This window comes from Cryptomeria japonica, chromosome 2 (genome assembly GCF_030272615.1).
Source record: "Cryptomeria japonica chromosome 2, Sugi_1.0, whole genome shotgun sequence".
Lineage (NCBI taxonomy): Eukaryota > Viridiplantae > Streptophyta > Pinopsida > Cupressales > Cupressaceae > Cryptomeria > Cryptomeria japonica.
In genome coordinates this window covers 662,854,447-663,142,804 of record NC_081406.1, presented here as the reverse complement: position 1 = coordinate 663,142,804, position 288,358 = coordinate 662,854,447, and the positions used below count along the sequence as shown (strand labels likewise).

The following is a 288,358-nucleotide window of genomic DNA, read 5'->3' as shown; positions in this document are numbered from 1 at the left end:
CTGTGTCTTTTACCGACATCTTTATACTTTTTAAATCATACTTCTTAAGATATGGAAACATCATACTAAATTAGAAAATCAATTTCTTGACATCAATGACAAAATAATAATATCAAGACAGTAAACATCTTTAATCAATTATATCCATAATCATCAACAACCTTCTCAATATCCTTATGAAATGCCAACAATCTTTCATTGTTTGTTATAATATAATATTGCCAACATGTGGATAAGGAGATTATTGCAGAAGCCATGGGGATGGCGATAGAGAGCATGAAATTCTATAGAGATCATAGTATCTCTGATAAGGCAGCAGACAAATTTCCTATCATGAATGGCGAGAAAAACAAAACGGTGAAGGTCGACAACTCTTATCACTCCCCAAAACATATATGCAGGCCATGGAGGTTCGCTTTGTTTGCTACAATTACTTATATAACGTTGGATGGGAGATTTACGAGAGCTTACGAGCACTATTTTGTGTTGCTCAACCATTTTCACCATGGTGAAAAGGTTCGCATGCCATATTATCTTGCATGTTCCATTGACCATACAATCAAAGAGATACAGAAAGACTCCAAGGGTGACAATGCTCTTCATCAGGGTCTTATGGCTCTTGTGTATAAATTGTTGAAAGGGAAATGCATTGATAAACCTATTAGAGGTAAAAATGCAAGGGATGAGGAAACAGAGAGTGAGGATAGTGGTTTTAACTTTGACTCAGAAATTGAAGGCGAGTCAGAGGAGTTAAGAAAAAAGGGGGGGAACAAGGGGAAGAGAAAGAGGATAATGGTGGATTCTAATATCTCAAAGTCTAAGGATGATTCCTTCAAAAGAAAATTCATCAAAAGCAAGAAATGTAAAGGGACCAGAAAGCAAACCTAGAGGAAGAAGAACATCAGCAGGGGAGGTAACAAAGATATTAATCAAATTTTGATTGATTCTGATGAGGAGTTGGAGGAGGATAAAAATGATAATGGGCAGGGTAAGGAGGAGGATGATATCCTGGTTGTGGGTAGCAATGAGGATTTGAATACTCAAGGTCTGCAGAAAGAGGACCAAGAGGAAAAAAGGGGTAAATCTAGTGATTGTGTTGGGGATAATGAGAGTATTAAGGGTTTCTGTGATACCATCAACATAATGGTGAAAGACATAGGTAGCCTAAAGAAGGATATGAATGTTATCCAAAAAGCCATGATAGGCAACAAACCTCTATCTGAAAATGTCAAAGATTTGGTGGTGGCAATCAATAATGTTGAAGCCATTGAAAACATGGTGAGTAAAATTATTGAAACTGAAAAGAAGGTTAAGGAGATGGAAGGAAATAAAGATGCGAAAGGGTTGTAAATTTCTATGAATAATCTGGGCAACAAAGTTGATAGGATGAAACTTACAGTGAAGAAGATAGCCAAACAGAACTTCCAGATTCTCAAAGCCTCGGTGGACAATATGAACATTCTGATTCATAGATTTGATAACATCAAAGATAAAGAGGGTGACAAGGATCAGTTGGATAAAAAAGGTCATGAGAAGAGGACTAGAGCCAACACCAGGAATAAGGGCAACATCAAGGGATGAGAGCTGGATGGTTTGAAGACCTATACGAACAACATGAAGCAGATGGTGGTTCACGCTGAAGATATTATGAAAAATATGTAGTTGTCTCGGTCTCGGTCTTTGTTTTTGTCTTTGTGTTGTCCTTTAGCTTTCCTTTTGTTGTATTTTTGTGGTTCTTTATGTTATGTGTGTTGAGATCCCTTTTTGTTTGGGTGGGATCATTTTTTGTTGTTGGAGTGATCAGGCACAGTTCTTTCAAGCTCTAATGCTCTATTTTTCCTGATTTGTAAAAGGTTTAGGTTCCTTTCAAAAACCTATTTTTACTTAATCAAAACATTTATATGCTTTACTCTTAGAAGAGTAACCAAGAAAAATTCCCTCATCAGATTTTGCATCAAACTTATCAGTGTAGTTATCTCTCTTGATAAAAAACTGACTTCCAAAGATTTTAAAATAACTAACACAAGGATTTTTTTCATACCATAGCTCATAGGGTGTCTTATTGTTACCTCTTTTTACAAGTACCTGGTTAAGAGTGTATACAGCAGTACTGACCGCTTCTCTCCAAAATATTTTGGATATTGTTATCTCCTAGAAATGCACCCTCAGCAAAGTTTGAAAACTTAAAACCATCTAGAGAAACATGGGATCAATTCAAGGTTGTGGGTCACCTACGACTGAACTGAACCTCCGAATATGGCCGACTCCTAGCTGGTTATCACCTATGCAACTAAACTTAATAAGAAAAGGGAGAAGGAAGACTTGGAAAGTAAAACCTAATACTGCTAATTAAATAAAAAGACTAAAAGCTAAGTGATACACCAAACTACAAGTTATGATACTCAGAAAACCAAACACTTGAATACTAAGATGACATAAATGAACCTACATGACTCATTCTAAACATGCACATGCATAAGTATTTCACAAGAAGGTCTGAATGAAATTTGCCCAACCAAGGAAAGAAAACCTCATGAAATTGAGCTCATATCACTTATTTAGACACAAAAATGTAACCTGTGCATAACACTTTCATAGAAAAGGCATGAAGAAAGTGAGACAAAATTATAAGGAAGACATTCAAACTTCACTAATAACTTGATCGATCACATGAAATACATAATTCTGTAAATGATAAGAAGGTATTAATACTCTTGTACTGTGTCCAAGGTGGCTTCTATATATATCAAAAAATATGAATTACAAAAATATGGCAAAAACTGGACAAAGGACTGTCAAAAGTCACTAAGATCCCAATCTACATAATACAAAACTCCCAAAAATGAGCTACAAACATGAATAAATAGACCAACCATCCTCTCCCTCCAAAAAATCCAAGAAGATAGGAACAGAAACTGATTGGGGTTGGATTCAACAAAAACCCCTAGAATCTATCCCCTGGACCTTATCCAAAAGTGTCCCAAAAGGGGGAAAAGTCCAACATGACTTAAACAAACCATAAATCCCCCTAAAAATGCTCAAATAAGTCAAAGAAACCTATATTCTCTCTACAATGTGAAGACGAAACACTATATTCTCTCCTTTTGTTGGTAACTTCCTCATAACCACCCTATATGCCCTCATTTTCATTAAAGATTAACAAAATGAATTGAAGGTTTATAATGACACCTCTCAACTCATCTGTTGTACAATAAATTCTTATGTAGAAATAAAGGAAACCATTCTTATTCGAATGACAAGGCAAATAATGATAATGGTCAAAAGACCAAAGGGCATATTATATGCAAAGTGGTCTACAATCCTTTTCTTATAAAACATTAAGGCACATAAAATGCCTAGGCTTTTCATGTGGAAAGACAAGATCACAGAACACCTAATTCACACTTTGCATAAAATTAAAATGCCACCAAAAAACAGATGGTCGACATTTTTCTTTAGGGCGCATAAACAACCCTAAATCAATACCTAAATGCAAAGAGATGTAATATCTCATTTGCATTCAATCTTCTTGAGGAAGCTATAGGTAAGATGATGATGCAAAAAATCTGTCACCATACTGCTCACAACCACCGTCATGAGGGTGTATTAAACTTCTTTTGATAGAGGCTTCAACGTACTCTACTTTCACCATCTGGCCGCTACAGGTAAGATCGGTCTTCTTATAAAAAACCACGGCTCTCTGTTCTTTGCAAAATAGTTTTCCTGAGTACATATTGTAGAAAAAATAAGGTTTCTTGGAGATTATACAATGTGTTTTTTGTCTTCATGTTCATACTCTTGAATTGATCATACAGATTTTTATGATTCCTCCTTTCTGCTCTTGGCCGACATGGGTTTTCCAAAAAAATCCAAGCTGACACACTCTACATAAGGCCGCCATCCTTGAAAAATGTTGTCTCTGTATTCCTTTGCTTTTCTTTGCTTCATATGTTGTGATATTCGCCTCCTTTTGTTTGCATCAATCTGTAGCAAAAATTCATTGATATCGCCATTTCTTGTTCTATTCTATTTGCATTGATCTGAAAACATGGTGTCATGGCCACCATCATTTTCTCTATGATCTCTTTGCTTAGCAGAAATATTTGAAACAACAACCCCCAAATGGTTTTTCTGTGGCTAAGGTTCTAGTGTTTATGGCTCCATTCAAAACCATGGGATTTCGATTCTAAAACACCTCCACTTATTAAACAAGGGGGGACAACCTGTAGTTTTTTGTTTTTTTTTTCTTTTTTGATGGGCTTTTCTGAAACTCATAGGGCACGACCCTCTTCTTGTAGCTTTACCTTGAAATGTTGAGACTGGACTTGCATCTGTACATTCTAATTTGGCCACTTTGTATGCTCTATTTCTTGTGGAGATTTAAGAGGAAAGACACATTCCAAAGGGGATTTATTTGCTCTTGAAACTGTTGAAATACTTGATCAATAATGCCCTTCCAGTTGATCATAAAAGTTTCACGCTCAATGAAAAATGCTCTTTTAATGATCATTTGTAAATATTTGCACATTTTGTTCATGCTCTTCACATGCATCTTCTCTTGTACTCTTTCATAGCAAAAATACATCTCATCTATTTAATTTGGCATCATCATTATGCATCCTGGCTTCCATACTTGAGGAAGAATACATCTTTGTTGTCAAATCACTTCTTCTTTGAAAGCACAGTTGCACCGTTATGTTTATGGAAGATATGGGTTTGTAGATAATCAGTTAGAGATTCATTTTGAACAACTCATCTTTTTCATTTAACACCTACTAGGTGAGAGAAGATATGTATTTCCTCTTGTGAACATGAAAAACTTATTGTCATAACTGGAAGTGATATACTTCTCTTCTTATTCTTTCATGTATAAGGTTAGCATCTTATTTGTTTAATTATGAGGCATTGAAAAGTTAGAAACACATGAATGCTATTATGGATATATATCCTTACCTCTTGTAGCTAAAAGATGAAAACATTTCTTACCACCACACTTGATTATTTTTGTCACCCTTGCTTTGAATGTAATAGCCACTTTCTCAAGGCCTTGTAATGCTTATCATTCCTTCACAATGATAGCCATGTCATCCTGTTACTTCTCCTTTACTGCTTAATGAATTCATGTATTAGCTTCTAACCTTACTTGGATAAGATTGCTTCAAGTTCATTCATTGCTATCTTTTGAGTAATTGTCCTTCTTTTTTTGGATAGATGCAACAACATCTTGCTCTTTTATTCCTTGCTTTGACAATGTGTATCAGCTTACTACCTTAATTTATCATTGTGTATACCACTCACTAGTTAATCCATGAAAGGCATGAATACTCTGAGACCATTTAAGTCCAGAGTTTCTGCCAAATGAATCCTTTGATGGCGAATACAAAAAACCAACACCAGATATCCTTTCTCTTTCAAAACTAATTATTCATATGGCAAGACTCTAGACTTAAATAGTCTTAATTAGGAGAAAATGTAGTTATTGTACCTTTCATTTGCATGTTGGGCTCAAACCTTGTGGGAGCCACATTTTACCCCACATGTTGATACTAAAAATGATTAGACCTATTACTGCACATGGAACAAACTAGTTAGTAAAAGATTCTTTTTTTTTTAAATATTTGTTGATACATGTCTTTACTTTTTTTGGTGCATAATAAGATCAACTTATATATGTATAAGGATGTGATCATATAGCATATAACCAGTCATTGCTTAGATCCTTCAATATCTAACATCATTGTTGTGACTAATACAGGAATCTGGGCACTTGGAAGGGCTCAGGACATGCAGAAACAATCAACTTCAGACCACCATTGAAGATGCCTAACCAATCATCCAAGCAATGACTGGTTACCCTCTTTACATGCTTATGCCTTTATTTTATTTATTTCATATATTTTTTGTTCTTCTTTTTTTTCAAAGAATTAAAGGCCAGTCTCATGGCTTGTGTAAGACTACATGTACATTTTTGTATTTGATGAATAAAGATTACATTATTTTTCAGAAAAGATAGCACAAATCTTTCTATGTTATGTTCATTTTCCTCAAAAATGAAATGACCTTCTTGAACTCTGTAATCTTAATCTTTAAAGATAATTGTATTTTATAATGGTGAATACAATGTAAGGATTTTAAAATGCACCTTTTTCTTGACAACATGATGGCTCTACCTAATTGAGCCTAAAAGTGAAAATTTGGTAACATTTTTGGTGATTTCTGCTAAATGGTTGCCTACTAAACATCAAAATTGGTAGCCTAGACAAAACTTGGGCACGAAGTCACTTAACATTTGAAGGCCTTACTCTTGGTGGAGTAACCAAGAAATATGTCTTCATCACTTTTAGCCTCAAACTTGCTAACATAGTCACCTCCCTTAATAAAACATTTACTACCAAATATCTTAAAATAACTGACATTAGGTGATCTACCATACCAATATTCATAAGGAGTTTTATCCTTACCTCTTTTTACCAATATCCGGTTTATAGTGTAGACAGTTGTATTGGCAGCTTCTCTCTAGAAAGTTTTTGCTACAACTCCTTGTATCAACATCATTCTAGCAACTTCAACAACTGACTGGTTGTTCCTCTCTGCAATCTCATGTTGTTGTGGTGTCCTCGGTATAGAAAGCTACCTCTTGATACCATTTTCTTCACAATATCTAGTGAATTCCTCAAAAGTAAATTCACCACCTTGATTAATCCTCAAAAACTTTATCTTCTTACCACTTTCCTTTTTAGCTAAGGCCCTGAATGCCTTGAACTTACTAAAAGCTTCTGACTTATCCTTCAGGAATGTGACCCACATCATTCTTGAGCAATCATCAGTGAAGATCATTAAATATATGTCACCTTGAATACTTTTAGTCCTTATGGATCCATAGAGATTTGTATGAACCAGATCTAACAAATGTTCTATTGAGAAATATTTTCTCATAAAAGTTGAGGATGTCATCTTTCCCAATTGACATTCTTTACACAGAGCATTAACTGGTTTTTCCAACTGAGGAAAACCTCTTACTGACTTTGACAATGTTATCAAAATCTATATGACAAAATCTCTAATGCCAAATCCAACTATCATCTATTCTAGCAATTAAACAGTTGTTGACTTTAGGATTTAGGTGAAACATGTTACCTTTTGTCTACTTGCCAGTTGCAATTAGTTCACCTTTTCTCCCATAGATTTTGCACATTCCATTCTTAAATTCCAATGGATAAGCTTAGTCATTGAGTTGTGCAACACTTAAAAGATTCTTATTTAATCCTTCAACTTAGTAGACATCATTTGCATTGCTCTTTCCATTAAGAGAAATAGTTCCCTTTCCTTTTACCATGCATGGTGATTCATTACCAAATCTCACAACTCCTCCATCAAATTCCTTCAAAGTAACAAATTTTCTCTGGTCACCGGTCATGTGGTGTGAACAACCACTATCTATGATCCAATCTTTAGAACTATCCATGCAAGAAACTAATGCCTTCTTATTAGATGTCTCCTCTTTAATGGAAACAAAGACAATGTCCTCATTATCATCTCCCTCGGATTCCTCATCAGTGATATCACCATCAATTGCAATGAGACAATATCTTTTGCCTTTTCCTTTGTACTTATTGAACTTCTCACGCTTGTGCTCATTGTCACCATTAGGACAGTTAGCTTCAATGTGTCCAATCTTGTTACATGCAAAGCATTTCAAAGGTAATTTACCTCTATACTTACCGGTACCTCTGGGCAACTGCTTGGCCAACAATGCTTCAAGATCTACCACACTGTATTCATCATTACCTTCTCTGTTGGATCTAGATTCATAACTGTGACTAACATCTCTACTTTTCCTCATATATGAGTTAGAAACTAAAGCTCTAAGTGCATATTCAGATTTCTAAGCACTACCATCATAACCATTTAATTCAAATGCAATAAGCTTACCAATGATGGAATCAAGAGTTACCTTAGTTTTATCAATAGACTTTAGCTCTTGAATGATTGCAACTCGGATAGTGTAGCCCAATAGAAAGGTTCTCAACACCTTACTAATCACTATGGCATCCTCCACTTTACCACTAGCACTCTTGATCTCACCAACTATCTCCTTGATCCTCTAACCATACTGTTGAATATTTTCACCTTCAACCATCCGCATGTCATCAAATTTTCCTCTTAGACTCTCTTCTTTGGAAATCTTCACATCCTCATCACCACTATAGATTTCCTCAAGTTTCTTCCATACCTCATAGGCATTCTCTAGACCATGATCATCAACATACTCTGAATCAGACAAAAAATTGATGATAGCCTCTAGTGCTTAATTTTTTTCTTGTTGCTCTTTCTTTTGATTATTAGACATAGTGGTGCAACATATTGAGTAACAACATGTTCCCAGTATTGACTTCCTAGACTATTGATATAGATTTTCATTCTATTACTCCATATTTTTTAGTTCTCTCTATTAAACTTTGGACCTTTCTTCATCATGTTCTACAATATCTTTATCTCAAGTTGTTAGGCTTAGACCTTAGAGGACCTGAAAATGCTTTGATATCGATTGATGGTATGATGAATAAATAAGGATCCGGTCAACTACTGAGAGGGGGGGTGAATCAGTAGATAGAAAATTGATTAGACTTTCACCAATCTCAATATCAATCTCTCAAGTCAAACTCTAAACTGACTGGTTTCAACACTGATCTTTCAAATACAATATTACTAAAAAGTAAACCGATTAGTTGTTATAATAGACTAATAGTAAAACAACTTTGAAAGTCTCAAAAAAATTTAACCAAATCATTCAAATACTTTACTAATAGTAGTTAAAACATATTTTAGATTGTTGTCAGTTATCATATCATATCAAAGTGGATTTAGTAGTTAAGCAATTTAACTATAGTAAACATAACCACAAAAGCATTCACCACTTGACACTATTTTTGACATGAAAACCCAAATGGGAAAAACCACAATGGGGATGAATACCCACAAGTATTCTAAACTTTGCCCTGTTAGGAGCCAAGCCTTTAAAGCTTTTACAAAAGTCCTTTTAAGAACAGATCCTGTTAGGGACCACCCCATTAAGGAATTGACTATAATGCACTATTAGAAGCAATACCCTATAAGGAGTAACCTCAGTAGATGATTTAAAATCCAAGCTAATGGACCACCTAGTTAGAGGATTTGAATAACACTAAGCTTGTTAGAGCTTACCCAGATAGGGGATTTGACTACTGTAATTATTAGAAAATAATAGGGGTTTGTTGATCTATTTGAATAGCACTACACTTGCTTGTTCATATCCTTTTCATGATCCTATCTGCCTTTACACATATTGCACATACATTATCAGGTTTGGCAACCACTCTCTCTTACTCTCAATCACAAATTTCCAACACTACAACAAAATAACTCATCAACCTTATAAACAAATCAATAGGTTGGTAACACAACACAAACCTAATTATCTCATAGAGATCACAAACAAATTAGTTCAAGTATGACCGTTGGATTACATAAAAAATTACATATAAATCATTGCACATCATTCAAGACAACCTTGACCGCTCCTTGATCACCGCTTCATCGAACTCTGTAACTCATCATGTGATTTCCATTACATGCAATGAACTTGCTCATTCCCAAGACAAAAACTGTTATCTCTATGCACCATGAATCATTTAAAAAATTTCTCATACAACATGCATACGTGTCATAATATTTACCGTTCATCATTTGATCATAAACTTCTTCAACTGATTCACCAAGCTCCATTAGTTAGGATTTGGTCTCATCTATAGGTAGGGTTACCAGTTTATCTCTCCATTTCATAATACCAGTTTCCTCCACAAACTCACCTATCATTTCAGTTCCCTTTACTAGCTCTTCCTACCAGTTACAAAACAACATTATTACAACATTGTTACCAGTTAATTGACATCAATGACAACATAACATTTTATTAATGCAATCTTCATGCAAATGCCAACATAATATCCTTCTTGTAACATTGATGTTCATCATGTCTTGACTTCTTGCAATATGCATAAAAAAGATTGTCCTTATATGATTTCCTCTTAGGTGAGTCACCTTGTTGTGGAGAGGAGGATTGTGCTCCATCTTATTGTGGTTTTGACTTAGGTTGCTTTTGATTCTTGCCTTTTCCTTGATTGCTTTGATTTCCTTTATTAGCCACCAAAGCTTGTGACTTTGAAGATTTGAGAATCCCCATCTTGGTCAACTTAGATTACTCAAGTATCAACATCTCTATGAATGAATCAAATGAGGGAGAAGTGTAAGAGGAACCTTGAGCTAACCTATGGGTGTGAAAGCTAGATACAAAGGCTGCATACTTTGAAGGAAGCTTGTCCAACAAGTTATAAACCAATTGAGCATCCTTTTTGTCAATTCCACAATCCTTTAGATTTGTTGTTAGCTCATTTTTTTTTCTGACATAATCTTGGATTGTATCAAAATCCTTGGGATCCAAAGTTGTGAGTTGACTATCAAGCTTGTAGCCCTTAATCTCATCAACTTGACCATACAACTTCTCATAAATATCCCAAGCCTCTTTAATTGTAGTACACTTATCAATGTGAAAAATGAGGTCATCTGATACATACTTTCTTAATGTTCCAAGTGCCATAGCATTCTTAGGGAGCCATTCAATTTGAGCATTAGGATTAGGTGGTGTTGTAATAGTTCCATTTACATAATGAATGAGCCCTTTTTTCATTAGTTTACTTCATGTCTTTATCTTCCATGATGCATAATTATGAGGATTTAAAATTGGAAATTTAGGAGAATCCATAGCACCAAAATGAAAAAAACACAAGATATAGAGAGGCACAATCACACAAGACACCCCCCCCCCCCCCTCCCCTCCCAAATGATGATTTGGCACTTTATACTTAGTGTGTATACAATGGGCCACTTGCAAAACAAGGCAATGTCAACTTCTAATTTCAATCTTACAACTGCCTCAAATAGGCTATAAGAGACTCCAACAAATACTACAAGTGAGCTAATCTAAGATCCATGCAAAATGCAAGTACCAAATAGGCCAAAAATGACCAAATACTGAAAGTATAGTTTCTACTCAAAATCACTACAAACTAATGGCAGATTATGAAAGTAGACAAAAAATTATGCATTTTCAAAAAAAACGGCTCGTGAAAAGGAGTCCATATGAGCCCGAACGAAGCCTCCAAAGTTGTAAAACTAGGGATTTCATGATTTCAAAAAAACATGTATCCGAAAATCCAAAAACTTTTTCACCATTGTACAGATCATGAAATTATACCCCAAAACAAAAAAAATTGCTCAAAAAAAAGAATCTAGATGAGTGCGATATCAATATTTGAAAATTACCTGCAAAATTATAATTTCTGGAAAATCTCTGTCATAGCTTCAAACTTCAAATGCCTCTAGATTTGGTCTCTGAAGTTCGATTTGGATAAAACAAAAAGCCAAACTAACTTTCTTGGACCTCCTCAATCCAATGGTGACCTCAGATTTGACCCATCAAGCTTCACTAATAACTTTCAATAGAAAGCTCCAAAATACACAACCCCAAATAGCATCAAATTTCTCTCAATTGGCAAACCATGACACTCTAATGGCTCTGATACCATGTGAGAATTTGTCAAGATCTAGAGGCAATGGAAATCACAAATAAGAGAGAACAAAATGTGACAAGAATAAACTGTATTCTTATCAATGATGCAAAATATTGATCATCTGGATCATCAAGCAATCAATCAATTACATACAATGTAGATGAGCCTGCTTATATAGGCAAGACTATATGGATAAGTGAGCACACAAACATGACATGTGGCTCAATGAGAAACAAGGGTACATAGGAAATAGGTGGGGTAGGTAGGAGAAACAATATAATATTCCACATGAGGTGGATCACCCACCGAAGGTGGAAATTCTCCTACACACACTATCTCAATGTGGCACAAACACTCAAGTGTCTCATACCCAAACTACTATGAAATGAATTATCTTAAGTAAACTTAAGTAAGGTGTAATAATATCCAACATGAATAATTAATTACACCAACAATATGATCCCTTTTGATGAAATATTTTTCAAGTTTTATATGTTGCAAGCCAAATTTAGGCACTTAAACTCTACATAAAATCAATAAAAACTAGCAAACTAGTTAACACTGAAATTGCACCAAATGAAACTAAAATACTTGCAAACTTTATATAATTATATTTCTCTAATTTTTGCAACAAATGAGACTATTATGATAGTTATTACAAAATTTACACAAAATGCCTCAAAAAGATGTCTTCTCATGGATTGTAATGTTTACAAGATATGCATGAGATAGATTTGTTAATAATTTTATAGAGTTTTTTTGGTTTTTTAGGTAATTGCAAATGGTTTGTAAAGCTAAATTCTATGGTTTTTGACAACAATATTGTATACACATAAAAATTGGCTATAAGCAATTAAATAAATATTTTATATTTATTTGATAATTATTCTTCTATTAAATAGTTAATTTGAAAAGATTAATGTATTTAATTCATTTTCATGTCTTTCTATTAATTAATATTTTATTAATTAATTCATCTATCTTATTCTTCTAATTAATTAAATATCTAATATTTAATTATTCTTTTAACCAAGTTAATTAAATATCTAATATTTAATTATCTCCTCCAATCAATTAAATATCTAGTATTTAATGGTTATTCTCCTATCCTATAGTCTCAAATATTAAATAATTCTCAAAATTATTTAATCCCTTTTCCAAATCACCTTCCATCTCCACTTCATCTTCCCTTTGCCAACTCATCAAACATGTGGCTAAGGAAATTTATATTTCTTAAATATTAATTCATCATTTATCTTCAACTTCCAAAACTTAATGAAAATTGTGTACGTACACATATTTCATAACCATTTCCTATATTCTCTCCAACACCCTCTACATCGTAGGAAGGACTTGAGTCCACTTGTCCTATCATGCCTAAATTTCCTCCAACCATCCGTAGATTCCCTCAATCAGCAACCCAGTCAAGGTGAGATGAGTGACACTTGTCTTCTCCTTCCCCCTTTCTTTCAACCTTCACCTTCATTCACAGCCATTCAAATCTGCAGATCTAATCATGACCGTTGATCTAAGCCACATCATCTAATCCTCTCAAGGTCTATAAAATCAAGAGCTTCAATTGAGAGAGAGTTAGACTTCAAGAGACTTCAAGTGCATTTTGTAAGCTAATCATATGCATCCGTGAGTTTTTAGTTTTGAAGCAAATAGCAAATATCATTTAGCATAATCATTTTAGCAAAATCATGTAGTATTGCATATCATAGCATCAGCTAGCTATAAGTTATCAGTCCATTCTTCATATGCCATCTTGGAAGCCATCAGTGCATTGTCTAAGAGCACACCATCTGCAACCAGGAACAGTGGAGTTATGACACAATGAGACATAAATCATGAAGGTAAAAATAATGTTTTATTTTAATATGTATTTCATGTAGTTTCATTGGTTGAGTTTGGATTTCCTGTAGCATTTCTATTTGTATTTTATGAAACTAACTTGTTGCAGGAAGCATTCTGAGGATGAAATTCAAGTCGACACAAATATAAATCTATTAATTTATTTTTAAAATTTTTAAATGAATGCTTTAGTAACATGATGCTTAGGTTTTATGGTTCCTTAATAACTTCTCCTTGCCTGTGCAATAATGGGCAACATATGGGGAAGGAAATATAAGGAGTTATATGGGATTGATTTAGATTATAATTTTCATAATGTAACCATTTCATTTGAGGTAAAACCTAAGCCTCTTTTCCTTGGAACTACTACTCATATGGTTGTCATCCCTATCAAAATTTTGAGTTTATTGAAGGTTCTTATTCCACTAGAAGGTTTCATTCTTTGCATAATGTATCTTAAATATTTGTTTCTTAATCTTTCAACTCATTATATTGTCAATCCTATGAGGATCCAGTTAATACTGAGAGGGGTGGGATCAGTATAAAGATCAATTGAAACTTTAAACCCAAAAACAAACTTATCTCAAATCTGAAACCATATAACAAATATCTCAACTTCTTTAATCAGATCTAACAACCTCTTTATCAGATTTACTTAACACGTTAATCAAATCATTTACCACATTTACCAATACTTTCACCACCAAAGCAATCATATAGATTTGATCATTTACCAACTCTATACCCTCATCAATCAAATCAAAACACTTTCTTTACCAACACATATCAGTATCGGTAACCTCTGATAAAACATCATAACTGGTGTCTCAGAATGCATGAAATGAAACATAAACAAGAACATCGCATAAAAAATATTCCACACATGAACAACATAAGTTTTTGACATGGAAACTCAAATAGGGAAAAACCACGGTGGGAGTTGGCACCCACATTTATATTTGTACTCTTTTGAAGTATGCCATGTTAGGATCTTAGCCCTGTTAGGAGCTTACAATACACCCTGTTAGGAGTCACTTGGTTAAGGGATTTGCCTAGCAGCCCGGTTAAGATCTTGATGATCTATTAGGATCAATCTCATGAGAGGATTTAACACTCTTTTGAGAGCTGCCCTATTAGGGGACTTAAATGTATAAGGCCTATTAGGACCTACTCGATTAAGGGATTTAACCTGCTCCAACTATTAGGGAACAATAGTAAGAAAATGATCTGTTACTTGCACTTCTCTACTTTCTTGATCAGATCCAGTTAAGCTCAACACTCTGCAACTCTCAGGCAGATCTCACAGGGTATGTGCAGGATCATGGTGTGCCAAAACAGGCCCTTAAGTGGCAATGAAATTTCAGAAAATCAGAGTTATGCAACTTGACATGAAAATTTGAATAAGCTATGAACATAATTTTTAAAATATGTAAGAAGAGAATATATAGAAAATTGAATGAAGTTTCTAAGATACTAGTTGTTTTTTGGAAAAAAAAAATCCTATTTGATGAAAATTTCAAATTTCAATGCAGTGGTACTAAAATTTCAAGAAAAAAATAACAAGTAGACGTATGTCTGACCACCCTAATCATCAAATCATAATATTTTTTTACAATATTTATAATATAAGTATTAGACTCATGTCCAGATGTGACACACATTTGTTTTTAATTTTTTATAAATTAAATAATTATTTATGAATTTTTTACTACGGCTTTTCAGAAATTCAAAAATTCCTACATCTGACCACCTTAACTTGGTCAAAACCTTATCAAATTTTTTTTTTTTAATTTTCCCTATAGTAGACGAAGAATAGGATGTGACGCATGTTTTGGATTCAAAAAATGTTATACCGTTTGAAAGTTATGAGTGTTTTTCAATCAGTATATCAATCAGGACTATTTTCAGAATTCAATTAGAAAATAAATAATAATTATTTATTAAAGTCGAAATAAGACAAGACTTATATTGTTGGAAAGCTGGGAACATCCTTAAAAAACCCTTTTCGTTTTATCAATTTTGGCTACAAAAAAGGTCGTCAGCCACCAATGTAAAGTCTGGAAAATCAAGGAATACTGAAAAACACGTTTTTTCAGTTGACTTTCCAGACTTATCACTTCCAAGCCAAATACCAAAGCATTCTCAAGCCGAAAATTGAAATTTGAAAATTTGACTACAAAAATCAGATATCCAATTTTAATATATAAATTTGTGGTCCCCAAAAATTTTCTCATTGCTGCCTTGTATTTACTGAACTGCCACATGAATGGCGATGGCAGAAATCCGATATCCAATTTTATCTGATATCGGATTTTGTTAGTCATATTTTAGAGAGAGAGAGAGAGGAGAGAGAGAGAGAGAGAGAGAGAGAGAGAGATTAGGGGAGAGGGAGAGAGAGAGAGAGAGAGAGAGAGAGAGAGAGAGAGAGAGAGAGAGAGAGAGGAGGAGGAGAGGGAGAGAGAGAGAGGGGGGGAGAGGGAGAGAGGGAGAGAGGGAGAGAGACACAAATTGTCTTGTTATGGGTCATATGTTGTCCTAAGAGGTCGTAAGACACAATATGACCCCTTAGAGATGGGTAGGAGAGAGAGAGAGAGAGAGAGAGAGGGAGGGGTGGGAAGGTAGAGAGAGATAAAGAGATTAGCGAAGAGCGAGAGAGAGAGAGAGAGAGAGAGAGAGATTAGGGGAGACAAAGAGATAGAGATAGAGAGACAGAGGGAGAGAGATGGGGAGGGGGAAGGGAGGGAGAGAGATAGAGAGAGATTAGGGGAGAGAGATAGATGGAGAGATTATGGGATACAGATAGAGAGAGATTAGGGGAGAGAGAGAGAGAAGGAGAGGGAGAGAGAGATTAGGGGGGAGAGAGAGAGAGATTAGGGGAGAGGGGGAGAGAGAGATTAAGACATCATAGGACATCATGAACCCTTATGACATAAGACATCATGAAACCTTATGAGATTATGGGAGAGAGAGAGAGAGATTAAGACATCATGAACACTTATGACCTCTTAGGACACCATATGACCCCTAATGAAACCATATTGGGTCACTTTGGGCCATATTGTGTCCTAAGGAGTCATATTGTGGCCTACGACCCCTTAGGACACCATATGACCTCTAACGACATGATTTGGTGTCTTAAGGGGTCCTATGGTGTCGTTAGGGGTCATATGGTGTCCATAGGTGTCATATGGTGTTGTAGGACACCATATGACCCCTTAAGACATGAAATTGTGTGTTATGGGTCATATGTTGTCCTAAGGGGTTGTAAGACACCTTATGACCCAAAGCAACCCAATATAGTGTCATTAGGGGTTTAATGGTGTCCTAAGGGGTCATATGATGTCTTAAAGGGGTCATATGACACAATATGACCCACTAGGACACAATATGACCCATAATGACCAAATATGGTGTCTTGAGGGGTCATATGGTGTCATAAGGGGTCGTAGGACACCATATGACCCTTTAGGACACCATATGACCCAAAGCAACCCAATATGGTGCCATAACAGGTCGTATGGTGTCCCAAGACACCATATGACCCCTATGGACACTATAGGACCCCTTAAGAGACCAAATCATGTCATTAGGGGTCATATGGTGTCCCATGAACCCTTATGACCTCTTAGGACACCATATGACCCCTAATGACACCATATTGGGTCGCTTTGGGTCATATTGTGTCCTAAGGGGTCATATTGTGTCCTAAAGGGTCCTATTGTGTTCCAAGACACCATATGACCCCTATGGACACCATATGACCCCTAACAACACCATAGGACCCCTTAAGACACCAAATCATGCCGTAAGGGGTCATATTGTTGCCTACGACCCCTTAGGACATAATATGACCCCTAACGACACAATTGCCTAACTTAAGGGGTCATATGGTGTCCCAAGACACCATATGACCCCTATGGACACCATATGACCCCTAACGACACCATAGAACCCCTTAAGACACCAAATCATGTCGCTAGGGGTCATATTGTGTCTTACAGGGTCGTAGGACACAATATGACCCCTAATGACATGATTTGGTGTCTTAAGGGGTCCTATCATGTCGTTAGGGGTCATATGGTGTCCTAAGAGGTCATAAGGGTTCATGGGACACCATATGACCCCTAATGACATGATTTGGTGTCTTAAGGGGTCCTATGGTGTCCCAAGACACTATATGACCCTTAACGACACCATAGGACCCCTTAAGACACCAAATTGTGTTGTTAGGGGTCAAATGGTCTCTCTCTCTCTCTCTCTCTCTCTCTCTCTCTCTCTCTCTCTCTCTCCTCACATTGTGTCCTAATGGGTCATATTGTGTTCTAGTGGGTCATATTGTGTCCTAAGGGGTCATATTGTGGCCTATGACCCCTTAGGACACCATATGACCTCTAACAACATGATTTGGTGTCTAAGGGGTCCTATGGTGTCGTTAGGGGTCATATGGTGTCCATAGGCATCATATGGTGTCGTAGGACACCATATGACACCATATGACCCCTTAAGACACCAAATTGTGTGTTATGGGTCATATGTTGTCCTAAGGGGTCGTAAGATAGCATATGACCCAAAGCAACCCAATATGGTGTCATTAGGGGTTTAATGGTGTTCTAAGGGGTCATATGATGTCTTAAAGGGGTCATATGACACAATATGACCCATAACAACCAAATATGGTGTCTTAAGGTGTCATATGGTGTCATAAGGGGTTGTAGGACACCATATGACCCCTTAGGACACCATATGACCCAAAGCAACCCAATATGGTGTCATAACAGGTCGTATGGTGTCCCAAGACACCATAGGACCCATTAAGACACCAAATCATGTCGTTAGGGGTCATATGGTGTCCTAAGGGGTCATATGGTTTCCCATGAACCCTTATGACCTCTTAGGACACCATATGAACCCTAATGACACCATATTGGGTCGCTTTGGGTCATATTGTGTCCTAAGGGGTCTTATGGTATCCCAAGACACCATATGACCCCTAACAACATGATTTGGTGTCTTAAGGGGTCCTATGGTGTCCCAAGACACCATATGACCCCTAACGACACCATAGGACACCTTAAGACACCAAATCATGTCATTAGGGGTCATATGGTCTCTCTCTCTCTCTCTCTCTCTCTCTCTCTCTCAAATATGACTAATATAAATCTAATCGGATATCAGATTTTTGCCATGTGGCAGTTTACTCAATAAATGGTGGCAACAAGAAAATTTTTGGGGACCACAAATTTTTGTACTAAAATCGGATATCCAATTTTAGTACACCAACGGCCCATAGTCTGCATATTCTATTTTCTGTCGAGGATCACGAGTTTTTAGACAGCTAGAGATAAATTTGTGCTTTTGGGAGATTCTTAAAGTGAAAAGTTGCATTGTCAATCACGAAGGAGTATATGTGTGGAGGGAAATGGGGAGTAGTAGTCGTCAGAAGTCTAAATGCAAAAATAAAACTTTCAAATGACCAAATTGAAGTGTATAGAGAAAGAGATAGAGAATGTCATAGGAGGAGAAGACAAGGTATGTTAAATATTGCTAATGTTACTTCAACTCAAGAGGAAATTGAATTTGAAAATGTGCCACAAGTTATTCAAAATGAAAATGTAGATTTTGAAAGTGAAAATATTGAAAATTTTGAAAATGTTGAAAGTGATAATGAAAATGCTCGACATGTGGAAAATTTTGACATAGGAGGTGAAAATGTGGAAAACTTTAACATTGAAGGTGGAATTGCTTAACCAAGTGAACCATATGTAACACCTAATTACTTTAGAAATGAAGACCCTCTCATGGATGAAAGACAAATTCCAAATCCAAGACCTTCAAGAACCCCAAAATGGTTATTTGAAATCAATGAGAACATTATTACGAATCTTGAAGGCAAGAGGTCAACAAGAACCATTCGGTTGTGGGCTACACAACTTTTCAACCAAAATTTTAGCAATAAGACATTGACCAAGAAATGCCAACTCTTTGTTCAATTGCTAAAGATGATAAAGATGAGACCATTGCTAAACAAATTGAAGATTCGTATGAACAAGAAGATGGAGAGAAATTCTATTATTGCAAAAAATCTATTTGATGCTCTCAATTCTATTGGAAAGAATACCAAAGAAAGAGATAAGAGAGCCACTCGAAGAGTGATTCCAACCTCCTTAGTAAGCCATCAATTGAGGAAGGCTCATCAAATGATACAAACTTGTGTTTATTTTAACATAAACCGTAAAACTTTGGATAGAGCACTTGAACAAAGACAAAGACTTGACGATCCACTTCAACAAGATACATGGGCATTTGGTGGGAGGCTTCCATGTGTTGATAGAAAGTTGACTGACAATGTGAAGGAAGAGATTCAACAATTTTGGCACTCTAATTATAGAGTGTCACCCAATGTAAAGGATGTTTTGAAATTAAGAATCGGCAATCGAGACCGCACACCACATCCCAAACATTTCTTGGAATCAAGCCAAACAATGTTGTACAAATTTTTTTGTGAATTACATCCAACTTTGAAAATATCACAAAGGGCCTTTGAATCTTTGAAACCATTTTATTGTGTTCCTCTTAAGATTCACAATACCTGTTGTTGCAAGTACCATGTGGAGTTTTCAATGTACCATGAACTTTTATGTCATATTCATTCTATGATGCATACTAATGAGATGTTGCAGGAGTGTGGTGCAATGCTATTTCCAAGATCATCAAGAGACTTGCAAGATCTATTTTTATGCCCTAGAGATGATGGTTGCTATTTCTATAGAAATGATTGTTTGAATGAGAAGTGCTCAGAATGCAGTGGGTTGTCAAAGTTTGTTTCATGTTTTCATGAGGGCAGCGAACACGATTTTGGAAAGAATTATGTTGAGAAAAAAAGATACAAGACAGTGAAATATACTTTGAAGAGTGGAGGTGAAGGTTCTAGATGCGAATTAGTCTCAAGAGAAGTGAGTATTGCTGATTTTATTTTGGATTTTATGGAAAATATTTTCTACAAGTATGCAAGGCACACCCATAGGTCTCAGTGGTTGGATCAACAGTTCAGGATATGTAAGAACCCTTTCCCGATTGGAACTATTGTATAGGTGGTTGATTTTGCAAAGAACTATACATTGCAACCACAAAATGAGGTACAGTCTCAGTACTACAATTCAGTCCAGATTGCTATTTTTGTTCACATTACATATAGACATGCTCCTGATAGTATAGAAGAGGATAGGAAGACAATCAAGTAGTATTATTTTTATATGAGTGATGATAGATCACACTTTTCCAAGTATGTGCAACATGTTACTACTTATCAAGTTGCCATTATTTTCATGTCAAAGTTATACTACATACTCTAGTCGGTTACTACTACCGAAATATTCAGTCGGTATGCACAGTCTAGTCAGTTACAAAAGAAAGTAGTCTCAGAGCGTAGTTTACACTAAGCTATCTACCGAGTATCATTCCATGTCTACCGAGCAGCAAAGATGACACACTGAGTTGATATACACCGAGTTAAACATGTTACCAGATTCATTGAACCTGGACATACATATGAAAATGTGTTACAAGATCGAGGAACATCTAACCGTTATCACATTGGAAATTGCACTTAAAGATTGTGTATGATTTTGAGGTCATCTAACCAATGAAATATCTTGCATGGTTATTCATTCGATAAATCATATTTGTAAGATCGAAGCAATGAATGGATCATCGACATAAGAGGTCTATTTATACAACATGAGTTAAGAATTAACCAGGTGTGTGCATGAGTGTAAGAAGACTATTACAGAGATACAGAGGTCACCTAGAAGGTTTTCATAGAACAGTTAAAGACTAGAGTAAACAGAAGGGTTTACCGAGTTACTATAGGGGTTACCGAGGTATGCTATAAGCAAGGTAATCTATTCTGAGCACATAGAATTTTCTATAACATTCCAGATGTAGAGTTGCAAATATTTGTAATAATTTAATGTAATATTTTAAAGTTGTAAGAGAAACCTTTCACAAGGTAAAAGACTCTAATCAAGTCTATAAATTGTAAAGCCTCTAACTAGGTGCAACATTTAGTTTAAGTGTTGTAAAATCCTTTAGCAAGGTAGATCTAATAGATCTTATTACTCCTACTAGGGTAAGCTATCAGAAATAGCTAAACATTTAGCTCTAACCGAGCACTCTTTATTATTGTAGTAGTGAAGTTGTGGGTGCCATCCCCACCATAGTTTTTCTCTCTAACCAAGAGTTTCTGCATAACCAAAATATATGTGTTATGGAGTGAATCATGTATGATTGTTATCTATTTTTTTTAGCTTTATATTATGTTACTGCACTATTCAGTTTATGCATAACAGTAAATTTATTGTTGAAGACAAGTTTTGAAGTACCGATTCACCCCTCCCCTCTCAGTACATTAGCTTTCCATATTGGGCCTAACAATTGGTATCAAAGCTTCAATCTTGGAAAAAGGTTTAACTACCTAAAGAGAAAGATCTTATCAATGGAAGGCTATAAATAATCTCGGAGGATTGTGTATCTGCAAGAAGAACCGGATCATGCTAATCAAGTCATTGCAGACATGCAAAGGCAAATGCAAAAGTCTCTAAAAGTGAGAAGAAGATTATTTGATGATTTGCAGGACTCTCAAGAGTTAGTGGAACAAATTGAGACATCATCTGAGAACAGTATATCTAAAGAAAATAAAGAAATGATTGGAGTATTGAAAGAAAAGAACAAAGCACTAGCTGATCAACTGAAAGCAATGAAAAGAGAACATGAACATTTCAGCACATAGATGACTGAAAATCTTGATGCATTGAGGACAACCGAGGATAAAGTAAGAGATCTAGAAAGAGAGAAACAACAACTTGAAGTCTTAATATCTGATAAGAATGATGAAATCACAAGGATGACTGGAATTCAACAAAATCTGTCAGATCAATTAGGTTATGCACATCATGAAGCAATTATGAAGGATGATGAGAATCAAGCATTGAAACTTGAAGTATCAAGGTTAACCGATGAACTTGAAACATAGAATAAATCCAAAGAAACACTGAAGAAGAGTTATGAAGCATCAAAGATGTTGGATGAGCAACTGAATACAAGAAGACCCAACAAGGATGCAGGACTCGGTTACAAAGGAAAAGACTCTACCGAGAAGGGAATTCATACTACTGAGAGAGGAGAATCATCAAAGAAAGCTAGGAACAAGAATAACATCAAAAGAAAGAAGCCTATTTGCAACTACTGTGGAAATCAAGGTCACACTGCCAACATGTGCCAAATCAGAAAAGGTCAGCAACCGAATGTCACTAAGTCCAATGGTTATTGTTACAATTGCAATAAATATGGTCACACATCTAATCAATGTAGGACAAAGTCTATTAACAATTATCAGAAGGCAAAATTCAAAGGGTTTTGTAAAAACTACAATAGATATGGACATAGTACCGAGAAGTGTTGGTTTAAGCAAAAGAACTATATGTGGTATGCACACCAAGCAAATGCTAGAGGTTACCGAACTCACACAGATCCTTACCGATAGTACTCTGTAGTACCATGGGATTACAATACAAGGATATGGTGTGAATGTTGTGGAAGATATGGACATATAAGTGCCAACTTCTTTATAAGGTTTGGAATGAACAACCGAAGATCATGGAGAAATCCTGCTATGGCATGTTTTCATTGTCACAAAGTTGGACATTTAGCTGGAGATTGCAGAGATCAACCTAGAAAAGACACTGAAGAAATAAAAGACAAATTAAAGATGATTTGGAAAAAGAAGGAAATTGTGTCAAATGAAGTAAGCACCTTACCTACCGAGTTAGGTGCACCTATTCCAAATTAATCGGTAAAGGTATGAAGGGACTACATTATCTCAAGGTTAAATCTTAACAATTCCTATTTTATTATTATGTACTTAATTCAAAATCTGTATAATTAAGATGTAATAGTAAAGTTTGAAATTCTATCAAAGTCTTTTAAAGCACTATACAGGAAAACTGTCAAGTCGGTGAATAAAGGAAACCTGTCTAGTCGGTGAATGAAGGAAGTTTGGTTATTCAGTTAAAGCGGAAAAAGGAAAGAAAGTTAAAGTGAACCGAGAGCATTTAATGTTTTTGACCTAACCCGCATGGAGCTCAATAGGGTATAATGTGTACTTAAAAGCATTTTCGTGGTCATTTTTACTTACCAAGTTTTCGAGAGAGCAGAGCAAAGCGAATCCAAGGCGATCAAAACCTCCTGCAAAGCAAATTCAAGGTATTTACATCAATCTCAACGCATTGTTAAGCTAGTTTATTGATCTTATCTAGTTGCCATTATTTGCTAAGTATAAAGCATCTGTCATTTGAAAATCCTGAAACCCTAAGGATTCTTTGTTAGCTTTTATCTGAAATCTACAATGGCACCTAAGATCCAAGATCCCATTGTTGTCAAGAATGTAGAGAAGCCCTCACTAAAATGCTCTTTGACTCCCAAAGTTGCATCTGAACTGGATGACAAAACCACTTTTTCACTCATCCTGGATAGTGTGTTGTTAGTCAAAGATGTGAGATTCTTCACCAAATGTCATGTTGAAGAACTCGGTCATGTTGAAATTAAAGGCACCTATGATGAATTGTGCACAGATGGTAAATTGAATAGCAAGTATGAACACATCAAGATCAAGGGATTAACTGAAGCCCTAACCTATCCCCATGTGTTCAAACCCGAGTGGGTTAAGTTTGTTCTCAGCAGAGTTCATGATGATTTCATGTGGCTAGAAGAACAACCATTTAAGATTACTAAGGAGATCATTCATCTGATTACCGGTTACCCCATTTATGATCATGCCTGAGCCCAAAAGATGATATCACAGAAGGAATTTAGTTTAACCAGAGTGGAATCAGATTGTAGAGGATTGAAACTCAATAATGTCACTGATGAAGAACTAAAATTTGCCATAAGAGTAATGGGTTACTGTTTCTTCCAATCAGCAAGGGAAAATAGTGTACCCTGTGCAGCAGTAGACTTGGCATACAAAATTGTGAAAAAGGGAATGAAAATTGATCTATGTGAGGTGTTGCTAAAGAACTTGTTTGATAATTTGAACACCATCAAGAAGTCGAAGAAAAACAACTTGGCTAATACACTAAAGTTTGGATCATTACTTGTATGCATGTTTTTCTATTTTGAAAAATTATTTCCATCAGTCAGTAAAGTTGTTTGGGAACTACACCGACCAATCACCCATCAGATAAATGACTTCATCAAGAAGTTAGATGATAATTTCAATGATATTATGGATGACTACTTCAGCAAATTTCAAGAGAAAATGCATAACAGATACCGGATTCCACCCTAGCTAGTAGAGAAATACAAAAATGATATATGTTTTGAAGTAGACACTGATTATTGTTATGTGAATGCTGTGGAACCGAGAACTCAATCTTTGTCAACTATGAGATATGAGATTGATTTTGACATCACACAACAGCAAATTGATGCATTTCTCACATTACTGAGGCATGCTACTAAGCTAAGGTATGGAACCTATGAGGAAGTAAAGGAAAAGGTAAAGATGAGCATTGTGGTACCCAAAGCTACAAGAAAGGCAACAAAAATGATAAAGGCATTATCAGAGAAATTTGGAGAAGACTCTTCCTCTACACCTATCAAAGGCACCATTACCACTACCGAAGAGGAATCTGAAGCCAAAGAGGCAGCTATAACACTGAGCACTGAATTGCCTAAGGGTAAAGTGTTGAAAAGAAAGAAACTGGATTCATCAAAGGCCTCACCGACTCCACCTCCAAAGTAACCTAACACTAGAGCATTTGCAGCTTCACCGAGTAAAAAAACAAAAAGTGTTAATGCTCCCAAGGTAACAAAGACCTACAAGAAATCTACTCGGAGACTCATTTTGGCAAAAGAGTCTAGTGATACCAAATCAAAGGATGCAAGCAAATTTCAGATTGTCAAAAGCAAGAAGGTAAATGTACATAGTGTTGAAAACTTTTGTGCTAATCTGAAAGAATATGGAGGATTTGGTTCGTTTAGATATGTAAAGTATGAAACCAGAAATAATGATGAGAAGACACAAATTGAAGAAGTTGTCATCTGCACACTTCTAAAATTCTAGTTAGCTCCATTGGAACTATCAAAGTCACTTCCAAATGAACTTTACTTGCATATTGATAATAGGTGGAAGTATGCAATGGACTCGGAGAAACAGATCAAAGAGAGAAGTCTGGTTCATCTATTTCCTAACATGTCAGTAGCTGAAATAAAACAACATCTGACAACCTACAACTCAAAGTTTCTTGTCAAATAGAGAGCCTTAAAACTGATGAATGGGCTATACATTGAAGTTGAAAATGGGACAAAAGCAAAGTGGCAGGAAATCTTTAAAATCAAGGATGCCGGTGAGCAAGCTACAGTTGAAATTGTTGATGTCACTGAGCAAGATCCTGATGTTACCGAGCAAGACCCTACTGACACCATACAAATAGATGAAGATGTCATGGATACAAAGGCACCGGAATAGGAAATGATAGAAGGCAATGCATATGCAAAACTTGTATCTAGTGAATCAGTCTTGGAACAAGTTCAGCCTTATCCACTAGTCAAGCAGCCTGTCTCAACCGAAATCCCTCATGACATGGATCAAGGCACTAAAGGACTGAAGTCTACAATAGGAGAAGGTACTACTAAAGAATAGATATCTCAAGCACCTTCTAGCACTGAGAATGTTGCAACTAAGACACTAAGTACCGAGACACCAAAGGACACTACAAAGGCTAAAGAAACTGATCAAAGTGTTGCCTCTACCGAGCAACCTATCGAGGGTCATCAAGCCTCACAAGCCATTGTCTTAGTTCCATCGGTGAAAGGTAAAGAAAAGAAGATGAAAAAGCATAGTTTTAAAGTTGATTTGTCAAAACCAATAGTGTTGCCCAATGTTGATATATCAAAATTAAAGGGGCAAGCACTCATTGATTTCGGTGAACTATGCAAAGAAAAGGCTGAACAAGAGAAGAAAATGGCCATTCAAAAGAAAAATAAAGTACTTCAGAAGGTGAAAGCACTCTTAATAGATATGCTACCTAAAGCTACAGTATCCACTGATGCAGCCATCCACATTCAACTAGATGAACTCCTAACAAAAATAGAGACATCTGGAGTAGATGCATCGGAGTATTTGAGCAAACTAAAAGACAAAGAGCTCACTGCAAAAATGATAGAAGAGGTACAGAAAGCTATAGCTATTGGCAAAGTTAAACTTGTCAAATTTATTGCTGAGTTGACTCCTCAACTCAAGCACATTCTTTATTTATTTCAGAAACTCTGCACATTTTCTTTATTCATTAAAGACATTAAAAATAAAACAGAGGCAATTGAGAAAGAGATCACTGATCTCTCAAATAAGTTGACCACAGAGCCAAATTCAGTTCAAATTTTTTATACCAAGCTACAACATCTCATGGCTCAACAATTGGACTTAAGAAATGAAGAACACAAGATCAGGATGGATATAATGACACTACAGACATTATTCCTTCCTCATCTTTCATCCGTCCAAGAACAGATCAATCGAGCCACCTCCCTATCTACTACACAAGAGGGAAGCACTCTAGATGGCTTAATATCATTATTGGCTAATATTCAAGCATAGAACTCTTTAATGGATAGTGTAAAGAATGCACTCTCTGTCACTCTCACCGAAGCCCGGACCAAGTACAAATCTATTTTTGATTAGTTACCACCCTTGAATGGTATTTAAGTTTTGATGTTTGTCAAATAGGGGGAGTAATACAGTATTGGGGGAGTGATATAGTATTCAAAGTATCAAACAAAAGGAGTATAGTATACAGGGGGAGTACACCAAGCAGAGTATCCAAGAGCAGTTAACCGAGCAGTGAACATGACAGTAAGCAAAGATCAAGAGCAGTTAACCGAGCAGTGAACATGACAGTAAGCAAAGATCAAGAGCAGCACATGGAACATTAATCACCGAGCATGCAAAATCAGAGTTTTGTACAGTATATCGATAAGGGGAGTATATCTGGATATATTATTTTATTGACTATTGTACATACTATTGGTATAGTCAAATTTTGCAAGTATATAGATTTTTTAGTTATAACTTTGAAAGTAGTTTTTTGTCAAACATCTCAACTAATGTCAAAAGGGGAGATTGTTACTACTTATCAAGTTGCCATTAGTTTCATGTCAAAGTTATACTATATACTCTAGTCAGTTACTACTACCGAAATATTCAGTCCGTATGCACAGTCTAGTCGATTACAAAAGAAAGTAGTCTCGGAGCGTAGTTTACACTAAGTTGTCTACCGAGTATCATTCCATGTCTACCGAGTAGCAAAGATGACACACCGAGTTGATATACACCGAGTTAAACATGTTACCAAATTCATTTAACCTGGACATACATATGAAAACATGTTACATGATCGAGGAACATCTAACTGTTATCACATTGAAAATTGCACTTAAAGATTGTGTATGATTTTGAGGTCATCTAACCAATGAAATATCTTGCATGGTTATTCATTCGATAAATCATATTTGTAAGATCAAAGCAATGAATGGATCACCGACATAAGAGATCTATTTATATAGCATGAGTTAAGAATTAACCAAGTGTGTGCATGAGTGTAAGAAGACTGTTACAGAGACATAGAGGTCACCGAGAAGGTTTTCAAAGAACGGTTAAAGAACAAAGTAAACAGAAGGGTTTACTGAGTTACTATATGGGTTACCGAGGTATGCTATAAGCAAGGTAATCTATTCTGAGCACATAGAATCTGCTATAACATTCCAGATGTAAAGTTGCAGATATTTGTAATGATTTTATTGTAATATTTTGAAGTTGTAAGAGAAACCTTTAACAGGGTAAAAGACTCTAATCAAGTCTATAAATTGTAAAGCCTCTAACCAGGTGCAGCATTTAGTTAAGTGTTGTAAAATCCTTTAGCAAGGTAGATCTAATAGATCTTATTACTCCTACTAGGGTAAGCTATCAGAAATAGATAAACATGTAGCTCTAACCGAGCACTCTTTATTATTGCAGTAGTGAAGTTGTGGGTGCCATCTCCACCACAGTTTTTCTCTCTAACCAAGAGTTTCTGCATAACCAAAATATATGTGTTATGGAGTGAATCATGTATGATTGTTATCTATTTGTTTTAGCTTTATATTATGTTACTGCACTATTCGGTTTATGCATAACAGTAAAGTTATTGTTGAAGAAAAGTTTTGAAGTACTAATTCACCCCTCCCCTCTCAGTACATTAGCTTTCCATATTGGGCCTAACACAACATTCTTTCGAGAATTTTTTTGAGTTCTTGCATGAGAAAGATATTGCAATTGACCGATATATAATATGGTCAGATAACTATACGAGTCAATTCAAGAAAGTTTGTATGTTTGATTGGTTGAGTAGAATGCATGTGGAGAGGCGTATACCTCATATTTGGTGTTTTTTTGAGGCAGGGCATGGGAAGGGAGAGCATGATGGAGCAAGTGCATGTTTGAAGAGAGCTCTAGTTAAGGAGCAATAGAGGATTTCAGGTGCAAATTTATTTGATGCATGTTCTATTGTTGATTGGTGTAGTTCAGCATTGTCACATGGAGGTACTCTTCATTCAGTAGTGAGCATATTCTTTTGGTTGGTTGAGGAGGGAACAATGGGAGATAGATTGGATTGTCAAACAATTAAAGATTCTTCAAAGATGCATTCATTTCTCAGCTCAAATGCAAGTACATGGACCATTTGGACACGAGCGTTGGCTTGTTTTTGTCAAAGTTGTGCTCGGTGTGTTTGGGATCAGTGCAAGTCAAGTGAGTGGGTTGATAAGTGGGTTCCCCACTATCTAACTCCTTTATCTCAAACAATATCCTTGTCAAATGATAACATGGAAAGTTCACTTGAGTATGATCATCTATCAGATCTTGTACAGCCAAGACATGTTTTTGCAGTTGTTGCACGGAAAGGGAATGAAGAGAGATCAGAATATTGGTTGGCACGATGTGTACAGGGAAAACAAAAGCTAACACAACCAGTGACAGATGATGACAGGTTCACATATCCTACATGTTCAGTTGTTGTTGTGGGAACTTGGTTGCGAACATACATGACTAGAAAGAATGGCATACCTACATTTGAAGACTATGAGAGACACAAAACCATTATAATGTATTCACACCTTATTATAGCTACAAATGTAAAGTTGTTGAAGCATCAAGCAAAACCGAAGACCAAAGAGCTATGGAAAGTGACTACTATTGATCATGAAGCAATACTGGATACTCTTAAACAAAGAGATGACCCTTCAGGCACACTTGAGTAGTAGGTCTTTAATGGTGCCTTATTTTTTTTATCATGCATTTCATTTCAAACAATGATCATTAAACCTTAATGATCAAGTTTGTTATGTGTATATTAAGGATGTGTTGAAAATGCAGGTCTATTGATGAACATTTTTTTTTGGCAACAGGGTTTTTGCATGCACATAGCGGGTACATGATATAATCGGAAGGGATGTATTTTTGGAACACGACTTATTATCATGCATTTGATTATCTTTACAATTTTTGTTATCAGAGAACACTGTCTAACATTTTTTTATGATATAATTATCACAAAACCTTTATGCTCATGCAAGTCTTTATTGATGATATACAATAGTACATCACATTATGATTTTTTATGATATACAAGTTCATGCTAGATCATTCGCCGTTGACCAAACCCTCTCTTGGTGATGGTACATATTCTTTTGTGCATTAATGAGATAAAATTTTGTGCATAAACATTAAGTCAAGTGAATGTATTGCTATTTAGAAATGACCATATCTACCATTGTCTTCAACCATGTAGAGAAATGCAGTGAGAAGGGCTTTAATCAACATGCATCTTTCTTCAAAATTATGTTTGTATACTTTGCAGAGAAACTGGTAAGTTTCGTAAGTATACAATCTTGTGTGCCATAAAAATGTTTGAAATGATCTATTTATAATTTGCCAAACTAATTTGTATTAAGTGTTATAATTTGTTTCTTGTAGCACATTCATTTTGCATAAAAAGGTTACTTATTTTGGTCTTCATTTATATGCAGGCATTGTTGTATGCAAGCTTTTCTCTTTGGACATGAGGATGTTTGATACAGATGAAGTGGGATGTTGTATTTGTATATGGATGTGAATTGATGTAACATTGTTATGATGATATACAATGTCCATGAGCAAATTGGTTTAGTTATATTGATGATAATGTCCATGTATCTGTACATGAGTACATTGGTGTAGTTGTATTGATAATGAAAAAAAAAATCATGTTTACATATCCCTTCATGGATGTCACATGAAAGTGTAATGGTAATTATATGTATACAATACATGGAAATATTCATGATCATTATGTGTCTACAGTGTAATGCTTGTTTATATATAATTTTAGCGCTCAAGGGACGACACCGGTAGGGTATGATCCCGAGCATTGGATCGAGTGGGGGAGAAAAATAGGAGCATGCATAGGGTAATAATGCCTAACTGGACATGTCAAAGCTGATGGTTTGTCATCACGACGAGTAGAATGAGAAATCAGCCACGCGACAACATTCCATTGAGTGAGATTGACGATTTTTTCGCTAATAGAAAAATTGTTGTCCTAATAAAAACGTAGGGAAACTTGAAAAACTGAGATAGGCTTTTGTAGGGACCCCTCTCGAGGCCCCATAAGTTCAAATGGAACATTCGCAGGTGCCATGGATTCTAAGTTAGGGCCCATCAAAGTTTGACAATTTTGAGCACTCAGGGCACTCAAGGGACGACGTCGGTAGGGTATGACCCTGAGCGTTGGATCGAGTGGGGGGTAAAATAGGAGCATGCATAGCGTAATAATGCCTAACTAGACATGTCAAAGTCGACAGTTCATCATCACGATGAGTAGAACGAGAAATCAGCCACACGACAACATTCCATTGAGTGAGACTGACGATTTTTTCGCCAACCGAAAAATTGCTGCCCTAATAAAACTATAGGGAAACTTGAAAAACTGAGATAGGCTTTTATAGGGACCCCTCTCATGGCCCCATAGGTTCAAATGGAATGTTCACAGGTGCCATGAATTCCGAGTTAGGGCCCATCAATTTTTGATAATTTTGAGCACTTAGGGTGCTCAAGGGACAACATCGGTAGGGTATGACCCTGAGCGTTGGATCGAGTGGGGGGGGGGGGGGGGGGAAATAGGAGCATGCGTAGGGCAATAATTCCTAACTCGACATGTCAAAGCCAACAGTTCATCATCGCGACGAGCAGAATGAGAAATCGGCCATGTGACAACATTCCATTGAGTGAGACTGATGATTTTTTTGCAAACTGAAAAATCGTTGCCCTAATAAAACCATAGGGCAACTTGAAAAGCTGAGATAGGCTTTTGTAGGGACCCCTCTCATGGCCCCAGAGGTTCAAACAGAACATTCATAGGTGCCACGGATTCTGAGTTAGGGCTCATCAAAGTTTGATAATTTTGAGCACATAGGGCGCTCAAGGGACGACGTCGGTAGGGTATGACCCCGAGCGTTGGATCGAGTTTGGGGGGGGGGGGGGGCGGAATAGGAGCATGCATAGGGTAATAATTCCTAACTAGACATGTCGGAGTTGATGGTTCGTCATCACGATGAGCAGAATGAGAAATCAACCACACGACAACATTTCATTGAGTGAGACTGACGATTTTTTTGCCAACCAAAAAATTGCTGCCCTAATAAAACCGTAGGGCAACTTGAAAAACTGAGATAGGATTTTTTAGGGACCCCTCTCATGGCCCCATAGGTTCAAATGGAACATTCCCAGGTGCCACGGATTTTGAGTTAGGGCCCGTCAAAGTTTGAAAATTTTGAGCACTTAGGGCGCTCAAGGGACGACGTCGGTAGGGTATGACCCTGAGCATTGGATCGAGTGGGAAGGAAAAATAGGAGCATGCATAGGGTAATAATGCCTAACTGGACATGTTGAAGATGATGGTTCATCATCGCAACGAGCATAACGAAAAATCAGCCACGTGACAACATTCCATTGAGTGAGACTGATGATTTTTTCGCCAACCAAAAAATTGCTGCCCTAATAAAACTGTAGAACAACTTGAAAAACCAAGATAGGATTTTGTAGGGACCCCTCTCGTGGCCCTGTAGGTTCAAATGGATGTTCGTAGGTGCCATAGATTCTGAGTTAGGGCCCGTCAAAGTTTGACTTTGAGCACTTAGGGCGCTCAAGGGACGACGTCAGTAGGGTATGACCTCGAGTGTTGGATTGAGTGGGGGGGGGAAATAGGAGCATGCATAGGGTAAAAATGCCTAACTGGACATGTCAGAGCTGATGGTTCATCATCGCGACAAGCAGAACAAGAAATCGGCCATGCGACAACATTCCATTGAGTGAGACTGACGATTTTTTTGCCAACCGAAAAATTGCTACCCTAATAAAACCTCGAGCATTTGACCAAGGTGGGTGGCAAAATAGGACCATGCATAGAGTAATAATGAATTGTATTAAGTATTGTTCATTAAATGAATTGTATTGTATTATTCATTAAAATGAATTGTATTGTTAATTGAATGAATTGTATTGTTCATGAAATGAATTGTATTGTATTGCTCATTAAATGAATTATATTGTTCATTATAAAAACAACACTTACGATGAAATGAAATGAATTGTATTGTTCATTAAATAGCCATTATTAACCATTGTTAATTATTGGAATGAAGATTAAAGATTTCCATGATAACACCACGCATAGATGAGCAACAATTTATATGATCGAATATCAACTTCTGTATATATAAAAATGTCAAATGATTACAAATGTATGTCCATACACAAATATGGCATAAACACCAACTGAAACAAAATGTATGTCTAAATACGTGAATGTATGTCCATATACAAAATATACATGCCAACTAGACATGTAAGCATCCCAAAACTATCTATAACATCCTAAGTTGCTGATGGATCATCAAAATCAATCCTCTTCGTCGCACTGCTTGGCTCTGAAGGATCCTGCACAAGAAAAACAAACCACGATTAATATTAGTTATATTATATAATTCACATTCAAAAAGTTAACATAAAAATGAACTATAATTGAACTATTCATGTTTACCTCATCTCCACGTTTTCTCTTCAGCTTTGTAGGACTCTTGATGTATGTCTTCGGTAGCGGAGGTATGTTTTGAATATTTTCATACACAACCTACATATGTTCGGAAACATGACATTGATACAAGTTAGCATATAATTGTCACTGATAATAACAAATTATATCTACTAATCAAAAAATAAAATAAACACACATCTACTCGAGGCATGTCTTCTTCTTCTTCAGGTATACTGGATGTAGTCATCAAGGATGTGAAGCCAAGAGTTCTCTGTATATATACACAACAAGTATATGAAACTATCAATCTATGTCTACACATGTATAATCACTATAAGTTATTTAAACTATTCATTCAATCATATTTGCATTCAATTACCTTTCCCTTGTCTCCAACTGCACTACCAAATCCTAAATCACACTGCCCTGCACTCGTGTTGCTCGTGCCTTGCAAGAGTAAAATAAGATATACATGCAAGTTACTACATAATCTAATTAATACCAATATAAATGATGAGCATGTATGTACAATAAAATACAAACGACTAGGTACAATAATATATGTACCATCAAGCTATCAAGGCCAAATGAAATAGCCGACAAGGTGCCCTCCTGAATCTATCTCAACTCATCCTCAGTCATCAACTCTTAAATAGACCATGTAAATAAAAATTAGTACTTAATATTATCTAATTTATAAATATTTAATTAAAATATAACATGAACTGTGAAAATACAAATCTTACCACTATATCATCAATGTATGATGCCGGTGCCTCCTCGCCTCTAGCATGTGAGGACTCCCCAGGGTATCCTCCAGTCTGTGTAATAACATCCAGTACATCATGCATCTCATGCACCTCATAATCCTCACTGTCCACAGGAGGATCGACGGGTTGTCCAACTGGACCCAAGCATACGTGCCCACACATGACACAACTATGGGGCACGCATATGTGTGGAGCTGAGGATGACATGACAATGCCACTGGATGCGCCGCTACCATCAAGAGTAGGTTGAGCTACTGACATAGCCTGAGAAACCAAAAGGCTACTCAAAGAGTGAATAGCCAATATGGTCCATGAAGCTGCCTCACAAATGATATCAGGATGTTGCACTGTAGGTGAGGGATCAAAAGGAGGGGGGACATATGGGCCCTGGACTACTCTGACTGCCCCAGGTCTATTTTGGGGCATACCTAAACCTATACCCTGGAAATGTTGGATGTCAAAGTAGTTCACATGTTTGTGTAAAACAAACTCAGCATAAATTTTTTTTATGAAATAGAAGGGGATGTCAAGATTGTTGCTGGGTGGTTTGTCAAAAACCATCCACCAACGATCCTAAAAAAATTTCACAATCCCATCATTTGTACACCATTTAATAGAAAGTTTTATTTTTTTGGGATCTATGGGCTAACCAATACGAGGATTGACAAACAATGAGGCAATTTCAGCTTTGGATATCTCAAGATCCTTGATATCCTTATATGACAAGCCATCTACATATTTTTCCCTCGTAGAATCTCGCCACAAAAGGGTAGCATTGTGCTCCTCAGTCATGGTTTCCATACTTTTTATGATTGACGTGAGAGGATCAAACATTGGGTTTAGATGAGGGATCCTATGATATACTTCTACAATCCCCCTCAATTCATTCAAATTTTGTGCAATCAAATCCTGAATTGAGGGGGGGTTTGGCAAATGAGGGTTTGGTTGTTGCAGTTGTGGTTGGTCAATGTTTTCATTGTTATCCCCCATTTTTAACCTAATTGAATGTAAACAATTAAATTTAGTTAACAAATTTAAACAATTAGGTATTTGATTTTAAAAAAGCTAGTTTTCATGAAAAAACCCATATTTTCAATGAAAAATCAAATAAACATTAACAAAAAATACAAAAAATGAATGAAAATGATTCAAAACAATAAAATTCTTACCTCTAATTTGTCAAAACACCGAATATCGAGTGTAGCGGATATCAGATTTTGATGAAATCGTGCGGCCCATGAGTAAAAAATGACTCACAGGCTGTCACTGTCGAAATATAAAAGTCTCAGAAAATGAAATATCCGATCTTTAAACTTAAATTATTTTTTGATAACAAATATAATATAATATAATAATATATTATATAATACATTATTATATTATATAATATGTATTGTATTATATTATATATATTATAATATATAATATAATATTATATATAATACAATATATAATATAATATTATATATAATATAATATAGTATAATATTATATATAATATAATATAGTATAATATTATATATAATATAATATAATATAATAATATATTATATAATACGTATTATATAATATATTATTATATTAATATAATATAATAATATATTATATAATACGTATTATATAATATATTATTATATTATAATAATATAATATAATAATATATTATATAATATGTATTAGATAATATATAATGTAATAATATATTATATAATATATTATTACATTATATATATTATATAATATGTAACATATAATATTTTTTTAAAATTAAAATTACAAATAAAAATCGGATATCCGATTTGCTTAGGTAATTACCAGGCCAAGGTGTACTGACACCCAGGCCAAGCAAAAAGTCAACACAGATTTTTGCATTTTTAGGCAAGTGAGGAAGGCTATTTTTTCACATCGCCACTTTTTGGCCCCCCTTGACCCTGCACTAACCCCACACTTCAATTGGATGGCTTAACACAATCTCTAAGACTACTGACATCATAAACATCAACTATGTCTTCCTAAATAGCCATCTCAACTAGGTTTGTCACTAAACCCTAATTACATCATGAATTTATAATTCAAATCATAAGATATCATCACAGATCGATATACAGATCATTACAACAAATATTAATGCAATATCAACTATTGATTGATCCTAACCTATCACAAAAATCCGATCTGTGTCCTCAAAACACTCTACTAATTGTTTCATTGATTCCCAAGAAATTCTTCCTTGAATTATGCCAAAACAGCAATTAAATCTTTTCACGTGGGTTGTGTCGTGTTACCAACTTCATGTAGACTAGCCGTCAATCACCGTCATAACAGAAATCATTACTGGTTTGATGATTTCTTCTCTGGTCTTAAAGCCTGCTAAAACCTTAGCATAACTTCATTAGAAATTTGAAACACCCCTTCTGGTAATCTTCACAAGTTCTGGTTTCGGTCAAATACACCTTTCCATGATACAAGTTCACCATCCAAACTGCAAATCACCAATCATCATCAATCAACCGATTCAATCAAGACAACTTTGCTTTACCAGTTAAAGTCCTATTTCACAAACTATACTTCTTTGTCAATAAACCTTGTCTTTCGGTAAACCAAATCACTTACATGACAAAACAAAACATCGGGAACATTAGGAACATCATTTGACATCATTTTTCATCAATGACAACACAAATAACTGATCATGTCATATAATCATAGAATCTCAATCTCTTCATCACAAATAGACTTATATCCTTTACCGGTACAGCCATTAGTCTTCAACTACATCACCTGCATATGTATCAGTTATGCCAAATGCCAACAATATTCCCCTTGGCATTGATGGAAATACTAATCAGAGTAACATCATCATCTGCAACTTGCTTGTCGATATTGTAAAGTTCTGATGCCAATAGCTAACAAGATGAGAGGGGGGGCTGAATCATACAAACTTAATCTTCCATAAAATCAACAGATTCAACCTCGGTAACTAATACTTCAGCAATATAACCAAAAACTACTAAACATGCAAACTCATAAACACATAATCATCATAACACATATAACACCAGATTTAACGTGGAAACCCAAATAGGGAAAAACCACTATGGGATTTCGAACCCACTAAGAAATATACTCTTCTAGAGTATGCTCGGTTAAAAGAAAATCCTGTTAAAGATTACGAACATATTGCTAGATGTGACCCGGTTAAGGGATTTCCCTCAAATCTGTTAGGATCTTCACTTTGTTAGAAGTGACCTTGTCAAAGGATTTCAAACACTCATTTAGAATGTCACCTTGCTAGAGGGTTTACAAATAAGACTATTAAGTCCACTCGGTTAAGAGATTTTTTGTCACTTACAAAATAAACAACAGTAATAAATATATCTACAACTTCAAATCTAAAATGCTAAAGCAGATTCTATTTTGGTCAAAACAATCTTGTCATAGGACTTATCTTGTCCCTCTGGTGGGCTCCTTACTCTGTTATTCAAACAGGTCTTCAAGCTTCTGTGCTCGGTAATCACTATGTAGCATCCCTGTGCTTACACTTGCCCACATACATTGTTTATCAACAATTTCTTATTTATAAACAATTTGCTAACTGCTGAATCTCCTTGATCATATTTCCCATGATCAATCTTAGCCATCAGATATTCAATCTTGACTAGGTTCAATGCATCCTTTGATCTGAAAATGTTTTACCTTGCCTTGGGACTTGCATTCCTTTCTTAGAACTTGCACAAGGTTATTGTGGTTCAATCTGCGCTGTAGATCTTCCTACCGATCTTCCATTACCATAGATCCTTAACAAACTTCATGCATGGCATACCAATCATTTAATCAACTCCAGCTCATCAACATCCTTCATTAAATAATGCTTTTATTCATCCAATATGATCTGTCATAACTCAATTGCAACTCGGTAAATACTAAACTTTACTCGGTAGACATTCCGCCTTCATTAACCGATATCGATAACCTTAGGGTTTATCGACTAGGTTCCTTAGGTTTTACCGACTAGGTTCCTTAGGGTTTACTGACTAGGTTCTTTGCTTGGTAACATAGTATTGTATTAACCTTACAATCAACAACATTTGTAAGATATCAAAACAATCTAAACATCATGATCTCATCATTGTCTAACTCGGCAATAGTTGCCCATTGAATAACTTATTTCTCCCCTTATTCATCACATTCTTTTTGTGTCATTTACCGACATCTTAATTCTCATCAAATCAATCTTCTCAAGATATGGCAACATCATACTGAATCAGAAAATCAATTTCTTGACATCAATGACAAAATAATGTTATAAAGATAGTTATCATCCTTTTTCAGTTATATCAAATAATCTCCAACAACCTTCTCAATATCCTTAATGAATATCAATAATCTCCTTCTATTGAAATACCAATAGATATCACATCATCTGTCAGTTCTCCTCCCTTTTTCATCTCCCCCTTAACCAATGCTTCTCTTAGTCTGATCTTCAACTTCCATATCTGATTTCTTTTCTTCTCCCATATCTGCCATATCTTATTTCTATTCTTCTCCCATATCTGCTGTAGACACCCAAAATTGTCATGTCTAATTAAATAAATATTTTATTTATTTAATTATCTAAGCCTAATTCTTCTATTAATTAAATAAATCTTTATTTATTTAATTAATTCATTTATCCTCTTCTAGCCTTATTTCTCATTTAAATAAATACATTTATTTATTTAAATTATCCCTTTCTTAAATTAAATAAATATTTTATTTATTTAATTGTCCTACTTCTTCTATTAATTAAATAAATCTTTATTTATTTAATTAATTCATTATCTTTTTCTACACATGACACATGTCATTCATCTCTTATTTCCTACACTACCTACCTCTTTCATTATTTTACTATTTCTTTTACCTACCCTCTAATCCTAGCCGACCTCTCTTTTTACACCTCTCAATCTTAACCCTCCATTTCTTATTGTGTCTTCTATTTAAGGAGATGCTTTCTTCATTGTCAAACCCTAATGACTAATCCTAATGACTGATTTTGGAGTACTTGGCTACACTACAATACCACTTGCAACCACATTCCGTTCTTTGTTGAGCTCTTGTGCATATAAAAATCTGAGAGCAAGTATATCAAGCAAGATCAATGGAGATAGGAAGAATGGAGATCAAAACCCTATTGGACATGTGATGGTATAATCTTTGTGATTTTGAGTTATTTGCATTGTCTTAGGTTATCTTCATATGTTATGGTGGATCTTTGTTCATTGTTAGGCTAGGGTTTTGTGGTTGAATTCATTTAGCCTTTCAATATTGTTATCATTGTTATCCATTTTCACCATATACATCTGCCATATCTAATTTCTATTCTTCTCCCCCTTTGACAACAATGCCAAAGGTATAAATGCATCACTTGTCTTCAATTATGCTGCTGCCTCTTCCATCATCTCAGAAAAATTACATTAGAGCATTAAATCAAAACTTTACATCAAACTTGCTCCCCCAAAGGAGTAGCTTTCACCCTCATCAATCATTAGTGAAAGATAAACATGAAATCCACAAGATTGATGCATCTCCATCATTCTAGTTCTTTCAGTGTAGAGGTCTAACCCCTAGTTACCTCTAAGAAACTCAAAGGTAGCCTTTCATAAGGGCTTAGTAAAGATATCAGCTAATTGATCTTTACTCTTCACATATTCCATCTTCACTTCTTTTCCTTGAACTCTGTCCCTTAGGAAATAATACTTCAATTCAATGTGCTTGCTTCTAGAATGAAGTACAGGATTCTTAGAAATGTTTATTGCACTTGTATTATCACAATAGATAGTCACCGGTTCTGACATATCTATCTTGAATCCTTATAGCACATGTCTCATCCATATTGCATGTGTGCAATTCATGGATGCAACTACATACTTTGCATCAGTTGTAAATTGAGAAACACAAGTTTGCTTCTTGCTCGTCCATGCCACTAATCTTCCACCAAGTAGAAAAGCTCCACCAGTTGTGTTTTTTTGATCATCCACATTACCTGCCCAATTAGCATCAGTAAAGACCTCCAAAGTAAAATCTCCTTTATAGGGATACCATGAACCATAGTCTATTGTGCCTTTGAGATACCAAAAAATTATCTTCATAGCCACCATGTGACTCTCTTTAGGCTTTTTTTGAAATCTAGCCACTAATCCAACAACATGAGCAATATCCAATCTTCTATGAACAACATAGTGTAGCTTACCAATCATAGATTTGTACTCTTTTTCACTAACAACAGGAGAATCATCTTCCTTTGATAACTTGTAGCCTATCACCATCGGTGTTTCTATCAGTTTGTAGTCTTCCATGCCAAAAGTCTTTAACACCTCTTTGATATAATTGGTCTGAGAAATAAAGATATCTCCATCTAGTTGTTGGACCTATAAGCCAATAAAGAACTTTATTTCATCGATTAGAGACATTTCAAATTCCTTTTTCATTAAATCAGCAAAGTCCATACACATATCATCAGTTCCACCAAAAATTATGTCATCTACAAACACTTCTGCTATCAGAATCTTGTCTCCATCAGTCTACAAATAAATGTCATTGTTCTCACTGGTACATTGGAATCCAATTTTGATCAAATGTGCATGTAATCTCTCATACCATGCTCTCAGTGTCTGCTTAAGACCATATAGTGCTTTATGCAAATTACACATCATGTCCTTATCATCAGTCAAGGAAAATCCATTCATTTATTCAATGTATACTTCTTCTAGAATACCATTTAGAAAGGTTGACTTGACATCCATTTGGTAAACTTTGAATCCCTTATATGCAGTAAATGCCAGTAGCATCCTTACTCCTAATCTAGCAACAGGTCCAAAAGTTTCACCATAATCCTCACCTTCTTCTTCAACATACCCTTTGCAAACTAACCTTGCCTTGTTTCTTACAATCTTTCATTCTTCATCCAATTTATTCCTAATGACCCATTTTGTTCCAATTACATTCTTATCATCTGGTCTAGGAACAAGTGACCATGTTTGATTCTTCTCAATTTGATCTAATTCTTCATTCATTGCGTTCACCCAATCATTGTCCTTTAGTGCTTCCTTAAATGTCTTGGGTTCTATTATAGATATCAAACATGAGTTCTCTCAGATCTTTCTCCTAGTTTGCACACCTACATTCTTATCACCAATTATCTGCTCTTGTGAATGGTTTAGTCTGACATATCTAGGTATTGCATGTGTCAGTTTTGCATCTTCCGCATCAGGTTATTCATCTTCTTCCTCACTGTCATCGCTTACCGATTGAGCATCTAATTCTACATTTATCAGTTCTTCATTATTCTTTGTCTCTGGTTCAATGATTACAAACTTTTCCTTATTATCATCCTTTTCAAGTTCATATCTTCTTGTACCTTCAAACTTATCAGATAGATCATCAGCTTTTACATTAGCATTTTCAACAATTTTCTTAGTTCTCTTGTTGTAACATTTGTATGCCTTACTCTTAGAAGAGTAACCAAGAAAAATTCCCTCATTAGATTTTACATCAAATTTCTCAGTGTAGTTATCTCTCTTAATAAAACATTGACTTCCAAAAATTTTGATATAACTTACACAAGGAGTTTTTCCATACCATAGCTCATAGGGTGTCTTATTGTTACCTCTCTTTACCAATACCTGGTTTAAAGTGTATACAACAGTACTGACTACTTCTCTCCAAAACATTTTGTATACATCACCCTGTAGTAACATGGTTCTTGCAGCTTCAACTACTATTTTTGTTCATCCTTCCTACTATGCCATTTTGTTGTGGTGTCCTTGGAGCATACATTTGTCTCTTTATACCCTGTTCATCACAATACTTAACAAATTCATCAAATGTGAATTCACCTCCTCGATCTGATCTTAAACACTTCAAGTTCTTACCGGTTTCCTTCTCAGCCAGAGCTTTAAATGATTTAAATTTACTAAATGCTTCTGATTTTTCTCTCAAAAATGTCACCCACATCATTTTAGAATAGTCATCGATGAAGATCATGAAATACCTATCACTATAATAACGCTTTGTTCTCATAGGGCCACAGAGATCAGTTTGTACCAAATCTAAAATACTCTCAAAAATACAATTCTTGATCTTGAAAGAAATAGAGGTCATCTTATTGATTTGATAATCTTTGCATATCACACTATCTGGTTTGACAAGTTGAGGTAATCCTCTTACAACACTTGACTTGCTTATCCTAACCAAATTAACAAAATTAACATGACAACATCTTTTATGCCATAACCAACTGTCTTCCATTCTTGCAACCACATAAGTATTAACATGACTATTCAAATGGAATAAGTTACCTCTAGTTTGTTTCCCAGTAGCAATCAGTTCACCATTACCTCCAAGAATTCTACAGACTCCACTTTTAAACTCAAGCAAATAACCTTTATCATTGAGTTGTCCAACACTTAAAATATTATGCTTTATACCATCAACCCAAAAAACATCATCAGCAATACTCTTCCCATTTAGAAAGATTGAACCTTTACCATTCATCATGCAAGGAGAGTTATTTCCAAATCTAACAACACCTCCATCAAATTCATTAAGGGTTATGAACTTACTTTGGTCTCTGGTCATGTGGTGTGAGAAACCACTATCTATAATCCATTTATCATTATTCTCCATATGAGATACTAGTGTCTTTTCATCTGACAGTTCCTCCTTCACGGCTAGAAACATAATTTCTTCATTGTCATCTTCATCTTTAGACTCCTCATCGGTCACACCTTCATCTACTGCAACATAACAATGTTTCTTGCCCTTTCGTTTGAATCTTCTAAACTTTTATTTCTTATCGGTGTTAGGGCAGTTAGCAGCAATATGACCAATTTTACTACAAGAGAAACACTTCAAAGGTAGCTTTCTTCTATACTTACCAATGCCTCTTGGAAATCTCTTTGCTAACAGTGCCTCAAGTTCCATCACTTGATCTTCATTATAGACTTCATTTCCTTGGTTACTTCCATGACTTGTCCTGCACTCATGATTTTGACATATATCTTTTCCTTTTCTAGCAGATGAACTGGTAACAAAAGCTTTAAAGGAAGATTTGGTAGATTTTGTCACACTATTGTCAAAACTATTTAACTCAAAAGTTGTAAGATTGCCAATCAATTTATCAATAGTTATCTTATCCTTTGAAATAGATCTAAGTTCTTTGATTGTCAATACTCTTATAGCATACCGAGGTTGAAGAGTTCTGAGCATTTTACTTACTATTGCATCATCTTCTATTTTACCTCTAGCACTCTTTATGCCACCAACAACTTCTTTGATTCTTTTACCATACTGTGGAATATTTTCTCTCAAGCATTCTCATGTCATCGAACTTTTCTCTTAAGATTTCCTCTTTGGCTCTTTGAACATGCTCATCTCCTCCATAGATTGTCTCTAACTTTTCCCAAACCTCACCTGCAGTTTCCAATCCTTGAACATCAATATATTATAAATCAAATAAAGTACTTACAATAGCTTCTAGGGCTTGCATGTTATCTTGTTGCTCTCTGAGTTCATCCGGTGTCAAGGGAGTATTAGTAGGAGAAACATATGTTGTTTCAACTTGCTTCCAATATTGTGCACCAATACCTTTGATGTAGATCTTCATTTTGTCTTTCCAGATCTTGTAGTTATCCTTATTGAACTTAGGACCCTCTTTCTTCATCATCTTGACTTCCTCGGAATCTTTTTCCTCAAGCGATTAGGCTTTATGCACACAGAGGACCAAATCTCTGATACCAATTGTTAATCCTATGAGATCCGATTAATACTAAGAGGGGTGGGGGGAATCAGTATTAAGACCAATTGAAACTCTAAAACCAAAAACAAACTTATCTCAGATCTGAAACCATTTAACAAATATCTCATCTTCTTTAATCAAATCTAACAACCTATTTATCATATTTTCTTCACACATTAATCAAATAATTTACCACATTTACCAATACTTTCACCACCAAAGCAATCATATAGATTTTGATCATTTACCAACTCTATATCCTCATCAATCAGATCAAAACACTTTCTCTACAAACACATATCAGTACTGGTAACTTCTGATAAACTTCTGATAAAACATCATAACCGGTGTCTTAGAAATAATGCATGAAATGAAACATAAAAAAGAACATCACATGAAAAATATTGCACACATGAACACCATAAGTTTTTGACGTGGAAACCCAAATAGGGAAAAACCACGGTGGGAGTTGGCACCCACTAATATTTGTACTCTTTTGAAGTATGCCCTGTTAGGAGAAGACCCTGTTAGGAGTCACCCGGTTAAGGGATTGATGATCTGTTAGGATCAACCTTGTGAGAGGATTTAACACTCTTTTGAGAGCTGCCTTGTTAGGAGACTTAAATGTTTAAGGTTTGTTAGGACCTACCCGGTTAAGGGATTTAACCTATTGTAATTGTTAGGGAACAATAGTAAGAAAATGATCTGTTACTTGCACTTCTCTGCTTTCTTGATCGGGTCCAGTTAAGTTCAACACTCTGCAACTCTCAGATAGATCTCACACTTCACTTGGACGGCTTAACACATTCCCTAAGACCACTGACATCATAAACATCAACTGTGTCTTCCTAAATAGCCATCTCAACTAGGTCAGCCACTAAACCCTAATTACATCATGAATTTGCAATTCAAATCATAAGAGATCATCATAGATTGATATACAGATCATTACAACAAATTACAATGCAATATCAACCTTTGGTTGATTGCAACATCAAGAAAATTCGATATGTATCCTCAAAACACTCTACTAAGCATTTCGTTGATTCCCAAGAAATTCTTCCTTGAATCGTGCTAAAACAGCAATTAAATATTTTCATGTGGGTTGTGTCGTGTTACCAACTTCATGTAGACTCATCATCGATCACCGTCATAACAGAAATCATTACCGGTTTGATGATTTATTCACCAGTCTTAAACCCTACTAAAACCTTAGCATAACTTCATTAGAAATTTGAAACATGCCTTCCGATAATCTTCACAAGTTTTGGTTCTAGTCAGATACACCTTTCCATGATACAATTTCACCATCCAAACCACAAATTACCCATCATCGTCGATCGATCGATTCAATCAAAACAACTATGTTTTATTGGTTAAAGTCCTATTTCACATACTTTAGTTCTCTGTCGGTAAACCAAATCACTTAGATGACAAAACAAAACATCAGGAACATCATTTGACATCAGTTTCTATTAGTGACAACACAAATAACTGATAATGACATCTAATCATAGAATCTCAATCTCTTCATCACAAATAGACTTCTATCCTTTACCGGTGCAGTCATCAGTCTTCAATTGCATCACCTACATTTATATTAGTTATGCAAAATTCCAACATATATAACATCACTCATTCAAGTTGCATGCAAGTTAGTGTTAAATATAGCATGTGCAATTCTTTTTTTTTGTGAGAGCTTGAAGGATTTTTAAGTAAACTTGAGCTAGTGAGAAAATATAATTTCTCTAGGAAATAAAATTATAGATGCAAGAGATTGGTTGGAAATTATAGATTTAGTTCCATGTTGGTTAAACATTAGACAAGAACACAATTCTCAGGCTAAATGATGGTAAATCAAATATTTTTTAGATTTGTGTGTTCAACAGCATTGCTTGGCATTTGTGATCAATGGTTTATTATTAAAAAGAGGCTCATGTCTTGTGTGGATACCCTCATTCTCCAAATACTCATTCCAAATAGAAATATCAAAAATATGGTTAATACTCTATAAAGCTACAACTAGAAGCCTTGTATTGGTGGGTAAATTTGTAGACAATTAGAAGTACAAAAGTGAACACGCATATATACTCACTTGAATGGCCTTTTAGGTTTGTTCAACTAAAAGAAAAAAAATTACATATAAAGCAATAAAAACATTAACAAATCATATAAACCATTTAATGAGTGCATGTATTATGTGAAGGTACAAATTAAGTAGGTATGATAACCAAATGCCCGTCAAAATAATGTGAATATTTAGTATTTGTTATTAGGTCATTTATAAAGTTTATCATATACTAGTGTTGTTTTGTGATGGCTCCACTCCATTTGATATTAATAGAATGGTTTCTAAGTATTTTATGATTTTGATATCAATTCAGAAAGGATACCTTTTATCCTTGATGCTCGTTGTTATTGTAGTTGACATAATCTAATATTTTTTGAAGAAATATTTTTATTTTTTTCCAATTCACCGGATTAAACTCCTAGATGAGTACGATCCATGAGTATCAAGCTTGTGATAACTCAATGATGAACGAATAGTACCAAACCGATACTGAGAGGGGGGGTGAATCAGTATAGACAAAATACTGTCCAAAACTAGTTTGACAGCAAATACTCCAAATGAATGGCAAGTAGTGACACTGGTTGAAAAAGAGTGTAACCGGTAAGACCTAGAACAACTAAAACAATCATAAACCAGTTACTCACTTAGCTTTCCTCTTAGCTCAATACTATAGTACCATTACATCCTCATGCATGAATAGGTAAACTATCATCAGATCTTCACAATAGTTAGTTCAATATGTTTTATAGACAGGCATAAAACACAGAACCATCATATGCTTAACAGGTAATAACAAAGCATCACACATGACACACATATTTTTCACATGGAAACCCAACTGGAAAAAACCACGATGGGGATGAATACCCACAAGTTGCTTTTTGAACTCTTTAGAAGTCTGCTCTATTAGAAGCCTTGTCCGGTTAAAGACATTACAATAGGTTCTGCTAGGAACCAATCCTATTAGGGATCACCCAGTTAAGGGATGGCTATAATACCCAGTTAAGGGTTAAACCCGGTTAGGGTTACCTTGTTAGAGGATTTCAAGAACTCAATAGCTAAAGGATCTCCAGAGCTCTATAGCTTCCCAGAACTCAATAACTTTGAGTTACCCTATTAAAGGATTTGTATCAAGCCAGTTAAGGCTACCCTATTAAGGGATTTCACAACTGTTGAAGTGGTTAAAGATCAACAGGAATTACAATGATCTGATAACAACACTCAATGCTAATGCAGATCCATTTTGGCTCCTCTTCACCTTCTGCACATTCACTTGGTAGGTATCTCTTCTTTCTTTTGGTCTGGCAAGAATCATGTATCACTTCCCTTGGATACACACATACAACTTTTTCCAACAACTTTAGAAAGAAACACAACATTGACTTTATAGGAAACAGACAGGTCGGTAGCAAAAACCCTAAACCCTAAACCTGTTAGGTTAAGCAATTCAAACGGTTTAATCCTGACTGTTGAATCATACTGCATTAAATGCAACAATCTTGAATCGATCTCAAGACATTCTCCATCGTCCATTATCCACCGATTTCATGGCGGCTAATAACCCATCACGCGTTATCACCATTTAACAAACTTCTCACATTCCCAAGGTAGATAGGGATAGTCTTCTTCATGCAAGATCCTTCATGCACACAAGGCTTATGTGGCAACATGATCTGTTCTTCGTTATACTACTAACTCATCACACAAAGATCACCAATTGAGTCACACAGGCTTGAGGTACTCCAACTGGAAATCCCGAAGTGGAAACTACCTACCAATGGGTAGTCATACAATGCTTCCATGTACCGGTTCCCATAACTACATGTCAGTTCACCTTGAAAAAATATACCGCTTCACTTTGGCATTTATACCGGTTCACCAATATGTTAGTTCTCTCTTCCCACATATCACATATGTCGGTTCACTTCATATCACATATTGACATCAATGACAACATACAATATCATTATGTCCTTATACCGGTTCACATAATGCCAACAATCTCCCCCTTTGGCATTGATGGCAATATACAAAGATATCTCTCTGCTTCACATCTTCTCCCCCATTTTCTGCAGATATCTTTTCTGCTCCAATCCTTCTCCCCCTTTGACAACAATGTCAAAGTGGAGGCACAAGCATCCCTGTTCCATTATGCTGCTCCCCCTGAGGAGTAGCATCTTTCAACACATCAATCAACAATAATTTGACTATGCAATACCTGACTGATGTGGAACAAATACTTTTAGTTCACCTCCTAAAGGGGCAGTACCCCCAATTCACCTCTTAAATGCACAAATGTAGTCTTTGGGAGAGGCTTGGTGAATATGTCTGCTAACTGCTCCTTACTGGAAATATGTTCCAATGCAATCTCTTTATTCTGAACCTTTTCCCTCAAGAAATGATACTTAAGCTCAAAATGCTTGGTTCTAGAATGTAAAACCAGATTCTTTGAAATATTGATAGCACTTGTGTTATCACGAAATATACTTACCGGGTCAGATACAGGGATTTTGAAGCCATTTAAAACATGCTTCATCCAGATTGTCTGAGTGCAGTTCATGAAAGTTGCAACATACTCGGCTTCCACTATAGACTAAGAGATATAACTTGGCTTTTTACTCATCCATGAGACCAGTCTACCACCGAGAAAGAATGCACCACCGGTTGTGCTTTTCCGATCATCCACATTACCTGCCCAATCAGCATCTATGAATACTTTCAGAATGAAATCATTGTTGTATGGGTACCACAATCCATAGTCAATTGTTCCCTTCAGATACCTAAGAATCTGCTTGACTGCAACCAAGTGGGATTCTCTTGGACTTTTCTGGAACCCTGCAGTAATACCAACTGCATGTGCAATATCTAGTCTGCTATGCACTACATAATGCAACTTATCAATAATTGATCGATATTCTTTCTCATCAACCAGTGTGGAATCATCCTCTTTTGACAATTTGCAACCGGTCACCATCGGTGTAGCAACCGGTTTGCTATCTTCCATGCCAAAGGTCTTCAAAACCTCTTTGGCATATTTGGACTGAGTGATAAAGATTCCATCTTTCATCTGTTGGATCTGTAGTCCAATGAAGAACTTAATCTCCCCTATGAGTGACATCTCAAACTCTTTCTTCATCTCATTAGCAAACTCATGACTCATCTTGTCATCTCCACCAAAGATAATATCATCAACAAAAACCTCACAGATCAAGATCTGATCTCCTTCAGACTTGAAGTAGATATTACTATCTTCACTTGTTTTCTCAAATCCAATCATCACAAGATGGGAATGTAGACGTTCATACCATGCTCTAGGTACCTGCTTTAGACCATATAAGGCTTTATGTAGCCTGCACACCATATCACTATCTTCAGATAGGGAAAACCCATATAGTTGCTCTATATACACCTCCTCTTCAAGTACACCATTTAGGAATGCAGATTTTACATCCATTTGATATACCTTGAATCCTTTAAAAGTTGCATATGCAAGAAGCATACGAACTCCTTCCAATCTGGCTACAGGAGCAAAGGTTTCTCCATAGTCTTCTCCTTCTTCTTGAGCATATCCTTTGCACACCAATCTAGCTTTATTCCTAATCACTGTGCCATCCTCATTCAGCTTGTTTCTGAACACCCATTTGATGTCAATGACATTTTTATGCTTTGGTCTAGGTACCAAGGACCATGTACCATTTTTTTCTATTTGGTCAAGTTCCTCTTCTATTGCCTTGATCCAGTCTTCATCTTTATGAGCCTCTTTGAATGATTTAGGCTCAAATTCAGAAATCATACATGAGTTTTCTCTGATCTTTCTTCTTGTAAGGATTCCTGCATCCTTATCTCCTATGATCTGCTTAGGATCATGATTCAGCTTGACATACCGAGGAATGTTCTTTACTAATTCTTCTTGCTTTTCTGCTTCATCCTCATCTTCATCAGTATCAGCATTCACCGATTTAGGAACACTGTTACTGGTACTTGGTTGACTGACAACCGGTTCCCAAAAGGTTGCAACCAGTTCATTTATAGCTTGCTCACTGTCAGTTTCTTCAGTTTTCTCAGAGGATTCATCAACTCTTACATTGATACTTTCCATAATTCTCTGAGTCCTATTGTTGTAACACTTGAGAGCTTTACTCTTGGTGGAATATCCTAGGAATATTCCCTCATCACATTTAGCTTCAAATTTTCCCTAATGTTCACTCCTCTTGATGTAACATTTGCTACCAAATTCCCTAAAGTAGCTAACCATAGGTGTCTTACCAGTCCAATACTCATAAGGAGTTTTGTCCTTACCTTTCTTGATGAGTACCCGGTTCATTGTGTAGACTGCAGTGCTCACCGCTTCTCTCCAAAAGGTGTGAGCTACCTTTCCTTGAATCAACATGGTTCTAGCTGCTTCAACCACAGTCCGGTTATTCCTCTCTGCTAGGCCATTCTGTTGTGGAGTCCGGGGGTAGACAGTTGCCTCTTGATGCCAAATTCTTCACAATACTTGTTGAATTCACCGGAAGTGAATTCCCCCCCTTGATCGGTTTTGAGACACTTGATCCTTTTACCGCTTTCCTTCTCCACTAATGCTTTGAAAGCTTTGAATTTCACAAAGGCTTTAGACTTGTCTTTCAAGAATGTGACCCACATCATTCTTGAGCAGTCATCAGTGAGAATCATGAAGTACCTATCACCCTGCACACTTCTAGTTTTCATAGGACCACACAAATCAGTATGCACAAGATCAAGCAAGTTGTCAGCAGTGAAAGATTTACCTTTAAAAGTTGAGGAAGACATTTTTCCCAATTGACACTCTCTACACAAGGTATTATCTGGTGCTTAGCACCGGCAACCCTCTAACTGCCTTGATCTTACTAGCCTTCACAATGTTATCAAAGTTTACATGATAGAGTCTCCTATGCCATATCTAGCTATCATCAAACTTAGCCATAAGACATATACTTATATTTGAATTCAAATGAAATAGGTTACCTTTGGTCTGCATGTCAGTGGCCACCAATTCACCATCTTTTCTTTTGATTCTGCAGACTCCATTCTTGAATTCTAGAGTGAGGCCACTGTCATTCAGCTAGGCAACACTCAAAAGGTTGTGTCTGAGACCATCAACTCAGTACACATTGTCAGCACTACTCTTTCCATTCAGAGAGATGGACCCTCTGCCTTTGACCATGCATGGTGCATCATTACCAAAGAAAACCACACCACCATCACACTCCTCCAAGGATAGAAACTTGCTCTGGTCACCTGTCATATGGTGAGAACAGCCACTGTCAATGATCCACTCATTGGAATTATCAAACCAGGAGGCAAGAGCCTTCTTGTCTGCCACATCTTCCTTTACAGCAACAAACACAATGTCTTCATTCTCTTCATCTTCTGATTCCTCATCTGTGACACCTTCATCAACTGCCACAAAACAGTTTCTCCGGTTTCCTCCTTTGAATTTCCTGAACCTTTCTGTTTTGTCCTTGTTATCGCCATTAGGATAGTTTATAGCAATATGTCCTATCTGGTTACAAGAAAAGCATTTCAAAGGTAGCTTACCTTTGTATTTACCGGTTCCTTTAGGAAGCTTCCTGGTAAGGAGAGCTTCAAATGCCATCAAGATCTCCTCATCATTCATTTCTCTGCTTTGTCTAGGTTCACCACTAGTGCTAGCTTCTTTTCCTTTTCTGGATGGTATAGCAAAGGCTTTAAATGTTGATTCAGTTTTTGAACACTACCATCAAAACTATTTAGCTCATAGGTTGTCAACTTGGCTATGATGGAGTCCAAGGATACCTTAGTCTTGTCTATTAATCTCAGCTCTTGAATAGCAACAACCCTTATTGCATAGACCGGCAATAGGGATCTCAAGACTTTGCTTACCATAGTGGAATCTTCTATTTTACAACCTGCACTCTTGATTTCTCCAACAACTGTTTTGATTATTATTCCATACTGCTAAATGGTCTCACCTTCAACCATCCACATATCTTCAAAATTCCCTCTCAGGCTTTCTTCCTTAGCCTATTTTACATGTTCATCACCACCATAGATATTTTCAAGAGCATCCCATACCTCTTTGGGATTTACCTTGTCCTGAACATCAATAAACTCAATGTTAGATAGACTACTAATAAGGGCTTCCATGACTTGCCCATTTTCTTGTATCTCTCTCTTTTGCTCATCAGTGAGAGCACCGGTAGGGACAACATAGACATTCTCAACATAACTCCAGCATTGAGCACCCATGCTTCTGATGAATATCATCATCCTATCTTTCCATATACCAAAATTCTCCCTGATAAACTTTGGACCTTCCCTCTTCATCATTTGACTGGGATCTTTACCTCAAGCGGTTAAGCTTACAACACAGAGGACCTAGAGTGCTCTGATACCAATTGATAACTTAATGATAAACGAATAGTACCAAACTGATACTGAGAGGGGGGGTGAATCATTACAGACAAAATACTGTCCAAAACTAGTTTGACAGCAAATACTCCAAATGACTAGCAAGCAGTGACACTAGTTGAAACAAAGTGTAACCAGTAAGACCCAGAACAACTAAAACAATCATAAACCAGTTACTCACTTAGCTTTCCTCTTAGCTCAATACTATAGTACCATTACATCCTCATGCATGAACAGGTAAACTATCATCAGATCTTCACAATAGTTAGTTCAATATGTTTTATAAACAGGCATAAAACACAGAACCATCATATGCTTAACATGTAATAACAAAGCATAAAAAGATAAAAGCATCACACATGACACACATATTTTTCACATGGAAACCCAACTCGAAAAAACCACAGTGGGGATGAATACCCACAAGCTGCTTTTTGAACTCTTTAGAAGTCCGCTCTGTTAGGAGCCTTGTCTGGTTAAAGACATTACAATAGGTTCTACTAGGAACCGATCCTATTAGGGATCACTCGGTTAAGGGATGGCTATAATACCCGGTTAAGGGTTAAACCCAGTTAGGGTTACCCTGTTAGAGGATTTCAAGAACTCAATAGCTAAAGGATCTCCAGAGCTCTATAGCTTCTCAGAACTCAATAACTTCGAGTTACCCTGTTAAAGGATTTGTATCAATCTGGTTAAGGCTACCCTATTAAGGGATTTCACAACTGTTGAAGTGGTTAAAGATCAACAAGAATTACAATGATCTAATAACAGCACTCAATGCTAATGCAAATCCATTTTGGCTCCTCTTCACCTTCTGCACATTCACTTGGCAGGTATCTCTTCTTTCTTTTGGTCTGGAAAGAATCGTGTATCACTTCCCTTGGATACACACATACAACTTTTGCCAACAACTTTAGAAAAAAACACAACATCGACTTTATAGGAAACAGATAGGTCGGTAGCGGAAACCCTAAACCTGTTAGGTTAAGCAATTCAAATGGTTCAATCCTGACCATTGAATCATACTGCATTGCAACAATCTTGAATCGATCTCAAGACATTCTCCATCGTCCATTATCCACCAATTTCATGGCGGTTGATAACCCATCATGTGTTATCATTGTTTAGAAAACTTCGCACATTCCCAAGGTAGATAGAGATACTCTTCATCATGCAAGATCCTTCACGCGCACAGGGCTTACGTGGCAACACGATCTATTCTCCATTATACTACTAACTCATCACACAAAGATCACCAATTGAGTCACACAGGCTTGAGGTACTCCAACCGGAAATCCTAAAGTGGAAACTACCCACCAACCGGTAGTCATACAATGCTTCCATGTACTGGTTCCCATAACTACATGTTGGTTCACCTTGAACAAATATACCGCTTCACTTTGGCATTTATACCGGTTCACACATATGCTAGTTCTCTCTTCCCACATATCATATATGCTGGTTCAGTTCATATCACATATGGACATCAATGACAACATACAATATCATTATGTCCTTATACCAGTTCACATAATGCCAACAGCTTGCGGATGATATCATCTTATTCTTTGTCCTTTGTCAAAGAAATTTTAATATATGTTAGGCAAGCTTGAGATCTTTTATGATGCCTTTGGTGCAAAAAATGTTGATCATAAGTTCAGCATTCTCAGATGGAATGATATCCCTCTTGATTGGTTGGATGTTTCTAATTAGCAGTGGGATATTTCAAATAAAATGTTAGGTATTTAGATATCCCATTCCCCATTGAGTCCTCCTTGAAAGAATGTGGGAGTGGATGTTCAAGAAAATTAAAAACAAGAATGTCAAATGGTAGGCCCATTTGATTTCCCTTTTTGGTAGGTTGTAGGTATGTCATAAAGTTCTTTGACCCATAGAATATACTTTTCCTTTGCTTGGTTGTTTAGTAGTTATCAAATGGATAAAATTCAAAAATTAGTTCAACTTATTATGGTATTATGGTAGAGGGGGAAAAAGAGGCATGCAGTCTCTTGTGTTGATATGTGGCAATTGATCATGCAAGTACTATACACTCGTTATTTTGCCATTTTTTTGTTGAAAAAAAACTAACTTTGAAAAACCCTAAAAATAACTGACTTTGAGTGTTACCCTAAAATTGCTTGTTATAAGCGGCTAGAATGTAAAAAGGCAATGTAATGGTGTTGTACTGATTTACTGGATAATAAGAAAAGATTGGACAACTGTGTTATGTGGATTTAGCCCATCTAGGGTGAACCACGTTAAATCTATGTGTTATTTGTGTTATGCATTTTTCTTCATCTTTTGTATTTGTATCTGCATATAATTGTTAATTTGTATTTGCTCTGGATCTGCCTAAACCCTAACATCTTGGTCTTGGTGCTACCTTCCTAAATACTTGGGGAGCTTGGTATTAAAGATCTTAAAATTCAAGGCATCTCATTGACTATCAAATAGATTTTGAAATCCTTTAATAGGGATGAACCATATAAACTGTTTGTAAAATATAGCTTGTCTTATCAAAACCTTAAAAAGGAAAAGACTAGCATGCTTTTAATCCTCATGACCTGTTGTTTAACAAAATTATTGTCACTCATTTTTGCTTCAATCTGTTTGACAATATTTGGAGAGCCCAAAAAAGTGTTAAGCACTTGATAAAAAATAAAGATGTTGTTTCTAAGATTGATAAGGTTGTATTTTCTTATAGATCTATTTGGTGGAACTTGAATTACAAAAACAAACCACTGCCCCTATTGCAAGGTTTCTTTGCAAAATCATGGGTGTTAGGAATTAGTAATTTTGGCAGTGTCTTAAGTGGGGGTAATCTCAAAACTTGGGATCTCTTGAAGAAAGAATATGGTATCTCAAAAATGAAAAGAGATTTTAGTCATGAGAAGAGCTTTCTTTGGTGTTAATTTCCTTGTGTTGAAATACAATACAAAAATATTAGGGAATATTCAATGGGTGGACATTATGGTGTTAGAAAAAATGACCTCCAAAAATATTAATGGTTTATTGGTGGACATGAAAGAAGTTTCAAACATAATCCATAGTTACTTGAACCTAGGATATTTGAATCTAAATTTTCCTCCATGTTTAAGTATTTGTACTATTCTCTATGTTAGCCTAAGAAAATGTAATTTAGATGGTTATTGATTTTAAAGAAGCTTGTTGTTTTGAATGGTAATCACAACTTCAATTTTCTCATTAATTAATGTAGCCATTTTAATAGAGATGAATCATTTGAGCATATTTTTGTAAAAGTTAATGGTGACTTCTTAACACCCCTAGGGTCAACTGCTAGACAAAAATATCTCCCCCTGAACAGAAAATGACAAGAATAGTTGGCTTCAAAAATGCAAGATTGATTGATTGGATATGTAATGAATAATGAAATACCTTGCTTATATTGCCAAGGTACGATGTAGTATGCCAAACTAATATGACACATATATTAAATGACCTAGGACAAGAAGTAAATGAAAGCTATAAAAATAAGATATGGATAAGATCGTATCTAGACAACTAAGACTTCTAGAAATAAGACCTAGGCCCTAAGCTAATTTAACATGTGAATAAGTCCCCAAGACGAATTTACTAGGTACACTACATTATTTACACTAACACTTTCTTTTCAATTCTTCTTTGATTTCAAGTTGTGGTCTTATCCTTTGGAAACATTTTGTATTGGGCTAATAGGGAGGGATTTAATTGGTTTGAAGTCCTTCATCAATATGTTAATTTTTATGTTGTTGAGCTTAATAGGTTTTAGTTGTTGTTAACTTGTGAAGTCTCATGGCACATATGAAAAGAAAGGAACATGGAGTTGTCCCATGGTACTAGAAGGAATCCTATTGACCCTCACCGTGTGTTTAAATTGTTTAATATTACAATGCATGTGTCTATGACCATGCAGATGAAAGAAAGGTTTATGGTTTTTCTCAAATTATTTTGTCGTATAATTATGATTTCTCCCATGGGTTTTACACGGTCAGCCTTAAACCACATACACTAAGCAACAAATTAAGTCTAGAGGATGTTAGTCAATTCTGAGTGTTTAACACTTTTAAGTCTAGAAATGTATTCTTAGTGTGATAACATATATTAAACAACATATTAAGCCTAGAAAACGTCAGTCAACTCTAAGTATTTAACACTATTAAGCCTAGAAATATAAGCTTAGTGTGTGTGATTTAAGCTATTCCATTTTACACTGCTATTTGCTTCATCCAAACTCAGTCTTGCTTTGTTTTGATTGGGTAGTGCGCAACATAATTCTCTCAGAATATCTTAACCAGTAGTCAGATTAAATAATACTAATGGACATTAAGTGTAATATGTCTCTTATTATTCTTTGCTCATCTGAAATCTCGTATTGTCTCTTATATATATATATATATAGAATCAACGATTCAGATTTATTATACACTGTAATTACAAGCAACAATGAAGTTAAGTAAAACTGATCATAAATCCTTGAAGCTTAAAAACCGTTTTTTTTAAACTCCATCTTTGCTAATGTTAATCTGGAATGAATGTTTTTCATGAATTGTTCACCATAGATAGAATGTGGCATACCACTAAGTTAACTGGCAGCAACATCCTAAATAAGCATTAGTGTGATGGATTGGTCTATTGGTTAAAATTTTTACTATAAACTAATGAGTCATGAGTTCAAAACCCATTGCCTTTCAACTTTTGTAATAGGCGTGTGATATGAAAAGGTATTATCTTTCTTTGTAGAAGAATAACAGCCCTCTAAAAATAAGATTTCTAGTTGTTTATTTCACTATTAAATCAGCATTAAGTGTAATGGCATATTGGCATAATTGATAGAGATGATGATGTACTGGTAAAGGATGATATTTGATGGACTGTTGGTGATGATATATTGATGGACTGTTGGTGATGATATAATTATGATATGATGTTCTATGATTAGTTATTTGTGTTGTCATTGATGGCAACCATGATTTTTTATGTTTGGTATATCATCTAAGTTATCTAAGTATAGCCTAACTGGTAATGAATTGAGTTGGACAGCAAACCTGCTAAGTAACAATGAACCGATAAGCAGGAACCAAGAAGGAGATGATTGCGTAAGAGATCCATGTTGAGTTAGATGTTGTGGTTTGGAATGTATGCTTATGACATTGTAATAAGTCTATGACAGGTACCGCATCATGTTTGGAGAAGCAGAAGTCATGTCTGTAATTGACTGTTGTTTATTCAGTGCAGGGTTTAAGAACTGGTGACAAGATCTTTAACCAGTGATGTTTTATGGTTTAGTGGTGAATCTTATGATGTTCATTACTTAGTGGTGATGTGTCAGAAACCATGTGTGATGATAAGATTGCATTTAAACGCATACAAGGATTGGATTTCTTGGGAAACAGCGAAGTGCTTAGCAAAATGTGAGGGTTTGACAGCTTATCAAATCGATGTGTGGTGATGTGTTATAATCATTCAACAGATGTAATTGTCTTGAAATTTGTTGTAATGATCTGTATGATGATCTGTAATGATTTGTAATGATCTGATATGATCTATGATATAAATTCAATGCATTTTGAATGTTGTTAGGGTTTTGTAACTGACCTAGTTGAAAAATGTATTTAGGTCAAGTTTGAGAAGGTTTTTTGTGTCGGTGATCAGAGAAGGAGAGTGTGACAAACCAGATTGAGATGCTTGCATGTGTGAAGCAGATTGGAGCTGAAATGGATCTGTACTAGCAAGTAGAGAGTGCATTGATCAGATCATTTACCTATTGTTTCCTAACAGTTGCAGCAATATTAAAATCCCTTAACCGAGTAGGTCCTAATAGGCCTGATCTTGTAAATCCCTTCACCAGGTGGCTCATTAACTTGGGTTTAAATCCTTTAGCAAGGTTACTCCAAACATGGTAGAGCTCCCAACAGAGATAAGGCTAAAATCCCTTCACCGGGTGACTCCTAACAGGGTCTGCTCTTAACCGGGCATTATTGTAAAGCTCCTAATCGGGCTAGGCCTTTAACAGAGCACATTTTGAAAGAGTGCAAATTTTGTGAGTACCAATTCCCACCGTAGTTTTTTCCATTTGAATTTCCACGTGAAAAATATTTGTGTTCATATGGTGGTTGATTTGTTTATGTGTGGATTTGATATCATTGCATTGCTTGCATGTTGATGAACACATGAATGAGTAGATTGGTAAATCTGTTTTAAGTGATTGATTGAGTAGGTACTGGTACTAGTTATGAACTGTTTTTTAGAAGTGTTTTCAAATTGGTGGAAGTTTGCAACTTATTGTTATTACTTATTCACACCCTCCCCTCACCCCCCACTCCGTCCCCCAGTAACAATCGGATCCTCACAATAACAAAGTGAATGGTACAATGGTGAAGGCATTAGTTATCATAGAACAAAGGTGGTGAGATCAAACCTCTACAGCAGTGATTTAGCAAGAGATTTGGAGATATACAAATGGAGAGGATATAGATGTAAGAAGCTGGGAAGAGATTTGGAGATATACAAATGGAGAGGATACAAATGTAAATGTTAGGAAGAGGAAGATAACATTCAAAATGTTCTACAAAATTCAAAATGCTCTTATACAAATGGAGATATATTCTACAAGAAATATTTAGGAGCAAGATTTGGGGATGGGTGGTTCTGGTAAAATTACAATGGCCAAGGAGTTATATAACAGGAAATGGTCATGTAATCGGTGATCAACTGGATGCTCTATTGCAACAGAAGGACGGTCTTGGCAGGGGCAGTCTGCTTATGGATACAACTATTCATTTATCCAAGGATTAGAGAGACCTAAACCTCAATTCTATAAGATCGGATCTTTTTGAATAACTTTCATTCACCCAAGAGAGAACATTACCAAAAAAATCAGATCTTAACCAAAAAAAATTTATTTACCTGTTATGGAAACCTAATAGATCTTTATAAGAAATCCAAGGATTGGGGAGAACCTCAATTAAATAAGATCAGATCTGAGAATATTTTTATATGGTGAATTAAAAAGTTTGGCCACTTTAATGGAGGATGGATAGGATTGAGAAGTTTGCATGGTTGGGAAGCACCTGTGAATAAGTGTCATGTTGAGCTTAACTGTAAGACTGCTTTAGTGCTTTGTTTTGAGGAGGAAAATGTGATCCAACAATCTCTTAGGGACTGGGCTTCATGGGCAGTTTTTCAGCATACAAAAGCTAATGGAGGTGAGATTGATCTTTTTTCAGTTCTAAGAGATTTCCACAATCTATCATATAAACAAGAGTGCAGTTTTTGGATTTAATTATGATGCAAAAATCTTGTACACAATTAAATCCAGAAACTGCACTCTTGTTTATATTGATCTTTTCTTTTATGATCTGTAATTTCCGATTAATCATTGATAATCAAAAGGCATGGAGCCCTCATTTTAACCAGTCTTGTTGCTTTAATAGGTTTGAGGATTTTTTGAAATTAGAATTGTTGCATTCTTTTGACTAACTGAAATGAAATTTGTGTACAGTTTGGAATCAAAAGAGTTGATTATTTCATGGGGCCTTAGTTTTCAATGGTTTCTAAGCTCAACAAGATATCTAAAACATTTCAAAAAGATATGATAGATTGCTTGAATATACGATCTTCTCATCAAGAGATTGATGAAAGTGGAGCGCTCCGAGCTATGTGCCTGACTAAATGGGATTGAAGATGTTTCTAGTCTCTTTAAAAAAGAGACTAGCATTTCAGCAATATTTTGATTTATCATATTGTTGCAAAGTCATGTTCGCTTTATTCATTTTCAAATATGAAGTTTATGGGATTCAGGAATGTCAGTGTTGCATTGTCAAATCACAATCATATCTATGAAACAACTCCAATTGGATGAGGTCAGTGTAAGGAATGTAGCCAGCCAAATTGTAATTTCTGAAGTTGTCATTATTCCAACAGATTTTTTGGAAATTTGTTCTCCTGTAATTGTCGATTCCTAAGGTATGAAATGTTTACTGGAATCTGTGTTAAATATGATTCCCTGTATTTATTGTCACTAGGAGTGAAGTCTACGCCCAATCTTTAAAGATGGGAGATTTCTGACTGCCTAATAAGAAATCTAGCTTTTGGTTCAGAGCCTTCTTTTTTCTCAGTGGCCTCTTTTGCTACAAACGGTATTGATCCAATTTAAATTTAATCCTCCACCAGAGTTTGATCAATATGATTCTCAAGATTATTCAAATAAAAAATTAAGATAAACCCCAATTTAAGTCCTCCAACCATATTAAACAATATTGGATATATATATTCATAAATCTCAATTATTTCTATTAGGGTGAGTGTTTATACATAAATACAAATACATATAATTATCATAATACATTAGATAGGTCTAATCACAATAGAGTTTGAATGATTGAACATCCAGCATGGAGTGGTCTATCTAGTGGAATGCTTGTACCTTCAAACCCTATCCAATCATTCAACCTCATGGTCCCACACATTGGGTTGGTGTACTATATATGTGTGTGTGTGTGTGTGTGTGTGTGTGTGCATACATAAAGAATCACACACATACTAGCAACCACGTGTTAATTACTTATCCTTCTTATATATTATTAAGTGCAAGCCATGATAACAAATCAACAAGATAAGTGTTATATGCATTAGGCATCATATCAAACACTTATCAAAGTCATTTGCCTTGATTAATTCTAAAATTTGATTATTTTGTTTGGATCAATTGACTTGCTTGTCTTTTCCTGAGTTCTTGATCCTTCATGGATTTCACTTAGATCTTAAGATTCCTTATCTAATTCCTACAAGTAATAGGCATTAACTTCATACCTTTTATCATTTCCCACACATAAACTACTAATCCCAAGCTAACAATAGTAAGATTTATGCCTTTTATTGTCTTATTTCCTTATTTATTATTGAATGTTCTTTTTTTTTTCCTATTCCAATCAAGTCTGATATTTTAATTATAAGTTTAATGTTTTATTTTCTTATTTCCTATTTCATTTTAATGATTCCTTGATACCCCATCTCCAATGAGTTGATCTCCCTTTTATACCTTCTCATTCAAGCAGTCAACCTTTCACAAAAATTACCTTTTGAAAGGGTGTGACCCTCCATCCTTGATTGTTGGTTTTGAGCCCCATTTTACTGTTAATTAAATAATACCAATGATTTCTTAATTCAATTTTATTTAAATGCCATTGTTATCCTTAGCGATCCCAATAAGACTACGATAAACTTGGAAGGCATGACATATTTGTGTTTTCTTTTTAGAACATGTACGACAGTTAGATGCAAAACCAGACAAATAGGTTTATATCATAAATTGGCCGAAAATTGTCTCCTCTAAACATAGGGTTCATTTATGGAAGTGTACAACAATATAACAATCAACTCCAAAAAAATTATTTTATTGATGTGGGGTTTTCAAAGGGTTTAAAGGTGTTATTATTGCTTTGAGTGATAGGGGTGTTTGTTGATATGTTAACTTAAAAGGTCATGCAGATGAATATTCCTTATAATACGTGCAATGATTATATGAGTTACTTTTCTTGTAGAAATATAAATGATTAAATGGTCATTGAGATTATTTTGGTTTATATACATGTATTGGAATCCAACACATGGGAGCTTAATGTGTTGGAAAGGGAACTCCAAAAACCTAGGATCACTCTGTGGTATTGCAAAAAGATCAACCTATCTAAGGTGTGGGAACCGTTAGCATAGTATGTAACTAGTTAGCTATCATGTGCACCTTCTATATACTAGAATGGTATAACAAATATAGATATATTATCCATTTTTTTTGCATCACAACCAAGATTGAGAGACGAAACTTATTAGGACATAAGTAGAGGAGAATCATTCACTTCAAGCATAGTTCATCTTTCTCATCCCTAAGTGATAAATGAAAACATAAAATTCATGACTTTTGGTTGACCTTGTTACTAATATACCATTATAGAACTCAATGAGCATGCTTTTCCAAAAGAAATAATCAGCTATATCATAAGGTTAGATAACTTTCACCAGATGCATCTGCTACCCACTTTTATAGATTTTAAACAAGATTTCATTAAATCTTGTAGATGATGAATACTATTCTCTATGATGCATTCATGGTTGGAGTTTCTAATTATGGATTATCATACCATGCAACCAAGAATACAAATAAACTCAATTGGGATAACAAACAACACAAATAAATCCTATTGACTTATAAACATGAAGTACATTACAATATGTTGCAACAAGCATACAATAGGAGGTTCAGCCTTTAAATATATATGAGCATGAATATCTCAAACAAAATTCTTGAATGATATGACAATTTTCTTCAATTTGCTATTGAAACTTAAGTATGTTTTATAATTTTTTATCTAATCTACATAATATATTAGTGTGACCCCCTTTAATAGGAACAAATATTGTCGATGTGCTGAATTATAGTCTTTAGAATTATCAATGTTTGCCACCAGAATGTCAAATCTCGAGGTTGAGTGTAACATATAATTAGCCATAAGTAGGAGGGAACCTTCTAGAATGAATGCATGTTAAATAATATGCATTGGACCACAAACCTCCCTAGGATGAATAAGCTTGAAAATGAAACTAAGTGTTGTCGTAAAGCTCATATGGTCGTCACATGATCTTAGAACTAAAAATTAATATGCTTAGAAATGAGTTTGGAGCTCTAAAGTGCCTTCGTGATAATAATAATCATGAATTACAGTTATCAAATAATGATGAATATTATTGTGAACTTGTAAACAAACAACATAATGTGACATTTTTTGGATATGTAGGATTGCTCTTATGTCTTGGATGCTCCTACATTAGACATGTGAGGTAATCTGAAAAGTGAATCCCTCACTTTTCAATGAACAAAAGGAAACCAAATTGGCCTACCTTAACCTCAAAAATATAAGATGAGTCTTCAATTTGGATTACTTTCCATTTGACTAAATTTTGTCATACTACCTAATTCTTGTAATTTTGCAAATTGTACTATCAAAAACCTCTTTAATATCATCTTTCTACAATTGTATCATATGTTTTTCTCACTTTATCTTTACATTATAGTTTCCCAACTCTTCTTTACGATTTTGATATACAAATATATAATATTGAGCACTAAGTGATATGCCCAAACCTTCTATTGCTACTTATCAAGTTGCCATTAGTTTTATGTTCAAAGTTATTCTATATACTCTAGTCGGTTATCTCTACCGAGATATTCAATCGGTTTGCACAGTCCAGTCGATTATAGAAGAAAGTAGTCTCAGAGCGTAGTATACATCGAGCTGTCTACCAAGTATCATTCCATGTCTACCGAGCAGCAAAGATGACACACCGAGTTGATATACACCAAGTGAAACGTGTTACCAGATTCATTGAACTTGGACATACATATGAAAACGTGTTACAAGATCGAGGAACATCTAACCATTATCACATTGGAAATTGCACTTAAAGATTGTGTATGATTTTGAGGTCATCTAACCAATGAAATATTTTGCATGGTTATTCATTCGATAAAATATATTTGTAAGATCGAAGAAATGAATGGATCACCGACACAAGAGATCTATTTATACAACATGGATTAAGATCAGAAATATACAAGTAGCATGACAGAAAGGAAGATATAGAAATATATGAAGCAAGACATGTGAAAGCACCAAGTGTTATGACTGTTACAGAGACACAGAGGTCACCGAGAAGGATTTCAGAGAACAATCAAAAAACAAAGTAAACAGAAAGGTTTACCGAGTTACTATATGGGTTACCAAGGTATGCTATAAGCAAGGTAATCTTATTTTGAGCACACAGAATCTACTATAACATTTCAGATGTAAAGTTGCAGATATTTGTAATGATTTTATTGTAATATTTTGAAGTTGTAAGATAAACCTTTAACAGGGTAAAAGACTCTAATCAAGTCTATAAATTGTAAAGCCTCTAACTAGGTGCAGCATTTAGATTAAGTGTTGTAAAATCCTTTAGCAAGGTAGATCTAACAGATCTTGATACTCCTAACAGGGTAAGCTATCAGAAATAGCTAAACATGTAGCTCTAACTGAGCAACCTTTATTATTGCAGTAGTGAAGTTGTGGGTGCCATCCCTGCTGCAGTTTTTCTCTCTAACCAAGAGTTTTTGTGTAACCAAAATATATGTGTTATGGAGTGAATCATGTATGATTGTTATCTATTTGTTTTAGCTTTATATTATGTTACTGCACTATTCAGTTTATGCATAAGAGTAAAGTTATTATTGAAGAAAGGTTTTGGAGTACTGATTCACCCCTCCCCTCTCAGCACATTAGCTTTCGATATTGGGCCTAACACCTTCATGCAACTTTATTTTATATGATTAAATTGGAGTTAATTTTTTTTATAATTTTGGAAGGGCCAAAATTTCTCCATATTTAACTTATTGCATGTTCCAACATTAAACCTTTCTTTTCTAAGATACACCATTACTTCATTTCCTACCACAAACTCCTCATGTCTCATTTTCTCACATTTTTTTATGGTTTCTTATGCCATTGTAGTAACTCAACAAAATTTATTTTTTGGTTAACTTTATATTGACCAATTAGGGGAGAGCATAAGTAGCATGTACTTCAAGTTTGTTTTTCTCACCCTCTTAAATACTAAGTTGAATTTATTCAAATATTTCAACACACCTTCGCAGGTTACCTTAAGAGATTAAAGCTATTGTTTGGAGTTGTAGGTATCAATGATTTAGTTACATTTGTTAACTTGTCCCAAAACATCAAAACAAGTAAGACTGAAGCATGTGCATCAAGATATGTATTCCTTATCATCTTGTTTGTCACTATATAATTGGTTATTTCTTTAATATCACTCACTTATTAATTACCATGAAATCTTATACAATATGATATATTGAATTTTTGCACAAAAAAATAGTATTCTTATGGCTTAAAGTTAATATTTGAGGTTATGTGCATCAACTATTTAGTCACATCAACTTTGCCTTCACTAAGTTGTTCAAAAATAAACTTACAAAATAAGATCAAAACATGTACATCAAGATATATATCACCAACTTATATGTGTTACCATATAATTGATTATTTTCTTAATATGACCTAGGAAAATAGATATTTTATATCATTTTTTAAATAAAATCAAAATAACTAATAATACTTATATTATAAGTAATAAATAATAATATAAATAAACAAATGAGCCTTTATGGAATGCACTCCTCTATTGACTATTAGAACAAATACACATGATTACTAAGAATAGATCTCTCCAAGAATTTTGGAGAACAACCCAAATGTCAGAAAATAATGTTGTAATGATAGTTATTGCCAACTAGGCTCATTGTGTAATGCCCTACCAGGAAACCCCGAAGGGGTAAAGCTAAAACACAAGAATAAAGTGCAAATATTAAAAAAAAATTAAAGTTAAAACAAAATCAAAGATACATTGAGTTAACATTAAGTTCAGACTACACAACGAAAGACTTAAATAACACCTAAAGAGTTTCCCAACATGATTACTTAATTCAACATTTAACTCAACTCACACTAATTAATCCAATTAAGTGGATTAACTTAATGACATGATAGTACTTTAAACAAGGATAAATTTGTTTGGTAAGTTAAAATATATAGATAACATGATAAGTTCATCCATTACAATTTAACCATACATTTCATTCAAATTTACAATAAAACATATGTCATGCATCTAATTTCCTTACATACTTTAATTGCATTAAAAACTAATGAATACTTTCCATTATACCAACCTACATTCTTCATGTTCCAATTTACTGCATTAATAAGATAACTACATACATGCATTTAAGATTAACATCATCTAATCCGCATTATACATTTTAACCATAATGCCATCCATACATGCTAAATAAAGAGGAAACAGAAGAACACAAACACCACATAACAACAAAATGATATCGGAGTTCACCCCTAGTGGGCTACATCTCTGGGTCTGCTCAACTGCAAGACCCCTCTAATAAATAATAAGGTGAAGAATACAAAAGGTTCACATCATTTACATCCTGCCATCAAAGCGTACATAAACAAATAATACATACGACCACATTGGTCCAATAGATACATGAATGATCCCAGAAAAAGGAAAAGGATCCATCTGAAACATGATAAGAAGCAATCTCAAAAGAACAACTGGAGCACCCACGAAACTAAGTCCTCGCAACCCATCATAAGCAACCCATGGTCTAACATGAATATCAGGTACTCACAAGGGCATAAACAACCAGATATGACTCCACAATAGTGTTCCTAACAAAGAACACACAAACTGCACACTAGTAAACATAAGGGACAAGTGTCATCACATAACCTAGTATGGTTGCCCTGGCAGGCCTCCGTAGGTCCCGACCCCATCTACTGGGTTACCCTGGCAACCTTTCCTGAACCTCCGGCCCATCCAAGTGTCATGTGGACCCAACACATCCTTTCGTGAAGACAAGGTTGTTGGTTTGCCATTTCAAGCCTTCTTGTTGCATTATGAGTCTGTGCTAGTACTCATCCCATGCGTAAGGCACAATTATCTTACTTAGTGTTTTTCATTTACTAAACTCTCTAATATGTTATTAGGCTATTACTTATCTAGACACACTTTCGATAGGTTACCCTGCAACCACTTTGGGTGCGACCCCCACTCGAAAGCCACTCTCCCGTATGACACTAGACCATAATCAAATGAAACTCCAAAAAACCAAGGTATACACAAAGACTAGCATACAGAGTTCAATACGGTAGGAATACCCACTTGACCAAACAAGTCCTCATGCGAGGTGCACTGACTAACGGTTCTCTGACTAGAGACACGACCAACGATAGTCAACCACATAACAACACCCAACACTCACATATAAGGACATGACCAGATACCAAACCATCACATGAAAACAATCAATACTCGAGATCAAGGACATAAGCAGATACCAAAATAAACATATGACAATATCCAACAATCACAATCAAGGACTTGCCATTTCTTAATCAAATGCGAATACAAAAAAGTAAACACGCATAGACATAAATCTGTAAAGACGGTCATTTTTCCATATCGCTTAAACATTATAATCGATCCAATTTTCTAACAGATCTAAATTTGATTGCGATTTGTCTACCTCATTAAGGTACATGTCGCCCATGGTTTACTAATTCAACTATAATTTAATTTACATCATAAAATGATATAAATACTTCACAATGAATTTTCAAACCAAAATCACATTAATATAATTATATTTATATGCAAAACATACAAAGATATAATTAAATATATATTAATTAACTAAAATTTGATATCTATTTTTTAAAATAAAAACATCATTCCCATTCTTTTTGAAATACATAAACTATTCTCATCTTTTGCAAAACAAATATATACTTTCCAAAAATGGAAAAATACATTTTAAAAAGAAATAAAATAGATAATCATTTTCCAAATTAAAATAATATTCCTTGCATATATTTAAAATAATATACAAACTAAAATATTAATTAGTATATATATCTTTATATATATACATTAATTAATAAATTAATAATTAAATATCAATTAATATATATTTGTTAATATACATTAATTAATAATTTAATAATAAAAAAAACCATTTAAAAAAAACTTTTTAAATTAAAATAATGTTGAAACTTCATTTTTAATTTAAAAAATATTTATTTATTTTTGTTTTGTTTTAAGCCAGTGGCCCCCACACCATGGTTACCACGGGTTGTGGTGGTTACCATAGCCGTGGAGAACCACGGTCTGTGGTTTCCACAGTCGTGGAGCCACAGACTATGGTATCCATGGTGGGCTGTGGGTAGAGCCATGGCTCTCCAAGCCCAAACATGCAATCTCTTATTTTTGTTTTGTTTTATTTTAATATATATTTTTTTTAAATAGAAAACATAAATATATTTCCAGAATAACAAGGGTTTTCATATATTAATTTGTTTTTTAATAACCAATCCCAGAAAGTTAAAACTGGGCAAATCTCTCCAACCAAATACCATATTTGGGCAAATGGAATTAATTTACACACATTCATCCAACCAATTTGCCAAACACAAACTAATTTCACAATTTATGAACCAAAATAAGAGATTCAAAATGAAATTTCTTAATCAAAACCTACACACTCAATTTCAGTATAAAAAAATCAATTAGAACAAACAAGAATTGATCAGGAAGTTGGAAATGAAAGCAAGGAGGATTCTCCAAGATTTAATTACAACTCTTCCTTATTCCATAAATTTATGATATTTTCAAACAAGCACAATCAGATTTCTTCTAAATCAAATCACTCTCTTTTAAACAGAAAACCAAGGAGATAAACAAGAGTCCAACCTCTATCAGCAATCCTGGAAAATGATTTGATGAAGAGCCCAACCTGCAAGCCCAAGAAATTTCTTCTCCCACAAATGTCCAAAATTTTCCATTCCAAAAATAACTCCCCCAAAATATTTTTCAAAACCTAGGTTAAAAAGGAAATTGTTTGACCAAAAAATCCATTTTTTGGTTGAAAATATTTTTCCCCAAATAAAATCATTTCCAAACAATTCACTATGCAAAAATTGTTTTTTCTTCCAAAATTGATTTTCTTGATTGAATTAAAGCTAACATTTCTATTTCAAAATGCCAAAGAGGGTAAGATATTTCTATTTTCAAATACTATTTAACCTTTCCTTTCAAAATGCATATACTTAATTAATTTATTATTTAAAAATAACTATCTAATCAAACTTGCTACAAACATGAATTGAGCAAATCTAATTATTGATTAATCACACAAAGGGGTCCTATTTAATTTAGTCCATTTAATCTACTAATGCGTAAAAACACATTTAATCTAATTTAAATACTTGGGATTTAATAATCAATTTTTACCACATGCACAACACGCAACCCAAGAAAGCCAAACAAATACATGACCCGCATACCCAACCAAAAGGGAAACTGATGGACGACTAACAACGCTCACTTGAGCATGACTAGGGTACAACGTAGGGTCTTATGACTACCTAATCCAATTCCTTAGGACCAATGAGGTACACTCAAACCTATGAATCCAGGTGGAGATGAACCTCATACCTATGCGGTACTGTACCTGCAATCTCCTACACAATGAACCACACATGCATACATATATATTTTCAATGAAAGTGTTAGCCTAAGGTTAATAGTACGAATCAAAAGAACGACTAATCATATATAATAATCGATGTGAAATCAACATTTATAGGCATACACAATAATCATAATATTTGACTATAACATTATAACATGGTAAATCAACCATCCAAGAAGGCCACTTAAAAGTCAACCAAGGTCAAACCAATTTTAAAAATCAGATTAGGGCAGGGGTACTACACATTGACAACCAAAGTCACTGCTAACCAACCCTAAGTGTTCCAAGAAGTTTGGAATTCTCCCCAACAAACATCAAGTTGCTTATACGAGAACTCAAAAATTGGACAAATGCTCGGAAATTAATATTGCTAAAAAATGGGGACATTATGATCCTCCATCCCTAGAATTGCTTGTCAACCGACTACTAAATCTTGAATGAAATGCAACTCTAGGAAAAATAGTCATGGAGGTTTGTGTACTCTCTTGTTTGATATTCTTCATTGCAACGCATCGGCAATCAAACACTCCTTTACCTTTCTTGCTAAAAGAAGTACAATTTTTTACAAGAATTCATTGAGGTAAATAAAATTTTGCTTTCTTTTATCATGTTTCCATTGCACCAATCTGATAAAATCTAAGAAGTTAATTTTAACCTCCTCTATATAAACTTTAAGAAACCCTGCATGATAATCACAATTGTGCAATAGTCTACTGTCCAAACCACAAATGCAAGCATAAAGAAAGATATGACAAATGATTGGTGCTTGAATCTCCACCTAATACACAATTTGGTTAGTTGAAATAAATATCCTCTTTGGCTGAAAACATAAACTAACCTTTCCTAATGTCTAAGTGGTCTGAAAATGAACATTCTCACAACTATTCAAGTGTGAAATTGGTGATGTATAATCTATTTTTTCCTAAATCAGCACTTTGTAAGCAAAACAAAAACAAATTTGAATTCTTTAATAAATATAAGAAGTCTGGACATTCCATCAGCTGAAAAATACCTTCCCATGTCATCATTGTTAGCTAATATAATCATTCCTTTCAACAATAGCAACTTTAACAAAATTTCCTCTTGAATCTTTGACATCAATTTGAATATGATTGCAGCCGTGCATGGTCAAAAACCATAATCACACCCTGATTTTGGAAAAATCAACAATCTGAAATGAAGATAACGACTGCAAAAATAAATTGTTCCCATTTTTCAGGGATGATGAAAGCCAAAAAGTGATGAAATTCTCTTTTACTGTAACTAAAAATCCATCCCAATCAATAACCGATTGAAATGTACTCCTTTCCTCCACCACAAGTGACTGGCATAACACCTAAAATCGCTCGTATATAAATTCCTAGTGGTTGGATTGTATAAAAAATGACATTAAAGAGGTAATTCAGCCAATAGAACTGTCTAAAATCACCTCTCTACAACTACTAATGTCTAGTTCCATTAATTGATATTCTCTTGCATGAAAATTGGATATCAAAGCAACATAATCATGTTTATGGCTCCTCAAGTTTTTACTCATGAAAACTCCTTTGAAGATAGTTTAAATCTCAATACATTTCCACATCTCACAAAAGTGATTGTGTTTCCATCTCTTTGACAAGCTCAAACTTGTAAGTTCAAACACCATGCAAGGTTGGTACATTATAGAACAATCTCTTTTATAAAAACATGCTTTGGGTAGATCCAAAACATTTCATACCACAAGTCAGCTAATAAAGATGTCTTCCAAATGTCCTTAACATCCCATTGGGTAACTTCTTCCACCTCCTTAATTCTTCCCTCTTCATTAGGTGGTCTTCCAAGAGGATTATCGATAAGAATTTGATCAAGCTTGATCACATGATTTTGCGCATCACCGAGATTGAACCTTTAGTCTTTATTTGAAGACTCGTGTGAATCAAGAAATTGATCCTAGGGAAAATCCTTCATTATATGACATCAATGATCTTAGGTGGTTCTTTAAGAAAATCATGTGGTGCCACCTCATGTCTGAACACCACACCTAGATCCCATATCGTATTATTATCACTTCTTGTGTTACAGAATCAAAAAGTATTTCATCATCCATCACAATAGTGGATATCAAAGGATGGCTCTGAATCCATCTGAAAATGAGAATTATCAAGAAGCTGAAAATTATTTTCATTCTCTAGCTCAAACCAATCTTCATGTTCATTTAGCCATGAACATGAAACTTCTAATCTTCTGAAAACTGTTGCAGATCAAAATCCTTTTGGTCTATCAAGCTCTTCAATTACTTGATTTATTTCCTTTGCCCTTTCCTCATTCTCATGCTTGCTGAATTGCTTTGCAACATCAAGCTGATTTTTTTCTTCCAAGAGTATCACTTGGACACTTCCTAGTGAAATGTTTGTTGATTGAAGCTCAAAGATGAGCTCATCAACTTCCTTTTCTTTTCCCTTCCATGCATCAAGAGTCTCTTTTACAAACGTAAGGGTATGATCCATCTCTAAAAGTAAGTGTAGATAATCAAACTTCATTGTTTCCCAGAGTATCACTTGGACACTTCCTAGTGAAACGTTTGTTGATTCAAGCTCAAAGATGAGCTCATCAACTTCCTTTTCTTTTCCCTTCCATGCATCAATAGTCTCTTTTACAAACTTAAGGGTATGATCCATCTCTAAAAGTAAGTGCAAGAGATCAAACTTCATGATCCATCTTTAATTGTTTGCAAATTTGCAATAGCGAATGCCTTTCTTTCTTTTCTCAACTTGGGCCTTCCAAATGAGGTCTTCAATAAATTTGTGTGTGCTATCGACTATTATCAAAGCTTGTCCCACTCTCTCTTCTATAATTTGGAATTGATTCTTCAATTCTTGCAACTCTCTAGTCCTTTGATTTAAATTAGCAAAGTTATTTTGTTCATCACACAATAAGGCCTCATATGTCTCTTCTTCAATTTCAAAATAGGCTTCACTTTCTTTTGGCTTATCTTGAAGCTCCCTCTCACTAGATGAATAACAATCTTGTGCACTTCCTTCATGCAAATCTCCCACTCAACTTCTGAATTGTTATCACTAGAGTGATGTATGTGCTCATCACTTATTATTGTTTTAGATTTTTCAGCTCGCTCAACTTCATTGTTGATAACAATAAAACCTTCCATATATTCATTTTCAGAATTCATGCCATATGCCTCCTAAGATGTGTCATGTTCTACTATACAAGAGAGTTGTGAATGTTCATCTTGCCTACATTTAGGATCTACTTTAGAAATTTTTGCTATGAACTTCTCATCCTCTTCCTCATGCCCACTATCAAATATGGCTTCAACGTTTCTTCACATTTGCAATTAATATGGAGTTTTGATCATCATTCCTCACTTTAGACAATAGAACCGATAAGAGTGGATGGGGAATGTTATCACTCTCATTGACCATCAATGGCAATTTTTTTCATGGTTGCTATAATGTTATCAACATAAAGTTTTTTTATAACATCAAGTAAATAATTGAACATTTAGAGTATTATATCATCACAATCAAGATCAATCATCAACACAAGATTTAAACTTTGCAAGAATTTTTTGAATTCTCAATCTCTTGGCAAAAGAAGGATGTCTAGTATCTTCCAAACCATGAAAACTCTCAACAATGAACTGAAATACTTTCTTTATTGTATCATAATTATACAAGACTTTAGGGGTTGTTATTCTTGTAAATTCACTAATTTGAGAAATGACTGCAAATCTTACTTCTTCATCTGGGTGTCTCATAAGCTTAGGCTTAACCAACAAATTCATAGTCGGAGCCACAAGTTTCATCTCCATACAATCTAGCTGATCTATCATCAAGAAACAGCTCTCCATTATTTCTAAAGTGCTTAGTAGTTTATCGCTTGTTAGATGCAAGTGGTCAAGTCTTTTTCTAGCCCTAAAGTCTTTTCTCCCCATTCTAAATCCATGATTCATGGGCACGTGGAATCAAAGTTCAATTATGATACCGCTAAAAATTCATTTGTAGTTACTGAACATTGTAAAACAACTACAGAAACTAATAACAACCACTGATATATAAAAGTGGATTACAATCAGGCAATTGTTAAACAATGTTGTGCACTAAATAATCTGCAACAAGGGTAAACATCCCAACAAGCTGGCAAGATCACTAGCTCTAATGCCACTATACTAACCACCCTAGATTGTTTTCAAAAATATATTCCACTGAGAGTAACACGCAAGCACAATTCCTTCCCCCTTTTTAATGACCCAAATCAATTGAAATGCAGTGTTGAAAGGAAAGCATCAGGTGACAAGCCAGCAAATACCACTTATTTAGTGGGGTGCATATGCATTACAAGAAATGTAAATAAGCATATTTCACTTTATTCAGTGATGAGTGTGGGGGCATATTTGTTTTTTAGTGGGAATGCTTATGGGCATATCCACTTATCCACTAAAAAATCTTAATACAATCAAACCACTTGTTCAATGCAATAAGTACATTAATAATACCAAATTTAAACCCACTAGTTGTACTACCATCCAATGCTTACAAAAGAAAATGCATAGAAAGGATATATTTCAATGGTATAACCATCCAAAACATTAAAAGTTAACACACACACTATGTACATCAAAATAAGTGGATTAGCTACTAATGACAAACGTTGATGTAAATAAGAATTGTTGCAACACAAAGGTGATATATAACATGTACCCAACAACCCAACTATGAAATGACAATGTGATACCTTGACTGGATGAATAGAAAGGTTGGTGCAGATCTCAAAATGCACTGAAATCATGCTGCTACAGGTCTAGCTAGCAAGGAAGATACTCAAAATTCTCACCAACCCACTTCTTACACACACCCAAACTATAACTTCACTTGTAGCACTCCAAAATCACTTTGAAACTTGCCCAAACATGAATACTAGAAAGACATATCAAATTGTCAAGGCAAAACTAAACACACACTAAAGATTATCGATTACTGAAATTTGTCCAAGTTTGAAAACTTATAAATTCCTTCAACACTAGATTTTATATTGTAATTCCTAAATATCTGAAACTCATCTCAAAAATCCTGACAATATACATGAAATATAATTTAAAGTATAAGAAAGGAAATAAACAAACTTAATTGATTTTGATATTAAAACTAGCAAAACAAGGGTGTTGACCCTATATACAAACAACCCGTAGACAGCATAAAAAGAAAAGGCAGCAAAACAAGGGTGTTGACCCTATACAAACTCAGGTCGAACAGGCCATTAACAACAGGCCATAAGACCACTATTAAATGGCCAAACAAACCATCAACAACACAATAGCAGAAAGCTAGGATCCCAACTCAAGAGTGCGAAGAATCACCCACAACTTGACTCGAAAGAATTTGGGGGCGGGGAGGAGTTCTCTTTTCGCTTGTGACAAACAACAGTCTAGGCAATGCTACTATTAGGAACATCATTGCAAGTGGGATCCAGGGGGAAAATCCCCTCAAAGTGTCTTTGCTGCATAAATGTTTATTTCATATATGGTCTCATGTAATCATGACAACTCAACACATGAACATTTATCCCCCTAATGAAGTATGAATGGTGCAAGGGCACCTCTTCAACAAGTCATTCATGGATCCGAGGATGAGGATTAGGATCATTTTGAGTGTCTTTGGTTTATGCATTTTCATGTTTTGAATAAGGACCCCACCTTGTAAACTAATGTCCCAAATTAGGCATCCTAATAAGCCAATTTGGACAATTTGGTAAATAGGGGTAGAAGAATGTTTGTTTTGATGTTTTGAAGGATTTTAGAATGTGTACATCTGTTTGGTTGATCCAAGTTGTGTGGTCCCAAAATTGTTTTGGTTGACAACTTTTGTCAAAAAATGCAACATTTGAAAACGCAACTTTTGTAAGCAAAAGTGCAACATTTTGAAATTTGGTTGATGTAAGCCTCTCAGCAGCTCCAACCTCTTAAAAATTCGATTGGAAACCGTTTGGAGAAGGCCTAGATACCTTGTGGACACAATTCCCAAGGTTAGACTTGTTGGTGATTGAAGCTTGGAAGCATAATAAGACAGAAAATTGAGTTTTTCCCTAGAAAATCTGATCTTACTGTTGTTGTACTTCATTGTACGGATTGATTCTGACAAATTTGTTCATGGAGTAGATAGCGGATTGAGTTACCTTTGTTTTGGCGATGGTTTGAGGTCTTGATCTTTTGTGAGCAGTGAGAACCCCTTGGTTCTCTGGCAATAACCCGGAAAACCAAGGTCTAGCTAGGGTTTCGCCAAATAATGGCCATAGCTTGCACCTCACCCATCTAGAAGTTCTTTCCTTTGGTGGAATGCAAGATTGGCCTATGTATTTTAAGATTTCCATGGGTTTTTGCAGGGGAGGCTTTGCTATGAAGAGCATGAAGCAAACCTAGGTAGGCATCTCCATGTGACTACCTTGAACAAAATTAAGACAGTCACCCTAAAATATTATAGCAGTGGATTCCAAGCGTGCAACCCTAGAATTAGAGGTTATTTGTGATCCCCCACATTTTTATGAAATTGGTTTGGTGGTTGAGAGTCTAGAAATTGGAGTTGCTTTGTAATTTGAAGCCTATTAGCCCTAATTAGGCCTCTAGACTTCTAAAGGTTTCATACCCTTAGATTTCAGATCTTGCCAATCCCTTTTGGGGATAAGTGTAACTTCATAAAGGGTATCTGGAATAGTAAATAGTTGGACAGGTTGAGTTCAAGATTTTAGAGTTAAGGGCAAAATACCCGGCTCTAAGGGCTACTAGTCAAGGGGGTAGGTTCCCAAAGGAAGTATAGGGCATTGGTGCCAAAGCCTAAAACAAATGTTTGGAATAGTTCCTAGGTGTCATGAATTGACCAAATCTAAGGCCCCCAAGAACAAGAGTCATGGAGATGTTGAAGCCATTTACTCATCTTGAGTAGGTGCTAGTCTTGAGGAGTTGAGAGTAGTTCAAACCTTTACGATGTGGAGTTCTTTTTGTAGGATCCTTGCTATCTTTTGAAGGGTCTAAACCAAACCTTTTGGACATGTCCCTAGGTGTGAGAAGGGCTCTGCATCAAGTGGTATCAGAGATTAGGAGTGTCCTTTAGATCGAAGAAGACAAGATGTCAGAGGAAGAGGGATCCCAAGATCTACCGGGGAGTATGGTGCAAGGGCACCTCTTCAACAAGCCATTCATGGATTAGACGATGAGGATTAGGATCATTTTGAGTGTCTTTGGTTCATGCATTTTCATGTTTTGAATAAGGACCCCACCTTGTAAACTAATGTCCCAAATTAGGCATCCTAATTAGCCAATTTGGACAATTTGGTAAATAGGGGTAGAAGAATGTTTGTTTTGATGTTTTGAAGGATTTTAGAGTGTGTACATCTATTTGGTTGATCCAAGTTGTGTGGTCCCAAAATTGTTTTGGTTGACAACTTTTGTCAAAAAATGCAACTTTTGTACACAAAAGTGCAACATTTTGAAATCCAATTGATGTAAGCCTCTCAACAGCTCCAACCTCTTAAAAATTTGATTGGAAATCATTTGGAGAAGGCCTAGATACCTTGTGGACACTATTCCCAAGGTCGGACTTGTTGGTGATTGAAGTTTGGAAGCATAATAAGACAAAAATTTGAGTTTTTCCCTGGAAAATCTGATCTTACTGTTGTTGTACGTCATTGTATGGATTGATTCTAACAAATTTGTTCATGGAGTAGATAGAGGATTGAGTTACCTTTGTTTTGGCAGTGGTTTGAGGTCTTGATCCTCTATGAGCAGTGAGAACCCCTTGGTTCTCTGACTATAACTTGGAAAACCAGGGTTTGGCTAGGGTTTCGCCAAATAATGGCCATATCTTGCACCTCACCCATCGAGAAGTTCTTTCCTTTGGTGGAATGCAAGATTGGCCTGTGTATTTTAAGATTTCCATGGGTTTTTGCAGGGGAGGCTTTGTTGTGAGGAGCATGAAGCAAACCTAGGTAGGCATCTCCATGTGACTACCTTGAACAAAATTAGGACAGTCACCCTAAAATCTTATAGGGGTGGATTCCAGGCATGCAACCCTGGAATTAGAGGTTATTTGTGATCCCCCACATGTTCATGAAATTTTCTTGGTAGGTGAGAGTCTAGAAATTGCAGTTGCTTTGTAATTTGAAGCCTATTAGGCCTAATTAGGCCTCTAGGCTTCTAAAGGCTTCAGACCCTTAGATTTCAGATCTTGCCAATCCCTTTTGGGGATAAGTGTAACTTCATAAAGGGTATCTGGAATAGTAAATAGTTGGACAGGTTGAGTTCAAGATTTTAGAGTTAAGGGCAAAATACCCGGCTCTAAGGGCTACTAGCCAAGGGGATAGGTTTCCAAAGGAAGTATAGGGCATTGGTGCCAAAGCCTAAAACAAATGTTTGGAATAGTTCCTAGGTGTCATGAATTGACCAAATTCAAGGCCCCCAATAACAAGAGTCATGGAGAGGTGTTTTGGAGATGTTGAAGCCATTTACTCATCTTGAGTAGGTGGTAGTCTTGAGAAGTTGAGAGTAGTTCAAACCTTTAAGGTGTGGAGTCCTTTTTGTAGGATCCTTGCTATCTTTTGAAGGGTCTAAACCAAACCTTTTGGACCTATCCCTAGGTGTGAGAAGGGCTCTACATCAATGAAACTATCAAGTAGAGATAGGATGATCCCAAATAAGAAGAAAAAGGCACCAAAACCCAAGCAACTTGTCATAGGATCATCACACCAACCCAAGATGGTACATGTACCAAATGGTGTGACCCAACAAACACCTTATTGATTATTTCTCCACCGTATTTCTATAAGAGCATACATAAGCATCATAAAGGCTAAATTAAAATCATTTCAAAACACCATTATACCAGCAATATGATGTACAACCAAATATGGGAAGTACAATTCATAGTCTCCAACCCTTCATTGAAATGTCATGTGATAACCACTCAGAAGAGTGGGAAAAAAAACTTCGTCAAAAGATCTATCTCGGCAACACAAAAATTTGAAACTTCGATTTGAAGCACAATTATAATCTATGGATGGAATTACCGAGACCAACTTGGGGTATTTTCATTCCGGAAACCAATTGCTCGAAGAGGGTTTTTGCCCTCAATAAGATTTGGAAGAACTTGGGTTCATTCCAACAACATAACAACATCATATTCTCAAATCTATCCCAAAATAAACCCCTACACCTCCTTATATAGTATATTTAGGGAATTATAAAATTTATAAATATTAAATATAATTCTTTTTTTCTCCTCAAAAAGACCTTTTAGAAATAATAATAAAATTCATGTGCAAAGGCCCCCTTATTAAGGCATCCAACATTTAGTACACTTAATCACATTTCCAATCAGCTATTACACTAAGTTGTCATTTTAATATTTCTCAATATTAGCCAATATTAGTGAAATATAATAAATAACTCCACCAAGTTGGGGAAAGCACTAAAACTACATTGGAATCCAACTTTGATCACACTGAGATGATATCAAAGTTATAGAATGATTATCAAACCCAACCACGTGATTTACTAAAAATAAACCATCTCTCCGAGAAGCTTGGAGAACACCCCAAATATCAAAAAACACTTTTGAAATTATCATGATGATCCTTATTGCCAACTAGGCTCATTGACATAAACCAAAGTCACTACTAACCAACCTTGAGCGCTTCAAGGCATTTGAAGTTCTCCCAAACACACAAGTTGCATATGGGAAAACCTAACAACTGGGCAAATGATCACAAATCAATATTGCTTAAAAATGGTGACATTACTTCCATCATCAACTTCTTTTAAAGTACGGATACCTATTTGTCTAGATATGATTTTTTCTCATGTGTTGAACTATGAGAATAGCATGGTGATTCATCCTTATACACCTAGACATGCATCCTATAATACTCCCTAGGGTTCGAATTATATGTTACTTTCAAAGAATCTCCTTAGGATAAATGCATTCATTTTGACACACCATGGCTGGTTACAATTAGTTGTATAGGACAAAAAGAGAAAAAAATATTTGTTTCTTTACCAAGAAAGAAACCATGCTTTGAACTGGAAGAAAGTACAATACCTTAAAACCAATTATGGTCACTTGATATGTGTTCATGAAACATGAACGACGGTAGCAAAACTGTGTGCTCTTTGACCACAAAATCACCACCTCACAACAATTAGGGATCCCTTAAGGCATACAAAACTTCAAGGCACAAATTTGATTATGGGTTGCAACCACCAAGAGAGTCTTCAAAATATTTCCAACCCAACAATTCTTGTCATAATTTCAACAACATTATATTGGTGTAAGTTGACGGGATGCCACTTCAACACAAAACAAAATGCAAACTATTTATTGTCAACAAACCACCCTCAAGTTCTCCCTGACAATGGTGTTATTTTGTTGGGTCCCAAAAACATTGTTCCACTACCTAGAACCAAATCTTGCTCACAAGGATAGGGTTGTCAACATGCAAGTGAAATTAGCTCATCAAAAGACCATAGAGGGTCGAAGGCCAACTTAACAAGAGTGGGTTTTATCTCCTCCACTTTGAGCTTAGCTTAGACATGGGAGGGAATTCTTAGAGGTATACTTTAACGAGTATTGAAATCACTTAAAATGAATAATATCAAAGGATGAATTGCCAAACCCAACTTGATGTCTTGGCCCAAAGACTGTCATTGAACCAAGAACAACTGGGTGCCTATGACCCTCATATAGCTAATATAGTTATGCATTCATAACCCACATGTTACAAATTCATTAATATCTATAGATAATTCCTTGATTGCAATACAAGGGTATGGACATACAAAGATACTCCTAAACTATTGATTTGTTTTGATTTAAAGGTGTGAGATTGGTTAGGGTTCTAGACTGATGCCCATCTATTGGCCAACAAAGTCAGAAAATGTTGAGAAGATAACAAACAAGAAAAAAGAACGTGTAGCCATGTACTTACAATTTTACATACACTATAATGAAGATCACAACAACACTAACTTATTTATCCATGATAGAAAATATATTCATATATAAAGCAAGAAAGATCAATACAAGGTTTGCGATGCTTTCAAAGTGTGATCACACTTTTCTAACTCAACATTACATTTGTGCCAACAAATGTGGCAAGGGGAAATTCCCATCTACAAATATGAATCTTCTTGAATACACACTCAATATCATGGAGACATTATGTAGTCAAATCCACATGCAATAATAGTCTTCTTTGAGTTTGCAAGCTTACTCATCTTCAAAACGAATTGGACCTAGAATTAATGGTTGTCTTGCAACATACTTGACGTCTAAATAACCACGGTCAAAATTATGCCTATAATTACCAACAAGGCACAACCCTAATCGTTACATCGTTCACAATTTTAAATGCACATCCCAAGTCTTCTCCCTCCCAAATTGGCACGGCAAATGGAACGAGGACAGTTAACAATTAATTTCTAGTAGTTGTGTGCAACATTACCATGTTGCGAGTAGGTAGAGTTGGGAAAGGAAGAGTCACACCATCGGGCCACTTATACACACAACAAACAAGCATTGTAGGCTATGTTTATATCCCTTATTAGTGATCTCACCTTCAACAGGAACCACCACCACATACACACAACTTTTCATCTCCCTTATCAACGTCTTCCCTTTTGCCTTGTCATAAAATTCCTAAACCCCCACAGAAATCATTACCATCTAGAATCAAGCATCAACTATACTATACACCAATTGCGTCATGAAGAACAAGAGAAGCCTCAAGGGCTTGACAAAAGCATTAGGTCAGATGTCAAGCATAACACATGGAGGGAACAAAATTAGTAAGCATGAGAGGTGAACCCCAAAAGTTCAACAACTTAGCAAAAGGCATGTCAAAATTTAGACCCAACAACATATTTTTTTTTACTAAGGCGTGAACATGGGGGCCGAACATAACATGCAAAGACATAGCAAAAAGCAACATGTCCCACACAAGTTTGTTTAGATTGGTTGTCAATGAAGGATCATGTTGCACAGCCACACCCGAGTAGGACTCAAGCAAAAAGGATAACAGGAAATTGAGTCCCAATAGTATTTTTATTATTAACTATTAATAATTTGACATGTAAATGGATGTAAAATTTATATAAAGAGGTTTTGTTAACACCATAACATTGCAATCCACCCCTTACCACCAAATAATCATAATAATACCATCAACATAACATTAATGTTTAATAATATAATTTCAACTAACCCTCTTAAGTTTATGCAATGTTATTGCATTATATTTCTTATCTATTAAACAATTAAATTTAAAAATTCATAGGCTAGTATATTTACTTCTTGCATCCACCCACTTTACCTATATGCAGTTATCGTTGAATTATTTAGAAGCAATCATTTGTGACTGAAAACTAACTATTCCGCCCATTCTAAGTTCATTGCCTTAGGTCAACTATCACTAGACTTGGTGGAATGGTCAAAACTAGACCTTATTAAATTATGGACCTTATTTTCATTTTGCACATGATGTTTCTTCTCCTTAGACCTAGTCAATAGCTAAACTCACAAGCAAGTAGATTGAGATCTTCACTCTTTTTACTTCAATCCTCTATAATATACTCAATAACTCATTCTTGCAACCTAGGCTTGGAAATTAATAACTTCTTACCAATGCTCCCAACATTTAAAAAGAGACATCAACCAAGGTTTACTATGATGATCTACCTCAACATGTCTCTTAAACTGATTCCTTTCTTGGCAATAAAAATAATTCTTTATCTACCAACTCAAAGTTTTCATCTATTATCCTAGACTATAGGGAAACCAGCACATCTCAAGAGTTTTAAGGAATATGTCAGCTTTGTAATCCCAAACCTAAAAATAGAGGAATAATTTATCTTAAGCTGTCTTATTTTGAGGTGTTCTAGAAAACTACCTTCAGATTTTACTATACATTTGTATTAAATATCATTGCTTATTTCAAAATTTCTGTGAACCTTATTTTACTCTGAAGATCAAAGATACAACCACCTCAGCCATGAGGTGAGCATCCATTGCTCCTGAGTTAAGCTTCCTCCAGTTAATCGCATAAGCTTATCATCCCATCCTTCAGCATTTAAAAAGATAAAATCAGGTCTATCGTTTAGAGAGCTTTGGCACAAGAACATTCAACTAGCCAGCCCAATTTAGCGGCCCAGAGATACCAACATTCAAGAGGCCTAATCAGAACTGTACTTTGCTGCAAAACTCCTCTCATTATACACAATCACAAAAAAGAGTCCTCTCATTAGAAGTTTCTTTTCACCCTTAAATTACAGATGAAGCTATTAGCTCGATTATTCTGATAGACCAGAAGGGTCACCTACGATTTTGATTTGCTTAACCATTTTTTATCACTGTGAAAATCAATACGTAAGTAAATTTATTCATCCATCCCATATGATTGCCCCTTTTGTTTATTGTTATTTATCATCTTTAAAAGACAATTTGGTCGTCCATATGCATTCTTCTTGCCTGCCTGCATGTTTTATTAATGTTAATCTTACCTCACTTAAAATATGGCTGTGCAGCAATATCACACATTAATTATGTTAATATTTGGCATCTATTTAAGAAAATATAATTGCACCAATTAATTAAGCCATGTAAAAGTGATTGATCTCAAAACAAAAGAAATGTGTTGGACAAAATATATATATATATATTGTCTATAAAAGGAAGAAAGCAGTAATGAGCAACATCAAGCAAGAAAAGTTCGCTGTTTATTAATCTTGTCTCAGTGAATTTCAAAATCTGCCCCAATGGGCAAGTGATCACTGGGATGATTTTCATTTGGTAATCCACCTTGTATGTCAGGCGATTCATCAGATGGCAATTTGAGAACTCTGATAGGTTGCACATGATTAGGACTTGAGAACAAAATATAATCAAGTGTCCCAGTGAAACCAGGTGTGTAATTTGTAAACGGGGGCTCTCCTCCTATATATGCATAGAGACTGTGTAGTGCTATAGGACTTCCACTAGATGCTTCTTTTGTATTAGTTTTGTAAGAATAACCATTATCATACTGTGAAATACCTGATATGAGGTACTGGTACACCTGAAATAAAATTATTATCAACAAAATGAGAGCATGTAAATATAAACAAGCTTCAAGTTACTTCAACCACAATGTAAGCACGACTTGCAAATAGGCTAAAATGACCTTATTTGGACAGGCAAAAAGGTCTGCATAATATATAACAATGAAAAAATACTACTATTGTAACAAAAACAAGAAAACTATGGCCAATCAACACAAACAACATGGTATAATCTTTAAGCATAGTGGATAAATCTCAGGCTACAGAAAAATCCAACTATTTTTGTTATTCACTTATTATTAAACATATGTTTGTAATTCCAAGAATTAGATTGAATTATTTAGTGTTGTCAAGCTTAGTAATAACTTTGTGTATTGCTCTAGCAAATCATCTTCTAGAACTGTGTGATGTTCATTCATTTAATCATTTCCAATGTTGCTGCTAATTCATTGGTTTCTGATTTAGCCAATGCAATGTTTATTGTTCTTTCAACGTTCTCCCAATTAAATCCCAAGTAATTAAATTACATTATGCATTTGGTTTGTTGAGTTAATCCCTATCCGCAGTATTGCTCCTATGGCTGTATTAACATATGCAAACTTGTTTGACCCCACAAAGAGCTAGTGATACTAGGCAATATTGCTCCTTAGCCATTTTAATTTTGAATTGGAGTTTTATCTAGTGCTTGCTAACTACCTTTTACACTATGTCTTTCCTATCTATCTATGCTAGAGCCTGCTTAGAATTTAGAGTATGATAACCCTTAGATTTCTTTTTTCAAAATTTCATGTCTGGCATGGCCAAATCCTAGCAATAGGACTCACCAAGTTTGACAAGTCTAACTAGACTCATGGTACCCTAATCATGAGTTTGCTAGCCTCAATTAGCTTCAAACTACCTTCGGAATCATTGACTTTTGTAACTAAAAATTATAATTTAGAGTTATGTTACCAAAAATGAGAAATGTGAAAAATGATTACAAAGGCAACACAATGAGAAACGGTTTTAAAAGTTGTGCATAAGAAACATGATATAAATTATATACATTTTTAAATTACATACATACTTTTATATACAATTAATTATATTAATTCAAGTTACTATGAATATTATATAAATTATATTATATATTAATTATATCAAAATTAATCAATTAAAATAACTTATTAAATTAATTTTTAAAATATTGAGTAATTATATATTCAAATTAAATAGCAATCAACTTAATTTAATAGTGATTATATATAGAAAGAGTGGTGATATTTTATAAAAAAACATAATATAAAAGGGGCTTTTATAAAAGTCAAGATATAATCTGAAATGCTCAAGTCCAAAAACGGAACAGATCTCCTAAAAACAGGGATTTTTTTTTTTTTGAACTGTGCACCGCCTAGAGAACATTTTGGCCTTTTATTTGTGTGTCCTTCCAGACCGTTAGCAGCCAAACAAAGGAACTACGAACAACCTGATGTTCGGGGGTGACATTCTTCCACCAACTTGCATGACCAGTTTGCCTCAGGCTTTGTTCAGTCCTTGGAAAAGTGACTTTCTTCCAAACAATTCCAGCAATGAAAGGCATGTTTTTCCAAGTCCAGAGGTTGTTTCCATACTTTTTTCCCAACTTTCAATGCCATGTCGCATTAATTCTCCACACCCTCCTTAGATGATTTCAAATATAGGTATTCAGAAAATTGTCTTATTAGTAAGACTTCATAATTTTCTATTTGAAATCAAAACGTTCAGGCAGAAAACAGGACAACAATCATGCACAAGGACAGCGATTAAAATGCAGCAGTATATTATAAGCTGTGATTCTATTTGAAGGAGCGATGATTAAGAAACAACATTTTAATAATATTAAACAGAGATTAAGGGATAAGGGATACCTAGCAATTAAAACATCTTAGGCAGCGACTTTATTAACAATTTATAATTAAGATCAAGAAGCCACAATCTAAAGAGATGCGTCCTTATGGAACATGTCATCCATTGCAAAGAGGGGTGACTCTTCACCTGGTCTTAAAAGCTATATGTAAGATCGATCTACAAGGAAGAAGAGGGAGCACAGAAGAAAAAGAAAAGCATTCAATCAATCAATGACTGGCAGTCTCAATTATTGAATTAGGCAGCAGTCTTCATACTGGTCAAAGGAATTGGGTATGCCGTGTAATGCATGTCATTCCGATTAAGTTGAACTATGATTGTTTTCCAATTGTTATGTAATATCCCTTGCTGATTATGGCTTCAAAATGCTAAAGATAGGCTCAAGGGATATTGTCAAACAGTTTGTATACATGAAATGTACTTGCTGATACGAATGTCTGCTTGTTATGCTATGAGTTTAATGCTGCAAATGTTGTCTTTGAATGTTTCTAATGATGCAAGATTGAGCAACAAAGTCTCAGCATGCTATGCCAACCCTTTTCTACCTTTAAATGCATATAAGTAACTGAAAATGTGCATCAACAGCAACTAGGAATGATGACAAACACTTGGCATGCATTCTCATATGACAATCTAGAGCTCAAACAATTGGCATGCAACTTATCCCTCCTTTATTGATTGCAATCATCAAGTACAATGCTGATATGAATGGCCAAGACTCTTGGCTTACAATGAATGTTCAATACAATGCCAAATCTGACATAAATGATTACCTACAGCAGCAACACCAGATAAAAATGCAAATCAACTCCAAAAATCACGAAGAACCTGGTTACAGCAGCGCCTAGGATGAAGAAGATGTAGCAATCAACAACCAAGCCAAAATGAACTCCTCTTAGGCCAAACAATGCTTTTACCCAGCCACCTCTGTTCTTGCCTGGCAATATTTTAGATAGATAAATGCAGCAATTAAACTCCACCTCTTGGCACTTGAAACGATTGGTAGGACTAAAGGATCAAAATGCAACAATGCCCAAAACCAAAGGATACTTCAATGATGAGATATGAACAAAAATATGTTGCTAATGGTGCCCTTGCTGTAGTATATCAGACCACTGTAATTATTTATCAGCAACCTGATAGCTACTCCAAAATGACTGCCAAGCTCTCCCAAGATGAATACTCAAATATCCACAAAAAAACAATGCACGAATGAGACCATACAAGCAAAAATCTGAATATGGTCTGCATGATCAACTTCCATTAAAATCTGATATGAATCCTCAATATGCTCAAGTTGAACTTCTGAATGAAGCCCACCACTAGAGATAATTCGGATGATATTTCACAACCTCAAAATCGCATTACCAATTGAGAGTTTTCGTTCCCAATGGCTGGAAAATGGCAAAAACTCCAAAAAAAACAATGACTGCCAAGCTCTCCCAAGATGAATACTCAAATATCCACAAAAAAACAATGCACGAATGAGACCATACAAGCAAAAATCTGAATATGGTCTGCATGATCAACTTCCATTAAAATCTGATATGAATCCTCAATATGCTCAAGTTGAACTTCTGAATGAAGCCCACCACTAGAGATAATTCGGATGATATTTCACAACCTCAAAATCGCATTACCAATTGAGAGTTTTCGTTCCCAATGGCTGGAAAATGGCAAAAACCCTAGCTGGTCTCATCACCAACCAATCTCAAATCAAATATCAAATTCTTCATGATTAGAAGCTTAGCTTGACCTTCTTTTATACTTGTTCTCCATCTTTTCAAGAAGCTTCTAGAAATAATATTAAAATAATATTATTTCACTTAAGTGACTTTTATGATATAATATAAAGTTACCTTTTAATTTTTATTTATTTGATAACTTTATAAATAATTAACTTAATACTTTTTAAATAAAAATAATCAATTAAGCTATCCTTGAGAAATATCATTAATCGGGACAACTTAATTAATTATTCTACCTCCAAAAAGGGGACATTACATGTTACGAATTAGGATTATTATATAGATATCATAGATTGCTACTATTATGTATATTTGTATTTATCTCCATCATTACTCTTGTCACTAAGGAGTCCATGCATAATAAAATAGATATGATGATTCCTTTAAAACTTCATCCAATCTACCTTTCTATTATGGAGGGGAGATGTGGGCATATAAGGAAAGCAAGTAGCGTGATGGTCCATTCAAGTTAGTAACCTAGAGTGGGGCTAGAAGGCCGAATGATGGGTGTCATTCCATGCTCCTAGGCTTAATGGATAAGCTCAAGGCGGCTTGTGTGATCTCTCGTGGTGCTTCATAATGTGGATGAGTAATTCGGTAAAGCCTCAGGAGAATCCCACATGTGCATTATGATTATTATAATGATGATTAGAAATCTATTTGTAACTTGTTGGGTTATATGTTTATTTATCTTTCAATAACTAACCTGGTTGCAGGCTCTAAATCAAGACGTTAAGTCGGCAAATCACATTTCCAAGCATAATACATATCTCATTTAGGTATTCTAGGGCAAACTAAGTTAAACCCTAATAGGAGACATTACAATTGGTATCACAGCTATGATCCTGCCATCCTACATGGTAAAGATGAATCAATGCCATCCTGCAGGGTAAAGAGGAATAAATGAATGCATTCTAGTGAATATTTATGTGTGCTCCGTGTTTGGTTTAGACCTGATGTATTTCCAGCATGTCTATGATTACTTTTTGCTAACAATTATAAAAAAAGTCATTCAGACATATCGTTGAATGATTGGACACAAAATGATAAAATTGGCATTGTTGACGTGTCTGAAATTGCATCGCTACGATTCAATCCGGCCAACGCAGAATAGAATACTAAGCATCCTATCCTCTCTTGAAATAAGGAAATCCCTAATGTTGTTTTTTGTTTGATCAAAGGGGATTACCTCAATGTTTCTTTTGTCAGGTCTTGACTGCAGGATAACTTAGTGGTTTGATGTGTTTTGCTGGAAAGACAAAGGGGACTTACGGTTAGATGAACAACTTTCGAGTGAGTTCCATGAAATTTAACAGTCTTGTTATCGGTTGATTTCAGTTGGATTGATACTAATTCAGCTAGACTATGGAGTTTCTTCTTGGTAAAAAAAAAGGGAAAAAACAGGATAGGGAAAAGAGACACAGAAAATCTGATTAATTAACTAAGATAACATGTTCAAGAAAACAGACAGACACCTCCAAATAACCAGATTTAACATTATCAGCTATTTAAGCACAATGTTTGTAAGAATCTAGTGCAATCTTCAAGGAAAACTAGATTTTCATGCTATTAAACATAAATTCAGAATTTTAACATTCATTCACTAACTGTTTAATAACCAAACTAAGCATATGAGAGGGTTCAAATTAACCATGCAAAGGGAATGACAATCAGTCAATCCTTAATGGTATGAACAGCGAGGATTCTATCAGATGTTTATCCTAAAAATGTTATTGAAAAATAAAAGACATAACAAAATAATTTAAATGGTGAAGAAGGGGACCATGCACTCACAAAGAAATGAAACAGCCTTAATTTTTCATTAATCCTATGTAAATTTCGCCAAAGCTTCAGCAACAATCTTGAACTTCTTACAAATATAAGGGAAAACCAGTCCCTTTAAATAGATTTCAAAAAATAGATGAATGGCCAAGATTTAAACTAAACAAGTGGCCCAGATTCATCTGTACAAAATAGTACCCATACCCATAAATAGAAGGTAAATATCAACAACCACCCAAAGGGGAGCAATAACTACCTAAAAAGGTAATTAAAAACTATCCATAACAACTCAAAAAGTGCATATGCACAGAGTTTAAAGTTTATAGCTGACTTGGCAGTCAAATATGAACTTTATGGCCAAAAAAGTGCTTTTTCAGATTTTAAAAGAAAAATGCATTTTAAGAAAGCACTTTTTCCTTTCCAGCTGCATATCGCTTTACTAAAAATTCATCTTCGCCATGCAAATACTCTTTCCAAAGGTCCTGACCTGCTGCATGTTCTTCACGAACATACTCTTGAAACTTGATGCACAGCTGGAACGACACCGTGAACTGAGGCATAGGAGGATGACATATTTTATATTGCATGCCCTCCAAATGGTGATCTACGTGCTTTAAACCATCCTGCCAGCTAGACCGATTAGCCTCAAAACACAAAATGTTTGAATGTGGTTTACCAGCAAAATCTAGGTCCTCGATGGAGTAGGCGATCTTATCCGTTCTCAATCTTTCCTCCCAGTCCGGTTGCACTATGTCATCGGATAGATCATTTTTCCAACCCAAAACCATTGATCGGAGGATTGTCTTGCCAAGTTCCTCCATGTTCTTCAAAATTTGATCGCATTCCACCTGCTTTGTCAATGGTTTCTCTTGTCTCGCTCTTCATGGTGATGGTCTAGTACCATTCTTTAAAAATGTTGATGTCATGGGGGTCCAGGATGGTGGAGAATGTAGGAATCTATGCTTGGGTCCAGAAAAGAGCCCTTACGAGAGGAAAAGTTGTAGCAACTACCTCATGAACTTTGAGGCATTCTCGCTTTATCTCGAGCAGTTTGACCAAAATGGTCTCCGGTGGTGGGCCATTTCCTTTACCTCTCCAATGATTAGTTCTCCCCTTTCTTTAGTGCTTCGCATCCATTCCTTGACGGCCTTGGCGGTATCTCGTACTCCTTCAAATTCTGTGGTGGTCCTTTGTGCCAATGTTATAGGGGGAACATGGGAGTCGGGGGCATTATACAATGGTCTCAGTAGTTGATCAATGTACCCCTCGATCTGCTCAGCACGAACTAGATACATGTCTTTTTCACTCGTTATCTCTTCAAGTTGTCTGAGCATGTTTTGCATGGAGTCCTTGAACTCCTCCCTTTCCTGTTCCTTGGTGGCTCGTCTGATTGGGACGGTTGTGATGCTATAATCAGCCAATGTAACTTGATCTGTTGGCTTATCAACAGGCGGGGTGGCGATATGGAGGGTAGGGTTTCTTTGTTCATCCTTGGTTATCCGAGAAAATGCTTTAGGCTTTTTCTTCCCCTTGGACTTTGCTTCGCCTATGCGCGAGAAAATGTCCTCCAAGTCGATAGGTGGCTTGGTGGCTGTCTTTCGCTGAGCTCGAGCAACTAACCAATCTTGAGGTATGGTTTGCCCGGATACTATGGTTAAATTCCCACTCTGCTCTTTAATGTTTTCAGCTGGCTCATTGCATATTTGTAGCTGATCTGTTACAGGGGGAGTGGAGGAAGTGTCAAGTCCTTTGCTTGCAGCTGAATTCTCTCCTACTTCGCTGAACAACTGTCTGGTATCTTCATGTGATGGTTGTTCTTCAATTCTTTCAGGCTCGTGAGTCTCATCTGTCCTTTGCTCTCCTTCAACAGTGGTGTCATCCTTGCTGGCACAGTGCAGTTGCAAATCATGGCGGCTCCCCTGGGTGGGTTCTTGCAATTCAACCCCTTGAGTGGACGGAATTTCTCCTTCCTCAACTTGATTCTCAACTTCGGCAGACTCAATAACCCTCACCTCTGTATTTAGCCTATCCTGTGCAGAAGGATTATCAGCTCCGAATGCATCAACATCGCTCTGGGAAGGCGGAGCAGGTATATAATCAAGTTCAATTACATCATCAGATGAACTGGGGTCTTTTGATGATGAAGTGACCTCCGATCTCCTAATAGGGATCTTCTCCCTTCTTGTTCTTTTAGATGTCCGAGTCCCTCTGTTGGCTTTGGCCTTCTTCCTTTTTTCGGGCTTTTCAACCTCTTCCTTTGGTGCACTCGAGGTTCCCTCATCTTCAAATATCTTCAGATCACTGAGAATCAAGGCTACCCATCATATGGTAGGTGAATTGGACTCCCTCATGCATTAAGCGCTCAATCTGCTGGTGCAACCACTGATCAATGTACCTTCCTGGGGCTGCCATAACCGCCTCAAAATCAATGATTGGATCTTGTGACCAATCGATGCCTAGCAAGAGATGTCTTACTGCCTCAAATTCTCAAACTTGTAAGCAATTTCCAGAATCCGTTAACTGATCCGAGACCCAACGGTATTCATAAAGTCACATTTGTTGCACACTTAGTCTCGAATATTCGCGCCGTCGGACCTTGTAGTCATCAGAACAATTCTTCCAATAATCTTCAATTGACTCCTTTGCTTTGTAGTGCCTACCGTAGGCTCTCTTCGCCAGATTGTCGTGATCAAAACATTTCCTTGGGAAATGTTTTTGTAGGCCATAAGAGGCTAACTCAACAAGGGATTCTTCGGCATGAGCTGGATTCTTTAGATGGACATCGAGGTTACCTAAAATCATAGGGAAGGCGAATCTGAACTGCTTCTTGTCTCTAAGTGAACTGTTCACCGGACATGCCTACCTTGCAACTTCCAGAAGAACTATTTTGTCGATTGGATAGCGCAAAAGTCGGAAAGGAGCGCCTTCAAAGCCAGCTATTCGGATGTAGGAGAATCTTGGGAACTGAATGAACCAGGCGCCATACCTCTGTACCAAAATGGTAGCTTACTCTGAGAGCCTTATGTGTAGTCCCCCTTGTATCAGCCTGACCAGGCGCATTGTGAAGGCATCATTGACACGCTCATATTGACCAATTGCATAGGCAGGGCTGTTCTTTTCCTTTGAGCTATGTCCTGATAATGTAATTGTGGATAGCAATCGTACACTTTCACCTGATTGGGCCCGTTCCCAATTTCACCCTTCATGATTAAACCTGGCAATGGTTGATTTCGGGCAAACATATAGACTAGATAGGATGTCATGGTAAAGTACTTTTTCTCCTCAAGTTCGACCAACTGGGTATGGATGTTGTCACTTATGATCTGGGCCCAGTCGAACTTGGATTTCCCAGCGAAGACCTGCTCTGTAAAGTAGAACATCCACTCTTCAAAGAAGTTAGATTGGGGGAGTCCCATAACCCTGCTGAGCAATGTGACCATATCTCCATGCTTGTTGTGAAAGTCGCTTCTGGGGGTCTTTTTCCCAATTCTGATGCTTGGAGGTCTTCTCTCCTTATACCACTCCTCATTTATTAATGTCCTACATTTGGCAGGGTTCATATCATATGCCACTTGCGCTTCATCTATAGTTGCTACTATGGGTTGTTCGGGAAGGGGATGTCAAATGCATCGCAAATGGCCTCAGGAGTGAAGTCAGCTAGGACCATATTCTCAAGGAGCACCAATCTGGTGTTTGGTTGGTAATGTCAAGCAGCGTCTACTACCAGCTCATAATTTTGCACTGATGGGGGAAATCTTGCTGCCTGGGCGATACCACTTTCCATCATCCGCCTAGGCCTGCCATAGGCGTTAGGGGAGAAAACTCTGTCTCTAAAATCCTGAATATCAATGTGGCCTAGGTCAATATCACCTACATTTTCCCATATGCTTTGAACCTTTGATTCCCTCAGTCCTCCTCTCTGATACTGATATTTCATCTTTTCGACTCTGCGAGGGATGTATGATTTGGATGCTCGAGACGTTTCAGCTGCACCAGGTGTCTTTGAGGACTCTACCACAAATTTAGGCATCTATCCTGCACAGCCGGATGCGGATTATGAGACGAGATAAAGGAAACAAAACGGGTTAGATGAAAGGGATACGTTAGCACACAAGGATTAAATTGAAAATCGAATTTTGAAGAAAGCATGATACTTCAGCGAAAGAGCTTGATTAATTTGGACATGAACATTATTAAGCTCTTTGATTAAAAATTTACTTATTCGGCTGCGGTTTAAGGATTTAGGCGATTTTGACTACTAAACTTGCACTTAGGCATTTTAAGATCAATTTTCAGAATGGATGAGGTTAAATATTCCCTAAGTCCGAAAATGCATTTCTAGTTAACTCCTAGGAATAGACTATGATTTTAACTACATTGCCTGATGCCTTTCAAATGGGAAAAGATGCGGTTTAAAAACTTAATCATTTAATCAATTTTGCATAAATTTTGGATGATTCCAAGGGAGTCGCAGCAAGCTTACCTGGCAAAATACGGTGTCAACACGCACAAATCCGGCCTGCAGGAATGATTTCCTTTGAAATTTGAAAATGCCCCTCTTTTGCCCTATGCTTTTGAAAAGACAAATGCATAGGTTGCAAATTTGGAATGGGAGGGTTCTTGCAATTTCAATTTCAATGGTTAACTCTCTGTCTCTTATTTCGTGCCTAAGTTTGGAGAAGAATGCAGTTTTGAAGACTTAGATTTAGCAATTTTTTACCTTGGTTGGAATTTTCGGTGATTTTGCTTCTACTGCAAGCTCTTACTTTGCGGTTTTAAGGGCGAATCTCAGGAGTAATGCAATGTTTTTCAAACTTTTAACTTCTGCGTTTTAACTATTTTGCTCCCTCTGCAAAGATTATAGGCTTCACGGTTTAGCTTTGGCGTAAAAAAAAAGGGGGTTATGATCCTTCCTTCAACAAACCTCTTCGTGATTTAATACCTTGTCGAGCCTGAGCAATTTGCTCTCCTTCGCCAGCTTCCAAACTTCTGCGCGATTTTCAAATGGCATTAAAAATGGGGGGGGGGGATGGCGTTTTACACTTCACAAGGTTTATAGGTTCCACGATTTTTCCTTCAATGAACTTCGGCATTCATATAGCGATTGCAAGGTTTATAAACAAACTTACAAACTCTGCGATCTTCCCTTAGGCTGCCGAACTTCGGCGATTTGGGAAAGTTTGCAAGTTTCTGCCATTTCAAAGCTTTTCGCGATTCTCCTGTAGGTTGCGAACTTTGGAGTTTTGGAGAGCTTGCAAACTTAAAATATGCGATTTCCTTTCTTGGGTGAAACTTCCACGATTTCTATTTACGCAAACTTCGGCAAATGAGAGGCTTCTGAAAACTATCAAAGAAAAATCACGACTAAAGCTAGTGTGGCGAACTTCAGGAGTTTTAGGACTTTTGAAAACTTTCACAACTTTCTAACAATTCTCCCTTAGTTGCCGAACTTTGGAGATTTGGTGGTTTTTGCAAACTTTAAAAATATTGCGATTTCACCTTATGGCGCGATTTCGGGGTTTTGTCTATTTTTCAACTTTATAAAATCACGACTTCCCCCTTTTAAGTTGAAACTTCGGCGATTTGAGAGCGTTTGCAAACTTAAAATATGCGATTTCTACATTTTGGAGTTTCAAGAGGTTTTGGAAACTTTACCAAAAATCACGATTTCCTTATAGCTCAAACTTCGGCGATTTTGACTTAGACGCAAATTTTAAACACTTCGCACTTTACCCTTCTAATGCAAATTTCGGAATTTTGGGCACTTTTTTTCTTCCTTATGGCGAATTTCGAGATTTTGGAGCATTTTGCAAACTTTTTAAAACTCTTGTAATTTTCCCTTTTTAGTGCGAATTTCGAGATTTTGGAGCATTTTGCAAACTTTTGACACTTTAACAATTTTTTCTCCCTTCTATATCCTTTTGGCGAAAATCGACACTTTGGGTCCTTTTACGAACTTTAGACGTTTCATCATTTTTGGGGGATTTTGCAAGCTTCTGCCATTTCTTACCTAACTTAGGCGATTTTACAATTTTAAGCGATCTCTTGGAATTTTAACGCCCAAACGTTAAACTTACCTTGTGGATTCCCCGGCTTCCGCTCATGACATCATCATCTCCTGGACTGATTACGGGCACGCTCAAAAAGGACGCGAGACACCCTGCGCAGAACTCAACAGGACGAAGGCGAAAAGACCAAAAAAGAGGGGGACCCTGTCACCAACAAGGAGCGTGTGCAACGCACAACAGACGTACAACTAAACAAGTCAACTCTCTCTTTTGAAGAATGAATGAAGACTATACCATAAATCTGTCACATGTTCTGACTACTATGGTCTACTAAGTTTGATACCGATCCATCATACACTCTTTCATGCTTGACATCAAACTGCCATACGTCAGACTCACGCCCCTGGTACTAGGAACCACCGTAATTGACTGTCATCTCGTCAAGAATATATCAAATTGGCCAGATATACTCCTTATATCTCCAAGGGACAATCTCACTGCATCAAAGCCTATGGCTAACCTAATGGCATCCATAAGCATGACATTCATACACCATACCATGTATAAAACATTGGTCCTCAGTGTTTTAAATTGTATAAACTTCTTACATACAAGACATTGATTGAACCTACATCCTTTGATTAGTATAGAGCTCATTGTAACAACCTCCATAAACCCGATTCTCAAAACCAAGTGAATGTGTAAACAAAATGTAGTTTGCAAAATAATATAACTGCATGAAGAACCTAGGGATTCGCAACTCAGTAAGTGTACAAGCAACTCGCATAGTCCTTACTACAAGTAAGGCAAAGTTGTGGAGCAGAGAAAAAATCAATTCCCCGGGTAATGATCATTTGTCCTTCCCTTCAAGGAAGGAGAGTAAACTTATTGATATCTCCCACTTGAGATAAAGACCAAAACATATTCTAGTCAGAACTGCAACTAAGATAATATCAGAACTGCACAGCAGAAGCTAATTATACCATAAACTCTAAGGATTGATCAAGATCCGCCTAGTAACAAAAATCAATGAAAACCAAGTTTGATTGAGGACAAGCAAATTTCGGAAAGGGTGGACTGTAATGCCCCCATCATTCTCCACACCATCCTTAGATGATTTCAAATATAGGTATTCAGAAAATCGTCTTACTAGTAAGACTTAATGATTTTCTATTTGAAACCAAAACGTTCAGGCAGTAAACAGGGCAACAATCATGCACAAGGACAGTGATTAAAATGCAGCAGTATATTATAAGCTGTGATTCTATTAGGAGCAATGATTAAGAAACAACATTTAAATAATATTAAACAGCAATTAAGGGATACCTAGCAATAAAAACATCTTAACCAGCAACTTTATTAACAACTTATAACTAAGATCAAGAAGCCAAGATCAGAAGAGACACATCCTTATGAAACATGTCATCCATTGCAAATACGGGTGACTCTTCGCCTGGTCTTAGAAGCTACATATAAGATCAATCTGCAAGGAAGAAGAGGGAGATCAGAAGAAAAAGAAAAGCATTTGATCAATCAATGACTGGCAGTCTCAATTATTAAATTAAGAAGAGGGAAATCAGACGAAAAAGAAAAGCATTTGATCAATCAATGACTGGCAGTCTCAATTATTATATTAAGCAGCAGTCTTCATACTGGTCAAAGGAATCAGTTATGCTATGTAATGCATGTCATTCTGATTAAGTTGAAATTATAACCGTCTTCCAATTGATACGAATTAGGAATATTATATAGATATCACAGGTTGCTACTATTATGTATATTTATCTTTATCTCCATCATTACTCTGTCACTAAGGAGTACATGCATAATAGAATAGATATGATGTTTCCTTTAAAACTTTATCCAATCTACCGCTCCGTTATGGAGGGGAGATGTGGGTATATGAGGAAAGAAAGTGGCTTGATGGTCCATTCAAGTTGAGTAACCCCGAGTGGGGCCGGGAAGCCGAATGACGAGTGTCATTCCATGCTCCTGGGCTTGATGGATAAGCTCAAGGCACCTTGTATGATCTCGCGTGGTGCTTCCTAATGTCGATGAGTCATTCGGTAAAGCCTTAGGGGAGTCCCACATGTGCATCATGATCATTATCATGATGATTAGAATTATATTTGTAACTTGTTGATTATATGTTTATTTATCTTTCAATAACTAACCTAATTGCAGGCTCTAAATCAAGACTTTAAGTCAGCAAATGACATTTCCAAGCATAATCCATACCTCATTTAGGTATTCTAGGGAAAATTGAGTTAAATCCTAATAGGGGATATTACATTCGAGCCAATATCCAAAGGAAGGCCTTGGGACAGGTCCATTTCTAATAAAATCCTACCTGTAGCAGTTAGGGTATGCCTTTGAATTTGAAGAGATACTTTGCAAAGTTGATGGAAGCCAAAATTGGAGGGGGACACTTAACATTTTTATTCAGATGAGATCTTAAAATTTTCTGTAAATGGGTTGAAACCTAGATACCAAGGTTTTATGAATAAAGATGCCATATTCCAAGACCAGAGGCCTTCCTCTAAAATCCTTTTTCTATCTTGCAAAGAGATACGGCCACAAATAACTCTTGCTAATTCAAATAGATCACAACTGAAGCTTCCAATAAAACAACCGCCAGCTCTGCAAAATACATTTGCTCAAATTTGAAAGGTTGGGCCAAAGGGAGTTATATGTCTATAGGCACCATGTCCATGTAATGTTCCATCTCTTCAATCACCTCTTCATCCAACTCCAGGATGAACATATTTAAAGTTATTTTGACTCTCCTAAACACCTCCTTCTTCAACGTTTACCTTTTTCAACATCCAGCACCTTATTAGCTCCTAAAATAGTGTTACTCTCCCACAACTGCCACATACAAACAGAAATTCCCTCTCTTTTGAACATTCCCTTTCTATATTGCCTTCAATACTTTATTAGAGTTAATCCCATCTTGGTTTTTTGGTATTATAGGAGCTACTTTAGCTGCAACTATAACTGCTTCCTTTGTTTGCAAAATCTCCTCCAGACTCCAGCCTCTGCTGACAGGTTGGCCCACCAAGAACGATGACTAATTTTTAGTCAACTCAACCCAATCAGCATGCTAATGAATCAAATAAGCCAATGTGAAAATCAAGAAAATTATTTTTTCTTTTTAACTATTGAAGACACCCTATATAATTATAATGATGCCATTAATGAAGGAGAATGGTGTTAGTGCTGTCATTGGATCCATCAGGTGCTCTATTGGAGTTTGTTCTATACGCTTTCCTTGGTGTTGTTTAAGACAGCTTGATGATGAGTAGGTCTGAGGTCTGACCAAGTCTATAATAATTTCTACCTTCTAAACAGGTTGATTTGGAACCAAAGGAAGTATGCAATGAGTTGCATGTGCTGTCAGAAACATTAACAGGTGGTGAGATTAGATTTAATCACAGGCATGCGTATGAGATTGCCATCCCACCTTTCCTTGTCCTAAAATTTAACAGGATGTTTTATGCACACCTATTCTTCTGTTGAATGTTGTGAATCAGTATACTTCCAAATTCAATCCAGTGCCTTCATTATTAAAGAAATTTTAAAATCCACTTTCAAAAGAATAGAAAAACATTTTGCATCAGAGAGCCTAAAGTATACAACAGAGTTGCTGCATCAATGAAGCATATTCGTTGTCTGGACAGACAAAGCTAGGTTTATCTAACCGGTTTACATAATGTCAGCATTTATTGTACCACATGTAAGTTGTGAACTTCAACAACAAACTAAAGATCAGTGGAATGTTACCTCATCTCCTGGAGTAGAATTGAAGTCCCCTGTAACAAATACCAGAGGCCTACAGTCAAATTTTGTTGAGATTGTGTCTTTGAAGTTTGCAAGCTGCAAGAGAAGATACTTTACTTGGGCAAGTTTTACATCCACCCATTCCGGATCCCTGTAAAAATGACAATATAGTAATAAAGTTGTTATAAAGATAGCTGGTTTTACTCAAACATGTTAAACACTATATGCATAATTTAACACCTGCAGTTAAATTAAGTTATAGTCAATTCAATAAACATGAGGGTTGTTCCTAAACTTCATCAAGCATAGATATTAAAACACCTACCAGTAAATATGTGTGTTTGCAACTACAATCACATGGTGAGGAGGCTCGAGAAGTTTGAATGCTGTTAATAATCCAACACAATCCCGCTTCAATCTCACCTTAGGATCATCTGGATCTCCTCTATCATCAAGCAAATTCGTTTGTTGAGATCCTGGAAATGAACATCCTTCAATTTCATGGCATGTTTGTAACCCAAACAAATGTCACGAAAAATGCTAGCAGAATGAATTGGTGCAAACACCAATTTTAAGAAAAGAAGAAAAAGAAACTGTCTGGCTAGATACAAAACCTACTTCATCTGACTGTAAATTCAACATGAAATGTCTAATTTAATAAAAAATGAGAACATCGAATCATGACAGAGATCAGATTCAGGAAAGCTCCTTGGACTGAAACATTAGTTTTGGATCAAGAAAATGAACTGTACTTCTGTCCATGCAAAACATGCCTGATGTTTTAGTTGGTGAAGAATCTCTGCAGTTTTCAGGATTTGATGTTTCCTTCTCCTCCACCTCATATGACTCTGCTGGAACTTCATCAACAGGAACAAGGTCATTGTATTGAATGACTTCTTCTAACAGTAGCTCTGCTCTGTCGAAAGCTCAACACCATATGCAAAGGATGAAAAAAACGGTTAATTAAATACACCTGCTACTACAAACATTTACCATATCCACCTTAGCAAGAGATTCTAAAGATTGTTATATAAGGTCACCTTTTCAACCAAACATCAACATCTAATTTAGCTAAAAGCACATAATTCAAATGCCTGATTAACAACTGTGCTTCCTTAGAATAGCTGCACTCAAGTATTATATCATCAGGTAAAGATCCACCAACCGTTCACGCTTGTAAAAAATGCCACAGCCATCACGCTTGCGTCCACTTCGTTGGATATACACAGATGAATACCCATGCTTATCCATATTTCCTTTGTAAAATGTTTCAAACTCATCCAATTCCTGAAAGGCATCCATTTCAATAAATGCAAAACTACTAAATGTTACTGTACTTATAAGGCCTGAAGCAATGTAATCCTGATCTGAGGTTACATAAAAGTATAGAAAATTTGTTACTAACAACAGCACTCCTGGGTGCAAAGAATAAATCGATGGGTTATGCACCATAATTATCATATTTTAAAGTAATATCATATTATGAAGATTAAACAATATATATTCTTGGTACTTTGTCTTATACTGTTTTTGATTTACCATATTATAAAGAAATATATATAAATTTCTTATTTTTTTGTTTTATTTTCTCTTCTTTATTTCTCATTAATGACAACTAGATTATAGTTTTGATCTTTTGACACATTTAGTGTTTTGAATTTTAATGTATGTTTTGATGTAGGGAATCTTTAATCACCATTTTTAATATTGAACTTTAGCATATAGTCTTCTTATTGTCTAGTGAGGGATAATCAATAAAGATATGTCAGTTAATGTTGAGGTTATATTCTAAGTAATTTGATAAGAAAAATTACCTATCCTTGTCTAATTTTTAATTACTACAACTCATATCAATCTATAACACCAAATTGTTTACTTTAGTTAGCATTAGGATTACAAGGAATGCCTCTTCCTACATTTGTTCGACAGTAAAAATTATTTTTTGTATGTAGATATATCTATATAGGAAATATTTACTTAAAACTCACAAAACTCATGAGGATGACTTTTAAGTTATTCACAGTATAACTCAGCAATAGCTTATGAAAAGTAAAGGTAAACTTGATCAAGTTGCAATAAATGTCCACCAAAAAACTTCATTTGTTTATCATTTTTCGAATGTGTTATAGCATCGTGCTGTTTTTCAATTCAAGCATGTGCTGCCCCCTCATCCTCACTGAGGGCTTTAACCCCAAAAACCCACAAGAGGCACTTCCCCTCAATGCTGCTGGGGGCTGCTACCCTAAACCCAGCCCTAGTTTTAAAAATCTAAAATCTAAAATTGTTTTGGGCCCATGTTTTCAACAGATGAAATTTCTAAAATATTAATAGGGGCATGTAATTTATAGATTATAATCATTGACAATGATGTGAATTGAACTTGTTTGTTAATCTATAAATGAAGGAAAAACTACTAGTGAGCTTTGTAGATTCAATTTTATTCCTTTTTTTATGATTATTTTACAAATTCATGTGTTTTATAATGTTCAGAAAATTTGATGAAGTATACTGTATTACCGAATCTAAGTTTTTTGAATTTTTTTGGGTTAGCCAGGTTCTTGCAAAGTCAAAAAATTTCACCATGGATTCGTATGTATATACTATATATAGACATATATGTGCATATGTATATACTATATAATAATATATACACACGCATATGTATGTATGTATGTATGTATGTATGTATGACAAAAAAATTAATAAAAAGCAACACTTTCTTTGTGTGAGCCAAGTAGGCTGAAAGTAGTAGATATAATTTACCGAAACACTTTTTTGTAATAACCTATACTGAATGTGCATAAAAGAAGCCTAGAAATACTACAGCAATAAATATTTTTGTAGCTCTGTATTTTTTTAAAAGAACACATAATCAAATTGAGATTCATCTGTTTACCCTCTCGGGTGAATAACTTAAAGCACACAGATAAAACACGTAATGCAGAATAATAACGCCATAGATATCAGATGCAATATATCATATGTTATTCCATTCATAATCGTCTATTGCAATTTACATTCTGAAGTATATAAAGATACCGAGGGGGTGCGAGTGCCAACCGTCGCACCGCAACTACCATCGCTCGGCTGCCAACTAACAAACCCAATTACAACTTAATTAACTAGTCGTATTCCCGTATACAATAATGCGGCTAACATCATCAGCCCCCAAAAGAAAAGTCGTCTCCAGGCGACTTACAACAAAAATGGAGATCATGCAACCTAGACTATATTCAGATCAAAAAAACTAGGGAGGGGGCTGCGGAAGCATCCCTTAAATAGAAGGCTAAGATGCCGGTGTCTAGGCTGCCAAACAGGTGCGGAGCTCATACACATGCTAAGTGCGTACAGTCACATCTCGCTCTACCACCAATACTTTCTCCAAAGCTGTCTTCACCATGTATGCGGCTTCCAGCAACTCCTTCTCTTTTGTATCCACTGCCTCCGTCGCGCAGACCAACCGAGTCTGCAACAGACTCCTCTCGGCACTGACGGCATCCAACTCCTGCTACACGTGGCTCCTCACACTCTACTCAGCCGCCAGACGAGTCTCTACCTCGGCCTTTGCTGCTTGGGTCTCAACCATCTCTACGCGGGCCACCTCCAACTGTGCCAACACCTGCACTCTCTCAACTGCCCATGAGGCCTGCTGACTGGCCACCTCCTTCTCCAACGCTACTCGTGCAACCTCCCTGACTGCAGACTCCTGCTGTGTACACCTTAATGTATAATAGACATCCCGGTAGACCTGCTCGATCTCGCGGACAACTGCCATCACCCGACTCTCCACAACGGGCTGACACAACCTCCAAGCCTGGAGCATCTCCTCTGTCTCCGTAGTCGGCCACCCCTAAGACTCAAAGCAGGTAGCAAAGGCTGTCGGGCAACCCACCTGCATAAACTGTAAGACCTGCTCTAGCTCTACCACCACCTGCTGCAATGCTTGCGTCTGGGCAACGGCCACCACCCGCCTACCCCTTGTCACGATATCAACCATGTCAGCTAGATAGGTCTCAATATCCTCCTCCGTCTGCGTTGAAGGCTGTGAAGTCTCTGGTGGGACGAACGCAACGGCATCCTGCTGTGAAGGTACCTCCTCTGCCACCGAAGGTGTACCATCTCCCGGCGCCTGCCCAGCAGAGGCGACCTCCCCTGCCTTGTTCCCAACTGAGTCCATGTGCCTCTCCTGATGAGTCATCCAAGTCTACTACCTCTGCTCTAGTCTCTCGACACAATGAGAATACAACAGCTCCCTCTGGTTGTGCCAGTGTCATCTAAAACCGTTGTGTGAGCCAGCTCTGCATAGCCACGAGGTCGACGCACATCTCTACGACCGGGGGATGGTTCGCTGTCGTCGGCTCCTCCAACAAGGAAGCGGAAACAGTCACCACTGTGTCACTACCCACGACGTCCAACCGCACCTAAGGCTTGGTATCCACCACCTCCGTCAGCCCCTGCTCCTCAGCGACCACTACCCGATGCGGTGACTCCTCCATCCCTGACTCTGCCATGTCCTCGGTAGGTGCCGTCGTGGTTGGGCCTGGTGATGCTCCCTGGTGCTCGTGCTGGAGGAGACCAAGTGTAACAGGCGTAAGGCTCTGCCCGAAGCCCGGAATACAAGGGCCGCCCACTCCGGATGATGGCACAGGCATGCCCATCGATAGCAGGGGTGGGGCAAACAGGACTCGTACCAGCTCCTCCGTCGCCCGGCTGCTATCGTCCTCCTCTTCCATTTCTGATTCCTCTGTGCTACTGGAATCCCTCCCGCTATCAAGCTCCCCTGAAGCCAAGGCCATATATACAGCCCTTTTTTGCTTCGCGAAAGAGTGCCCAATGTCGAAGTGCCTCCAATACATTATTGGAGGCTCACCTGCTGTCAACGGTCCCTATGGTCGTATCTCCAACTCTTCCTCGAACGCTGCTTCCCGCGTGGCCTCCAGGAACAACCCTATAGCATAGTGAGGCATATAGAATGTGCGATGCTGCAGTGTCAAAAACTCATACATGCGCTCTGCGAGTAACGCTGCCCAATCATACACGATGCCATTCATCAACCCGTTTATCAGCATAATTTGAGGGAGGGCGATGTCCGACGCCCTACCCGACCCTATTAATCTACTCTTGATGACATCCATAATGCATCTCCAATGGCCCTCCGCAACCAAAGTCTTATGGATTCCTCAACCCTTCGTGGCACTAGCCACACTGTCCAACTCTACTGTCGTCAAGTTCCTGGAGATTAATTTAATCCACCGCTCCTCTTCCCGTTTCATCTTTTTAGCCTTCAGTTCTATTTTTTTGCTCTATCTGTCTGGGATGCCGAATACCCTCGTGAAGTCCCCTGCTTTGAAAGATACGATAATATCCCTCCCAAGGTATTTGAAAGTGTTGGTGCATGTGTGCCTGTCGAAGGTGTCTACCATGAACCGTAGGGCACCCTCATACTCGCGGATAGAAAACACGGGCATCCGAATAGCCCACTCCACTTCTGCCTTTTGGAGGTTTCGCTTCACCAGATCATCCTCGGGAGTGTCCTTCCACCATTTCTAGCATTCCGACCCATTCAAGCCTTCAAAGGTGATGTTCTAGGGTGTCACTGTGTTTTTCGCACTTATGGCAGCCTGTGGTGCCTTCTGTTTTTGCTTTTGTCGAGCGCTGGCATCCATGGTGCCACCTGCAACACATACTCCTAACGCTAAAATCCTCATATTGCTATCCCTCTGGCTGCTACTGGAGGAAGCCTGCAGCAGTTTTTTCCAACTTCGTTTCCCTGCTGAATCCATTAATTTCTGGTATAACTTGGTATAACTGATTTCCAGCTAAAAATCCTACGGTCGTTGGACACCTTCGTAACAGCCTTCTTTGTTGTGTATGGCTGTTGTTGTGCGGGCTGCTGGGGGTTTCCTTCACCTTCTTTTTGTTCCTTTTCCTTCTCCCTTGTGAGTGGGTTGCGTGGTTTTCTTTATGCCGTGCGGCATGTTTCTTTTTCCTTGCTGTGTGGCATGCTTTTTTCTTGCTGTGCGGCGTGCTTCTTTTTTCTTGCTATGCGTTGCGCAAGGGTTTTATGTTTCCTTGTTTGCCTTGCGCGGGGGTTTATGTTGGGTGTGCGGTGTGTGGGTGACCACCGCACGGTGGCATCCACCTTCGGTGGCCCCACCGCACAGTGGTTCCAGCTTCGGTGGTCCCACCGTTGGTGGTTCCACCGTATGGTGGACCCTTTTTTTTTTTTTTTTTTTTTCCTATCTTACACTAGACTGACAAACATCCAGACTAGGGGGGCCAAGTTCCCTCCGTTCGTGATAAATCTTTAATTTCAATCCATTGACGGCATCTAGCACCTCCTTCCCATCTAGCGTCCACAACTTAATTGCCTCGTTTGTATTGAGCTCGCGTATCCGGAAGGGCCCTAGCCATCGCACTTTGAATTTCCCAGGTTTAATTTCGTTCTTCCCGTTGAATTTCAACGCTAGCTATCTGGGAGTAAACTTCATTCGCCGCAGGTGCTTCTCATGCCACACTTTCGTCTTTGCTGGGCTGCCTCTGTGGCCCATTGTGCCAACATTCTTTTTTCGTCCAACTTACCTAAGGCATACAGTCTCTCCCTCAAACTCTCCATATCCCCAAGTCTGTTCTCTACTGCAATGCGAAGGCTTGGCACCATGAATTCCACTGGCACCACCGCCTCCTGCCCGTACATGAGTTGGAACGAGGTCTGACCTATGGTCACTTTGTAAGTCGTTCTGTAGGCCCATAGTACAGAGGGTAACCTCTCCTCCCAATCTTCCTTTTCTACCCCGCAGGACTTGTAAATTACCGATACCAATATTTTGTTTGGGGCCTCCGCCTGGCCATTGGCACATGGGTAGTACAGGCTCAATAATGAGTGAAAAATCTTGAACTCTGATGTCAACAGCCGTATGACATGGTTCACGAAGTGGCCCCCCCGGTCACTGGTCAACTGAATAGGTATACCATATCACATAATGATTTGTTCGTAAATAAATTTCGTTGTGCTTACTGCCGAATTATCCGGGAGAGCCCTTGCCTCCACCCACTTGGTCAAGTATTCTGTCGCAACTACAATGTACCGGCACCGTCGTGTGCAGCTGGCCTTAAGAGGACCCACAAAGTCGAGTCCCCATCATTCAAAGAGTTCTTGTGCATGCGACGGGTTGAGGGGCATGAAGTCCCGCTTTAGAGGTTTGCCCACCCGTTGGCAAGTGTCGCACCCCACGACCCACTCCCTGGCGTCGTGATGTACTGTTGGCCACCATAGTCCTGCAAGAAGCACCTTGCGGGCTGTAGTGTCTAGGCCCATATGTCCACGTGTGGGTCCTTCGTGTGCCTCCCTTAATACGCTCGAGACTTCTTCCTCCATGACACAACACCTTAATACCTAGTCCGGCCCCATTTTGTAGAGTAACCCGTTGATGAGCGAAAAAGTCCTTCTCCTTAATACGAGCTTTCTCTGTTCCCCTGGAGGCATACCCTCTGGAAATCGGGACATCGATAGGTACTCTCCAATCTTCTTGTACCACGAAGGGAGTACGGCTATTTGGAACAAGTGTGCATCCAGAAAATCATCATTTACTCCCTCTGGAGGTTCCCCCGACTTAATCCGAGACAGCTGGTCAGCTATGACATGGCTTCGCCCTGGTCTTACCACAATTAAAAATGTGAACTCCTGCAGTAGCAATAGCCAACGGCTTATCCTCCCCTGGATAATAGGCTTGTTTACCAAGTACATGAGTGCCTAGTGGTCAACGTAAAATGTGAATGGTGTGGCCAGAAGGTAATGACGGAATTTCTATACGGCATAGACCATACCAAGGGCTTCACGTTCTATGGTACTGTAGTTCTTTTCCACCTTCGAGAGCAACCTGCTGGCAAAGTAAATAGGGTGGTCTAACCCGTGTCCTCCTACTTGGGCTAATGTAGCCCCGATGGCATAGTTTGAGGCATCCACGTGAACATGAAATTCCTTATCCCAATTCGGGTATGCCAGTATGGGTGCTCCCATCAACCTTGTCTTCAGCTCTTCAAAGGCCTTGCTCTGTGGCTCTACCCAAATGTACGGTTCCCCTTTCCTTGTCAACTTATCCAACGGGTGGGACACCTCGGTGAAGTTCTTGATGAACCTCCTGTAGTACCCCACATGACCAAGGAAGGACTTTATCCCCATGACGTCCATAGGAGGTTCCATTTCTACTATTACCCGAATCTTGTCCGGGTCCGTTTTCAATCCTTCTTTACACACAATGTGTCCCAGCAATCTTCCCTGTGGTACCATGAATCTATATTTCTTCGGGTTGAGGGCCAACCGTGCCCTCCGACATCTCTCTAGGCACTCCCCAAGAGTTTTTAAGTGGATGTCCTGTCCGCTGTAAATAGACCAATCATCCAGGAAGGCTTTGAAGTTCCCCACCGACATCTTGTCGAAGATGTGCAAGATGATGCGCTGAAAGGTGGCAGGTGCATTGCATAGACCGAAGGTCATTCGGTTGTATGCGTACACACCGTCCTCCACCACGAAGGTTGTTTTCAACTTATCTTCCTCCGCGATGGATATCTGATTGTACCCAAAGAACCCATCCATGAAGGAATAGATTTCATGTCCAGATACTTCCTCCAAGATGCTGTCGGTGAAGGGTATGGGAAACAGGTCTTTAATAGTGACAGCGTTCAGGCACCAGAAGTCTACACACATCCGGATCTGATTGGCCTCTTTCTTGAGGGAAATCACAATGGGAGACACCCATTCGCTTGTCTACACTTTGAAGATTATGCCCGCTTCCAACATCCACTCAATTTCGTCGTTCACCCGTGCAACATAATTTTTGTTCATTCGGTAAGGCCACTTCCTCACCGGCTAGGCTCCCAGTACCAATGTTATTCGGTGTACACATAACTCAAGGGGCACGCCCTTCAAGTCCTTGTATGTCCATGCAAAGACATCCTTGTATTCAAGGAAAATTTTGAAGGCTACGGCCTTTAGCACTGGATTCCAGTCATCTCCGACAAGGATGATCTTGGGGTCACTCGTCTCCCCGAGATTTGTTTCCTTTAAATTGGCTTCCTGATATTTAATGGGCTCCCCCTTTGGGAATTGGTGTGTCGGCGTCTCATTCACTGCTGCCTCCCCTTCCTTGTACTCGCCATATTATGGGGGAAATATATCTGGTTCTTCTTCGATGCTCAATACGTTGCACGAGGGTGTAAATAGTTCATAATCTCCCATTTGCCAATGGAAGAGGCCATTCAAAGAGTCCCCGTCGTCCCCTGAGCATGCCTCCAGTTCTAACACCCCTTCATCACTAGGCTCCATGCAGCGTCCATCTCCACCCTCCGCTAACTGGTCTCCCTCAGATTCCGAGTCGGAGGAGGAGGCTAACTCCTCACTCACCCTCTGCGTACGGAGATCGATCACGTACTTCCTCCCAACGTTTTCCAAAGAAAGGGTATTCTGCTTCCAGTTATGGTTCGCTTTTGCTGCAATGAGCCACCCCCGCCCGAGAATGGCATCATATCCTTTCTGCTTAAGGGGGATTACTACAAAATCCAGGACGAATGGCTGCGTGCCAACCATCACCTGCTGGCCCATGAGGGTACCAAGGGGTTTAATCCCGTGTTGGTCTGCCCCCAGTAGGTTGAACGTAGGGGGCCACAACGTTGGCTTTCCCAATTTTTTCCATGTCGCTTTTGGGAGTACATTTACTCCTGACCCTCCGTCCACAATAGTGTCTGTCAAGGCAGTCCCCAGTATACCCATTTCTACCACCGCCGAATGGCATCCACTATTGACCACCAACAACATGGGGTCGACCGCAGGGCTCATGACCTCCCTAAACACGGGGTCGGTTGTGGGGCTCACGACCTCCCTCGTTTTTACTTGTCGGGGTACAGAGTTTAAGATAACCGTTTTTAGTTGCGACATGGTCTCCAGGAGGTCTTGAATTCTCACGAGTACCTCTACCTACAATATTTGCCGTAAGATTTCCTCTTCTCCCCTCGTCCGTGGTGGACTTGCTGTCTGGTGGTTGTTCTGTCCTTGTGCGGCCATTTCCTTTGTGATCTCGTCTCTGGCCTCCCGCACTCTCTCGGTCTCCGTGTGGGGATTTGGGTAGGCAATCTTTTTAGCCTGCGCCCTTGTGATTGCCAACACTTCTACCTTCGTAGGTTCTATGTTTAGAAGGTTTACACTAGGCTTCGGGCAATTTGTGTCCTCATGGTCGCCTGGCCCGCACCATCGGCAAAGATGCTGAGGGTTGGCTTCCTTCGTGCAATCGCGGGCGAAGTGTCCCCACTGATTGCAGGCCCTACACTGAATCATTGGCCGGCCCTTGGCGTCATACTGGATCCAGTTTCTGTTATTGTTATTGTTATTGTTATTATTTCTTCCGCCGCCACGTCTATTATCCCGGTATCCTCCAGATGATGTCGTTGTGTTAGTTTGTTGGCCCGTACCCGCTGGTGCGGATATTGTAGCCTGCTCCATGAACAACACTTGGTTCATTTGCATGCTTCGGGTTTTCATGTTGTATGGGCACTCCTTGGTGGAGTGTCCCATCACTTGGCAAATCTCGCAGAATGCCTTCTTCGGGCAGGTACCCTTTGTGTGCCCCTCCTCTTTGCAATCAATGCACCATATGTCCCCTTCGGTCCAACTAGTGCTTCTCATTGGTTTGAATTCCCTTCTCATTCGCTCCATGTCTTTCTAGAGCGCTTGCACCCGTTTGCCAACCTCGCTGTCGCTACTGCTTTCCTGTGACGAGTCATCCTCCTCGGATGAGCTATCCTTCTTCTTTTTCTTCGATGTCTTGGTCTCGCTCTCGAGATCCATCGCTCTATTGTATGCGTCTTCGTACGATGTAGGTGGAACGATTTTCATCTTCTTTCGGAGGGAATGCTTTAGTCCCTCCACGAACCATTGCTTTTTCAACCCATCTGCTGGTTGACTCTCCATTTTTCCTAGTAGTTCCTTCAGCCACCGACTATAAGCTCGCACTGTCTCGTTCTTATTCTGCTTCGTTCCATAGATCTCGGCAACTATTTCATTGTCATCTCTCAGGAGACGGAACTCTATCCCAAACTCCTTCAAGTCGGGCCATGTGCCGACTTTAGCTTTGTCCATATCTAAGTACCAGTCTATGGCCACTCCCCTCAAGGTTGCTGGGAATTGTGTTACCCATTCATCTTGATCGGTAACACCGTTTGCTGACCATATGGTTTCGCACGTTCGACAATGGCGAATGGGATCCTCCTTCCCGTCGCCATTAAACTTCGGTAGTTTCTGTTTACCTGCCATTGCTGGGGGTCGTCTCCCCTGCGGTGGCTGTTGCTGTGTCTAAGCCCCTGCGCCGCTTCCTCCAGTGCCCATGGTGTGTCCTACGTGGGTGACTGGTGGTACCGTGTTCTGCCTACCGTGCGTCGCACCTACAGCCGTACGGTTGCCCTCCCCTTCGCTCTCACCCGCACCCACTCCTGGTTCCCGTTGGTGCTCTTCACTCCGTGGTGTAAGGGATAAGTTTCTAAACTGATCCCGAGTCTCGACTAGATTTTGCCGTAACCTTGTTTCTTCCAGAAACTCTTCGTGGCTCCACATCCTATGATGCTCTTGCGACACGTAGAAATTTCCGTCGGCTTCTGCACCCTCCGTGACACCTCCTTGGTTCCCCTCGGGCCACCCTTTGGTAGGTCGTCCTTCGGCAAGTTGCCTCAGCCTCCATCTACGTTCTACTTGCTGTTCCAGAATCAAGGCCCTCTGCGCAGCCTCCCACTCGTCTGTTTCTGCTTTTTTATTTCTATCTTTATTCAATAGGTTGGGCATTAATTGCCACACATTTCCATAACTCACAATACATAAATCAAAACACGTCTTTATTAATTCATTTCCTCCAATACAACTCGTGTCAATGACACTTTTATTTGAATATAAAAAGTTCAAGGTTCAATTCCCTCCTAGCCTGGCGCCATCTCGTTCCGTTTCCCGACGGCTGTTCTCTTCGTAGCGTTGCAGGATTTGTTGTCGTCACTCTTCCTAGGCAATCTCCTCCAAGCGGGCCTGTTGTGCCAGCGATACCTGTGCAAGCAACCAGGGGAGGTGGTTCATTAACCGGTTTACTGTCGGGCTAACCTCCAGCGCTATCCACACAGCACTTGGTGGGATTTCCGCCTCCGCCGCCTCTCGTCGGACGTAGGTCTGGATGGCTACCTGGAGCAAAATTGAAAATTCTCGCATTGCCGTGTCTTCTCCTGTGTAAAGTTCTATTCGCGCATCATCAACCTCTGGGTTTATTTCACCAACGGGTAGGCCCATTGTGTCCGTGCGCCATCCGCGTCTTCCGTTCCTGAGTAAGTCTAGGCAACGACGCCAAATGTTTACCCTCTCGGGTGAATAACTTAAAGCACACAGATAAAACACGTAATGCAAAATAATAACGCCATAGATATCAGATGCAATATATCATATGTTATTCCATTCATAATCGTCTATTGCAATTTACATTCTGAAGTATATAAAGACACCGAGGGGGTGCGAGTGCCAACCGTTGCACCGCAACTACCACCACTCGGCTGCCAACTAACAAACCCAATTACAAATTAATTAACTAGTCGTATTCCCGTATACAATAATGCGGCTAACATCATCAAACTAAAACAACTTACTAAACATGCCAACATGTAGAACTTGACACTATTGGTTTTCCAAATATCAGTTTGAATGCCAGCATGCTGCTTAAGGGTTTCTGTCATCAAGAAGCCTAATCTGTACACTTGAAGGGTTTTTTCTCCAAGCCACAGCTATTGACAATTTGAAATATATTCAGGCCCAAGATAAGAAATTATTTTTGTTTTGATTATAATTAGTTTCTGGATTCAACTGTGTAAGAACTTTTGCATCATGGACTGTGGAAATCTGGTAGATCTGGTTTTTGTTTTGTCAAATTTCAAGTTATCTCTTCAAGCTTCCCTTTCCCAATGCACCTCAGTTAGAGGCAAGATATCCCTCAAATGTTGGTAGTAACAGGCCAATTTAACCGACAGATTGACCTCCCCAAACAGGGCAATTAACTGCAAATCAGTCCCTTATATCAAGGCAGTTCCAAATATTTAACTGTCAAAGCCTTTCCTCAATTGATGCAATCTCAAACAGTCAACTACCATTATTCCAGTCCTAACTAATTGAAAGTAACTATAATTCCAACTATGGTTCTCTCACGTTAATAGTACATTCACTAAATATCTATGGATAGATAAATGGACTCCACATGGCACAAGTGTCAAAAAAAGACATTACAATTCTTCCTTCCTTAAATTGCTTGCCCACAAGAAATGTGGTACTGGACATCCAAGGATCTCTAGTCTTGCCTAAGTACATTCTCTGTACGTAGATTCCTGTAACAGACCAGGATCCCGAACCCTTATGCAAGAGAAATTATTTTGGACTTGAGAGAAAGAAGCTCTATGCTATTTTCCACAAATTATACCCTTTACCATACAAGTCAAATATTGCAAGCTCCATCCAATTACTGCTAATATTTCAGGCTCAGAAACTTCTGCTACTTCCCTAACTATGATAAAAGTTGCAGCTAGCATCTTTAAGAAACCTTGATGAATAAGATACTGAACCCCAGGAAGTCCTCCACAAATTGATCAGGCTCATACTCAACAATATACTTTTTCGTTGCCTGTTGCTATTTTGATTCTTGGCATTCAACATGTAATACTGATTTCTAATTGTTTTTATTGACAAACAACACATTCTCGGTGCAAGAATTCTGTAATATTCCCCTTACGTTTTTTTTCAATTATTTTCAGATTGCAAGCAATACAAACCCCCGTTAGGGTTAGAAATAAAATCCCAAATCTTGCAGAAAAGTAACCCTACCACCTTTTGATCACTGAGAGCCCAATTTGGGAGAGTGAGAGCATACAGTGTATAGGGGATCGTTAGATGCAAACTGAAAACTGCTTTCAATATTTGGGCGGCAAGCCAACCCCTTCCACTTTTCAGCGGGATATGGAGAATATTGAAGATCACTTGATGGTAAACCAGCCAAGGACGATACAAGAAACTGAGAACAATCACTCTACCACTTATGGAGCAGGAGGACTAGAAATGAAAATTACTATCAACTCCACCGCTTATTCAGCGGAAGGACATCATTACAATCAACTCAACCGCTTATTCAGCTAGAGGACAGTGTTACAATAGATAAGAAGGCGGCAAGCCAGCCTCTTCCACTTATGCACTAGGCCAAAGAACAACAATCCAATTATATAGCTGTTAGTACTACTAATCATTTACAATGCAAACATGGATTACAATTTACTAGAATCACTATCCAAACTAGGCGGCAAGGCCAGCGTCTTCCACTTATGTAGTGGGACTAGGAGAGATCAAAGAAATTGTTGTTAGTACTACTACCAGCATTACAAAGCATATAGAATGATGAATCAAGTGCTGATAAAAAATCCAACAGCTACAGCAACAATAGGAAATCTATGTTACCCCGAGTTTTCGAGACGAGGACAGCAAGGGACAGGGGTAAGTGTTTTTGGGACGGTCATTTTTTTTGCCAATTTTGGGGACGGCTAGGGGACGGCAAAGGCAATGGCTATATAAAAAATAGGAAAAATTAAAATATATAGGAAAATATAAAATATTCATATCAAAACATGGATAAAGTATGTACATATCAGAGAAACGAAAATCGCCATGAATCGCCTAAACTCGGTGAGTCCGAGTCTGAGTCATGCTTGCCGAGTCTCTGGGAATCGGACTCGGACTCGTCCGAGTCTGGCGAGCAAAATCGCCAGACTCGCCGAGTTAGCAAGTTTGGCTCAAACTCGCCAAACTTGACGAGTCCTGAGCCCCAAACTCGGCTACTGGCTGGGTTAGTAAAATGACAAAAAAAAACATTTTAAAAAGTGTTTTTTAAATGAATGGTATCGTCTTTGTTCACTACAACCTCTGCCTGAGAATGAGAAAAATTAGGGTTACAACATGCCAGCCAATAGAAAATAACACCCGACGGCTTTATTAAATAATAAGTTTTTTTGGCCTCGTGGGGCGCTGCCCCTCGACCCCGCCTTGTATCGTGACAGGGAGCACGCAAGGGGCGCTGCCCCTTGACCCCACCTCTTGGGGGCACTGCCCCCAAACCCCCGTCGAAAAATATGGGGGGAAACTGTGCCGATAGAAGTAGGGAAAATTTAACCTCTGAGTCTGACACTAATTGGATCGACCAAGTAGATATAGAGGCTGAGACTGTAGCCATGGCAGAGGAGGAGCGGAGAGCACGAGCACAGACAGGAGATTCAGAGGCAGATAGTGACACGGATGTTCCTGATGTTGGTGAGCATGGCATGGTGTCACGAGGAGCGGCTATGGTTGTCGAATCATCCAGGACCTACCTTAGACGCCTTCGCAGGGGGCCAGGGCCGGGGCCGGAGGGTGCAGGCTCCTTTGAGCCATAGGCTTGTAGTTGTATTTACCTTTGGTATTTGTATGAAACATTTGATGATGATCATATGATGACATGGATTTTTTATTCCATGAGTTTGGTAATATTGTATACATTTGACAATATTTATATATCTATGTTTGTTATCTCCTTCAGCTACAATTTGCGTTTATGCTTATGTGATTGATGTATACTTGTGTATGTAATCAAATGAGCCGAGTTTAATGATGTTATTGTGCCTTTAAGGTGTATCAATAAAGGGTGCCTGAAACAAGTTTTAAATCTTTAAAAATCTCTAAATTTCTTGAGTTTTTCACTTTCCCGAGTCCAGCCGAGTCTAGCCAAGTCCCGAGTCCAAGTCCGAGTTGGCCTTGCCGAGTCCGAGACAAGTCCGAGTCCCGTTTCTTTGGTACATATACATTATAGAACCTTAAAATATAAGAACTAGCAAAGTTCTTATGCCAAATTTGTGTTAAATTGAGAGTCAAAATCAAATTGCTTATAGAATTCATTGTCAAAACTCACTGTCAATATGCAAAATTTATGTGGACGTCCCCTAGGAGTCCCCTGTCTCCAGGACGTCCCCCGGACGGGGACAGCTGAAAAAAAAATAGGGGGCGCATCCCCGGTAACATAGTAGGAAATCGCTCCCCAACCAACATAAACTACTCGCACCCAAATACTCTCCTTATACACAACTATGCAATTCTGAAATTCACTAACACGCACAAAAAACATACAGACCAGCAAGCTACAAACACCCCAAATTGCTCACAACTTCTCCAAATCAACTCTGAATTGCACAAAAACAAAAGCAAATGAAAGATATGACAATCGACAACACAAATAGAACCTCAAACCTGCACCACGAACACCACAAACAATCTGCACGCAATCCGGGGCAGCCAAGGAAAGGTACGGCCCAGCTGGAAAGTTTGACTTGCTTCCAAAAATCCAAATCAGCGTTTGACAAGCCACAAATTGGTGAACTTCATCGCCCAAGGGGTAGGAATAGATGGAGCCAATACCCAGAACCACACATCCAACACACAAGGAGCCACAAGCAAAAAACACCTTCAGCACACACAAACAAGCAGCATGAAAACTCATAAAACACTGCACACTTCTGAAAATGAAACACAAAACTGTATCTTTGTCCTTAATCCGCTCTCCTGAATGAAGAGAGGTCTCAAGCTCGATTAGTTGCTATCTCTCAAGCAAGAAATCCAGCAAATGCTGGGAGGTATGCTTTCCTCGAAGCTCAATGTAAATTTCGACAACACTTCGTTATATTTTCTTCATGGATGCCAAATGAGAAGCCAAACTCTTATATTTAGACTCAGAGATTCAAATTCATCTTCAAATGGCACCCAAATTCTCAAACTTTCATTCAAATTTCATTTCAAATCACCACATGACTTTGGCGTCCCCTTCCTAGGCACAAGTTCACACTTTTCCCAAGGTGAACACTTTGCACATAAAAAACATCAAAACATGAAATATTCCTCCTTTTTAACGTCAATTAACTTAGGAAAATAATAAGTTTATAAGTGAAGGTATTTTTCCTTAAGTCTACCACACCAACAATTAAATATTAAACTTTAATATAAAGTATTAATATTTAATAATTCACTTGTAAATCAATTACTGATATGGCCAAATTGAACCATGAATTGTGGCGCTGCAAAGCATCAAACTGAATTGTGCTAGGGCTCAATACTGAACTGCTAAAAATGGAACTGCCAAATATGACACTTACTAAAAATAGCAAGTCCAGAATTCTCTTCGGAACAGAATGCATGTCATACCCCTCGAAGTAGGAAACCCTAATTTCTGCTTCCAGTTAGCCTATGGGTCTCCGGAATAGGATAATGGCCCACTAAAATTCTCCTCATTGAGAAGGGGACATTACAAATTTGTTGCAACTAGTACTACCATTAAAAGTAGGAACATTCAATTTGTTCACCTTCTACTTCAACTCCTTTTTGTTGTCTTTTTTGCTACTATTCTAGTCTTTTCAATTTTGACGTTTCTTCCCAACTATCTCTAAGTAAAATCTTCTAGTTTACATTGATATTTGTATAGTCATATTAGGCTCAATTTCAATATCTTTTTGCAGGAACATGGGTTTGGAAGGCTTTGGAATGGCACTAGCAACTGATTGGTTATTTCCAGCTAACTTACCACTCCCAGTAATGGTTGGGGTTGGGGTTTGAGGGTTCAGTTCGTGGGTTCAGCCAAGAAATTTTGGGGTTGGATTTGTTTTGGGTTCCTCCATACAAAAACATATAAAGATCAGAAATATATACATATTTGCAGCAGTAATTAAGTTCAAAATACACCACGTAGCATCTTAAAATATATAATAAACAAAGCCACCATATCACCAAGCAAATAGTAGTCAAACTTGAATGTCATAATATTTATTGAAGTTAAAAAATATTAATGTCAAGTGTCAACAATCAGCCATCATTGATCAAAAATCATATGGGTCTTCAAAATATCATCATCGCCGTCCATATTAGATGATTCAGATACTGGTAAATTAGAAGAATTACAAATACTGCCACTACCACAAGGACTAGCACTCTCATGCTCACTAGTTGGCTCATCGTCAACATCAAGTGCAGCAAATTGAGAAGTGAAGCATCCAAGTCAATATGCTTTGGCTCGATATCCCACTTCCTTGTGTCCCCTTATAGCCAATTTAATTGTATGCAAGGAACCACAAGTTTGAATGCACATACAACAAGTCCCTTTCCTTTTCTACATGCAGTCAATTGCACTTTACTGAGTGGATGAAGAAGTATGTGCTCCAATTCCTTTCGGATGCAGATGAACTAGCAACCTATTATGGCAATATTAGAGAGTTCCAAAGCTACAAAATTTAAAAATTAAAATATAATTAAAATTAAAAGTTATTTTTTTTATAAAACTTTTTGCAAAAAAATTTTGATCATAAAAGGTTGTAGGTGTGTGAATGGTTGGCCATGGAAGTACCACCAACTATGAGCATCGGCCTTATGCTTGTCCCAAAGTGCATCAAAGCTAAAGTCGTTGGAGCACACAAAATCCATGAACTCAACCCTCATTGCATCCCACATGTCAAGTTTTGTCTTGTACCCTTCACTAACTTCAACATCTTTATGTGGGGCAACTCTTGTTATCACTGTTGATCTTTTCGTCATAATTATTTTCCTTGGAGTCATTTAGAAAGCTTTAAAAAATTAATCTCAGGGCATAATTTTTGGAGTCTTAGGCACCATGGTGCCAAAGACATAAATATTTGCTATGTTCAATGGCAAGAGAGGGAAAATAGAAAGTTTGGGTTTTGTCCTCCATATTTCACCCACATGGCATAAGTGTTAATGCATTAGTAGCTTCTGCAAGATAAGACTATCCTAACTCATTAATCTCCTCTATTCTGTTTTGGTTTACTCATCTATGCTATTAGATTATCTGATTTATGCCTTTCTGAACTGAATATGTTTATCAGACTGTAACATTGATCTTGATTATGATATTGATATTGGATAAAGATGGATTAGATCGACGACCTGCTTAACATAGTTAAGCGTCGATCTAAATGCTATCGGGCTAGTAACCCGATAGCATATTAATGTCGATTCATTTATGAATCGGCATTAATATACTAGATTCATTAATATACTATCAGGGTATTAACCCGATAGCATATATAATGCTATTTGTTATCGGGCTTGTTTGCTTTGACACCGATTCATTATCGGGTGTGTTTATATCAATCTGTTATCATTTGCTTTGACACCGATTCATTATCGGGTGTGTTTATATCGATCTGTTATCATTTACATTGGCACCGATTAGTTAGCATAAACACCAAGTGAATCGGTAGACAGTCACAACCAAGTGACATCTTGGTCGGACATGTCCAAAAGTCATGTCTGATCAAGGTGCCACTTGATCGTGACTGCCTTGCTATATATACATCATTCAAAAGAAAAGGGATGACATTGAAATCGATACATGTTCATCCTCCATACCTGCAGATAAGAAAGACGATAATATTATTGTCATAGTAATAATACCAAAATCTGAAATACACCATCTAGCATATAACTTGTTCATTAAATTGGAAATTGCAATAACATTTACAATAAGAATGCTTAGGGTTTTTCTGTTGGTTTCCACTGCAAGAGCCTTTATTTGTGGCACTGAAGGCTGCATTCTTGTCTCCATGAACTTCATCCACGTTGAAGAAAGGGGCAGGGAGCTTAAACACCACAATGTCATAGAGTTGATAGAGTCTCTTCTCACATTGAAGAAATCTTGTTTCAGCTGTTGTCTGGAAGCTATCTTGCTGCTTAGCATGACACATTGCAATGACATTTGAAAGGTTCCAGGTTACCATTTAAACCCTACCCACTTTGCATGCGCATGTGTTTGTTTCACAACATTCCAAGTACGCTTCTTGATTCTAAAATTCGATAGTTTACATGAATCACAAGAGGGAAAGATCAAACATCTCATACTCAAAAGCTGCACAAACTTGAGCGTTGATGCTCTGGTTCATTTTCTTCATGACTGCTCATCCATTGTTTCCATTGATATAAACTGGATGTAATCAATTAGAATATGTTGCTAGAATGTTTTCTAAATATCTTCTAAAGCTCTGGATATCCATACATCATATGATTCTGCAGCAAGAGAAGGTTACACCATAATCGGAAGCAGATCAAGAAGAACCCATAGATTTAGATGATTTGCATGTTGATTATGGAAGATGGCAGTTTCAAGTGAAGAAGGGTGTAGTGAACATGAGAAAAGCTATAAAGCTAGATGACAGCCATATGACCGTTTAGGAGTAGTAATCAAATCAAAAGCCTCAAGAATGACAAATGAATGCACATATGGAGGGTATGTTGACGGTGATTGACAGAATATTTGTTGTCATAAACATCATATCAGATGTCTATGACAGTGATATGATTACATGACAGTGAGCAGCAAAGAGCTTAGAAAGAGGACTGTGACTAGAACATGAGTCAACAAAAGAGAATATAAAGGAGTGGTTACGTGACAATATACAAGCTCATAAAAGTGCAGAGGTAGGCAACTATAACAGTAGGAGATCTTAGTCAATGTCTCAAGAGTGCTCATGGAATCAACAAAAAAGTGGCATGGTGTAGTTCATAAGAAAGCAAAAGGTTTATGAGATAGTATTGACACAAAACATGTGACATAAGGGTTTCTCATACAAGGTCAAAGATTGAAATCAGGAGGTGGTCTGTGAAGTGCTGATCAAAACTAGAAGAATAGATAGATATGGCAGTCCTATGAAAGAAATGATAGTCATCAAGTAGGGCAGCCATAGCAAGAGAGAAACAAGAGGTAATAGCGAACACTCAGCCACAACCATTTTGAAACAAGAATCAAGGATGAAATAGAAGATAATGACAGCAGTAAGAAAAATGTCAAATGTGTAGTGGTCTGAGTCTAAATAATGACTGTCATGACAGCCATTTACGTGGTACAGTGGTAACATACAAAATGTAGTTATCATGAAATTAGAATTGTTATCATTTTAAAGGAAGCTGGTGCATTTGAAGTTCTTTCCTTCAAATTAAAGAGTGTAAGGAAATCTCTAGAGGATACAGGTGGCTTTCCAATTGTATTGGTGCAATTGCAGCACCTTCCAAGGAGTCTCTGAATGGAGAATCTGACCAAGCGTTGCCTAATTTGTATGGCAATGTTTACTTCCATATACATTTGTATCATGCAGAAACAAAAAAGTTTCTCATTGGTCTGTTTGGTTCAGCTGTTGACATCACTACTGACTCCATCCAGTGTTAACTCACAAGAAAACACATTGCTGGAGCACTTCTCTTCTGGTGAAGAAGAATCTCAAGAATACATGAAGATAAGATGCAAGAGAGGATTTTCAAGATCATTATGTGAAACTTTAGCTAATGTTAATAATAGCAGTGATGATCATGATGAAGTAGATCATTATGGATTCTAAATTCATGAAGATAAGTTATTTTCATTTCTAGAATAAAGTTCTTTTTCTTATATTTTATTTAGATTTTGAAATTCCAGAAGATTATCTTAATCTATAAAAGAAATCTCTGGCACACCACTTAGCAGCAGAAAAAAAAATAGTGTACAGAAGAACAACACTTGAGTGTAATTCAATTCAGTTTAATAAACAAAAGGTTTTTAAGTGTTTGTTGTTCATGTTTTCAGCAGTTTGTGTTTGCAGGTTATCATGCTCAAATATACTGTCCTAATTGAAGTTTCAGTTTCCAGTTAGAACAAAGGATTATGTATTTTAGTGCAGAATCTTCTTACCATAGTATGGAAATTAACACAGAATTGTTATTCTAAAATGAAAATTTTGGAAAGTGTTATTGCAAACCTGCAAACAGAGGAAATCAGCCTCCAAACTTTTTAGTAATGCTAAAACGGACTGTGAACGAGCCTTCCATCTATTTAACCAGATCAAAATTTAGTATCAGTGAAAGGCATTGATAATTTGAAACCATTAAAGACGATTTGAACCTCATTACTCCAAAAGAACACAACAATGAAATTTCCAACTCTGATCAGCTTAATCTGGTTCAATTATTTCTAGTTAACCTAAAAGTAAAATGACATGAATAGCTATTAATTATAGGCAACAATAGAATAGCTTGAAAACATGTAGAACTGCAAAATAATTATATTAATGCACTCCACTGTTTATTAGTTATCAACTTATCAATAAAAACAGAGATCATGAAATGCAAAATCCAACAGAAGCATATGTTGTATGTATATTTTAGCTTGAAAAACATACCGAATTCAATAATAGAGAAAAAATCAATTAAATGTACTCTCTCCAAAAGTCAATCTTGTGCTTGCAGCTATTTACAAGCCTGAACACTGTTTGTTTGAATAGATCCCTCACAACAAGCATCTCATTTTTTAGGTGCTTATAAATTAGCCTCCCTTAGAGGTTTTCAAGAGAGGGAAAGCATTGACGTCAACCAAATTTATCACCCACATGTGAAGCAATTTTTTTGGTTTTATATTTATCCCTATAGTTGGAGTAAAATATCTAGTTAGTCCAGCGCTAGCTCTTCATACACATTAAAATTTGAAAGCTAAAAGAATGGAAATTGAAATTTAATTCTTTCTTTGCATAGAAACTATAATTCTCAAGCATTGTGTTTGACAAATCAGAAATAATGATAAACTTCCAATTACAAATATTGAAATAACCCATGTCTGTTCTCCGATGTCACTATGAATAAAGATATCTAATGAAAGGAATTTTGATAGGATATATTAAGACTTGGACATTCTTTAAAGATACAAAGAGGAGAAACTGAGACTCGTACAAGTAATATAGGTTTGCATTATGTCCAAAGCAGGTTCACATCACCTGTCGCTACTACAAAACATACAGCACTAACACATAGATAGCAAGTTATAAACAACTGTAAAGATTCCTTCCAGGAAAAGTTATCAAAAAAAACCTTAGACTATTCTGCGTGAAACAGAGGTTATTCCAAGGAATTTCCTCTACAACTGTGGCATAAAGGAAGTCTAGCTTGAAAATTTATCATTCAATTAAATCTTTTACCTGTGTCAAATTATGTTCCACACCGTTTCAGGCATGGGGACAACAGGGGATGGATATATATTTCAAAACAAAAAAGTGTGCGATTTTCTTTTCTAGAGCTTCTTCTTAAAGGCATAGTTCCAAAAAAAATAGGGCAACAAGATTGAATAGATAGAAAAGGGAATTATGAATTTAAAGTAGCCTGCTACAAGTTGTTGCAGCTGAAAAATTTGAATAGAAATCAATAACAAGAATTACTTTTTGAAATGAGAGGTAGGTTGTTTTGAAACTTAATTAGTCTAGAAAAGTAATAGAAAGGGGGAAAATAATAACAATTGGAGGAGTAGTGCCTTCTTTTGTTGATTTAGTTCTGTATATCCCAAGAAATACATCCTTGCAACTTTTGTCAACCCTTCACCAATCCATGTGAAATCCACCAGTAAATTCTACAATATTAACTATGGCTTCCAGAAAATGTAAAATGAAAGTGCCACTTATGAAGATGATGAGCTAGAGAAGATAATGTTGAAGAATTTTAAAACTTGTATTTTTCTAATGCTATAGTCATCATTGAAAATCCTATTGTTCTAGCACCTATCAGAGAAATAAAAACATATCTTATGCCTATTGCCTAGTAATGTTGTGAACTAGCATCGAAAGTAGGTAACTTTGAAAATTGGTTGAGAACAAAATCTTTAGGAGTATTCATGCTAAAACAGTAGACAACTATAGTGTGAGGAGCCACCAATAATACTGTATGTGGGGGATGGAAAGAGGTTGGTTGGGGCAATGGGGGAGTGCAGATAAGTCAAGGGAAGCAATTGGAAAGAGGATGCAGTAGAAGAAAGGACCATTGGAAGAAAGAATATTTTGTAAAGGAGATATAAATTATTTTTTTGATACGCAGCAAAGGAGATATAATTGATACAAAGAAAAAAGTTAAATCAAATATGTCTATGGTCGATAAAATATGGGTAAGTGTGTTAGGGAGATACGAGGGGAACCCGGAAATTCAATAAAAATTCATATGATAAAGGATAAAAGTGGGGATCGCAGATAAAGAAATTGGTAATAACATTTTGACTAGAGATTTGTTGAGATAAAAATCAATATCAACCCTTGGGGATAAAAAAATGAGGTTTATAAATAAAAAATGACTTTAATCTATGATTCATTATAACATCATTGATGAAGCCATGGTGTGGGAAGGGGATGATGGGGAGCAATGTGGATTATGGTGAAGAGCCGTATTAGCTAAGAATTTTGATATTTAAGACAAAGCATAGGGATTCCTCATTTGTTCCCCAGTAGAGATGAGACCATATCCAACTAGGTACAGCTTGTGTGGAAATCCAAAGTGCTAAGTATGACCTTATTGATGATTGTATAGCATGGTAAGCTATGTAATGTCCCCATCTCAAGCCTAATCAGTAAGGGTGGCCTTTAGTCTATTTCATGGGTTCTTGTAGGCTAATTAATATTGGTAAGGGGACTCTAGATTTTGGAGTGCACCGGTTCAATCTTTCTTGGTTTGATATTGCTATGCTATCGGGTTGAACTTGTGAGTTCTTCCATAATCTTTTGAGGAAAAAAAACTCTCTTAGATTTCTAGTTTCAAATTTGAAACATAACCCCTATTTGGAGTGAGTGTGATTTCATTCAAGAATCACCACTCTTCTTCAACAAAATTTCAGTTTTTGGGTTTCAGACTTCAGTATGGAGGTATTTGATGTTTTTTAGTTGCAGATGCTTTTGGGGGTGATTGATGATTAACTTGCAGAGTTTTTATTGATATGAGTTTTGAGACAATTGGGAAAGAGACACATCTGGCCGTACCTTACAATCCTCATTGCAGGTAGGATTTAAAGACTTAGTTCCTGTTGTTGTAGTTGGTGCCAAATAATCATCATTGCAGGTCATTCTTTAAGGAGGATATGTTGGAGAGTTTCAAGGGTGAGTGAAGCTTATTTCTAACTGCTAGGCCATACCAAATTCCTTGCATGCCGTATCATCAGCTGAGTTATTGCTGAAGGTTAAATTAATAAATTATATAAATTTCTGGATCATTAAGTACATTGTTGTTGTTATCAATACCAAGTGCAGGTCATACAGCCTAAAATGTAGATTTGGAACATTGACCAGGCCCTACCATTGCCTAGAAGTGATTGAGGTAGGCATGAGATTGGATGAAGTGAAGCGCTGTTATTTGGGTGTTCTTTCTGGGCTGTGAGGTGACAACTTGCTGTTTGGAGGCAGAGTACTTGAGTTTGGAGTTGGATTTTGACATGGGCATGACCCAAAAAGTGGCCATACACAGCCTTCATTACCTGCTCTACCTACTGTTCAGAGTTAAATCAGATCTGCCAGTTATTGAATACAGTTTTCTAGACTGTTATGTCTTCCTTCGATGTGTCTGAATGAAGTTGGGAGTGTTGGAGATGATTTTTTTTATCTTTGGTACACTATCGGCAAGCTGAGTATGATATTGGATTTAATTTCTGAAAAATACACCTGCTGTATATGAGTTTCCCAGATCTGTACTTTGCTGAACAGAATTTCCAGTTTGATATTCTTCCTTTCCAGTGTTCTTTGGTGAAGTTCTGAGCACATTTTGATGCAGGAGCATCCATGGTAAAAGGGGCTATCCTCATCAACCAAAAATATGTTTAATTTAATTTCTCTTGGGTTTTTGCTAAATAATGTTGTAGGATGAATAAATTGTAATAAAAGGCCAATATTTTATTAAATATTTGTGGCCATAGTTTAGGAGGCAAGTTTGACTAGGTGGTTCAAATTTGAATTTAGCATATTCTAGTTCAAACCTAGAATATACCTTTTTGGGCCTGATCTCTTGGGACTTACCATTTTGGGACCACTCATCTTTCCCTCTTAAATGATATTTATTCAAAATGGATGCCAAGAAGGAGTTATTGGTTAGTTTCTAATTTGGGGGTCCTATTGAGTGGAGTGGGTGACCTAGTCGACCAATATTATTAGCAGGTTTGGAGGTGGAGTTAAAAATGCATCTAATTGTCATTTAATGCAATTTCAAAATGGGAAATAAGCTTCCCTCTTGTTTTATGTGTGCTTTTGAACTTGGGTTACCAAACCACAGTTGGAGGTAACTCAGATGGAGTTTAGTTACTTCAACTCTCATTCTTTTCATTTCCAGACTTAGAGATTTGAGGATTTTGAAGGTGAAGTAGGAAGGAAGGGGAAATAAAATTTTGGATGGTATTTGCTGTTGTAGCTTTTGCAGGTTTTGAAGACTTTAAATTAGATTTTCACATCTGAATGTGAAGCCAGTAGGCTCAGATTTGTAATCAATATCATATTCTGTTTTCAATCAAAAAGTCCACGTATTATTTTCTGTTTTAAATCAGGTTTATATCAGTTTTAAAATGGTTTGCAATAGCCCATATGGCTGCAAAACAATGTAATCTCAGATATGTTTTGTTATTATATACTTTTAGGAGATTTTGAGTGAGAAACTAGAGCCATTTCTTGCAGTTTTTTGTGTTATTTCAAGCATTTTCTGAGTTGCATTGTATGCTGTGAGTCTCTGAATGAGAGTTTGCATACCCTTTGCATCACATTTGACGAGATGTTAATGCCTATATTCGTATTAGGTATGTTGGGCATGTGTTGGTGATCATTTTGGGTTGTTTATCTTGCTGTTCAGACTGAAACAAGATGCTTTCAGACTAATGAAGCGATCATTTTGGGTTGTTTATGCTGAACTTTCATATTGTCAAAAAAAAATTTGAAAAAATTAAGGTTATAACAGGCTAAAAATCTGCATTTGTATCTAGTGTTGAGCTCAAAGTTGCTTGAAAACCCTTACCAAATTGAAAAGATTGTGAACAATAGTCCAAATGGACCAATGAGTACCTATTGTCGGGGTCATAGTCGAACTACTCGCCAAACGCAAAAACTCGCCAAGGCCTAAAAAAAAAATCAGGAAAAACTCGGCCAATGGTCGGCAAAAACTCGGTAACTTAAAAAATTGCTTAAATTTAATTAGAAATGCATTGCAAAATTTAGTGAGGAGATGCATCGAATGAGTCAGTAAATGAGAACACAAAAGAAACAAGCTGAGTCTAGATATATTTGATTGATTTAAACACAAATTGGGTACAAAATGGCATCCTCTTATGGAATGCTGGTGGCTGATAGACTGAAACAAAATGAAATAGCAAATTGTTTTTCTAAAACTAAAAGTAAATACTACATCAAAACATTTTACATCTTCCTCTTCTTAGCTCTAGTGAAAAATAGGGGAGAGATAGAACTAGAGGGTCGAGTCCTAGGAATCTGATGTGCCTCCTCCACCTCGCCAAACTAAGGTTGAGCGTAGCACCCCTTGCAGGAATCTAAGGGTGAGAGAGAGAGGTAGAGAAATAGGTCTAGCTCTTGGGGGAGAGAGGAGAGAGTAAGATAGAGAGTGGTAGAGAGAGGAGATGGAGGAAGAGTGATAGGAAGATAGATAGGTCTAGAATTCGGGGCAGATAAAGTGAGTGAGGTAGAGAGAGCGAAAGAATGCTGATAGGAGCCTATTGATTACTGAAATTTGACTGTCTGAAAATTGAAAGATCTTCTAAAACCCAAAATTTGCATTATAACTCCTACAGATCTGAAACCACTCTCAAACATCCTACCAATATATACATGAAATATAACTTAAAGTATAAGAAAGGAAAAAGACATATTGAAATGTGACTTATGCTGATAGGAGCCTTACTGGTTACTAAAATTTGAGTAAGTCTGAAAATTTAAAAGATCTTCTAAAATCTAGAATTTGCATTATAACTCCTACAGATTTGAAACCACTTTCAAACATCCTACCAATATATACATGAAATATAATTTAACGTACAAGAAAGGAAAAAGACATATTGAAATGTGACTTATGCTTTTGGTGTTGGTTTCCCTTGAGCTTGTCCGCTCAAGTGGTTTTGCTTAGGTCTAGGGTTTTGAGTGGCCTAAATTGTTTGGAGTCTTTGTTTGTGGATGGGGGTGGTGATGTTGTTCTACCTATGTTTTCCACGCCATCTAAACACTTTCTCTAAGTCATTTAGATCTCTTAGGAGAGGTCACGACCAGTGAAAATCTTACATCTTGCTTCAGCGCCACTGGAATCTGCAAACCCATAGTAGGCTGCATTGCTTACGAGCCAAAGGAATAGACGGAAATAAAATGAAATATAAAAAGAAAGAAAAGAAAAGATGAAAAAATGAAAAGAAATATCAAAATATTGGCTTTGGGAATATGCGGATAACTCCACCGGGGCTATGGACACTTGGCTGGCAATGGAGCAATATTCGTGGAATTCCAGAGACAACCTCGCTAGAGCTATGGATGCTTGATTGGCAGCGAGGCAATGTCCCGGATGCTTTTGAAGTATAGATAACTTTAGCTTGCCATGACTGATCTTAGGGGTTTCGGATGGTCTTGTGAGATGGAATTAATGAATATGCACACACATAATCAAATGAACGTGCTTTAATCTGCGTGTTGCCCTAAAGTATTTTTCAACACTTCACCCGTGGATTGGATTGTCTTTGAAATGTTTGGGAACATTTATTCGGGTGAGAGCTAGATGTTGTGACGTTTTCACACATCGCCCCATTGCAAATGGAAACCCCTACTTTTTAGGCCCTTCCGGTCTTTTGGCTTTGTTTTTTAGGTCTTTTCGCAGCAGTCTCATCAGTCTCTCTAAGCTTGCAAGTGAGTGGGGTCAAATTGATTAAGTTTGCTTTTCATTTGAGTGAATTTGATGAAGTCTAGGGCCTGTTTTGTCGATTTTGGGGTTTCTGCCTTTAGTCCTAGATTTTAGGGTTTTTTTGGGGGGTTTTGGAAAAATTGAACTTAGAACTGGAATCGGGACCTTTCAAGGAACCTCCCAGAAAAATTTGAGCGAATTTTGAGCACTTACTATTTTTAGTAAGTCTATTTTTAGTAAGTTTCACTGCCACCCAGATTGGTCTAATTTTGCCAAAAAGCCAAAAAATTAAACTTACTATTTTTGGTAATTTCTATTTTTAGTAAGTTTCTATTTTTAGTAAGTGATTTCTTGACCTATTTTGTCCAAACCCTAACATTTTGAAACACTTACTATTTAGGAAAATCTATTTTTTGGCAGGTTCTTTACAAGAAAACACTGAAAACTGAACATCCCTAAAGACTAATGTTCCTAAAGTTCATTTCTAAATCCGGAAGAGTCAGAAGGCAGACAAGTTGGATCAAAAAAATGGTTTAAGTATGGAACTCTTATTCTAGAAGAGGAAAGCACGCAAAATCATCCAAGTCTAAAAATTCACATCAATCCACCAATGTCATCCTGATCCGAAAATGGCCTGAAATTTCACTATCTGAAAATTTGAAAGATCTTCCAAAATCCAAAATTTGTATTATGATTCCTAGGGACCTGAAACCACTCTCAAACATCCTGCCATTGAAGATGCCACTTATACTTAAATGTTATATTTCATATATATATATATATATATGTCCTGAATTGGTAGAAAACATCAAATTCCTCCACCTAAGAGAAATGTCGCCCATGCACTCAAGAGGGCGCCAAAATGACATATTCATGGAGAAAGGATAAAAATCAAAGATTCCTCCTTCATGGCCAAAATCCACCCAAGCATTCAGGAGAGCGCCAAATTTGTGTCATGGAAGGAAGGAAAAATAGTGAATTCCTCCTCACCATCAAAAATCCGCCCAACACTCAGGAAGGGCGCTAAAGAGGGGTAGTGAAGGAAAATCCTCTAAATCATGAATTCCTCCCCTATGAAGAAATCCTGCCATGAGACAAGGAAGGGCGCCAAAAAGAGATGTGCATGGAGAGATGGAAAAAAGACTGAATTCCATGCCAAAGGTGAAATAGCACCCTAGATTGGAGGAAGCCGCTAAACTCAAGATGGCTTGGAAATGGAGAAAATGTTGAAATTCCTTGGCAACTAACAAATAGCGCCCATGCTTGGAATGGAGTGCAAAATCCCTCTCGCCTTGGAAACATGTGAAATAGTGAATTCCTCCCTCATAAAGAAATTGCGCCCATGCCAGGTGAATGGCGCCAAACAAGGGTGTCCATGGAAAGCATTAAAAAGGTAAAAAATCCTTGCCTTAGGAAAATTGCGCCTAGCAAAGGAGGGCGCCAGAATGAAGTGTTCAAGGAAATTTTGAAAAAGAGTAAGTTCCACGCCCTGTGAAGAAATCCGCCTAGGCAAGGATGATGGCGGTAAAGTTAAGAAGTCATGGAAGATAGTAAAATGTATGAATTCCTTGTACAACTCAAAAATCCGCCCAAGGACGTCATAGGGCGCCAGATTCAAGGGATGATGGATAATTCAAACAAAGTATGAATTCCTCCTTCAGTGTGAAATTCCGCCCATGTATATGAATGGGCACCAAAATGCCTAGGCTTTAAAGGATGAATTCCTTCATCAAGCTAGTTCAGCGCCCAAGTTCAAAGACAGGAAAGGAAGGTTTAAATGATGATTAAATTTCTACTCCAAGATGATTTCACGCTCAAAAGATACCGGAAGACTCCCATGGCCAAGGATGAAATGATGAATTCCACCATGCAAAATGAATTCCATGCTCAAGCCGGAAAACTGAGGAAATTTGTCTAAGACATGAAAATTTCTAAGCCAAGGAAGGAATCAGGGATGAACTGAATAAGAAATTTCCCCCCGAGAAAAATTTCGAAAAATCCATTCTTGGGCATCAAATCACATCCAAATTTCAAATTTTTTATAGATTTGGATTCGTAGGAGAGTTCTCTCCCACCTGGACTTGAAACCCTAATTTGTGGAAAAGTCCTAAAAAATAGGAGATGGTGAAAATTGATGGAAAACCTTCTCCAAGCAAGGAAAGTTGAGAAACTTCAAAAAAAAAATGCTTCCAGAGTCAAATTCTCTCTCCTGAAATTTTCTCCCTCCAAGGATTTCTCGCCAAGTGGCAGCCAGGTCAGCGTGTATTGAATTAATGACAAATTCCTTGTGCATGCGGTCGTCACGTCCAGGAGATGATGGTGCATTTATGTCCTCATGGTGGTGCACTTATTACGGGGATATCTTGACCAAGTGGTGGACCGATCAATGCATGTTGAATGCATAACCGTCGTATTAATGATTTTATGACAAATTCCTGCCGCATGTAGCCATCGCGTGGAGAATGGACATTTATTCCTACATGGAATATTCATTGTATTTTGGGTAAATCTAATGTAATGGGGTGCATTTAATGCACTGATGGATGCCATTTTGGGGCTTTTAGAATAATTGTATATGGACTTAGTGGACATTAATGGCCGATTCCCACCTTGTTGCATTATGTGTGGGGAATCTTCTAGGGTGAACCCTAATTAGGGTTTTGCATGTAATCATGGCCTGAGGCCTATATAAAGGGGTGACCCCCCTCATTTGTAAAGGATGGAGCCTTGAATGAAATTGTTGCGATAAGTTTTGAGATAATAAAAGTGAAACATTGTTCTATGATGGTGTCCACTGAAGTTATTTTTCAAAGCTTGCATGGTTTCACCTTCCTCACTTAGATTAGAATTTTATTTTCTCAGTTGTTAGATAAAGTGTTTTGATTTCAATGGAGAATGAAATGGTGTCTGATGAATTTCCATGGTTCATACATTTTGCATCTTGTTGATTGTGAGTTGCAGTGTAAAGTTAGCCTGAGCCACTAAACTTGTGCTAAGTTCGGTTGTGGACAGTCATTTGGATTGCACCATTTTGGGTATTCAAATGCACTTTCTCGATTTGAAAATCCTTCAACATCCTCAGAAGATTGCACCGGTTTTTGCGAAGTTGTATTTAATCTTGGCGAAGCAGAGCTTGGTTTATTTGAAATTTGTCCACCAAAGTGTAATGTCCTCTTCTCCGCAGTGATTAGTTTAGTGGTCCATTGGCCTATTCCGGAGACCCATAGGCTATTTGGAAATGAGAATTAGGGTTTCCAACTTTTGTGGAGTTTTGCTTGAGCTTTTTAGGGTTTACCAAGAGGGAATTCTTCAGTTCTATCTATAGTTTCCTTTTGGGTTTTTCATGAGCTCCAGGGTGGCATAACATGCATTTGATTCTTTGGTGAAGTGAGAACTTACTATTTTTAGTAAGTTAGGGTTTGGCTATTTGGATGATGTTGTCTTACTAAGCTTTCCAAGCTCTTTTTCCGGGTGCGGAGATCATGTTTTTCGAAGGAGTATTTCATTACTTACTATTTTTAGTAAGTGGCAGTATTGAGCAATTCTATTTTTAGCAGTTTGGACAGGGTCCTGATCCTGTAGCAATTCAATGGTCTTCATTGCTCAACTTCATCCTGGATTTTGTTGATAATCAGTATTGGAGTCATAAGTGATTTAATTAAATATTATTTCCTTATCCTAAGGTTTAATATTTAATTATTTTATTACTGATTAATGATATATTGGGCGACTTAGGAAAAGATATTTATATCTAATATCAATGTTATATTTTCCTAAGTTAGGCATTGAAATTTGAAGAATGCATTATGTTATTAATGAAGACTTAGGCAAGTTCGAACTTGTTTAAATTATTGGTAAAAATGCAACTTGGGCGCCCACCTTGGGAAATGAAACGAAATGTCATTTGGACGCCATGTGTGAGTGAAATAAAATGCAAATTGGAGGTGAATTTGAGGGCATTTACATTTGAATTTTGAGAGGAAAAAACTATAAATACAGGTGCTCGGCCTCCCATTTTGGATATCTTATGAAATTGCATTGCTATGCTGCAGGTTTGGCGTTTGAAAATCTGAGCTTCGAAGTGTGGCTTCCTAGCTAAGTCTCAGTTTCGTACTTGGGAGATAGTACCTAGCTATGTTTCTAGTATTTCCTTTGCTGTTAGAGAGTGTTTTGCTGAGTGTGGAGTGTTTGGTTTGGCTTTTGGAGTGTTTCCTTGTTGCTGTTCGCGGAGTTGCTGAAACCTTATTTCGCTCGTACCTCTTTACCAAGTGATTTCTTCATTCTAGGTATTGGCTCTATCAAAACGTGGCATGGAGGCGATATAGTCTGCAATTTTTTAGCCCTTTTTTTCGAGAATTGGATTTTTAGTTGCAAATCGTACCTTTCAGCTGGGTCGTACCATTCTAGGGGTGCATTGGGATGCGTGCTGCTGTTTTGAGGCAATTGAACTTCGGGTTTTGTGTTCATGTTTCATCGTCCAGGTTATACATTTCATTTGAATTTGATTTGGTGTGTTTCTGACTTCATTTGAGCGAGTTATGATCATTTTGGTGTTGCCTGTTGAGACTAGTTATGCTTGTTTGACTTCAGATTTTTGGTACAGCAGCAGTAGCATGATTTGAGTTAAATTGTAATTTGTTTCTTGCTGTAATCTGCATTGGATATTATCTCTAATCTTCTCTTTCTGAATTGTAAGGTTAAGTAGTAGTACTACTAACCATTTCTGGTATTGCTTGCCCACTGCATAAGTGGAAGAGGCTGGCTTAGCCACCTATTTGCTCTGTAATTCAGTTATGAAGTTTTGTCCTCCCACTGAGTAAGTGGTTGAGTGATTTCATGTTTGTAATGGTCCTCCTGCTGAATAAGCGATCGAGTTGAGCTTTGATGTGATTCAGTCCTCCCGCTGAAACATTGCAGTTGAGTGATTTATGTCTTGGTGAGTTGTTCACTTGGCTGGTTTACCGCCAAGTTTCTTGTTTACCTGTTGGGTAAGCGGAAGGGGTTGGCTTGCCGCCCATTATTGTATTTAGCTTTCAGTTGGTTTATGGTGCTAACGATCCTCGGAACATCGTATGCTCTCACCCTCCCAGATTGGGCTCTTGGTGATCAGAAAGTGGAAGGGTTATTTTCAGCAGTATTGAGATTATATTTTCTAACCTTAACGGGTTATGGTGTTTGTTTGTAATCTTTATTGCATTAAAACAAAAAAAAATTATCCGGGATATTACACAAAGCATTAACTGTTAATATCACTGCCCTTAGGAATAGATTTAGATCCTTCTAAACCCTTTCCCCTTTATTTTCAGTTCATTTTGGTCCATTCAAAGCAGAAGCATCGCAAAAATGCCATATCTGATGATGGAGTTTCAGCCACAACAAATAAGTGAAAGAACGATCCAAATGTAAGGCCCCTTGGATTACCAGCAATCACATCAGCCAACTAACTCATGTCCGTAGCATAAAGGAACCTTGGAGTCGATTGTTTGAACTTCTTGCAATCTTAGCATGCAATCGCACTTTGATCAAGAGACAGTGAAGTGACCATTAGGCAACTTTATTATGTATTCGACATAGTCATAAAAAACACGTCAACAAGTAGAGTATGTTCAACATAATTGACAAATAAGAAACTTTTACAAACTTAGATCTCCCTTCAATTAATATATTGTTGATTTTAAGCTAGATGACCAAAGTGATGTCATCATAAAATGCTTAAATTTCAGCCAAACTATGAGTGGATTCCAATAGCCTAAGAATATACCAAAAACATAGAACCCTATTAGTTAAAAGCTATTACCTAATTCTAGGTAGATTGGGATTTTCTATTTAGGCACAATCAAAATTAATTTTAATCTAGTTTTTGAGAAGATTCATACAACCAATGTGATTGGTAGCCATGGGCTTCTATAAGAAATAGCAATCGCCAAAGTTTTGATATTTGACTATTTTATCATACTAGCCAATGTCAACAACCCAATATGGTTGCCAAGGAGAGAAGCCTTCCAACAAATTGACTAATAGCACTCTACTCATTATTGTATGCTATTTCTTTCTTTCCAAAGCTGTCGCATGATAAAGCCCAAAATGTGAGACCATTTGTTGTAAAAGGGGCATATCAATATCAATTTGGATCCATTTATGCAAGGTTTCTGACAAAGGAAGAGTATTGATTATTGTTAATTGAACAGAAATTTTATTCCCTTCCAAAGCTGTTTAGCAACAGGGTGGTGTAGAAGAAAATGATGCATAGGTTTTTGGTTGCTTGACACGAAGTGTAAGCCAACTAAGACTAGAGCAAAAATGAAGTATAATGTTGTGATTGGGTGGACGATTTATCACAAAGTTGATCCCAAAGAATAAACAGAAGAATATTTACAGATTACGAATTGGACAAGTCGTGACCATAGTCACACCATAAAATCTAATGAAACGAGCTTCTCTCACCAATCATGTAATTTGGTAGTAGATGAGGCCAACAAGTTCAAACTCAAGGAAAATCTCTGCACTGTACTTTGTTATATATTTTATATTTTACTAGGGCACCACCACTTAGACTTGTATGATTCAAGCTACCCCAACTTTCTCAAGAAACATATGATATCACAAAGAAGCTGCAAGAAATTGCAGCACATCGGAATTTGTAGAGGATTTCATGACAGAAATAGAGAATTGAGAAGAAAGAGACTTCAAGGAAATCTAGACAATTTCACGAGAAGATGATAGGTTCCAAAAAACTCTTTGAATTTAAAGGCTAAACGTATTAAGCTCCAACAAGAAGTTAGAACCAAGCTTAAAGCATTGGATGGAATGTTCATGGCAGAGGTTGAAGCATTCCCGGTAGCTCAAGCATCAAGTGGAGGCCTCAGTTATTGCATACTGGTAGGCAAACTCATGTTTGAATCATGATATAATCAATCAATCTGTGTAGTATCATCATTCAGTTTTGAGAAATGGGCAATAAGATCCATTTGTATGTATCTAGGACAAATATGCCCACTTATATTGAGCAACCATTTAGACCAAGCTTACATGTGGGTATTCTCTCAAAATATTAGGTTCCTCGCCATTTCAAATTACCATATTTGTTATTATTCCCTATGCGTGCCAACAATCAATACAAAAGCCAAGGATCTTTCAAATGCATGAAGACCTTAGTGATTTTAACTCATAAAGGTGTTTCTCATCTTGGCCACCACTAGAACTTTAGATCAAGAATAAATATTAAATATACCTCATGATCAAAAGTTGAAGATATTCAAAGTGAGTGTTGTTAAGAGGGGTTTGAGAAAGCATGCAAATGTAACATATATTGGATTCTAAATCATAGGACACTTGAATCTCAAGTAATTAAATTAATGTCAAAATATCAATATTTGCAAAAGAGGAAAAGTAGAAAATCATGTGATTGTAACTTACAAATTAATTTAATATCTAATTAATTCTTTAATAGTGCAAATACTATTGTAATGTGAAATTTACATACACATACCAATTCCATTTAGTTTTGGGCCCATTTTGATGGCAAAACATAATACAATTACATAATGACATGTAACACACTTTTGTGCTAAGTTTGGCTATTTGCCTGATCCTTATCCATCTTCATTTACCCTCACCCACACACATTTACATACATTTGATCTTATCCTGACCATTTATGCACCTATTCTCACACATTCACCTCATTATTGGCCCACAAATCCACTCCTAATCTTGAGATCTGGCATTCCCTATCATGGGAGCAATCTCACACGATGCAAATCTGAACTAAAACTAAATTCTTAAAAATCAAATTGCTGACTCCCTCTCTTTCCTACTAACCATTGGGACCTAGCTTGGTACACATTTGTACAACAATTCATTATGTCTTGGTACTTAAAGATATTCATTTGAACATTAATTCACATCCTATAATCAACAAGCATTATCCAAATGAAAAGTGTTACTACGAACATTTAGATTTGGAGCATTGGATCAGTACTTGTATCAGAATGTGCCTCTAGGATACTGAATGCTTTTTTGTTGTCTGCCAACACTTGCCAAAGGTCGTAAAACTGGTCTTTCAAGGGGGTTAACTATGGACAACTTGACCCTCACACTTTGGCAACGTCCCCAAGGTATTTCTATAATCGATCTTTATAGATCAGTAGATATCAAAGTTCCTGGCAACATCAATTTCATCACTACTGTCATGCAAAAATGTGTTGTAGCCATCCAAGGTAAGGTGATTTTGTGTGTACAAAAAAGTTAGGGTTGAGCATCATTTAGATCATCTCGATATATTGCACAAGTGTGGTAACTTGGTATAACGTGTGTGCCATCTATATCTTGTTTTTATCTCTCTTGTTAAAGCATCTATAATACATTTTTTGTCTTTCAGTTTTGAGGAATAAAATAGCATCTTTATACAAAGAGACCATTTGGAGTATAACACCAGTAAGCTGCCCAATGGCTCCAAAATTTAGTAAAATGTAATCTATGACACAATCGTGTGGTAAGAGTTAAAGCATCAAAATTACGCTTTGATAACTCTTGAAGAAATATATAATATTCCCATGTTTGGTCGAATCATGGATGCATAACAACAGTCAGAAGAAATGAGGATGAACCTGTGTATGGACATCAATTCCAAAAGGGTAAATGAATAGCTATCAATCTTTACATTTATCATTCTGCACCATATTGGTGTGACATCCTATCTCTAACGTACAATTATTGCAGTTATGGAATTTCAAACCCATAACTTATTTTGGGAGGTATCCAATTGTATATAAAGGAAAATAGTTCAGCAACTACAGCAGAAACAGCCATCAATACGTCCATTTGTAGAAAAATTACTTCCATAATAGATCCAACTAATCTAGAAATGCACAACATCGTGCCAGCAAATAAGTATTTGATTTAAATATTTTCTTTGTAGTGCTTTCCACATAAAAAAGCAGGGACTTACAACACTTATACAATGTCTTAGTTCAACATCTGCAACAACACTTGGTAGTTTTTATATATCTTTTCTTCATTATTCACATATCCAAATGGCGTCAAACCCCTCCTATCTGATTTTGATATTAAATCACACTGACGTACTATACAAGGATACTCTGATTTAAATGATGCTATATCCATAGCTGAAAACAGAAGATTTATGTTCCAAACCAACAAGTGATATGGAAACAAAGTTATCATACACAAAAAATTCCAGTTTGTTCATAACATAAATATTTCAGATTTATAATCCATGTAACTCATTCAAAAAGCAATTTAATGAGAAACAGAGGACTAAAAGCCACTTTATCTAATTGGAAACCCAATCGCAACAGTAGAGAGTTTGACCTTCTGTTACACTATTTATAGCATCTTCCAAATGGACTCAACAGACTGTAATCCATTCTATTTTTGTTGCAACTCCTAAATTGTTTCTGATTCACATTTTCGGCTGAGACAGGTCCATTGTAATAATATAATATTATAAATTTATAAACTACAAGTAGCGATTACTGTTAATGACAAATTGTAAGTTGCAACAACTGTGTGATTGCCAAAGATTGGAGTGTCGATGATCAATCATCTTTGAAGGAGCCACCATCATAAACTACATTTTTGGCTAATATCATTAGAATATATTTGATATTTCAGCACACTAGAGTTTTCGGTAGGAGAATATCATACTTCACTAATGTTACAATTACAACACATTTATTGTTTAGTTCTCATCCGTGTCCTATGATAAAGGACCATATCACCTTTACTAGGAGTCCTGACGATCTTTAGAGATTGAACTTCATTTTGTTATCACATTCTTTCTTCATGATGCTTTGGAATTATCCATCAAATAATAACTCAGTACTCTTCTAGTGCCCTTCATAATTAATATACAATTGTATTTTTACACAAATAATTGGAAAAAAGAATAGGAAAGAATATAGTTACTTGAGGCAATGTGCTGGAGAATGTGGAAATAATGTGCTCCTTATGTATGCCTGCAGTTAAGTATATAAGTGAAAATCGGCTCTGTATGTTTCCAATAAGAATTCAATTAATTATAGAGGGGGACATTTATCAATATAAAATATATAAATTTTTCAAGTTCTTATGCTCAATTTATATGTCCAGTCACATGATAAATACAGTATTTCCTTATCATCCTTAATATATGCACACAAGAATTTCCATGCTACTGTGTTCTCTTTCTTAAAATATTGAGTTGTATTTTAAAATTTGAATTGAAAACATAAATTGAAGATCCCAAACAGAAGTGAACTATAAGGATAGCATGTACACCAGGTAAGATAGTTCTGCAGCTCTGCTAGTATTCATGCTATTTCAACAATGAATCTTCCTTCAACTCTTATCTCTACCTACAAATTTTCATACCTCATATTTAAATCCAATCCATATGATTCAGGGAAATTCCTCAACCTGTCTCCTATCAACAAGCAAATATGTGAGTTCTCCACAAGAACTCAGATCTAACGTGTCTCTAGAAACCTTTTAAGAATTGATGACACTACCATATTTCTTCAAATTTGATTTTCTCAACAGTTCTTTTAATGACTTAAACATCCTAGAACTTGAATATCATCCACATTATTACTTAACAATAGTTCAAAATATCTTCACTTCCGACCAAGAAAGAGTTCAGATCTTCCAAGAGGTACAACAGTAGTTCAACAATTCAGCACTTGTTGTGAAGCACTGTTCACCAGCCTTCAACGCCACAAAGGATCACCTCAGTACCATCCCTATCTAGTTCGCCTACCCCACTTCCCTAGAAATACTGGTACAAGGATGCTTTGCAAAAGATAGAACTGATCTTCAGAGAAATCTTTATATTGTCTGAGACAACCAAAAACACTGAGGTCCTGAATCATGCCAAAATATGTGTCGGCATAGATCTGGATAAATCCTTCACTGATGGGAGTGATTCTAGATACAGAAAGAACAATCTAAGAACAGCTGCTGGAACACAAAAGATCCCTTTTAGATGCCAAATCTGTCTTATGCAAGGATTCCTAGCTCCGGTTTGTTTATAATAGAAGCTGAACTGCAAAAGAACATCAAGATTGAACACCTAAGACGGACCAAGCCGATTCAAAACAACTATCGCTTGCAAAACAAACAAACAAACAATCACAGAACAATTTCAGCAAATTGTATGAAAGGAAAGAAAAAGATCAAAAGCCACAAGAGAATCCAATTCAATGTGTCAACCCATTTGCTACATTGAATGTGCTGGAAGATATGGAACCAAGAGAAGTAAAAAACGACACTATAGTCAAAGAATCAGTATTAGAGTCACCTCAATCAAATAAGATAGAACCACATATTTCAAAGAAAGAAAAAGAGATCCAATTTCAAGAACCAAATTCCCAGATGCAAAGTGGATGAACATCAGGAAACTAACCATGGATTTAATCCCAAGATCTGCAATGAGCTGAGATTTAAATTAATAAAATTTTCAGTCAAATTCACAACCAAAAAAGACCCCTCTGGTCCATGTTGAAGATCAAGCTATTATTGTTTGACCAATACTCATAATTTTTCCAAAGTGGCAGCCAACATCTCTCCTCACTCCCCAAATCTCTCAGGTTTGCATGGAAACAGAGAGGCCTCACTAATGCTCCTTGTCCCAACTATTAAAAAACCCTTCAAAACTTGGTAAAAAAGAATACATTCACTGTACAAATTACTTTGGCTATCATAAATGAAAATATTCAAAGTGTTGCACAGAAAATGGATGAAAAATGGACTACTGGTGCATCTTTTCAGTAACACATTTCACCTCTAATATCTCACATCAAAAGGAAAAAGAAAAACCATAATCTCTTGCAGGATTGTTTTGACTCTCAAGCATCCTTTTGAGTATACTAAGCTTCTCATGTAAAACTACCTTCATCTGCAATGCTGTTCTAAAGTCATTGAGGAAATATGCTCCATCAAGAAAGCTAAATGCAGACTTGCTGTTGTTAGTGTAGTGTCGAAATTGCACACCCCTTTGTAATTTGACCTACATATTTTGTAACCACTTTGGTGTCCATTCCCCTAGCACCTGAGTAGGCTCACTTCAGCCCTTGCATTAGCCTTTTCCCTCTCAGGATGCTCGAGATCCCCCTTGCTGGCAGCTCCCTCATGGCGTCAGTCTTGTTAGCCGTGTCTCTCCCCTATCTCCTGTCATTCTCGAGCGTGATTCATTTGGACACTAGTGTGTCGCACATTCATCCTACGGCATCTTAACGTTCGAATGTCAGTTCTAAGCGTGCCTTTGTTGGCGGTATTATTGTACACGGGAATAATATTAGTTAAGTGTAATTGTTTTGGTTAGTTGGCAACAGAGGGGTGGAAGTTGCAGTGCGACGGTTGTGCTCGCACCCCCTCGGTACCCTTTTATACTTCGGAATGTAACTTGTAAAATACACTTGTGATGAATAGAACATCTAATATACTTTGTCTGATATTTACGGCATTATTCTGCATTATGTTCTTTATGTCTTAAGTTATTCACCCGAGAGGGCAAACATTTGGCACCGTTGCCTAGACGAACTCGGGAACGGAAGACATGGATGGCGCACAGACACAATGGGCCTACCCGTTGGTGAAGTAAACCCGGAGGCCGACGACGCGCGGACAGAACTTTACACAGGAGAAGACACGGCAACGCGAGAATTTTCAATTTTGCTCCAGGTAGCCATTCAGACATACGTTCGACGAGAAGCGGCGGAGGCAGAAATCCCACCAAGTGCCGTGTGGACAGCGCTGGAGGTTAGCTCGGCAATAAACCGGTTAATGAACCACCTCCCCCAGTTGCTTGCACAAGCATTGTTGGCACAACAAGCCCACTTGGAGGAGATTGCCCAAGAAGAGTGACGACAACAAATCCTACAACGCTACGAAGAGAACAGCCGACAAGAAACGGAACGAGATGGCACCAGCCAAGGAGGGAATTGAACCGTGAACTTCTTATTTTCAAATAAAAGTGTCATTGACACGAGTTGTACTTGAGCAGATGAATTAATAAAGACATGTTTTGATTTATGAATTGAGAGTTATGGAAATGTGCGACAATTAATGCCAAACCTATTGAATAAAGATAGAAATAAGAAACCAGAAACGAACGAGTGGGAGGCCGCGCAGAGGGCTTTGATTCTGGAGCAGCAAGTAGAATGTAGACGGAGGCTGAGGCAACTTGCCGAAGGACAACCTGCCGAAGGGGGGCCTGAGGGGAACCAAGGAGGTGTCACGGAAGGTGCAGGGGCCGACAAAAATTTCTACGTGTCGCCAGATCATCGTAGGACGCGGAGCCACGAAGAATTTCTAGAAGAAACAAGGTTACGGCGAAATCTAATCGAGGAGACTCGGGATCAGTTTAGGAACTTATCCCTTACGCCAAGGAGTGAAGATCACCAACGAAAAGCAGGAGTAGGCGCGTGTCAGAGCGAAGGGGAGGGCAACAGTACGGGTGTAGGTGCCACACGCGACAGGCACAACACCGTACCTCCAGGACACACCACCAACACCACCAGAGGAAGCAGCGCAGGGCCATAGACACAAACACAACCGCCCCCAAGAAGACGACCAGGGATGGCGAGTAAACAAAAATTGCCAAAATTCACAGGGGACGACAAGGAAGACCCCTTATGGCATTGCCGTACATGTGAAACCATTTGGTCTGCCAACGGAGTGACAGACCAGAATGACTGGGTACAGCAATTCCCAACCACGTTACGTGGAGTCACCATAGATTGGTACTCCGATGTAGATAAGCAAAAAGTGGCCACATGGGCCAACCTACAAAAGGAATTCACGGAGGAGTTTCGATTGCTCCGTGATGACAACGAAATTGTAACAGAGATATACAGTACCAAGCAAGGTACTAAGGAGACAGTACGGGCATACAGCAGGAGACTAAAGGAATTGTTGGGTAAAATGGAGAGCCAGCCGGCTGAGGGCTTAAAAAAATGATGGTTTGTGGAAGGATTGAAATCATCCCTACGAAAAAAAATGAAGATTGTACCCCCTACGTCATATGACGATGCCTACAACAGGGTGATGGATCTAGAAAGCGAATACAAAACATCAAGGAAGAAGAAAAGTAATAAATATTCATCTGATGATGATGAAGATTCTGATGGGGAGAGCAGTAGCGGTGGCCAATCGAGTAAAAAGGTACACGCACTCCAGAAGGACATGGAACGAATGTTGAAAGAATTCAAAACCATAAAAGGGAGTACAAGTAAGACGGAAGAAAATGAAGTGTGGTGTACCGGCTGTAGGAGTGACAGACACACCAAGGGTACTTGCCCGAAGAAGGCATTCTGCGAGATTTGCCAAGTCATGGGACACTCCACCAAGGAGTGCCCATATAACATGAAAACCCGAAGCATGAACCAAGTGCTGTTCACGGAGCAGGCCACAACATCCGCACCAGCGGGTACGAGCCAACAAACTAACACAACGGCATCATTTGGAGGATATCGAGATAATAGACACGGCGGCGGAAGAAATAATAACAATAACAACAACAGAAACCAGATCCAGTATGATGCCAAGCGCCAACCAATGATTCAATGGAGGGCCTACAATCAGTGGGGACACTTCGCCCGCGATTGCACGAAGGAAGCCAACCCTCAACACCTCTGCCGATGGTGCAGGCCAGGCGACCATGAGGACGCAAATTGCCCGAAGCCTAGTGTAAACCTTCTAAACATAGAACCTACGAAGGCAGAAGTGTTGACAATCACAAGGGCACAGACTAAAAAGAATGCCTACCCAAATCCCCACACGGAGACCGAGAGAGTGCGGGAGGCCAGAGATGAGATCACAAAGGAAATGGCCGCACAAGGACAGAACACTCACCAGACAGCAAGTCCACCACGGACGAAGGGAGGAGGAAATCTTACGGCAAATATTGCAAATAGAGGTACCCGTGAGAATTCAAGACCTCCTAGAGACTATGCCGCAGCTAAAAATGGTTATTTTAAACTCTGTACCCCCACAAGTAAAAACGAGGGAGGTTGTGAGCCCCACAACCAACCCCGTGTTTAGGCAGGTCGTGAGCCCCGCGATCGACCCCATGTTGTTGGTAGTCAACAACGAACGCCACCCAGCGGTGGTAGAAATGGGTATACTAGGGACTACCTTAACAGACACTATTGTGGACGGAGGGTCAGGAGTAAATGTACTCCCAGAAGTGACATGGAAAAAATTGGGGAAGCCTACGTCGTGGCCCCCTACGTTCAACCTGCTAGGGGCAAACCAACATGGGATTAAAGCCCTTGGTACCCTCATGGGCCAGCAGGTGATGGTCGGCACGCAGCCATTCGTGCTGGATTTTGTGGTAATTCCCCTGAAGCAGAAAGGATATGACGCCATTCTTGGGCGGGGGTGGCTCATTGCAGCAAAAGCGAACCATAACTGGAAGCGGAATACCCTTTCTTTGGAAAACGTTACGAGGAAGTACATAATCGATCTCCGTACGCAGATGGTGAGTGAGAAGTTAGCTTCCTCCTCTGACTCGGAATTTGAGGGGGACCAGTTAGCGGAGGGTGGAAATGGATGCCGCATGGAGCCTAGTGACGAAGGGGTGTTAGAACTGGAGGCATGCTCAGGGGACGATGGGGACTCCTTGAATGGCCTCTTCCATTGGCAAATGGGAGATTATGAACTATTTACACCCTCGTGCAACGTATTGAGCATCGAAGAAGCACCAGATATATTTCCCCAGAATATGGCGAGTATAAGGAAGGGGAGGCAGCAGTGAATGAGACGCCCGCACACCAATTCCTAAAGGGGGAGCCCATTAAGTATCAGGAAGCCAAGTTAAAGGAAATGAATCTTGGGGAGACAAATGACCCCAAGATCATCCTTGTCGAGGATGACTGCAATCCAGTGTTGAAGGCCGCAGCCTTCAAAATTTTCCTTGAATACAAGGATGTCTTTGCATGGACATACAAGAACTTGAAGGGCGTGCCCCCAGAGTTATGTGTGCATCAAATCACATTGGTACCGGGAGCCCAGCCAGTGAGGAAGCGGCCGCACCAAATGAACCAAAATTATGTTGTACGGGTGAACGACGAGATTGAGCGGATGTTGGAAGCGGGTATAATCTTCAGAGTACAAACAAGCGAATGGGTGTCTCCCATTGTGATTTCCCTCAAGAAAGAGGCCAATCAGATCCGGATCTGTGTAGACTTCCGGTGCCTGAACACTGTCACTATTAAAGACCCGTTTCCCATACCCTTCATCTACAGCATCTTGGAGGAAGTAGCTGGACATGAAATCTATTCCTTCATGGATGGGTTCTCTGGTTACAACCAGATATCCATCGCGGAGGAAGATAAGCTGAAAACAACCTTCGTGGTGGAGGACGGTGTGTACGCATACAACCGAATGCCCTTCGGTCTATGCAATGCCACTGCCACCTTTCAGCACATCATCTTGCACATCTTCGACAAGATGTCGGTGGGGAACTTCAAAGCATTCCTGGATGATTGGTCTATTTATAGCGAATAGGACATCCACTTAAAAACTCTCGAGGAGTGTCCAGAGAGGTGTCGGAGGGCACAGTTGGCCCTCAACCCGAAGAAATGTAGATTCATGGTACCACAAGGGAGATTGCTGGGACACATTGTGTGTAAAGAAGGATTGAAAATGGACCCGGACAAGATTCGGGTAATAGTAGAAATGGAACCTCCTACGAACGTCACGGGGATAAAGGTCCTTCCTTGGACATGTGGGGTACTACAGGAGGTTCATCAAGAACTTCGCTGCGGTGTCCCACCTGTTGGATAAGTTGACAAGGAAAGGGGAACCATACATTTGGGCAGAGCCACAAAGCAAGGCCTTTGAAGAGTTGAAGACAAGGTTGATGGGAGCGCCCATACTAGCATACCCGAATTGGGATAAGGAATTCCACGTTCATGTGGATGCCTCAAACTATGCCATCGGGGCTAAGTTAGCCCAAGTAGGAGGACACGAGCTGGATCACCCCGTTTATTTTGCCAACAGGTTGCTCTCGAAGGCGGAAAAGAACTACAGTACCACAGAACACGAAGCACTCGGTATGGTCTATGCCATACAGAAATTCCGTCACTACCTCCTGGCCACACCATTCACATTTTACGTGGACCACCAGGCACTCATGTATTTAGTAAACAAGCCCATTATCCAAGGGAGGATAAGTCGTTGGCTATTGCTACTACAGGAGTTCACATTTTTAATTGTGGTGAGACCAGGGCGAAGCCATGTCATAGCCGACTAGCTGTCCCGGATTAAGTCGGGGGAATCTCCAGAGGGAGTAAATGACGATTTTCTGGATGCACACTTGTTCCAAATAGCCGTACTCTCTTTGTGGTACAAAAAGATTGGAGAGTACCTATCGATGTCCTGATTTCCGGAGGGTATGCCTCCAAGGGAACGAAGAAAGCTCGTATTAAGGAGCAGGACTTTTTCGCTCATTAACGGGTTACTCTACAAAATGGGGCCAGACCAGATATTAAGGCGTTGTGTCATGGAGGAAGAAGTCTCAAGTGTACTAAGGGAGGCACACGAAGGGCCCGCAGGTGGACATATGGGTCCAGACACCATAGCCCGAAAGGTGCTTCTCGCAAGATTATGGTGGCCAACGGTACATCACGACGCCAGGGAGTGGGTCGTGGGGTGCGACACTTGCCAACGGGCAAGCAAACCTCTGAAGTAGGACTTCATGCCCCTCAACCCGTCGCATGCACAAGAACTCTTTGAGCAATGGGGACTCGACTTTGTGGGTCCTCTTAAGGCCAGCCGCACACGACGGTGCCGGTACATTATAGTTGTGACAGAATACTTGACCAAGTGGGTGGAGGCAAGGGCTCTCCAGGATAATTCGGCAATAAGCACAGCGAAATTTATTTATGAACAAATCATTACGCGTTATGGTATACCTATTCAGTTGACCAGTGATCGGGGAGGGCACTTCGTGAACCATGTCATACGGCGGTTGACATCAGACTTCAAGATTTTTCACTCATTATCAAGCCCGTACTACCCACGTGCCAATGGCCAGGCGGAGGCCACAAATAAAATAATAATGTCCGTGATATATAAGTCTTGCGGAGTGGAGAAGGATGACTGGGAGGAGCGCCTCCCGTCAGTACTTTGGGCATACCGAACAACTTACAAGGTAACTACTGGACAGACTCCCTTCCAGCTAATGTACGAACAAGAAGTCGTGGTGCCAGTTGAATTCATGGTGCCAAGTCTACAGATTGCCATCGATAATCGCCTTGGCGACATGGAAAGCTTGAGGGAGAGGCTGTACGCTTTGAACAAATTGGATGAACGAAGGATGATGGCTCAGTGGGCGACGGAAACAGCCCAACAAACACGGAAGGTGTGGCACGACAAGCATCTCCGGTGAATGAAGTTTACTCCCGGATAGCTGGCTCTGAAATTCAACGAGAAGAACGAAATTTAACCCGGAAAATTCAAAGTCCGATGGTGAGGGCCCTTCCGGATACGTGAGGTCAATACGAACGGGGCGATAAAGTTGTGGACACTGGATGAGAAGGAGATACCAGACGCAGTCAACGGGTCGAAATTAAAGATCTATCACGAACGAAGGGAATCGGGACCCTCCAGTCAGTCAGCCCACTAAAAATAATTTCCAAAAATAAATAAATAAATTCAAAAAAAAAAAGAAAGTGGCCACCGTACGGAGGAACCACCGACGGTGGAATCACCGAAGGTGGAACCACCGTGCGGTGGGACCACCGACAGTGACACCACCGACGATGGAACCACTGTGCGGTGGAACCATCGTACGGTGGGACGACCGACGGTGGAACCATCGTGCGGTGATCACACCGACGGTGGAACCATCGTGCGGTGATCACACCGACGGTGGGGCCACCGAAGGGGGTCATCGCAAGCAGCCGCGGAAGATTAAAACACCGCCGACGAAGGACAAAACACCCCCGCGCAACATAGAAGCCGCACAACACCGCACAGCAGACAACCACGCGACGCGAGGAAAGAAGAAGACACCGCACACCCCGCACAACGCCAAACACCGTCGAAGGCACATCACCGCACAGCCAGGGATAAAGGGGGAGGAAGACGCACCGCACGGCTCGACCACACACTGCACGACCCAATCACACAACACACACAGCAAGGGTTACGCACAGCAGCCGCAAAGGGAAAAATAGACCAAGTCCGCACAATCCCACACAACCATGCCATAGGTAGACCAAGCAGCCGCACGAAAAAGGTCGTTACGAAGGTGCCGAAGACGGTACGATTGTTTTACAGGAAACCAGTTATACAGAGATTGATGGTTTCAGCAGGGAAAAGAAGCTGGAAGAAACAGCTGCACGCTTCTTCCAGTACCAGCCAGAGGGATAGGGATAGCAGTATCAGGGTTTTAGCATCAAGAGTACGTGTTGCAGGCGGCACCATGGATGCCAACGCCCGACAAAAACAAAAACAAAAGGCACAGGCTGCCATCAGTGCGAAAAACACAGTGACGCCACAGAATGTTACTTTTGAAGGCCTGAATGGATTGGAATGCCGAAAATGGTGGCAGGACACCCCCGATAATGACCTGGTAAAGCAAAACCTCCGGAAGGCACAAGTAGAGTGGGCTATTCGGATGCCCGTGTTCCCTATCCGGGAGTACGAGGGTGCCCTACGCTTCATGGTGGACACCTTCGACAAGCATACATGCACCAGCACGTTTGAATACCTCCGGAGGGATGTCACTATATCCTTCAAAGCAGGGGATTTCACGAGGGTATTCAGCATTCCGAGCAGCCAGGGCAAGAAAATAGATTTGAAGGCCAAAAAGATGACACGGGAGGAGAAGGAGCGGTGGATTAAATTAGTCTACCAGAACTTGACGACAGCGGAGTTCGACAGCGTGGCTAGAGCCACGAAGAGTCGCGGAATCCGTAAGACTTTTGTTGCGGAGGGCCATTGGAGATGCATTATGGATGTCATTAAGAGCAGATTGACAGGGTCGAGTAGGGCGTCGGACATTGCCCTCCCTCAGATTATGCTGATGAATGGGCTGATGAATGGCATCATATATGACTGGGCCGCGTTACTGGCAGAGCGTATGTATGAGTTTTTGACACTCCAGCATCGTACATTCTATATGCCTCATTACGCTATAGGGTTATTCCTAGAGGCCACACGGGAAGCAGTGCCAGAGGACGAGTTGGAGGTACGGTCGCAGGGATCGTTGATAGCAGGGGAGCCTCCAATAATGTATTGGAGGCACTTGGACATTGGGCACTCTTCCGCTAAGCGGAAACGGGCAGTAGATAGAGCCTCCGCCTCAGGGGAGCCGGACAACGGGAGGGATTCCAGCAGCACGGAGGAATCGGAGGCGGAAGATGAGGAGGACGATAGCAGCCAGGCGACGGAGGAGCCTGTACGAGTCCTGTTTGCCCCACCTCTATTACCGATGGGCACGCCTGTGCCAGCATCTGGAGTAGGCGGCACCTGTATTCCGACCTTCGGGCAGAGCCATACGCCTGTTACACTTTGTCCCCTCCAGCACGGGCAATAGGGAGCATCACCGGGCCCAACCACGACAACACTTACCGAGGACATGGCAAAGTCAGGGACGGAGGAGTCACCGCATCGGGTAGTGGTTGCTGAGGAGCAGGGGCTGACGGAGGTGGTGGATACCGAGCCTCACGTACGGTTGGACGTCGTGGGTAGTGACGCAGTGGTGACTATTTCTGCTTCCTTGTTGGAGGAGCCGACGACAGCAAACCACCCCCCGGTCACAGAGATGCGTGCTGACCTCGAGGCTATGCAGAGCTGGCTTACACAGCGATTTCAGATGACACTAGCACAGCCGGAGGGAGCTGTTGTATTCTCACCGTGTCGAGAGACTCGAGCAGAGGTAGTCGACTTGGATGACTCGTCAGGGGAGGCACATGGACTCACAGTTGGGAACGAGGCAAGGGAGGTCGCCTCTGCTGGGCAGCCACCAGGAGATGGTGCACCTTCGGTGGCGGAGGCGGTACCTTCACAGCAAGATACAGTAGTGATCGTTCCACCAGGGACTTCACAGCCTTCAGCACAGACGAAGGAGGATGTTGAGACCTATCTAGCTAACATGGCTGATATGGTGACGAGGGGTAGGCGGGTGGTGGCCGCTGCCCAGACGCAAGCATTGCAACAGGTGGTGGTGGAGCTAGAGCAAGTCTTACAGTTTATGCGGGTGGGCTGCCCGACAACCTTTGCTACCTGCTTTGAGTCTCAGGGGTGGCCGACTGCGGAGACAGAGGAGATGCTCCAGGCTTGGAGGCTGCATCAGCCCGTTGTGGAGAGTCGGGTGACGGCAGTTGTCCGCAAGATCGAGCAGGTCTACCGAGATGCCTATTATACATTGAGGGGTACACAGCAAGAGTCTACAGTCAAGGAGGCTGCCCGCGTAGCGTTGGAGGAGGAGGTGGCCAGTCAGCAAGCCTCCTGAGCAGTCGAGAGGGCGCAGTTGTTGGCACAGGTAGAGATGGCCCGCACAGAGACAGCTGAGACCCGGATAGCGAAGGTCGAGGTAGAGACTCGTCTGGCAGCCGAGCAGACTCGGTTGGTCTGCGCAACGGAGGTAGTGGATACGAAAGAGGAGTTGTTGGAAGCCACACACATGGTGAAGACAACTTTAGAGAAGGTACTGGTGGCAGAACGGGATGTGGCTGCACGCACTCAGCAGGTGTATGAGCTCCGAGCCCGCTTGGCGGCCCAGACACCGACATCTAACACTTCTGCTTCAGGGATGCTTTCTCAGCCCCCTCCCTAGTCTTTCAGATATATTGTATAGGTTGCATTATCTCCATTTTTGTAAGTCGCTTGGAGACGACTTTTCTTTTTGGGGGGATGATGTTGGCGGTATTATTGTACACGGGAATAATATTAGTTAAGTGTAATTGTTTTGGTTAGTTGGCAACAGAGGGGTGGAAGTTGCGGTGCGACGGTTGGCGCTCGCACCCCCTCGGTACCCTTTTATACTTCGGAATGTAACTTGTAAAATACACTTGTGATGAATAGAACATCTGATATACTTTGTCTGATATTTACGGCATTATTCTGCGTTATGTTCTTTATGTCTTAAGTTATTCACCCGAGAGGGCAAACAGCCTTTCCACTTGTCACCTACATATGTCGATGGAAACGGCTCCGAACCTTTCAAATGGCTCGCCAGCCCTTTTTTCCCTCCTCTTCTCATTTTAAATCTATCTTTTCTCCCCATTCAGGCTCTCTTGGTTATTCAACCTCTCTTAGACTCTCTAACACGCTCTTGGTCTCTCTCTTGGCTCTCACAGCTTTCTCTTGTTCTCGCTCTTGCTACAGCAGTTCCTAGTTTGCTACAACACTCTCAAGCTCTCACAATATCTCTTGTGACTCTCTTGGCTTTCTCAAGCCTCTTTGGTAATATCTTTCTATTTATCTATTTATCCTATCTTTGAGCATCTTGGGATTCATCACATCCCTTATCCATCAAATCATTTGTCATTTATCATATCTTGCATTTATTTTATTTATCTTTTAATCGATCAATCTATCTGGCTATCTGTGTAGGTGGAAACACCAAAACAGGGATTTGACTGAGGCAAGTCCCCAAGCAGCCCCAAACATTTTTTTCCTTTCTAGCTTGTGTGCAGGTTGCATTACAAAAGATTCATTTGGCTGGAGGCTTCATATCGTGGACCGGTTGTGAGATTATCTTCTTCCTTTCCTTTGTGGCTTTCATTCCATTTATATAATCATTTTACCTTCTTTTATGTACATTTATCGCGTTTAAATTAATCTAGAACACATATCTATTACATTGCACCCTTTTGTGTGAACTCTGCATTTTGTCCGTACAGGTCACTAGTGCGTCGCGCTGTTGTCCATAATCCGCGCCCGCGCCTTGTGTAGAGAGCTATCAGAGGACGTACAGAGACATACTACATCTTGAGTGGAGAGGTCGGTTAGTGAATCTCCAAGAGATTGTTATCCGCCTGTCGAAGAGGTTCATTTTTCCCCCTCTATAGTTAGCCAGCAAAATACTCAATAGGCCAACCTCAACCTCAATGCAGATTATTATACGCAGCACCAATTTGTAGAAGATTGCCCTTAACAAATCCTCAAGCCCAAGCCCATGGATGCCTCACCTCATGGGAGACAATTACAACCCACAAGGGATGAAACAGGGAGTCCTGTTGATGTGTGTTTTATGCACATGCAAGCATCAGAATAAAATACCAAAGTACTTACCCTCTCTTGAACAAAATCACCTTAGATGCTAAGGGTAAGATCAACTAAAATGATTCCAAGGTTTCTACAGTCGGGTCTTGACGAGTGGGTAACTCAATGTTCGACGTGAATTGTTGTTTTCACTTGGGGACTTACACAATTGTTCATATCAACTTCGCTTATCATAAATATGGAATAGGTGTGCTGATAACTTAGGATTTAACAATGAGCTCTTGAAACTATTCTAACAAGAATTTTCTTAAAAAAAAGGGGGGAAAGGGAATTGGGTTAAAAATTCTTTTTTAAAGCCTAGAATGCAAGAAGTAGTGAACAAATTCAGTGGAATCAAACCAGGCAAGGTCTCACCATCAAGTCGAACAGCCTGACACAAATTCAGTGCAATCATCAAAGGTATATCTCAAAGATGTTCAAGTTATTACCATCAAACATTGATACCATTCAAGTTAATGCATAACAATGGACATATAATAATTGAAGTTAATCTCATATAAATTTCTAGTTGACCACACAAGATACACTTACAATCAATAAGAGGCTAGTGGTATGGATTAAATGGATTCCAAACAAATGCATTCAACAAATCTCTTCATTCAATCTAACAATACTTAAAAACAAATTCTAATCTAACTTGGAGGAATTGAGAACCTTGAATGCAAGACAACACTTAAACAAAAATCACAATCATTTCGAACAATGATTTGTATTCAAATCTGCAGCATATACCAACAATTCTCAAAAAACTCTCTTACAAATGAGAGGCAATGGGGTTTATATAGAGTCTCAAACAAAATGGATGGCCAAGATTAAATCAAAATCAAGGGCCAAGATCATGCCAACACAGCCCTAAAGTTACCCTAATTAGGGTTTACATCAAAAATGGAGCCACCAACATATGGCCCAATAGAAAGACACCTAGTCATCAAATAAGGAATCTTCTAGAAGATTTCGTCCTACATCTCTTTCTCTCACAACATATTCCAAGAAGCTAGCTAATACAGAATCTAATTCCTCCATGGAATTGCTAGGTAAGGCATCCTGTTGCAAATCAATCGCGTCCAACGCATCCGAGCAAGCATCCAAGGTGTTCTCCCAATCTGGCATGAGCCTTTGCAAATTGTGGATATGAATCAACAAAGAAACTAAATCATCCATCTGACTCTTCTTCAAAGAGTCCAACTGATTGAAGTACATGAATTTCATCTTGTCTCTAAATTTTGCTAAGTGTAAACCACTAGCCTCGCTCACATCCACTCCCAATAATTCCTCAATTGAGGCAAGGATCTTCGATTCGATCTCATGAATTGATCCTTCCATCTTTGCACAATCCTTTTGTGTGTTCTCATAAGTAGATTTCTTCATGGCTAATGAACAATACCAATCATGGAAATTGTATATGTCTCCATTATGCACAATATTCTCCCTGATCAACGTGGACATAGTAATTATCTTGAATACTCCGAGGCGTGGAATAGTCCTCTCCTGAATAGGTCGAAATTCCACCCAAACTCCCTCTAGGTACTGTATCCTGAATATGAGTGCACTTGTCCTGTCAAAAGCATGGAGAAAGTGAGTAAGGAAAGCATCCACCTGTTTCTTCGTATCTTCAATCCATTTCTCCAATTCCGAGAGTGTACCTCTCGCTGCCTCATAATATGCATGTAGTCCACGATCAACTGCAATAGGGGAAATAAGGGTGGGATTCTCACACCTTATCCTTACAATGTACTCCCTAAGTCTGATATTTCTCTTTCTTCTCTATCTCCCTATCCAACCTTGCATTGATTGCCTTGAGAGTATCACCAACTTCCTAGAATTTTTGCTCTTCTGTGGTACGACCAAGGGCAACTGAAGTAATATGGAAATCCATGGGATGGGAGTAGTAGCATCTTTCGTCACATCCCCAACAGGAACAACCACCTGCGCAATCCACATTCCAGTCTCATCTCTAGTTATACGTGACAAAATCTCAACCTTCTTTGGTTCTTTTTCCTTATTGCTCCTGGCTAAGTAGTCATTAATGTCGTCAATTGGTTGCGCCTCTACCATCTTCTTGTTTTTCTCCATACTCCTCATCAACCAATCAGGAATAGCAGCCATCTCCATGCCATCATCGAGACACATCTCTCGATCAAGTTCCCTCAATGCAGAGATAACACCATCATCATCATCATCAGGATTATCATTAGTCAAATCATATACATTCTTCCCCAAACTAACCTCCAAAAGGACGGTAGGAGATCCCGACTGATCATCATCTTCATTAGGTGGAGCAAATGTAGTTGTGGCACACAAGTCCTGAACACTCTCTGGTAATATCACCATGTTGGAACATTGTTCAAACTCCTTGTTCCATTCTGGAACTTCAATTTCCTTGATTGATGAGACACTAAGGGGAGGTGAAGGAATTGTTTGCCCTCTCGGATGAATAACTTAAGACATAAAAGACATAACGCAGAATAATGCCGTAAATATCAGACAAGTGTAATAGATGTTCTATTCATTATAAGTGTGTTTTACAAGTTACATTCCGGAGTATAAAAGGGTACCGAGGGGGTGCGAGCGCCAACCGTCGCACCGCAACTTCCACCCCTCGGTTGCCAACTAACCAAAACAATTACACATAATTAACTAATGTTATTCCCGTGTACAATAATGCCGCCAACACCATCCCCCCCAAAAAGAAAAGTCGTCTCCAGGTGACTTACAAAAATGGAGATAATGCAAACTATACAAGATATCGGAAAGACTAGGGAGGGGGCTGAGAAAGCGTCCCTGAAGTAGAAGTGTGAGATGGCGGTGTCTGGGCTGCCAAGCAGGAACGAAGCTCGTACACCTGCTGAGTGCGTGCAGCGACATCCCGTTCCGCCACGAGGACCTTCTCTAGAGCTGTCTTCACCATGTGTGCTGCCTCCAGTAACTCCTTCTCCTTGGTATCCACTGCCTCCGTCGCGCAGGCCAACCATGTCTGCTCGGCTGCCAAGCGGCCCTCGACCTCAGCCTTCGCTGTCCGGATCTCAGCAGTCTCTGTGCGAGCCACCTCTAGCTGTGCCAACAACTGCGCCCTCTCGGCTGCCCATGAGGCCTGCTGACTGGCCACCTCGCTCTCCAACGCTACTCAGGAAGCCTGCCTGACTGCAGACTCCTGCTGTGTGCGCCTTAATGTATAATAGGCATCTCGATAGACCTGCTCGATCTCGCGGACAACTGTCGTCACCCGACTCTCCATAACGGGCTGACACAGCCTCCAGGCCTGGAGCATCTCCGCTGTCTCCGTAGTCGGCCACCCCTGAGACTCAAAGCAGGTAGCAAAGGCTATCGGGTAGTCCACCCGCATAAACTGTAGGACCTGCTCGAGCTCCACCACCACCTGCTGCAATGCTTGCGTATGGGTGGCGGCCACTACCCGCCTACCCCTCGTTACCATATCAGCCATGTCTACGAGATCTCAACATCCTCTCCCACCTATGCCGAAGACTGGGAAATCCCTGGTGGAGCGGTCACTACTATATCCTGCTGCGAAGGTAACGCCTCCGCCATCGAAGGTGCACCATCTCCTGGTGCCTGCCCAGAGGCGACCTCCCCTGCCCCGTGCCCAACTGTGAGTCCATGTGCCTCCCTTGACGAGTCATCCAAGTGGACTACCTCCGCTCCCGTCTCTCGACACAATGAAAATACAACAGCTCCCTCCGGCTGTGCCAGTGTCATCTGAAACCGCTGTGTGAGCCAGCTCTGCATAGCCTCGAGGTCAGCACGCATCTCTGGGGGATGGGTCGCTGTGGTCGGCTCCTCCAACAACGAAGCAGAAACAGTCACCACGGCGTCACCACCCACGACCTCCAATCGCACGTGAGGCTTGGTAGCCTCCACCTCCGTCGGCCCCTGCTCGACCACTACCCGGTGCGGTGACTCCTCCATCCCTGACTCTGCCATGTCCTCGGTAAGTGCCGCTATGGCTGGGCCCAACGGTGCTCCCTGTTGCTCGTGCTGGAGGGGACCCAATGTAACAGGCGTACGGCTCTGCCCGAAGGCCGAAATACAAGTGCCGCCTACTCCAGATGCTGGCACAGTCGTGCCCATCGGTAACAGAGATGGGGCAAACCGGACACGTACAGGCTCCTCCGTTGCCTGACTGCTATCATCCTCATCTTCCTCCTCCGAATCCTCCATGCTGCTGGACTCCCTCCCGCTGTCAGGCTCCCCTGAGGCCGAGGCCGTATCCACCGCCCGTTTCCGCTTCGCGGAAGAGTGCCCAATGTCCAAGTCCGCTGCCAACGGTCCCTACGGCCGTACCTCCAACTCATCCTCTGGCACTACTTCCCGCGTGGCCTCCAGGAATAACCCTATAGCATAATGAGGCATGTAGAATGTGCGATGCTGGAGCATCAAAAACTCATACATACGCTCTGCCAGTAACGCTGCCCAGTCATACACGATGCCATTCATCAGCCCATTCATCAGCATAATCTGAGGGAGGGCAATGTCCGACGCCCTGCCCGAACCTGTCAATCTGCTCTTGATAACATCCATGATGCACCTCTAGTGGCCCTCCGCAACAAAAGTCTTGCGGATTCCCCGACTCTTCGTGGCTCTAGCCACGCTGTCTAACACCACTGTGGTCAAATTCCGAGAGACTAATTTAATCCACCGCTCCTTCTCCTCCTGCATCATCTTCTTGCCCTTCAAGTCTATTTTCTTGCCCTGGCTGCCCGGAATGCCGAATACCCTCGTGAAATCCCTTGCTTTGAAGTATATAGTAACATCCCTCCGGAGGTATTCAAACGTGCTGGTGCATGTACGTCTGTCGAAGGTGTCCACCATGAAACATAGGGCACCCTCATACTCCCGGATAGGGAACACGGGCATCCGAATAGCCCACTCTACTTGTGCCTTCGGGAGGTTTTGCTTTACCAGGTCATTATCGAAGGTATCCTGCCACCATTTGCGGCACTCCAATCCATTCAGGCCTTCGAAAGTAATATTCTGTGGCATCACTATGTTTTTCGCACTTGCAGCAACCAATGGTGTTTTCTGTTTTTGTTTTTGCCGAGCGCTGACGTCCATGGTGCCGCCTGCAACACGCACTCCTGAAGCTAAAATCCGGATATTGCTACCTCTATTCTTCTGGTTGCTGCTGGAAGAAGCGTGCAGCTGTTTCTTCCAACTCCTCTTCCCCGCTGAATCCATCGATCTCCCCGTAACTGATTTGTTTAGAAAAAATCCACCCTTCGTAACGGCCCTCTCTTTTTGGCTACCCCCGTGCAGCTGCTTGATCTACCTGTGGCTCTTATTCTTCCCTTTGTGCCCGTTGTGCGTAACCCTTGCTGTTTGGTCTACCTGTGGCTGCGTGGGATTGTTGTAGTTTCTTTTCAATCTTATTGCTATTTATGCTTGGTTCCAGTTTGCAATTAAACAGCACAAGAGTGCAGGTTTTTAACCTTAACCAATCCGTCCAGAACTGTGGCAAACCATTTATTTATTTCCGCGCCATTCACATTTGGTGGTGGAGGTAGCGGCTTGCACGAACCCACCAGTATTTGCAAATATCGGACAATCCCACGAAACTCCCTTGCTGGGCGTGGTGGCGCGGTGGTCTCCTTCGTGCAATGTGCGGCGTGCGGCGTTCCTTTTTTCCTTTACGCGGTGTGGCGTTCCTTTTTTCCTTTGCACGGCGTTTTGTGCTTTTCCGCTGCCTTCGATGGTGTGCGGCGTGGCTTCTTCGTGCGGTGTTATCTTTTTATGCGGGCCTTCAGTGGTTTGCGACGTGGGCTTCTTCGTGCTGTCAACAGCGGACGCCACCCGGCGGTGGTAGAAATGGGTATACTAGGGACCACCCTAACAGACACGATTGTGGACGGAGGGTCAGGAGTAAATGTACTCCCAGAAGCGACATGGAAAAAGTTGGGAAAACCTACGTTATGGACCCCTACGTTCAACCTACTAGGGGCAGACCAACATGGGATTAAACCCATTGGTACCCTCATGGGCCAGCAAGTGATGGTCGGCACGCAGCCATTTGTGCTGGACTTTGTGGTAATCCCCTTAAAGCAGAAAGGATATGACGCCATCCTGGGGCGAGGGTGGCTCATTGCAGCGAAAGCGAACCATAACTGGAAGAGGAATACCCTTTCTTTGGAAAACGTCGGGAAGAAGTACGTAATCGATCTCCGTACGCAGATGGTGAGCAAAGAGTTAGCCTCTTCCTCCGACTCGGAATCTGAGGGACACCAGTTAGCGGAGGGTGGTAATAGATGCCGCATGGAGCCCAATGATGAAGGGGTGTTAGAACTAGAGGCATGCTCAGGGGACGATGGGGACTCCTTGAATGGCCTCTTCCATTGGCAAATGGGAGATTATGAACTATTTACACCCTCGTGCAACGTATTGAGCATCGAAGAAGCACCAGATATATTTCCCCCAAAGTATGGCGAGCATAAGGAGGGGGAGGCAGCAGTGAATGAGGCACCGGCACACCAATTTCCAGAAGGGGAGCCCATTAAGTATCAGGAAGCCAAGCTAGAGGAAATGAATCTCGGGGACACAAGTGACCCCAAGATCATCCTAGTCGGAGATGATTGGAATCCAGTGTTGAAGGCCGCAGCCTTCAAAATTTTCCTGGAATACAAGGATGTCTTTGCATGGACATACAAGGACTTGAAGGGCGTGCCCCCAGAGCTATGTGTGCACCAAATAACATTGGTACCAGGAGCCCAGCCAGTGAGGAAGCGGCCGTACCGAATGAACAAAAATTATGCTGTACGAGTGAACGATGAAATTGAGCGGATGTTGAAAGGAGGCATAATCTTCAGAGTGCAGACAAGCGAATGGGTGTCCCCCATTGTGATTTCCCTCAAGAAAGAGGCCAATCAGATCCGGATCTGTGTAGATTTCCGATGCCTAAACGCTGTCACCGTTAAAGACCCGATTCCCTACCCTTCACAGACAGCATCTTGGAGGAAGTAGCTGGACACGAAATCTATTCCTTCATGGATGGGTTCTCTGGTTACAACAAGATATCCATCGCGGAGGAAGATAAGTTGAAAACAACCTTCGTGGTGGAGGACGGTGTGTACGCATACAACCGAATGCCCTTCGGTCTATGCAATGCGCCTGCCACCTTTCAGCGCATCATCCTGCACATCTTCGGAAGGATGTCGGTGGGGAACTTCAAAGCATTCCTGGATGATTGGTCTATTTACAGTGAACAGGACATCCACTTAAAAACTCTGGGAGAGTGCTTAGAGAGGTGTCAGAGGGCACGATTGGCCCTCAAACCGAAGAAATGTAGACTCATGGTACCACAGGGGAGATTGCTGGGACACATTGTGTGTAAAGAAGGATTGAAAACGGACCCGGACAAGATTCGGGTAATAGTAGAAATGGAGCCTCCGATGGACGTCACGGGGGTAAAGTCCTTCCTTGGTCATGTGGGGTACTACAGGAGGTTTATCAAGAACTTCGCGGAGGTGTCCCACCTATTGGATCAATTGACAAGGAAAGGGGAACCATACAGTTGGGCAGAGCCACAGAGCAAGGCCTTCGAAGAGTTGAAGACAAGGTTGATGGCAACGCCCATACTGGCATACCCGAACTGGGATAAGGAATTCCACGTTCAAGTAGATGCCTCAAACTATGCCATCGGGGCTACATTAGCCCAAGTAGGAGGACACGGGCTGGACCACCCCATTTATTTTGCCAGCAGATTGCTCTCGAAGGCGGAGAAAAACTATAGTACCACAGAACGTGAAGCACTCGGTATGGTCTATGCAGTACAGAAATTCTGTCATTACCTCCTGGCCACACCATTCATATTTTACGTAGACCACCAGGCACTCATGTATTTAGTAAACAAGCCCATTATCCAGGGGAGGATAAGTCGTTGGCTATTGCTACTACAGGAGTTCACATTTTTAATTGTGGTGAGACCAGGGCGAAGCCATGTCATAGCCGACCAACTGTCGCGGATTAAGTCGGGGGAACCTCCAGAGGGAGTAAATGATGATTTCCCGAATGCACACTTGTTCCAAATAGCCGTGCTCCCTTCGTGGTACAAGAAGATTGGAGAGTACCTATCGACGTCCCGATTATCGGAGGGTATGCCTCCAGGGGAACGAAGAAAACTCGCATTAGGGGACTTTTTCGCTCATCAACGGGTTACTTTACAAGATGGGGCCGGACCAGATATTAAGGCGTTGTGTTATGGAGGAAGAAGTCTCGAGTGTACTAAGGGAGGCACACGAAGGGCCCGCAGGTGGACACATGGGTCCACACACCACAGCCCGAAAGGTGCTTCTCGCAGGACTATGGTGGCCAACGGTATATCACGACGCTAGGGAGTGGGTCGTGCGGTGTGACACTTGCCAGCGGGCGGGCAAAACCTCTGAAGCGGGACTTCATGCCCCTCAACCCGTCGCAGGCACAAGAACTCTTTGAGTGATGGGGAGTCGACTTTGTGGGCCCTCTTAAGGCCAGTCGCGCACGATAGTGCCGATACATTATAGTTGCGACAGAATACTTGACCAAGTGGGTGGAGGCAAGGGCCCTCCAGGATAATTCGGCAGTAAGCACAGCGAAGTTTATATATGAACAAATCATTACGCGATATGGTATACCTATTCAGTTGACCAGTGACCGGGGAGGCCACTTCGTGAACCATGTCATACACCGGTTGACATCAGACTTGAAGATTTTTCACTCATTCTCAAGTCCGTACTACCCACGTGCCAATGGCCAGGTGGAGGCCACAAATAAAATAATAATGTCGGTGATATATAAGTCTTGTGGAGTGGAGAAGGATGACTGGGAGGAGCGCCTGTCGTCAGTACTTTGGGCATACCAAACGACCTACAAAGTAACTACTGGACAGACTCCTTTCCAGCTGATGTATGGACAAGAAGCCATGGTGCTAGTTGAATTCATGGTACCGAGTTTGCGGATTGCCATTGATAATCGCCTTGGCGACATGGAAAGCTGAGGGAGAGGCTGTACGTGTTGAACAAATTGTACGAGCGAAGGATGATGGCTCAGTAGGCGACAAAAACAACCCAACAAAGACGGAAGGTGTGGCACGACAAGCACCTCCGGCGAATGAATTTTACCCCCGGACAGCTGGTGTTAAAATTCAACGGGAGGAACGAAATTAAATCGGGGAAATTCAAAGTCCGATGGTTAGGGCCCTTCCGAATACGTGAGGTCAATACGAACGGGGCGATAAAGTTATGGACGCTGGACGGGAAGGAGATACCAGACGCAGTCAACGGGTCGAAACTGAAGGTCTATCACGAACGGAGGGAACCGGGAAACCCCAGTCAGACAACTGCAGCTAAAAATTAGAAAATTCGAAAAAATATATATAAAAGAAAATTGAAAAAAATATATATATTAACAAAGAATAATAAAAAAAAAAAAAATTTAAAAAAAAGGAAAAGAAAAAAGTGGCCACCGTAAGGTGGACACCGCAGGTGGCACCACCGTGCGGTGGAACCACCGACGGTGGCACCATCGTGCGGTCGGACCACCGACGATGGAAGCCACCGAAGGCCCGCGAAAATGAAAAGGCCGCCCAAGCCATAAACCGAACGAAGGAAACAAAACACCGTCGGGGATAGAAGAAGCCCACGCCGCACACCACCGAAGGCCACGGTAAAGTGTAAAACGCCAACACCGCCGAGGGAAAGAAGGAAACACCACGCGACGGCCATGGTAAAGCACAAGACGCCGTACGAGGAAGACCACGCCGCACGAAGGGAAAACCCCACGCACCATCCTCCGTGTCAAATTGGGAGTTCGAGTTAAGAAGTAGGATACTAAACTGGCAGGGAAGTCGTGGCACAGGGCGGGTTGAAAGAGAATATATGGCTTCATAAGGAAGATGTGTTCTGTATACTTCCTGCTTCTCCATTTCCCCTTCTTGCTTCTGCATCTCCATTTGCTTTAGTTGGGGATTCGTTTTGAAAATTTATTGTTTGTAGCCGTCAGATTGTTTGTCGGGTTTGTGAGACTACAGAGCCACGGGTAGACCAGCCGCACGGCGGTAGCCAAAAAGAGAGGGCGGTTACGAAGGGTAGATTTTTCTAAACAAATTAGTTACAAGGAAAACGATGGATTTAGCAAGGAAGAGGAGTTGGAATAAACAGCTGCACGCTTCTTTCAGTAGTAGCCAGAAGGATAGAGGTAGCAATATCAGGATTTTAGCTTCAGGAGTGCGTGTTGCAGGCGGCACCATGGACGTCAGCGCTCGGCAAAAACAAAAACAGAAAACACCACAGGTTGCCGCAAGTGCGAAAAACACAGTGACACCACAGAATATTACTTTCGAAGGCCTGAATGGATTGGAATGCCGAAAATGGTGGCAAGATACCTCCGATAATGACCTGGTAAAGCAGAACCTCCGGAAGGCACAAGTGGAGTGGGCTATTCGGATGCCCGTGTTCCCTATCCGGGAGTATGAGGGTGCCCTACGCTTCATGGTGGACACCTTCGACAGACATACATGCACCAGCACGTTTGAATACCTTCGGAGGGATGTCACTATATCCTTCAAAGCAAGGGATTTCACGAGGGTATTCGGCATTCCGGGCAACCAGGGCAAGAAAATAGACCTGAAGGCCAAGAAGATGACGTAGGAGGAGAAGGAGCGGTGGATTAAATTAGTCTCTCGGAATTTGACCACAGCGGAGTTGGACAGCGTGGCTAGAGCCACGAAGAGTCGGGGAATCCGCAAGACTTTTGTTGCGGAGGGCCACTGGAGGTGCATCATGGATGTTATCAAGAGCAGATTGACAGCGTCGGGCAGGGCGTCAAACATTGCCCTCCCTCAAATTATGCTGATGAATGGGCTGATGAATGGCATCGTGTATGATTGGGCAGCGTTACTGGCAGAGCGTATGTATGAGTTTCTGACGCTCCAGCATCGCACATTCTACATGCCTCATTATGCTATAGGGTTATTCCTGGAGGCCACGCGGGAAGTAGTGCCAAAGGATGAGTTGGAGGTACGGCCGCAGGGACCATTGGCAGTGGGAGAGCCTCCAATAATGTATTGGAGGCACTTGGACATTGGGCACTCTTCCGCAAAGTGGAGACGGGCGGTGGATACGGCCTCGGCCTCAGGGGAGCCTGACGGCGGGAGGGAGTCCAGCAGCACGGAGGATTCGAAGGAGGAAGATGAGGAGGACGATAGCAGTCAGGCAACGGAGGAGCCTGTACGCGTCCGGTTTGCCCCACCTCTGTTACCGATCGGCACGACTGTGCCAGCATCTGGAGTAGGCGGCACTTGTATTCTGGCCTTCGGGCAGAGCCATACGCCTGTTACATTGGGTCCCCTCCAACACGAGCAACAGGGAGCACCGTCGGGCCCAGCCACAGCGGCACTTATCGAGGACATGGCAGAGTCAGGGACGGAGGAGTCACCGCACCGGGTAGTGGTCGAGCAAGGGCCGACGGAGGTGGAGGTTACCGAGCCTCACGTGCGATTGGAGGTCGTGGGTGGTGACGCCGTGGTGACTGTTTCTGCTTCGTTGTTGGAGGAGCCGACCACAGCGACCCATCCCCCAGAGATGTGTGCTGACCTCGAGGCTATGCAGAGCTGGCTCACACAGCGGTTTCAGATGACACTGGCACAGCCGGAGGGAGCTGTTGTCCGCGAGATAAGTCTCAACATCCTCTCCCACTACCCGCCTACCCCTCGTTACCATATCAGCCATGTCCGCGAGATAAGTCTCAACATCCTCTCCCACCTGTGCCGAAGACTGGGAAATCCTTGGTGGAGCGGTCACTACTGTATCTTGCAACGAAGGTACCCGCCTCTGCCATCGAAGGTGCACCATCTCCTGATGACTGCCCAGATGCGACCTCCCCTGCCTCGTGCCCAACTGAGTCCATGTGCCTCCCCTGACGAGTCATCCAAGTGGACTACCCCCGCTCCCGTCTCTCGACGCGATGAAAATACAACAGCTCCCTCCGGCTGTGCCAGTGTCATCTGAAACCGCTGTGTGAGCCAGCTCTGCATAGCCTCGAGGTCAGCACGCATCTCTGGGGGATGGGTCGCTGTGGTCGGCTCCTCCAACAACGAAGCAGAAACAGTCACCACGGCGTCACCACCCACGACCTCCAATCGCACGTGAGGCTCGGTAGCCTCCACCTCCGTCGGCCCCTGCTCGACCACTACCCGGTGCGGTGACTCCTCCATCCCTGACTCTACCATGTCCTCAATAAGTGCCGCTGTGGCTGGGCCCGACGGTGCTCCCTGTTGCTCGTGTTGGAGGGGACCCAATGTAATAGGCGTATGGCTCTGCCCGAAGGCCGGAATACAAGTGCCGCCTACTCCAGATGCTGGCACAGTCGTGCCCATCGGTAACAGAGGTGGGGCAAACCGGACGCGTACAGGCTCCTCCGTTACCTGACTGCTATCGTCCTCCTCATCTTCCTCCTCCGAATCCTCCGTGCTGCTGGACTCCCTCCCGCTGTCAGGCTCCCCTGAGGCCGAGGCTGTATCCACCGCCCGTTTCCGCTTCGCGGAATAGTGCCCAATGTCCAAGTGCCTCCAATACATTATTGGAGGCTCTCTCGATGCCAACGGTCCCTGCGGCCGTACCTCCAACTCATCCTCTGGCACTTCCCACGTGGCCTCCAGGAATAACCCTATAGCATAATGAGGCATGTAGAATGTGCGATGCTGGAGCGTCAGAAACTCATACATACGCTCTGCCAGTAACGTTGCCCAGTCATACACAATGCCATTCATCAGCATAATCTGAGGGAGGGCAATGTCCGACGCCCTGCCCGACCCTGTCAATCTGCTCTTGATAACATCCATGATGCACCTCCAGTGGCCCTCCGCAACAAAAGTCTTGCGGATTCCCCGACTCTTCGTGGCTCTAGCCACGCTGTCCAACTCCGCAGTGGTCAAATTCCGGGAGACTAATTTAATCCACCGCTCCTCCTCCTGTGTCATCTTCTTGGCCTTCAGGTCTATTTTCTTGCCCTGGCTGCCCGGAATGCCGAATACCCTCGTGAAATCCCTTGCTTTGAAGGATATAGTGACATCCCTCCGGAGGTATTCAAAGGTGCTGGTGCATGTATGTCTATCGAAGGTGTCCACCATGAAGCGTAGGGCACCCTCATACTCCCGGATAGGGAACACGGGCATCGGAATAGCCCACTCTACTTGTGTCTTCCGGAGGTTTTGCTTTACCAGGTCATTATCGGAGGTATCCTGCAACCATTTGCGGCATTCCAATCCATTCAGGCCTTCGAAAGTAATATTCTGTGGCGTCACTGTGTTTTTCGCACTTGCGGCAACCGGTGGTGTTTTCTGTTTTTGTTTTTGCCAAGCGCTGACGTCCATGGTGCCGCCTGCAACACGCACTCCTGAAGCTAAAATCCGGATATTGCTACCTCTATTCTTCTGGCTGCTGCTGGAAGAAGCGTGCAGCTGTTTCTTCCAACTCTTCCCGGCTGAATCCATCGATCTCCCCGTAACTGATTTGTTTAGAAAAAATCCACCCTTCGTAACGGCCCTCTCTTTTTGGTTGCCGCCGTGTGGCTGCTTGATCTACCTGTGGCTCTTATTCTTCACTTTGTGCCCGCTGTGCGTAACCCTTGCTTTTTGGTCTACCTGTGGCTGCGTGGGATTGTTGTAGTTTCTTTTCAATCTTATTGCTATTTATGCTTGGGTCCAATTTGAAATTAAACGGCACAAGAGTGCAGGTTTTTAACCTTAACCAATCCGTCCAGAACTGTGGCAAACCATTTATTTATTTCCGCGCCATTCACATTTGGTGGTGGAGGTAGCGGCTTGCACGAACCCACCAGTATTTGCAAATATCGGACAATCCCACGAAACTCCCTTGCTGGGCGTGGTGGCGCGGTGGTCTCCTTCGTGCAGTGTGCAACGTGCGGCGTTCCTTTTTTCCTTTACGGGGCGTCGCGTTCCTTTTTTCCTTTGCGCGGCGTTTTGTGCTTTTCCACGGCCTTCGATGGTGTGCGGCGTGGCTTCTTCGTGCGGTATCTTTTTATGCGGGCCTTCAGTGGTTTGCGGCATGGGCTTCTTCGTCCGGTGTTATCTTTTTATGCGGGCCTTCGGTGGCTTCCACCGTCGGTGGTCCCACAGCACAATGGTGCCACCGTTGGTGGTTCCACCGCACGGTGGTTCCACCGTCGGTGGTTCCACCATACGGTGGCCACTCTCTTTTTTTTTTTTTTTTAAATATATTTTTTTTTTTTGAATTTTCTTTTATATATATATTTTTTTTCAAATTTTCTAATTTTTAGCCGCGGCTGTCTAACTGGGGTTTCCCAGTTCCCTCCGTTCATGATAGACCTTCAGTTTCGACCCGTTGACTGCGTCTGGTATCTCCTTCCCGTCCAGCGTCCATAACTTTATTGCCCCGTTCGTATTGACCTCACGTATCCGGAAGGGCCCTAACCATCGGACTTTGAATTTCCTCGGTTTAATTTCGTTCCTCCCGTTGAATTTTAACACCAGCTGTCCGGGGGTAAAATTCATTCGCCGGAGGTGCTTGTCGTGCCACACCTTCCGTCTTTGTTGGGTTGTTTTTGTCGCCTACTGAGCCATCATCCTTCGCTCGTACAATTTGTTCAACACGTACAGCCTCTCCCTCAGCTTTCCATGTCGCCAAGGCGATTATCAATGGCAATCCGCAAACTCGGTACCATGAATTCAACTAGCACCATGGCTTCTTGTCCATACATCAGCTGGAAAGGAGTCTGTCCAGTAGTTACTTTGTAGGTCGTTTGGTATGCCCAAAGTACTGACGGCAGGCGCTCCTCCCAGTCATCCTTCTCCACTCCACAAGACTTATATATCACCGACATTATTATTTTATTTGTGGCCTCCACCTGGCCATTGGCATGTGGGTAGTACGGACTTGAGAATGAGTGAAAAATCTTCAAGTCTGATGTCAACCGGTGTATGACATGGTTCACGAAGTGGCCTCCCCGGTCACTGGTCAACTGAATAGGTATACCATATCGCGTAATGATTTGTTCATATATAAACTTCGCTGTGCTTACTGCCGAATTATCCTGGAGGGCCCTTGCCTCCACCCACTTGGTCAAGTATTCTGTCGCAACTATAATGTATCGGCACTATCGTGCGCGACTGGCCTTAAGAGGGCCCACAAAGTCGACTCCCCATCACTCAAAGAGTTCTTGTGCCTGCGACGGGTTGAGGGGCATGAAGTCCCGCTTCAGAGGTTTTGCCCGCCCGCTGGCAAGTGTCACACCGCACGACCCACTCCCTAGCGTCGTGATATACCGTTGGCCACCATAGTCCTGCGAGAAGCACCTTTCGGGCTGTGGTGTGTGGACCCATGTGTCCACCTGCGGGCCCTTCGTGTGCCTCCCTTAGTACACTCGAGACTTCTTCCTCCATAACACAACGCCTTAATATCTGGTCCGGCCCCATCTTGTAAAGTAACCCGTTGATGAGCGAAAAAGTCCCCTAATGCGAGTTTTCTTCGTTCCCCTGGAGGCATACCCTCCGATAATCGGGACGTCGATAGGTACTCTCCAATCTTCTTGTACCACGAAGGGAGCACGGCTATTTGGAACAAGTGTGCATTCGGGAAATCATCATTTACTCCCTCTGGAGGTTCCCCCGACTTAATCCGCGACAGTTGGTCGGCTATGACATGGCTTCGCCCTGGTCTCACCACAATTAAAAATGTGAACTCCTGTAGTAGCAATAGCCAACGACTTATCCTCCCCTGGATAATGGGCTTGTTTACTAAATACATGAGTGCCTGGTGGTCTACGTAAAATGTGAATGGTGTGGCCAGGAGGTAATGACGGAATTTCTGTACTGCATAGACCATACCGAGTGCTTCACGTTCTGTGGTACTATAGTTTTTCTCCACCTTCGAGAGCAATCTGCTAGCAAAATAAATGGGGTGGTCCAGCCCGTGTCCTCCTACTTGGGCTAATGTAGCCCTGATGGCATAGTTTGAGGCATCTACGTGAACGTGGAATTCCTTATCCCAATTCGAGTATGCCAGTATGGGCGCTGCCATCAACCTTGTCTTCAACTCTTCGAAGGCCTTGCTCTGTGGCTCTACCCAACTGTATGGTTCCCCTTTCCTTGTCACTTGATCCAACGGGTGGGACACCTCCGCGAAGTTCTTGATAAACCTCCTGTAGTACCCCACATGACCAAGGAAGGACTTTACCCCCGTGACGTCCGTCGGAGGCTCCATTTCTACTATTACCCGAATCTTGTCCGGGTCCGTTTTCAATCCTTCTTTACACACAATGTGTCCCAGCAATCTCCCCTGTGGTACCATGAATCTACATTTCTTCAGGTTGAGGGCCAATCGTGCCCTCTGACACCTCTCTAAGCACTCTCCCAGAGTTTTTAAGTGGATGTCCTGTTCACTGTAAATAGACCAATCATCCAGGAATGCTTTGAAGTTCCCCACCGACATCCTTTCGAAGATGTGCAGGATGATGCGCTGAAAGGTGGCAGGCGCATTGCATAGACCGAAGGGGATTCGGTTGTATGCGTACACACCGTCCTCCACCACAAAGGTTGTTTTCAGCTTATCTTCCTCCGCGATGGATATCTGGTTGTAACCAGAGAACCCATCCATGAAGGAATAGATTTCGTGTCCAGCTACTTCCTCCAAGATGCTTTCTGTGAAGGGTATGGGAAACAGGTCTTTAACGGTGACAGCGTTTAGGCATCAGAAATCTACACAGATCCGGATCTGATTGGCCTCTTTCTTGAGGGAAATCACAATGGGGGACACCCATTCGCTTGTCTGCACTCTGAAGATTATGCCCGCTTCCAACATCCGCTCAATTTCATCGTTCACTCGTACAGCATAATTTTTGTTCATTCGGTACGACCGCTTCCTCACTGGCTGGGCTCCTGGTACCAACGTTATTCGGTGCACACATAGCTCTGGGGGCACGCCCTTCAAGTCCTTGCATGTCCATGCAAAGACATCCTTGTATTCCAGGAAAATTTTGAAGGCTGCGGCCTTCAACACTGGATTCCAATCATCTCCGACCAGGATGATCTTGGGGTCACTTGTGTCCCCGAGATTCATTTCCTCTAGCTTGGCTTCCTGATACTTAATGGGCTCCCCTTCTGGAAATTGGTGTGCCAGTGCCTCATTCACTGCTGCCTCCCCCTCCTTATACTCGCCATACTCCGGGGGAAATATATCTGGTGCTTCTTCGATGCTCAATACGTTGCACGAGGGTGTAAATAGTTCATAATCTCCCATTTGCCAATGGAAGAGGCCATTCAAGGAGTCCCCATCGTCCCCTGAGCATGCCTCTAGTTCTAACACCCCTTCATCATTGGGCTCCATGTGGCATCTATTACCACCCTCCGCTAACTGGTGTCCCTCAGATTCCGAGTCGGAGGAAGAGGCTAACTCTTTGCTCACCATCTGCGTACGGAGATCGATTACGTACTTCCTCCGGACGTTTTCCAAAGAAAGGGTATTCCTCTTCCAGTTATGGTTCGCTTTCGCTGCAATGAGCCAACCCCACCCCAGGATGGCGTCATATCCTTTCTACTTTAAGGGGATTACCACAAAGTCGAGCACAAATGGCTGCGTGCCGACCATCACCTGCTAGCCCATGAGGGTACCAATGGGTTTAATCCCATGTTGGTATGCCCCTAGTAGGTTGAACGTAGGGGGCCATAACGTAGGCTTTCCCAACTTTTTCCATGTCGCTTCTGGGAGTACATTTACTCCTGACCCTCCGTCCACAATCGTGTCTGTTAGGGTGGTCCCTAGTATACCCATCTCTACCACCGCCGGGTGGCGTCCGCTGTTGACTACCAACAACATGGGGTCGACCGCGAGGTTCGTGACCTCCCTAAACGCGGAGTTGGTTGTGGGGCGCACGACCTCCTCCATTTTTACTTGTGGAGGTACAGAGTTTAAAATAGCCGTTTTTAGTTGCGGCATACTCTCCAAGAGGTCTTGAATTTTCACCGGTACCTCTACTTGCAAGATTTGCCGTAAGATTTCCTCTTCTCCCTTCGTCCGTGGTGGACTCGCTGTCTGGTGACTGTTTTGTCCTTGTGGGGCCATCTCCTTCATGATCTCGTCTCTGGCCTCCCGCACTCTCTCGATCTCCATGTGGGGATTTGGGTAGGCAATCTTTTTAGCCTGTGCCCTTGTGATTGCCAATACTTCTGCCTTCGTAGGTTCTATGTTTAGAAGGTGTACGCCAGGCTTCGGGCAATTTGCGTCCTCATGGTCGCCTGGCCCGCACCATCAGCAGAGGTGCTGAGTGTTGGCTTCCTTCGTGCAATCGCGGGCGAAGTGTCCCCACTGATTGCAGGCCCTACATTGAATCATCGGCTGGCCCTTGGCATCGTACTGGATCCGGTTTTTGTTGTTGTTATTGTTATTGTTTCTTCCGCCGCCGCCGCGTCTATTATCCTGGTATCCCCCAGATGATGCCGTTGTGTTAGTCTGCTGGCCCGTACCCGCTGGTGCGGATGTTGTGGCCTGCTCTGTGAACAACACCTGGTTCGGGCTTCGGGTTTTCATATTGTATGGGCGCTCCTTGGTGGAGTGTCCCATCATTTGGCAAATCTCATAGAATGCCTTCTTCGGGCAAGTACCCTTTGTGTGTCCATCACTCCTGCAGTCTATACACCATACTTCAGTTTCTTCCGTCTTACTTGTACTCCCTTTCATGGCCTTGAATTCTCTCAACATTTGTTCCATGTCCTTCTGGAGCGCATGTACCTTTTTACCCGATTCGCTACTGCTAGTGCTCTCTCCATCAGAATCTTCATCATCGTTAGATGAATATCTATTACTTTTCTTCTTTCTTGATGTTTTGTACTCGTTTTCCAGATCCATTGCCCTGTTATAGGCGTCGTCATATGACGTCGGAGGTACAATCTTCATTTTTTTCCGTAGGGAGGATTTCAATCCTTCCACGAACCATCGTTTTTTCAACCCCTCAGCCGGCTGGCTCTCTATTTTACCCAAGAGTTCTTTCAGCCTCCGACTGTATGCCCGTACTGTCTCCTTAGTACCTTGCTTGGTACTATATATCTCTGTCACAATTTCGTTGTCATCACGAAGCAGCCGGAACTCCTCCGTGAATTCCTTCTGTAGGGTTGCCCATGTGGCCACTTTTTGCTTATCTATATCGGAGTACCAATCTATGGCAACTCCTCGTAACGTGGCTGGGAATTGCTGTACCCAGTCATCCTGGTCTGTTACTCCGTTGGCAGACCAAATGGTCTCACATGTATGGCAATGCCGTAAGGGGTCTTCCTTGCCGTCCCCTGTGAACTTTGGTAACTTTTGTTTGCTCGCCATCCCTGGTCGTCTTCCTGGAGGCGGTTGTGTCTGTGTCTGTGGTTGTTGCTCTGCGCTGCTACCTCCGGTAGTGTTGGTGGTGTGTCCTGGAGGTACGATGTTTTGCCTGTCGCGTGTGGCACCTACACCCGTATTGTTGCCCTCCTCTTCGCTCGGACACGCTCCTACTCCTGCCTCCCGTTGGTGATCTTCACTCCGTGGTGTGAGGGATAAGTTCCTAAACTGATCCCGCGTCTCCTCGACTAGATTTCGCCTTAACCTTGTTTCTTCTAGAAATTCTTCGTGGCTCCGCATCCTACGATGATCTGGCGACGCGTAGAAATTTCCGTCGGCCTCTGCACCTTCCATGGCACCTCCTTGGTTCCCCTCGGGCCCCCCTTCGGCAGGTCGTCCTTCGGCAAGTTGCCTCAGCCTCCGTCTACGTTCTACTTGCTGCTCGAGAATCAAAGCCCTCTGCGCGGCCTCCCACTCGTTCGTTTCCGGTTTTCTATTTCTATCTTTATTCAACAAGTTTGGCATTAATTGTAACACATCTCCTTAACTCTCAATTCTTTAAATCAAAACATGTCTTTATTAATTCATCTACTCAAGTACAACTCGTGTCAATGACACTTTTATTTGAAAATAAGAAGTTCACGGTTCAATTCCCTCCTAGCCTGGCGCCATCTTTTTCCGTTTCCCGTCGGCTGTTCTCTTCGTAGCGTTGCAGGATTTGTTGTCGTCGCTCTTCCTGGGCAATCTCCTCCAGGCGGGCCTGTTGTGGCAACGATGCCTGTGCAAGCAACCGGGGGAGGTGGTTCATTAACCGGTTCACTGCCGAGCTAACCTCCAACGCTGTCCACACAGCACTTGGTGGGATTTCTGCCTCCGCCGCTTCTCGTCGAACGTATGTCTGAATGGCTACCTGGAGCAAAATTGAAAATTCTCGCATTGCCGCGTCTTCCCCTGTGTACAGTTCTGTTCGGGCGTCGTCGGCCTCCGGGTTTACTTCACCAACGGGTAGGCCCATTGTGCTCCATCCGTGTCTTCCATTCCCGAGTTCGTCTAGGCAACGGCGCCAAATGTTTACCCTCTCGGATGAATAACTTAAGACATAAAAGACATAACGCAGAATAATGCCGTAAATATCAGACAAGTGTAACAGATGTTCTATTCATAATAAGTGTGTTTTACAAGTTACATTCCGGAGTATAAAAGGGTACCGAGGGGGTGCAAGTGCCAACCGTCGCACCGCAACCTCCACCCCTCGGTTGCCAACTAACCAAAACAATTACACATAATTAACTAATGTTATTCCCGTGTACAATAATGCCGCCAACAGGAATGATAAACTTTTGCTTCTTCTTAACCTCCTCAATCTTCTCCCCTCTAGCCTTGACTTCTCCCGATGTGATCTTCCTTCGCTCGAGGGCTTGACTCTCCTCATCTGCATGAATCCTTATTTCGCTGATAGTCCTTTGATCATCTTCGGAAGAGGATTCCTCCTGGTTCATCTTTTCATATGTGAAGATAACACCCATATCAACTAACTTGTTCATCTGATTGTCTACCCATCCTTGGGAGAAACTCAAGACTTCTCTCATCAATACACTTAAATCTCTCATTTCTTGCTCTGACCAATTAGGCAATAGAATCGCCTCCTTCATTTCATTCTCATATTGTGGATGCGTATGATCCTTGTCATCCAATATCTAATCAGGAATGAGGAAAAGTTCAATTCCTCATGAAATCCACGGACATTCTGGACCACATTCTTCTTTTCACTGCTTGCTCATCCATTAAGTTGGCCCAATAATCCTCTACGTCTACCTTGTGTACGAACTTATCTCCCCTGATACTTCCAACTTTCTTATGCGGATCAAACCTTGCTCTATTCCTGTATGTCGCAAGACAGTAGAATGCAAGTTCCTCAATCACTGTGTTGGCTACAACGGCGGAATGACAAACCTCCAATGCCTTCTCTACTGAAATAGGAAATGTCATCTCAATTCTATGCTTCTCCTTCTAGATGGACTCAAACTCCAAAAGTTGTTTCACCACCTCATGTAATATCATTCTGTCTGTAGGATACCTAGGAAGCCTGTAAGGTTCGGATTGAAATCCATGAATCCTTAGGTATGTGAAAGTGGGAAAATGTATGTACCATGATCCGTACTGCTCAATCAACTTTGTTGCCTCCTTGGACAACCTCCTGTGGATTCCGCCTGCAACATCCATGTGATATACATAGTGAATGCATCATTCACTCTCTTATAATCTTGGATTCTATACATGCTCAACTATGGATAGCATTCATAACTCCCATACTGCCCTTGTCCATTCCCAACTTCACCTCTACATATTAATCCTTTATAAGTGACAAATCGTGCAAGTATATACATGAGGTAGGAAGTCATGGCAAATGATTTGGATCTCTCCACATTCCTTAGCTGAAAATCCAGATTGTCACTTATGCTTTTTGACCAGTTGATCAATGTTCCCCTTAGACAATCCTAGATAAAATATAGAACATCCATCCATGATATAATGCACCTTGCGACATTCCCATCACTCGATTAAGTAGGAATACCAAATCGCTATACTCCTCTTTCAAATCTGTGCACATGAGTGTCTTGGGAGTCTTGGAATGATGAGCCCTAGGTTTGATCATCCATTCCTTGTTTACTATGGTTTTGCACACATCCATCTTCAATTTATACTTTGCCTCGTACTCTTCTTTTGTCTTGTCTTTCATATCTATACCGCGTGGAATCCCGAACACCTCACAATCGGATACTCAACAAGGAAAGCAATAGTGACCCCTTTGGGAGTCTTGATCATTCGGGAGCGAGGGTAATAACATCTTGCACACTCCAGGACTAGCTTGCTGCACTGCATGGACTGCAGAAATCAAGCGGCCTAGTAGATACCACTCTTCATGATGTTTGCATAAGTAGGAGAAGGAATCTAGTTTCCAATTCTAAACATCTGCTGCCGCATCTGGTCCATGTTCAAGAAATGCATATTCATGTCTGTAATCTCCTTCCATCTAGATGACATCTTGGATTCTGGATAGAATCCAATCTCAACTATCTTCTATTGTTCTTTCCAAATGGTAATTCCGGACTTCAACATTGCACTTGTACAAAGCTGGAAGTTAGCAACCTCGGTAAATCTTCTTGATTACTATTTTCGGAATTAGAAGAGTTCTGATTTCTAATGATTTAGACAGTTTTGGAGATGGAAATCAAGAATTTTATCCATATTTTAAATGAATTCTGAAAATAAAACAAAAATATGACAAGATTAGGGTATGAAACCTTCATGATATTCATAAAAATCAACAATTTTCAGACGTAACAAAGTCTGAAGACACCTCCTTATACTTAGAAATTTCATCAAAATGAGAGTGCAAAGGAGTATACCAGATTGGGAAATGACTTAAGTAAGGTGTGAAAAGTAGAATTTTCACCCAAAAAATGTCTGAAGACACCTTTCCTAGGCCAACAATGGCTGTGCCAGTAAGTTGAAGACAACCAGCGCCTCTACAAATTAGTCACTTAAATCATGTTGCAATCATGTGAAATGCAAGTGTGGAATAAAAAACAATTTTGCCAAGGCAAAAATGGGCAAATCTGAGCACAAATATAGGGCTGGAAATGAATTTCAGTCTGAAGACAAGTCTGAAAATGAAGGTTTCAGACTTACCAGCACCTCTAACAAGGTGGCAAACTCAGAAAATGGCCACAAAATGATAAAAATGACCTCCAAGTGAAATCACCCAAGTTGGCAAGTGGCTGGAAATGAAAAATTTTCTGAGGACAACCTGCAACAATGGTGTCTCAGAACTGCAACAGCAATAAAAAGCTCTGAAAATGCACTGAAAACTCCTCCAAACAGCCCCTAGACAAAATCGCCTAAGGTGGAAATGAGCTGGGAATGAAGTATGAAGTATGAAGTCTGAAAATCGAACTCCAAGCCAACAATGAAGGTGAAAAATCTTCAGCAATGGAGAAAACGTGCAGGTCCAGCTCAGTCTGAAAACAATGGCAGCCAACTATCATTCAATACATTCACCAAATTGCACAAACCAAGGGAAATGACCGAGACACTTAGCAAAAAATCGCCCAACTGGAGTCAATGATATGTCTTCAATTTGCCACTTAGCAATCACCATCAACAAATATAATAATAAAATATTGCAGGTCTCCTCTCTTTAAACATGGTTTTGCCTTGAGTTTTCACCACACAAACAATGTGGGATAAAACTTTGCTCTTTATACTTGCCTAATGAAAATCGATTTGCTTCTAGAAGGTAAAAATCATTTAATGTTTATTGAAAATCGTTTTTTATTATTTTTTATTTTTAAATAATCGTTAGCAATCACAAAAATAATTAAATTTGCAGTTGACTTATTAAAAAATTTCAAAATTTAAATCATTTAGCCCTCCTGGGGAAAATTGCCCCATATTGGGATAAAAATCCCAATGGAAACAAATTTATTGAAATCATTAAAATTGATTTTGGGGGGGAAATCGCCCCATATTGGGATAAAATCCCAATAAAATTGCATCACATTTGCATGAAAAAGCCTCCAAGGGAAAATCGATCCATGTCTAGAGTCAAAAACCCAACTTACTTCTCCACTTAAGCTCAAAAATCATCAATCTTGCACTGGTGAAAATTCGCCTCATGTCTGGAATCACTATCCGCATAAAAATCCTTAAAATCTTGTCATGAAAAGCTCTGGTGGAAAATCGATTGGCATTAGGAATCATCATTCTAGTCATCATCAAAGTCATCTGCACTCCCAGGGGAAATTCGTGGGTCATCAAGAAGATTTCCCAACACTTAGTCAATTTTTTATGTCCCTGGTGGAAAATCGCCATGCATCAGAAATATGAATGGGGGGAAAACTAGGTCCATCAAGAATCCAGGGGAAATTCTTCTCCCATCAAGATTTTGAGTGGGGGGAAAATCATGGGTCATCGGAAATGTGGGGGGAAAAGCACCTCCCATCAGGAATTTTGATGTTTTGACCCTTAGAACATGGATTTTCATCAGGAATTTAACAATTTAACCACTCAAAATCATTTAGATACTTAGAATTTTCAATAAAACGCATCAGGACTTAGGCAAATTTACCAAAATTTGAGCAAAACACAAAGAAACCTTTCAAGATAAAGTGCAAAATCAATTTGAATAATTTCCTAGGAGCGAGAAAACAACTCCTGAAGGTCCTAAAACACCTAGGCACTTAGATATCACCGACAAGGACAAAATCACGTTTACGCTCAAACGATCTACACTACAACAAAAATTAGGATCATTTAAAATCTGAACTTTTATGCACTTGATCCTATAACTTCAAAAACCCTAAACGACAATTAGGCATGATCAAAATTCCGAGGCTTGGGCACAGAAGCTCAAAATTGCCCACTATGCTGCCAAAACCCTAAACTAACAACGCAGAATGCAGGAAAAGGTCACAACAAGTCCCAAATCTATTTTGATGATGCCAAGTAGCCCTGACAGGCTGACACATAAGGCCCTGATATCTGAAAGAGATTGTACTCTCATACACATGTTTTGAATTGGTGTCCTTGGAAAATGCTGTCAATATCTTCTATCGTATTGGAATTTACCCTGATTTTCTTCGATAGGATATATCTTGAATTATTGTTTCTCTATGATCTAACTCTATTGCCCTCTCATGGACTGATTCTTTCATGGGCTACAATTTTGCCTAATCAGGGTTTTTATTATATATTTTTATGTTTTCAATTTAATATTCTTCTCTTTTGTCAAAAAATCTAGCAATAGACTCCAACGCAATACAATTCCAACTACAGGTTCTATTCTGATTGCAAGTCCAACTCTGAGTTCAGAGCTTGAGTAGGACCCTCAATTTACAAGGGCCAGATATTAGCCTAAACATGAGTCTTACAGTTTTGTAATATGACCATTTTCTACAAGGTCATAATGTATCTATTCCATCTTGTACTTACTGTGTTCAATTTCATACATGACAATGCACTCCCAAACGAATAAATGACTGAATTTGTAATCACTGAAGATTTAGTTCCAAGTCTAATGATAATATCATGTACAAATTGTTATGTAGTGAGAAATTAATTTAATCTGTAATGATAATGTGATAGGTTATTGGTGAGCAGTAACACACAACCAATAAGTATAAGAGGCTACAAAAGCACCTGTTTATATCAGGCCAGCAACACAATTTTGGACTATATGGCCAATGATTGTACAAAGTAATATCATATGTAGAGTAATTCAAGGGACTCGCCCAATATAAACCTCAATTACCTATGATCACCTGGCATGTGATTCTCACATTAATGACAAGAAAATATCATGTCAAATATTTCAACAATTGCCAGAGATTCATAAAAACATCACAGTTTACACAAGTATATGCATATGTGTGGAATAACCAACAGCTACTTTGTGTGACTTGCCCAAAATATATTATTTGAATAAATATTATGCTCATAAAAAAAGGAGAAATCAAAATGAATAATTATAAGAACTTGACAAAAATAAAATTTCATGCAAAGTATTTTTCATTGCTTGTCTTCTTGGGTAACACTACCTAGAAAATCCATCCATAAATACTTTACGCATCAAATGCATTCTCGTGTATTGATCAAAGACGTGCTTTATCATGTGGACATACAAAATACCTGAGCAAGAATGTTGTATGAAGCAATGCGAATGATAGAACCTACAAAGAATGGGTATAACAGATCAATTGCTATTTTTGGCATATTAAGAAGTCTACTTCTAAAAGAAATGATGCAGATATTATATATGCTGTATGCATAGTAATTGCAAATAAATAATCAACATAAAGCACATATTGATCTAATATATTAAACAGAAAAGTTAACTTTAATTATGAGAAGTTAACTTTAATTATGAGAACTACATGTTGAAAAACATAATACTTGTAAGCAATCGATCTAATACTAAGATAGTTATTGATCAAACTCGCAGTACATAAATATTAATGTAACTAGTTAGTTCCTGAAACAACAGGTCCAGAATTCTAGAGCTTTTCTTCACCTTCAAGGCTAGAGGTTTGTCTTCAAGAAGGTAAATAGAGGCTCATTCACAAACTTAGGATGGTTAAAGGCTAACTAAAAGAGTGGGTAAACTCTTCCGCTCTTCGGGTTCAGCCTGAAACCAAAAGGGTGCTCCTACAAGTAACTAAAACAATTTAACATATCAATCCAAGATGCTTGATCAATGAGTCATGCAATACCCAGTTGTGCCCTTAACTCCCAAAATTTGTCACTAAGTAAGACAGCATTAGAATCATCGAACCTATTATTATAGTTGATTCTATACCTTGCATCATATCTTGTAAGATGACAGTATTTTACAGTTCATAAAATATGATTTCTATTCACTGCATATTACATACAGCAAGGTATAAAATGTTGTGCATGATTCATTAAATATATGACAATTCAAAATTCATTTAACATTTGTCCCTAGTTATCTCATTGAATCATGGACAGCATACAAATTTTCTACTTCATAAAACTGGCAAAAGAGTTTTTCTTTTTTTTTTGTATGGATGGTCAAGAGCTTCAGTGTCAGTGCTCCATTGAGTAACAAGGCAGTGTATTCAAACAGGAGTCATAAGGAACAATAAAGATATTATCCAAATAAACAATTCTACTCAATAACCTACCTCTAAATCAATCAATGTTCATCTAAAATAGGTAAAAGACAATCACATATAGCAAATATGTCATCGATTAAATGCTGCAACATTTTCAAATACCCATTTACAACTATACTAGCAAATGCAGTAGTAGAAACTAGAAAATTTACAAGGTGAGGTCCTATCAAACATCAGATGACTAGAAATACTCTAAAACATTGATGCCCAGCCAAGGAGACAACTATTACAAAAGTATGCTACAGTAGCTATCTCTCTACAACTTGACGTACAGCTTTAATGGCGGACACACTATCAAAAATTGAGAACCCTAGACAATTCTGCACTAATATAATGAAAATACAAAATGACCAACCATTAAAACAAGATAACCCATGTATATTCAGATCAGTGGTCTTGGAAATTAGAATAGACTGAGAAAACATGGCAGAAGAGGGTTGTATGAGTTGGTCAGACCTTAGTTGTCATTGTCTTTAATGCCTACAATCGAACTCAGCGTCATTGAGATTTGTGAGGCAAATCAAATGGTTTGAAAATCTTTCTAAAATCATCACTTAACACAATGATTGGAGGGAAGTTTGAGCATGCAAAGCTGGAATTGATCTACAAAACTCGCCATGAATCAACAATAACACAACACAAATGCATTGAGCTCTGAAACGCTAGAGGATGCATTAACTTGGGTGAGTCTTTTTACACTTTGCCTTCATTCTTTTCTTCAAATCTACACCTACAATACAAAATCTTCATCATGGTAGTCAATCAAATTACTTCAGCCAGCTGCAATGATCACCACTAAGAATTACTAGCAAATCCGAGCTATTATATAGTTACTGCTTAATCATGGCGCCAAATACAATCCCTATATGATTCGACCACCTACATTAATTTCGCAATAGCTAATGTAGCATTTATTTCCACCTATATTCTGAGATATGGCACAAAATTGACCTTTTGAATTATCAGGAATAGGTGCAGAGTCAAAACAGCCATCAAATGAAAACCTAACTGCTTATCAATTTCTTTTGTTAAAAACCACCTTGAAACTGCACTAAAACCAAGTGCAAAAGTCTTTAGGCAGTAAAATGAAATCCTTGTTAGTTGTTAGTACTTTTCTAGTATACCAAGACCATTTCTAGAGACCATGTGGCCTTTCCAAGCTCCTCCAACAAATTGGTGGGAAGCTGATGAAAAAAATAGGTCAGAGTTTTGAAAATCATGCCTCGTGCCCCTAGCTGGGGTGTTGTTGTGACGTATTCACACATCGCCCCATTGCAAATGGGGATCCCTGCTTTTTTCGCTTTGTGGGGTTTTGCTTTCTAGGTTTTAGAGTTTTGTCTGTTAGCCTTTGCTTTTCGAGTGTCGCCAGGGGGATCACCTGGATAGCAGGCTTTGTTTGAACTAGGTTGAGTCTTTGGGGCCCCAGAATTAGGGTTTCTTTGATAGTCTTCCTTAGGGCTTGGTTTTGCTCTCGTTGCTAATTGTGTCTTGTTTGAGTTCGAGGAGGTCAATGAAGCTTGGTGAGTGAATATCCTCTTTGAAGGTCTGAGTTAGGTCAAGTTGGTGAGTGATGAAGTCTGGAATGTCATCCTGATCTTCAAATGCCCTGAAATTTGGCTAAGTCTGGAATGTCCTGATCCTGAAATTTGACTAAGTCTGGAAAACTGAAGAATCCTCCAAAAACTAGATTTTGCAATATAACTCCTGGAGGTCCGAAACCACTCTCAAACATCCTGATAGTATATATGGAATATAACTTAAAGTATAAGAAAGATTCTTATACTTAAATGTTATATTCCATAAAATGATCCTGACGGAGTGACCAAAATGTCAAATTTCGCTCCTGACCCTTCCAAAGGGTCCAGAGCGAAATTCTCCATAAGACATTCTACTTTGACCAAAACCTAGAACTAACACATTCCTAGGCTTGAATGAAGGTAAAAACGCTTGTTTGAATGAGGAAATGTGAAAATGAAGTCAGGATTTGAGCCCAAGGATGATTTTTGCTCCTAACCCTTCCAAAGGGTCCAGAGTGAAATTCACTATAAACCTCTTTTGCTACCTTGTTTGGGATCCAATCCTTGTTCCTTAGGTGGAAAATGATCTAAGTTTGCTTCTTGAGGTAGTTTGGAGCTGGAAAAGTGAGTGATCAAGCATAAACTAAGATTTTCGCTCCTGACCCTTCCAAAGGGTCCAGAGCGAAAATCTTCCTAGACCTCATTCCCTTCCTTGTTTCACCAAATTTTGACATTCAAGACATGATGAAAGGGAGATTGGACATGTTATTTTGCCTTTGAGAATGTTTGAAGTGTTGGAGAGAGAGGATTTTGTCCAGGAGGGTGAATTTCGCTCCTAACCCTTCCAAAGGGTCCAGAGCGAAATTCCTTACTCACCTATTTTTTGACCTTGCTTAGACCACAAACCTTGTCCCTTGGGTGAAGAATGATGTTAGCTACCTTCTAGAGAGGATTGGAGGTGAAAAAAATGCAGGATTCTAGCCTAAAAAGTGAATTTCGCTCTTGACCCTTCCAAAGGGTCTAGAGCGAAATTCTTGAAAGCACTCATTTTCCCTCTAGCCAAAGTCAGGATCTTGGTGGAGATGCAAGAGAAAGGATCTATGTTTGCCTCTCAAAGAGGATTGGAGTTGGACAAGTCAAAAATCAAGCTCAAAACATGATTTTCGCTCCTAACCCTTCCAAAGGGTCCAAAGCGAAAATCCTCCTGGACCTCATTTCTTTCCTTATTTGGCCAAATTTTGATGTCCAAGGTATGTTGAAAGAGAGAATGGGAATATTAAAACCCTTAAGGACGTTTGAAAGAGTTGAGGAATGAGTGTTTTAGCCAAGGAAGGTAATTTCGCTCCTGACCCTTCCAAAGGGTCCAGAGCGAAATTCCTTACAAGCCTATATTTTTTACCTTGCTTGAGCTTAAAACCTTGTTCCTAGGGCGAAGAGAGATAAGATTTTACCTTGCAATGAAGATTGGGTTTGAAAGAATGATGATTTTGGTCTAAAAAGTGAATTTCGCTCCTAACCCTTCCAAAGGGTCCAGAGCGAAATTCCTAAAAACCTTTATTTTCTTAGCAAAATCAAGTCAAACTTGGGTTTCTATAACTTGGATGTGAGAGGAGAAGTGTTTTCTTGCCTTTTAAGGTGGATTCGAGTTGAAATGATGGAGGAGTGAGCCTAAAATAAGATTTTTGCTCCTAACCCTTCCAAAGGGTCCAGAGCGAAAATCCTAAAACCCATCATTTTCTCCAAAATTTGTGCCAAGCCATGCCTAGACTAAGGTGAGGGAAGCCCTTGAGATTGCCCTTGAATTGATTGTTGTCTCCAAAAATGATGATTTTGGGCTAGAGGAAGAAATTCGCTCCTGACCCTTCCAAAGGGTCCAGAGCAAAATTCTTCAAATCCATCATTTTCTCCTTGGATCAAATCAAACTTTTGGTTTTTATGGCGTGGATGGGAGTGAGAAGGTGTGTCCTTGCCTTTTGAAGTTGATTGAGGTTGAAAGAACGAAGAAATGAGCTCAAAACAAGAAATTCGCTCTTGACCCTTCCAAAGGGTCCAGAGCGAATTTTCTCAAAACCTCTCTATGCTATTAGCTTTGTGCTAGATCAAGTGTGGGCTAAGGTAAAATCAAGAAGGAGATGTCCCTAAGAGTGACTTCAAGTTGCTAGCAATCATTGAAGTTGAAGAAATGAGCTCAAAATGAGGAAGGAGATGTCCCTAAGAGTGACTTCAAGTTGCTAGCAATCATTGAAGTTGAAGAAATGAGCTCAAAATGAGAATTTCGCTCCTGACCCTTCCAAAGCATTCAGAGCGAATTTTCTCAAAACCACCTTTTTTCCCAATTTTGTGCCAAGCCTAGTGTTGACTAAGGTGAGTTTTGATGGGAGAGGTCCTTAGAAATAACTTTGACTTATCAATGATTATCAAATGTGAAGGAATTGAGCCTAAAAAGTGATTTTCGCTCCTGACCCTTCAAAGGGTCCAGAGCGAAAATCTTAAAAACCATCTTTTCTTCCAAAATTTGAGCAAAGTCAAACCTGGACAAGGGTGAGAGAAGTCATTTGGATTGCCTTAGAGTGGATTTTAGTCTCCAAGAATGCAAATTTTGAAGCCAAAATGAGAATTTCGCTCTTGACCCTTCCAAAGGGTCCAGAGCGAAATTCCTAGGATCACCCTTTTTTCCTTGCAAATCAAGTCAAGTTTTTGGTTTTTATGGCCTAGATAGGATTGAGGCGATGTGTCCTTGATCTTGGAGGTAGATTGGAGTTGAAAAGATGAGGAAATAAGCGTAAAATAAGATTTTCGCTCCTGACCCTTCCAAAGGGTCCAGAGAGAAAATCCTAAAAAACATCTTATCCTCCAAATTTTGTGCTAAGTCAAGCCTAGACTAGGGTGAGAAAAGCTATTTGGAATGCCTTGGAAAGATGTTTGACCTTCAAAAGTGTGAATTTTGAGCTAAAAGGTGAATTTCGCTCCTGACCCTTCCAAAGGGTCCAGAGCGAAATTCTTCATCTACCTATTTCCTCCTTGTGTCAAGTCAAGACTAGGAGTCCTAAGGCATAGTTGAGGTTGAAATGATGTTACTTTGCCCTGCAAGATGAATTGAAGTGAAGAAAATGAAGAATTGTGACCTAAAAGGTGAATTTCGCTCCTGACCCTTCCAGAGGGTCCAGAGTGAAATTCCCAATTTCACTCAAAATGCTCATGATAGAGGTCAAGGCGTGGATCCCTGGGCTTTGGAGGAAGGAAAACTAGTGTGTGCTTGCCTTGGAAGGTATTTTGGATTGGAAACATGATAAATTTTGTCCTAAAAGGTGAATTTTGTTCCTGACCCTTCCAAAGGGTCCAGAGTGAAATTCTTAAAAACCTCTTTTGCCCCAAATTTGCATCAAGATTGGTGTTGGTTGAGAATGAGGGCGTCCTTGGGCATGTATCTAAGCATGTACGGTTGCAAAGTGAGAACAATTTGAGCCAGGAATGCAAATTTCGCTCTTGACACTTCCAGAGGGTCCAGGGCAAAATTCTTATTGGACCTGTCCCTGGGGAGAATCTTGAACAAGCTTCATTTTAATATCTTTTGTTGATGATTTAAGGTGTAAGATACTATGTTGAAATGAATTTATTATATGTCCTTAATCATCTTTGGGTTTGTTTTGCAAAGGAAAGGGGACCAGATCAAGGACGACCTCCTCCAGTCCAGCATCATCAAGGATGACCTCCTCCAATCCGACATCATCAAGGATGACCTTCTCCAACCCAGCATCATCAAGGACGACCTCTTCCAGTCCAGCATTTGAAGGAAAGGTACACCATCCATCCTGCACATCAAAGACAAAGGAGGTTAAAGCAAGGGTTCGTTGAAGAAGCAGACAGTTTCAGAAAAGTTAATTAAAGTTAGCTTCTCAACATCATCAAATTGAATATCTACCAAGTTGCAAGTGTCAGACAAGGTGGCGTCCCAGTCATCATCCCTCCAGTTGGATTGGTCCACCTCAGCATGTCCACGTTCAATGTACCTGACTCATCAAAATGACACAAACTTTGATGTACCTACCCCAGTTATCCATTCGTCGAATATTCCAGAGGAGACGTGTCCAAATAATGCAATTATTTCATTGGCCAGAATTGAGTTTGTTGTAACAAACCCTAATTAGGGTTTTCATTGTATAATCTCGGCCATTGATCTCAAGTTGATCTGAGCCATTGAATTGTATTGAGGGCAACTATATAAGCCCTGGCTCCTCATTTGTAAAGGCTAATAGTTAGTCAAGAGTTAGAAGGTGAATAGTTAGAAATAGTGAATAAGTCAGTTAATAGTATAGCAATTAGAGTAGAATAGAAAGAGAAGGCAAAGATTGTTGCCAAGATGTTGGTGTAAAAGGCTTGTAAAACTTCATTGAGGAAATGGTGAAATGTATGGGTCGATTCAACAATTTGCATGGTCTCTATACTTCTCAGATTTGATTTCATGTTATTAGATGAGTGGAAGAAATGTGTTTGATTGATGGTGAAATTTGTATATCCATACTACTAGCAATTTGTTGATTGCAAACTTGCCTTGTGTAGTCAACTGGAATCATTCAGCTTAAGCTTAACTTCAATTGTCGCTTCTTCACTGATATGCATCAGCCTGATGGTGTCTATGCCTGCAGCGATGATCTTAACATCATAAAGCTTTCCTCCGAAGATCGCACTAATCTTGTGGAGATGGTCCTGGGATGTCAAAACAAGACTTAGTTATAATTTCATCAAAGATCAATCATTGCTCCTACATTCTTAGTGTCAGAATTAGATCCTTCCCTCACCCTCATCCTTTTTTCCTTTTTTTCAAAAAATATAGGCTAGTGAAATCCTATGTTCCAGTAATATTCAAAGCGAATCAGACGTTCAGCCATCAAGTGTAAGTCCCCTTGTGATTCCAGCAAAATCACATCATACCACAAAGAGCTTATCCACACGTAGAGATCCTACATAACAGAACCTTGGAGTTACTCTGACTGATCCTTCGGGGAGATCTTCAGCAGTCGGGAACTTTGTTCAAGAGAGGATAAGGTACCTTTAGATATTTTATTTTGTGCTTGGTCGTGTACAAAAGACACATCAACAGGTGTCAAGAGTTGGAAGTGGTGGGGAACTCATACTATAGAGGTATGTGGAATGGACGAAGTCTAAAAGGGCAATCCAAAAAAAAAATTTCAAGTTTATAGAATGTCAAGGATCGAAGGTCGAAAGTACCTTGTGACAAGCACCAACATAAAGTGGAAGGCTGGAAATATGACTCTAAAAAGAAAAGCAAAGGGATTGACAAGGTTTTGGGAATCACGAAAGGTATGAAAGGGATACACAAGAGAAGGGAAGTCCACAACCCTAACTTTAACAAATACTTAATGAAGACAAGTTGAAGATTGAGAATCTAGGAGGAACCAAATGAGGTATCTTGTTTAGGGATGGTTTGACTTCTTTGTAAAAAACACTTTGGGAAATTCTTTTATCAACGACTAAGATGGCGGGGCAAAGATGGAAGGGGTACGTTGGGAAGGTGAAACCTAACTACCCGGCAAAAAACAAAGAACTTAGGCATTTTAGTGAAAATTATTAAGGATCATGGATGCGATGGAAGCGATATCAGTGAAGGAAGAAGTTTGACACTCCAACAATAAAAACCTTCTAAGGCAAATGGAGAGAGATGTTGAGAAGCAAGTGAAAGTTATGGCACCAAGGGAAACCCCAAAAGTTTGCAACCTCAACAAAACATGGGAAATACATAGAAAACATCCCATACTTAATGTTCATAGAGTTGAGAATATTTTTGGCTTTAATAACATAGAAATGAAGGCTCATGCAAAAAATTCTCAAATTGGTTATAAACAGAGGCAAAAGGAACCTAAGTGAGCAAACTAAGAGGGACTCAATGAAAAATTATAAGACTAAAATATTTAGTCCCAGCATATTTCTGAAAACAAATTTAATACAACCAATCCTCGTAACAAACTCAAAAAGTGATAGCCACAAAATATAATTAAAGACAAACAAAACCAAAACATACATGATTAAATGAACTTTAAGTCTATAAGTTGTATTGAAATGGAGAATATAATCCCATGTCTCTCAATAGAAAATTGAATAACACTTATATGATCAGCTATTCAAAATGTTCTACTACAGCAATGAGTTCATCCTAGTTATTATAATTATGATTTTTAAGGGTATTTATCACACTCCTCGTATGTAGAATGGAAGTTCCAACAATCATAATATGGAGGAGTAACACAACATGCATGGACCCAAGCTTGAACAAATAGAAGACGCTGTCATGCATGAACACACAAAGGCAACTTCATTTACCATAATATATTTTATTTTATGTGCCTTACATTACGAAAGAAGATTTCATGAGTAGTTGGTAATAAAGCACAAAATAGCCTCTAAAATTGCAATATCACTCAGTTTTGTTTCTATGAGAGCTAGCTCAAATGCACAATCATTATGGTTGTAACTCTGAAGTTGATGCCCTCATGTGGCCAATGATGTTAGACAAGGTTTGTCATTGCGCCAAAAGATCAACCTATTAACGCCCGATACAAATACCAGAGATAAACAACCCATGGGAGGAGGTTAAGCCATGTCGCAAATCTCCAAGGACGACATCGAACAACCAAGGGGACGAAGGGCGGTACCTTCCAACAATTCCCCACCAGCACGACCGAGGGATTCAAGAACGTGACCTAAGCTCCAATACCAATTGTAGAACACAATTCTACTACTGAGAGAGGGGGGGTGAATTAGTAGTAGATAAAATTTCAAATCCTTAATCAATTAAAGTGTTCTATATAAACTTAAAATTAGAATTGAAAAGAATGCAACCACATGTAAAAACCAATACACAAGAAATACATGGAAACCCCAGAATGCAAAGTGCTACTAGGATCTATTGTCCTAATCCAACCTCACAAATCAATAATGTGTACAAAGTATTAGGGCACCAACACTAAGGAAACACCAAATTCCTTGTCTGGGAGCACCAACTCCTACTAAATATCAACTTAACAGTTAACAAAGTATTAGGTCACTTAACTTGATATCAATTACAAACATAAAAACTTCTAGCAATCTCCCCTTTGGCATTGATGTCAAAAACTCCATTTCAACCTGTTCAATCTGTATCCACACAAGAATCAACACAATAATCTAAAAACAAAATCTGAAAACAAAATCAAAACTGAATTTGTATCAACATCTAAAATTTGCAACAAAGCTTCCCCCTCAACAACAATCAAAGCATCTGCAAAACCAAATTTGCAACAAATCTGGAAAAAATCTTCATCAATTTCTCCCCCTTTGACATCAATGACAACTGGTGAAAAACTACAAAACCTCACCACCCAGGGATGTAAGATATAGCAGTGAAATACTCCCCCTGAGCAGATGCTTTCTCGTGAACAAATTCAAAGAAACAAAGAAGCCAAAACCACAGTGCAAAGTGCTGCTAGGATCTACTGTCCTAATCTAGCCTCACAAATCAATAATGTGTACAACGTATTAGGGCACCAACCCTAAGGAATAACCAAACTCCTTGTCTAAGAGCACCAACTCCTACAAAATCTCAACTTAACAAACTGAGCACCAACTCAGCATCCTTGGGGCACCAACCATAAGAATGTTACAAATAAGATAGTCACTGACTTTAAATCTGAATATCACAACATCAGATACATATGAACAATTTGTTACAAGAAGAAAATTATGAGTCTTCAGAAAAATAAATCAGTTTTATACTCCACAAGGTTATCAATCAACTATCAAAAACTTATACAGTTTTTGTAATGTCTGCAACTTTCCGAAGTCCTCCTTACAAAAACTCAGGGCAATTTCATCAAATGGATTATAATGTATCACTGCTGATAATATCCACAATCTGAATCAATTGATCAATAAGCACTTACAATTCTGTTTTGATTTGTCAAACAAATAGTTTGTATACTTACAGCATCTTGCACTCAATCAGATTCTCTTCAAATAGTTCATCAACAAACTCATGGCACTCAACATTCAAAATTTGTTTACAGGCTATTGCTCACAAGTTTTGGCATTTTAAACAATATCTCCGTACAACTTAATTGCTCATTTCTCCTCATAATCCTTGCAAGATTGTATGCAACAACACACACACAATCCACAAACCCCAAGCTCTTGTCTATGTCAAAGCCAACTTTCATCAACTTGCCCCAACAAACATTTTTACCTTTTACCTCTCTGAGATCATAAACATTGCTTTCTATTATTTTCCCTTCAGCAATTAACTTTCCTGATTTAACATTTCTGATTTCACATCCTTGAGCATTAAAGATTACGAAGTATTCATTGTCACACATTTGACTAACACTTACCAAATTATATTTTAGTCCTTCTACATACCAAACATTATGTGTTTCTCAAGTACAATTAATGCTCAAAGAACCTTTACCACGAACTTGAACAGAAGATCTATCTCCAAATTTCACCCATTCCGATTAGTAAACTTGGTCAGCTTACTTTTATCATCTGTCATGTGATTAGAGCAGCCACGGTATATTATCCATAGATTCAGCTTTTTAGCATGCAAAGCAGTCAAAACAATCATGGGCTTTTTAGAATTCCTTCTTCCTTCTTCCACACTTTTTCTGTTTCTTTCTTGAAACTTTCAAGGCCATTCAAGAACTTGCTTCCATTCCTTCTCTATACTGCAAAAATCATATTACACTATCTTGCAATTTGACAAATATTTGACATGTATAACAAATCACACTGAAATCGTTTAAAGAATCAAAAGAATTTCTACTAATGAAGTTAGTTCTCCTTCTTGATATAACTCTACACTTAATTGCTTTATGACCAAAATAATTGCAGAAGTTACAATAACCATAAAAATAGGGAAAAAATATGTTAACTGCGACTCTTCTGGTAGGAGGAAACCATTGTGGATACCTTTTCTGCCTTTGGACTTTAAAAAAACCATTATCATTGACATTCTTGTTGAAAGAATTACTTGTGCCAGAGCTTTGACCTTCATCACTCAAACCAGAATTGTTTTTGTTTACCCTTTGACAGGCTAACATTTCATCCAACATATTAGAACTCTTCACAAACTTTAATCTTCCTTAAGGCTCACTTTTGAATTGTTCAAGATCATTTTGTAAAGCCACTACTCTATTTTCTAATATCAAACATTCTTTAGATTTCAACAAAAATTGAGAAATTACCTCTTCTCCTTTCTTGGCCTCCTCAACCTCAGCTTTCAAAGTGATAATCATTTGATTACTTTCTTCAATACTTCATTTTCTTCCAATGCAGAGGTCTTTTGTTTGTTGTTCTCCTTCTTCAATCTTCTAATTTCATCTAAGCCACATAACAATTCACCTTCAAAGTCTATCTCTCCTTCTTCAACATCATATGAAACATCATTACTTTGATCTTCAGTAATTGACCCAACAGCCATGAATAATGTCTCACATTTGTCAACATCAGACTCATACTCATTGCTGTCTTTAGAATGTGTGATATCTTCATCTTTGATATACAAGTTTTTCTTGTTCTTTGAAGAATTTTGTTGCTTGTAATGAAACTAACCTCTATTTTTCTTCTTAAAGTCTTCTTCATCGTCTTTATCATTTCTGCCATAAGGACACTTAGCAGCAAAGAACCCAATCTTTCCACAATTGAAGCACTTAAAAGGCAGCTACCCTTTGTACTTGCTAGAACCCTTTAAAAATTCTCTAATAAGATTCATAACTTCTTCATCAGTATCACACTCTAATTCAGAACTTATCTCCTTTGCTTTCTTTGTAGCCTTAAATGCAGCTTCTCTTTTAAATGTATCTTCACCAACAGTTCTCATATCAAATGCCATATAAATCATCAATCGTAATTTTATCAAGATCTCTGGGTTCTTCAATTGCAGAGATTTTAGTATCATATCTCGAAGGTAAAGATCTCAAAACCTTCTAAACAACTACGGAATCTTTCATGTCTTCTCCGAGACCTTTAATTGAATTCACTATCCTATCAACCCTAAGGAAATAATCAACAAACTGCTCTTCTTCTTTCATCTTTAACCCTTCAAATTTTGCCTTGTATTTTTGTAACTCTGCTTGCTTCACTTTGGCATCACCTTCATAGGTACGCTTCAGTTTATCCCAGAACACTTTAGCTGTTTGACAATGCATCACTTTAACAAACAAACTATTATATAAACCACAAAGTATTGCATTCTTTGCCTTTGCATTATTTCCATGCTCTCTTTGTTCAGCAAGATCAGTTAAAGGAGTTGTAGGCATTGTATAACCATTTACAATAGACATCCATACATCAAACCCCAAAGAAGACAAATAACTCTCCATTCTAATACTATAGAAAGCATAATTAGTACCATCAAATAAAGGGGCTTTATTTGAGAAGAATCCTTCTTGACAAGCCATGTTTCTTTATCCAAGATCTACTTAAGTTGATTAAGCCTTTTCAAGAACCAAGCTTTGATACCAATTGGTAGCCAAGGTTTGTCATTATACCAAAAGATCAACCTATTAATGCCTAATACAAACACGAGAGATAAACAAACAACAGGAGGCGGTTAAGCCATGTTGCAAATCCCTAAGGGCAGTGCTGAACAACCAAGGGGATGAAGGGTGCACCTTCCAACAAATAAAAGTATGGGCATTCATATTTGATGAACCAAAATATGAGCGAATCTTTAGGTACATATGTTGGCTATTACATAAGAAAATAATTCTTCTAATCTATTATGGTTCTCCTAGGTATCAGAAATAAACAATGACAAGTTATGCTATGTTTGCCATTAAATAACAAGTATGCATCAAGTATTTTTTGTTAGAATGGGTGATTGCGTAAATAAACGTTGTCCCAACCATGTCCAAGATTACAAGAATGATTAGAGGAGCTCACTCAGTTTCTCCTTAAGTCATATTGTCTAAATGTCTACAAAAATTGAACATTGCACTCATAATAATCTACATTGTTAAATTCACTAGATATAGCCCCATTTTTTTAGTACGAGTCATGCCAAAATCAACTACAAACCCGAGTCATCTTTAGGATTGGATAAGATTCAGATTATTTTGGGTGGAAACTTTTGGAAATGGCACATGGCTTATCCAAGCAATTATGAAATCAATGTGGTAAAATTAACTCAAATCCAAGTTGATTCCAGTGCCAATAGATTGTTCGAAGCATTTTTTTACTATGACAAACAAAACCATAAACATCCATCCCAAAGGCTAGTACTGACCCAAAGAATTGTGAGTTGGGTAAAAATGTGCCCAAACCAAGAGTGGGCAAAGCCAACAACTTCCACATTCCCCTATTTAATGTGGCAACCCTTATAGGTCACTGACACATTCCCCTCCCAAACAACGGCCATGTTAGTTAAGAGTTAGCTTAAGCAGAAACTAGAAGGTTATTTGATCCTTGACCTTTCTGCTGCCTCAAGCAAGGCTGCCAAATCATAGGCAGGTCAATCTGTCCCTCTTGAGATACACCAATGTCCAAGCCCTAGCAGGAACGCATAAGAGACCTGCCTTTAGAGGTGGGATCATTGAGTGGACACACTTAAGCATTGAATGGATACACCTTGCAAATGCAACAAATATTGCTTTCTGCCATGGAAATTTGCTACAATCACACGATCACCCCTTTTGCTCATCCAACATAATCAATATGGAAGTTGACTTCAATAACCAAGAATGAAAGAGAGAGATGTTGCAAATTCCATCAATGCCTCTCACACCAAAGTAAAATCTTCCTAGCACCCCAATAATTTTCTCAGGCTTTCACAACAAAAGGATTAAGAAGCAACTATGGACACATTGATAACACGGGTTTGTTTCACCTAGGCAAATTTGCTTTCATGTGTGTGCTCCCCTTTGTGTTAGTTTCTTTTGATATTACATGACCCAGCTCTGGCTTTATGCCACTAGATAAGTATGATTGTATTTCCCTTTCATAAGTACTATCTTGTTAATACAATATGTCACCATCACTACTTGCTCTTTTAAAAAATTATTAATGGCTAACACATTTTTATTGATAAAACATTGAAATATATATGAGCTGACAACAGTACAGACATTTGGTCAGGCCTTACAACAGTTATGCAGAAAATTCCTTGAAGGCTTATGCAAGATGAAACTAAAGTCTGCATGATGAGTTTGCATGTTTACAAGATCAGAATCTGTTTGTTGAGGATACGTGTTCACCCCAATGAGAATATTAAATTAAAGGGCATAAGCAATCTTAATAACCTTATCTGCCTGTATTTTTCATTGTGTGTCTTGCTTTGGATCCTTTGACTGCCTTAACTAATACTTGTTTCAAACATTTTTTGAAAAGCATGTAAGAATTTCCATTTGGTGATTTGCATGGTGATGCTAACATGCAAGGAAGATAGGAATATTTTAAGAAATGCCATAGGAGTCTAGGACCAATGCAAATACTGGATCCCTTGAGTTCTTGTAGAGATATTAGCACGTGTGTATATCAGCACGTTTGTTCTCGATAACACCTAAAATGTATAATGTTTCTATAAGTTCAAGAGATGTGTGCGTGTGTGCGTGTGCGCGCGCGTGTGCATGTGTGCATGCATGCATGTTCATGTAGACACGTGCATCCACACATACACACATAAACATTATTCATTAATAGAAAAGGATTGGAAAAGCTTGAGAAACTATGACATTAATTATCCCAGTTTAGAAATGCACATTGAAAAATACCATAGACAAGCCTCTCAAGTGAATAGCGATTTACAAAAGTTAGATGGTAAGCATCAATACTAAAACCTCTAAAGAGTTAGCTCCTGTGTATGATTTAGATTGGCATGCAATCTTAAGGTTTTTAAGTGAATAAAGTTTAGTAAAGTTTACATGCTTTAACATTCAATAAATATGAAACAACTATTATGATTATGAATGGCCCATCTTCAACCAAATTTCTGACTCACCCTCTGAAATGTTTTTGACAGCCCAAATTTTATCATCCACCGAAACAAATTCAGGCAAGTATGATGAGACTGTTCCTGACATTGCTCTTGAAAATCCCTGAAAAAAGAAGTGCTAATTATTGTCTCTTAACAAACACAATCAGATTTCACTAGCCTGTTATAAAAAACTTCAAAATTTTGAGTTTAAATACAGCACATTTCTTCATTTTTTCTTTTGGATAATTTAGCACATTTTTCTCACAAGTACTCAATAGAATCATGATATAAATGTCAAGAAGTGCAAATGATTTCAAAGATTGGACCACTAAGAGAACTTCAATTCTGATACATAATACATACCTACATAAATACATATGTACCCATACACGTGTGCACATGTACATAGATACATACATATACATAGTACACAAACAAAAATTTTGAAAAATTTGTGCAACAGACCCATTTAAATTTCAATAATAAATCATTACAATTGAGACTACTAAGAGTATTTGCCTGCTTAGGACATCAAGACATTTCTCCCAAGTCGTGAGCTGTGACTCAGAAATTGAATACAGTATACAATATAAGTGAATTACTTTGGCACATGCTAGGAGCCACTGTCAATTAAAGTAGAATAACCTTTTTTTTTTACTAGATCATTTTTACATTGTCAGTAAAACCACCAGTGGAGCATGTACTCCGTGCAGTTTAAGAAGGTGACTAAGGAAACCAATCTGCAAATGGCTGTACTTCCTTACAAAATCTTGTGTTTTACACACAGGATAATAAGATGAGTAAGCTACATTTAAAGTATGAGAGTGACTCAGAGCTGGCTGATGCACAAGGAAGTAGGTGGTTTTGGTTCTGGTATAGCACATTATCTTAATTGATATGATTTTTCCATTATACAATTCTTAAACATGGATTTTCAATTTGGTTATATGCTAATTCTATGCAATTTTCTTGTGAAAAGCTACATAAGCTAAAAATTGACACTTGTTACATCTGCGGACTGCCATCTACATCTATATTCAACTTGCAATGTATACATGCCCATATCCATGCCTGCACTGCTGAAATCAGTTTTCATCCAATTATCTGCAACCACCAATATTTGATTTTTACTGTAGACAAACTTATTGATGTACGATAAGAGAAGTATGTTGCTGTTCTTACATGTATTGCCTAAATATACTATGATCTGTTGCTGTAAATCAAGCAGTAAGCTTGGAATCAGCTCAAAACATAATTTTATTTAATAAAAAAAGCATGGAAGCAATGACCAGCTAGACAAGGAATAAGCAAAATGATACACAAGCATGAATGACACAAGATATACACTGGAGAAATATACTAGGAGCGAAAACTCAAGCAACTTGGGGTTGTGCTGCAATATGTTGTTTTGCCAATAAAGTGTAATTCAATGCATTGCAGAAATAATAGACATGACAGAATACATCATGACAGAATATAAAGAAACTCAGATCTTCATTGATTCATAATAATGTTAGTACAATGACAATGACCATACTAACTCTGTCCCCATGACCAAGGACTCGCTAATATATAAAGGTGACCAGTCAGTTACCCGGTGTCAACTGTCGACAACCGACGGGTTAACTGCCGTCATTAACTCTAATTACATTAAATGTCTTATTGCTTAATTACCCGACAACATCATCCCCCCCAAAAAGAAATGTCGTCTCCGGACGAAAGACAACAAAATGGGAATGATATGCCTACAACAAATAACAACTACGAACCCCACAAAATAACAACTACACACAAACTACTGAGGGGGTAAGGGAGGCGTCCCTGATGGTGGAGGGGCTGGGGCTGCTACTGCCAGCTGCTCCCGAAGCTGTAACACCTGGTCGGTCCGGTATCGGAGGTCCTGCTCAGCCTACAACTGTCGCTCCCGAGAACTCCTCACTCGAAACACTGCCTCCATCAATTCCTGATGCTTCGCCTCCAACTCGGCTACCAGGGTAGCAACTCTCGATTCTACTGAGGCTCTCTCATTTGACTGCACTACCAACTCTGCCCTCACGGCACTCAATTCTCCTCTCACGGTGGCAAGGATCTCATCTATACTCCTAGCATGGGTGCGCTACTGCTCTAACTCTGTCTCCAATGCAGGGATGCGAGTGGCCAACTCCTTCTGAGCCCTATCCGCCCTGAGCTGAGTCTCTCGAAGCTCGAGATACCTATCTCGTACAGCCTGCTCAATCCGTCTGATCACAGATTGTGTCTGACTCCCTCCGGCCACCTCCTAGCTCTGCCACTCTACTCGCATCTCTAGAAGATCAAGCATCGGCCATCCATGCTGCTCAAAACACTGCTGAAATGCCACTGCTACTCCAGATGTAGCAAACGCAAGGAGCCTCCGCAAAGTGAGTTGTCTGACAGACTCCTCTACTGTCGAGGCAACCAGTAACTGAACCTCCTCCTCCATCCTGGCTAAGAACTGCACCATGGCAGTAGGTCGCCCCTCTCCAATCCGTCCAACCTGATGCTGCTGCTGCGGTGATACCGCCCCCTCCTCCACCAGCAGTGTCTTTCTATCGCCCTGCTTTCTAGTGCCACTGTCCAAGTCGATAACCCTTGGAGGTGAAGGAATACAAGGGTAGGAAGATGTGGGTGGTGCCTGCCTGCATGGGGATGAAGGTAGAGCCGCATATCTATCTAGCCATGAATCGACATCGTCCCCTGCCGACCTCTCCTCGACCATCCTCTAGGCCTCCTCTGTCCTAGGTTCCGTCAGGATGACGGGCATGCGTACTGGTGCACTCGCTGGTGTCATCATCTTGGCTGTGACTGGCAATGGCTGGACTGGTGGAGGCCGAGGATGCATCTGACCAAACCCAAGTATGGGGATGCTAGAGATGGTACCCACTATGACTCCAAATGATGCCAATGGTCCTCCCTCTCCTCCGACGGTCAGGAATGCTGGAGTAAATACCACCTGGCCGGTCCTGCCAGCTCCCCCTCCAAGCATTCCACAATGCCCCCTCGGTACACTTGCCAACGATACTGTCTGAGTGGTGGGGGTCTCCTGCGGCGATACTGGCTACTCGGTCTGTGAAAGCCTGAAGGTGCTATCTTCCTCTGAATCATCCGACCCCTCACTTTCCTTCTTACTAGTGCTATGTCGTTCTGAATCCGTGTCACTGGCCGACACCACTACGTGGACCAGTCTCCTCCTCTTCCTGCTAGTCTGTCCCTCGGCGATAGTCAAAATATCTAGCTCTGACCAATAAAATATAGCTGGCTTAAGGAAGTTGATGCTATCCCGCGACTGCCATCCTCTACGGTGTGGTGGCACCTGTACCCGCACGGAATCTAAAAATAATCCGATAGCGTGATGTGACAAATAAAATACTTTATGTTTTAGCATCATACAGTCGTGGGCTCTGTCTGACAGTAGACTGGCCCAATCATACACTGTGCCCTTTCTGAGTCCTGCCATCAATGCGATCATAGGTACTACTGCGTCCGACGCTCTGTTGGCGCCAGTCATCCTGCTCTGTACTACGTCAAGTAAACATTGCCAGATGCCAGATTTTAAAAATGTCTTCCTTAGACCTCTTCCCTTTGGATCCAGGATGCAACTCCATTCTTCTATAGTCAAGTTGTCCCTACACATTTCTTTTATTAGCTGGGTTCTTCTTTCCTCGAACAACTTTGTTACCTTTTTGTCAATCTTTTTACCCTTGTCAGGAATGCCAAATACTCTCTCAAAATCATCAGAGTTAAATGAAACAATGATGTCAGTGTGCTGGAAATTGAATGACGATGTGCGAAGTTCAGGATCATATGTTTTAATCATTTGTCGTAGGCAGGGTTCGAATTCCTTAATATTAAAAATGGGCATCTGAATAGCATCATGGACCTTAGCTTTTGTTAATTCAATTTTTACCTCAATATCTGACGGGCTCGTGGCATTTTCCCACCATTGCCTGCACACAGTTCCAGCCAAACCCTCGAATAGAATTGTATCTGCGGTGACCTACGTAACTCTTCCCTTTCCTGCATCCTGTGCAATTGCTTTGCCCTTGTCTTGGTCACCCATTGCTACAGCAGGTTTCTTTCTAGCTTCCTTCTTGGTTTGCTCTTCTCTTTCCTGCAATTTCTTCCTCCAGTCTAGCTTTTTCAATCCCCTAGGTTCAATCGCCATTAATCAAAATAAAATAAAAATTCCTTGTCTGGGGTTCGATTTGTAACTGTTTCGAGCCTTAACTGTCTTTCGTTTTGTACGGATTTGCCTTGCTAATGTGGTACGGCTGATTTGATTGTACGGCTATCACCCGACAATTTTCTAACTTGGCAATTTCCTAAGTATTCATGCCATATAAAACACTTAATGACAAAAAAAAATAACGTTAACTTTTTTCTGTATGTAAAAATTTATTTTATTTTTTTACTCAATTTCGTACGACCGTACGGCCTTTTCCATACGACCGCACGGATTTTTTTTTAACTCAATTCCATACGACCGTAAGGTTTTTGTTTTTGTTTTTTTTAAATTCCTACGACACCATACGGGGTCGTACGGACCTACCGTACGGTCATTTCCATACGACCGCACTTACCTGTCCACCTGGGCAGACCTCGTCTCTTGCCTCTGTTGGTGATAGATTTTCAACTTGGAGCCATTTTCAACATCAAGCACCTCCATCCCGTCCATCGTCCACAAGTTGATGGCTCCGTTCACGCCAACTTCGCGAATCTTAAAGGGACCTAGCCATTTTACCCTGAACTTGCCTGGCTTAATTTCATTTCGACCATTAAACTTCAATACCAATTGCCCTGGGGTGAACTGCATCCTTCTTAAATGTTTGTCGTGCCAAGCTTTCTATCGTTGTTGAGCTGTCTCCGTCGCCCACTGTGCCATCGTCCGTCTTTCATCCAACTTATTCAGGGCGTATAGTCTCTCCCGGAGGCTTTCCATGTCGCCTAACCTATTGTCAATGGCAACTCTACGACTTGGCACCATGAATTCCACTGGCACCACAGCCTCCTGGCCATACATTAATTGGAATGGTGTCTGCCCAATGGTTACCTTGTAAGTTGTTCGGTATGCCCAAAGTACCGACGGTAGACGCTCCTCCCAGTCTTCCTTCTCAACCCCGCAGGACTTATAAATTACTGACGCCTTGATTTTGTTGGTCGCCTCAGCCTAGCCGTTTGCCCGAGGATAGTACGGACTTGATAGAGAATGGAAAATTTTGAATTCAGTTGTCAACAGCCGGATAATGTGGTTTACGAAGTGCCCTCCTCTATCACTTGTCAACTGTATAGGTATTCCGTACCGAGTGATAATCTATTCATAAATGAATCTCGTCGTACTAACGACGGAGTTGTCTGCCAAGGCCCTCGCTTCAACCCATTTGGTAAAGTATTCGGTCGCCACGACAATGTATCTACATCATCGGGCCCAGTTTGGTTTCAACAGACCAATGAAGTCTAACCCCCATCTTTTGAACAACTCTTGAGCATTCGACAGGTTGAGCGGCATAAAATCCCTCTTTAACGGTCATCCAACACGTTGACATGTATCACAACTTGTCACCCATTCTCTAGTGTCATTATGCACTGTCGGCCACCATAAGACTTTCCTCGCCGTCGTGTCCGGTCCCATGTGTCCTCCTGCGACCCCTTCATGTGCTTCTCTCAGGACTCCTGGGATTTCCTCTTCCAAGACGCATCGTCGTAGGATCTGGTCAAGTCCCATCTTGTAGAGAAGGCCATTTATAAGTTGGAACGTTCTGCTTCTTAGTACAAGTTTTCATCTTTCGCCTGACGACATTTCCTTAGGAAATTTTGAAGTTGACAGGTATTCGCCCACACTTGTGTACCAAGCAGGAAGGATGGCAATGCGGAAGAGATGGGCGTCCGGAAAATCCTCGTAAACACCTTCGGCCGGCTCTCCAAACTTGATCCGTGATAGCTGGTCGGCGATGACATGGCTCTTGCCAGGTCTAACAATGATGTTGAATGTAAACTCTTGTAACAGCAACAGCCATCGGCTAATCCGCCCTTGGATGATTGGCTTGTTCACCAAGTACATCAACGCCTGGTGATCCACATAAAATGTGAATGGTGTCGCCAATAGGTAATGTCAAAATTTCTGGACGGAGTATACCATCCCGAGGGCTTCTCTCTCCGTCGTGCTGTAATTCTTCTCTGCTTTTGACAAGAGTCGGCTTGCAAAATACACTAGGTGGTCCAGCTCGTGGCTGCCAACCTGCGCCAGTGTGGCCCCTATGGCAAAGTTGGATGCGTCGACATGTACATGGAACTCTTTGTCCCAGTCTGGATATGTCAGGATTGGCGCACCTACCAACCGTGACTTTAACTCCTAGAAAGCCTCTTCTTGGGCCATCCCCCAGATGTACGGCTCCCCCCTATGTGTTAGCATATCAAGTGGGTATGATACTTGGGCAAAGTTCTTAATAAACCGCCTATAATACCCAATGTGTCCAAGAAATGACTTGACGCCAGTGACATCGTCGAGCGCCTCCATCTCCACAATGACCCGTACCTTGTCAGGGTCAGTCTTCAATCCGGCCTTGCAGACGATGTGCCCTAGTAACTTGCCTTGAGGCACCATAAATCGGCATGTCTTGGGATTTAGGGCGAGGCGGGCTCGTCGGCATCTTTCCATGCATTCGCCAAGTGCGGCGAGATGTGCCTCTTCCATGCTGTAAATGGACTAGTCGTCCAAGAATGCTTTGAAGTTTCCTACGGACATTTTGTTGAAAATATGGAGGATTATCCGTTGGAAGGTAGCTGGCACGTTGCACAACCCGAATGGCATCCGATTGTATGCATAGACGCCATCTTCTACGACAAAGGTGGTCTTCAATTTTTCTTCCTCTGCAATGGAAATTTGATTATATCCAAAGAATCCATCCATAAATTTCATGGCCCGCTACTTCCTCAAGGATGGTGTCTGTGAATGGTATGGGAAATGGATCTTTAATTGTGACAGCATTCAAACACCTGAAGTCTACACAGATTCTTATCTGATTGGCCTCCTTTTTCAAGGATATCACAATGGGTGATACCCATTCCCTGGTCTGGACCTTGAAGATGATTCCTACTTCGAGCATGCGGTCAATTTCGTCATTTACCCTAGCGGCATAATGTTTGTTCATCCTGTATGGCCGCTTCCATACAGGCATGGCTCCGAGAACCAGAGGGATCCGGTGTACACAAAGTTCTTGTGGTACCCCTTTGAGGTCTTTATACGTCCAGGCAAACACATCCTTGTACTCTGTGAAAATTTTGAACGTCGCCGTCTTCAAGACCGGATTCCAGTCGTCGCTGACCAGAATATTTTTCAATTCTGAAGTTTCTCCAAGGTTTGTAATTTTAAGTGCGGATTCCTTGTACCTTATGGGCTAACTCTTGTCGAACTGGTGTGCTGGTGCGTCATCCACAGGGGCATCTCCTTCCTTGTATTGTCCGTACTCTGGCGAGAACTCGTTCTCATCAAGTTCTTCGATCTCCAGCACATTGCACCCGTACAATAATTCATAGTCTTCCATTTGCCAATGGAAGAGCCCTCTCAAAGAATCCGTCTCGTCCTCAGAACAGGCTTGAATTCCTAAGATGCCTTCGTCATCTGGTTCCCTGCCATCCTTCCCTTCATCCGTACCGTCGTCCCCGTCGGACTCTGACTCTGATGCCAACTCTTCACTGACCAGTTGGGTTTTGAGATCAATGATATATCTTCTGTCGGCCTTTTCCATGGACAAGGTGTTCTTTTTCCAATTGTGGTTTGCTTTTGCCACCACCAGCCAGCCTCTGCCAAGGATGGCATCATATCCCTTCTTCTTCAATGGGATGACCACAAAGTTCAAGACGAACGGCTGTGTTCCGATCGTCACTGGCTACGCCATGAGTGTGCCAAGCGACTTGATGCCGTGTTGGTCTGCTCCCAATAAATTAAAGGTGGACAGCCAGAGTGAAGGTTTGCCCAATTTTTTCCATGTTTCCTCTGACAAGACATTTACTCCTGACCCGTCGTCGACAATGGTGTCGGTCAAGATGGTGACCAGTATACCCATTTCCACCACTACTGGGTGTCTACCATTGTTGATCATCAAGGCTAATGGGTTTGTCGCCGTCTTGCGAAGGTTGTCCCTTCCATGTGTTGGTCGGCCGACTGGGGTTATCAGTACGGATTGCAAAAGTGTCGTCCGCAAGTGTGGCATACTTTCCAGGAGATCCTTCATTTTGACGGGTATCTCGACCTGTAGCAGTTGGTTTATAATATTTGTTTCTGCTTCAGAGCGAGAAGTACCTGCAAGCCCGTGTGCGTCCTTGTTCGTCGACATCTCCTTCTCCAATTCCGCTCGTGCCTCCAATGCCTTTCGTTTTTCCGTACGAGGATCTAGGTAAGTGGCCGCTTTCGTCTTGGATCTTGTTATGGCAAGCACATCCTCCGTTTCTACATTCAACAAATTCACTCCAGATTTCGGACAGTTGCCATCGTCATGGTCCCCTGAACTGCACCACTTGCAAAGTTTTTGTGGCACTTCCTCCACCGTACAGTCCCTGGCAAAATGCCTCCATTGGTTGCAACACCGACATTGTATCATCGGCCACCCTTTAGCGTCGTATTGGATTCGGCTTCTATTATTAGTATTATTATTATTGCCTCTTCCTCCTCGCCTGTTGTTCCGATAGCCGCCAGACGATGCGTTGTTGATCGCAGGCTGGGACGTGTCGGCTGGCGCAGACGGTTCCATAAAGAGAACCTGTTGGTTACAGGTCCTCATATTGTACGAACACTCCTTGGTAAGGTGCCCGGCAATCTAACAAATATCACAAAATGCTTTCTTCGGACAAGACCCCTTGGTGTGTCTGTCGCTGCGGCAATCCGTGCACCATAAATCCCCTTCGTCGGCTCTGCTTGTGCTTCCTTTGGTCGCCTTCATCTCTCTCATCATTCGCTCCATATCTTTCTGGAGAGCCCGTACCTTGCGATTAGACTCGTCATCACTACTACTGCTTTTGTCAGAAGAGGAATCGTCGTCTAACGAGGATTTCTTTTTCTTTTTCTTTTTCTTGGACGTCTTCTGCTCGCTTTCTAAATCCATTGCCCTATTATAGGCGTCGATATATGAAGAGGGAGGTACGATCTTCATTTTCTGTCTAAGAGACGTCTTCAAACCTTCCACGAACCACCATTTTTTCAATCCGTCTGTGGGTTGGTTCTCCATTTTTCCTAGCAGCTCTTTGAGCCGCCGGCTGTAGATTCGAACCGTCTCGTTCTTCCTCTGTTTCGTGCCGTAAATTTCGGCTACGATCTCATTATCGTCTCTTAGGAGACGAAACTCCGCTTGAAATTCCTTCTTCAAGTCAGGCCATGTGCTAATTTTAGCCTTCTCCGTATCGAAGAACCAGTCGATGGCCACGCCCCTTAGGGTTGCGGGAAACTGTGTTACCCACTCGTCTGGATCGGTAACACCATTCGCTCCCCAAATTGTTTCACAAGTGCGACAATGGCGGACAGGGTCTTCTTTCCTGCCCCCATGGAACTTTGGAAGTTTTTGTTTTTGCACCATGCCTTGTCTTTTTACTACTGGTGGCTGCTGTCCTACTCCGGATGGGTTAGATCCTATAAGAGGTGCTTGACCGTCGTGCCCCGGTATCCCTCCGACACTCCTGGCAGCCCCGGTGTCTTCTCCCTCCTTTGCCTCCTCCCCACTCCATGGAGTTTCCCTAGCCTCTGGTGTGCATGACAAGTCCCTCGAGTCCCTCAACTAAGTTTTAGTACACTCTATCCTGCGGCGGGTTTCCGCAAGTAACTCCTCCCAACTCCGTGGGTGGCCGTCGGCCTCACCGTCCCCTTCGGAGCGTTCCTCCTCCCTTCGCTTATACCTCTGTCGCCTTTCCGCTTGGTGTTCAAGGATCAAGGCACGTCAGGCTACTGCACGTTCATCTATATACTCTTGCTTATTTTTGTCTTTATTCAATGTATTGGGCATTAATTCCCATACAGCTTTATATATAACAACGACATATAAAAAGTAGAACACTTTTATCCATTCATCCTGTGGGATACAAGTCTATGTCAACAATATGACATAATTATTACAATGAGTGTTCTTTATTCCGCCCCGTACGGCTCAAGGTTCAAGTGTCCCATCGCATGCCATCTTGTTGCGCTTCCCAACGATGGTTGTTTTCTTCATACTATAGGAGGATCTGTTGGCATCGTTCTTCGCAAGCAATTTCCTCCAGGCAAGCCCGCTGTGCGAGTGAAGCATGTGCGAGCAATCGGGGGAGGTGGTTCATCAACTGATTCATCGCTGGGCTAACTTCCAATGCGGTCCACACGGCACTTGTTGGAACTTCCGCCTCCATGGCCTCTCTTCGGACGTAGGTTTCAATGGCCACCTAAAGTAGGATTGAAAATTCCCTCGTTGTAGTGTCTTCTCCGTCGTAGAGCTTTGTTCGTGCGTTGTCTGCCTCAAGGTTAATCTCGCTCGCGGGTAGGCCCATCGCGTCCATACACCATCCGCTCCTTTTCCCGAGTCTGTCTAGGCAATGGCACCAAATGTTTTGCCAATAAAGTGTAATTCAATGCATTGCAGAAATAATAGACATGACAGAATATAAAGAAACTCAGATCTTCATTGATTCATAATAATGTCAGTACAATGACAATGACCATACTAACTCTGTCCCCATGACCAAGGACTCGCTAATATATAAAGGTGACCGGTCAGTTACCCAGTGTCAACTATCGACAACCGACAAGTTAACTGCTGTCATTAACTCTAATTACATTAAATGTCTTATTGCTTAATTACCCGACAACATATGTCAACTGATTTAAGTAAGATTACAAACCAAAGCATACTTTGGAGCCTCTTCTTGCTTGCTTTGCTATAAAATTTGATCAGCCTAAGCACATCTCCTACATTCAACTAGAATATTACTCCTCTAGATCCAACTACAAATGAAGACGATGCCATTGCAATTCCAATATTTATGAATACATTGTGTCATCAAAATTACAAAAAAAACTCAAAACACAACCCATCTCAACAATCAGGATATGGAATGCTATGGATTCCATTTTTATATGGTAGTTGTTTTCCCTACGAGTGTGAGTGTGTGTTTAGTGCATTGCAGATAACCAGAATATGACAATATACACAGATGCAGACAAATAGATGAACTCAATACTGCATTCTCATTGATAACATGTGCCAGTACATCAGATAACATCAAGCCTGTACTATCCTACCACAAACTGGAAACAAGGACAACTATATAGGTGTCGGCACGATTACCCATGCCAACTGTCGGCAACCATCAAGTTAACCGCCGACCTTAAACACATATGTAATTACCCGACAACATCGTCCCCCCCAAAAAGAAGGGTCATCTCCGAACGACATACAACCAAAATGGGAATGATGTAACATATACAGCAACCATCAAGTTAACTGCCGGCAACCATCAAGTTAACCGCCGACCTTAAACACATACGTAATTACCCGACAACATCATCCCCCCCAAAAAGAAGGGTCGTCTCCGAACGACATACAACCAAAATGGGAATGATGTAACATATAAAGCAAAAGAAACTCAAGACGAAGGGGGTACAGAGGGCATCCCTGATGAAGAAGGGCCCGTTGGTGTGGCTGCCATCTACTCCCGCAGCTAGTACACCTGCTATGTACAATGGCGAAGATCCCTCTCGCCGACCAATTGCTGCTCCCTCGACCGCTTCACCATATGGACAGCCTCCATAAGCTCCTTATGTTTCTTGTCAAGCTTGTCCAGGGCAAAAGTGAGTCGGGTCTCCAACAATGCTCGCTCACCCGTGGCCGCTGCCAACTCCTCCAGGCTATTGGCCCTAGCTCGCTACTGAGCAAGCTCCAGCTCAAGAGGTGGAACACGGTGGCTAGCTCCGCTTAAGCTGCCAAGGCGGCCACCCCCGCCGTCTCTGCACTGTGTTGAGTCTGTCTGAGCTGATAATAACCATCTCGAATAGACTGCTCCACTCTCCTAAGTAGGGCCTGCATCCCACTCTCTCCAGCCACCCCCGAGCGCTGCCACTCCTCCAACATCACAGGGAGCTCAACCTCAGGCCAACCCCTGTCCTCAAAACATCACCCAAACGCCTCGACGCAGCTCCCTGTGGCAAATGCGAGGAGACCCTCTAAGGCTAGCGGGCCAAGAGTCCGCTCTTGCGCTGAAGTTGCCAACCACCGAGCACATGCCTCAACCTCGACTAAAAACTGGCCCATCCCACTGGGCAGGCTCTCCGCAAGGTCCCCAATCTACAGATCTAGCTGAGGGGCCTCCTTTCCCAACCCCCCTGTCTCATGCAGTGTCCTAGTGTTCTCCTGTTGGGGAGAAGAACTATCCCTCTCCAAGTCCACAACAATCTTCGGGGGTGGTCGTGAGGATACGAGCGGTGGTCCCACTAGTGTCAGGGGGGAGCTGCATAACAACCCAACCATGTATCCATTGAGGCGTCATCCTCTGCCATGTCCGCACCTCCCTCCATGGTCTCTACAGCCGGTTCCACGGAGGAGGGTGTACTCCCTATAACCCTCTATGCTGACATCTATGCGGGAACCTGTGCTGGTGGAGGATGCAATTGTCCAAAACCCAGCACAGGGATTGTTGGGACGGCACCAACTGTCACTCCCGTACGCGAGAGTGGCATCACGTGGCCATCCACACTCAAAAACGTCAGTGTAAAGAGGATGTGGCCTGTCTTGGCTCCCTCTAGGGGCTTGACCCTACCACATAGAGGCCCCCAAGTTCCTCTAGGTATATGTCCAAAAGTCACCATGCCGTCAGCATTCTCCCCCATACGAGGGCTCTCCTGCACCTCTCTCCGACCTGTAAGGCGAAACGCATCGTCTCCACCACTGTTCCAAGACAAACCATCATCGAACTCCCCACTGCTATTATCAACCTCTTCTGCGGTCTCTGCCTCACTCTCAGAAACGGTCACCTGGACTGGTCTCCTTCACTTCTTACTAGACTGTGCATCTCCACCACCTGTGGAGGTGTCGAGATGGGTCCAATAAAAAATGGGGGGCTGCAAGGGGTCAATGCTACTACTCGGCTTCCATACCCACCATTCTAGAGCCACCTGTGTGCGTACTGCATCTAAGAAGAGACCGATGGCGTGGAAGGGCATGTAGAACGCCTTGTGCTTCAAAGTCAAAAATTCATTGATTCTATCTGAAAGCACCGTCGCCCAGTTATACACCATGTCGTTCCGCAATCCATCCATCAAGGTGATCATAGGTATCGTCGTGCCGGATGCCCTGCTGGCTCCCGTGAGGCGGCTCTTCATTACATCGAGCAAACACTACCACCCTCCTGGTACGATGAAAGATTTCTTCAAACCCCTACCCTTTAGTGCAATTATCCTCCCCCATTCGGGTGCTGACAAATCACTACGGCATATCCGCTGTAGGAGCTGCGTCTTCCTCTTAGCTGACATTTTCGTGGCACTCTTGTCCACCTCCTTGCCCTCGTCTAGAATACCAAACACCTAAGCGAAAGCATCTGGTGCTAAGGAAACGACAATATCTGTGTCTTGGTATTTGAATGTTGATACTCGCAGCTTTGCATTATAGGTTTTAATTAACATGCGGAGGTGTGGCTCGAAGTCACGTATGGCAAAAACAAGCATCTGTATAGCCCAATGCACGCGTGCCCTGCACAATGATGTCTTCAGCGCAGTGTCATCTGGGGTTTGTGCTTCCACCCACCATGTCCGACACACACTTCCGCTCAAACCTTCAAATGTAACTGTTTTTGCTGTAATTTTTGTTGGCATTGCTTTCTTTCCTTCATTTGGTTGCGCCACCTTTTTCGCTTTGCTAGCATTGCTCGAATCCGCCATTGTGCTCCTTCCAGACAGTTGTCCCAATGAGGTCTCGGATTGCTGTAACTGCTTCCTCCAATCTAAATTCTTCAGTTTCCTGCTTCCTAACTCCATTGATGAATTTGTAACCTGCTTGCACACTTATATCCTTTTCAGAATTCGTAACCTATCTCAACTTCTCTGGCCTTGGCTTTGCATGCAATCTTTAACAATTAATTATTCCACACACTCCAATCTCAATGCCTTCCTTGGCCGTACAGATTTCACTTTCTGCACGTACGGATTTCATTTCATGATCTGCTAAATTTGATTTATTACTGTACGAAATTCATATTTCATAATGTGCAGATTTCTTTTCTCCATCGTATGTATGGAATGCTCGTCTATGTGTGTCATACTGATTTTGTACGGATTTTCCCCCAACATACCGTACGGACTTATCTTGTGAGCACAACCTTTTTTTTTTCCAATATAATGGCTTTTTCGTATGGCTGTACGGCCTTTTCCATACAGTCGTATAGATTTTCTTTTTCTTTTTTTCGGTTGTACGGCCTTTTCCGTTTTGTTTTTTTTGTTTTTTTGTTTCTTTTTTTTTTGAACTTTTTTTATTACGGTTGTACGGCCTTTTCCGGTGGGGTCCTTCGAATGCCTCTCATGATATAATTTTAGTTTCGATCTGTTTACGACGTCCGACACCTCCTTCCCGTTGAGCGTCCACAATTTAATTGCTCTGTTTGCACTGACCTCGCGCACCTTGAAGGGACCTAGCCATCGTAACTTAATTTTACCAGGTTTGATTTCCTTCTGCCCATTGAATTTCAACACTAATTGCCCCGAACTAAATCTCATTCGCCTAAGATACTTATCGTGCCAAACCTTCCGTCTTTCTTGGGCCGCCTCTGTGGCCCATTGTGCCATCATTCGCCGTTCGTCCAACTTGTTCAAGGCGTACGGCCTCTCCCTTAGTCTTTCCATGTCACCCAGTCGATTCTCGATGGCAATCCAAAGACTCGGCACCATGAACTCCACTGGCACCACGACTTCTTGTCCGTACATCAACTGAAAAGGGGTCTGGCCGATGGTCACTTTATACATTGTCTAGTAGGCACAGAATACCAATGGTAGTCGTTCCTCCCAATCATCTTTTTCAACCCCACACGACTTATAAATGACAGACACTATTATTTTATTGGTTGCCTTAGCTTGCCCGTTCGCTCGAGGGTAATAGGGGCTTGACAGGGAGTGGAAAATTTTAAACTTTGTGGTTAGCAATTGGATGATTGGTTTACAAAGTCGCCACCCTGATCGCTCGTCAGCTGGATAGGAATTCCATATCAGGTGATGATATGTTCATAGATAAACTTTGTCGTGCTGATTGCTAAGTTGTCTGGGAGAGCTCGTGCCTCAACCCACTTTGTTAAGTACTCTGTCGCCGCCATGATGTACCTACATCGGCGCGCTCTACTTGGCTTCAGGGGTCCAATGAAATCCAGCCCCCATCGTTCGAATAGATCCTATGCGTGCGATGGGTTGAGCGGCATGAAATCCCTCTTAAGTGGCCTTTCGGCCCGTTGGCACGTATCACAACTAATCACCCATTCCTGGGCATCGTTATAGAGTGTCGGCCACCAAAGTCCTGCCAACAACACTTTCCAAGCAGTTGTATCCGGCCCCATATGTCCACCTGTCGGCCCTTCGTGTGCTTCCCTCAAGACGCCCTGAACCTCTTCTTCTACAACACAACGCCGTAGGACTTGGTCAGGTCCCATTTTATACAAGAGGCCATTGATTAATTGAAACGTCTTATTGGGGAGCACCAGCTTCCTTCTTTCTCCTAGCGGCATCTCCTTTGGAAACTATGACGTTGAAAGGTACTCCCCCACGCTGGTGTACCAAGTAGGCAAGACAGCAATTTGAAATAGATGAGCATCCAGAAAGTCTTCGTTGACTCCCTCGGCCGGCTCGCCCAATCTGATCCTTGACAATTGATCAGCGATCACATGGCTTTTCCCGGGTCAAACAATGATATTGAATGTAAACTCTTGCAAGAGGAGTAACCACCAGCTGATCCATCCTTGGATGATCAGCTTGTTGACCAAGTACATCAACGCCTGGTGGTCCACATAAAATGTGAATGGTGTTGCCAAAAGATAGTGTCGGAATTTCTGGACTGAATACACCATCCCTAGGGCTTCTCTTTCCATGGTGCTATAGTTATTTTTGGCCTTTGACAGCAACCGACTCGCAAAGTAAACCAGGTGGTCCAGTCCGTGGTCCCCAACTTGTGCCAGTGTGGCTCCAATTGCAAAGTTGGATGCGTCCAGGTGGACATGAAACGCCTTGTCCCGGTTCGGGTACGTAAAAATTGGCGCACCCACTAGCCGTGTCTTCAGTTCTTGAAATGCTTCTACCTGCGTCGTTCCCCACACGTACGGTTCTCCTCTCCGTGTTAGTTTGTCTAGTGGGTATGACACTAGAGCGAAGTTCTTGATGAATCTCCTATAGTACCTGATGTGTCCGAGAAAGGACTTCACTCAAGTGATGTCCACGGGTGCCTCTATTTTCACGATCACCCGAACCTTGTCCGGATCAATTTTCAGTCCAGCCTTGCATATGATGTGTCCCAATAACTTCCCTTGGGGGACCATGAATTTGCACTTTTTGGGATTTAGTGCCAGTCGCACCCTCCTGCATCTTTCCATGCATTCCCCGAGAGCCGCTAAATGTGCATCCTGTGCACTGTAAATTGCCTAGTCGTCTAAGAAAGCCTTGAAGTTGCCCACTAACATTTTGTCAAAGATGTGGAGGATTATTCTTTGAAAGGTTGTTGGCGCATTGCATAGGCCAAAGGGCATTTTGTTATATGCATAGACACCATCTTCCTCCACGAAGGTTGTCTTCAACTTATCCTCCTCTGCGATGGATATTTGGTTATAACCAGAAAACCTGTCCATAAACGAGTATATTTCGTGCCCGGCCACTTCCTCCAGAATGGTGTCGGTGAATGGTATACAGAACAGGTCCTTGATAGTGACTACATTGAGCCACCTGAAGTCGACACAGATTCTGATCTAATTGGCCTCTTTCTTCAAGGATATCATTATCAAGGATACCCATTTGCTAGTTTGCACCTTTAAAATGATCCCTGCTTCGAGCATACACTCAACCTCCTCATTTACCCTTGCTGCATAATTCTTGTTCATCCTGTACAGCCTTTTCCATACAAGTACGGCTCCCGGTACCAAAAGAATCCGGTGTACACATACAGCAGGTGGTACACCCTTCAAGTCTTTATAGCTCCATGCAAACACGTCCTTATATTCCATGAAAATTTTAAATGCGATAGCTTTTAATACAAGCTTCCAATCATCACCTACCAAAATATTCTTAGGCGCAACTTCTTCACCGAGGTTTGTGGCTTTTACGGAAGGCTCCTCGTACCAAATGCGTTTCGCCATGTCGAACTCGTGTGTCGGTGCTTCATTTACGGGTGCGTCCCCTTCCATGTACTCTCCGTACGCTGGTGGGAACCTGTTCTCCTCTAGCTCCTCTATCTGGAGCATTTACACTGGAACAACTCATAATCCTCCATCTGCCAATGGAAGAGTCCATTCAATGAGCATATGTCATCCTCTAAGCAACAGTCCAGTTCAAACACTCCTTCATTATTTGGTTCCATGTTGTCTCTTCCTTCGTAGGAATCCCACTCCCATCTGTTTGAGTCTTTTGAATCAGAGTCTGATGTGAGCTCCTCGATGACAGCCCGGTTCATGAGGTCAATGACGTACTTTTGTCCATCTTTCTCCATGGAGACGGTGTTCTTCTTCCAATTGTGATTCACCTTTGCTTTGACCAGCCACCCTCTCCCTAAGATGGCGTTGTAGCCCTTCTTCTTAAGTGGGGTCACTACAAAATCCAGGACAAATGGTTGTGTTCCGATCGTCACTTGTTGTGCCATAAGCATTCCCAGGGGTTTTATCCCATGTTGGTTCACACCAAACAAATTAAAAGTTGGTGGCCATAGTGTCGATTAGCCAAGCTTCTTCCAAGTTTCTTCAGGAAGGACATTTACCCCAGACCTGCCATCTACAATGGTGTCCGTTAGGATGGTCCCGAGTATGCCCATTTCCACAACTGTTAGATGTCGACCATTGTTCAATGTCAAGATCAAGGGGTCTGTTGCCAACCCGCCAGAGGCATCCGTACCCTGGGTTATCCGACTCTGCGCGGTTATTTGTACTAAACGCAAGAGTGTCGTACGTAGTTGAGGCATTGTTTCCAAAAGGTCCTTCACTTTTACGAGTACTTCTATCTGCAACATTTGCTTCAGAATATTTTCCTCTGCCTCCGAGCGGGAGGTACTTGTCGCCTCCTAGGTGTCCCTCTGTTGTGCCATCATCTCTTTCTCCACTTGGGCTTTCACCTCCACTGTTCATTGTTTCTTCGTGCATGGGTCAGGGTAGGTGGCTTTCTTCGTCTTCGACCTTGTGAGAGCCAACATCAGCTCCTTTGTCCCCATTCCCTCGATGTTTAGTAGGTTGACCCCGGATTTCAAGCAATTTTCATCGTCATGATCTCCTGGTCCACACCACTTACACAACTTTTGTGGGGTTTCTTCCGTTGTGCAGTCTGTAGCGAAGTGCCCCCACTGGTTGCAGGCCCTACATTGGATCATTGGTCGCCCTTTTGCATCATACTGGATCCGGCTCCGGTTGTTATTGTTATTATTGTTATTGCTTTTTCCTCCCCGTCGGTTGTTCCGGTACCCACCAGATGATGCATTGTTATTGGTGGGTTGGGACGTGGCCGCTACTGCAGATGCTGACGGCTGCTCTTGTGTAAAGAGGATCTATTGATTCCTCGTCTTCATATTATAAGGGCATTCCTTCATCAAATGTCCCATTATTTGGCAAATGTCACAGCAGGCCTTCTTCGGGCAAGAACCTTTCGTGTGCCCATCAGTTCTGCATTCAGTATACCATAAATCGCCTTCCTCGGTTTTCCTCGTGCTCCCCTTCATTGTTTTAAACTCTTTCATCATTCGCTCCATGTCTTTCTAGAGCACCTGGACCTTCTTGTTGGATTCCCCACCGTTGTTGCTTTCTTCCAAGGAGTCATCTTCGTCGGACGAGGATTTGTCCTTCTTTTTAGATGTTTTATGTTCACTCTCCAAGTCCATCGCCCTGTTGTACGCATCACTGTTGATGTGGGTGGTACAATCTTAATTTTTTTCCGAAGAGAAGGCCTCAATCCTTCCACAAACCATCTCTTCTTCAGCCCATCTGCTAGCTGGCTATCCATCTTCCCCAACCTCCAGCAATACGCACGGACCGTCTCCTTTTTGCCTTGTTTTGTACTGTAGATTTCGGCCACAATTTCATTATCGTCTCGTAGTAGCCGAAACTCTGCTTGAAATTCTTTTTGTAAGTTAGCCCATGTAGTCACCTTTTGTTTATCTATGTCGGAGTACCAATCAATGGCTACTCCCCTCAGTGTGGCCGGAAATTGCAGCACCCACTCAGCCTGGTCCACCACCCCATTGGCAGACCAAATGGTCTCACATGTACGGCAATGTCATACGGGGTTTTCCTTTCCGTCCCCCGCGAACTTTGGCAATTTCTGTTTGTTTGCCATCACACTTCTTGGTTGCACTATGCCTGTGCCTCCCGAACCCAACCCTCCAAAGGTTGGTCCTCCAAAAACTGGTGTGTTGGTTCCTACTACGTGACTCTGACTTTTAGGATTGGATGCCACTAAGCCAAACAGATTGCTTCTCATACCGTGCCCCTGTGTCCTCTAACACCTTCAGTCGCACCAGTATCCCCAACCTCTCTGTTCTCGGTTGCGGTCCCCTTCTCCCTTCTCATCTCGTTTCCCCTAAATGGTGTGTACGGATTGACCGCACTCCTATCACCGATCTCCTCCAACGTGAGGGACAAATCCCCCAACCGTTTCCTGTTGGTTTCGATTAGCACCGCATCTTGGCCATCACCAGAGGCATTGCTGCCATTTCCGCCGCTTCCTTCCTCGGCAATCCTCTTGAATCTTCTTCTTCATTCTACTTGTTGTACGAGAATTAATGCCGTTGGGCAGCTTCAGAGACCCCTACGTATTCCTTTTTGTTTTTGTCCTTATTTAGCAAATTGGGTATTAATTCTAAATTCTCCTTATGAAATAGAACAAGACATCATATTAAAAAGAACACTTTTATAAATTCATCCCTCGTATATAATGTATGTCACTGACATACTTATTACAATGGGGGTGTTCTTGTTTATTCTCCTTCGCCCGTACACAGTTCAGGGATTATTTACCCCTCACTCAGTTTCATCAGGCTCCTCTTCTTAGCGCTCGTAAAACTCCTGTAGGATTTGCTGTTGTCGGTTCTCCCGATAGGTGTCTTCCCAACGGTTTTGAAGAGCCAAAAATGCCTATGCCAAAAGGTTGGGCAAGCTGCTCATCAAACGATTTACCACCGGGCTTATGCCAAGCGCACTCCACACAGCATCCTCGATGGTGGCTTCTCTTCGTACGTGTGTTTCGATCGCCGCCTGGAGGATGCAGGAGAAATCTTTCGTAAGTGCTAGTTCTCCCTCAGACAGTTCTTCAGGCTCTTTGTCCCGGTTATTGCTCGTCCCTTCGGGCAATGGTTGTCCCATTATCCACGTGCCATGTAGTATATTCCCGTGCTCCAGATTAATTTAGGCAATGGCGCCAGATGTTTTCCCTACAAGTGTGAGTGTGTGTTTAGTGCATTGCAGATAACCAGAATATGACAATTTACACAAAGATGCAGACAAATTGATGAACTCAATACTGCATTCTCATTGATAACATGTGCCAGTACATTAGATAACATCAAGTCTGTACTATCCTACCACAAGCTGTAAACAAGGACGACTATATAGGTGTCGGCACGGTTACCCGGTGCCAATTGCCGGCAACCGTCAAGTTGACCGCCGACCTTAAACACACAAATTAACACATACGTAATTACCCAACAATAGTAGTCTTCTTGTTTATTACATTATGATAAATCCAATGGCTGACATCTGCTTGATACATATGGTGATCATCAAACTCTGTGACAGATTCATCAACTAAAAATTGTGCCTCATATCAGTATTTTTTAAGTCAAAGATGCTAGAAGAATTTCTGAGTGTCTTGACCATGCAAAAAGCCTCTGTCAACTTCCTCCAACTCTGAAACCCTGCCTATATCATTCTATTCCTTGTGTTTGAGTCTTTAGCCTTTGTCTTTGCAAGGATGAGTATATGCGTATGAGTCTTGTTTGAGTTTCTTTGTAGTCATTTAAACCACAGAACTGAACTAAAACAATTTCATTTGTTTCAAATGATCTATTTTAGATCCTACTTTGTCACTTTGGCTTTTGGTCCCAAAAATCTCAGTTATTGGAAAACGAGGTGATGTCTTCTCCATTCTCTATGAGATTTTATTTCTCATTAGTTCTGCATGGAAGTGAATCTGATTTGACTCTCCTGGGAGATCTATTTTGCTATAATTGTTCCTCTTGAACATGCTTTATGCTAGAGTTCTAACCTTCGAAATTTTTCTTTCTTCCTCAATCAAGTGCCTTGACACACTACCCTTTGGATGTGATGTGTGCTTGTGCTCAACTTGTTGGCTTTCCCCTTGAAGCTTATTTTCCCGAATGATGAACATACCCTTCGCATCAAGAGTATCTTCAAGGTTACTTTTCACATTTGTAGGCTAAAATTCTTCGACAATTCAACTTCTAACAATAAGAGATACTTGATTGTTTCACCTTGTTCCTCAAAGTTAGTTGCCTTCATGGGTCTCCCTAGGCTTTGACCTAGTTTTGTTGAAATCAATTTTTTCTTTCATGCCATTGTAGTTTCTATTGGTCAAATTCCTCTTTGCAAATGCTCCTTAGATGACACTTCACATCTTTTTACCTAAAAGTGATTGGTAGAGATTTCAAAGAGGATATTTAATGACAATACATCCACATCCAAGTCACTTGGACCTCTCCCTTGCAACTTCTACAATACAAGTTTTTTACATGTCATGGATGAGATAATTGTTAAACTTGAGTCTTGTTGACGTGTTTTTTAGGACAGTGTCTAACACAAAATAAAGTTACCAACAGCCACCTTGCTCTCTCTTGATCTAAGTGCGATTGCATGCTAAGATTGCAGGAAGTTCAAACATTCGACTCCAAGGTTCCTTTATGCTACGGATGTGACTCAGTTGGCTGATGTGATTGCTGGTTATCCAACAAGCCTTACATTTGGATCGTTCTTTCACTTGTTTGTTGTGGTTGGAACTCCATCATCAAATATAACGATTTTGTGATGCTTCTGCTTCAAACGAACTAAAATGAACTGAAAATAAAGGAGAAAGGGTTTAGAAGGATCTAAATCTACTCCTAAGGGCAATGATATCAATGGATAGTGCTTTGGAGGACAAAAACAAAATAAACCAAGCTCTACTTCGCCAAGTTTAACAACTCCTCCGCAAGAACATGTGCAATCTTCCAAGGATGTTGGAGGATTTTCACATTCAGAAACTGCATTTGAATACCCAACACGACGCAATGCAAACGACTATTCACAATCGAACTTAGCATAAATTTGGGGGTTCAGGCTAACTTTGCACTGCATCTTATAATCAACAAGATGCAAAAAGTATGAACCATGGAAATTCATCAAACACCATTACATTCTTCATTGAAATCAAAGCACTTTATCTAACAACTGAGAAAAAAAAATTCTACTCTAAGTGACGAAGGTGAAACCATGCAAGTTTTGAATAAATAACTTAAGTGGACACCATCAAAGAACAATGTCTCACTGTTATTATCTCAAAAACTTATCGCAACAATTTCATGCAAATATCCCCACCTTTACAAATGAGGGGGGTCACCCCTTTATAGAGGCTTCATGCCTTGAGGACACATGCAAACCCTAATTAGGGTTTTCCCAAAAAGATTCCCCACACATGATGCAATAAGATGGAAATCAGTAATTAATGACCCATCATGCCCATATACAATTAATTTTACGTGCCCAAAATGGTATCCATTGTGCATTAAAATGCACCACTTCTTTCAAATTCGCCCAATGTGTGATAAATGCTCCATCATCCCCTGAATACGATAGTTACATGCGAAAGATGCTCCACTACTGTATTGAGTACGACAGCTGCCATGCAATGAATTAGCCACCACCATGGTCAAATATTCCAGCAATGAATGCGTCACTATGCCTTCACGCGACGGTTACATGCGAAAAGATGCTCCATTGACTCAACATGTGCTGACCTGACTGCCACTTGGTGAGAAATCCTTGGAGAGAGAAAACTTCTGGAGAGAAAATTTTGATCCATGAAGAATTTTCTTTAAGTTTTTTGAGCTTTCCTTGCTCTAGAGGAGATTTTTAATGATTTTCACCATCTCCTATTTTTTAGAACCTTTCCTAAATTTTAGGACCTAGGTCCAGGAGAGAGAATTCTCTCACAAGTCCAAATTTGCAAAAAATTTCAAATTTTGATGAGATTTGGTGTCTAAAATATATGTTTCAAAATTTTCACCAAGGGGAATTTTTGTTTTTTTCATTCCATTTCTAACCCTCAATTTGCCCTTCGCCTTGGAAAATTTTCACCTTGGGCGTGGAATTTCCTTGATGGAGGAAATTTTCAATTTTATCATTTTTTCCTTGTCTTAATCATTTTGGAGCCTTTCTTCCGGCATGGGCGCTATTTCTTCATCAAGGAGGAATTTTGATTTTTCAATGTTTTTCCTAACAATTGTGATTTTGGCGCCCTCCTAGCTTCTTGGGCGTGGAATGCACTTGAGGAAGGAATTTGACAAGTTTGGAATCTTCCTTGACCCCCCTCTCCTAGCGACCTATCCTATCCTTGGGTGCAATTTCACCCTGGCCAAGGAAATTTCATTTTTTCCTGTTTTCCATGCCTTGCTCTTTTTGGCACCTTGGCCTAGACTTGGGCGTTGTTTCTCCTGTGTCAAGGAATTTTGAGCATTTATTCAACTTTCCATGGAAACATGAATTTTGTGCTTTACTCCTCCCCACTTGGGCGCTAAAATGCTTTGAGGAAGGAAATCTTGAATTTTGAATTTTCCGTGAGGACCTTCTTTTAGCGCCCTACTCCATCCTTGGGCGCTAAAACACATGCCAAGGAATTTCATGATTTTCTATCTTTCCATGAGGACCCCTATTTTGCACCATATCCACTCCTTGGGCGCTAATTTCCACTAGTGATGGAATTTCATGACCTTTTCACCTCAAACTTAGCCAATTTGAATGTTTCCAAATTCAGGACGCCACTTCAAGAATTGAGATGAATTTTCCGGACTTAGACGATTCTTCGAGCTTTCCATTCCTGGACTGATTCCCACACAGCCAAATTTTGATCACTCTACCTGCTCTTTGACTTTTCCGGATTTAGAAATGATCGTGCATATCTGGTCTTTAGTGTCAGCCTGCAAACACTTGTCACAAATAGACTTTCCAAAAATAGAAACTTTTTCAAAATGTCAGTGTTAGAGAAAAACAAGATGCAGGGACACTTTCTAAAAATAGTAAGTTTGATTTTCAGTGAAATTAGACCAATCTGGGAGACACTAAAATCCCTAAAAAATAGGAACTTTCTAAAAATAGAAAGTTGCTCAGAATTTGCTCAAATTTCATGTACAGGTTCCTTAAAGGTTCCTGATTTCAATGCAACACTCAATTTTTCAAAAAACCCTACAGGAAAGGCCTCAAAATCAAGTCTAAAGGTCAAAACCCTAAAATAGACAAAACAAGCTCCAGACTTAACCAAATTTGCTCAAACGAACTGCAAACATGATCAAACTGACCGCCAAACACTTGCAGAACGAGGAGATTGACGAGACAGCCGCAAAAAGACCCAACAAACAAAGGCCAAAAGACCGAGAGGGCCTAAAATGTAGGGGGGGCCCATTTGCAATGGGGCAATGTGTGACAACATCACAACAAGTCTCTCCAGCACTATTGATCACATGGCACAAGGATCTCATTTGGCTAGCTAAGAGTGTTCTACCTTTAATTATAGGTCAAGATTAATCACTATATTTTGTGTGAAGAGAGGACATGTCTTTGTTTTTTGTACAAGAGAAGATTAAGGACCACATTATTTTTAGGATCTTCATTTACCATGAGCTTCAATCAAGTTACCATCCTTTGTTTAGAGATTGAGATGTTTCTTTATCCACTTGCTTCCACAACCCTAATAAAAGATGTTTAGCCCATTTCCCTTGACAAGTTATCACTTTCAAGTGTACGACCTACTAGAGTAGCCCTAGAGTTCTATGGTTTGTTACCTCCTTTCATCACATTGTCACTATGGTTGTAAACACTATCTACTCTCATCCTTGCATACACCACTTGGGCACCCTAACATTCCCACTCTCATTTTAGATGCTATAGATCTACTTAGTTTTGGTAGCAAGGATCCTCTACCCCTTGTCCACCGTCAAGGTCACAAGGCAAGTGCACATTATTAGTTTATTCTATGCAACTAGATGTTACTCAACATTAGATTTTAGGATTTCTAACAGGAGCACCTTGCTTTCTCTAAGGATTTGTTTTCATGATATCTTAGCCTTAACCATTTTGTTTTTCATCTTGTATTGTTGGTCCTTCATACCTAAATCTTTCTACACACATTACAATATTGTTTTTCATTCTCAATGAAACATTTTAATCTTCATCAACTTTATGCTTCAATGCTTCATGAGGCTTTCATTAATAGCTATGTTACCGGTCTGCCCCGTAGAGGACCTAGGTCCCAATCTGAATCTGGTCCTTCATGGGTGCGGCCAGGGCTCGCCATTTCCCTCGTGGGTTCATCTTGGATGAACCCAAGAGAACCTGCAATGAATTTTGCGCATTTTTCTTCATTTTGTCTTGTATCGTTCTACATCGTTTGGTTTCCTTTGACCTTTCACCATTGAACTAGTCGATCTTAACAAGCAAACATGTGCCATAGTGCTAAGACCTTGCTTTTCTGGTTTTAAGAGCAATGAAGTCAGCTACCAATATCACACCAAACATGCCATTGGTTGATTGACAAGAAAATTTGAGCCTTTCAATATCACTGTTCAAATGCTTTTGCTACTTAGGTGTGCGAAATTCCCATCCATTTTGCATGCATTCCTACCATTCCTTCTATATTCTGCGCTCTTCATCGTGCATGCCTGTGTATTCGATATCCTCTGTGTATTCAATATCACCTATGTACATGCATGTGAGTGTTCTCATAGCCAAAAATATATTTTATAATATAGAGCCGAAAATGTATTATTGAATATATGAATAGGTCAATATATTTGATTAATATAAAATGCTCTATTGAGTGAGAGGTAAATATATTCATATATTTTATATAAATATATATTATATTTTATATAAATATATATTATATTTATATATTTCATATTTTAGACTACAGATCAACTCAGACAGCTTGAATACTATTGAAAATGTAACAATAATTTCTATTTCTTTTTCAACATCAGAAAATTTCATTTTAAGGCAATTTATAGGATAGAGTATTTAATTTCTGCAAGTGAATGCATAAAGATAGCTGACGGATACTATTTGAAATGAAGAAAACAAACAATCTAAACAAAACTAGTGTTTGAAATTGTCACACTTATTTGTTCTCAGTTTATCCCATTTTATCTGCTCAGTTTAATCTGGATAAAAGAATGGGGTTAGCAAGACCTCCTTGATCTCAGAAAAAATTGTCAGTAAAATTTCCCCTACTTTTCTATAGATACCAGTATTTTAAGCATATCAATGCCCAAGAAATAATACTGTAAGGCAATATAAAGTTCTCATTGACAGACAAAGCATGCTATTACTGCTGGGGTACTAGCTGCAGAACTTGAGCTGTATTAGGATGTCATTCAAACTATTCACTCACCAAAAGAAATCATTCACGAATCTATGAAACATATCTATAGACTATAATCATAAAGACAACCATTAATCATCATTTCCTTAGACAGAGCCCAGAATACTAAATTCCCAGACAACATATTGCTGCTTCTTTTATAATGACGAGAGAAATTAAGGATCAACATTGTTTATAGATTTTTTTTCTGTCAGACTTGGTGTCAGTATAGTTGGTCTTACAGGACAAAGCCCTGCAAAAGCACTTTTGATGTTTTTATAATTCAAAGCAGTTATTATGCTGCCTGTTGATCAGGCAATTATCAGAATCTAAAGATAAGCTTCATGATGCACACTGATCAATATTTTAATCAACATTATGGATTTAAAATGGTAACCAAAGAGGAAAGGCCTCTTACAGATGGACCAGTTTGAACTATCAATAAGAAAAACATTGACGATGATGAGGATCAAGCGCAATTGCTTGCCCACACTTATTAGAATACCCAAATTTGAAGCTTAGATGCAGAGAGAACTTCTGGAACTGAATGCATGTCAGTCAAAGAAGAGAACCAATGTACTGGCCCTAACTACTGGAGAAATTGTCCTAGCCATGTTTATGAAATATTCACAATAGTTGTACCGACACACTTATAGCTAGGGGAATTCCTCTACCCTTTTAGCTTTGTTTGCAATACAACAATTAGATAGCCGTCATTCTCTAGTTTAATACTCATTGATCAAACATATTCTCAAAGGAAAAAAGCCACCCTCTAAAAGACATCGTTAGAAAATTCACTTCAAATCAGGGTATGCATTTCAAAAATTAGAATCTTCATGATGATAAACAATGAAAACATCAAAATCCCTTGGTGATCTCATCAAGAAGTTTGTAAAACTTAGCATCATGCGGACCATGTTCATTATGGGTGAGTTCATGCAACACAGTGCCAACCAAGTTCTCTATTAGGCCTCCTAAATCTAATCTTAATTTCTGCACTTCCAACATTTAATCCTAAAAGCGAAGGATTGCTGGGGATGTGACCAATAAAGGAAGCAAAAATGACACATATTTCTTAAATCACAGAACAACTAAATCAAAATTTATAAATCATGCTGAAAGCATCCCCATTTTTAATCTCAAAAGCACAAAATTCAGTTCAAGGGCTTAGGTATAATTGAATCCAGTGTAGCAGGCATTAAATTCACAAGCAAATGATCTGTTATCTAAACACAATAAAAAATTGATCCGATGCCTAAAGCTTCCAAAAAAACCACTCACTGAAACCATGGCAAGTGACTTACCTCAAGCCAAGCTGTTAACATGTTCGATGAGAAAAAATGGGAAGAGTTTGCAGAAAAGATTAAGGGAACCCTACTAAAGTAGAAATTTAATCAGCTGGAGATAAGATTTTTGCAGCATTTTAAATGAAAATAATGGTTGCTAGATAAATTTTGACTTGATCTCCTACCTACCGGTGATTTGATTTGATTCAAAAATCTGATTTTCATTTACTACTATGATATTATAATTTTGTGCTTCAATACCTGCTATTAACGAGCTTGTTTTCAGATCCAGTTTACCGGGTAGAAGACGGACTACTGGTGTGAGACAGGTTGGGGGTCAAAACCGGGCACACAATAAAGTGTATCAGCTAATAAACATCCTGGGCGGTGATTAGAGGACAGTGAATGCAAGTTATTGCAACATCAAACAACATTCAATAAATGACAGCCAACAATGAATCGCATCTACTTCCCTCGATAGACATTGATTGTAAGATATTCTAGATTTTATCTTCGAATCAAATATATTTCCCAGCTTGTTTTCTATGCAGTTTACTTGACTGAATACAGTGGTTTCCCACTGTGAGACAGGTTTCAGCTGAAACCTCACGCTATATGTAGCCTATCGGCTGATAATACCAGGTTTAATAGGCAAAGATCTCTTATTAGCATTAAGTAAACGGCTTTCCATTGCATTATGAGCTAAGCAATGAAGTACATTCATTGCTTGGCAACTTCCGACATTTTGCAATGACAATGGGTTGGGAGGGTGGAAAATTGGAACCAATGGGAACTTTTTGCAATACCAAATGGGATTTAGCTTTTACTTCGGTTTTCCTCTTAATATGGAAGTTTTGATACACTTTCCTACTTATGCACCGTGCCTATCTAATGAGTAGCAAGAGTTGGACTTCATTTGTAACAAATTGATTATTTTAAATACTTGTGCAAATAAGTCTTCAAAATAACTAAACTAGCATCAATATTGATGCTGGCGTTAATTAGGGATGAATCAACGATGGAAAATAATGAACCCAAGCAAGCTCAAGACGAATTTTGATGAATTTCAAAGAAGTCAAATCAAATCCACAAGAAATTGCTAAGTTTTTTAAATTTTTTTAGATCATTTTTGGACTTTGTCTTTGACTATTATGAGCAGAAACAAAATCCTTAAACCTAAAAGTGCCTTGTAAAGTATTTAAACATTGAAACAAACTCATTTTACCTTATTGTGAATGCAAAAGACAAAAACCATTCATTCTTCTTGCCATTACATGAATAGAATTGAAGATTGCTAGTGAAGGTTCCAAGCAGTTGGATTGCTATGTAGTAACGAGTGAATTTATTGATTTGTATACTCCAATGGTCAAAGTATTAACTCTTCTCAAAAAATTTAAGAGGAATGCTCACAATTAATGTTACTTTTATGGCCAAGCATTCCCACACCTACAAACTATTGCAATCAAAGTTTTATCACAAGTATGTTTTTCAATTTTTTATCAAAAAAAAAAAACATTTTCAAGTTTGAAGTTTCATTTATAATTTTAAATTTTAAAGCTCTAACTCTATAACTTTGCCTCACTAGGTAACCAACTCATCTACATCTAAGCAGAATTATAGGACATGCCCCTTAATCCACTTATTAAATGCAACTGAATACACTCAAGCAATGCAAAGGACTTAATGTATGTGCATTCTAACTTGTGCCTCCTTTCACACAAACAAAATTACGACAAGCAAGGCAATGAATATGTGGGATCTAAAGGCAAAACATTCTAACTTGTATGCTTCCACTTCCCAACATGTTGCATTTGAGAAGAAGCCAAATAGAAAACATCATTATCGTAGGAATATGAAGTCAATTCTAGTATTCCAACAGTGATGAATAGTCAGCTGTGGGTAGGGCACTAGTGTTATTCCAACAGTGATGAATAGTCAAAAGTGGGTACGGCGCTAGTGTTAATATAAGCCATTTCGACATGTAGTTGCAAGAGTGATACTTTCTATTTTTGGAAAGTTGTCTTCAATTAGAACTTTGCAACTCAGATGTAGAATGCTATGAGAAGTCATGTTTCTTGACACTTTTGAAGATTGTTGTAACTGTGATAATTCTTGAGAAATAATACAAAAGATCTTTGCCCGTGGTTTTCTTTCTGGTGTACTTTTACTAAGCTTTTCCACGTAAATTTGTATGTTTAGGGTTTATTGTTTTCTCTATATAATTCTACACTATATATTTTCATATCAATTGGTATTAGAGCAAAGTTTTTTTGTGTAGAAGTTGTATCTTTTGAGAGGATGGTTCTAATTTTGCTCTATGAATGCTAAAGATTCAAGCTTTATTAGTGAAGGATGGATGTGCCCTAGCTCTTAAAGGGATAGCATCAAAACCTGCAACTTCAATTTTGTTCAATGTTGCAAAGGAGAAAACTACATATGACTTGTGGAATAAGCTTGCAAAGTTATATGAGACAAAGTCATTGGCAAACAAAAATTTGCTATGAAAGTAGTTGTATAATTTGAGAATGTGTGACAATTCATCAATCGCAAATCCTCTAAATGATTTCAACACGTCAATAAGCAAGTTAGCTTCAGTGGGAGTGAAAATTAAAAAAGATAAGGCAGCAATATTATTATACTCATTGCCAAAATCTTGGGATCAAATGTTTATGGCTCTTCGTAACTCATCACTAAGTGGGAAGCTGGTCTTTGAAGACATGGTAGTTGCAATAATCTCTAAAGATTCAAGGCAAAAGACATCTCAAGGATCTTCAAATGAAGCCCTAATTGCAAGAGGTAGAACTCGGGAAAGAGAAAATACTGATCACGCAGACAAACCAAGTCCAAATCCAAGGGGCAAAAAAGAGTAAAATGTTGGAATTGTGGCAAAAATGGACATGTCAAAAAGGATTGCAGACTACCAAAAGCAAGCAAAGATAATCCTAGTACACAAGCATTTGAGGCGAACATAGCAAAAGTTGAAACACCATTGGAGGACGAAGAGGTATTAACTGCTAATCTGAGAGGCTCTTTACTTCATATTTGGATTCTTGATTTTAGTGCCTCCTTTCATATGACTCCACATAGAGACCGGCTTTCACCAATCTTGTGATGGAGGTATGGTTTACATGGGAAATGATAACCCATTTGAAGCTATTGGTGAAGGTGAGGTAAGAATAAAGATGTTTGATGGACTAGTAAGAACTATTCAATGATGTCAAACATGTACTAGGATTAAAGAAAAATTTGTTGTCACATGAAGTTTTTGATGAACAAGGTTACAAATTTAGTGGAGAAAACAGTTGTCTTAAGGTAACAAAGGGTGTGTTGGTTAAGCTAAAGGGAGAAAAAGTGGGCAATCTCTATAGACTGGTTGGAAAAACTAGCAGTGGAGAGGCTGCAATGGTATCTAATATAGAAATGGACTCATTATCAACCTAGCATCAACGGCTAGGCCATATGAGTGAGCGTGGTCTCAAGGTACCACTAGATAGAAATCCTCTCCCAGGTGCCAAATCTAGAGATTTAAATTTTTGTGAACATTGTTTGTTTGGAAAGCAAAATAGACTGAGTGTTTCTAGAAGTACTACCAAAAGCAAAGAAGTTTTAGAATTAATTCATTCAAATAATTGGGAAGCTCTTGTAACATTTATTGGAAGTTCATCATATTTTGTTTCATTTATAAATGATTATTCTCGTAAGGTGTGGATTTACCTTCTCAAGAGAAATCTGAAGTGTTTAGTTATTTTAAAAAATTTAAAGCTCTAGTAGAGAATTAGAAGGGTAAGACTATAAAATGTTTGAAAAGAGATAATGGAGGTGAATTTTGTTTAGGAGAATTTAACCAATTTTGCAGTGAGCATGGAATTGCAATGCAATTGACGATTGCTACGACACCATAGCAAAATGGTGTTGCTTAACACATGAACCATACAATTATGGAGCAAGCCAAATGCATGTTGAGCACTACTGGTTTGGAGCAAAAAATTTGGGGTGAGGTTGTTTCTACAACTTGTTTCTTGATCAATAGATCACCCACTACAACTCTCGATAGTAAAATTCTTGAAGAAGTATGGAATGGTAAATCTGTTGATTATTCATTTCTTCGTGTTTTTGGTTCTGATGCTTATGCTCATATTCCTAGAGAGAGCAGAAATAAGTTGGACATGAAGTCCACAAAGTGTATTTTTCTTGGTTATGTAGAAGGTACAAAGAGGTACAAATTGTAGGAAGGTACAAAATGTATTTTTCTTGGTTATGTAGAAGGTACAAAGGGGTACAAATTGTAGGAAACTGCTTGCCACAAGATTATAATTAGCCCAGATGTTTGTTTTAATAAGAAATCAATGAAAAGAGGTAAAAAACAGCAAGGTACAGAAGTTAATCCAGTAGAGGTGGAAAACTATGAAGATGATCTAGAGGTGCCAGATGAAAATCAGCAAGATGAACAACAACCAAATGAACCACGGGGTAAAATATTTCCCCTTGTAAGGAGGTCCACTAGAGTATCCAAAGCACTTGAAGAGTAATCTCCTACTTGTAATTCTGCTTATGCATTACTAACTGATGTTGCTGAGCTAAATTCATATCAGGAGGTTTGTGAAGTTGAATGTGCAAGAGAATGGAGAGCTGTTATGGAAGCGCTGCATAAGAACAAAACATGGGAGCTTGTGCCATTGCCTAAGGGGAGAAAAGTTATTGGGAACAAGTGGATCTTCAAATTGAAGAGGGATATAAATGACAATTTGGAGAGATATAAAGCTCAGTTGGTGGCCAAGGGGTATGCACAGAAGTCTAGTGTTAATTTTGATGAAAAAATTTCACCTGTTGTATGGTTAAGTACTGTTAGAGTTGTTTTAGCTCTTGTTGCTAGTCTTGATTTGGAGTTCAAACAGTTAGATGTTAAAACAATCTCCTATATGATGATCTCTCTAAGGAGATTTATATGCAGCAACGAAAAGGTTTTGAGGAAAAAGACAAGGAGAATCTTGTTTGTAAGTTGAGAAAATGGTTGTATGGTTTAAAACAGGCGCCAAGGTGTTGGTACAAGCGGTTTGATTCCTTCGTGATGAGTTTGGATTTTAGTAATGTGAGGTTGACCATTGTGCCTATGTTCAAAGGTACGATGATGACAGTTTTATTAATCTACTATTGTATGTTGATGATATGTTGGTGGCAAGTCCCAGCATGCATAAAATCACCCATTTGAAAACTCAGCTTGCTAGGGAGTTTGAAATGAAGGACTTAAGCAGTGCAAATCAGGTTCTTGGAATGAGGATACATAGAGATAGAAATAACAGGAAAATATGGTTGTCACAAAAAATTTACATGGAGAAGGTTTTGTAGCGCTTCAATATGCAGAATGCACAACCAATCAATACTGCATTTCCTATTCATATTAAATCGTCTTCAGACAATTACCTAGCACAGAAGCATAGAAGACACAAATGTCTCATGTACCATACTCATCAGTTAGTCTTTACATGGTGAATCCAGGTATTGATCATTGGACGATTGTAAAGTGGATTCTCAAATATTTGAGGGGCACTTCAAATGCTGCTATCTATTACAGTGGGAGTAATCTTCAGATTAATGGATATGTGGATGCAGATTTTAGTGGAGATAGAGATAAGAGAAAGTCCACTATAAGTTATGTTTTCTCCTTAGCTAGAGGTGTTGTTAGCCGGGTATCAAAGTTGCAGTCAGTGGTGGCATTGTCTACTACTAAAGCAGAATATATGGCAGCAACACAAGCTAGCAAGGAGGCAATCTGGCTTCATATACTTTTGGGTGAATCCCAAGTAAAACAGGATAACATGGTGTTGCATTATGACAGTCAAAGTGCTTTACACTTAGCATGGCACTCAGCATACCATTCCAGAACAAAGCATATTGACATGGTGGAAAGAGGGCAGATATTTTTGGCCAAGATGCACACTGCTATAAGCCTAGCAGATATTTTGACAAAGCCTATTGGTAGAGAGAAGTTCATTTGGTGCAGGACTTCTCTAGGCTTGCATATTACTTGATGATAGGCAGAATTGGCATTGGTCTTTCAGTAGAAGAATTATTCATAAGATAGAAATTTGACTTCAAGTGGGAGATTGTTGGAATATGAAGTCAATTCTAGTGTTATTCCAGCAGTGATGAATGGTCAAGAGTGGGTAGGGCACTAGTGTTACTCCAGCCTGTGGTTTTTTTCCTAGTATACTTTTACCAGGTTTTTCCATGTAAATCTATGTGTATATGGTTTACTGTTTTCTCTATATAATTCTGCGCTATATATTTTCATAACAGTTATATCCTTTAGTGTGAGTGTCAATGACACTACTTGAAGTTCTTCTAATCTACCTACATCAGCTAATGTCAATGATGATTATGATCTTTTTGCTAACCTATATGATGTTGATTGTTGACATTATTATAATTTATTTTGAATATTGAACAATGAATATTTATCATGACATTTGAGACAAAGTAGTATTTTTTATTATTTTGATGGTTTTTTTAATTAAATGATGCTATGTGATATTCTGAAATGAATTCCTGCTTTTAGACTGCAGATATGTATAGATTTATATTTTTTATTTTGGTATGAACAAACCCAACTCCAAAAAAAATCTTGCCAAAACCAAACCCCCTACTTAGCAGGATAGTAAGTAAACTTCAATGATCTTTGAAAGCATCCTTTCACTGGGATATATCAGAAAAAACAAATGTGATACTTTTGACAAGAAGGCAACAAAAAACGGGCAAATATTTGTGGAAGTAAATATAGAAATTCTCATCCCGAGTTCCTGGCTGCAGCAACATACTAGGGAAATGTTTCTCCAACAAAACTACAAAGATGCAAAACCAACAAACTGCTCCAACAGGGCTTTTTCATTTTAATGAACCGAATTTTAGCATAATACTTCTGTTATTAACCTTAACGTATACAGTAAATTACTTATAAAGCAAACCAATGTGAACCATCCTACTTCAACCTCATTTCCTAAGTTGTTGATTCTAATGACTTAGAGAAGCTGTTCTTGCCCACGGTTGGTCACCACACCAATTCACGGTAATTCTAAGCACACAAAATAAACACCTCAAAATACAGTGAACCATCGAACTTGGTCATGAAGTACGTGCACAAGTGAACAATATAAAGGCAAACGAAAACAATACCCTTGTGGTCTCATACACCAAATCCATACTGTGTTCGGCAGTAACACAAAAAGCTACATTTATGTTTAACATTTTTATTACGATATTGAGTTTAGACAAGGATTATTAGACCAACTAAGACTTGGAAACTAAAACCTTCTGTTGCCGCTGCACGGTACTCTGCTTCTGAGCCACAGGTCCAGGCTTCACCATTGTGGATCAAACTTTACACAAATGTCAGACTGTAGCCAACACCAGACCACCTAGATATCTTACCCACAGTTCTCTCATATAAAAGTTTAATGAATAGATGAAATGATTATATCAACACCCACGCAGTGCAGGGGCCTCAATGCCGAAACCGTGCTTTTGATGTAGGCTTTAAGTGGACAGAGCAAGGAAACGGTTCAAAAGGGCATTGCCCAAGCATAGTTAATTAATAGAATAACCTAATTCAAAAGACATTTAGAGTAGACATATTGAACTAATACTTCACTACTAACTCCAACAAAAGGCATTGTTTAAAGACAAATTATTGAACAAATACTTCACTTCAACTACACCAAAAGACATTGTCAAGAGCCAAACTTTTGAACAAATTCGTCAATATAATAATACCTATCATGCATTTGAAATTTTGAATTGAATATCTGTCTCGAGGGATTTTTTAAATTGCGCAAAATTAAGCAAACCAACCATGACATAATTTTAAAACACCAGGAAACCACATCAAGTTAAGAATTTATATAAAGTTAACCAGACAAAGAAAGAAAGGAAAAGCCACACCCGTATACGGTAAAGCCCACAAGATGATAGTACAGGCAAGGAGGAAATGCGTGCTTTATCAATCATTTGAAGGGCGCCCAACTTTGCACCTCCCAACATTGAGGACATTTTTCCCAGTGGATTGGGAAATCTGTTCTTGTTGGGAGTTTTCACTCTCGTCGTATAAGAATATCCATTAGTTTTTAGCTTTCAGGGATACCCACATGTATTCTTATTCCTTTTTGAAACATGAATTTGATAATTGGCTTCGAATGCTGCAAGTAAATGTCCTCTATCTTTTCTTACCATCAAAATTTGGCAGATTCTTTTTCCTTTTTTTCGAACGGCTAAGAATCCAGTTGAATGCACCAAACTTTTCTAAAGCTTAGCTTTTCTAATGTTTTTTCCTTTTACGGCCGACAGTCAAAAGACCATTAAATAAAAGTTTGGAGGATATGATTGTGGGCTTCAGGAACAAAAAACTATTTTGAAGAATATCATTGTTTGTATATCTCATGATCAGAAATAAATACGTAGAGCATGAAATGGTTCATATACCTGTTTTTGGCGAGATTTGTCGCTTTTCCCCTGAAAACTAAGTCTGGTACCAAAGGTCTGGTTAATCCTCGATATATTTAAATTTTAAAAGAAGAAGAGAAGTGGCAATTATAGTTTATTCTCTTGGTTCTCTTTAGGTAGTTAAGGTAGTTTTGTTATTTTTTTTTAGTTTAAAGTGTAGTTATATTTTTAAATAAATGGAATGGTTATAATGTAATTTGTCCAATACAATTGAATGTAATGTTATGTATTTTAATTATGTTATTTATCAATGGTCAAATTTATAGGAACTGTAACAAATAAGAAATGAGATTAGGTTTTGAGTGGCTTTTGTAAACGTACATTTTTTAGAGGTATCACCTTAATCTCATATTCTTATATCAAATTTCGAGCACAATATAGCATTGACCTAAAATCCTTCAATCAAAAAAAAAAAAAAAAACTAATTATATAAGAAAAGAGAAATGCCTTCTTGTTAAATAAGGTTAAATGTTCTTAGTTCTTGCTTGCAGTAGAAATATTCTTGCAATAGTCTAGTTGTTAATGGATGATTAATCTATGCATAGCTAAATTATCAAAATGTATTTCTCTTAAATTAAATCGGATGGCATATCTTGACATATGCAAACTATCTTATTCAAATATATAATATAAGATACTTTTGTTCATCAACTAAAATTTGTGATTCCATATTTCAATACACAATAAGATTGGTATATGAAATATGTCATGTATGGTGTGCATATGGACATGCCCTCAATTGATACCTAAAGTGCTTGCAAATTTGTATATGTGCAAATGGTTGATACTCTATGTCAATGTCTTGTTCAAACAATGAAATGGTAAAACGTGGTCCATGCTTCTTAGTCATTTGCATTTACATTGGGGTCATTCTTGTTGTGGAGGTCATATAGAGCTATTGACCTAAAAGATAGGGGAGAAGACCCAATAGTTGAGCATGTTCTAATTGTTGTGATAGTAGTTGTAAATTTTATGTCCATACTTGTTGATTTAATGTCCAATTTGTTTGACAACATTGCAACAATAGTTGTGACTTTAATACTCATAATTGAATGAAATGTACCCTTAGTTGTAAAAAGCAACCAATCATGTGATGCCACATCAATTGCACAAGTATGGGGGCCCCTTATCCACAACTATTGGTCTCACCTTTTTTTGGGGGGTTGTTTTGGATACCTCGGCAAAAAGCATGTTGATGTGGCATCATATTTGATGATGTGTCACTGAACCTTAGTTATAAGCAGGGGACTTGCCAAGTAAGCTGTTGTAAAAAATTGGGAGTGATTTGAAATTTCCAAGTAGGATTTTGAGAAACGTGAATTTAGGGTTCTCAACTATTGGGTCCTCTCCCCTAGATGCAAGGGATCTAAAAAATTTTGTGCTTATAGGTAGTGTGAAACAAATGGCTCCATATTTCAAATCTTTTCTTGGACAACCTCTAAGTGATGATAAATGCAATTGTACAAGTTGCTTTCCATGACCAATGATGTTAGGTTTGTGACCAAAGATTATGATGGTCAAGTGTAATGCATATATATTCTTCTCATACTTTCCTATTTCAGTTGCACAGCATTGTCAAAAAATTGCTTGTTCGAGAATCACTATGTTTGGCAACTATCCTTTATTTTTTAGGAAGATTAAACTTGTGTGCTAGAAATGTCGAATCATCCTGCAAATGGAAGAAAGCACCTCAAACACACACATGAAACATTGCATTAGAGTTAGTAATCACAAAAACATGTTAGTGAACCAAAAACTCTCAAAATCGTTCCATGCTCCTCTATCCCTAAATATCCTTAAGATTCAAGGTGGCCCTCACTTGGAAGAGCACTTAATCTCTTGGATGTCAACCTAGAGAATGAGATTTAAATGATGATTCTATGATCAAATTGAATGCAACTAAGATCCTAGTGAATGGTGAGATGATGATATGAATAAAAGCTAAGGATGCAAGATGAAAAGCTCGTTATGATCAAGACAGTCGAGATGATATGAGGCTAAGTTAATTCCAAATTGAAGATTATGATGAGCTAATTAAGCTAGATGAAGATGAAAAAGTATGTAATTGATATGCAATTTAGGCTAAATGATCTAAAACATAATGCAATGAAGCTAAATGTTATGATGCTAATGCTATAAGACTTAGATGCTTGAAGATGACAAATGAGCTCCTTGATAACCTGCAAAATGACTATAATTTGGATGCACAAGATTGGGATTCCTGAATTGAAGAAATGAGCTCTATTTATAGGCAAAATAGAGAAATGGATGGTTGAGATTGAGTAATCTCAACAAGGGATAGGATTGAAAGTTATCAATCCATGGGAGAGATTCAATCCAATCCCAAGTTGACAAATGTCATCTTGAGAGGGCTTGAGAGGATGCTAAACAAGCATTAGATGCTAAGCAAGCAATTAGGATAACCTCAAGGAGTGACATCATTGAATAATGTCATTAACCAGGGAGGCATCCTATTACCCAAGAGGTAAACTCTTGTGCAACATGGGAAAATGGTTAAAAGCACAACCATCATGGCTAAGGGGTGTGGGCTTGTAAGAGGGATTAAATGCCTTTTGAAGACTTTAGAGGCTAACTTGCTCAAAGAGGAAAACCACTATGGGTTTATGTAAGAGCCTTACATGTTTGGAAGACTAGACAAGTTAACTTGTTGAAATAGATAAAATCTTAAATGCATTTTGAAGAATTTCTTCCAAATTTGGAAAAGCGACTCCCCCAAATTTAGGGAAAGGACATGATTAGGAGATTAGGCATGATTAAGATGGGATTAGTAGGTTTCTAGAAGGATGATTAGGGGAATAATGGAAAATGTAGGATTTTGCAAGTGGGTGAGGAAAATAGATATTTTAGCAAATTAAAATGGTTTAATTTAGCCAAAAGGGATGCAACTTGCATTTGTGGGATTTTGCAAGTGGGGGGACTATTCACAAATAAATAATGATTTATTTATTTGCAAAGGGGATTTTCAATTAAATGTGAATTTGATCAAAAGGGGAAAAAGGGATTTTAATCAAATAAATAAGATTTATTTAATCAAATGTGCTTAATCAAACCTTAGTTTAATTGATAGGTTAGGCTAGAAGAAGGATATTTAATCAAATTTTTATTTTGATTAAAAGGTCAATTAGAAGAATAGGAATATTAATTAAATCTTAATTTAATTGATTGGAAGAATTAGGGATAATTAAATGAATAAAATTTACTAAATTCAGTGTGCAACTTATAGGTGTCTACAATACAAATTGTCTAACATGACAATATGATTTACTTTTGTTTATTACTTTGCATTTATATGTGATGTAGTTATTATCAACTTCATTAAACCTATTTCTAGGCTTATCATTTTAAAGTATGTTTTTATTTTTTTAATTTGGCTTGTTTATTTTGATAAAAGCATAAACATTGTAACAACATTGTCTTTGATTTTGCAATACTAAAAGATAAGAAAATGCAAAACATTGTTAATAGCGGAAGCACAAAGTAAGTAGGGAGATAGCTTCTCAACCTCAAGGAATTTATTTTTGAAATTTGATATCCTTTTTGAAGCCTCAATATAGATAACTTTTGTAATAGTTACTCACTAGATATTGTGCTATAAAATTTGTGACGCTTTTCTTCTTAGTTATAGTCATCAATGTATTCATTGGCAAAAAAAGACCATGAACATTGGCTAGACATATATCATAATAATTAAGAAGCTATCATACTATTTAGAAGTGGTCAAAATAGGGTGGATACCATCTCTTATGAAAAGTTGATAGCTAATCATGCTATTTATATAATCCTTCAATTTGGTAGTCTAACTCCATTTCTTGAGAGAATTGACAAATATGACATTAATACGATGGTAAGTAGGAGATTGCATCACCTAGATGCAATGAGTGCTAAGTGTTTCATTCATTCTCATGAGAGATGGGTTCTTGTGAACCACTACTCATGAATCATGGGTCAATGAGTTTGACTCAAAAATGACATAGTTGAATCCTAATAGCAATATCACAATTAATATGATGGTTGAATTTGTTAAACAGTGGCAAAAATGGGAACATAAAGAAGCTAGGAATGGACTCAACTATCTCAAAAGAGGTTATTGTAGCTACTACCAGTCTTAAGATCGAGGATTTGAATATATTTAAGGGTTACAAGATGGTGAGGAAATAAAAGGTATCTTCATAAAGAAGGGTGGGTCTCTTAAACATTACCAATTGATTTATATTATTGATTTTGTTATAAAGTCTTAAAACGAGGTGGTTGTAGTAATTATAAATTGTATTACTCTAGAGGTTCAATTTTCTACTTTATTTCCATATATTTTTCCTTGCCAACCTATCTTTTATCTCACTAGACCATTTCCCTCCCCTTCTTCCTTTTATCTTCTTTAGACATTGTGAAAGAATTTGTGATGGTGGTTGATTTTGCCCAACATATGTTGGATTTATTTTTATTACTTTAAACTATTAGAGATAGTTCAATCACATAGTTAAAAGGGGTTCTTCATCCAAGAAGAAGAAAATTTAAATTGAGTTTTCCTCATAATAGAAAGAGAAAAGTAGAGATAATAGATTCTCCTATAGTGACCCAAAGGACGATGTTACCAGTCTAGATTCTAATAAGGAGCATATGGAGATGACATGGCCAAAGAAACAAGGAAAGTTGGTTTGGAGGAAAATCTTAGAAACAACAAAGGTAAAAAAAAATTAAAAAATTAGGAAGAGTTGATCCCACGAGCTAAGTTCCCCAAAATCCCCAGCCCTTGTCACATGTCTATGAGGAGAATCAAATACACTCGTGTGATGAAAAGTCCTTGCAAGATGTTATACAAGTAATTAACCAAATCATGGAGAAATATCCAAAATTAGCAAACGAAACTAAAAATTACCGTTTACTATCTAAATGGTTCTTTATGAAAATTCACAAACTAATCATTAGAATGGTTTTTTGGGGTCAAAAATATAAGGGAAAGGTTTTAGTGTCTAAGGAATAAGATAAGTTGACTTTGAAACATTGGAAAGCTTTGCAACGAACCAAACTCCTAAAATTAAAGGAAAAAATAAAATATTAAGACAAAAAAGTTGGAGTAAAAAATGAAGGACATTAAGAAGATTGAAAATTGTCGTTGATACTAGCAAAGCTACAATTAATTCTAGTATTAACAAATTGAAATATTTGGAAGATAACCTTCATAGCACTAAAGGGAAAGCATGGAGGAGGCTTCTTAGCAACAAAAGCTTTCCAAAAATCCAACAAGGGGTATAATACAAACAAACAAAAAAATGGAAAGCTAACGGCTAAGGAAATCCAATTTATGTGTGAAGTTGGAGCCAATTGAGGCCCTACATAAGTTCTAATGGGCCAATGTTATCTTGTTCTTTGTAGTCTATGGGTTCCTTTGGGTTTTTGGTTTTAGTCTATTAAATCAGTGGTGGTTTTTTCTCTTTTTTGTCATCTTGGAGTTATAATGTTTTTTTCCTTTGGTGTTGGTTTGCAAACTTTCCATAGTAATGTGGGGTAGAAGTGGTTTTGTTGTTTTTTGTTGTTTGATTGTAATATTTTTTTTATGTACAAGGTTTATGGTCCCTTCAAAACCTTATATTAATCAAAAAAAGTAAGAATATTTCCTTGTGCTTATCCATACACAGTTCTATTTTTCTGGCAAACATCTTTTTTCTTTAGGAGTGATTGGTTTATTTGAGTTGTGTAATGAATATTTATTTCTAAGAACATAGTTTTTTGTAGTTATTTGCTAGCTACTATGATACAAAAATTGTAAGGCTTTGCTTCCTAATTAATTTCATCAATGTTATTCATTTATAGGGTGTGTAAAATAGAAAATTCAGTAAACTTAAGTGAGACGTATATCTTGATAGATAAAGGCTTTCCTTATTCTTCTAGATTGCATGGTTTCTATTGTATTTGCAACAAGATGTAAAGGTGTAATGTTGGGAAAAATGAGTGAATGAAAGATCTAGAGGAAAGCTTTTCTTCCCTCCAAGGAGAGATGAAAGTTTCACTTCGGATTTCCCTTCAAACACTTTTCACGCATTACATTAGAAGAGAGGGAAAATGCACTAGATTCAACCTCTAGATAAGGAGATTGAATTCTGAGTGATATAAGAACAGTAAGTTAATCCCCTCTTCTAGAATAAAATTTGAATCGATTGAATTATTTACTTATGACCAAGTGAAAAAGAGACAAAAATCTGATTATAAATTGAGATAGAAGCACAGGATGAAGTTATGCACCTGGATCGGGCAATAATATGTCGAGGTGAAGCTGCCCTGCGAATTTGAGAAGAAGTTGCTTGGACTGTGGCGAAAGTGTACACTGTCCTCCAAAAAATCCGCAAAATGAAAAGGTTTTTTTGCCTCTGCAAATGGAGTCCAAATCCAAAAGTACATTTGCGCACTTGCAACCTACACACAGAAAAGAGAGGAAAAGGGGTTGGGATTGGGGGTTTGGCTTCAAGTCAAACCCTAGTTTTGGAATTAACCAAATGATGAAAGAAAGTACTTGCAAGTAAATGTAAATGAAAGACTGAAATGTAAATCACCTCAAGGGAGGTTGTGATAGAAATGTTGATAGAATTGCTTGTATGAAGTTGAATGTTGGAATGAATCTCCTCTTCAATGGTTGAATCCTTGACTTGAATGCAACACCTAGCCTTGAAAGGAGACTTGAGATGCTCAACACTTGAATGTTTGAATGCGTGATCTCATGAACTTCTCACTTATGAAAACTCTTTGCTTATCCTCCTCCCCCCAAAAAAATGGGAAAGTGAATGCAACTTATATACTTGTCAATTAGGGTTAACTAACTGATTTTCTGTCACAAGTCGACACTGGGGGAGTTTTCCCGCTCAATGCACAACCACCAAAGCACAATTGGAAAGGGTCCTAATAGGGCAGGGATAGGGGTGTCGCCACGCCCTTATCTTGCCCTTTTTTCTATGACAAGATGCAGTCCTGTCCCTGCCCTTTTTTCCATGACAGGATGCAGTTCGGGCAATGTAGAGGGCAAGAAAGATGCAGTTTTCAGGTGTCGAGCAAATCTTCAATCTCCGATCAAGCTTAGGGATTTGATTCGCATGCGTGAGGACCCTAATGTGGTTGAAAATTACAAGGGTCACAATTTTATGACGTTACATTTAGCCCCCACTTTAGCAGGAGTATGAGCGTACACCAATACTGTCGATAAAGTACAAGGAAACAAGATCGAAAGACTTCTACCACATCAAGGAGGCAAGATGCATGAAGCCCCTAGTGGACTAAGGATCTTACGACACTGATTGACAAAGTAAAAGGGAAGATCAAGAAGGGAAAACCATGACTGCAAGTAGCAAGGTTCCCCTCAGTATGAATCATGAAAAAGATACCAAAATTATAAAGCAAAGCTAAGTTTACTAAATAATTCTAAGTATCGAAAAGGAAAATATGAGCAGAGTGTATGCCCCCATGTTAAAGCGATCGCGTGCGCCTTATCGAGAGCGATTTCTTTAAGGTAGGATACACCCAAGAGAGAGAAAAGAGAGGGAGCATGTTATCACAAGGACTTAGCGCCCAAGTGAGGAATAAACCCAAGTATAATGAATACAAAAAACAAGGTAGTTTCGCTTTCCTCAGGGCCAGTATGATGTATGATAACCCATGTATATCATATATGTATATGCATATAATAATCGTCATTCCTCAAAGAAAGGAAGCTTCCTTGAAAGAAAGGGAAGACAAGAGTCTTTTGAGTCAACATGAAAGAGACCAATAAAATATCTCAATGCTTTACATCGTCCCCAAATAGACATTGCGGGAAAAATAAAAGAACAGGGATACACATATAAGAATTGTCACAAAAGAGCAAGAAAGAAGAGGGAGAAGAGATCTACGGTGCTAATGTTACTAATCTAGCATGACATCCACCCCCCGATCTTGCTGATCACTATTTCAAGAAGGTGAGAAACATGCCAAAGGAGCGACATCGAGTACAACAAATGGAGCTATCACAAGATCCAAACAAGGACTATGCTCATGTGGTAAGTCACTTTGTTCGATTCTAGGAGCTAGGATTAGGGTTTGTGAAAATTCAGTTGATAAATGCTTGTCCACAACAACATGTTCATAATCACTATTAGAAGCATTAGGAGTTGTATTGCCATCATGAATAACATTCTCACTCATATATTCATCAAGATTTATAGAAAGAGGAGCACGAATAAGAGTAAAACCATCACATGTTTTGTGCAACTTATGATTTGGAGATGCGGGTTGAACATCATGCTTAAGAGAAAAGGGAATCATGTCAAGTGGTGGAGTTCTAGGAGATTGAATATTTTAAGGAACAGCTTCACGAGCTCAAACATGGCATCTTCGTCGGTGTTCTCTCACACAACGATTTCGTCAAGTCTTAGTAGAAGGTTGAGAAGGAGGAGGAACATTTGAAAAAGTAGGAATGTTTTTCTCTTTGATAGTTGAAGGTTTAGGTTGAGGTCTTTTAGGTTGGACAAGAGTATAAGCAGGCCTCTTCTCTCTATAAGAGGAAGGAGGTGGAACTGTGCCATATAAAGGAGGAATGTTAGGTGTAGGAAGAAGACCAGGTCCATCATGAGGAGGAGGTACAGGTCTAACCTTAGGAGGAATAGTGTTGTTCTACTTAGGAGAAGGAATAGTCAGATCCATAGGAATAGATTGAAGATCTTTCTTGGGAGGGAGATTAGTTCTATCCACGAGCAGAAGAACTTCATCTTCAAGTATGATAAGAATGTCAACTCTTGGGGGTCCAGGTTGACTTAAGGATAAGATCATATATTTCTTCCATTTTTTATAAGATTGAAAAAGAGCATCGCTCCTTGATGAAAGAGATTGAAATTGCTTAGGCCAAAAGAAATCAATAGGAACGCCAGAGCTTCTTTTGGATGGTCTAAATAAGCTATGGTTCATAGTTATGATTTCGCCATTGTGAGGAAATTTCAAACACTTATGGATTGGAGAAGCAATATCCTTCGTGGAAGATAGCCAAGGATAGTCCAACTTCACACAAAATTGCTCAGAAGAGGGTATGATAACAAACTCAACATCCATAGATTTAGTATGAACTTTAACATGAAGGGTGATAGATCCAATGGTAGGACAATTGAATCCATCAAATAACTTAACAACTACATTAGAGACATCATATATTGGTTTATGCAATCGTAAAGTGAAAAGATACTCCTCAATGATGATGTTAATCATGCAAGAGGGATCAATGAGAGCACCATGGCAAGCTATATCCTTAATCTTCACAACTATGTATAAAGGGCCATGAGGTGCTCTAATGGTCTCACTAGGGTCAAATGTAATATAAGAATCCTTAGGCGTATCTTGTTTTTCTACCATATTTACCAATTTCAGAGCCATAGAAGTGAATTCCTCAAAGGAGAAAGAAGTATACTCGGTCTCAATCACATTAGAGGTATGAGAAGGCAAAGGATCAGTAAAAAATTTAAGTTTTTGATTAGGAGGAGCTACTGATTTATTTCCCTTATCATTCACACCTGCCACAAATATAGTATTGTTATCAATCAAATCTTGAATCTTACTTTTCAATGTGAAACATTTCTCAGTATCATGACTAGGCTGATGATGAAATTGACAAAAGGAATAATTATCAAAATAAGGGGATGCAAGTTTAGAAGGATCAACTTGTTTTATAGGAGGAAGTTTGATAACATTTCTTTGCAATAATGAAGACATAATACTATGTAAAGATTCATTCAAAGGAGTAAATTGTCTTTCTCTTTTAAAAAATTTAGAAATAGAAGGCACACCTGTTGTAGCATTCACATTATTGTTGTTGATTGTATCATTGAACTTGATGAATCCTTTTGTTGGTTTGAACTTCGCAAACGGTTGTTGAAGATTCTCCCCTTTATCACTTGGAGCCATGGGAGTGGATTGCTCCATTTGACTCACAACCAGTTGATAATTGTGGAGTGTTGCGCATAGCTGCAGAAAGGAAGTAAACTCAGACAAAAGAAGCTTTTTCCTAATATCTTTTTGCAAATTAGAAATAAAAATTCTTTGAATATCATTATCAAGTACATAAAAAGAAATTTGAGCACACAAATGCTTATATCTATCAATGAAATCAGTCACTTTTTCTTTAACACCTTGTTTACAATGCATTAAATCAGTCAAAGTGATTTTAGGACCAATGTTATTTTGAAATTGTTGGATGAAAGAATTTTATAGTTGTTGAAAACAAGTGATGGAATAAGAAGGCAAAGAGAAATACCATTGTAAAGCCTTATCTCTTAATGTTCTTGTAAATAGTTTTGCAAGCAATAATTGATCATAAGCAAAATCAGTACACAAGGTTTGAAATGTTTTAACATGTGTGAGAGGATCACCCTTTCCATTATACAGTTCCAATTGAGGGACCTCAACATGCTTAGGTGGCACAACTTTAACAATATCAAGATAAAGTGGGCTCACAACCTCAAAGGTAGGCACACTAAACTTGGATTGACTCATAGAAGCAATTTGTTGCTGTAAGGAAGACACGATTTGAGCAAGATTGTTAATTGTTGCTTCGGTAGAAGAATTGATGTTAGACATGGTTGATTGAGAAGGTGGTGTGATGTTATTGAAGGAAGGCATGGATTGAGAGTAAGGTGGTGAGACACTATGATATGTAGGCATAGGTGATGATTGCATAGGAAACTAGACACTTAAAGGAGGAACAAAAGTGTTGAATGAATTGCCCCCTTGTGTCACATTGATTGGTTAAGGGATAATAGAAATACTTATGGAAGACATAGGTAATTATGGGGGATTAAATGAAGAAGAGGGATTTCCCCCATCACCAATGGTTGTAGGAATGACATTTTGAGTTGATGTAGCCATGATGTTTGAAGTGAAAGTAGGAATACTAGCCATTAAAGTGGTCAAAGGAATATAAGAATTGAGTTGATTTGAAGGTTGTGAATAACCTAAGTTCTCAGCACAACTCTTGATAGGCATGACATTAGAATCAACAATATGAGAAATGCCACACAATATATCAATTCCACTCTTATCACTTTGAATCATGTGTTTAAAGCCTTTCATTAATGGAAGAGCTTCACTATTAGGGTATTCTTGGGACATCCATTGTTGAAAGTTATCAAATTTATTGTCCAATTTTGAAAGTTGATCTATGGAGACCCTCATTAAAGATTCTTCTTCATCATGGGATTCATCAATGGGATAAATGGGCTCATGATTAGAATGGGAAGACAGAGCATTATCCTCATTAAAGAAGTCACCCAAATTATGCTCCATCTCTTCGGTAATTAAACCTTGGTAGGTATTAATTCTAATGCTTCATGTAAAAGGGATATTATAGGTGGGACAATTAGTGGTAAAACTCATGCACTAGAGGGAAAATTAAAATTTTGAATTTTGAACAAAGCTTACAAAATTGAGTAATACAAAATTTAAAAAAATAATGATTAAACAATTTGAACTTTGTTGGAGGAAGATAATGACACAATTTCCAAAATAATAAATCAAAGGAAATTGGAATTTTAAAATTAGGGCCAAGGGGTTACCACTTAATTTTTTTTTTTAAAACAGAATTTTTAAAATCGGGGTAGATTATAATTAACCTTTTAACTTTTAAAAAATTCTTAAAATTTAAAATGTTGAATTTTGGAGATATTTTTTTATTTTAGAGGTATCAAAATTGACAAAAGAAGCCAATCTTCTGGATTTGGGCTATTAAATACAGTCATAACAGTCTTCTGAAATTTCGGGAAAAAAGCTGAGGACTGTGGTAAAAATGCACCCAGTCCGACCAACTTTTTTCAAAATTTTCAAGGATGAATATTATGATGATTTTAAAGCTAATCTCAAAAAATTGGCGGATTTTACAATTTCTAGATAGGCAAAATTAAGGTTCAAATGTGAAAATAGGACCCTATTAGGGTTTTGAAGAAAAAAGGGAATTGGATTGCAAATTTGAAAAGGTTCAAACCTAAAGGGGAGGGACACCTTGGAAAATATTTAGAAATCTGAATTTGAAATAAATTGATTGAAATTTGTGTAAAATCCAATTAATTTTAAAAATTAAGGTTTTATGACCTAACCACTTAATTTTTGAAATTTGAATTTTGAAAAGAAGAGGGAAATTAAAATTTTGAATTGTAGGAATGAAGACAAATCTGAAAACAATCACAAATCTGAAAAATTGAATGGAAATACAATTTTTGCACAAGTTCAAGATAATTTTTGAAAATTAGGGTTTGAACAATTAATCACTTAATTTTGTAAAGTTGTTTTTGCAAATTGAACAAGACAAAGAGAAAATTGAATTTGACAAACAAAGCAATTTTAAGATCTAAGACAATAGCAAGCAAAACACAAGTTCAATTTCAACTTTAAAACTAGGGGTTTTGAATGAATTAACCACTAAGTGTGCAAATTAATTAAGCTTGCAATTTTGTTCAAAGGAAAGCATGCAAGACGTCGGGTTCACCAAAATGTAATGTTGGGAAAAAGAAGCCAATGAGAGATCTAGAGGAAAGTCTTTCTTCCCTTTGAGGAGAGATGAAAGTTTCACTTCGGATTTCCCTTCAAATACTTTTCACGCATTACATTAGAAGAGGGGGGGGGGGGGGGGGGGGGGTGGAGAAATGCACTAGATTCAACTTCCAGAGAAGGAGATTGAATTCTGAGTGATATAAGAACGGTAAATTAATCCCCTCTTCTGGAACGAAATTTGAATTGATTGAATTGTGTACTTATGACCAAGTGAAAAAGCAACAAAGATCTGATTATAAATCGATATAGAAGTGTAGGATGAAGTTGTGCACAAGGATCTGGCAATAATATGTCAAGACGAAGCCGCCTTGCAAATTTGAGAAAAAGTTGTTTGAACCGTGGTGAAAGTGTACACGGTCCTCCGAAAAATCTACGAAAGGAAAAGGGTTTTTTCGCCTCTGCAAAGGAGTCCAAATCCAAAAGTACAACTGCGCACTTGCAACCTACACACTGAAAAAGAGAGGAAAAGGGGTTGGGGTTGGGGGTTTGGCTTCAGGTCAAACCCCAGTTTTAGAATTAACCAAATGATGAAAGAAAGTACTTGCAAGTAAATGTAAATGAAAGACTGAAATGTAAATCACCTCAAGGGAGGTTGTGATAGAAATGTTGATAGAATTGCTTGTATGAAGTTGAATGTTGGAATGAATCTCCTCTTCAATGGTTGAATCCTTGACTTGAATGCAACACCTAGCCTTGAAAGGAGACTTGAGATGCTCAATGCTTGAAAGGGATGTTTGAATGCTTGAATGTGTGATATCATGAACTTCTCGCTTATGAAAACTCTTTGCTTATCCTCCCCCCCCCAAATGGGAAAGTGAATGCAACTTATATACTTGTCAATTAGGGTTAACTGACTGATTTTTCGTCACAGGCCGACACTAGGGGAGTTTTCCCACTCAATGCACAACCACCAAAGCACAATTGGAAAGTGTCCTACTCCAAATAGGGCAAGGACAGGGGCTCCATGCCCTTGTCCTGCCCTTTTTTCCAAGACAGGATGCAGTTCGGGTAGTGTGAAGGGCAAGAAAGATGTAGTTTTCAGGTGTCGAGCAAATCTTTGGTCTCCGATCAGGCTTAGGGATTCGATTCGCATGCATGAGGACCCTAATGTGGTTGAAAACTGAAAGGGTCACCAATTTTATGACGCTACAAAAGGAAATGAGACTCAAGACCAATACCAAACATTATGGATGTAGATAACCACAAATCATGGATGAACATGTGGTTCACAATATTGATATAGTGTTACAAAATAATGATGTAATGTCCTATGCCAAATCACTAGTGCAAATCCAATTTTTAACCTTCTACAAATGCTTATTATTTGAAATAGCAATACTAAATCCTACTATTTAAATCAAATCTTAAAGAACTTGTATTTTAATTTATTATTACACATTACCATTTTCATCGCATTCTAATTAGCAAACAATATATTGATAGATATGACTCCTAATCTTTTTCTTATTGCAAATAAAGATGGAATTATACTCAAATAGTTTGCAACATCAACAATTACAACAATAATAAACTTTCATCCTCATAATCAAGGAAGTAGCAAGTCATACTAGTATGATGTGGCTAAAATCTATGATTGATAAAGCTCTAATGTGACCTTTAAATGAGATCACTCTCTAAAATCAAATCATTTTTATCCTCTAATCTCCACACTCGAACACAAGTGGTCAATCAATTTTTGGATATGGATTGTGTAATGTAATAGATGATCTTCCCTAAATGGACATGTTCACCCCTTTTATATCCATAACAATAATAAAAGGTTGACCACAATATGAATCCGCATCTTCTAATTTGAATGATAACTATATGGAAGAAAGAGCCCACCTTTTTCCATAGGTCAAGGCGGCGAGGGTCGACCAATGGGCATTACCAGTGAGGACAATTTTGAAATTCTAACAAAAACAAAGGAAAGAGTAGAGCAAATATGAAGAGCATGAAAAGATGGAGAAATCCAAAACATAATAGGAAGAAAGGAAAAATAGAGTTTAAGGGAAAGACATACTTAGAAGGAGAAAAACACACAACATAAGACCAAGGGAGACACGAGAGAAAAAGAATGTAGCTAATATCAACAAAATTATATTAAATAAAAACAAATATGACAAATGTCATGTTCTAAATAAATTTTGACTGTCCTAAATCATAATATAAACTTTATGGGTATTCTAGCTGTTGGTGTAAATAAATATTCATTTTGGATATTATTACACTTTACTTAAGTTAACTTAGGATAATGCATCTCTTCATAGTTTGGATTTGAGACACTTAGGGAAGTGTGCACATAGGGATAGAGCTTATAGGAGAAATTCCACCTTTTGTGGTCTTATTTTGCTGTTACACTCCACATTTGGTGGGTCATCCACCTCTTGTGGAATATTATATTATTTCTCCTACCTACCCCTAGTATTTCTTACCTACCCTTGTTTTTCATTGAGCCACATGTCATAATTGTGTGCTCGTACATCCATATGGCCTTTCCTATATAAGCAGGCCTATATTCATTGTATTGGTTAATCCAGTTGATCATTTGTATATTGATGAGAAAACAATTTGTTCTTATCATTCTATTGTCTCTCTTTTTATGCTTTTCATTGTGCCCTTGATCTTGGCAAAATCCTACATGGTATCAGAGCTGTTGGGGCTTCATTGATTAGTTTTTTAGAGACATTTTGGAGGCTTCAATTTTTGGATTTGGGGATCTTCATTTTTGGGGGGCGTCGTATAGCAATTTGGACATCACCGTTGAATCCGGGAGGCCATTTCCATGAATTTCGAATATAAAGTCGACCCATTTTGGTGAGAAATTTTTGTTTTCCCCATTTTGGCTATTATTGTACGGATTTCGAAAAAAAAATTAATTATTTTTCAAAAAAAAAAAAATTCAAAAAAAAAGGAAAAGGGCGATCAAAAAAAATTTTTAAAAATAAAAAATAAAAAAATAAAAAAATAAATATATATATATATTGTTTTTTGGGGGTCCGCAGACCCCCCCGGTGCCATTCATACCCTGCGTTGTTGCAGGTTGACGTCGCCGCCGTACCACGCAGGAGGCACTACAGACAATACCTGCACCCGACGGTACCTTTTTTTCGGGTTGCCTCTGTCACCGACACCGGCGCCCAGAACTCCCGGCCTCCCTCGCGCCGCCCTGTCGCCACTCCGTAGCCGCCTCGTCGCCGCCTCGCCCAGCGGCCTGCCCACGCAGGTCGGCCCTACCGCTCCCGCCATCGACCCCCTCAGCTCCTAGCCCATCGGTATCTTCACTCGCCAGCGACACCTCCCTCCTGCAAGAAAACCGACGGAACCCACGCCCGCCACGTGGTAGGTGGCCACTGGCCCGCGGTCTACAGTCCGTACGCTAGGTCACCGTGCGCACGTCATTTGTCCGTACGCCTAGTCAGCTGCACAGTCACCGCACACAGGCATCAAGCCGTACAGTACGAACGCCCAGTCAACAGGGAGGTGGAGTTTTCGCGACGGTCATACGGATTTCAAATTTAAGCTCATAAATTGTTGACATCAGCGCCACATCAGCAAACTTTTGAAATTTTTTGACCCCCTCTCCATTGAGCTTTTCAGTTTTGCAGTCCAACTTTGAAAGGCCATATCTTGCTCATTTTTGCTCCTTTTTTGGTGCAATTTGTTTTGAAATGGGCTAAAATTTTGTGATCTTCACAGTGGTGTAGTTATTTTCTGATTTTGGTGCACAAGTTTTTCAGAATTTTCAGATTCTCTCAGCTGTACCTGTCCAATCCTCAATTCTGCAACTTCAAAGGCCTCGTTTGAGCTCATACGACCTCCTTTTCAAGTGCCATTTTTTTTGAAAGTGCATGTTTTTTCGTCTACTTTCATAATCTATGATCATATTTCAGAGGTTTTGAGTGGAAATTGTACTTTCAGAAATTGGTCTTATTTGGCCTATTAAGCACTCGTAAAGTGCTTAGATCTTAGTTTAGATCTCTTGCATTATTAGTTTGAGTCTCTTTTGGCCTTATTGAGGTAGTTGTAAAATTGTAATCAGAAGTCCACTTTGCCATTTTTTGCAAGTGGCCCATTGTATACGCACTAATTATAAAGTGTCAAATCATCACTTTTGGGGGGGTTCTTTGATTGAGTGAATTTGGGGGGGTGTCTTGTGTGGTTGTGCCTTTCTTTGTGCTCTTTCATTTTTGTTGCAATGAGTCCTCATAAATTTCCACCTTTAACTCCACATAATTATGCATCATGGAAAATTAAAGTATGGAGTAAATTAATGGAAAAGGGTCTCACGCATTACATAGATGGAACAATAGTAGCACCACTTGATCCTAAGGCTGATCCTAATACTCAGTTAGAATGGATCACTAAGAATTGCATGGCTCTTGGAACTTTGCACAAGTATGTATCAGATGATCTCATCTTTCATATTGAAAAGTGTACTACAATCAAAGATGCTTGGGATATGTTTCAAAAATTGTATGGTCAAGTTGATGAAATCAGAGGTAATAAGATTGACAATGAATTCACCAACTTGGATCCCAAGAGTTTTGATACAATCCAAGATTATGTTACCAAAGCAAATGAGCTAAGAGCAAAGCTTAAGGATTATGGAATTGACAAAAAGGATGCTCAATTGATATTCAACTTGTTGGACAAGCTTGCACCAGAATATGCAGCATTTGTGTCTAGCTTCCAAACTCATCATTTGACAGTGGGGAGTTCCTATGTTATGCCTTCATTTGATGCTTTCACATAAATGTTGATATTGGAACAATCTAAGTTGTTGAACATGGGACTTCTCAAGTCTTCAAAGTCCAAGGCTTTGGTGGCAAATCAAGGAAATCAAGGAAGTCAAGGCAAAGATTCCAACAACAAGAAGAAGCATTCTAAGTCTAAGCCACACTAAGAAAAAGGACAATCATCCTCTCCATCACAAGGCGATTTTTCATCCTCTTCCAAGAAGGGGACACCACCTAAGAAGGATAAACCAACTTGTGCATATTGAAAGAAGTATGGTCATGATGAGCATCGATGTCACGCAAAGCAAGTTGATGAGTTAACTAATCTTCTCAAGAAAAACAACATCAACTTGCCATCCGCCTACACAAAGAAGGATTCATCTCCTTCCTCTTCCTCACAGTCTAAGGGAAAAGGGCAAGCATTTGTGGCTATGACAGGTTCTTCACAGCAATGGATACTTGACTCGGGTGCCTCATATCACATGGGTTCTACAAAGGAGCAGTTTTCTTCATTGAAGCCATCTAAGGTACCTCACATTTACATAGGTGATGATACACAAGTAGAGGTTGAAGGGAAAGGTTCAGTTGACATGGATGATGGAACATTTGAGAATGTTCTCTATGTTCCTAACTTGTCTACCAACCTTCTCTCTATTTACCAAATCACTCACTATGGGAATGGGAAAAAGGTTGAGTTTACACCAGATTCAGTTGTGGTAAAGGAACTTGATGATGATGCCTTGGTAGCAGTGGGACAAGTCAAGACTTTATTCACTCTCCCACTTTGTGCCAAGTTCACCTTCTAGGGCCTTGCTTACTCATTCAAATTCAGAAAGTAAGCTATGGCATGAGCGGTTTGGTCACCTCAACTACCGCTATCTTCAGGAGCTCAGCACTAAAGACATGGTCACAGGTCTACCTCAAATCAGTTTTTCAGAGGGTGTATGCTCGGGTTGTTCCATGGGCAAGCATCCCGAAGAGAAGTTTGATAAAGGGAAAGCTTGGAGAGCTTTGGAAGTTCTTCAACTTGTTCACAACGATGTAGCAGGTCCATTTCCAACACCTTCATTTAGTAAGGCCCGCTATGTCCTCACCTTCATTGATGACTACTCCTGCTTCACTTGGGTCTACTTTCTCATTCATAAGAGTGAAGTATTTGACAGATTTCAGGACTTCAAGACTCGTGTGGAGAAGCAATCAGGGAAAGTGGTCAAGATTCTTCGCATAGATAATGGAAGGGAATATGTGAACAAAAGACTTGAGGATTTTTGTACATTTGAGGGGATTGATCTTCAGCATTCTATAGCATACACTTCATAGCAGAACGGGGTTGCAGAACACAAGAATAGAACTCTCAAAGAAATGGCTAGTTGTATGATACATGCATGTTCTCTTGATCCTGCCTTTGGGCAGAGGCTATCAGTTGTGCCACACACATCTAGAATCGGGTTCCTCACAAAGCTTTGCAATGTATTACTCCTTTTGAGGCTTGGGCTGGTAGGAAACCAATTGTGTGACATTTTAGAGTCTTTGGGTGTCCAGCATGGGCTCACATACCTCCGCAGAAATGCAAGGCATTGGAACCACAGAGTTGGCCTTGCATATTTGTTGGATATCCTGAGGGTGTTAAGGCATACAGATTGATGGATCCTGAGACACATGAGGTGTTCATTGAGAGGAGTGTTCACTTTGAGGAAAGCTCTCCTAGCTTAGCCTCTCCACCTCCTCCACCTTCCTCCATTGTGGATAGTGATGTTAGTGATTCAGATGATGAGACTCCTTCAACTCCAACTCGCAGGGTTACACCTCTGCAGGGTCCACTTGCAGTTGAGGAGCCTCGTTCTCCACCTCCACCTCGACCTCATTGGGCTCGATAGACACTTGAGTCCGCGGGTTCTCTTGTTGGGGATCCTTTAGATACACAGAGAAATCGATCACAACATCAAGATCTACCACATGCATTCATTGCTATCACTTCCGATCCATAGACATTTAGGGAAGCATCAGGGGTTCCTGAATGGGACCAAGCTATGGAGAAAGAGTATAGTTCCTTGATGAGGAAAAGCACGTGGGATTTAGTCCATCTCCCTAAGGGGAGAAAGATGGTTCGATGTAAATGGATCTATCGGACCAAGTTTGCAGCGGATGGTAGTGTGGATAAGTATAAGGCTCGGCTTGTTGCGAAAGGTTTCTCTTAGGTTGCAGGTGTTGACTATACTGAGACCTTTGCACCCGTAGCCAAGATGAACTCCATTCGTTTGACACTTGCTATTGCTATAGCTCATGGTTGGACTGTACATCAGATGGATGTGAAGAGTGCTTTTCTTCATGGTGATCTTGATGAGGAGATTTATATGGAGTAGCCACAGGGTTTCATCCAGGATACTTCCTTGGTTTGCAGACTAAGGAAATCTCTCTATGGCCTTAAGTAGGCCCCCAGGGCTTGGTACGCCAAGATGGATTCCTTTCTTCTCTCCGCAGGGTTCACCAAGTGTCATTTTGATCTGAATGTCTACATTTTGCGATAGGATGACTCTCACTTGATACTTGTGCTCTATGTTGATGACTTGATCAATACAGGGAGTACCGCATCCATCATTGGCAGGGTCAAATCTGCTTTGCATGACAGATTTACTATGACTGACTTGGGTCTTTTGCACTACTTTCTCGGGATAGAGATTTCACAGTCACCTTCTAGGATTACACTATCGCAGCCCAAGTATGTTCTTGATCTACTTGCACGCTTTCATATGGCTGATTGTAAGCCTACTCTGACTCCCTTTCTTTCAGGAGTCAAGCTTGAGGTTCAGTGTTCTTCTCCACCAGTTGATGCCACTTTGTATCGTCAGCTTGTGGGTAGTCTCATCTACTTGACTCATACACACCCTGATATTTCATTTGCAGTTGGCATGGTTTCTCGCTTCATGCAGGAACCACATGAAATTCATTGGAAAGCCGCCAAACGCATCCTTCATTACATCTAGGGTACACATCACTATGGGATTCACTATGCAACAGGCACATGACTTTGCTTGGTTGGTTACACAGACTCCGATTGGGCTAGCGATCTTGATGATCGTAAGTCTACTTCCGGTTATAGTTTTCACCTTGGTTCGGGCCCCATTTGTTGGCAGAGCAAGAAGCAACATGCTATTGCTCTCTCTTCAACTGAGGCTGAGTATCGAGGCACTGTCAACGCAGCGACTGAGACCATTTGGCTCCAGTAGATTCTCACAGAGTTTGGATTCACCACTCCACGGCCGACAGTTCTACATTGCAACAATCAGAGTGCTATTGCGATCTCGAAGAACCCGGTCCAACACCAGCGGACCAAACACATCGAGATTCATATGCACTATATATGAGAGCTCTCATATTCACCAAACCTTTCACTGAGAGTAAGTTCCAGTAGTTGCGAGCTCTCTTGAGGGTGCGAGATGTGTCATTAGGGGGGGTCAGCTGACTTCTCCTTCCTCTCTTATGGGGGGGAATTTTTCCTCTTTGAGGTTTTGTCCTTCTTCTTTGAGAGTCTTTTGTACATTCATCTCTCTTTTCGGGGGGAGTTTTTTCCCACTGGGTTTTCTCCCTTTCACCATTTGTGAGAGATTGCATTGCATTGTTTTGCTTGCATTTTCATATTGTACATGGGTACCTATCATGGCCTAGTAGTCGGGTCCCATCTTGCATTGTTGACTTGAGTCTTCATTCCCCTAAGTTACACTTAAGAGGGGGTGTTGGTGTAAATAAATATTCATTTGGGATATTATTACACTTTACTTAAGCTAACTTAGGATAATGCATCTCTTCGTAGTTTGGATTTGAGACACTTAGGGAAGTGTGCACATAGGGATAGTGCTTGTAGGAGAAATTCCACCTTTTGTGGTCTTATTTTGCTGTTACACTCCGCATTCGGTGGGTCATCCACCTCTTGTGGAATGTTATATTATTTCTCCTACCTACCCCTAGTATTTCTTACCTACCCTTGTTTCTCATTGAGCCACATGTCATAATTGTGTGCTCGTACATCCATATGGCCTTGCCTATATAAGTAGGCCTATATTCATTGTATTGGTTAATCCAGTTGATCATTTGCATATTGATGAGAAAACAGTTTGTTCTTATCATTCTATTGTCTCTCTTTTTATGATTTTCATTGTGCCCTTGATCTTGGCAAAATCCTACACTAGCAATTGGAAATTTCAATAGTGGCTCCAACAAAATTTAAAAAGCCTACAAAACCAAAAAAAAAACATTAAATCTTTTTGGGTGACATAAGATTCATCTTACACCTCTTAATGCTCCTACACTAGTACAAAAATAAACAAAAAACCAAAAACATTTTTGGCAATATCCAACATTCTCGCCCTTATTACATTAATTTTAAAAAAGAATGGAACATTGTATATCTGAACACAATAGCCCAACTAAAAATATCCACCAAATCTATCACTCACCTAGCACACTAAATTGATCATATCAATAGATGTCCTATTTGCCAAACCATGCAAATTATTTATACCCCATTAGAGGACATATCCCAACCTCCATGCACAATGTGAGAACAACCCCCTCCAAGAATCCACCCTCATCCAAGTTTGTCAAAATCTCTCCTCTAACTCTTGGTAGGACAAGTATGCTTTCGGGAGCCCAATTTCCTCCGAAAATGTCAATATTCCTCATTATTCTTGTGGAAATCAAATCCCTCCTTTGGTGTATAATAAGAATAATACCAATTGATATTGATACACTAACCCCACCTATTTTAGATGTTAAATTATTAAGTGGTGATAGATTTCTTGATTTAATTGTGTAAGAATTTTTGCATCAACATTTCGAGTCACACTCTATGAACCATCGTTTGGATGAAAAGAATAGTTGAAAGAGATAAATAATGGATTGTAAACCACCATAGGAGGGGGTGGTGAGAAGGGTGCACACAATTCAAGGAAAAAGGAATAAAAGGATTAAAACAAAAAGTTAAAATCAGACCTAAGAAGATAAAAAACCAAAAAAAGAGAGGAGAAAACAACAATAAAAAGAATAACGATGAATAGGAAACAAATCTAAAAATAAAAATAAAACAAATTAAAACAAGAGGCATAATAAAAGCTCAAAAACTCAAATACAAGAACTAAATACATATATGGAGAGCAAAGAAATAAAAAATAATACAAATAGAAAAGAAAAGAAAAGAGGCAAAAACTTGAAAACTAAAAAATAAATCTTTAAAGGAAAACCAAAGAATTCCAAAACAAAGAAGAGATAAAAAAATGAAGAAAATAAAACAAAAAGAATAAGACAACGTTGGTAAGCTAAGAAATCATTAATAATACCATGATCATTAATAAGGTATTATTAATGATTTTTTGTCTCATTAATGTTGTATTATTGAAATGAATTCATAAACAAGACAAACATGCGAAGCACAACAAGAAGAAACAAAAGAAAAATCCTAAGACAAAGGGGGGAAAGAGAAATGAAAGCAAGGAAAGGGGGGGAGAGGCAACTGGCAGTGAAGAAAGAGAAGACTAGGAGTGGAGGTGGTTACGATTTTTAACGCTATTTAATGGAGGAAACCAAGAGAAACTTAGGTTCCACCCTTCATATCTATTAAGATTAGATAGGTGGTTATGTATTTCAATGGCTTCCTTGAGTTTTCTCATAAAAAAGTTATCATCTTTAAACAAGATTTGAGCATCTTCTAAGCAAATATGGTGCTTGGTGGATGAGGAGTGGTCGACAAGGGTTGATTTGAGGACATGCTCATGTCTGATGTCAGCAATATGCTCTTTCAATCTGGTTTTGAAAGAATGACTAATTTCACCTATTTAGGGGATGCCAAGGCCTTGAAAGAAAAAATGACAAAACCCAAGCTAGAGAACTCCAAACTAAGCAAAGGTTAGACAAGCTTATGCTTGGAAAACTAAAAAACACTAAACAAATAAAGGAAGAGATTAAGAAGGTTACTGAGCAATCCTATCAAGAGATGTGCAAGGAAGAAGCAAAATATGAAAAGGTGCCTTCTCCTTTTGGCCTAAAATTCTCCAAACTTGTAGCTACCTTCTAGATCTGGTAACCACCTCCCAACTTCAAACCTTTGTAGATTTAACCTCACATGTTTAATTTGAACAAAACGAAAAGAAAAATTGACTTTCTTCGACACCCTATACTCAATACTTAACTCAACTTTACACCAATCAACTCCAAAATGAACATGCAACAAAGCCACAAAGAAAAACCCCTCAAATTTGTTTCTCTCATTTTTTTCTATTCTTCAGGCCATCATTTGATGTAAAAGAAGAGCATACTCAATTTTTTTCAAGATCTACCAAGATTAGTAACATAGATCTCTGAAATAAAACTAACAAGGAACAATCCTACAAAGCTCCAATGCCATGTTAGAGTTGATATAAAATACTATATACTATGCAAGTTTAGGTTGGAGATTGTAACCACCCAAAATCTAAGAACTTATATGAGATCACAAGATAGATCAGATGTGAGAGAATAATTTTATTTAATCGAAGGATGCAAATATACAATGATAATAGATTAGGATTAGAAAAGAAACTCTTTGATATATTTTAAACTTCATGCTTCAAAAAAAATATTATAGCAAACACATGAAAAATGATTGCTCAATCATTTATAACACCCTACTCGTATTTACCAGTTGATAGGCTTTTATTGTGGAGTTGCCTTTCCATATTTTAGTACAAACTTGTCTCATGACTAAAAACAAGTTAAATCCATCGTCCAACAGTTTTGAGGTTACCTAAAAAGGTTTAGCCTTATGCCCAAAAATAAATTTAAACACGGTCGTTAAATATTTTAAATGTTAATTAAAACAAACACTATGACCACTACTACAACCCGTAAATCACCATCATAAAAATGTTTAAATAGTCATCATTGAATATATAAAGTGTTAATTTAAAAAGAAAATAAGGAAAACAGAGTAACAGTTACTCCGCATAAATTTACTATGAAACGATTTTGACCTTTTTTTTTTTTTTTGCTTCCATTGACAATACAACACATTTGTGCTTAATTCTAAAATGTTTAATTAGATTAAAATCATGCCAAGAAAAACAAAACAAAAACATAACGTTGGAATTATATAAGTAAATTTATTTTTAAAATAATATTATAATTATATTTTAAATTATAAATATATGTCTTCGGACATGTAGTGTCGCGGTTAAAACACTTCATTGGTGAAGCGGCCACCACGGTTCAAACCCCTATTGGGCCATTGTGCTCACAGGCCTTGTGTCTTCGTTGGGCCGTTGTGCTCGCGGGTTTGAACAAGTGAAGTGTGCGGATGAGGTCCCCTGGTTGTGGCCTCACCGGTTCATAGCTCCAAGTCAAAAGCGTTTCACATGGACCCAAAGGGCGTGTCATGCCAACGTCGTCGATCACGTTAAAAAGTTTACCAGACATTATTTTGAAAAAAAATAAAACTATAAATATATATATATATATATATATATATTTATATATATATATATATATATATATATATATATTTATATATATATATATATATATATATATAATTCTATTTTATTTATATTATTATATTATATTTTTATATCACATTTTTATTATTTATTAAATTAAATTAATATTGTGATATTTGATCAGTATATTCGACATTTATTTATACATTCTTGCAATCTAATTTGTATGTTTCAGAAATAAATGATCTAGTAAATGCTTGATAAATAATATAAATAAATAATCAATATGCTTGAGAAATAAATTATCTATATTTGTTATGTCATTTGCCTCTCACTTCTAAATGACAAATTAAATATGGATTTAATTAAAAAATATTACATGCAAATGTTAGGACAAAACCTTGACCTTCCAAACATCCCAAAATGAGACCCATTTAAATGAAAAACATTAAATTCAAACTCACAAAACATTTTTAGCATCACTCCTTTTGTTTCACACAAACCTTCACACTATAATCTTATCATGGCTTTGGTGCTAATTTCTTATCATTTGTGAGAAGAAATGAACCTTCAAAACTCAAATTTAATATCCAAGCAGAAAACCTTAGCATTTATTTGTTGTGCACAATAATTGAAACATGTTTATAAAAACAATTTATTTAAATTTTGATCCCTTGTATCCATTTTCATGCTTTTTTTTTTAATTACAAAATTGCCTTTAAAAGTGTGCTTTTTGAATGCCAAATCAAATTTTTAGGTTTCATAAATAAAGACCACTATCCATGGCATGGACTATTAATTTCATGTAATGGCATGTGGCTATTTAGATTCTTCAAAGAAATTTGATTATTTTAAATAGAATGAAGAAGTTCTATTATATTCATGTGGATATTTAGATTCTTCAAAGGAATCTAATTATTTCAAATAGAATGAAAAAATTCAACAAAATTATAAAAAAAAAATATCAATAAAATTGATATCTAATCATATGATACAATGATTATTTGTACAAACCAAAAATCCTTGGCATAATTGACAACACAACACAATTATGCTTTAGTGATGCATAATGCCAATAAGATTGTCTTCAATCTTTCATTGTTAAGTCTTATTAACAAGTAGTGTAGACAAAAAAATAACTACCAAAACATGTATAAATTTAAGATTTTATATAATCAATTATGTAATATTATAATATTTTTACATTTTATCTTTAATTTCCTATCAGCTTATCTCTTGAATCTCCTGTAAGTACAAGTGCTAGTAAATATATTGCTCTTAAACTATCTTGACCATAAATGCTCTATCTATTTTTTCAATACTCTCGAGGCTATTCAAAGAAGGATTGCCAATATTTTGAGGTTTCAAATTGGCTCTCTTCTCTTGGTCTACCTTGGTATCCCTCTTTCTTCTGGCAGTCTTCCTAGACTGTATTGGCAGGATTTATTGGATAAGCTTCGTCGCAAGGTTAATCACTGGACTCATAGATGGTTGTCCATTGTTCCTAGGATGATTCTTCTTCAATCCGTGATCCAGGCTCTTCCTATGTACATGTGCTTAGTTTTTGGCGGCCCTTGTGTATTTACTTAAGGAATTTGATGCTCTTTCTCTCCAATTCTTGTGGAGTGGTAATTTGAATATTTATAAATGGGGCCTTGTTAAATGGGATTTGGTGTGTTGGCCTAAGAAGGAGGGGGGTCTTGGTTTGCGGTCTGCTACCTTGAATGGGCAAACTTTGGCAGCCCAATTATAATTGTGTTGGTGTACCTATCAAAATCAGTTTTGGGCTCATATTCTTACTTCTAAGTATGTTAAAGGTGTTAATTTTCTAGATGTTCCTCGGTATGGTTTGGAAGGAAGGGGATCTTTGATTTGTCATACCTTGAAAATTGGGGCTTAGCTAGTTAAGAGGGGCTTATTCTGGATATGTAATAAGGGCTCAAGAGCTCCTTTTTGGTTGGATTCTGAGGATGGTTATCCTCCTATCCTCTCTATGTATCTGCACCTTCAATCTCTTTGTGATATTTTTTTGGTTGCGGTTTGGGATAAAGTAGAGAATTATAAGACTATTTGGAATTTAGGTGAGACTATTGGTTATGTTTGGAAGGACTCTCGTGTTTGGTCGTTGGGTGGTTCTGAGGAGGTTTGTAATGAGTTGTCTCATATTCTTGCTTCATGGGAGTGTAATTCCTTGGAGGGGCGTGATGTTCTTGCCTGGGGCAGAGATTCATCTAGTAAATATTATGTTGTTGTTGGTTACTTGAAACTCATTCATCATTTTTTGGGGGGGCAGGAGGTTCCCTGGTGGAAACATGTGTGGAGAATTTTATTGGCCCAAATGCAACTTTTTCATGTGGTTGGTTGTCCAAAATAGTTATCTCACTTGGGATAATCTCTACAAACGTGGTTTCTCTATGTGTGTTATTTGTTGCAATGGTGAGGAATGTGTTTCTCACATCTTCTTTCAATGCTCCTTCTCCAGGGCTATTAGGAATCAACTCTGATCGGAACTTTGGAATCAGACATGCTGGCACGTTTCTTCTTTGGCTGAATTTTGGGTCTACTTGGGCAAGCCTCTTGTTAAGACTTATTTCCTCCAAGTTGCTTGGGCTATTGGTCCCTCTTTTATTATTTGGCATATTTGGTTGGAGAGGAATCATTAGATTTTTCAGGATGCTAGGATGGTTTTTCAACATTTGTGGTGGAGAATTTTGCATTCTCTTCGGGAGACTGTCTTGGCAAAGTGTGACTTTGTGGGGGGTGTGGATTTGAGGGATGTTGATATTTGTAACCGGCTTAATTTTTCTATTCAAGGGGGTGCTCCTTCTTCTGAAGGGAAATATATGAGGCAGTTCATGAGAAATAGATGTCAACATCCAATGCGGAGGTGTGGAGCATAAAAATGGAACCAAGTAGCTAAGACCTAATTTCACTCTCATGTACACATTGGAATACGAAAGAGCCTAGGGAGATATTTCACTTTGACCACTTCTTGTAAGAGAGAGAGAGAGGGTCAAGGAATATCTCGTAGGGTTTCTATTCCTTTGATGTAATGAAGAGGAAATGTGCAAAATGCAATGCAATGATCAACTATGCTAGGAGATGAACAATGAAGCAAACATAAACTGAAAATGTAGAATTTGACTGAACTAAAATTGAGAGATTGAGTACAGAGCAGAGAGGGAAATCCAAATGTTCACCTGTGACTGAAATTTGGAGCTGACTCCAGTGCCCTGGTCCCTGATACTGCAGCTTGTTGTGGTTTTGGGAATTCGATCCTGAAGGTCTAATCTGATTAACTGCCCACAGAAACTAAAAGATGGAGGGGACTAGGGCGCCACGCCCTGGTCTCATAAATTTGAGACCTATTTTTGTCCTTAAGCCTGCACCTGTGTGATTTGTCGGTTTCAAAAATCGCGCATGCGCTAGATTCCTGTACCTACACCTGCAACTGGAAAAGGGGGTCTAGGTGGCTATATAGGGTTTTGCCTTAGTCAAACCCATTGTTTTGGTGGTTTCCACCTCCACAAAACAAATAGCCGATGATGTACTGAAAATGTATGTGCAAGAATCTTATGTGTATGCAAGATCCTAAATGAGAGTAATAAATAATCTAGAGTTCTACCCTACGCTTTGGAGAGCAAACCCAAAATACTTGAAAATGTAGATTTAAATACTTTAAATCACAAATGAACTAGAGATCTAAAGCATGACTATAAATTTGAAAATGAAGCTCATGCAAAGATATGAAAATAACATGAAACCATACCAAACCCTAAGGGAGAGGTACAAGCCAATCATCAGTCAATGATCTCCTATTATTCTTCGATGTCTTCAAAGCTCCTAATGGATGTTGAAAATGCTTTATGTAGACTCGTTGAATGCTTGATTTGATGTTGTAGACTTCATATAACCTGCACTTTCACTTCACAAGAAGCTCCTTCAATCACTAGATCTTAGATCCTTCAAATGAGGAAAGTAAGGCTTTATGTAGGAGACCTTAACTTTGTTTTGAGTCATAGGATGACCTAGAAATAATATTTTCCGCCCATCTCTTGGATTTGAATATTAAAAGTCGGGACCAAGTAGGTACCTACTTGGTCTAAACACATGATCTGACCAACTTTTTGCCAAATTTATGGGGCAACAAGATATTGTGATTTTAGAGAAAATTCCAAGAGTACATGGGAATTTGAGATGTCTAGATATGTGAAATCGGGCCTTCAAGGTCAAAATAGGACATAATTAGGGTATTTGATGAAACGATTAATTGGAAGAATAAAATAAAAAGGGGCACACTTAGGGTAAAGGGCCCAATTTTATGATGTGTAGAGTGATAAAAGAAGACTTTAGATTTAATTTAATTAATTAATTAAATGCTTAAAGGGAATTTGAAATGCAAAATACAAACACACTAAGGCGGGTGCTAACCTAAGCGTGTAATTATACCACCCAATTAAGGGTGTACAATTTATGATGGTACATGAGGGTCAATAGGGCTAGTCGTTGGTCTCCTCCTCCTCATGGGGTCTTGAAAATTAACACGGATGGTTCATCACGAAGGAATCTTGGCTAGGTTGGTATTGGTGGGATTGGTCATAACAGCTCTGGAGATATTCAATTTATTTTCTCTGTTTATAAGGGTTTCCATGCCAATAATCTCATGGAGGCTCTTGCCATTTTGCATGTAGTAGAGTGTAGTTGTGTTCTCGGTTGGAATCAAATTATTTGTGAGTCAAACTCTCAAGTGGTGGTGAATTTACTGAATGAGCGTCGATTAGATGAGGTTAGTTGGCGTTTAGCTATGGTGATTAGGGTGAATTCTCAAAGCTAGTTCCCACTTTCACCAATGAAGGAATTTGGTGAAAGTGGGAAGTTCAATTTTCTAGGTGTTCGAGCGAAATGGGGGTGTTCGCTCGAACTACCCCTAGGAGTTCGAGCGAACCATGTTGCGGTCCTGGGTTCACTCGAACCATGGATGACTTTTGGGTTTGAGCAAACCCACCACAATAATATTATTTTAATGGGTTCTCTCGAACCCCCCTTTGCTCGAACCCATTTCAGTTAGGTTTTTTTTTTAACATTTATAAATAGCGAAAGTGACAGTTAAAGGGTCATTGTCAAACTTGTCTTTTTCTGTCTGGTGGGGGTTGGATCGAACCAGTCATTAGCATCACGTCACCGAGATTTGTCTGTAGTAGCTAGCGTCTTTCATATTTCAGTTTTCGACCTTTATTATATCAGGTGCACAAAATAACCCTTTGTTTGGTTTAATAATGTCTTTTTTTATTAAATTAATAAATAATTTGTTTGTTAATTTATTTTTTAAATTAAATAATTGTATATAGTTATTGTTTTTCAACATTTTAGAAAAATGTTTGATAATTTATTTTTTTCATTATTTTAGAAAAATGTTTGATAATTTAATGTTTTGACTTAAATGTGTCAATTTGTTTTTAAAATTACATAATTGTATATATGTATATTTTTTTCAACATTTTAAAAATTTGTTATAAAAAACATAGAAAACTAAGGTAGTAAATCAGAACTTAGAAAAACATTAGAAAAAAAAGAAAATTAGAAAAATGTCACAAACGTAAATATAATAAATTAAACTTTAGAAAAATTAATAAATTTTAATTTTAAAAAACATTAGAAAATTTAGATAACAAATTTAAACAAATTAGACAAAATAAATCCTCTACAATGTGACCCATTTTCACATCCTATTACACGCACAACATGAGCCCTTAAGACCACATATGCCCTGATGACACTATGTGTTCCCTTAGGAGGTCATAGAGGATCACATATAACATACTAGTGTACATATGACATTCCCTTTAGGATCACATAGTGTCCTAAGGGGTCATATGTGGTCCTAAGGGGTCACACATGTGTTATAACACATGTGTGACCCCTTAGAACCTCATATGACCCCTTATAAAATTATAGTGTGAACAACATACCCCTTAGTCCATCAAATAGTGTCTTAACACATGCGTGACCCATTAGAACCGCATATGACCCCTTATAAAATCCTAGTGTGAACGACATACCCCTTAGTCCATCACATAGTGTCTTAAAGGGTCGTATGTGGTCCTAAGGGGTCACACATGCATTAACACATGCGTGACCCCTTAGTAGGTCACATAGGACCCCTTATAACATCCTATTGTACATATGACATTCCCCTTAGGATCACATAGTGTCCTAAGGGGTCATATGTGGTCTTGAGGGGTCATGCATGTGTTATAACATATGCATGACCCCTTAGAACTGCATATGACCCCTTATAAAATCCTAGTGTGAACGAGATACCCCTTAGTCCATCACATAATGTCTTAAGGGGCCGCATGTTGTCCTAAGGGGTCATGCATGCATTAACACATGCGTGACCCCTTGGTAGGTCACATATGACCCCTTATAACATCCTACTGTACATATGACATTCCTGTTAGGATCATATAGTGTCCTAAGGGGTCATATGTGGTCTTGAGGGGTCACGCATGTGTTATAACACATGCGTGACCCATTAGAACCGCATATGACCCCTTATAAAATCCTAGTGTGAATGACATACCCCTTAGTTCATCACATAGTATCTTAATGGGTCGTATGTGGTCCTAAGGGGTCACACATGCATTGACACATGCGTGACCCCTTAGTAGGTCACATATGACCCCTTATAACATCCTACTATACATATGACATTTCCTATGTGTCCTAAGGGGTCATATGTGGTCCGAAGGGGTCACACATGTGTTATAACACATACGTGACCCCTTAGCACCACATATGACCCCTTATAAAATCCTAGTGTGAATGACATACCCCTTAGTCCATCACATATGACCCCTTATAACATCCTACTGTACATATGACATTCCCTTTAGGATCATATAGTGTCCTAAGGGGTCATATGTGGTCCCGAGGGGTCACGCATGTGTTATAACACATGTGTGACCCATTAGAACCACATATGACCCCTTATAAAATCCTAGTGTGAACGACATACCCCTTAGTCCATCACATAGTGTCTTAAGGGGTGGTATGTTGTCCTAAGGGGTCACGCATGCATTAACACATGCGGGACCCCTTAGTAGGTCACATATGACCCCTTATAACATCCTATTGTACATATGACATTTCCTATGTGTCCTAAGGGGTCATATGTGGTCTTGATGGGTCACGCATGTGTTATAACACATGCGTGACCCATTAGAACCGCATATGACCCCTTATAAAATCCTAGTGTGAACGACATACCCCTTAGTCCATCACATAGTGTCTTAAGGGGTCGTATGTGGTCCTAAGGGGTCACGCATGCATTAACACATGTGTGACCCCTTAGTAGGTCACATAGGACCCCTTATAACATCCTACGGTACATATGACATTCCCCTTAGGATCACATAGTGTCCTAAGGGGTCATATGTGGTCCTGAGGGGTCATGCATGTGTTATAACATATGCATGACCCCTTAGACCCACATATGACCCCTCATAAAATCCTAGTGTGAACAACATACCCCTTAGTCCATCACATAGTGTCTGAAGGGGTCGTATGTGAACGAAATGCCCCTTAGTCCATCACATAGTGTCTTAAGGGGTCGTATGACATTCCCATTAAGATCACATATTGCAGATTTAATACTTTTATAATCATATGGGCCCAAATGTTATATATCATGTTCTTGAATTTTTTATGTATGTCAAAGATTTAAATATACACGTGTTAGATCTCTCTATCTCTTTGAAATATATGTTATCTCTAGATCTGAAATATATGTTATCTCTCTCTCACTGAAATATTTGAAATTTTTATGTATTTTTTGAAAATGAAAATGATTTCTCTCTCTCTCTCTCTCTCTCTCTCATGAAAATGGTCTCTCTCTCTCTGCTTACATATTCATTTTAACTTTATGACATGTACCTAGATAGATGGCATCCCAGGATATACCTTCATAGGCTCCTAATCAGGATCCACCTGCGCAGGCTCTTGATCAGGAGCCACACATTGATGATGTTGATCCTCCACAACAAGATCCTCCACAGTAGGATCCCCCCTTGCCTGACATTGCTACTATTTTTCAGTACAGTGATCGGGAGTTGCATAGGTTGAGGGCCATATTAGATGACCCTCATACTAATGGCGTGTACAAGAGTACATGCACATCCATTTTTGATAGTTTACGGACATTGAGGGACCACTTAGTTTCTCATACCTCATTCTCACCTGAGGTTATAGAGGATATATATAGATAGTTGAGGAGTGAGGTGAGGGGTCCTCATTCTTTTGCTGATGTGGTGGGGGTGGTCTTGAAGGAGACCATCAAGGAGAGATGCTTTCCACAATATCAGGAGAAAAGTAAGGTGAGGGGATATCAAGTTACCAGATGTATCGACCCACAGGTTGCATCACTGATTTACCCACACTTCTTAGTTGCCCATGGTCATTATCCTAATAACGACCAGATACCATTATACTTTGCACAACATGTATTTGTTGAGGGTCATTGTCAGATGAAACCAAACTACCTTGATATTCCAAGATATTATGGATAGGGGAGGGGCAAGATTGCTAATAGAGATGCATATCGTAGGTATGATAGAGCTCCGCCTAGACATAGGGACCTTGTTGGCCAAAGATTTCCTGCAGTAGTCCTAGCCATGGCCCCCATAGCGGATCATGTTGTGATTGCTTCTCAGAGAGAAGCAATTGATAGGATTGGATAGATTGCATCAGCAATAGCCACCATATCTTCTGACAGGGTGGGCAGATATATGATGAGTCGATCACGTTCGTGATCATCCACAGATCATACATCTTCTAGTCATGGGGGGGCTTCAGATTCAGATGATCGGTATATTAGTGCTGGCATCCCCTCCCCAGATGAGGTAGCAGCTATAGTCGGAGGTAGTAGACATGTACAGATGTCACAGTATTTAGCCGAGGACCTACTACATGCTTATAGTTTTATTTCATCTCGACTTGGGATACCATTGGCTGATGTTAGAGAGGAGATTCTCAGAGATGGTCAGGCTACAGCGACATCAACGTATACCCCGAGGCAGTCACAACATTTTCATCACTCTACGCATGCTCCAAGCACTGACCCACCTACAGATCACTCTGTTGCTGCAGATGAGGAGCTACGAGCTGATCAGGTCCATATCACAGATGAGGGCCGCTTGGATTCATTTGAGGAGGAGATACGAGCTGATCAGGTCCATATCACAGATGAGGGTTTGGACTCATTTGAGGAGCAGCTGAGAGATTTGAGCCACACTGGATTTATGGACATGCTACTATAGTCAGACACTTCATCCACGATGCCCACTCATCTAGTTAGCCCCTTGCACTCCTCAGTGATACGTACAACTAGAGAGAGATATGCAGGCATGAGTGATGTTGTTGATATGATCACGAGACAGGATCAAACTATACAGCCTACTCCAGGTGATACACAGGTATGTACATGTACATGTGCGTTTAAATTTTTGGAAGATATGTATACATGTTGCAAATTTGTAGGATATATATATATATATATATATCATGTTTAATAAATAATCTAGAGTTCTAAGTTTTAATTTGTAGATCATTTAAATTGATCGTGGACTAATCCTTAAATTAACAGTTAGCTCATGTCACTCCTTCCTTGAGCTTTGAGTGTGTGCGTAGGAGAAATTCTTTAGATGCTGTTAGTGGACAAGTTAGTTATGGCTTTTGGTACATATATGTACATGTATGTATACATGCACGTTACAATTTATATTTAAATTTTTATTTAACTATACTTGGATTTGATGTACATGCACATCTAGATAGATAGATATATTATATTTAATATTTAAATAAATTCTACTTTTGCAGGACTCTCCCTCAGATGGTCGCTTAGTTTGTAGCCGACATGATCCCTGTTGATTTGCTCCAGACTTTATAGCTCATTTACATTTATCTTTTTATAAACTTTCATATTATATATATTCATGCATGTACATGGAGTTTAGACTAGATTATACTTTATACCCAGTTTGTGTTTGATCAGATTATACTTTATACCCAGTTTGTGTTTGATCAGATTATACATGTTTGATTAGATTAGATTTATACATGTTTGATTAGATTAGATTTATACATGTTTGATTAGATTGTATATTTCATGCGTGTACAATGAAGTTTAGACTAGATTATACTTTATATCTCCATTGTGCTTGATCAAATTATATATATTTGCATTGCATCATGTGATATGAAGTTTAGACTAGAGATTATATATTTCATGCACATGTACATGTGTTAGATTATATGTTCCATGTGCACATGTACATACATGTTAGATTATATATGTACTTTATGTTCGATGGACTGGACTGGATTATATATATATATATATATATATATATATATATATATATATATATATATATATATATATATATATATATATATATATATATATATATATATCACGTGCACATGTTAGAAATACAAGTAGATATGCATTAAAATTTAAAAGAACATGTTCAAACAAAAGAGTATGTATCAAATGAACAAACTAAACTTAATAGGCCATGTATTGAATAGTTCACATGGTATGTGAGCTTCTAGGTATGTATACTGTAGTTAAATAGTTCACAACATGTACATGTCCTAATTCCATATTATATCAATTTTACAAATGTACATATTACATTCTAATTTAAATATGCATTTTAAATTAAATTATTTTAACTAGTGGTCCTTACAAATTACATGCATTTAGAATTAGATACAGTACCTTATACATACAAATTAAACATGCATTTAAACATGTACATGTACTTGAATTAACTTTGAATACATCCTAATTTGATATAATTAAAAATTTCATGTATTTAAACTTAAAAAATATTTATCCTTTAGTTTCAAAACAAGTTAAGAGATCTACAATTTATCTTGAGTATTAATTCAATTCATGTGGGTTGAACCACATGTGTACTTTGAATTACTAAATATATATAGTTCATACCACATCAAGTGGTTCAGAACGCTCTTCAATAACACTTAATATTTTGTCATGATCTTCACTATCTAGTCTCCACTTTTGAGACCGCCCTCGACATGGAACTGTTTGAAGAATTAGGCCAACAACAATGACCAAGTGACTATACTGATATACCTTGTTGTCAATTTGGTATTCAATGAAATGAATCCCATGTTGAACAATTTTAACTTGTTTGAAATATGTCCCTTGCACTACAACTGAGCCTGCATGTACATGTATTAAAAATGTGAGAAATTAAAAATTCCCACGTAAGTGATTTGTACATGTACATATTCAAATCAAACCTGTGGGAAATGACATTCCATCACTCATTTCAGATTTCGATAACTTCTTTCTCTCTTCTGTGCAACGCAATAAATAATAACTAACACCTTCTATATTTCCATCTTCTGCTATGACTGCAAAAATATCTCCCACAATTTGACACAAGTTAAATAAATTCTAAGTTATATGTCATTTTTAAGCTAATATTTACATGTGTACGTCATGTATGTACTTTTTTTAATCAATCCTGAAATATGGTCGTAATCACCAGAAATCAAAGGAATGTCTTCAAAGTTTTCATCCTCATTTGAATCCTCGTATGTGTCAAAAACATCTAGTGGCACCATTTTCCATTCACTAACATATCCAAGCTCTTGGTTCTTGCAATCAACATAGTTTTCGAAAATGCATTCAGAACAAAAACATGAATAATCCCTAGTGTATAATGTCCATGGGCGATTATCTGTACTCATGACACAATGCAAAGATCTTGTCCTCTCCACACTCTTGCATCCATGCATCGATTTTCTATCCACATCTGCAAAATGTACATGTGTACAAGAATGTACATGCAGATCAAGTTGTTAAATTGAAACATTTGAACTAGGAACATGTATTTTTTAAAAGATTAAAAAAAATTAAATAAAACACTAAAAGAGAACACGTACCAGTTATCTCCCAAAACACTCTATATGGAATGGGTCTGTATGTTCTCGATGATAATTCCCCAGGATAATTAGGTTGTCCAAAGTGTTTCTCACACCATTCAACAACATCATGTGCATCTTCTATACGATCTCCTGTGTACATTATTTGATGATTTCTTAGAGCACGTTTGATACAAGCTCCTGCACCATCATGTTCACCCTTTCCATGACCACTCTCAAAAAAACTCCAAACATGTGGTATTTTGTCATTTCGATGATATCTACATAGTGCATAAAATGGCCTTGAAGATTTGAATTGTGTCACACATCCATTAGACCAAACAAAATGTTTAACTATTGTTATGCCTCTATCTTTCAAATATTCAAAAAACTTCTTAAAGCAATGTTGTACAAAAAGTGTGTCATACTCCTTATCATCACTGATATAGAAGTGGTACTCTTTCTTAATGACACAATTTTCAAATGTACTATCAACACCATCCAAATTCATCTATGCATGTCGATAACACACATGCACCAAAATAGTGATTTGGTTTGAAAAGTAATACTCTGATTGAATCTCTTTTTGATGTGCAAAAGAGTAATTCTCTGCAAAGTCAACTACAGATAGAATAGTTCCAAGTGGGAAAGTGTCTCTTAATCTTTTAAATTGTTGTGTCTCTTAAAATGTACTATCAACACCATCCAAATTCATCTATGCATGTCGATAACACACATGCACCAAAATAGTGATTTGGTTTGAAAAGTAATACTCTGATCGAATCTCTTTTTGATGTGCAAAAGAGTAATTCTCTGTGAAGTCAACTATAGATAGAATAGTTCCAAGTGGGAAAGTGTCTCTTAATCTTTTAAATTGTTGTGCTTGCCACTTGGCAAAAAAACCATTGCATATGTATGGTTTTATCAACTTACGAAAATTTTCCATAAATGTTCCAATAGGTATTTCCTCTTCTACATAATCTAGCCTTGTAGATTCCTTTCCAAATTTTATTTCAAATTTTTTGTACTTGTAACTCTTGCAATTTACCATCTTCCTCGTGTCAGTATCTTCATCTCTCTAAGCCAATTTAGCCAAGTCCCCACATGTTCCACAAATTCCTCTTATGCAATTTATTTGACCGGTTGCATTATCATCTGATTTATCACATAAGATGGATGTTGCGAATTGACTTGTTTGTTTAGGAGGAGCATTTTCATAACCATCACTATCTTCTCTAATCTTTCGAAACACTTGATAGTATAAGTCAAATTCGATGTGATAACGACAACAACAAGTTTCGAAAACTTTGTTTAACTTCACATAATATGGCCTTAACCGTTCAAACATGGTTTGTCCAATCTTTATATGAGGGTTTGTTTTAGTAAACAATACATACAATTCATGTTTTGTTGTGTCTATCCAATGTTTTACATGGAGATCATAACGATCAGGGACCAATCCTTTGCTTGATAACATCTCTACTATTTGATGAAGGACGAGTATAATCATTCCAAAAACTTGTCACAAAGTTCCTAACAACATCTTCAATTCTATCAGAACAAGGAGCTCTACACATAATTGCCTAATTCCCTTTTGAGGTAGTATCATCCAAAATCTTTCTCCTTTTAACATATTTAGATATTGTCCTTCTACTAAAACCAAACTCAGATGACAGTGAAGAGATTTGTCTTTTTTGAGGCAATCTTTCATTTACTAAAGATATCAACATCACTCTTCTTGAAATGGTCTTATCTAGTTTTCGAGATTTTTTACCAATGTTCACCAAACCTTTCTTAACATTATTAACAATAGATTTTTGTAGCTGAGAAGTTTTCCTCTTTTGACTTGTTGTATCTATACCTAACAATTTCATTGGATCTATTAAGTCTTTATGAGTAAGTACAATTGATAACAATTGAGCTTTTTCTAGCGTAGTATCAAGATTGTTGAAATGAGACATTATTTATTTTCCACTTTTATTCATTGACCTACTTTTAGTATTTCTAGGTTCTTCACTGAGATGTTTCAACTCATCCACATCCATTTCAAGTAAATGATCTAAATTTTTATAAGAAATATTTCTCTTCACCTGTTTAGCTAGATCCACAATATGCTCATCCATATCAGTGGTAGGAGGTAAGGAGCCTGACCCCTATCCTTCAAAGGTCTCCATTGGTTCAACTTGGACAACCTCCTCCCTATGTTCACCAACTATATTGTATTTTTCAACAGGTTTGTTTGCCTCGACTCTCACTTTAGAACTCCCTTCTTCTCGAGCTCGTTCTGCACATAATTTAAGAGTTTGTGTAAGGTTCTTGAATTAATCAGAGATTATTCAATTAGATTTAAGAATAGTGGTGAATTTGGCTTAAAGCTTTATATGTTAAAATTAGCCCGTTCAATTTGGTTTATTAAATTTAATTACTTTCAGGACCTTACTGTTATAACTCTAATTAAATTGCCTGTTTAGGTTTAAAGTTCAATTTGTTCTCAGGTTAGGATTAAAGTTCAATCTCTAATTTTGAGCACTAATTTAACACAAAATAAAATTTTGATAAATTACAAATTCTAATTTTGAAAATTAAAAGTACAAATATTTTGATGCATGCATGTACGATAAAGGTGACCTCATATTAATTTGTTATGTAGGTGGACTATAATTTGTCACATGTGTGTATATTTAAGACCTATTATTGCATAATAGACCTCCTAATATGAAATATTTTTGTATGTACGTGAAGTCATATAAATAGAACCTAAATTATTCAACATGTAATAGGTTATAAATTTATGTCACATTTAAGACCTATAATCAATGTAATAGTCCTAATAGGCCTTATTATTAAAATCAATATGACCACGTATGGAAAAACATTTCATAATTAATATACTTAACTCCCCTTAAGACAGATATATTATGTGATATTAAAGGACCTATCACATGAAATTACTTGTACATGTCTTAAATATTCAATATATATAATTTAGAACCTAGAAATTATGACATAATAGGTCTTATTAATTTTATGACTTAATAGGTCTTATCTATTATAAATGGACTTAATTATATATGAGAAAAATGCAATTACACAACAAGCAAGTTGATGGAATTTGAAATTTGCAAATACACATGTATTATCTCAAATTAATTATGCTTTTCAATTAAAACAAGATTATTCTTAATCCTATTATTTCCAATTAATTTAATTAAGATTTTTTAAATTAATTTTCATTAAAAATATTAGATAAAAAATATTGAACTAATTAATTGTTACGTAATACATATTAAATTAAATAGAAATAAAATTAAAAATACATACTTGGATCATGATATCTTTGTCTTCTTTGTTCTCGATATCTTTCTTCCGTTTTGGGAGAATAATTCCTTGAAGTCTTATTTTGCCTTCTCTTCGTGTTCCCCATGCTTTTAAAAAAACCTTCAAATTATTGCCCTCAAAGAAATTTTCAAATGTCTTTTCTCATCCAAAAATGTGAATTATTTTAATCATTTGTGTGATAAAAAATGAAAAAAATTATGGACATTTATACGACTGCACAAATGAAAAAAAAACAAAAAAACTTGCATCGGCCAGAGTTCGAATGAAACCCGACAGTTAAAAATGGCCGGGTTCACTCGAACATGGCCATTACAAAAAAGTACGGGCCAAAATCAAGCCCCATTTGCTCGAAGTACTGTTCATTCGAACCCTCCTATTACAGGTTTCTCCCAAAAAATTTCAGAGTTATGAAGAATTTATGACTTCGGAGCTCTGGTTCAAAGCACGAATCAAATAATCTTGATAACCCAAAAATATTAGATGGTAGTACTTGGAGCAAGTTTTCCAACAAGCATAATTTTGTTATATTTTGAATTTATTATGTTCTTGTTTTTTTAATTTTATGGAAAATTGGTTTTTCACCGAACATGAACTTCTCTGTTCAACGCATTGGGAAAAATAAGAAACTAATTCAAAAAAATTCTGAAAAATATCTAAGCCCCTAGTATTGATGTCTTCTTTCTAACAAAAATAATAAAATTGAATTTTGATTTATATAGAACAAGTTATGTGTTCAAACTTAAACCTATGTCTGAATTATGACTAGTCGGACTTCAAAACTTTATAAAATGAAAAATATTGAACATATCACTATAAAACCAAATGCAAGCCCTGGTTATTGATGTTACAAACCAAAATTCGAAATAATTGAGTTTTTATCATTTATAGAAAAAAAGTTATGCATTTCGGGAGGCACATCACTCTTAAAAAATGTAGTTTATTATAAAAAACTACTTTTCGAGGGAGATAGAAAATTTAAAAAGAAATCCTTCAAAAAAAAAATTTAAAATGTATATAGAATCTACAAACAAAATTCTACAAATCACTAATTTACATCATCTTCAAATTTTTAATAGTTAAAAGTTATAGTTCTCGAAAGTTGAAGATTATTTTAAAAATGTACATCTCAGTGTCAAAAGTGGCAAAAAAGTGGAAACCATTATTGTGAGTTCGCCCATTAGGCAGATTCTTTGGTTGTGCAATTCCTTAGAATATGATACTTTTTGTCATATCCCTAGGGAGTGGAATGGAGTTGTCGATTGTTTGGCCAAATGGGTTGTTGATTAGAAGCAGAGTTGGAATCTAGTGGATAGAGAATAGTTATCTTCCGAAATGTCTCAGTTGTTGGATACTTTAGTGGATGCTGACAGGGTTATGTAATTTTTTCTATGATTGGGCTTGTGGCCCTTCTGGCTTTGTGTCTCTTTCTTTGATTGAATAAATTTTAACCCCTCTTTTAGTTTAAGTCAAGAGGCAAAAAGGGTAAGGGGAAATGTTGGTATTACAACAAATCGGGGCATCTCAAGAAAGATTGTTGTTGGAAAATGAAAGAGGATAATGATGGATACAAAAAAGATGAAAAACCTATTGAGACAGGTTTAGGTATGGTTGGGAAGTGTTATATGTTTGTAATATCTTACAACATCAAAATGAATGGTTATTAGATTTTGGTGCTTCTGATTAGGTGTCCACATAGAAGTTGGCTTTTTACTTACCAACCTATTGATGGTGGTGTTGTTCCTATGGAAAACAATGCTTCTTGTACGATTGGTGGAATTGTGAGCATTAGAATCAAGATGTTTGATGGTGTTGTAAAGACATTAACAAAGGTCAGACATCTACAAGAACTAAAAAGGAATTTGATTTCCTTGGGTGTTTTGGATTATAGTGGTTATAAATTCTCTTGTCAAGGTGGAGTACTTAAAGTGTCCAAGGGCATTTTAGTTGTCATGAAGGCTACAAAAGTTGGAAATCTTTATAGACTAGAATGGAGTACTGACATGAATGAGGCAAGGATGGTATCTAAGGAAGCAAATGAATCTACTTGTTTATGGCATCAACGATTGGGTCATGTGAGCGAGAAAGGACTAAAGGTACTGATAAATTGTAAGTTACTTCCAAGTTTAAAATCTTTGAATTTGAATTTGTGCAAGCATTGTGTCTTTGGGAAGCAATGTAGACAAGAATTTAAATCAAGTAGTCATATAGGTAAAGGTGTTCTAGACTATGTCCATTCAAATGTTTTGGGTTCATCCCCTATAGTTTCTTTTGGAGGAGCATCATATTTTATGATGGGTAGATGACTACTCTAGAAAGGTATGGGTCTATTTTATTAAAAGCAAAGCTGACGTGTTTGGTGTATTCAAGAAATTTAGAGTTTTGGTTGAAAAGAGTACTAGCAGATCAATCAAGTGTTTAAAAACAAATAATGGAGGTGAGTTCACATCTTTGGAGTTTGAAAATTATTGCAAGGAAGTTGGGATCGCAAGTTATAAAACCACGGTTTTACACTCGTCAACAAAATGGTGTTGTTGAACACAGGAATAGGACTCTTCTAGAGAGACCAAAGAACATGCTTAGTAAAGTCAAATTATAGCAAGAGTTGTGGGCATAAACGGTTAATACAACATGCAATTTGGTAAATCGGTCAGCATCAGTTGCGGTAGATTGTAAAGTTCATAAAGAGGTATGGACATATCGTTTATGTGATTATTCAAATTTGAAGTTTTTTTGGTTGTGATTTGTACGCTCTTGTTTTTAAGGATTAGCATTCTAAATTAGACCCTAAATCCAAGAAATACTCTTTGTTGGTTATGGTGATGGAGTTAAGGGATATAGATTTAGGATTCTACTATCCACAAAGTCATCATTAGCAAAGATGTAGTATTTGACGAATCTTCTCTAACAAAATCAGACATTGTAGAAAATGATTTGGAATGAGAACAATTACCACAATATCAACAAGTTCAATTGGAAACTCATCCATCTACAAAAGAGATGGAGCAGGAAAAACCTTCTGAAGATGAAGGCGGAGATTTGAAAAAAATACTTGAAAGTGTGGAGACACCACTGTTAGGTCCCAGAGAGAACTAAGAGGGGGGGTGAATCAGTTGTCTAATAAATTCAAACCAAAACAACTTAACCAACTTAATGTTTAATACCGGTAAACTAGTTTATCATGCCGGTAGACAGTTTTAACAGCTAATTGTTATACCGGTAAGGATTGGTGTATGAAACATAAAGACAAAGTCATCCACAACACATAACACCAATATTTGTACGTGGAAACCCTGTAAGGGGAAAAACCATGGTGGGAAACCTTACCCACAATCAGATGATACTACTGCAGATAGTAAGTGTACATAAATGGGGTCTGCACATGCAGAAAGGCCAAGTGCCTAGAGCTCACTGCTCAATCACAAAATGGGAGTCACACTGACTACAATTGGATGGTTAAATCCAATAAGAATGTACTACACAAAATAGCATCTTCATATGTTGGATTTAGTACCGGTCTAGTTCTAATTGTCTTCACAAAAACCCTCTTTCAATCTCCAAATGATGTCTGCATGTATAGCTCTGCTTATTCTCGCATATACCTTCACTCAATCCTTTTTTGCATTCCACTATGTGATCTTACAAATAAGATCTTACATTTATACCATAACCTAAGACCAATTTTAGTAGGTCGGCTCTACAAGATATTACAATAAAACATTTTACAAACAATACAATATTCAATGCAATAACCGATTGAACATGTCGGCTTAATGCATTTACAAAAATAATTAATCATCTCTATAGCGTGTCGTGATGATCTGGAAAAGATAATCCTGCCAGTGTAACCTTGGACCTATTTGCCGGTAACAACAAATATGATTATACCAATAAACAAAACTCCAGGACAAGATGTCCAAATGATGTCTTCGACATTACCAAGTGTTTTCCATATCATTCCAAGTGTCGGTAATCATTATATCTTACTGGTGTACCAGATACCGGTGACTGTGCATGAGTCACTTGCTTGCCGGTGAATGTTGTTGATTCTCCGAAGTGCTAGAGTTTTAGTAGGTGTTGACATCAATGACAAAACCATACCAAAATACCAACAATCTCCAAAAAAAGATCATAACCAGAAATCAAAATACAGATACAAAGAGTAATAATCTCTCCCAAACAACTATTTCTCCCCCTAGGAGCAACATGTGTTTTCCTTGTGTTTTTCAAAGTTTTTCCATACCAATCTCTCCCCCTTTGACATCAAATGCCAAAGTTATAACAAAACCAAGTTCATATACAAAATACCAATCAATTTAATATACCAACTACTCCCCCTAAGAAGTAGCTTCCCATCAAAGCCGGAAAAAACATTTCTCTGTTAATTCTGCCGGTTGATGTCAATCATCAACTTCCTAAGTCTCTACCGGTGGGGGTATGACTCCAAGCTAATCTGGAAAAGATAATCCTGCTGGTGTAACCCTGGACCTATTTGCCGGTAACAACAAATATGCAAATATGATTATACCAATAAACAAAACTCTAGGACAAGATGTCCAAACGACGTCTTCGACATTACCAAGTGTTTTCCATATCATTCCAAGTGTCGGTGATCATTATATCTTGCTGGTGTACTAGATACCGGTGACTGTGCATGAGTCACTTGCTTTCCGGTGAATGTTGTTGATTCTCCAAAGTGCTAGAGTTTTAGTAGGTGTTGACATCGATAACAAAACCATACCAAAATACCAACAACCACAACTATCTCTAAGGAGATCTACACGAGTCAAAAATCCTCCTAAAAAGTATGATGATTTCTTTTCATCAATTGCTTTGATTTCTAAGGATGGGGAACCAAGTTGTTATTATGAAGAGTGAATGGCACTAAAAATGCTGAATGGAAAATAGCAATGAAAGAAGAAATGAATGCCTTGGAGAAGAATAAGACATGGGACTTGGCAGAACTTCCAAAGGGTAGGAAAGTTGTTGGATGCAAGTGGGTCTACAAACTAAAGAAGGGTGTTGATGATAAAATTGTAAGGTACAAGGCAAGGCTAGTAGCAAAAGGATATTCTCAAAAAGAAGGTATTGATTTTCATGAGGTTTTTTCACTAGTTGTTAAGCTTGTTTCTATTTGGGTTGTATTAGCATTAGTTGCATTACTTGACCTTGACTTACAACAACTAGATGTTAAAACAATGTTTTTACATGGAGATTTGGATGAGGAGATATATAAGGACCAACTAGAAGGGTTTGTTCAAGATTGCAACAGAAAATTTGTTTACAAACTCAAGAAGTCATTGTATGGCCTAAAGCAGTCACCCAAGCAGCGGTACAAGAAGTTTGATTCCTCCATGGTGAGCCAAGACTTTGTAAGAAGTGAGTATACCCACTGTGTTTATTTTAAAAGTTTGAAAAATGGTTTATTCATTATCTTGGCATTATATGTTGATGATATGCTTGTAACAAGTAAAAGCGTGGTTGAAATCAATAAGTTATAGGCTTAGTTGGCTAGGACATTTGATATGAAGGATGTAGGAGCAACAAAACAAATTTTGGGCATAGAGATACACAAAGACAGGGAACATGGTAAGCTTTGGTTATCACAACAAAAATATGTGGAGAAGATCCTTATAAGATTCGGTATGCAAGATGTGAAACCTGTAAATATCTCTTTAGCTTCCCATTTTAAGCTTTCTTCAAGTTTATTTCCTAGTACTAAGAAAAAAAATGATTATATGTCTCATGTATCGTATGCTAATGTCGTAGGAATTTTAATGTATGTGATGGTATGTACAAGACTAGATATTTCACATGTAGTTGGTGTTATCAATAAATACATGGCAAATCCAAGTAAAGAGCATTGGGCAGCACTGAAATGGGTGCTTCAATATCTCAGAGGTACAAGTGATTATTGTATCACCTATGATGGTTGCAGCAGTGCAGTGTGTGGTTGTGTTGACTATGATTTTGCAGGTGACTTGGACAAAAGGAGATCTACATTAAGTTATGTCTTTACTCTTGCAAGTGGAACTATTTGTCGGATGTCAAAGCTTCAAGAAATGGTTGCTTTATTCACAATTGAGGCAAGGTACATGGCTATCTCACATGCATGTAAAGAGGCAATTTGGTTGAAAGATTTTTTGGGTAAGCTTGGAAAAGTGCTAGACAAAGTGATTGTATTATGTGCAAGGGTTAACACGTTAGATTGGTCAAAGTCTTTAAGGCTTGAGGAGACTTGAAGGTTACCATGGTGTGGTTGGGTTAAGGAATAAGCCTTTAACCAAGGGTCAAAGGTGGGTTAGTTTGGTCAAAGACCCATGTGGGTTAGCTTGTTGAAGGGAGAAGGCCTTTAATGCTTTGTAAGAGCCTTAGATATTTTGAGAAGCGACTCTACCCTAATCCCTTAGATTAGGAATGCGCAAACACTTCGAGGGGGATTAGGCTAATAATAGGGGTTTAGACATGATTAGGAGAAGGGTTAGTGTGCAACTTGCATTTTCCAAAAAGTGCAAGTGGGTGAGAGTTTTAGGATTTTAAATAAATATTTATTTACTTAAATGTGAGAGATGGGATTTAGAGATTCTAAAAAAATATTAATTTATTTAAATGTGAGAAGGGGATTTAATTAAACATATATGATTTTTTTATTTAATTAAAAATTAGAACGTGGTTTAATGATTTAAATCAAATAAAATGAATAATTTTTTTAATTAATAAGAAAAGAGAGTTAGGGTGAATTAATTAAATATTAATTTAATTAATAGAAAAACATAATTAAATAATTAAATAAATATTAAGTATCCATTTAATTAAATAGACAAATTTGAGTGTCTACAACAACAAATAAAAATTGGAAAGAATAAAAGTCAGAAATTTATTTTAATGATTGGTGATTGGTGACAGTTACATTTAGTAGATTTTTTATATATATCTATGTTGTGGGTGAAAACAAAACTGTAATTGTTGCTATAAATTCAGGCTGTAAAAAAGCAACAATTGTGAAGTTTGTAAATGTTTTCTCTCCAGATACCTCGCCCCATGAATGTTTCCTTGGCATTTTGTCAAAATTTTACAGCCTAAATTTGTGTCTTGTATATTATTTTGTTGTTAATTTTTTTTCTTCGTATTTACTTTGCATCTAACTTATATTGTAATATTTGATTATCTCAGGTTTGCACTTCCGCTTTTTCAACATTTACATTATTTATTCCATGTAAGGTTCTTGATTTTTTTTCTTTTTCTTTTTTGGTGATTCCAGCAAAAGGTTCAAGAATTGATGGCTTTCACAATTGGTATTGTGCTAGAAAAGGTTCTCGATGCTCCTCAGAATGAAATCGGATCCTTAACTGTTATATTGACTTCATCTCTCTTCTTTTTCCACTCCTTTACAAAACAACTGTTCAAGTATTCGTGTCGGCTCCTTTTTCTGTTATTTTGATTCCCTCTCCCTTCCTTCTCTGCACAACAATGCAGCTGTTTTTGCGCTTTTACAAGGTATGCCAGTTATTTCGTTTGATTGTGAAGCAATTGGTAATTTATTCTCTTTAACTTTAAATTTGTGCGCCTAGACTTCTTACTTAATATGGCAATTCATAATGATTTTGTGCTTAGCTATAATAGTGAAGAATCACGCTTGTGACGATCCCGCTCATTCGTTGCAACTGACTTCTTCGAAATTTTGTGCTGTCATAATAGTTATGGCTTCTTTATGCCAATATTCGCATTGCTGTCCTTGATTTGTTGCTTTTAATTCATCACCTGCGGTAATCCAATGAAAATTCCGTGAATAATGAATCGATTTAAAATAATGAAACAGCTGGAGAGTAAACCGTTTCCCTTGATGTCATTATAACTTTCCTTGGCCCCTGTAAAGTTAGCATTTCTTTAGTTTTTCTTATAATCTGCAGTAGACTAAGCTCAAGGTTACCTTCAATGCATCTGATCCAAAACTAGTTGAAGGAAAATTGAGGACTCTAGAATAGTTAATTGTCTGCGGGGTGAAGATGGGTAGATGTTGGGGGGCAAATTTTGATTCTACCCAATCCTAAAAAACTGTCCCACCATTTCAAAATCTAAAGAAGAATAAGATATTCAGTCAGTCCAAATGGAATTAAAAGACTAACGTTAAAACACTTACTCCTTGTGGACGAGTCGATGATAATACTCGTTATTTAAAGCTGTGAAAGGAAAAATGGGGAAATATAAGTTGCTCCTTAAGCGAGGGGATTACATACATTTTAATTCCGCAGATGCCAAATGTCAACTATTGAGAATGAGTCAAATTCTTCAAAAGGTTTTTCAACTGAGGAAAATCGTGTGAGCACAATAATTTCCTGTTATTGAAATCCACTATACCTTCAACCATCTACTGCATGCAGCAACATAATTGCAAATTATAGTATCCGGATAGAAATTACCGCAAATGAACATCGGTGAATTGGATCAGTCTACTCTTTTACTTTCAAAACTATTTAATTCGCATATCCAGCATCACTAATTTTACTGTTTTAGAGATCGAAAAACAGGAATTGAAGAGAAACAAAATTTGGGTGCCACTGAAACTCCCTTTTTTATCATATTCAAAAACTTAAATCTTTCGAGTTTCGACACTGATTTTAAAGATTAATAACAGGAACCGAAGAGATGCAATACTTGGGTGCCAACAAAACTCCCTCTTTTATTATAGCCAAAAACTTAAATGCACTTTTAAGGCAACTTTTCAAACATTTCAAACAGAAATTTAAAATTGCTGTTTTTAAGCCTTTCAGAAAAATGGCAGCAACAGCATTCTACAAATGGAGGAATTAACACACAATCTGAGGACGCCCAATTTCCATGTTGTGACATTAATCAAACAATTCGATCCCGATGTCCACGTTGTGACAATTTTCCAACAATTCGATCCAAGGCTGTCGTTTGCTGGTAGTAAAGAATCTAGTTGGTCCACATGATCTGCATCAAGCCAATGGACCTATGCTGTCTTGCTGGAATTCCCTCACATTTATGTGTAATGTCGAAATAAATAAAAAATTGACATTAAGATTATCCAAACGTTTTAACTTCAACTTATGCAAAGTGTCTTTGGCCACAGCACATCACCCATCACACAGAAAACTGAAGCTACCGTCTTCACATGTTGTACATTCTGCCCACGGTACAGATATTTCAGTGTGATTGTTTGAGTGTTTTACAGTACCGTCCAACCATATGTTTGATCACCTCTATTGGAACCCTTCTCATCACCTTTAGTACAGAATTCGCAATTCTCTCAAACAGCCTCCATGATCACTAAAAATATTTAATAAAATTTAAAACAAAATGAAACACAGCACAAAATAGATCATAGAGAAAATGAATGAGATGTCCGCTATAATAAGTTGGGAAGGCAGAGTATAGTTTACCAAGAATGTAGCCATAATTAAATAAAATGCTGTGTAGTGCCATTGCACACTTGGCAAGCATTTTGCTCAAGTTATGAAATTTCAACAGCTGGGACAAGAGTCCTCGTAAATTGTTTCCTTCGGTAATCATGTCTTGCTTAAAGCTTGCAAAATGAGAAGCAGCAGACTTTGAACCAAGACACATTCGTCTGGTTAGCAGTCAGATATCCCTAATCTTTGGAGATTAGACTAAAATGAAATGTTTCTGGTAAAAAAGTCACTCCCAATGACACTATACAAGGTATCAGATGCCCAACAGATTCCAATAATCATATTGGAGATTAGACAGTTAGTGAAATGTTTTTGGTAAAAAGTCACTCCCAAAGACACTATACAGGGTATCAGATGCCCGACAGATTGCAATAATGATTTCACTCAATAAGAATCAACAATTGCAAAGATGATTCAGGCAGGACAGATTTCTAGGAGAGTCTGTCAAACTTGAAATATTCAGAAATTATAATTTGCTCAATTAACAATGTTACTCAATACCTTCTTTATTTTGACCTCATCCATATGACGCTGCACCAGGGGCGTCAAATTTGCGGTTTGATGAGGCACCTTTGGCAATTCCCATCCCATAAACTTCAGATTCTTTTGTCATGTGTTTGAAATGTGTCCGATGAACATAACATTGAAACAATTTGATGAGACACAATACTGTGGGAATGCTAACTGCTTAAAAGAAATCCATGACAACTTCAACACAATGCAAGTGCACAATTCTATATGTAGCCTTTATCCGGTGCTTAGAAAAACTGATATCATCATCAACTCCATATTGCACATGTTCCATAAGTTGTTGAAAAGAAACTGGCAACATTTACACATCATCTTCAACTCTATGCGATTACACGTGTTACAAGTTTCAGTTCTTAAGCTATTTAAAAGAAATTGGCAAAATCTACAATTCATATGAGCAGTTTTATTCACTGCTTGAAATTAGGTGAATAAATATTTTAACTTAAATTTGGTTTGAAACAAATAAACAGTTGTTTAATAGGAATTATTAACATATTTAAATAATTGTACAAATCTATAAACCAAAGATTTGTGCAATAGACATATTCTGTTTGAAAGAAACTGACAACATCTTCAATTAGTTACACAAATGAACATCTGAGGCAACTTAATAGAAACTAATGAACATCTTCAACTAATTACATAAAAGATCGATTGCTTTAAAGAAAATTGGTAATAAGAGTACTAAGATAACTAGTTAAAATAAATAGATAGCAGCTACAAAGAAATTATCATCCTCAACTGGTATCATTTTAGTAGAGAGATGGCTGCTTAGAAAAAGCAGACGACTTCTTCAACTAAGAATGTAAGCATCGAGAGAGAACGGCAAAATTTTCAACTAGTCACACATATATATACCTCAAATCTGTAAAATCTCTGATACAGATAGATAATTGCTTAAGAGAAATTCACAATATATTCAATTGATTAAATTAGTAGACAATATCTTTAACTAGATAGTTGCTTAAAAGAATCTGGCAACATCTTCCATTAGGTAGTTGATTAAAAGAATCTGGCAACATCTTCAACTAGACATATATATGAATTGAGAGAGAGTTGCTTAAAAGAATCTGGCAACTTCTTACTCACAATTGTATATATTCTGAATTTGTCATATCCATCAAATAGATAGATAATTCTTTAAAAGAAACTGGCAACCTCCTCAACTAATCAAGTTGACAGCGGAAAATTGCACTAGCTCCTTAAAAGAATCTGGCAACATCTTCAGCTAGTCACAAATGTATATGCCTCAGATTTGTCAAATCTGTGAAACATATAGATAACTCTTTAAAAGAGACTGGCAACATCTTCAACTAGTTACACATATCTATATGCCGCAGGTTTGTCAAATCTTTACAACAATGAGAAAATGATAATAAAAATTTACAACAAGATGACTCTCATTTATTGGAATGAAGAAGCAAGCAATATCCAAAAATATCTCTTTCTCTTCTTCATTCAAAGATTTACCAGAACCGCCAATCCCATAATTTATGCAAACCGTGTCCCACAATTAGTGAGAACTGTGTTTTGATAAGTAGATCTCATCCCAAATATTTGGTATGCATCTTTCGCTGCTTTTATAACCCTCACTACAGCATTCATATTGCTCTTTAACAGCCTCCAATCATCACTAAAACATTTACAGCAAGTGAAAGATTTAAAAACAAAATAGAATACAAATGAAACAAATGTCTCTCAAAACCCATAAACGTAAAAAATGGAAAGCAATCAATAAAACAATAGTAGTGAATGTATTTGATCCTTACTATTTATTTAGGATGTGCCTTGACAGGTTTTGTTGCACCATTTTTCTCACCGAGCTATCCTGTCGCGGTAAGATCTGCTCTTCCCCTTTTGCAGAGAAAAATGAATGTGCATAGATGGCTTCCGCTCAAAACTTGCACAGCCGGATGGAAACCCTAACAAAACAAGTGGACGCCCTTTTTGGAGGAAGCATCGTATGTTAAGTATGTAAAGAAGCATATTAGGTAAACAAACCCCAAACGCATAAAACATAAAGCACAAAGATACCCAAAAACTTTTTCCTGTCTTTTCTTTTTTCAAGCATCCTATGTTAAAAGACTAAGCATACAAGGGAAAAGGACCACTAGTTGAGCATGTATCAATTGTTGTGAGGGTTGTTGATACCTTTTGTTCCAAAAATTGAACAAATAAAACCTATTGTTTGAAACAAAAAATATCAATTTTTGTTAGGAAATGTACCAATAGTTGTTAGGAAGTGTACCAATAGTTGTTAGGAAGTGTACCAATAGTTGTTAAGAAATGTACTAATATTGTAAAATGTAACCAATCAGGTGATGCCATGTCAGCTGCACAACTATTGGGGTCTCTTTTGCACGCCTATTGGTCTCACTTTTTTGGGGAGCTGTTTTGGACACCTTGGCAAAAAGCATGTTGATGTGGCATCATATTTGATGATGTGGCCTTGAAACCTTAGTTATAAGCAGGGGACTTGCCAAGTAAGCTGCTGTAAAAAAATCGGAGTGATTTGAAATTTCCAAGTAGGATTTTGAGAAGTGCGAAGTTAGGGTGCACAATTACTGGGTCCTTTCCCCTAGTTGAACCAAGCCAAACAAATAAACACAAATATATTTATAGATTTAAATCTTAATATAATTTATAGTGATGTTTGTACTAAATATTTTGGTATTAAGGTTGACCATGGTCTTTGTGTGGCTTACTTAAGTGTGGGTTGTGAAATTTTCATATCGGTGCCTTCTATTCATGGTTTGGTTCGTTTAGCTCATACCTATAATGTTTTGGAGACTTTACTAGCTTTTGTCCAAATTTGTCTTGGCATGCATGTTTGCATTTTGAAATACTTGTTTGTATGTATTTAGAGGTCTCTGTGAATCCATTTAAATCTATGTCGATTGAGATTCTCTATATCTACATTGACCTTGGTCTAAGAGCCCTAATTTGTACACATTGAGCTCTTGATGGTTTCATTCACAACTAGATAAAACCTTGATCATATATGCAAATGTGGTCATCATGAAATCTCTATTTATGTGAGCATTGCTTCACACTCTTTCTAGTTTACTTTTGCTTTGATTCACCTTTAAGCATCATATCCATAGCCAATTGATATGGTTTTGCATGTGCATTTGAATTAGCTATTGGTTTGACAACACATAATTTTTTCTAAGCATGGGAAGCTTTGTTGTAGATATCATTGACTTGTTAGCCTCATGAACTTTTCACTATATTTCTCCATTAACTAGCTAGCATAGGTTGTTAGGCCTTTAAATTATCATTTCATGTTTTGAATATGACCAATCTTCACAATAATGCACTTGGTTCACTTCCCATATATAGTCCTATGAGGAATTCACAAAAATAATTCCTCATTTCATCACTCTACTTGATTAGTTGTAGGGTAGCCCACATAATAGAACAAGATTTAAGGTGATTGGTCAAAAAGGAGTCAAATATGAGTGAATTACAATGATATGGTATGGTGTGGCGAATAAAGTATTGTGTGAGGGAATGTGAGCACGAGAGTGATCAATTGAGGCAATATAGTGGACCTTGTGTAATGACCATATATAATTAGTTGTTAACCCTAATTCTATGTCAAAAAATGTTTTGTTCCTTTATTTATTTAGCTATGGACTACCATTATTCGCATACATTGCCTTAATATTATTGGTTAAAGGCATTGTTGGTGTAATTAGATCTCTGAAGATATTGTCCTCAAAGATCTACTTCACTTGGACATTGCGACGATATCATGGGAGATGTTCCTAGAGAAATTTTGTGCTCATTTCTTATCAAACCTTTGGAGGCAGAGAAAGAAACATGAGTTCCATAACCTGAGGCAGTTGACTATGACAATTGAGCAGTATAAGCGTAAGTTCATTGAACTTAAGCAATATGCAGGGATAGTGGATGATGAAGCTATGTTAATGCAACATTTTGTTAGGGGCCTTGATGCTCGTATCAGTGGAGGTGTTTGGGTCTTTGAACCCAAGACTGTGGAGGTGGTTGTGGAGAAAGCGCGCTTGGTTGAGGATAATTTGGCTTTGTCTTTAGGAGGTACTCTAGGTGTGTAGTCGGTTAGTGCTCCACCTTTAGGATCAGGCGCATGAGGCACACAGTCATAGGCATGAGGATTTGCTAGGAGTTACCCTCCATCTTCCACGAGTGGTCAACGATTTCAGAAGAAGTATTTTTAGAGTTAAAATGTTGCTCGTGGTGCTATGCCTCAAACAAATAGGGATTGTAGTAGGTAGTGTGATAAGTGACCTTTCCCTTCTCAACCAAGACAAAGTTCTTAGCAGAATTTTAATAGAGGTAGTGTTTAGCAACCTAGTGTGCCTCCAGGTAGCAGGGGTTTCAATAGATGAGGATGTTTCTCTTGTGGACAACAGGGACATATTGCAGTACATTATCCTCATAGATCTACTCAGATGTTAGGTCAAAGACCAATAGATTCATAGCCTACAGTAGGAGATGCAGGGAAATCTTATTGAGTATTTGTGGCGGTTGATAATCATCAGGCTGAGCATCGGGGTACAGTTGTGGAGACCTTAGGCGAGATAGGTGGTATTTCTTGCTCAATATTGTTTCATTCAGGTGCTTCAGATTGTTTCATTTCTCCATCTTTAGAAGAGAGATGCAAACTCGTGGTGGCAAATCAAGTCGATAAGTGGTAGGTTGAGTTAGCAACGGGTTCCAAGGTGGTAGTGGATTCCCTTGTTCATGGTTGTGTGTTAGATTTAGGAGTTTGTTCCACCACTGTGGACCTTCATGTTCTTTCTTTGGGGTCCTATGGAGTCATGTTGGGCATGGATTGGCTTGAGGCTCATCGGGCTAAGATTAATTATTGTAGCAAGAAGGTGCAGTGCATTGATGACTATGGTGAGAGAGTGGAGAATGTGGGTGTGCAGTGACCCATGTCTCTTCGCATGATATTCGCTATGCAGTTGAAGCAGTGTGTGCAACAAGGATGTTAGTTATTTGCAGTCACGGTGAATGATCTAGATGGAGAGAATTGAGATGATCTCTTTCGTCATCATCTAGGTATTCTTCAGGAGTTTTAGGATGTGTTTCCTAGGGAGACTTTGAGTATGCCACCTAAGCATAGCATTGATTTTCGGATAGACCTAGTTCCCGAAGTAGAGCCTATATCTAAGGAACCTTATCAGATGACTACTTAGGAGTTGAGTGAGTTGCAGTTGTAGCTGGAATATTTTCTAGCTAAGGGATTCATTCATCCTAGTGTTTCCCCATGGGGAGCACCTGTGCTATTTGTTAAGAAAAAGGATGGATCCCTTCACTTGTGTATAGATTACTGACAGTTGAATAAGGTGATGGTAAATAATCATTATCCTTTGTCGAGGATTGATTACCTCTTTGACTAGATTAAGGATGCTAAGGTCTTCTCTAAGGTAGACCTTAAGTCGGGATATCACCAATTGTGGATTCAGGAAGCAGATATCCATCGAACAACCTTTTGTACCTGTTATGGGCATTATGAGTTTATAGTGGTTCCATTTGGGCTTACTAATGCGCCCTGAGTCTTCATGAGTTTGATGAATGGAGTATTTAAGACCTACCTCGACAAGTTTGTCCTTGTGTTTCTTGATGATATATTGGTGTATTTGAGGACTGTGGAGGAGCATGAGTAGCATATGAGGCAAGTGTTGCAATGCATTCATGAGAATTGGTTGTATGCCAATATGGCTAAGTGCGAGTTCTTCCAAACTAAGGTTAAGTATCTTGGCCATGTTATTTTAGATGAGGGTGTTGTAGTGGATCCCTCTAAGATTCAAGAGATTGTAGATTAGCCAGTGCCTACTAATGTGGGCGAAGTTTGTAGTTTTATGGGCCTTGCAGGTTATTATCATCAGTTTGTTCAGGGGTTCTCGATAGTTGCTCATCATATTACTTCTCTTTAGAGAAAATGGAAGAAGTTTGTTGGGTCCGAGCAGTGTGAGGCAACTTTCTAGATCCTCAAGGAGAGTTTGACTAGTGCTCCTATTCTAGTAGTGCTACATTCAACAAAACATTTTGTTGTGTGTATTGATGCTTCCTTGGAGGGTTTGGGAGCAATTCCTATGTAGGATGGTAATATGATTGCTTATGAGTCGTGTAAACTCAAGGATCATGAGTTGAACTATCCCACTCACAATTTAGGGTTAGCGGCAGTTGTTCGTGCCTTGGTGAGATGGAGACACTTTTTTCTTGGGCATTGGTTCAAGTTGCATAGTGATCATTGTAGTTTGCAGTACATCTTCACTTAGCCAAACTTGAATGTTAAGCAGCGGTGATAGATGGAGTTTCTTTGTGACTAGGATTTTGAGGTCAAGTATATCCAAGGGAAGGAGAATGTTATGGAAAATGCGTTGAGTCGTAGGAGGCATGAGTTATCAGTGATGACTCTCGGCATGGATTTGAGGAGTCAGATTCTTTATGCGCTTCCTTCTGATGCTTGGTACCAGGAGGTGAGTACAAATATTGCTTCAAGAAGAGCTCTTGAGGGAAGATTTGGAGGATATTCTTTGGAGTTGGATGGTATTCTTCATCATTTGGGACGTATTTATGCTCCACCTTTAGATGGACTTTGTGTTTTTATCTTGACAAAGGCACATCGTGCACCTTACTCGCCACATCTAGGTGTCAAGAAGATGCATGCAAATCTTCAACAATTGTACCATTGGGTAGAGAGTTGAGATATAGCAGATTGTGTCTCTTGATATTTGGAGTGTCAATGGGTGAAGGCAGAGCATCAACATCCCGCAAGTTTGTTGTAGTCAAACCTAGTTCTATATTAGAAATGGGATATCATATCGATGGACTTTATTGTTGGATTGTTGATGTCTTCTTGTCACCATGATGCTATCATGGTCACCGTTGTTAGGTTGACCAACATGACACATTTCCTTTTGGTTTGATCTTCCTACACAACAACGAAAATGGCTCAGGTTTTCATGGTGGATATAGTAAGATTGCATGGTATACCTCATCAAATAATATCAGATCGTGATCCAATATTCACATCAACACTATGGACTACTCTTTAGCATGATTTAGGAGCTTAATTGAACTTCAGTTTAGCATATCATCCAGAGGCAGATGGGCAAACTGAGAGAGTTAATCAGATTCTTAAGGATATGCTTCGGATGTATGTTATGGATCAGCAGTCTCCATGGGAGGATTACCTATATTTGGTAGATTTTGCCTATAATAATGGGTATCATAGTTAGATTGGTATGTCTCCTTTTTAGGCTTTGTATGGGCGACCTTGTCGTGAGCCTTTGAGTTGGGATCATTTGGAGGATAGAGTGCTTTAGGGTTAGAGATAATGCAGGAGATGGAGTAGCAGGTGACTCGCATTTGACAACATTTGGTCGCAGTGTAGGATAGACAGAAGAAGTATGTGGATGCTCATCGTGTGGACTAACAGTTTTCAATGGGTGACAAGGTGTTTTTGAGGGTTCATCCACGAAAGAGTCCTATCTGTTATGGAAAAGGCTCTAAGTTGGCACCTCATTTTGTTGGACCATTTGAGGTTTTCGAGAGGATTGATTCTGTAGCTTATCGCCTTGCCTTGCCACCTAGTTTTTCCCGCATCCATGATGTGTTTCATGTGTTAGTTTTGAGACTATATTTTTATGATGTGACCCATGCTTTGGATTGGAATGCCTTGCAGGTAGAGGATGGGTAGCTTTCTTTGGAGCCTGTGCGCATTCTACAGCGTCAGGGATTGACCCTTAAGGGTCGCGACAAAGAGCAGGTAAGGGTCCAATGAGACCCAAATGATGATTCTTCGGCGAGAGGATGCAACATAATTGAGATAGCTATTCCGCAATTCATTCTCAGACTTCCAATAGTAAGCCTAGGCTAAGGGGGGATGATGTAGTGCCCCTCTCTAATTCATCTTTCCTTTTGTGCATTGGTAGACTTGCTTAGACTCTTTTATGATGTTTTGATTGATACTTATGGTTTATTTATATCTCAGATGTTTATAGTTGATGTTAGACATTTCTGATTGACATTTGATACATGATGATTTATGTGGATGATGATATATCTTGGATGATTATGATGGTTGGACTCATATTTGGTGATCTTTATGCACTCATTATACATTTGTGGATCATATTGCTTATGACAATGTAATGACATTTTGCTAGCGCTAACCCCTCCTCATGGTTATATTGGATGAGATGATGATGTGATTTTCATGAATTTTTTACTATTGCATTCATGAAGAGACGATGCCATACCACTCGTCACGAGCATGATATGACGTCACGATTCTCTTTCACTCTGACTATTTTGGGATACATGCAAATGTATATGTTCTCTTGTGGATATTGGTGGTTGCGAGATTACAAGTACTAGACATTGACTCCACTTGGTCTCACAGGTCCGAGAGTGTCTTTAAATCCCAATGGCAAGTTGATCAAAGGTGACATGAGTTCCTTCTACACACTTTAGGCTTAGTTGATACCTTGTCAGTTTAGTGTCTTGGCTTGAGTTGTCTTGCTAGCGTCATGTGGTATTTTATTCAACCCTATGTTGGAGTGCCTGTGGAGTTGTGGTTAATTAAATTATTAATTAAATTTGATTCATATAGTTTATTAGTATTAAATTAAATTAATGGTTGGCCTTGGTATTTTACATTAATGTGTATTTAATTTTAAGGGTGTTATATTTTAATATTGTTGGAGGTTTTATATTTAACTGAGTATTTATATTTTATTGAGGTTTTGATTTATTTATTTTATTGCTAAGCCTTTTTATTTATTGATTATTGGGTTTATTTATTATTTATTATTTAGTATTGTTTTTAATCTTTACTCGTCTATTTATTTGCTATATACCTTACTTACCTTCTCCTATTATTGGCCATGAGATTTGGAGTTTGACATAATATTATTTTTTATCTTTGCTTTAATTTTTTGACATGGTTAGTAGAAATTATTATATTTTGGATTATTTTGATTGGCTGGGAAAGTTGTATAGGTTTTGAATAATTTTCATAAATAGAGTTTTCTGAGTTTTTGCGGGGGTTCTTTGGAAAGGAGAAATAATTTTCATTGTCTGAGGATTCAATTGGCTTTCAATTTGGGAATTGGATTGGAGCTTGGATTTGGATTT

General features: G+C 38.7%; 1 protein-coding gene and 1 long non-coding RNA gene across 3 annotated transcripts; both read right to left on the bottom strand.

Moving 5' to 3' along the window:
• Window positions 1–83,477: 83,477 nt before the first annotated feature.
• On the bottom strand, window positions 83,478–229,279 carry LOC131061536 (carbon catabolite repressor protein 4 homolog 4). Of its 2 annotated transcripts, none has more exons than XM_057995282.2 (10): window positions 229,166–229,279; window positions 192,623–192,719; window positions 177,114–177,154; window positions 137,788–137,837; window positions 120,948–121,017; window positions 100,249–100,370; window positions 99,857–99,999; window positions 99,409–99,559; window positions 99,087–99,234; window positions 83,478–83,898 (listed from the first exon to the last, which is right to left on the bottom strand). In XM_057995282.2, exons 2-10 carry the CDS (start codon window positions 192,702–192,704, stop codon window positions 83,575–83,577), a joined length of 1,131 nt encoding a protein of 376 aa, XP_057851265.2. In that variant the 5' UTR covers window positions 192,705–192,719; window positions 229,166–229,279; the 3' UTR covers window positions 83,478–83,574. The 2 variants fall into 2 exon arrangements, with proteins under 2 accessions (XP_057851265.2, XP_057851261.2); XM_057995278.2 differs by lacking the exon at window positions 229,166–229,279 and adding an exon at window positions 228,629–229,124.
• A 48,639-nt stretch (window positions 229,280–277,918) lies between these two features.
• Window positions 277,919–281,234, bottom strand: LOC131061534 (uncharacterized). The gene is made up of 2 exons (XR_009110551.2): window positions 280,993–281,234; window positions 277,919–280,856 (listed from the first exon to the last, which is right to left on the bottom strand). It is a non-coding gene; the product is annotated as an uncharacterized LOC131061534 (long non-coding RNA).
• Between the last annotated feature and the right edge of the window lie 7,124 nt (window positions 281,235–288,358).

Coding starts and splice junctions, on each gene's coding strand:
- LOC131061536 (XM_057995278.2), bottom strand. CDS start 228,736: ATGTCCTCAATGTTGGGAGGTGCAAAGTTGGGCGCCCTTCAAATGATT. Junction 121,018..137,787: donor TCTCCAGCACATTGCCTCAA/GTAACTATATTC, acceptor CTGGTTAAATAG/ATGGAAGGCTCGTTCACAGT. Junction 100,000..100,248: donor ATTTTTTACAAGCGTGAACG/GTTGGTGGATCT, acceptor AGCTTTCGACAG/AGCAGAGCTACTGTTAGAAG.